This window comes from Callospermophilus lateralis, chromosome 14 (assembly GCF_048772815.1).
Source record: "Callospermophilus lateralis isolate mCalLat2 chromosome 14, mCalLat2.hap1, whole genome shotgun sequence".
Classification (NCBI taxonomy): domain Eukaryota; kingdom Metazoa; phylum Chordata; class Mammalia; order Rodentia; family Sciuridae; genus Callospermophilus; species Callospermophilus lateralis.
The window spans coordinates 62,134,725-62,415,446 of NC_135318.1; the positions used below are offsets into that span (position 1 = coordinate 62,134,725).

General features: G+C 42.9%; 19 protein-coding genes and 2 pseudogenes across 44 annotated transcripts; 10 read left to right on the forward strand and 11 right to left on the reverse strand.

Annotated features, from left to right (window-relative positions):
- Positions 1-4,168: 4,168 nt before the first annotated feature.
- C14H2orf81 (chromosome 14 C2orf81 homolog) lies at positions 4,169-9,215 on the reverse strand. The gene is made up of 4 exons (XM_076833520.1): positions 9,198-9,215; positions 5,977-6,210; positions 5,670-5,891; positions 4,169-5,545 (listed from the first exon to the last, which is right to left on the reverse strand). The coding sequence occupies exons 1-4, from the start codon at positions 9,213-9,215 to the stop codon at positions 4,169-4,171; spliced, it is 1,851 nt and encodes a 616-aa protein (XP_076689635.1).
- Positions 9,216-9,399: 184 nt separating this feature from the next.
- On the forward strand, positions 9,400-13,178 carry Wdr54 (WD repeat domain 54). Its single transcript, XM_076832688.1, has 10 exons — positions 9,400-9,468; positions 9,850-10,072; positions 10,242-10,304; positions 10,659-10,725; positions 10,822-10,875; positions 11,161-11,288; positions 12,150-12,250; positions 12,350-12,512; positions 12,682-12,756; positions 12,832-13,178. The coding sequence occupies exons 1-10, from the start codon at positions 9,425-9,427 to the stop codon at positions 12,961-12,963; spliced, it is 1,050 nt and encodes a 349-aa protein (XP_076688803.1). The 5' UTR covers positions 9,400-9,424; the 3' UTR covers positions 12,964-13,178.
- Positions 9,504-28,419, reverse strand: Rtkn (rhotekin). Of its 7 annotated transcripts, none has more exons than XM_076832683.1 (13): positions 26,830-26,917; positions 26,040-26,322; positions 19,637-19,836; positions 17,857-17,918; positions 17,706-17,759; positions 17,488-17,605; positions 17,093-17,302; positions 16,360-16,454; positions 16,162-16,268; positions 15,812-15,940; positions 14,887-15,055; positions 14,645-14,749; positions 13,371-14,054 (listed from the first exon to the last, which is right to left on the reverse strand). In XM_076832683.1, the coding sequence occupies exons 2-13, from the start codon at positions 26,109-26,111 to the stop codon at positions 13,726-13,728; spliced, it is 1,650 nt and encodes a 549-aa protein (XP_076688798.1). In that variant the 5' UTR covers positions 26,112-26,322; positions 26,830-26,917; the 3' UTR covers positions 13,371-13,725. The 7 variants fall into 7 exon arrangements, with proteins under 7 accessions (XP_076688802.1, XP_076688798.1, XP_076688797.1 ...); XM_076832682.2 differs by having other exon boundaries at positions 26,040-26,456; positions 26,830-26,853; XM_076832687.1 differs by lacking the exons at positions 13,371-14,054; positions 26,040-26,322; positions 26,830-26,917 and adding exons at positions 9,504-10,729; positions 28,192-28,419.
- Positions 28,420-40,406: 11,987 nt separating this feature from the next.
- On the forward strand, positions 40,407-43,305 carry Ino80b (INO80 complex subunit B). The gene is made up of 5 exons (XM_076832540.1): positions 40,407-40,576; positions 40,803-40,995; positions 41,207-41,325; positions 41,518-41,687; positions 42,689-43,305. The coding sequence occupies exons 1-5, from the start codon at positions 40,468-40,470 to the stop codon at positions 43,217-43,219; spliced, it is 1,122 nt and encodes a 373-aa protein (XP_076688655.1). The 5' UTR covers positions 40,407-40,467; the 3' UTR covers positions 43,220-43,305.
- An 87-nt stretch (positions 43,306-43,392) lies between these two features.
- Positions 43,393-46,217, forward strand: Wbp1 (WW domain binding protein 1). Of its 2 annotated transcripts, XM_076832537.1 has the most exons (5): positions 43,393-44,010; positions 44,348-44,449; positions 44,984-45,086; positions 45,214-45,390; positions 45,558-46,217. In XM_076832537.1, exons 1-5 carry the CDS (start codon positions 43,642-43,644, stop codon positions 46,016-46,018), a joined length of 1,212 nt encoding a protein of 403 aa, XP_076688652.1. In that variant the 5' UTR covers positions 43,393-43,641; the 3' UTR covers positions 46,019-46,217. The 2 variants fall into 2 exon arrangements, with proteins under 2 accessions (XP_076688652.1, XP_076688653.1); XM_076832538.1 differs by lacking the exon at positions 44,348-44,449.
- Positions 46,218-46,396: 179 nt separating this feature from the next.
- Mogs (mannosyl-oligosaccharide glucosidase) lies at positions 46,397-50,282 on the reverse strand. Its single transcript, XM_076832536.1, has 4 exons — positions 49,792-50,282; positions 49,379-49,605; positions 48,714-48,910; positions 46,397-48,335 (listed from the first exon to the last, which is right to left on the reverse strand). The coding sequence occupies exons 1-4, from the start codon at positions 50,141-50,143 to the stop codon at positions 46,592-46,594; spliced, it is 2,520 nt and encodes an 839-aa protein (XP_076688651.1). The 5' UTR covers positions 50,144-50,282; the 3' UTR covers positions 46,397-46,591.
- A 2,656-nt stretch (positions 50,283-52,938) lies between these two features.
- Mrpl53 (mitochondrial ribosomal protein L53) lies at positions 52,939-54,833 on the reverse strand. Its single transcript, XM_076833919.2, has 3 exons — positions 54,645-54,833; positions 54,446-54,558; positions 52,939-54,344 (listed from the first exon to the last, which is right to left on the reverse strand). Exons 1-3 carry the CDS (start codon positions 54,734-54,736, stop codon positions 54,211-54,213), a joined length of 339 nt encoding a protein of 112 aa, XP_076690034.1. The 5' UTR covers positions 54,737-54,833; the 3' UTR covers positions 52,939-54,210.
- A 146-nt stretch (positions 54,834-54,979) lies between these two features.
- Positions 54,980-63,169, reverse strand: Ccdc142 (coiled-coil domain containing 142). Of its 5 annotated transcripts, XM_076833909.1 has the most exons (9): positions 62,002-63,169; positions 61,659-61,745; positions 61,431-61,580; positions 61,169-61,299; positions 60,982-61,095; positions 56,755-56,869; positions 56,386-56,563; positions 56,068-56,267; positions 54,980-55,933 (listed from the first exon to the last, which is right to left on the reverse strand). In XM_076833909.1, the coding sequence occupies exons 1-9, from the start codon at positions 63,068-63,070 to the stop codon at positions 55,677-55,679; spliced, it is 2,301 nt and encodes a 766-aa protein (XP_076690024.1). In that variant the 5' UTR covers positions 63,071-63,169; the 3' UTR covers positions 54,980-55,676. The 5 variants fall into 5 exon arrangements, with proteins under 5 accessions (XP_076690024.1, XP_076690025.1, XP_076690023.1 ...); XM_076833910.1 differs by lacking the exon at positions 61,659-61,745; XM_076833908.1 differs by having other exon boundaries at positions 61,431-61,745.
- Positions 63,053-71,362, forward strand: Ttc31 (tetratricopeptide repeat domain 31). Of its 5 annotated transcripts, none has more exons than XM_076833916.1 (13): positions 63,260-63,361; positions 63,536-63,624; positions 66,542-66,686; positions 66,801-67,030; positions 67,205-67,288; positions 67,668-67,724; positions 67,835-67,915; positions 68,458-68,652; positions 68,919-68,970; positions 69,051-69,141; positions 69,232-69,373; positions 69,571-69,681; positions 69,810-71,362. In XM_076833916.1, the coding sequence occupies exons 1-13, from the start codon at positions 63,322-63,324 to the stop codon at positions 70,104-70,106; spliced, it is 1,614 nt and encodes a 537-aa protein (XP_076690031.1). In that variant the 5' UTR covers positions 63,260-63,321; the 3' UTR covers positions 70,107-71,362. The 5 variants fall into 5 exon arrangements, with proteins under 5 accessions (XP_076690029.1, XP_076690031.1, XP_076690032.1 ...); XM_076833917.1 differs by having other exon boundaries at positions 66,584-66,686; XM_076833918.1 differs by having other exon boundaries at positions 66,584-66,686; positions 69,571-69,672.
- Positions 71,363-74,232: 2,870 nt separating this feature from the next.
- On the reverse strand, positions 74,233-75,958 carry Lbx2 (ladybird homeobox 2). The gene is made up of 2 exons (XM_076833049.1): positions 75,670-75,958; positions 74,233-74,630 (listed from the first exon to the last, which is right to left on the reverse strand). The coding sequence occupies exons 1-2, from the start codon at positions 75,863-75,865 to the stop codon at positions 74,233-74,235; spliced, it is 594 nt and encodes a 197-aa protein (XP_076689164.1). The 5' UTR covers positions 75,866-75,958.
- A 5,026-nt stretch (positions 75,959-80,984) lies between these two features.
- Positions 80,985-84,239, reverse strand: Pcgf1 (polycomb group ring finger 1). Of its 2 annotated transcripts, none has more exons than XM_076833063.1 (9): positions 84,123-84,239; positions 83,582-83,687; positions 83,290-83,442; positions 83,047-83,118; positions 82,813-82,918; positions 82,611-82,644; positions 82,428-82,514; positions 82,222-82,302; positions 80,985-81,315 (listed from the first exon to the last, which is right to left on the reverse strand). In XM_076833063.1, exons 1-9 carry the CDS (start codon positions 84,213-84,215, stop codon positions 81,280-81,282), a joined length of 768 nt encoding a protein of 255 aa, XP_076689178.1. In that variant the 5' UTR covers positions 84,216-84,239; the 3' UTR covers positions 80,985-81,279. The 2 variants fall into 2 exon arrangements, with proteins under 2 accessions (XP_076689178.1, XP_076689177.1); XM_076833062.1 differs by lacking the exon at positions 80,985-81,315 and adding an exon at positions 81,994-82,141.
- A 6,163-nt stretch (positions 84,240-90,402) lies between these two features.
- On the forward strand, positions 90,403-91,775 carry Tlx2 (T cell leukemia homeobox 2). The gene is made up of 3 exons (XM_076833708.1): positions 90,403-90,802; positions 91,220-91,457; positions 91,559-91,775. Exons 1-3 carry the CDS (start codon positions 90,403-90,405, stop codon positions 91,773-91,775), a joined length of 855 nt encoding a protein of 284 aa, XP_076689823.1.
- Positions 91,776-93,576: 1,801 nt separating this feature from the next.
- Dqx1 (DEAQ-box RNA dependent ATPase 1) lies at positions 93,577-101,479 on the reverse strand. The gene is made up of 11 exons (XM_076833289.2): positions 100,435-101,479; positions 100,009-100,202; positions 99,269-99,653; positions 98,618-98,851; positions 98,433-98,532; positions 98,183-98,341; positions 97,909-98,100; positions 95,124-95,243; positions 94,762-94,952; positions 94,288-94,478; positions 93,577-94,088 (listed from the first exon to the last, which is right to left on the reverse strand). Exons 1-11 carry the CDS (start codon positions 100,669-100,671, stop codon positions 93,932-93,934), a joined length of 2,160 nt encoding a protein of 719 aa, XP_076689404.1. The 5' UTR covers positions 100,672-101,479; the 3' UTR covers positions 93,577-93,931.
- A 67-nt stretch (positions 101,480-101,546) lies between these two features.
- On the reverse strand, positions 101,547-104,630 carry Aup1 (AUP1 lipid droplet regulating VLDL assembly factor). 3 transcript variants are annotated; one of them, XM_076833285.1, is made up of 12 exons: positions 104,494-104,629; positions 104,276-104,413; positions 104,046-104,196; positions 103,664-103,848; positions 103,349-103,421; positions 103,180-103,253; positions 102,870-102,936; positions 102,672-102,774; positions 102,368-102,487; positions 102,139-102,254; positions 101,835-101,953; positions 101,547-101,731 (listed from the first exon to the last, which is right to left on the reverse strand). In XM_076833285.1, the coding sequence occupies exons 1-12, from the start codon at positions 104,541-104,543 to the stop codon at positions 101,695-101,697; spliced, it is 1,233 nt and encodes a 410-aa protein (XP_076689400.1). In that variant the 5' UTR covers positions 104,544-104,629; the 3' UTR covers positions 101,547-101,694. The 3 variants fall into 3 exon arrangements, with proteins under 3 accessions (XP_076689400.1, XP_076689401.1, XP_076689402.1); XM_076833286.1 differs by lacking the exon at positions 101,547-101,731 and having other exon boundaries at positions 101,928-102,015; positions 102,103-102,254; positions 104,494-104,630; XM_076833287.1 differs by lacking the exon at positions 101,547-101,731 and having other exon boundaries at positions 101,931-102,015; positions 104,494-104,630.
- Positions 104,631-104,821: 191 nt separating this feature from the next.
- Positions 104,822-108,242, forward strand: Htra2 (HtrA serine peptidase 2). The gene is made up of 8 exons (XM_076832721.1): positions 104,822-105,428; positions 105,533-105,737; positions 105,825-106,019; positions 106,236-106,268; positions 106,470-106,575; positions 106,887-106,956; positions 107,694-107,789; positions 107,887-108,242. Exons 1-8 carry the CDS (start codon positions 104,923-104,925, stop codon positions 108,050-108,052), a joined length of 1,377 nt encoding a protein of 458 aa, XP_076688836.1. The 5' UTR covers positions 104,822-104,922; the 3' UTR covers positions 108,053-108,242.
- Positions 108,198-128,659, reverse strand: Loxl3 (lysyl oxidase like 3). Of its 3 annotated transcripts, XM_076832718.1 has the most exons (14): positions 128,585-128,659; positions 126,949-127,273; positions 125,153-125,316; positions 124,271-124,485; positions 111,693-111,912; positions 111,305-111,485; positions 111,013-111,167; positions 110,604-110,771; positions 110,307-110,469; positions 109,864-110,107; positions 109,648-109,763; positions 109,428-109,564; positions 109,213-109,324; positions 108,198-108,750 (listed from the first exon to the last, which is right to left on the reverse strand). In XM_076832718.1, the coding sequence occupies exons 2-14, from the start codon at positions 127,259-127,261 to the stop codon at positions 108,677-108,679; spliced, it is 2,262 nt and encodes a 753-aa protein (XP_076688833.1). In that variant the 5' UTR covers positions 127,262-127,273; positions 128,585-128,659; the 3' UTR covers positions 108,198-108,676. The 3 variants fall into 3 exon arrangements, with proteins under 3 accessions (XP_076688833.1, XP_076688834.1, XP_076688835.1); XM_076832719.1 differs by lacking the exons at positions 111,693-111,912; positions 125,153-125,316; positions 126,949-127,273; positions 128,585-128,659 and having other exon boundaries at positions 124,271-124,610; XM_076832720.1 differs by lacking the exons at positions 111,305-111,485; positions 111,693-111,912; positions 125,153-125,316; positions 126,949-127,273; positions 128,585-128,659 and having other exon boundaries at positions 124,271-124,610.
- A 218-nt stretch (positions 128,660-128,877) lies between these two features.
- Positions 128,878-141,195, forward strand: Dok1 (docking protein 1). 5 transcript variants are annotated; one of them, XM_076832513.1, is made up of 8 exons: positions 128,935-129,043; positions 129,413-129,505; positions 129,862-130,161; positions 130,319-130,412; positions 130,628-130,812; positions 131,049-133,926; positions 136,969-137,051; positions 141,004-141,195. In XM_076832513.1, exons 1-6 carry the CDS (start codon positions 128,993-128,995, stop codon positions 131,859-131,861), a joined length of 1,536 nt encoding a protein of 511 aa, XP_076688628.1. In that variant the 5' UTR covers positions 128,935-128,992; the 3' UTR covers positions 131,862-133,926; positions 136,969-137,051; positions 141,004-141,195. The 5 variants fall into 5 exon arrangements, with proteins under 5 accessions (XP_076688631.1, XP_076688628.1, XP_076688627.1 ...); XM_076832516.2 differs by lacking the exon at positions 128,935-129,043 and adding an exon at positions 128,878-128,889 and having other exon boundaries at positions 136,969-141,195; XM_076832512.2 differs by having other exon boundaries at positions 136,969-141,195.
- Positions 133,084-239,947, reverse strand: M1ap (meiosis 1 associated protein). Its single transcript, XM_076832761.1, has 10 exons — positions 239,708-239,947; positions 210,421-210,606; positions 204,421-204,589; positions 156,770-156,943; positions 152,046-152,208; positions 151,220-151,361; positions 136,574-136,780; positions 134,708-134,848; positions 133,280-133,421; positions 133,084-133,088 (listed from the first exon to the last, which is right to left on the reverse strand). The coding sequence occupies exons 1-10, from the start codon at positions 239,945-239,947 to the stop codon at positions 133,084-133,086; spliced, it is 1,569 nt and encodes a 522-aa protein (XP_076688876.1).
- Positions 213,054-214,882, forward strand: LOC143380680 (tetratricopeptide repeat protein 14-like; annotated as a pseudogene).
- Positions 225,583-226,519, forward strand: LOC143380681 (aldo-keto reductase family 1 member B10 pseudogene; annotated as a pseudogene).
- An 11,526-nt stretch (positions 239,948-251,473) lies between the features above and the next one.
- On the forward strand, positions 251,474-277,382 carry Sema4f (ssemaphorin 4F). Of its 2 annotated transcripts, XM_076832854.2 has the most exons (14): positions 251,474-251,645; positions 253,863-254,014; positions 254,580-254,639; positions 254,857-254,955; positions 259,397-259,490; positions 268,982-269,101; positions 269,200-269,351; positions 269,969-270,147; positions 270,353-270,500; positions 270,580-270,802; positions 270,929-271,038; positions 271,152-271,312; positions 274,964-275,022; positions 275,270-277,382. In XM_076832854.2, exons 1-14 carry the CDS (start codon positions 251,501-251,503, stop codon positions 275,878-275,880), a joined length of 2,313 nt encoding a protein of 770 aa, XP_076688969.2. In that variant the 5' UTR covers positions 251,474-251,500; the 3' UTR covers positions 275,881-277,382. The 2 variants fall into 2 exon arrangements, with proteins under 2 accessions (XP_076688969.2, XP_076688968.2); XM_076832853.2 differs by lacking the exons at positions 253,863-254,014; positions 254,580-254,639; positions 254,857-254,955; positions 259,397-259,490.
- Positions 277,383-280,722: the final 3,340 nt, after the last annotated feature.

The window sequence follows — 280,722 nt, forward strand, 5'->3', positions numbered from 1 at the left end:
TAAAAAAAACAAATAATTGTAAAAAATAAAATAAAGAACAGGTCATGCTTATAAGAGAACTATTGTGGGGGGAGTGCTGGAGTTGTGGGTCAGTGGTAGAGTGCTTACCTGGCATGTGTGAAGCTCTGGGTTCACTCCTCAGCACCACATGTAAATAAATAAAATAAATAAAAGATCCATTGACAACTAAAAAATATTTTAAAAAAATAAAACAGAACTATGGGGGGGGTTGTTTGTTAATATATTGCATTAGGTTAAGTGGCCTGCAAGGGAAATTATACTGTCTTTGTCCTTTATATTGTTTCTTAATAGATGCTGTTTTAAGGGACCCAGCCAGTCTTTAGTCCCCTCTGATGAGGAGCCTGAATGACACCCCAAGGACTCCCAAAGGATTACAGATCTTTGCCACCAACCCTGACAACAATATATTTTACCCAATATTTTTACTAATATTTCCAAAATATTACCATTTCAATGTGCAATAATCATCAATATAAAAATACTATTGAAGTTGGGCATAGTGGTACACACCTGTAATCCCAATGACTTGGGAAGCTGAGGTAGAAGGATCCCAAGTTGGAGGCCAGCTTGGGCAATCTAGCAAGACCCTGTCTCAAAAAATAAAGAGGCTGGGGATGTAGCTCAGTGGAAGAATATCTCTGTGTTCAGTCCCCCATAACACACACACACACACACACACACACACATACATACACACAGTAAATGTTGGGATAGCTTTTTTTTTTTTTACTAAGTCTTTGAAATTCAGTGTGTATTTGCATTTATGGCACACATTTATTAAGATGTTATGTTCACAACAGAATTTTTTTCAGTACTAAGTATCAAACACAGGCTCCCAAGCATACTAGGCAAGACCTCTCCCACTGAGTCACTCCCTAGCCCTGAAAATACTTGATATAGTTTAGATTTAGATTTCATAAAATTTAAAATAAAAAAAAATACATTCCAGCAGGGCTCAGTGGTACTTGCTTGTAATCCTAGAGACTCAAGAGACTGAGGCAGGAGGATCACAAGTTACAATCCAGCCTGGGCAACTTGGTGAGACCCTGTCTCACATAACAAAAAGGGCTAGAGATGTAGCTCAGTGGTAGAGTGCCCCTCTCAACTCAGCCCTCAGTACTGCAAAAACAAACAAAGAAAAAACTGTTAAATATGCAGATTTGAAAATCTGGAGTAAACACTAAAGAACAGAGACAGAATGTATTCTTTCAGAGAGAGAGAATTTCAAAACAGGAAAGCAATTCTACTATACTCTAAGATGTTCCCCACCTGCTGGGCACAGTGGTGCACACCTGTAATCCCAACAGTGTGGGAAACTGAGGCAGGAAGATCACAAGTTCAAAGTTCAGTGCCCCTGGGTTTAATCCCTGGTACCCACCCACCCCACCCCCCAAAAAAAAGAGAAAGAAAAAGAAAAAAAAAAGGACTGGGGATGTGGCTTAATGGTTAAGTGCCCTTAGGTTCAATACCTGGTTTAAAAAAAAATAAAAATCTGTTGCAATGACTAACTCTTTGTCTGTCTAAAACTAACAGATGAGGAAGAAGGATGGGCTCTCATATCCCCTTGCTGGTTATATTTGGAGCTGACCAATTCTTCCAGCAGCTTCCTAATCCTGATTTGTACCAACTGGGTGCTCCTGCTAAGTGACACAAGTGTGCTGGGTCATCCTCAGCAAGTGACTGGATTCCAAGAAGTGTGTGTGTGTGTGTGTGTGTGTGTGTGTGTGTGTGTGTTATGGGGGATTCTCATGGAAGGCAACCATGAAAGCCAGTAAATAATCAGAATGCTGGGGTATAAAGAAGAGTAGGCATCACAGATGGTTAGCATCCATCCTTCATTACCTCAGAGTGGATCTGAAAGCAGAAAGGACTCAACATAGTTAGTGGTAAAGGTGAAATCTAGGCTCTCGGGGGTAAGTGTCTTGGGATATCCTGGGAAGAGATGAGAATATAGGTGATGGAAGGATAACAGTTTAGGGAGATATATCGGGGCTCATTAGAAATGTCACAATATATATGCAAAGATGGAGGCAATGAAGTTTTTCCTCTGACTCAAGGTAGGATTTTTAAGGGATTGTACAGATGCAATACATGGATTCAGCAGAATGCACGTTAGGCTTTGGAGATGCCTGTTTTGGAGTTCCTGGTTAGGAAAGAGATCCTGGAATGTTTGTGGAGAAGAAAGTCGTGGTACATATCACTGATTCCAGCACTGTTTACCAGCAGGTATATCTCAGGACACTTCTGCAAATGCCACTGGGCAAAAATCCAAATGGAAGCCACAAATCTGATGTCCTTCTTGCCAAGCAGGAAACTGCATGGATCCATGCTATTAGTGACACCAGAGTTTGAGCTGAAACTTAATTCTTCATTTCTGCTGGTGGGGGGAGTCTGTGTAAGTTGTAGGCCTCTGAAGCCAAGAAAACCTATTTTGGTATTAGAAACTAATTATGGCAGGTGCCAGCTCCAAATGTCACAGCTGGCAAAGCTGATTCTTCTCCACTACTATCCAGTGGCATGTTGCAGCTCTTAATAAGTGGTCTATGCCGTCCAGTGTTGCATCAGACCCCAGCAGCTCTCCACCAATTTCTTCTTTCTGGTTTCTTTTCTCCTGAATTTGAAGAATAAAATCCACACATAGAAAGAATAAGTGTAAAAGAGTAGGATTTAGGGGTTGGGGTTGTGGCTCAGTGGTAGCGTGCTTGCTTAGTATGTATGAGGCACTGGGTTCGATTCTCAGCACCACATAAAAATAAATAAATTAAATAAAGGTATTGTGTTCATCTATAACTAATTTTTTTTAAAGGTAGGATTTATTCAAGTGAGTAGCAAATACAGATCTCTCTGGGGTGAGAGGGAGCCCACTAGGGGTGACCACTTGAATGTGCTAGTCTAGGGATTTATATAGCTCTTGAATCAACATTATTGGTCCAAATTTATGCTAATCAGGCCTTGGAAAGTATCAATGCTATTGGTTAGCCCTGCAATACCATTTAGGTCTGCCCTACCTCTTACTGCTCATCATCTAGGGCTGGGCCACCAATGGGACAGTACAGTGAGCCTTGGTTTGCCTCAGCATGGCTCACTATGCCACAGGTCTGTGTTGGCATGGTGGGCTCCTTGTAATTGAGGCCTGTACTTGCCTTCCACACTCCATCCCACCCAGGGCCACCACTCCACCATTTCAGATGAGGGCTTGGCTTCACCAGCTCTAGGAGGTAGGAACTACATGGGGCCCATGAAAAGTCAGCTACCAGGCCACAATTTTCCCAATGCCCATGGCAGGGCACCTTCAGAGTAGAAAAGTCTGGGTGGAGACTAGAAAGCATTGGAATAAGGGGAAAGGCAAGGGTGTTAAGAGTGGAGAATGATCCCCTCCCTTGTCCTGGGATTATTGAGGACTGAGTTCTAGTGATGTGACAGGGTGGGAGAAGTGCTCACCACTGTAGAGCCCAGTCATTATTGCTGTCTGCCCAGTCACTTCTGTGTAACAGGCCTGAGACTCCTGCCAGAGCTGCCCATATTGAGCAAGCAGGTGAACCAGAAACATAAGAAAAATCCAGGGCTTCAGCCCAGGGTGCTGAGTGAAGCTCACAGCAACATAGCAGAGACTGCCACCTGGCCACTGGGAAGTGCTTGGCAGGGGGAGAACACATTGCATTGTGGGGACTAGCGATGAGGCAGGTGTGGAGTTTATGGCAAACTTCTACCCAAAAGTAAAACTTGGATTTGCAGTATAAGATGAACTGACTAAGTTCCAAGAACCAGGGGTGCAAATCAAGTTCCTCTTATCTTTAGTTATTTTGTGCTTAGGCAGGACCATCCCCTTCCATGCCTAATAAAATAGAAATTTCTCCTCTCTGAATTAGAGCCCTTTTTGCAGGCTTTATATACACTCCTTTGCAGAATGCCTCTGCTGGGGAACAGCCTAGTCCCTAAAGCAGGGTCTCCTAAGGATGGTGATGGGGCTATCCCCTGGAGCCCTTGTTCGATCTTCTTTTAGGCCTGCAGGACAACTGCTCCCCCTGGCGTTCAGTGAGAGAATGGACACCCTTGGAAGAAACATCAAACCAATTCCTAGAGCAATTCAGGTGTTTTATTTCTGACAGGCAGGCACAGGGTAGGTGAAATTCCCACTGCCAGAGGTTCAAGAACCGGAATGGGGCATGGGCTTTGAGGGGAGCAGCCACACTTTGGGAGTTGCACTCTTTGTTAGCTGTTCTGCTGTCACATGAGGTTTGGACACACCTTTCTGGATGGGGCGCTGCTCAACTGCAGGAGAGGTGCCTCCTTCTTCTTTGGCTTCCTCTTGGGACACAGCAGAGTTAAGCAGCACCTGGGTGCTACGGTTCCACATGCTCACACCAGGAGCCAACTTCACTGCTTCTGGCACCAACACTGGCTTCCAGAATACCTGGGATGTAGCCTCAAGGACTTGAGGCATTGTTTGGGGCCATCCAGAAGCCTGGCCTTCCTTTTCAGCAAGCCCCAGGCCCTGTGGGGACACACTGGTGCGGCCAGCCCACAGGTTGCCCAGCAGGTCAGCCTCCCTCTCCCAGCCACTGGGCCACTTGGCTCTGGGCCACACACTGGGGCTGGACCTGTGAGCAGCTTCAACAACTGCCGGGTGTGTGCCAAGGAAATGAATCCCAGGGCTTGGGAAAGGTAGCTTCGACCCAAAGGATAGTGATGGTGGGCCTAAGTTTAAAGTGGGTAATTGGAGTCTGGGTTCTGGGCCCACAGCACGGAAAGGAACGTCAGGTTGTAGAGGGAAGAACGCAGCCAGAGATGCAGGGACGTGGGGGCCAGGGGCTTGGAGTCCAACCTGGGCCTGGATCTTTCCCCGCTGGCGCTTACGGTAGGCTTCCAAGGGGTGAACCTTGGAGTCTGGAACCAAGACCTCAGCCAAGGGGCGCACCCAGTGGCGGGGAAGCCGCGCAGGGTCCAAGCGCACCTCGGCTGCCTTGCGATCCACCCTGGACTGAAGCGCGCCACGCCGCGAATCCAAGTACACAGGCTGCTGCGACTGGGAGGACACTGATACACTGAGAGCACTGGTGTCGCCCATGGAGGAGAAGGGTACTAACACGCCTGAGGCATTGGGGGACATTGCCTGGGTCTTGCGCTTCAACTGGTCCCCAGCCGCGTCTGGTTGGGGAATGCAAGAGTAGAAGTCCTCCAGCGACAGGGGGCCCCTGAGGTGCTGTGGGCTCTGGCTCTCCACAGAGGCCCGGGGAAGGGCTACCTGGGGCAGCTCCAGGAAAGGACGAGGACTCTCTGCAAGTTCCACTTCCAATGACGGTTGTACACTCCCATTCAAGAACCCAACCAAGGAAGAGTGGCTTCTTGCCCCACGATCAGGTTCCTCCAGAGTATCCCCGAGCTCTGCCTCCTGAAACAGCTCCGGATTGGGCTGGGGACCCAAGGTGACACTCAGAGAACGCTCCCGAGATTCCGTCAGTTCTTGGGAGGCTCTTCCCGGCCACGATCTTCTTAAAGGGATCCGGTCCAGGTTCTCCAGGTCCTGGGGAAATGCACCGGGATGGTGAGAGGTCAGAAAGGGAGAGAAGAATTAAGGACAGGAGTCCTGAAAGGCCCCTAAGTAGATCAAAGACGCGGCGGGACACTGGGCTAAGAAGGAGGCTTACTTCAACTTGGCAGTTCTCCTCCAGAATCTCCGAGGCAGGTGTGTGCAGCACGGGTACAGAACCCTGAGCCCAAGCATCGGTCGTGCACGCCAGGGGCTCTTCATCCTCGCCCCATGTGGGGTCCTCAGCCACTGCTGATTCTCCCTCGTCCCGAGCCAGGAAGCGCCACTCAATGATCTGCAGCATGGCCTCCCGGGCCTGACTGATGGTAAATGGAATGCACTGCGAAAGTGAGGAAGCATCTCAGTCCCGCAAGGAATGGTGGGTCGGGAGAAATTGAGTCTGGAAGACCAGGATCCAGACCCACCTGCTGGGTCAGGTAGACTTGGAAGGCGGAATCCATGACTCGAGCCAGCAGATCCGCCAGGATGTCCCCTACTACGTCCTCGCCCTCCTCGATAGCGGTTAACGCGATCCACTCGGCCTCATTAAGCCGCCCAGGCACGATCTCCACCTGTGGCACCGTCACGGTGGGCGGTCGCGCCTTCTCAGCCTTGGATCGGGTCATCCCTCGGTCTCGGGCCTGCCTCTCCTGTCTTTCCTGCCTCTGTGGGAATGAAACGGCACTCAGGGCCGGTAACAGAGAAGTGCGACTGAAGGAAGCTTACCGAAATTATTTAGTAGAAAGGGAAGGGGACAATTTACTAAGAGATTATTATGTGGCTAATTGCTTTATAAGTATTTGGCCTAATTAATTTAATTTTCATAAGTCCACTAAGGTTATTTTACAGACAAAGAAACTGAAGCTTGGCAGAAGTTAGCCATAATTTGCTTGGAAGCACAGAGTTTTAGATGAAGCTTACATAAAGCTCTAACCCCACCCCATGGTCCTTGCTAATTGCAGGAGTGCAAAGTGTCCAAAGTCATTGAGAGTTCAAAGAACTTGAGAAGAATAAGAAAGTAAGCATGCTGGAATTACTGGTGCTATTTTGTATCTCTTCTGTGTTGTTAACTACTATTTTTATCCCTATTTTATGTGATTTGCCTAGGATCACACAACTAGAAAATAGTCAGAATTCATGTCAGTTTGTCTAATTTCAGAACCTGATTTTATCCTACCTCTCAAATTAAAAATATTTGAAACACATACAAAAAGGATATATATCTCCAAATACATTAAAAACTCATATAAAAGGGAAAAGCCATGTAAGACACCAAAGATAAAACAACATTTCATAAAAGAGAAACTGTAGATGATTTAATACATATTTGAAAAGATGTCGAATCCTCAAATTTATCAAAAGATGTACATTTAATTTATATTCTCACTTTTAGGTCATCTTAAGAGAAATTATTTTGGGCCTGGCACAGTGGAGCATGCCTGTAATCCCAGTGGCTTGGGAGGCAGAGGCAGGAGGATCGCAAGTTCAAAGCCAACCTCAGCAATTTATGGAGTTATTAAGCAACTCAGTGACACCTGGTCTCTAATAAAATACAAAATAGGGTAGGGATGTGGCTCAGTGGTCTAGTGCCCCTGAGTTCAATCCCTGGTACCAAAAGAGAAAAGAAAAGAAATTATTTTTAAGGCCAGGTGTGGTGATGCATCTCTGGAATCACAGAAACTCAGGAGGCTGATAACTCAGAAGGCTGAGGTAGGAGAATCTCCAGTTTGAGGCCAGCTTCAGTAACTTAGAGAGGTCCTGTCTCAAAAAAAAAAAAAAAAAAAAAGGTAGGGAGGTAGCTCAGGGTCCAATCCCCAGTACTGCAAAAAATTATTTCAACATAAGAATACTCATGCCAGCAAAGTACATAATATGACACCATGCTGATGGGAATATTAAGTGGAAAAATATTTTTGGAAAGCCATGCAGTGGTATGTATCAAGAACATTAAAAATATTTTTAAGACAAGTGTGATGACAGATGCTTGTACTAGTGATTACTCTGAAGGCTAAGGCAGGAGGATCACTTGAGCCCAGTAGTTCAGGCCAGCCTGGACAACATAGCAAGACACCATCTCAAAAAAAGAAGGAGGAGTCTGTCACCATGGCATATATCTATAATCCCAGTGACTGGTGAGGCTGAGGCCGGAGGATAGCAAATTTGAGGCGAGCCTCTCAACAACTTAGTGAGATCTTGTCTTAAAATAAAAAATAAAAAGGGCTGAGAACTGTTCAGTGGTTTAAGCACCTCTAGATTCAATTCCTGGTACAAAAAAGAGAGAAAGAAAGAGAGAGAGAGAGAGAGAGAGAGAGAGAGAGAGAGAGAGAGAAAGAGAAATGTTTTTATTCCTTGGACCCTGACATTTCAATTCTATAAATGCATTCAAAAGGCATATTCTGAAATAAAGATTAAAATATATTTTCTGATATATATTCTCTGTGATGCTGTACACTAGAATACTGAAAAATATCCAAGAAAAAAAGTGATTAATTATGCTGTATCTGTATATAGAAGGTTAGGCAATGATTAAAAAATAATTTTTTAGGAAGAATTCCCAATGGCATAAGAAAATGCTCATGATATAATGTTAAGTAAAAGAAACAAGATACAAAGTTGCTTGTCAATTACATCAGATATATAGACCAATATGTATTAAGGAAAAATAAAACATCAAAACAATTACAGAAGGTATGTTTATTTTCTGTTTTTCTCTATTTTATAAGTTCTCTACAATGAGTTTGTATCCTTTTGTAATTAATGTACTTAAAAAGAAGGCTAGTCCTCAAAACTCACTTTAGAGACATGGTAACTTACTCTCTTGGGAGACTTCTCACTTACCTACAACAGTCTCTCTGAACCTGGTTCCTTCCAAAATTGACTTCCAAAAGCAATCTTCCCAAACTTTTATCTACTGCTCCCCAACCTTCTAAACTCATACTTGATATTCCCTAAAATTCATTCTCCCTCAAATCTGATGTTTCCTAAACCTCACACCGAACCCCAAATCCCTTACATCTCCTATCGCCTTTCCACCAGCAAGAACAGGAAGCACTAGGATAATATTTGGTTCCTTAGACATCTCCCAGTCTTTCATCTGACCCCTGCGATGGTGCCTAGACCTGGCCTGATTTGGGGGGTGGCGGGTGAGAGATAGGATACTTGTGCACAAAGGCTTTTCGGATATATATATTTTTTTTATTATTTTAAAATTCCTTGGCTTTGGAACAATTTGACTTTCAAGTGCAGCCTCATAGTTGTTTAGTCCATTTGTTCCTTCTGAAATTCTCAAAATAGAGCATTTATCCATCAACACCTCCTCCCAGCTGCCTGACCAATTCTGGTTTATCCATTAAAATGGCAAACTCAGTGAAAGAAATTTATTATATGTGTTAGCTGTTTCCAAATTCACTTTTTATTCTCGAGCCCCAAATCATTCATTGACTCTTTCCTGAGGGGTCCTGAGAGGTCCCAGAGTGACAAAGCGCGAGGGGGCAAAGTGCAAATGAGTGCAGATGTAGGCTTTCTGCCCAAGTACGGATGTGGCTTCCTCGGTCATCTTGAACGCCCAGGCCGCGCAGAATGGCTCACTCTTTCTGACACCGACCTTCCTGGCCGACGCACCCCCCCTTGAGCTGAAGAAGCTCACCGAGCCATCATGCGCCATTGCCGCGGGGATCGCTCCAATCCGGGTGTCCCGGCTGACTCCTTGACGCGTCTCTGCTGCGGACGCTGCCGCCGCCTAACGGTCGCCTCGGAGACCACGGAGCACGTTGGGTTGCTCGCCCCGCCCACAGTTTCCCCGGCAACCGCGCCGCGCTCAGCACGTTCCGACCGTTCGCTCCGCCCAATAGCCTGCGTGGGTGCGTCGTCTCTATGGTGGCGGCGGATTCGGAGAGACCGAAGGATCCAGCAGTCAGGCAAGGAGATGTGGGGCTGCGGGTGTAATCTAAGACCCTGACAGGATGCTATTATAGGGAACCAAGTCCAGAGAGGAAGGGCCTGGGGGTCTCATCCCGCCCTTTTGGCTTGGGCACCTGGGGCCACAGGCTCCTGTGTCATCACCATTCCTCCTCTGGGATTCCCCATCGTCCTGTGACTCAGCCCTGGGACTACCCTCTTCTGGTGTAGGAGACCTCCCGCCGTGAGACCCTTCCCTATCATGTTCTCGGGGCACTTCATCACATCACCCAGTCTCAGGGGTCTCCCTCAGTGCCTCATGATTGCTCCTCCCACCCCCGGGAATCTCTACTGTGATCTTTTCCCTTTGCGCCCTGGGATTGGGGTGTTTCTTCCCCCAGGATGTTCCGCCGGGAGCGCTCCGTCCCCCTTCGAGGCTCAGCCGCCGCCCTGTGTAACAACCTCAGTGTGCTGCAGCTGCCCGCACGCAACCTCATGCATTTTGCTGTGGTCCACGGACCAAACGCCCAGCTTCTCAGCGCTGCCCCTGAGGGTGTACCATTGGCCCAGCGCCAGCTTCACGCCAAAGAGGGCGCTGGAGTGAGCCCCCCACTTATCACTCAGGTGAGGCACAGAGTTGGGTAAGGTGTTGGTGGACTCAGACCTACCCCCACCCCCATCCTTTTCAAACCTCAAGAAATAGGCCTTCCCCTAATTCTCTGATTTTCCACTCTTCTGATGCCTCATATCCCCTACTCTGATTTTCTCCTTATTCTGATCCACCTACCTCCAGGTCCACTGGTGTGTCCTCCCCTTCCGAGTACTGCTGGTACTCACCTCACATCGAGGGATACAGGTAAGAAGACTCCCACCAGTCAACTCACCTCCCTTTGACCTTTCTGCACTTTCCTGCAGTCTCTTCCAAACTTTTTACATTTGTAGCCTGCTCTTCCTCTATTTCTCATCTTACATTTTCTCTAGTTCCCAAGTGCCTCCTTGTCATCACCATCAGCCTCTTTACTACCTGTATGACCTTAAGCCTACCCTAGTTATCCTCCTCTGAAAAAATAGGGAGAAAAAATAGTGTCTGTCTCCCAGAATGGTTTTAAGGATTAAATGGACTAAAGTTAACATGGATATGTGAAGAACTCTGTACAAGACTCAGCAAAGATCAGCTGGACCATGGCCTATCCTTGCCCCTCTGTTCCAGATGTATGAGTCTGATGGTTCCATCATGGTCTACTGGCATGCACTGGATTCTGGAGATACCTCTTCAGGTACCTGCAGGACAAAGTGGGGTGGGTAGGCATAAGAAGTGTTTACCAAGGCTGGGGAAGGTGCTATTTCTGATAGTTTTCCCTTTTCACACTCAGTACAGGCTGTGTTTGCTCGAGGAATTGCTGCCAGTGGCCACTTCATCTGTGTGGGTGAGGGGGCCAGGGGTAGGGAGGGTATTAGGGAAATGGAGATAGGGGTGTGGGTTTCAGCCAGGAGAATGTTGAGGGACTGAGGAAATTATGAAGGGTTAGAGAGGAGAGTGGAAGAGAAAGGGATAGAAAGGATGGGGTAGGATGAAGGCAGTGAGTAGAGGAGCCAGGTTGTTGGAATAATGGGTTTGTTACTAAGGTAGAGTATGGAAAGAGTGCTGAGTGTGGTGGTTAAAACCTAGGAGGGTCAAGAAGTCATCCAGGGGGTGCTGGTTCTGGCTGCAGGAACATGGACAGGACGGGTGCTGGTGTTTGACATCCCAGCAAAGGGTCCCAACATTGTACTGAGTGAGGAGCTGGCTGGACACCAGACAGCAGTCACAGATATTGCAACGGAGCCTGCCCAGGGACAGGTAAGTAGACTTCTCTTATCCATCTTGGTGAGCCTAGGAACCTTATCCACCCTGGGAGGCAACAGACCTGAGTTTGAGTCTTGGTTCTACCATGAAGCAGCTGGATGGCTTTGGGAAAATCTGTTCCTTCCTAGACTTCAGCAACTTCAGCTTCAGTGATAAAACTAGAGGTACTTTAGGTAGCATTTTATAGTTCATTAAGCCCTTTGATACTGGTATGGATTGAGGAATTGGAAAAAAATGGTTTCTATGATGCTGTCCAACTCTAATACACACAGCTTCCTTCTGTGGACTTGAGCAAGTCCTACCTATTTAGGCCCACTCCAGAGGCCCCCTCTCCAGGAGCGTATTTCAGCTCCCACTAATCTCTTTTAGCTAAACCCTGAATTGGCCCTGCCCTCAAAGACAACTCTTGTCTCCCCAACTGAATTGCAAACCTCTTGAGAATAGGGTGTGTATTTTCTGATTTGTATTGTCCATGGCACCTTGTCCAAGGCTGTCTGGTGTTGGAGATCAAGAGGCCCAGAGTCAGTCATGATTCATTGTAAGACCTCCAAAAAGTCATGACACTGTCACTTCAGTTTCATCATCCATTCAACAAGGACAATTACTTATTCCCTTCTAATACAGATGCCAGGGTGAAGATGTGGTACTTTTAATCCTATAAGAAAATGCAAGGAAGCAATCTGCTTGAGGAAATCCTGAAGAGGATTTCTAGTGGGTCCACTCTGTGAGGGGTCCACATCTTGCCCTTTCCTTGGAGAGGCAAAGATGCAAATATGGCCTCCCTTCCCCTCCTACCCTGTACTCAGGACCATAGCAGGGAAGAAAGGGAAGAGCTGATCCCACCTTTCCCCTCAGGATAGCGTGGCTGACATGGTGACAGCTGATGATTCAGGCTTGTTGTGTGTCTGGCGATCAGGGTCTGAATTCACATTACTGACCCGCATTCCAGGATTCGGGTAGGTGAGGCAAAAGGGAGCTGTGGCCTTCCTGATGTATTTCAGGGTGGGGAGTGGGAGTGAGTCTGGAGAAACCAAAGTTAAATGTCACCCTTGCAGGATACCGTGCCCCTCCGTGCAGCTATGGCAGGGGATCATAGCAGCAGGCTATGGGAACGGCCAAATACGTCTATATGAGGCCACTACAGGAACTCTACATGTCCAGATCAATGCCCACGCACGGGCCATCTGTGCCCTGGACCTCGCTCCTGAGGTGGGCAAGGTCAGTCTACTCCTACCTGCCTAAACTCTTTCTCCTCTGAGTACCCAGGCTTGATCTGTACTCAGGGACCTCCTTCCCCAGGGTGCCTGAGCAGGTGTTCCAGTCTACAACCATCCTGTCAGGACATTTCTGATTTTCACTTTCTCCATTTTTTTTTTTTTTAATATAGCTACTCTCTGCAGCTGAGGACACCTTTGTACACATCTGGAAGCTAAGAAGAAGCCCAGAGAGTGGCTACATTGAGGTGTGTGTCATGGGAAGGGTGGAATGGCAGCCCAAGCACAGGGTAACAGGCTCTGATCAACCCTCTTTCCCCCAGGTGGAACACTGTCATGGTGAGTGTGTATCTGACATCCAAGTGTGTGGTGCTCGATTCTGTGATCCCTCAGGCAGCTCCTTTGCTGTGACTGGCTATGACCTCGCTGAGATCCTGAGATACAGCAGTGTGTGAGAGAAGAGCAGACTTCCCTTCTCCCTATGGTATTTATAAAGTGTCCCCTCCACCTAGCCCTTGTCTGATCACTCAGTATCACAGTCATACTTTGCAACGGTGACAGAAGCTCCAGGGAGGAGGGAGTGTGAGGGTCCAGACCATGCAGAGTCAACCTGTCCTCAAGTACCAAGTGAAACCAGGTGCAGTTTTAGGCCTGTAATTCCAGTAACTCAGGAGGCTGAGGCAAGAAGTTTGCAAGTTCAAGACCAGTCTCAACTACTTAGCAAGACCCTGTCTCAAAATAAAAAGTAAAAAAGAGCTGGGATTGTGGCTCACTGGTAGAGTGCATCTGGGTTCAGGCCCCAGTACCAAAAACAAGCAAACAAAAAAAAAAAAAAAAGAAAAAGGAAAAAACCATGTGAAAGCTCTGTTAAATAATTTTAATGGTTGATGTAGAAGTGACAGTGGAAGTGCATTCCTCCCAGGGCTCTTCAGTGCCATCCTCAAAGCTGATTAGTGCAGGGAGGTAGGGCAAGGTGTTCCAGTTTTCTCCCAGGAAGGGTTTAGGGGGTCCCAGCCAGGGCTGGGAGTGAACCCCTCAGTACCATGACAACCACACCTAAGAGGGGCTTCTGTTCCCCCTCCCCCGCCTACCCCCAATCCAGTAGAGGAAGAGGAGGCCATGCTGGCCAACTTGCTACACACAGTGCTGTCCTCAGAGCCCAACTGCATGTGGGTCTTTCTTTATTCTGGCCAGGTCCTGTTGCCAGCACCTTTCTCTCACACTGGTGACTGGAGCCAAGTACGGAGTGGGCCTTTGCTGCAGAGGCCTCTAGATCGTGGGGATTGCTGTGGCGGGAGCGGGGCAACCAAGCGAGAAGCCCCAGGGGAATGGTCTGGGGGAACAGCATCCAGGGAAAAGGTTCGGGGTCGCCCCCAGGGAAGGGGGTGTGTCCAAGCTGGGGACACTGATGCAGGTGAGCAGGGGCTATGCAGGGCAGGCTGGTCTGTGAACATTGCTAGCCAGGGTGGGGGTGTCTCCAGCCTTGTGCCCTCCCGCTGGGCCAGGATGTCTGTCACTGCTGCGATGTCATCTATCGGCTCAATAGCTGTGGCACCAGGAAGGGGTTGAGGGGGAGGGGACTTGTCAGAGCGTAGGCCCCAGATCTACCCAACCCTGACCATCACCTGTCACTGTAATAGGAAGAAAGCAAAGCCTGGATCTCAGCCGAGATTGCATTGTCCTGTAGAAGCAGCCCCTCACCTGGGCCCCCTGGGGCCACAGGCTCCGATAAGACTGTAGGATACAGGATGCAGGGTAGTGGGAAGACAGGGTAGCAGAAGTGCATGGATGAACCAAGAAAGAGGAGAAAAATAAAAACAGTACCAGGCAGGTGAGGGGTCAGAGAAGGAGACAGGAATCCACATGCAGAAAGGGAAACAGAAAAGAAGAAATTAGGAAAGAAATCCATGAAGTGAATCTGGTTCTTTGGGGTTTTGTTTTGAACTTTGGTGGAGGTGGTTCTAGGAAGAATTGGAGAGGAGAAAGAAGTACAGCGGGACTGGGTGGAATATGGATCCCCAGAGATCTGCCTTAGCCCAAAGTGTATTTTCTCTCTGTCTCCATGATCTGGGCTTCCTTGAGGCCCCCAGCCCCACTTCCCATCAGGTTCCCCAGGAGGACTTTCCTCTCACTCACCCATTTCATGATATAAGGACCCCTGCTTGGCCAGTGCTTGGGGTGGTTTGCGGGGAGCAGGAGTTTCAATTTTCATGATTTCATCACAGCACTGCTTCCACTGGCCTGCAGGAAGAGCACTGAGTGGAAGAGAGGGCCAGGTTGCCCTCTCTCCGCGACATTCCCTTCCATCCACTCCATCTGGTAAAAATAAGAAACCTCAGGCCCTCCCAAAGGTTCAACCCAGCTGCCTTCTCTCTTACTCATGTCAAAGAATAGCTGCCACAGAGCCTCCTTCCAGCTCTGCAAGGCTTCCCGGCTCTCAGTCTGAAGGGTGTGCGTCACCTCATCATCCCCATACTGGTTGCTGATGCTGAGGGTGAAGGGCCGTCCTGGGGCCTGGTCCAGCTCTCCTGCCCTGACTCGAGTATCCTGCAGGAGAAAGAAGAGAGCTTCTTCTACCTCCACCGTGGCTGTAGAACACAGCAGTGACACCAGGTGGCCTAGAAGGAATGCTTGTGGGATTTTTGCTGAACCCTCATTTGCCTCCTGACCAGAGTGGGAAGGAATGGTAAGAAAGGACTAAGGATGACCTGGTCAGTGCTGAGTCAGGGAAGAAGAGTAAGGTGGAAAGAATCTGAGCAAAGCAGGAAAGGCACCAAGGTGGGCAAGAGTGCTAAGGCCCAGGGTTCCTCAAAACTTTCAGAACGTAGGCAAAGGGTTGGGGATGTAGCTCAATGGTAGAGCACTTTGCCCAGCATGCACAGACTCTGGATTTTATCCCTAACACTGCAAAAACACAAAGGAAAGGCAACCAAAGGGTTAGAGAGCAGCAAGGAGCAATTGGACCTAGGTAGGGAGAGATAAGGAATAAGTGGTAGATACTAATTGGAATCTCAGGTGCGTGAGGGAAAAGAACGAAAGCCCTAAACTGGCAGTGGAACTCTCTCTGAGACTTGATAGGGATGAGGATGGTGAATGGAGAGGACAGCTTTTCCAGTGATGCTATCTGTGGTTGGGGAGAAAATGGTCCCCTTAGCATCCCTGGCTCTGAAGCAGGATATGGTACTATTAGGAGCAAGAAGCCAACCTCCCTTGTTTCTGAGATCTGTGGCCACCCTCCTGGGGCCTGAAGGAGAGGTGCCTGGGCCCAGGCACCTAGTGGCCTCACCACCAGGGACCCATCACCTTGTTGATCACAATAGTAAATAGTGGCTCTTCCCCAGCATATGCGTCTTCAGGTCGCCGGTAACAGAAGAGGTTTGTACCTTTCAGGATACCATGCACTTGTGTCCCGTTCCGTAGCTCCCCTGCTTGCTGCATAAAGGACTTAATGTTTCCTGGGGGAGTCACACCCCCAGCACTCTTCTTCCCAGTCCCCCACTGACAACCAGCCCTCTTTGCCCCACCTCCTGTCTGTTACTCCCTTCATCTTGCCATACCCCCTTCCTTCACCCAAATCTTCATTTGCCAGTAGTCCTTATTCCCAAGTGATCCAGGTCTCTTCTGCTTCCTCCCACTTCTCAGGGCCCTCTCACCTGCACCCTGAGGGTACCACTTGCAGTGGGCTGAGTCATGCAGAGAGGCTGAGCTGCCAGGCGGCAACACACGCTACCATAAAGGGGCAGCCAAGCAGGGTTCTCTTCTGAGGGAGGAGGAAGTGCAGGGTGAGGTGGGAATAAGAAGGGGACTATCCCACAGCCCCTCTTGCCAGTGTCCCCAACACACACACATACCGTGACTGGCAAGGGTGAGATCGTGTGTGCGGAACCCATCTTGCACTGCTGCCAAGGTGAGCGTGGTGTGAGCCAAGAGGTGGTAACGAGGACCCCTGGAGGAGAGAGGAGTGGGCATCAGCTTAGTAAAGCGTGTGCTCAACAGCAGGAGCAGGACTGAGCAGTCCTGCCCTGTTGTTTGGCTACCCAATAGAATCCTAGCTTCCCTCCCTGCCAGGGGTTAGGAATGAACATTCACTGACCTCTTGCTAAGTAGCAGGACCTACTCTTTAGGTATGTTATCCCATTGTATTTGCTTGACAGCCTGTGAGGTTGGTGGCATTCTTCAATCAATAGATAAGACAGCATTAGGCTTAGAATTTGAGAAACTCGCCCATATTATGGCTCCTCGGAGTCATAAATTCTACAAGGTACTTCCAGGTGTGTGTAGGTCGCACCACAAAGCCCAGGCTGCCTTGCTACAACCAAGGAGCTGTTTATCCACATCTAGAAGATGTTTTTGCAGTTGCTAAAAAGTCAAGACCCCAGAACCTAACTCTCCCTACTTCCTATGGCCTTGTGGACTGGTTTAGACCAGAATGCCTCCCAGCTGTGTGGCCTCTGCTTATTCATGTCCATCTGCACATCCTGGTGGCAGTGCAAAGTAGGTCCTGAATTCTTAAGGTTCAAAGATGACCCGTGGGCTGGACACAGCAGCTGAGGGCAGCAGGGGAAAGGGGGTATGGGGCCTTACCCCACAGCTGGGGTGGGGAGCAAGATAGGACTGCTTCCTGAGCCCCCAGCACTGTCCATTGATGCCCGGACACGCCTCCCTGAGGAACGGCCCAGAGAGCTGCTAAGTTTGGTAGCAAGTCTCTTGGGGGCACCAGCCAGGGCCCCTTCTTCTTCCAGACAGGCTCCATACAGCTCCAGCCGAAGTTCAAAGTCTGGCCCTGCCTCAGTGCTACAGAAGGAAGAGGAGGGTGGTCGCATTGTGTTCTGTGGGAGGACAGAACTAGGTGGGGACTAGAGAGCACATACAGGACAGCTCCACAGGGAAGGCCAGGTGCCCATCTCCCACCTCCTCCCCTACGTCAGAGATTAAAGCAGAGTGGAGAAAGGAAGGAGCCATGGGAGTGAGGTACTCACAAGAGTACGTTGTTCTGAAAGGAGATGTCTGTGAGGGTTCTATCCACCAGGATCATCTCTGTGTCCTGAATTTCTTCCCCTAGCTGCAACAGCAGGAACACAGCCCAGCGGTGCAGATCTGGGGATAAAGGGCAAAACTGGTTAAAAAAAAAAGTGCCCCACAGGAGCCTCTAATCTCCTGGACTATCCCCTGAATTTGTCCAGGGTATAAAACTCACCACCCTTGTTCTTGAAATATTCTGTGTCCTTCCACATGAGTGGGATCCGGAGGTCTAGGGGATAGAGAGATAAGAATAGGTGTTGAGATGGGGCAGGTGATCCTATGGCCAGGCGAGGGATGCCAGCATCTGGGGCAGCTGTACTTCTTACCAGAGATGCAGACCCTGCCACGGCAGGGGGAGCGCTCACTGGGTGGCCCGGTGTCAGAAGGCCTGTTGGTAGATCACAATGTCCTGGCCTGGTCTTTAGACACTCTTTCCCCTTTTTCTGATTCCCAAAGGTTTTAGGAGATCCTGGTCCCAGGGGCCTAGTCCCCAGGGCCCAGGCTGATATGGCCAGCTGAGAACTGTGAAGGACAGTTACTTACTGCACCCAGAGTTTTACTTGGTTTGGGAACACTATGGCCATTGCAGCCATATTAACTCATACGTGCAGTGTACAAGCTAAAGGTTCCTCCTCCTCCAAACACCCTCTTAGACCATGTCTCCAGACTCCTGCCATGGATAAATGGGACTGTGAGAAGACTGGTACCTACAGGGATTCTTCTCCATTAGACCCTGGGTAAGAGAAGTTTGCAGGCTTTTCTAACGATAGGGATCCTTTCCAGCATCATCATTTTTTTGAGGGCACTAGATCACTCAAAATCTAATTTGACCAGTGTTTGATGAAAGGTTAAAAACACAAGTAGGAAATATTTGTGTTCCATTCACCAGAGAAACCTCCACCACCCCTCCCCAAGCTTTTATGGCCCTTTATCCCCCTCCCAGATACACTGCTCCTTCCCAAGTTCCTCAATCCCCCACTATAAGGCCTCACACATGCAGCATCCTCCCCTCCCCCATCATCACTGGGATTCAGTGAATGTGTGTTTCTTTCCTAAAGTGATGTCATTTTTTCTACACTTACTTATAATAGCACTAAATATTTAATTTTTTACTTAGGATCTTCATTCAGCTAAATGATGTGACACTGAAGATGATTAGCTGCCAGGGACTTGGATGTACCTCACATTACACTTTGGACTATGTGGTGACTTGGGCAGGGCAGCCTGGATAGCCTCCTCCCAGAAGGCAGGGCACTCTTAGTCCCCTGGCCTATTTGCCCATCCTCTAGCTGTGAGGGGCAGCTGTGGAGTGAGTTAATACCTTCTGTTGGCTTCATGGTGAGCTCATGGCAACCTCCCTTTGTGAGTGCCCTCATGGCTATGATAGGCATGATGCCAGTGAGGGGCTGAGACCATCTCCCCACTCTTCCCAGGTGAAGCAAGCAGGCCACTTTGCCAGAAGCCAATTCTCCAAATGACCAATATACCAAAATGACCAAACCTCAAAAATTATCAACTTGCCAAACATTTTCCCTAACCATGGCATCACCTGAGCCATTTCATTTATATCTGTCAAATCAGCAGCATCTAGTGTCAGTGTAGCTTGTGCCCTTTGAGAATGCACAATCTAATTTATGTAAATGGGTAGGCTTTCATTTAAGTGATTTTATTTTTATTTGCTTTCCCAATTCCTGCCTCTAGTGGTGAAGCCCAGGTACAACAAATTATTGTCAATTTGTGGTAAACTGGCCATTCAACAAATTGGCTACTTAGTGAGCTGACTTTAAGAAAATTAGTTTTCCAGAAGCCAGCTAGTCAGACTTATCAGATCACAGGCAGGGCTTAGCACATTAGTGCTTTTGCATTGCTTGCCCAATTCCTCAGATTGTCAACTTCCACCAGACACATCAGCTTTCTGATTCTAGCCCTACTACTCTGGGCAATACATGGCAGTGGTAAAATCCCAAGGTGTGTTCTTGGCCCCTGTCAGGCCTTCATGAGGAGGTCATCTGCAGAGCTGTCCATACTACATACGTGCACAGGCTGAAAAACCACCACCCATATAGCCACCTGCTCCCAGAGAGGCCTCAGCTCCCCCTTGCTCACCGCCTGCCAGTCTTCCCCAGCACCTGGGCCTCCTTGCGCCGCTGCAGTTCTCCCATGTAGCTGAGGATGCGGCTGTTACACACCAGCAGGCTCTTGGTGGCCTCCAGAGCCTGCTCTCTCTGGGAGCAGGCTGCCAGTAGCTTGCAGGCCCCTTCCCTCATCCGGATCTCATGGTCTAGCTTCCTCTGCAACTCTGTGTCCTAGTCAGGGTCAGGGGAAAGGTGAAAAGGAAATGTCAGGGAACAGGCTGAAACATCCCCTTGTCCCCAAGAGAGGTGTGGCCCAGGAAAAACTATCAAGAAACTAATTTTTTAAAGAATATAAGAGCAAGCAATGGATCTTAGCCTCAGGTGCCCAAGAAGAACTAGAAAAGCTTTGTAAAAATACAGATGATTGGGGTGCAGTGGCATACACATAATCCTAACAACTTGGGAAGCTGAGGAGAATGATCTCAAGTTTGAGGCTTCTGTGGGCAACTTAGCAAGACCCTGTCTCAAAATAAAAACAAAAAGAGTTGGGGATATAACTCAGTAGTAGAGTGCCCCTGGGTCCAATCCCCATACCACAAAAACAAAACAACAGATGTTCTCATGCTTTGATGGGTGGGAGTATAGATCCCTTCTGCCTCTTTTGAATGCAGTTTGGAAAAATCTATGAAATCTACCAACCCATGCATCTTTTGATCTAACCAACATCTATTCCTTTACCCTACAGATATAGTTACACATACTAGGCAAGCCATATGTACAAAAATATTCATTTAGTATTTATTTATTTAATTGGTTGATTGTGGCACTTTACCCCAAGCTACATCCCCAATCCCCCTGCTTTTTTTTTTTTTTTTTTTAAACAGAGTCTTGCTAAGTTGCTGAGGCTGGCTTCAAACTTGTAATACTCCTACCTCAGTCTCCTGAATCATGGGATTGTCAGTGTGAGCTATCATGCCAGCTTCAGCATTGTTTCAAATGTTAAAATTGGAGGCCCTTCAATACAGCATTGGTTTGATAAATTATGGCACATCTATACCATGTGATATTGCAGACATTAAAGAGTAAGTAGACAGTACAGATACAAAATAATCTCCAGAAAATATATTGTGAGAAGAGAAACCAGGACAATATTATACTACCATTTGTGCATGGTATATATACCTATTTATATATACATTGAATGCATATTTATACATAAAATATTAGCCAGGAATGGAAAGAGACATGCATCATTAGGGAAGAAGCATTCCACCCATGCTGCAGAGAACCCCATATACATGTCAAATTAGAGCACGCAACACCATCTGGCCCTGAGCTTGGGAGGTAAGGTCAGCAGCTAAGAATGGGAATGGGGGTATGAGTGTTCCAGGAGTGAGGGGCTGTGCCTAAGGGCCAGAGGGGAGGTGCTGGGAGAGGAACCAGGATTTCCAGGAACATTCCCTCCAAAAGTAGTGCTTCTGGTACTTAATAGGCACTAGACAATTTATTCAGCCTCTCTAAACCATGGTAAAATGAGGATTAAAATAATTCCTACATCCTAGGGTTGTGAGGATTCAGTGGGAAAGGACATAAAGCACTTAGCACAATGCCCAGCACACAGTACATGTAGATGGCAAGGATGCTTGTTTTAACAGTGATGCTACTTTGGCAGCAGTGGTATTCACCCAATGAATACTGGGGCATCCCTGTGCTGTCCAAGGCTCAACACATAAAACCCAGTTGAGAGATGAGAGATTCAGACATTAATTGCTGTTCCATAAATGCCACGTCATAACATAACACAAGGAAACAGACTTCATTTGCTTCTGGATTAAGGTAATCAGAAAGGCTCCAGAGAGGAGATAGAAGACCAACCCAGTCATAGTACGTAAGGTTTCAATACACAAGTGGAGGCACCCGGTTGGAAAAGGGGGATGGATGTGCCTTCCCCAAACCTGTCTTCTCCCTCACATCAGCTCTCTTCCGCACCTTGTGCCCTTGCTTCTGGTTCCAGTCTTCAAGCATCCAAGACCCAAATCCCCCTAAATTCCTTCTTGCAAATGCCTTGTCCACTCTGCCTGCAAATTCCTCCTTTATCTATTTTCTGAACCACTGTACTAGGCCAGACTTTCATCACTTCACCCCAGCACCATCTATTTGTTTCCTTTCCAAAATAGACTGACCCAGTCCCAAAGCCCCCTCCACCAGGAAGCCCTCCCAGACTACATAGCACTTCCCAGCCTAGCTGTATCTGTCTTCACCAGGGTCCTATCTCTGCTAAGTGTCACTGCTTGCCATACCCTACCCCACTCCACCCAGCTTCAGTCACAAATTCCCCAAATGGGTAAAAGCAGAGGGAGAGGGGGACGCAGTGATGTTGTCCAGCCCTCTCCTGGCTAGTCTCCTCGTTATCCGGGTCCCGGCACTCACGGATCCTTCCCTAGCCCTGTCCATTGCATGTGCAGCGTGGGCCGCGGGGTCAGGGAGCAGCAGCAGCTCTGGGAGCCCGCAGGGCCGAGGGATGCAAGGAATCCGTGGGGCCCGGGCGCCGGCGCAGCTGAGCTCCTGCCTGCTGCGCTTGGGGCGCCGGTGACATCAGCTCCCAATTGCCGCGAGAGCCGCTGTGGGGCGCCAGTCACAGGCCATCCCTCCAGGAACCTGGCGGGTCTAGGTCTGGGCATTGCAACCTCGGACACCCTGCTGCAAAGGAACCTCAAGGTTACCCTTATTGCTCCAGAAAGGCCTCTAGGCCCTTTGGGAGGCCCCTCCCAGGGTTGTATAGCCATTTCCTGGGGGAAGTGTAGCGGGTGGTATATAAAGTGGGGAAACTGGGTCCTAGAGAGTCCCCTAGGCCCTGCATGGATAAACAGGGCTGGGGACCTAGACATCTCCCCTATATGTCCAACCACCCTCCAGCCCCAAATCACTCTCCCAGGGCTGCAGCCAAGAGTGCCTTTGAAAACTGGCTTCCAGGTTTTTTGGGTAGAGCATCCTTGTACTGTGCCCCCATTTCCCCATGCCAGGTTTTTGGGTAGAACATCCTTGTACTGTGCTCCATCCCCACCCACACACACTCTGTCCCCAAGTAGGCAGTATTTTCCCCACACTCTCCTGGGAAAGAGCCCAGAGTTGAGTGTCAGTATGGACCTGGGTCAGATCCCAGGGGGCTGAAGAAGGATGAGTCACCGGCAGAAGCCCCAGTACACATTAGACCTTCTGTGAACATCCCTTCCCACCCCTCCTGCTGTCTTCTGCCCCTGACTTCCTGCTCTGCTTCTCACCACCTTTTGTTCCCTTCAAAATCCCCACCAGGGCCTCCAGTTCAAATACTGATTGAGGGACTTGACAAGCTGTGAGCATTTAATATCTGGAATCTCCATTATTATTTTTTATTATTTATTTGCTGTACCAGGGATTGAACTCAGGAGCAATCTACCACTGAGCTACCCCTACAACCCCTTTTATTTTTAATTTTTATTTTGGGGGGCACCAGGGATTGAACTCAGAGGCACTTGACCCCTGAGACATATCCCCAACCCTATTTTGTATTTTATTTAGAGACAGGTTCTCACTGAGTTGCTTAGCACCTGGCTTTTCTTGAGGCTGGCTTTGAACTCATGATCCTCCTGCCTCAGCTTTCCATGTCACTAGGATTATAGGAATGGGTCTCTGTTCATAGACTAGAGGGGGTGTTCCACCTCCTCCACAATTATTTGAGGATCAAATGGGAAAGTCTAACTGCTAGCTCAGCCTAGAATATATTTAAAAATAAGCTTTCTCTCATGCTCACCTCTCCTTTACTTGCATTTTAAGCCACCTCCTCCAGAAAGCCTTCTTGGACTTAGTCTTCCAGGACTATCTTTCTTGCCATTCCCTGAAATATCAATGGGTGTTGTTTCTGTCTTTCGGGAACCCACTTAACTTGGTGGAGAAAGAAAATAGCAAGCTCAGTTTATGGCTCAAGGAGAGTTGACCAAAGTGAAAATTAAGCCCTTCCTATGTCCCATCCCCCAAAGAGAAAAATGACATGGTTGTGGGAAGGGGTGCACGACAACTCTGTTCAATAAAACTTGTGATGCTGGAAATGTTCAATAGCCATCTAGCACTTGAAATGTGGCTAGAACAACTGAGAAACTAAACATTTTATTTTATTTTAATTAACTAAAATTAAGATCGAAATATCCATCTATATGTTGTAGCATGAACAATGCAGAGGACTAAGAATAGCAAAAAGCTTTTATTTTTTATTAGAACTGGATATTGTACTCAGGGGGCTCTACCACCAAGCCCTTTTTATTTTTATTTAATTTTTTAAATTTTTATTTTTGGTACTAGGGAATGATCCAGGGGCACTTTACCACAGAGCTACATCCCCAGTCTTTTTTATTTTGATTTTGAGAAAGGGTCTCACTCAGTTGCAGAGGCTGGTCTCAAACTTGTGATCCTCCTGCATCAGCCTCCCTGGTTGCTGAGATTTCAGGTGTGTGTTACTACACCCAGCTGACAAAAAGATTTTATCTCACTTGCCAACACAGGACCAATTAGGTAATGTTAGAATCCCAAAGGGTTCCTTTGGCACCTTTCCTCAAAACAAAGAAAGGTGACTCTCTCCAGGCAAACAAATTAAAGTGTCTCCTCCTGATCAGCTGAACCCAGACCAGGAATTCTGCCTCTGGCTGGCACGTGTGAAAGACACAGTCTGCACAATTTATGCCAAGTCTGTACTAAGGAAGATTCTGAAGTCACGACTGGAATCATTAGTAAAGAGTGCCATGATTGACTAGAAATGTCCAGGGAGTATGGATGCAGGCTGACTAGCAGCATATATGCAATAAGTTGACATTCTTGATGGAGACTCTACACTCCTGCCTCTAATCTTCCTCAACAGCAACTCCCTGCCTGGTCCAGGCAGTCACCTCCACAACTTTCTCCACCTGCCCTATCTCAGAGAAAGGCCATCATACCCAGTTGCTTAGCCACACACCTGGGAATCATTCTTGGCATTCTGTCTTACTCCTCTTATACAATCATCAGCAAGCCCTGTTAGATCTACCACCTCCTTCCTCCTTTTTCTACCACGAGCACATTAATCTATACCAACAGGCTCATCCCCCTCTGACAGCAATGTGAACATCCACTTGGTAGTCTTTTGCCACCTCTCTTTTCAACCCTCCTCACCAGACCTCCCCCCACCCACCACCACCCAGTTTATTATCTACAACAGCGATTCACAGCAGATGAGGCTGGCTATGGTGGTGCATGCCTGCAATTAATCCCAGCAACTGAGGTTAGGGGTAGGCTGAGGCAGGAGTATCCCAAGTTCGAAGCCAGTTTGGGCAACTTAGCAAGACCCTGTCTCAAAATAAAAAAATAAAAGAGTTTAGTGGTAGAGCACTCCTGGGTTCACTTCTGGGGGGTGGTGAGATGAGTCGTTCCTCTGCTTTAAATCCTTCCATAGACCAACATCATACCTAGAGTACAATCTAAGTGCCTTGACATAGCCTCAAGTCTTGAATGATCTAGCTCTTTCCCATTAGCTTCACTTCAAGTACTATATTCCAGCCACACTGAATTGCTTTCTTTCCTACAAACTTATTACCCTCATCCTTGTCTAAGAGCCTTTGCCCTTGCTATACCCTCTGGAAAAACCTTCCTCCAATATTCACCTCTTCAAATCCTCCCACACCTCCACACTTAATGCTACCTCCCCCATCTGATTTTGATTGCGCTCCCTTGTCTTCAGCATATTGTCACTATGATATTATCTGTGTGTTTGCATGGTTATTATCTGTTCTTCCACTAGAATGGACCTTTCCTGTCTTGTTTGTCCTTGGTCTAGAAAGGAGCTTGACATACTGTATATGTTTAAGAATGAATAAATAGGGCTGGGGTTGTGGCTCAGTGGTAGAGCACTCGCCTAGCATATGCGGGGCCCTGGGTTCGATCCTCAGCACCACATAAAAATAAAATAAAGATATTGGTCCATCTAAAACTAAAAAATAAAATATTAAAAAAAGAATGAATAAATAACTCCCTACCATCTCCAGGGCCAGCAGAATCTTTATCCTGGCCCAATATCTCTATTTTCTTCTCAACTGAGCTACATCTTTTCTGCAAACCGCTCTCAGTTGAACTCTCCCCATTCCATACATGAAAGGAGGCCTTGCCCCCCATAACAGCCACCTACACCAATCCACAGAGCTTCCAAAAATAGGTGTGAAGACCCCCACTGTCAACAGGATGTTCTGTCAGCAGAAGTGGATCTGGGCCCACACACTGCACCCAACAAAGGGCAAAAAGAATCACCTGTCCCTCTCCCCACTTAAAAAGCAGGCCATGCCCTCCCCCACTCAGCCCCAGCAGGAATGAGCAAGACCCCAGAGGGTCTGGGATGCAAGCAGAGGAAATATGTTCTTCAGGAGTAGGGGCATTACCTCCAGGCTGAGTGCCATCTGCCGAATGTAGAGCATATTCAGGTCCTCCAGGATGTGCAATCTGTCCTGCATCTCTGTGCCCCCCTGAGCCTTTCCCTTGTCAGCCCCTCGGTGGGGGGTGGGGCAGGTAGGCACCAGTCCCACAGTCCTCCCACTGCTCCCTGGTCTTGAGAAAGGTGGCCAGCTCTTGGACAGAGGGCAGAAGCTTCCCCTGTCCTTCTGCACTGTTAGACCCCTCTGGCTGCAGTGATAAATTTTCCTCACCTACTCCTGTTTCAAAACCCTGGTGGGAGCCAGGAAGGGGAGGAAAGGAAAGTGAGGTGAGGATTAGCAGGGTCCTGGGAGTGGAAGCCAGCTGCAGAGTGGGCTCTGGGCACAGAGTGTCCAGTCTTGCTTTGGTGGCAGCTGTTCTCCCAGCTGTGGAAGAAAAAGGCCCTTTCATTCCCATTATGGCCCCTCCCCAGCCCCCGCCCACATCCCTGGCCTGGTGGACAGAGAATCTATGTGTGGAGAGGGCAATGAGGGGCAGGCACAGCTGGAAGCGGGGGTAGGGAGGGGACGCCTCCTGCAGGTTCCACAGAGTCCTGGGGTTTGTCAGGAGGTTGGAGCTCTCACAGAGGGCTTCTGACTTAGTTTGACAAAGTTAGGAGAAACAGCAAGCAAAGTGGGTACTTGAGGGGAGATGAACCGAGGGACAAAGCGGTGAGTCGGTAATGCGGCCCAGATCCCATGGCCACCCTTTCCAACTCGGGCCCCCATCCAGCCCGCCCCACCCTGGGCTCACAATTACCTCGCTTTTCCAGCAGAAGGGAGGAAAGAAAGGGAGAAAAGCAGGGGTGTGCCTGTCTGCTGCTGCCCCTGCTCCCCTCTGCGGGCCCCTTCCCTTCCAGACAGGAAACCAGCCCCGAGTCCCAGCCAGCTGCAGTGCTGTCCCCCCACCCCCCCCACCCCTGGCCCACGGAGTCACACTCTCCTGGGCGGCCAGCCTGGCCCTGTGGCTCCGCCCCGGCTGCTCGGCGCTGGCCCCTGAAGGCCGGGCGAACCCAGGGGCGGCCGGCTCACAGGCCCCTCCTTCTGGTCCCCGGCCTCGCCCCTTACTCCCCCACGCCGGCTCCACGCGGGTTCCTTAGGCAGAGTTGCTGCGGGGGCGGAGGGGGGGGCGACAAAAGCCCTCTCCCCCATTCCACTAGCTTCTGACTCCGAGAAGGCCTGGGACACCGGGACACCGGTGTGAAAGGGCCTTTGTTCTGGGCAGCCTGGAGGGAAAGGGCAGAAGCCAGGCCTGGAATCCCAGTCGGGAGGGAGAGGGGGCCCGGAGGAAGGCCCACCTCACTTAACCCTTTCCAGGCCCGGGAGGGAAAGACAGCTTGGAATTGGGCTCTCCTTGGACGAGTGAGGCTGACCTTGAGGACAAAAGTGTCTTGGAGTTGGCTGCGCGCCCTCTCAGTCCTGGCTCAGCCTTACTCCTCCAGCCCCTCCCCAGGTTCTTTGGGGGAATTGCAAGTGGCACGCAGAAGCCCGCAATGTTTAGACCAGTGGCCCTGGGGTAGGTAGACACTCTCAACCTACAGGCAGATCTACTCTTAGGCCCCAGGAAAGAAGGCGGAAAGTTGGGTGTGGCAAATAATCCCAAAGAGTTAAAAAAGACACCTCCCCGCAAGCTCTCTGGCAGGGCCACATAGGAGCCGTTTGGGGAGGACTCCAGCTAAGTGGCAGACCTGGACTGATGACAGAGGCTGGCCCAGAGGTTTGAGACGGGGTTTGGGATAGGGCTGGCGATCGGGGGAACACCGACAGCCAAAAGACCGAGAGTTTAGGGTCCACCTGGCTGCCCACCGCCCTTGGCCCAGAGATGCCAGGCACATCTTGGGAATCGAGCCTGGGGTCCTTCTAATTGAGGTCAATCGAAGTTTTTCCAGGCAAAGGCAAATCGTCCCAAACCAGGCCAAGGAATGAGTAGGGCAGTATGGATCCGACCGACCACAACGCAGATGGTCCGCATCTTACTTTGTAAGTCAGCAGTTCCCGCCAGCTTGGACCCGGACCGCGGCGTCTCCGCCCCTCCGCATGCACGGGCGAGGGCGGGAGGCAGAGGCGCCCAGGGCTGCGTGCTGGTGCCCGGGAAGGGCAAGGAAGGGACTCTGTCTCTCACCTCGGGCTGGTCGCTGAAGAGGCTAAGTCGGAAGCGGCCGCGTTTGAACTCCATCTCCAGGGCGGAGCCCCTGGCCACTGTGACCCGGCTCCGGTGATTTCGGGTAAACATGCTGGTAGCTCCGCGCCTTTGCCTGCCCAGTGTGCTCCCTGCGCTCTCCCGCTCTCGTCTGCTTCTGTCCCTCGACGCCCGCGCGCCCGTCAGACCGGGAATCTCCAGCTGCCTGGTTCCCAAACCCCGCCCCGGAGACGACACCTGGGCCGGGCTGGGCGCGGCACCCTACTCTCCCACCCCCGCCAAAGGCTTGGCCCGTCGGGCCAGTACGGGTGCCAGGCGAGCCTGGCCAGACAGTCCCACAAACAAGGACACCCTACACTTCACGAGCACCGCGTGGGCGAATCCTCCCTTCCGGCCCGGGTCTCAGGCGCCTCACCTGGGAATGGGAGGATCCAAAGAAGCCCCGCCCCCATCCGCTCCACCTGTCAAGCCCGAACCTTTAAGCGCGGAAAATCCCGTGGTCACATGGTTCCTCTTGTTGAACACTCCGTGTGCACACTGCACACTCCGTTGAAGCCGGGGTGGGGTCCGCCCAATCTCACCCCAAGCAGCCATTTCAGCTTTCTACAGTCCCAAATATCCCTTGTCTTCCTCAACCCTTAGGCTCCCCTCCCCAGCTATCCGTCCATTCCCAGGGGCCACCATTCACAAAGGGGTGCTTATATATGCCTTCTTCACTAACTAGCCAGGGATACTTGGCCCAATCACTGAACTTTCTGAAGTTAAGTTTTTCTCGTCTATTCAATGGGGATATGTAATTATCCCTACTCTGGCAAGTTGCTGTGAGGATTATATATGAGAACGAGTGTAAAATGCCCAGCATAATGCCTGGCACAAGGCAAGTAACCCAGAAGTAGAGCTATGAAGACGAAGGAACAAGTGCAACACCTTTATGCCCCTGGATGTGCCCTACTAGCCTCAGCATACTGATTCCAGACTTATGTTGTTTGAGAGCGTGAGGACTTCCATGACCTCAATATTAACCATGTAGCTTTGCTGGGTGCTGAGACAGGGTTACCAGTCCCTGCTTCTGCAGAAACAGGGTTCCCTTCTTTCCCTCAGAAAGCCCAAAGGGATAGAAGGAAATGGAAGAGTATTAACTTTCAGATCACATATGAAGTGTCTCCTGGAGGCTTTGGAACTTACTGGGGAGAACTTGAGAGAAGGTAAGACTCCTTCGTGGCTGATGGACTGGAACCAGAGCCATACCAGTCTTTAGCTCTTAGGGAGTCTGTGCTATAGCAAATTACTCAATATTCTTTTGGAAAGTCAGACTTAAAATTACTTAGCAAAGAAGGAAAATTACTGGCTTATGGAACTTAATTGTTCAGGGGCTTTAGGTGTGGCTCCATTCAGGCACTGGGTGTCACAAGGATGCAGTCTCTCTTCATCACTTGGTTCTTCCAACTTCCTTCATGTTGGCCTTACACTCCACAGGATAACCAAATTGCTACCAAAAAGTTTGGGTCTGCATCAGGCTTAAATTTAGTTGAAAAGATGACATCTGTTTCACAAGGCTCCGACACATATTTGGGATTCACAGTGAGCCATTTGGAATCATTTATCCATCCCAAACAATCACTGTAGCCAGAGGGTTGACTGAACCTGAGCCAATTGTTGTAGCTAAGAGTGTTCTGTGTTTCAGTCTGCCAATCCTGATTCACTTGTGCAATCCTGGATTCAATATTCGGCACCTCCTAGTTGGAACCCAGTAAGCTGGGAGTGTGAGAAAAGGAGAGGAAGAGGTTAATCCCTAAAGAATGTTCCAGATACTATTACCAAAAGGTGAGGGAAAGCATGATGGACATCAACAAACATCCTCTATGCATAAAAATTTACATGAAGAATGGACTTCTAGTAAGTAGAAAAATAAATCTTTTTTTTTTTTTTTTTTTTTTTTTGGTTTGAGGGATTGAATCCTGGGAAACTTAACCATCAAGTCCCATCCCATCCCTTTTTTATATTTTATATTTTGTTAGAGACAGGGTCTTGCTGAGTTGATTAGGGCCTTGCTAAGTTGCTGAGGCTGGCTTTGAACTTACAATCCTGCTTCCTCAGCCTCCTGACTCGCTGGGATCACAGGCATGCACCACTGAAGTGTGTTTTTAAAAAGTCCATGGCACCTGAGATAAACCTCAAAGGATGAGTGAAGGGAAAGAAGAAAACATTTTTTCTTAATTTCTTCAAATATCAACTATCACTCCTTTAAGCTGTAAGCTTAGCAGGGAAGGACAGTCTGTTGTCCAGTTTTATCCCCAGTGCCTGGCACACAGCAAGTGCTCAATAAACATCTGTTGAAGTAAATAAAAGAAGCAAGCAGATTTGAGAATGTTTGACTAAGAGCTATTTTGTTGGATTAAAACAATTATTTTCAAATGTTTGTTTTTCAGCAAAAGAGACTTTTTCTCGACAAATGAATTCTTACCCAGAATATGTGAGATTGATTCGAATCAGTGCCACTTGTGGAAGCACTAGCTGAAGGCTCATACCATGTACTCTCCACAGGCCCTTGGCAGCCCCCTTCTATTAGGGAGTGTGGCACTGTGACCCTGGTCTACCAGGCACAGCAACAGCATGCACTAGAATCCCAGCTACTCCTGAGACTGAAGCAGGAAGATGGAGATCCAGGCCAACCTGGGCAATTTATCAGGACTCCATCTTTAAAAAAGCCAGGTGTGGTAATACATGCCTGTAATCCTAGCAACTCAGGAGGCTGAGGCAGGAGAATCACAAATTTGAGTCCAGCCTCTGCAACTCAGCAAGACCCTGTCTCAAAATAAAAAATAAAAAAGGCTAGGGACATAGTTGAATGGTAGAGCATCCCTGGTTCAATCCCCAGTATAGGGTGTTGGGGGGAGGAATTAAAACAAATTAAAATGAAACAAAACAATCCCTCCAAGCCCCCAAATCGAAAATTCCTGGTTTAAGACCCCAGCAAGGGCTGGGGTTGTGGCTCAGTGGTAGAGCGCTTGCCTAGCATGTGTGAGGCCCTGGGTTCAATTCTTGGCATCTCAGATAAATACATGAATAAAATAAAGATCCACTGAAAAATTTATATATATAATTTTTTTTAAAAAGACCCAGGCAAAAGGTAAAATAAAAAATATTTAGAAAGAATGTTGAGCCCAGACAGACTGTGGCAGTTGAGTTGAAATCTTGCCTGAGTTTATACTCACTGGGCTGAGATTTTGAAAAGGAGAGACACAGAATTATATTTTAGAGATCATAACTTGACAGCCTTTTGCTGACAGCAGTTGGAGGAGTTGCAACAGTGAAGCCAGCTCACATTACTCTCTATCAAGAGAGGAGAAGGAAGGACCAAAATGTCTTTAGATTTATTTATCTATTTTTGTGGTACTGAGAATTAAACCCAGAGCCTGTGCATGCTAGACAAGTGCTTTACCACTGAGTTTACCTCAATCCTTTCTATTTTTGATTTTGAGACATGGTTTCATTGAGTTTTTGAGGCCATCCTCAAACTTGTAATCTTCCTGCCTCAGCCTCCCAAGTTGCTGGGATTACAGGAGTGATTACAGGTGTCCACTGCACCCAATTTTATCTTTATTTTTTGCAGGATTAGGGATTGAAACCAGGGCCTCGCCAGGATAGGCAGGTGTTTTACCACTAAGCTGCATCTCCAGCCCTTCTGCGGGTTAATTTTTAAATTAAGTTTTATTTGAAAAATATTTGAAAATATGTATACATTTAAAAAAACTAATGCTATTTTTTAAATACTAGAAAGCAGAAATAAATAAATAAAATTATATCTTCCTCTCTCCCTAATCCATTCCCTGAGGAAATCACTGAGTGAGTTTGATTCAGTAATGTTTCAAAATATACTTGTTTATAGGGAACAATGGCTGAATTTTTCAGAATTGTGCATGTCAGTTAACACTGCTTTAATTAAAAATTCAATGACATAAATTTACAACTAAATAAATTATATTAAGGCAAAGGTGATAAATACTAAAAACTCATCACTTCCTGATCATTTTAGTACATTTTGCTGTTATCTCTTGAGAGGACATTTTCATGTAAGGATCTGTATGGTGAAAATGCTATCTATTGAGGTGCTATTGCACATCTCTTCCCAACTGTGTTCAGTGATGTCACGTTTGAAACTCCATGCTGGGAATAGCACACAAGGGAAACAGGTGAACATTACAAATCGGTGCTGTTTTGTTCTGAGGAGCTTTGTTAAACATTTACCAGCATGCCCCTGATCTGGTGCATAGCCTTGCCAACTTTCCCCTTTGTTTATGCCTGTAAGTATATGTCCCTGACTAGGAAGTAGATATTTGAGGAAGGTATTCTGAGCCACAAAGGATAAAAATCATCTTCCTATTTCTGCAGTCTCCCACAGGACAATACTGGAAGGATTAGGGGAACATTGATGTTCCCTCTTACCTCTTCACAGTCCAGGGGTAAGCACTTGACCTAAGTCAAACAACTGGAATGTTCCCAACTGGACTTTGAATCTTGGAGTACAGACGAGTCCTAGAGAGAGTTGGTGATATGTTCACTGTGCCTGCAGCCCCTGAGGAGTGGATGGTGGTACCAGCAGGAAATCCTCACCAACAAGTTCCTGTGGCATGAATTCAGGGTGGTCTTGGCATAACCTCAGTTAAATGTTCCTGTTTTCTAGCCTGCCTTGGTTCTCACTGCTTATCTGGGAAAAGTACAAGATGAGCCCAAACATTTTGTAGTGTCTGAAAGTTAAAAAAAAAAACAAAAAACAAACAAACAAACAAAAAACTCAGAAAATGATAGAGATATATCAAGAGGAAACAGAAGCAAGCCCAAAGGATGCCAACTAATCAAATATGGGACACACAGGAGCATCAAAATGATAGCAAAGGCCCAGAGTAGTGGAGCATGCCTATAATCCCAGCTACTGGGAGGCTGAGGCAAAGGGATGGTAAGTTTGAGGCCAGCCAGAGCAACTTATTTTATAAAAATAAAAAGGGCTGGGGGGTGTCATTCAGTGGTAGAGCTCACTCAAGTTCAAGCCCCTGTATTGCACATTTGCACGTGTGTGTGCGCACACACACACACACACACACATACAAAATCAATGGATTCAACCCATGATTTGAAAGAAACAGGAATCTATACAGGTATAAATAAATATATGTAAATAAATATAAGGGCACATCTCTTCTTTAAAGTTGAATGCCAACTAATAGATAGATATAAATACAATAATAAATATAGGTCACCATTTGGCAATTATTACAGCACATAATAATGTACCAATGGATAGAGGTTCAATGGAGAACAGGATACTAAGGTAGTTTCAGAATGTTTCCCCTGAGAATACTTGTTATTTACAAAGATAAAAAGGGTGACTTATAGTGGAAGAAGCTGGCAGACACTATCTTGACCAAGGTTATCATCTGTGGTAGGATGGGTTGACATCATATGTCTCCTGATATAAAACACTGAGAAGACCACAGCATAATTTTTGTGTGCATGGTATTTCTGCTACAAATTTATAAGTCTGGACCCAAGGACACACCAGACAGACCCAGGCTGAGGAACATCCTACAAAATCAAACACCATACTCTAAAATTATAATGGTCATGAAAGACATGATAGGAATAAAGAAGTGTTCTGTATTGAAACTGATTAAAGAGATGTGATAAATAAATGTAATAGATGATTCTGAGTTTGGACTTGGACTGGAAAGGAAAAGGAGATATTGCACATTTGTGAAGTTTGAATGGAATCTGTGAATTGGATGGTGGTGTTGTTTCAAGATTAATTTCCTAGTTGGTAAGGTTGCATGAAAATTATAGAATATTGTACTTGTTTGGAGGAAATACATTCTGAAATAATTAGGAATGAAATAGCATCATGTTTGAGATTTGCTCTCAAATTGATCAGGAAAAAAAATGAGAACCAATACGAGCATAGGTAAATATTAATAATTGCAGAATCTGGCATAAGAAGATAAGAGTTCTCTGTATTCTTCTTACATTTTTTCTATAAATTGGAAATATTTCAAAATAAATTAATTTTTAAAAATAAAGGCAAGAGCCAAGTGCAGTGGTGCACACCTGCAATCTTGGGAGGCTGAGGCAGGAGGATCACAAGTTCTAGGCCAGCCTCTGCAGTGTAGCAAGATCCTGTTTCAAAATAAAAAAAAAATGGGGCTGGGGTTGTGGCTCAGCAGTAGAGCACTCATCTAGCACGTGCAAGGCCTGGGTTTTATCCTTAGCACCACATAAAAATAAATAAATAAAATAAAGGTATTGTGTCCAACTATAACTAAAAAATAAAATATCAAAAAAATAAAAAGGGATAGGGATAGGGGTGCAGCTAAGCAATAGAGCACTTGCCTAGCACCAGAAAAGCCATGGGTTCATACCTAGTACCCCCACACACAACAAAAGGAGGCAGAGGAGGAGGAGTAAGAGGAAAAAAGAAAGGGCTAAGAACTCTGTCAGAAGGAATTCTCAGCCCCTAAACATGTTTAAATCCCTCCTACTATAAACAAACAAACAAAAAAGACCCTAAAAACAAAATAATGAAGTCAGTCATCACTTACTGTGGCTACTTCCTCCCTGCTGGACATCAGGATGTAGCTGAAACGTGGCCAGGAACCAGGCCAGTGTCAGGAAGTCTCTGTTTGAGACTGGCTCTGTTATTCCCTAACTGTGTGACTTTTGCCAAGACATTTCATCTCTCTGAGCCTCAGTTTCCTCATTTTTTTCATATGTAATGGAGTATAATTTCTCATTCTTCTGGTTGAACATTATATAGAATCACATTGGTCATATAGTTACATGTACATGGAGTAATAATGTCTGATTCATTCTACTATCCTTCGTACCCCCATACCCCGTCCCCTCCCTTCACGCCCCTCTACCTAATCTAAAGTAACTCTGTTCTTCCCTATCATCCCCCCATTGTGAATTAGCATCTGAATATCAGAGAAAACATTTGGCTTTTCGTTTTGGGGGGTTGGTTTATTTTGCTTACCATGGTATTCTCTAGCTCCATCCATTTACCAGCAAATGCCATAATTTCATCCTTCTTTAAGGCTGAGTAATATTCCACTATATAAATATATCACTTTTTTAATCGTCTGTTGAAGGTTGGTTCCATGGCTTAGCTATTGTGAATTGAGCTGCTATAAACTTTGATGTGGCTACATCACTGTAATATGCTGATTTTAAGTCCTTTAGGTATAAACCGAGAAGTGGAATAACTGGATCAAATGGTGGTTCCTTTCCAAGTTTTCTGAGGAAACTCCAAACCTCTTTCCATAATGGTTGCACCAATTTGCAATGTGAGTGTACCTTTTCCCCCACATCCTCATCAACAATTATTGTTGTAGTTTCCTCATTTTTTTAATATTTATTTTTTAGTTGTAGTCATACACAATACCTTTATTTTGTTTATTTATATGTGATGCTGAGGATGGAACCCAGGGCCTTGAACATGTTAGGTGAGCGCTCTACCACGCAGCCACAACCCCAGTCCTAGTTTCCTCATGTAAGATGGGAACAACTCCCTTTGAGAATTATCATGAGGGTTAGGGTAGAAAAAGGCCACGAGTGGGGCCTGGTTGTACATGTCTTAATCCCAGCAATTTGGGAGGCTGAGGCAAGAGGACTGCAAGTTTGAAGCCAGCCTCAGCAAATTAGTAAAGCCCTAAGCAACTTAGCAACACTTTGTCTCAAAATGAAAAACACAAAAAGGGCTGGGAATGTGGCTCAGTGGTAAAGCATCCCTGGGTTTAACCTCCAGTGCCACCAAAAAAGAAAAAAGAAAAAAAGAAAAGAAAGAAACCATATGAAAGCAAGTTATAAACTCTTAGGTCTTCTCCAACTGTTTATTATGAGTGATTCTTCACTTTAACTCCCAGTGACATGGGAATATTACCTTCAAAGCTTTCAAAAATGCATCCTCTCCTCAGAGTTCCACCTGCCCCCTACAGGACTGCACACAGCTGGTCACAGCTTCAGTGCTGTGTGTGTGTGTGTGTGTGTGTGTGTGTGTATGTGTGTGTGTGTGTGTGTGTGTGTGTGTATATATATATACATATATACATATATATATATGTATATATATATATATATACACACACACACACACACACACACATATGTATAAATATGTATATATGGGTGTTGTTTATTCCTCCTTTTCTCAACCTTACCGAATATTGAAAGTGTGAGTGGGGATGACATCAGTACAATAATGGAGTCCTCAAGGGATGGAGGCAAATAAGAGTCCAAAAAGTGCAAGAAGATGAAGAGGAAAAGGACCAGAAAAAGAACCCAATGAACAGCTGACTGCCTGTCCAGGGAGACCCTGCCTCAAAATAAGATTTTTAAAAAGGCAGGGAATGTAGGTCAGTAATAGAGTACTTGCCTAAAATGTGCAAAGTGCCTGGGTTCTTTATAAAAAATTTTTTTAAAAAAGAAACATTCCCTCTATATACTTTACCTAGAAACATGAAAGTCATTAATTATTATTATAACTATTACTATTTGCTAGAAACCTCTTATGTGCCAATACTACCCTAGATATTTTGCTTTCTTGATTTGCTTTATTCCTTCAAAGAACCCTATAAAATTGATCCTACTTTATTCCATTTTACAAAGCTAAAATCTGAGATTCAGAGAGCTTAAATAACTTTGAGTCCAAGGTTGCACAGATAATAAATGTTGGAACTTGGATCCGATAATAGACTTGTATAACTCCAAAGTCCAATCTCTTAATCACTCTACTACATTGACTTCTTACTCAATTCTCATACATAACTACATATTGATACTTGATAATTTTTATCATTGAAATGTCTCTCAAATAAGTTATTTCCTTTCTTTGCATTGTACACTCATATATATAAATATGTATATATGGGTGTTGTTTATTCCTAAATTGCAAATGTGATGTACATTGTAAGAAAGTACATTACAGACCTAGATAGTAAAAGTGCCTAAACCCCCAATTCTTCTTTTTTATGCACTAGGGATTTATCCCAGGGGTACTGTACCGCTGAGTTCATCCCCAGTCCTTATTTATTTATTTATTAGACAAGTCTTGCTAAGTTGCTAAGACTGGTCTTGAGCTTGATATCCTCCTGACTCAGCCTCACAAGTCACTGGGACTAATTATAGTCATGAATCCACCATGCCAGCTAGTGGATTATACCTTTAAAAATGGAACCACATTATCTTGAAACTTTTAAAATTTATCAACACAATCTGATTCAAATGTATGATATGTCAAGATCATTGTAGTGTCATGTGTAGCTAATTAAAACAAATAAAAAATTCTCAACACATACAGATATACCTTGTTGTGTTTCTTTTTCTCCCCTGGTATTGGGAACTGAACCCAGGGGTACTCTAAAGTTAAGCAACTTCTCTGTCCCTTCTGTTCTTGCTAAAATACTGACCTTGAATTTAGGATCCTCCAGCCACAGACTCCCCAGTTGCTGGGATTACAAAAGTGTGCCACCATGACTTGTTCAGGAGATGGAACCCTCATGTATTCTAGGCAGGCACTCTACCTCTGAATTGTATTTCCAGCCCCCAACTTTTTTTCCAGGATTTGAAAACTATGGCCCCCCCACATGCTTTCTTAAGTAAATTTTACTGGAATACAGGCATATTCAGTCTATGTCTACTTTTTAATAAAGTCTACTTACTATTTGACCCTTTACTAAAAGAATTTGCCAACTCCTGCTCTTCATCTTTGCTGTAGCCTGTTTCTCTTCTGATGATCTGTTTACCAAAACTATAAACTTCATGAACATATATAAAAACATTTTTCCTATTTAAAATGTGTTTTTTCCAGGTTTGCTCAGGTGTGTCTGTGTAGGATGCAATTAATTCACTAAAATAAAATCTTTGACTAAAGATCTCCCTTTAGATTCCATACCCCTGCATATTTTAAAGAGTCCACTTCAGTTGCCTTTGTACCTGATAGGATTTGTCTATTTCCTCAGACTAGTATTTATAAATCTAATGTCATGACTTTTGCTGTTGTCATTGTTCCTTCCTCCTCATGTGGTCCTGCAGACACAGCTTGAGCATCAGCATGCTCTATCATTGAACTGTGCCCTTGGCCCTGCAAACTTTATAGTTAATTACTTCCATATATGATCCATGAAGCTGGCTCATTTGTAATCTGTTGTTTCTTTGGGTAAGATGTTTCACTTTTTCAGGTTTATCATAACAATTCTTTTAACAAGAAGAGCAGTATTTCAAAACTTTTTTTTTAAAAAAAGAAGCTTAAGAAAACCTGAGTGATTTATATTAAAAAGTAGAATTCAGGGCTGGGGTTATGGCTCAGTGGTAAAGTGCTTGCCTAGCACGTGGGTTCAATCCTTAGCACCACATAAAACTAAATAAGTAAAATCAAGGTATTGTGTCCATCTGCAACTAAAAAAATATTTTTTTAAAGTAAAATACAATGTAACAAGCTTTAAAAATAGTGACAACAGAGTCAATAAACTTAGGTGGTGATGTTTTTAAAAAGCCTCATAATTCTAGAAAAAATAATGCAATTGCTATTTAAAAAATTCCAATCATAGGGGCTGGGGTTGTGGTTTAGTTGTAGAATTCTTGCCTAGTGTATGTGAGGCACTGGGTTCAATCCTACATAAATATAAAATAAAGATATTGTGTCCACCTAAAACTAAAAATTAAATATTAAAAAAATCCAATCACATATTGGCTTTGGAGCCAGCTATTCTGATTTCAAAGTTGTAATATTCAAGATTTCATAGCACCTCTTCTACATTACAAAAACACAAACCAAGTCTAGGAAGTAGGCTCTTAGTGAAATATGATCTCAGGTTTTACATCTATAATATGTGAAAGAAAAAATCTCAGAGGGTTCAATTACGTAATAATAAATTTAATTTATTATATAATATTTATATATATTTATTACAATGTATATTATATAAGTATATATAATTTATATATGACTATATATAATTTAAATGATACTCATAATCTCTTCAAACTGGTGGTTTTGTCTTCATTGTTCATCATTTCTGCTATTACCAGTACCTGTCCTTATCTCCCTTCTTTCAGATTCTGCTACTACCAGTACCTGTCCTTATCTCCCTTCATTCAGTTGTGAAGCAAGCAGAAGCCATTCTTATTACAGTAAACCATCTTAATACCAACACCTGTTAAAACTACTCATTTGCTTTTATTTCTGTCATTCCTAAAGGGACAAGAAAAGGCGATTTTCAACACAGCAGATTCAGGTCTTCTAAAACTGGAATACATCGCTTCATTTCCCCACAAAACCAGTCTTATTCTGTAGATCCAGCTACTCAGAAGTCTGAGGCAGGAGGATCATCTGAACCCAAGAGTTTGAGGCCAGTCAAGGAAGCCATAGCAAGACCATCTGTGATACCCTGGGCTATTTGTCACTGATATGTTTTGTTTTCTTCAGCACAACTTTTCGACAGCTCTGCGACTCCACCGACCTTCACTTAAGTGATGTCCCAGACCCAGCGGTGGATAGATGCCCACAAAAATAAATCTACCAGGTAAAGATTCTGCTTCCTTCATGTCAGAAGCATAAAATGCGATAGCGCGGCAGCCACTTCTGGGGGGGAAAAAATCCCCCAAACTAATTTTTGATGTCTATCAGGATCCTTGGATTGTTTCCAAAGTGTTACAAATCACAGGTATCTAAATGCTGTGTCAATTTTTACATTGCTCAACTTTTCTCAGCAACGTGGTGTTCTAAATTATATAGATACACCGTTAATTGTTGTCTATTTCCCTACTGATGAGATTTTAGGCTTAAATTCCACCTACTGGGCTCTTGAGGCACTTACGCTATTAAGCATCTTGCTGGCAATGTACTTTCTTACGCATTCTTCCACCGAACTGTGAGCTCCTCTAGAGAAGAGTTAGTGTTCATTTTCACCTTTGTATTCTCTTAACCTAGCTCCCACATTTGGTCTGGGGTATATGTTTACCAAGCTTGAGTGCAATAATTGGCTCGCTCTGGTGGAGTTCTGGAATCTAGAGTGGAGAGGCGGAGCGAGGAGAAAGCCATGCCCCATTTGGGCCGTTCTGGCTCAAAGAGCCCGGAACTTTCGTTGAAAGGATGGTTGTTTCTTGGGGAGGATTTTGGCTGCAAAGCGTGCCCCGCAAAAACATGGTTGCCATGCACCGGAAGTAGAGGTTTATTTTGCGGGGTTAGTTCTTCCGCGGGGCGGAAAAGGCATGTCTGCTTGTTTCCCGACCATTTCCAGACCTTTTCCCTTAGAGGACCCCATGAGTAAGCTGTGGCGGCGCGGGAGCACCTCAGGGGCTATGGAGGCTTCTGAGCCGGGTAAGCATTTGCCTATCCAACTTAGGCCTTCTTTGAAAAGGAGTTCTTTATGCTTCTTGGAGCGTCCTGAGTACCTTGCCACAGGTGGGAGGAAGAAAGGCGGTGCTGTCGTTATGGCAACAGCTAGTACCGCAGGAAGAGGGGGTCCCCTTTATGAGTGTTAGATTATTCAGGGTTTCCTCTGCCACGGTTTGGCCGAACGCCGCTGACAGCTCTCCTTCCGCAGGGGAAGCGCTGGAGTTGAGCCTCGCGGGTGCCCATGGCCACGGAGTACACAAGAAAAAGCACAAGAAGCACAAGAAAAAGCACAAGAAGAAACACCATCAGGAAGAGGAGGCCGGTCCCACACAGCCATCTCCCGCCAAGCCCCAGCTCAAACTCAAAATCAAGCTGGGCGGGCAGGTCTTAGGCACCAAGAGGTGAGGCCAAGAGGTTCTAGAGTTTCCCTGGGGAACTTTAGGAACAGGCGAAAGTAGAAACTGGCTGGGCTTTCTAGAAGACAGAGAAGGCACTGTGAATTCAGGTCCCAGGTTTAGGCAGCCAAAACCCAATGGTGTAGGGAAGGCTGTGATGTATATACCAAGCAGGAAACACTTGGTCACTTTATAGAGTAGTGTTTTCTCTCTGCAGTGTTCCTACCTTCACTGTGATCCCTGAGGGTCCTCGTTCACCCTCTCCTCTCATGGTTGTGGATAATGAAGAGGAACCTATGGAAGGCGTTCCCTTGGAGCAGTACCGAGCCTGGCTGGGTGAGAAGGACCTGGAGGTGGGGAAACTGGTGGGTTTTTTTTTGTTGTTGTTGTTGTTGCTGTTATACATGAGTAAGAAAGGGGGATGGTTCTGAAGTAGGTGAGAAATTTTAAAGTCCTAGAATTAACTTGGCCAAACAGGGGCCCTCATCTAAACAATTCTACTCATATCTCTCCAACTTTCCTTCCCAGATGAAGACAGTAATCTGTCCCCCTCGCCAATTCGGGACCTGTCAGGGGGGTTAGGGGGCCAGGAAGAAGAGGAGGAACAGAGGTGGCTGGATGCCCTGGAGAAGGGGGAACTGGATGACAATGGAGACCTCAAGAAGGAGATCAATGAACGGTTGCTCACAGCTCGACAAGTAAGTTAATTTCATTCTTTATTTACTCACCAAATGTGTATTGGGAACTTGCAGTGTCCCAAGCACTTTGCTAGGCAATGAGGCATCAATGGGGAGAAAAGACAAACTTTCTGTTTTCATGGAGCTGATAGTCTAGGGAGTGTGTGTGTGTGTGTGTGTGTGTGTGTGTTGGGAGGGGGGATAAGCAAATAATTGCAAGATGCTCTACAGTTTATGACAAGAAAAAGGTTGTATAGTGAAAATAGAAAGTGGCAAAGAGACATTAGGTGTACACTTCAGGGAATGCCTTTTTGAAGCGGTAATAGTTCCAATATCAGAGGTGCTCTTCAGGCAAAAGGACCAATAGATGCAAAGCCCTGAGACTGGAACTTACCTAGCAAGGTAAAGGAGAAGAAAAATTGTGGCTAAGCCACTGATGGGTTGTGTGCAGAGAAATAACATTGGGTTTGCGTTTCAATAGATTACTTTAGCTTCTATGTGGAGAATGAGTCTTAAGTGATAGAAGAGGGGAGTCCAATTAGGAAGCTAAGAGAGGGTGATGATTGGAATCAAGTTTAAAGTGGAAATGGAGAAATCAGATGAATGCTGGATATATTTTGGAAATAGATATTTGATGAAAAATGGAATCATGGGTAACCCTGAATTTTTGGCTTGAGCAGTTATCCAGTTGATGCTATCTATTGAGATAAAAAGATTAAAAACAACAAAAACCTCCAGAAGAGCGGCAGAGTTTGGGTACATAGGGCAGGCAGGTAATATTACTATTTTTTTTTTCCCTTCGAGAGTTGAGACTCTAAACCTGAATATCAGGAGAGACCTGGGAGGAGGCAGTATTAAGGACCCCAGAAGAGGGTGCTCATTAATTCCCCTTCTCCCCAGGTCTGCATTCCTCAAGATCCTATATGTTCGTTCCACGTCCCCTCTGTCCCTTCCCTGGACCTGGCGGGCCTCCCAATTCCCTCTTGCTCCATTTTCAGATGCTACTCCTTCTCTCTCCCCAGCGAGCTCTGCTCCAGAAGGCACGGAGTCAGCCTTCCCCGATGATGCCGCTGCCTGTCGCTGGGGGCTGCCCGGCCCCTGCCCTCACGGAGGAGATGCTGCTGAAACGCGAGGAGCGAGCGCGCAAGCGGCGACTGCAGGCCGCGCGGCGAGCGGAGGAGCACAAGAACCAGACAATCGAGCGCCTCACCAAGACTGCGGCTCCTAGCGGGCGGGGAGGTCGGGGGGCTGCGCGGGGCGAGCGGCGGGGAGGGCGGGCCGCAGCTCCGGCCCCCATGGTGCGCTACAGCAGTGGGGCACAGGGTTCCACTCTTTCCTTCCCACCTGGCGTCCCCGCCCCCGCTGCTGTCTCTCAGCGTCCAACTCCAACAGGCCCTCCTCCGCGCTGCTCTGTCCCTGGCTGCCCTCACCCGCGCCGGTACGCCTGCTCCCGCACGGGCCAGGCGCTGTGCAGCCTTCAGTGTTATCGTATCAATCTGCAGATGCGGCTTGGGGGACCCGAGGGTCCAGGGTCCCCCCTTTTGGCTACTTAAGGCCGTTACCAAACCTGGACTCAGCGCTCTCTTCCCATGCCTAGTTTTCAGTGTCTTCCCTACCCTATTAAATTTCATCCAGTGTCTCAGCTTGTACGGACTTGGGGGAGTGGTATATGGGCAGACCAATCTCTGGTACACACATCTTGCCCTACGTGGGTTTGGAAACCACTGCAAGAAGGCCAGCGGGTGCACCCTTGGACTCGAGCCGACTCTCAGAACCTTGCCTCTTCCAGCGGGATTACCTGTGGTGTTTCGGCATTGGGCGTCATCCGGAAAACCTGGTTTAGGCCAATCAGTAGGAACTTTGCTCTTCTGGACGGCATTCATTGGTTGATAAGTCAAAGCATGTTCTGTTGTCCATATTGGCTATTGTCGCTGTCAGTCAGGGCTCTGGTCGAACCTTCCCCCACTCTTTGTCTATGCAAGCTCTTGTTGTCTGGGAGAGCGGCGGAGTTACTTCTGGGGATTGGTTACTGGGCGAAGTCGCTAATGTGTTCCAATTGGCCAATCCGTCGAAGGAAAATGCTGATTGGCTGGATAGGTCAACCTGGGTCCTAGTTGGCGGAGCTCTCCCCGGATGGAAGCTCCGGCCGCGGAGTGATGGTGGCGGCAGCGAACATGGGCCGGGCAGGGACCATGGCGGTGCCAGCAGAGGTGGCAGGGGCGGGGCACCTGGCGGTAGAGGAGGCTGTGGTGTTCAGGGGGCTGTAGGTGGAGGCATGGCTCGGGCCAGCAGCGGGAACGGCAGCGAGGAGGCCTGGGGGGCACTTCAAGCGCCGCAACAGCAGGTATCCCAACAGCTCCAAAAGCCTATCACGACAGCCATTTATTTCTCTTTCCCCTTCCTGACCCTTCCTGTTGGTGAGGGGGGGTGGTGGGGGAGGAACTCACGGAGCCAAAGGTACTGTGAAGCTCCTAAACATGTCCCACTCTTTGTCTAAACTTTGTAATGTAGACGCAGTTGACTTAAACTGCAGCCTCATAGACCCCATCCCTTAGCTGCAGTGGAAGCTTGCAGTAGCTCTCCAGTGACCAGAGGCATAGTGAGGCCCCAGGGAGACTCCCTTTGTCTTGAAACAGTTATTTGTTATTTTTTGTTTTTGTGTGTGCCTATTGTCACAACAGAGTCCAGCAGCGTCTTCTCTTGAGGGAGCAATCTGGAGAAGAGCTGGAACCCAGACTCGCGCCCTGGATGCCATCCTTTATCATCCACAGCAATCCCATCTGGTTGGGAGCACTGCTCTGGATCTCACACTGCCCCTCCTCTACCCTAGAGAGACTGGGTCCCAGAAGTGGAAAGATTCAGCTTGGGGGTGGGGGGGTAGCAGGCTGTGAGAGATGATGAAAGTATTTTAGCTTTGGAAATGACCTTAAATTCTTACTCATTTCTCAGACAGATAGCTCAGACTGGCTTCTCACTTCTGCCAAAACACTCCCTTAACAGAAAGCACCCTGCAGGGCCAGGCTTCAGTATGAGAGAAGTCTCCATTATGCAGAGCTGGAGTCTATCTTCCTCTTTGTTGTGAACACTTTTATGTTTGTTTTCTAGACTGCACTAATTTCTTGCTGTTCCAAATTCTCTTTCACATTGATAGCCTTTCAAATATTTGAACAATTCCCCCAGCATCCCTCTTTCCCTTCATCTTTCCAAGCTGAACTTGGCTCATGGGTAGAATTGTGTATTATGTGCATGAAGGAGGTGCGGGTGGGCAATGCTTGGAGCTAGAATCTTCCTTAGTTCAAGTGCCTCCTTGCTCCCAGCTTCGAGAGCTGTGCCCAGGAGTCAACAACCAGCCCTACCTCTGTGAGAGTGGTCATTGCTGCGGGGAGACTGGCTGCTGTACCTACTACTATGAACTCTGGTGTGAGTCTCCATGAGGGCTATTCTCAGGTCCCTCTGCCCATCTTCCTTTGGACCCTGAAACTCCAGTTTTCAACGACTCTTCTCTAAATGGGAGATATTTAAGATACTCCTTCCTTGCCTCCTGCAGGGTTCTGGCTGCTCTGGACTGTCCTCATCCTCTTTAGCTGCTGTTGCGCCTTCCGCCACCGACGAGCTAAACTCCGGCTGCAACAACAGCAGCGGCAACGTGAGATCAACTTGTTGGCCTACCATGGGGCATGCCACGGGGCTGGCCCTGTCCCTGCCGGTTCACTGCTTGACCTTCGTGAGTGACTTGAGGCTCTGAGTCCGCTACCAGTGACCCTTCCCAAACTAGGACCCTGAATCATCCCACATTCCCTTTTGCACACATTTCAAAGAACCCTTTTCTCAAGTGTCAGATCACTTCTCCATGCTTGGTTGCCTTCAACCATGCTATTCTCTTCCCTGCAGGCCTCCTCAGCGCCTTCAAACCCCCTGCCTATGAGGATGTGGTTCACCGCCCAGGCACACCACCACCTCCTTATACTATGGCCCCTGGCCACCCCTTAACTGCTTCCAGTGAATGCACCCGCTGTTCCTCTGCATCCACCTGCCCTGCCCACTGCGAGGGGACAAACGTGGAAGGTGTTTCCTCCCACGAGAGTGCCTCCCCTCATCAGGAGAGTGAGCCTAGGGCAAGGGTCAGCCCAGCCCACACACCTCCCTCTTGCCGCTATCGTCGCCTGACTGGTGACTCGGGTATTGAGCTCTGCCCTTGTCCTGATTCCAGTGAGGTTGACCCAATCAAGGAGGTGAGGGCTAGTGCCATCCCACCAGATCTGGAGGACCACTCCCCTTGTACACTGCCCCCAGACCCCTTGCCACAGGTCTCTCCCATGGGGCTGGCTTCCAGTGAAGGGGATATCCCATAAGTAGTTTTGGGAGGGTGGGTGGACAACTGGCTTATCACAAACAGCCCTGGCCTCAAATTCCTCCTTGGTTCCTCCTAGAATCTGCCTGAAGGGGTTGGAGCCCTGAGGAGAGGGGCAGTATTGGGGGACTGTGCTAGTTTTGCCCTCCCCAAAGACATCCACAGGAGCCTTTGATCTCATTAAAGAGATGTGAACCAGCTGCTTGTGGATTTGAGTAGACTAGAACTCAATTCGCTGCATTGCATTTGATATACCTGGCTTTGAAGGAGATAAGTTATAGCCATTTATATCACATTCTCTTAAGATAGTAGGTATCCCTGAAGCCTGAACTAAGACTTGGTGAAGCAAAGCTGGCAAAAGCAATAGTTTGTGGGTTTTTTTGTTTTTTTTTTTCCAATTTATTTAGAAAAATAGACTCTGAGTTCACATTCACCCCAGGCTGTGTGGGGTGACACAGTAGACACCTGAGATGAGCCAAGGAAGGTTTGAATTACTGGTAATTGAGAAGCTGGGCAGCAGGAGACCTTGTACCTCCAAACTCTGAGTGGCTTGGCTTTTCTCCCATCCCCCTGTTCAGTAGTCTTCAGACATGATCAGTAAGACTAGGGTGGTCCAGCCATGGAAAGGGCGGCAGCCCATGCCATGCCCATCCTGGTCACTGTACTGTTCCCACAGAAACCCTGTAGCCTGGTACTGCCTCCACACATTGCCTATCACATTGGCACGGAGCTCACTGTGGAGCTTGGCAGCCTGGGTCTGATGTGGACCTTCTAGGTGCCCATAGTGGTGGAGTGCTCCCAGAGCCAGGTAATTGATATTCAGCCACACAGCACCCCGCCAGTAGGGGGGATCATGCTCTGAATTGCGCTGGCCATAAAAGGGGCTGGAGGCTGCAAGGGAGCGCAAACCAAAGGGGCTCCAGAGATGGCGGCTGTCAGCTAGAACATCCAGCAGGGGTCCGAGGTGGGGTGAGTTGGGGTCCAGAAGCCGCAATAGGAAGGGAAAAAGAGTAATGTAACCCAGGGCATCCACATATTGCAAGCGGGGCTGAGGCCGGCCCACCACTCGAACCAGCCCCTGAGGGGGCCTAGGCTTCAGCTGTACAGCTTTTGTGTGGTTCCCAAAGTCTGCAAAGACTCCTAGATCTGGAGCCCAGTGTAGTTCATCCAGGCTCTCCTCTGCCTCCAGTGAGGCAGCCAGTGGGCCCAGCTCAGCAGCTGCCTCAGTTTCCCCTAGCTTCTCTGCAAGCTGAGACAGCACACGGGCACCCAGTGCCACCCAGCATCGCAGGTCAAGGTGCCGCTCAGTTGCTGAAGGATGTGAAGCCCGGGGATAGTCATCCAGTCCTGATGGCAGTGTCTTAGGGTTCAGTAGGGTAGGCAAGGCTGGGTCCCTGCCTCGCCAGCGGTAAGAGAGTGGCACTGGCCCTGCTTGGCTCTGATGGAGCCAGGAAAACCAGGCATGAAGGCGGGGGAAGGCCCTGCGCAAGAAATTCAAGTCAGCAGGGTCACCACCTTTTAACATATGGGCAACAGGTAAAAGGAGGGTTGGGGGGTTGGCATGGGCTGCCCTTTGCACCAAGAATTCTGAGGGTACCCGGGCTCGGGCCTCATCCCCCAGTATCTGCTCCCGCCCAATCCAGCCATCAGCATTCAGCAACCCCAGCCAATGGCCTAGGACCTCTCGGGTAAGGTGGGGATCCCACCGTTGGACCACTAGCTGGTGAAAGCCCTCATCCCAAAGGAAGCCACGTGGGAAGAATGACCTGGAGGGTACCCCTGAGAAAAGAGGGAGAGGTGGAAAGAGGGCTGGGTCCACCTTCTGCTCAGACCCTTCCACACCCATGTCTGGCAATACCAGACCTTGTCCATAGAAGTAGCCAATCCCACCAAGGAGGCTGCTGAGAGCAACCTGACCCAAAGTCTGCTCCTCAGGACTCAGGCCCTTCTCTTTTAGGTGAAAAGTCTTCTCAAAACGCTCTCGAAAGGCTTCAGCATGGCTCTCTAGGGCCTGGGTCAGTAGGCTGCCTGCCAGCTGTCCCAGGGCTTGGTTTCCTCCTGCCTGGGCACTGCTAGATTCAAACACCAAATCCATGGAAAAGGGGATTTTCAGTGTCACCTGCTGTATCAAGAACTGCCCTTGTCCCTGCCTTTGCCCATTTGGGCCTCTGTCCTCCCACTTCAGAGATCTTGGCAAGCCGAGATAGCGTTCAGGAGAATCCCCTGGGGGCTGATGCTGAAACCAGCTATTTAGGCGACTCTTCACCATCTCTGTCAGCAGCGGCAGTCCTGGGTTGGAGGACCAGAAGACATTGTAGCTTGAAGACAAGAAGAGAAATAGAAAATAGTATTCAGGGGGCTGGGGTTGTGGCTCTGTGGTGGAGTGCTTGCCTAGCATGTGTGAAAAGCAATGGATGTGATTCCCAGCACCACATATTAAAATAAATAAATAAATAAATAAAAGGTTCATCAGTAACTAAAAAAAATATTTAAAAAATAGTATTTAGGAAGAGGTGGTGAAAATTATAAAGGGAAATATGAGGTGATCAGGAATCACGATAAGAGGTTTTAATGCAGGGAATATGGACATTGGTGAGACTAGAAGTAACTAATGGAAGGAAAGTAGAGAGAAGCGAATCAGGTTAAATTACATCCAAACCACCCCTACAACCACTCCACACTCTTCCCTGAGTTACCTGCCATACTTGGGGGCAGTGTCCCCTGGATTGGTTGGTGGCAAAAGTGTAAAGCGGAAGTCACCAAGTTCACTGGTGTGCCCACTGATGAACTTCAACTGCCCCTTTGCCCCAACCTCTGGGAGTAGGACTTCCTGGCCATCTGTTACCACATAGAAGAAAAGGGAGACCAAAGGGAGGGCAGAGGTACCTAAAGCCTGGGTGACCAAGAACAGGGGGAAAAATAGCATTAAATTGGCAGTTTTTCTTGAGAATCAGCCTTAGTGAGGGAAAGGCATTTTAGGCAGGAGTAACATGGTAAACAATATGTGTTTGGCAGTGCTGAGTCACTGAGGCTAAATAGATATACCCAGTGGGATGATCTAAAGAGCCTTACAGAGTTCTCTGGGAAATAATGGAATACTTGTGCTGTGTCCTCTGCTAAGAACTCTACACAGATTATTTTAATTCTTACAATCTTGTGAGTTCCGAGTTACTGTTATCTTTGCTTTACCAACAAGGCTTTGGGGTGATACAGTCATACAGAGAAGTTCGAATTTAAGACAGATTTCGAACGTGTCAGCCAGACTCATGGCTATTAACCCCCACTTCAGACTGCATTTGCTGGCAGCAAGGGAAGGACTGAGGGAGTCTGGGCTGAGGAAAGGGTATCCTGAGGCCCTGACCTGAGGCTCTACAGTCACTCTCCAGCTCCAGTCCCCTCCGTGTTGACCCCCAGGCCTCTTGACGAACTCAGTAGTGAGCCTTAAGGCCCCATCCTGGATGTGTTGCCGCCCGAAGGAGAGACCGTCGTGGAACTCCCAGCCATAGGGACCCACGCCGTCTCCCTGCTCACACGTGTGCCTGAGCTTAGGGGTCCCTGGGGTGGCGCCCTGCTGCGCCCACATCAGTCCTGGGGGTAGAATGGCCAAGTAAGTCAAAGAGAGAGCGGGAGGACCTGTTCCTGCGGGTCTCCGAGAACTTGTGGGTCATCCTCCTTCTTAACTCCTGCTCCACTCCGCCCCACCCTTGCTCTGGCGGGAAGCTGGGCCACCCAGATTAAGAGTGTGCCTGTCTGCCCACCCCGGGGCCCAGTTACCGGTGAGGAGGGGTTTCGGGCTGCGAGTCTTCATGCCGAAGTAGACGTGAGGACGGTAGGTGCCCCAGAAGAGGTCAGGGGCCACCGCTGGGCTGGAGGAGTCGGAGGACAGCGCTGGGGGTGCAGAGTGTAGCGTGACCGCCCGCTGTGCACGGTACCACGCCAGCACCCAGCGCCCCGACAGGGCGAGAGCCAGAGCCAGAACCACCACGGCTAGGGCCGCTCCCCCGGCGGCGCCACGGGCCCTGTCGCCTCGGCCGTCCCGTCGCCCCGAGCCGACCCGAGCTTCCCTCTCTACCGCCCGCGCTCCTTCAGCGGGCGCTGCGCGACGTCGCCGCTCGCCTCGAGCCATCCTAGTACTGAGGACGTTGCCCGAGCGCAGACAGGCTGCAGTGGCGCCCGGGTCCTGCCTCTCTTGCTCTGGCTCTCGCCTGGCGCCCCAGCAACTACGGTACTGTCAGCACCGGTGGGCCCGCGCCTCTGGCTTCGGGTCCTTCTCGCGCCGGAAGTCCCGCCCCGCCACGTCAGGTTAAATCCCCCCTAAGCCCGGAACCGCTGTCGCCAGCCGGGCGAAGGGGTGGATCCACCTGGTCGGCATTGGGAAGGGACCGCTCACTGCGTCTGCGCTTATGCGGAGCGCTCACGGAGTAAGCGGTTTTAGTAGAGAAAACCAATCTTACTTTTGAGTCCCCCCCCGCCTTTTTTTAAAGTTGTTATATATTAGCCAGCCTGAGTGTTTTACTGATAACTGCCCGCCCCAATCAGGTGACGGAAAGCCACGGCCTAGGAAATACAAACTTTACAGCTTGGCCTAGGCAACAGAGCTGGGAAGTGGCTAGCTTTGGACCCAGGTAGGTGTACCTGAATCAGGCTGGATCACCTGACCCACAGCCAGTACCTTCTGTCCTCGAGGAGTGGAGAAAGTGGACTCAAGAGGAAGCCTAGGGTCTGGGTCTAGCTATGTCTGGAACCAAACATGCATATTTAAGAGACATATGTATATGTAAGAGATCCTGTATACTTGGCCTATAATTCTAGTCCGCACTTACCTCCCACCCATCTCCCCACTGGTGCTGGGAATTGAATCCAAGATCTGGTACATGCACTAGGCAAGTGCTCTACCACTGAACTACATCTCCTGCCCAATAATCTATTACTATTTTATTTAGATGAGCCCTTAGAAAGACCACAATAGTGGTACCTGTATTTACACAAGGCACTTTCTTTGGAACAATCCTGGAAACAAAGAAGCTTAGGGAGAGGGTGGCTTTGGTCTATGTCAGCAAAGGCTGCAGGAAGGAGGTAGTATCTGCACCTCAGGTTGACCTGGAAGCATCAGCATTACCTTTTATGGTAGAGCAGAAATGCAACTTAGATTCAGTAATTTGCTTCTCACCAATAGTGCAACATAAAAGCTATTTTCATACAGAAGTCCACCCCATTTTAAATGAAAGCCCTATTCTATTTTTTTTTTTTTTTTTGCGGGTGAGGGGTGGGGGATGAGGGGTGTGTGCTGGGGATTTTCCATGCTATGCATATCCTGTACCACTCTGCTACACCCAGACTATTCTATATTCTTATGCTCTTCTCTACCTATTATCATACTTTCCACAGAAACTTATTGCATAAAACTAATGCTTTATGTAACACGCTCATTTATATTTCACTATAATCTGACTTCTGGCTCCACTCCCTATTGGTAGACTTCTTACTCAACAATCATCTTCTAACCAAACTTAACGCTCAGCCCTGTTTGCACTACCCCATTGCTACCATTGTACTTGGTCCTTGACTCTATTGTACTATGTATTACATATCTAAATTTCATTTATTCATTTTGTATCCCAGAACTGATCACCTTTATAAGTGCAAGGTAGATGTTAACAATTAATCATGGAGCTGGGGAACCAAGTCAGGTTGTCAGTGTTCTTTCCACTTTAGAATAAGTTCTTAGATAATAGCACTTATTATTCTCCCATTAACCTTGTAGGCACTTTACAGATGTTAACTCACTTAATGCTGTCAGTCGTCTGAGGCAGACATTCATCCTATCAGTTGACTGATTCAGGACCCCTGAAAGTCCCTTAAACAAAAAAGCCCCTGCTCAAATCCCTTACATAAAATGTCAAAGTATTTGCATATAATCTACATATACCCTCCTGTATAGTTTAAATCAATCTCTAGATCATTGATACCTATACAATGTAAATGCTATATATAGATAACTGTTATGCTGTATTACTTAGGGAATAACAAGGGGAAAAGTCTGCACATGTTCAGTACAAATGCAGTCTTTTTTTTTTTTTTTTTGTAATTTTTTCAGTCTGAGTGTGGTTGAATTCAAGTATACAGAACCCATGGAGAGCCATTTATTATGTATTACAATAGTAGAGCCATCTACTATTATCCTTATTTGACAAGAGGAAGCAGGCACTGATGGATTAAATAATTTGTCTCAAGCCACACAGCTACTTAAAGCAAAGTGATATTTCAACCCCAGGCAATCTGGTTATACACTATACTGCTTCCAGGTGGTTTTCTTTTTTAAATGGGGTGGAGAGTGGGGAGACACTTTTTTAGACAGGGAAAAGATATAGTAACATTGAAGGAGGCTTATGTGAAATGCATATGACAAAGTACATAGAAGCCAATGTCTTAAATCTTTGATTGCCTAGCTGAGCATTCTGAAGTTCTTCTCTAGGACAGGGGCTTCCAGTTTTTTTTCCCCTACAACCACAGTAAGAAATCATCCACACTGCACCCAAGCTGGCATGGTGGCACATGCCTGTAATCCCAGCAAGTCAGGAGGCTGAGGCATGAGGATCAGAAGTTCCAGGCCAGCCTCAGCAATTTAGCAAGGCCCTAAATAACTTAGCAAGATTCTGTCTCCAGGAAAAAAAAAAGGGGGGGGGGGGGGACTGAGGAAAAAAGTGTGGGCAGGGAGCTGAGGCTGTGGCTCAGTGGTTAAGAGCCCCTGGTACATTCCCTGGTACCAAAAAATAAACAAACAAAGAGAGACCCCCCCTCACCCAAATCATCTATATTGCAACCTAGTACATGCAAACACACACACATACACAGACACACATCATATATGATTATATGCTTAAAACTAAAGTTTCCTAAAAGAAAACTTCTCAATCTATGTGACATACATTGAAAAATTTTATTCCACTTTAAAAAAAAAAAGACTGATGTAATTCCCTAAATTGATTTCATTATGCACACTAATGGGGGTTAATCCAGTATGAAAAACTACTTCAGGTACTCTTTACTGAAGGTAGTGGTGAGCACCAAGCAGTCATGTGCTTTGGGAGAATCAAATTAGCCACAAAAGTGATTAATATAGACCAGGCAGGAAAATGCAATAGTGATACAAGACCTTTTTTCTTTAATATTTTTTAGTTGTAGCTGGACACAATACCTTTGTTTTATTTATTTCACATATGCTAGGCGAGTGTTCTACCACTGAGCCACAACCCCAACCCCTCAAGAGCTTTTTAAAAAATTTTTTTAGTTGTATATGGACATAATGACTTTTATTTTTATGTGGTGCTGAGGATTGAACCCAGTGCCTCACACATGCTAGGCTAGCCCTCTACCACTGAGCCACAACCCCAACCATCAAGAGCTTTTTAATTATTTATTTCTGGTACTAGCAATTGAACCCAGGGGCACTCTACCACTAAGCTGCATCCTAGTCCTTCCTATTTTTTTTTTTTTTTTTTTTTGAGAAGGGTCTCACTAAATTGCTGAGGCTGGCCTGGAACTTGTGATCCTCCTGCCTCAGCCTCCAGAATCACTGGGGTTACAGGTCTGTACCACCTCCTGGAATTAATACTGTTTTAGACAAAGAATGTTGATGGCAATTGGAAGAAGCTAGTAGTAAGTAACCTGAATAAAGTGCAGTAATTGGGATTTGAACGAAACAGAAATGTAGGGTTTTACTCCAGAGAGGATAATTCAAGTTATGACAGGGGATGGGTTGCCCTAGGAAGAACACAAAGAAGAAAAAAAAAGATGAGGGCAGTATGCCTTTATGTTTAAGAAGAAAGAAAAATCCAAGAGGGGCAGGGGTACCACGAGAAGGTGAATTAAGAGTGAAAAAAGCTAATGAGATAGAGAGCTGAGGACTGAGGAAATAGCACGTTTGGTAAACAAGAACAAACGGTATTTTGAGTGATGTAAGAAGCCATATTAAAAAGGGTTAAGCTATGAGTGAGGGTAAGAAAGAAAAAAATTCAAGTTCATTTAAACCTCTTCTCACCCCATCTTCTCTTGCCCCCCAACCATTGTAGTGGCAAAGCTCTCCCATCCCAACCTGCTCTGTGGCCCTCCAGATAGTGACTTGAATGATGAAGTCGCGCTTAAGTGTCCTTGTCCCAAGTCAAAATCTGCTTGTTGGTTTCTTTCGCGATGTCACCGTTCAGTACCAGCGCCAGGTTTGTCCCGGCTCCCCGCTGGGTTCCTGGCCCGAACGTGGGAAGCGAAAGCGATGAACATTTCCTGAGCGGTGAGGTGAGCGCCACGCATTATCAGGCGATGCCCATCTCCTGGGGAGGATTTAAACAAACGAGTCAAGCACTGGGCAACGCAGTGTGGGGCTGAGGATTTCCTGCCTCCCCCTCTAGCCTGTCTCCCACACGAAGCCCACCGAACAGCACGTCCACGCAGGGCTCGGAGCCGTCATGCCTCACGTCTGCAATAACCGTGCAGTTGAGATTGGTGGCGCGGACCTTCTCGCTGCTCACCGCTTGGAGAAAGGTCCTACGGTGGGAAAAACGGCATGAGTGCCGGGCGGAGAGGGCTAGTGGCGGGAAGAAGCATGCCCTCCCCACCGACATTCTTCTCACCTCGTCGACTCCACGTTTTTCTCGAAGGGGCAAAATTGAACCCGAACCTGCTTGACGGATCGCAGCCCGAGCCGAGCCAAGGCCGCCGCCATGGTAACCTTCGCCCCGGAAGGACTTGCGCTGGCGGAAGTGATGCGGCTGAAAGGTTGCGCCACCCGCAGTCTCTGCAAAGTTGATTTCCGATCGCTGGCAGCCTATTTAGGCTCCAAACTGCTTCCCCAGCTCCGCGGCCAGAGAGTAAGGCAGGAAGGTGGTGGGGATGGCTTCGGCACCGAGTACCGAGGGACCCAAAGCAAGCGGTCACTAAATACTACCTATCGTTAAGTCCTTTTGTACCACAGTGAAGACAATAAATAGTGCAAAACCCCTTTGTACGAAAATACGTCTGTCTTTTGCAGCATTTCCCCTTCCGTATCCTTATGTACAAGATCTAGATTAACACCATCTTAAATTCTGTCTCCTTTCAAGGAGAGGACTCTACCACTGCAGGGATTATCTACTTACCGGAGGTGACCCCCTTAAGGTAACTTAATAACCAAAGCTTTAAATAGGAAGGCCCTACAACCCAGTATTCTTAAATGACTGAAAATAGTAATAGAGTACAGGATAAAACCATCCTTGGGATTGATCCATAGGTAGAAATACGTATTCCACCTTTGAGATTCCCCATGAATGAACTGTTTTATTCGTGTTTCTGGGATTTAAGAGGGCACAGCTTCTAGCATGTTTTCTATTGCTTTCCCTTTCCTTGTACCCTGAGATTCAACCCCTAATCCTCCTCCCACTTCCAGCTCTACAACGTCTTCACTGAGGGGGAACTAGGCCTGACCCTTCTAAGGGTGCTTTCAGCTTCTGGTTTTGCCCTTCACTCTTGATTGCGGGCACTGGTGTGATCTTGGATTCATAGCTTCTGATTCCAAGCTCTATGTAGCTTAATGTATGCTCTCTCCCAAGTACCCAATCCTAGGCTTCTTTAATATGCAGTTCCAAATATCTGGGCTTTTCTAATCAGAGATGGGGAACTCCTGGTCCTTAGATTTCAGGACTGGTCCCCAGGCACGAAAGAAAAGGCAGTTGCCATCGGGGGTGCTGGTTCAGCCTTAGGGCAAGCCAAGCCTGCTGATTTCCCACCAGGTAAGCCTCAGGGCTAGGACCTCCTCCCCTTAGGGTGCTTAGCAGCTGACTGGTCTGGGCTGGGGGTGCTCCAGACCGAAGAGGAGGCTCCAAGCTCTCCAGGTTGTTGAGGGTGCTGCTGGGCCATTCTGTGGCCTGGACTTCATTACAAACACCTGGCAAGAAAGAAGTGGAAGGCAGGGACTTGTAAAAAGATACTAAAGCAGATCAATGGTGAGTCTGGGCTATGGATCACTTAAAACAGGGAGGGGCTAAGAGAACCTCCTGTTGGGGGTGGGGAGTGACTCACAGCAACAGGGAGGCCTCCGGTGGACTCTAGTCTTGGGCAGGGGCTGCTGTAGGAGACACAGCAAGGCTCCATCTAACTGCTGGAAGATGCTGAGCATGAACAGAGTCTGCCGAAGCTCCAGGGATAGGCCCCACTGCTCTTCTTCAAGCAACTCCCTGACCACTCCAAAGTCTTGTCTGAGCTGCAGTGCTCCCTGCAGGCTAAATGTCCAGGTACAATGTGACCACCTGACCTTTGTGCCTCTCCAAACTGCTCTCTCCCTCCTAAGCCCTCCCTTTTCCCAGTTCCATTCCTCCTACCACGGTTTTTTCTCCCCACCTGAACCGGATCCCATGGGTGAGGATGTGGTCGAGCCAAGCACCTAGGATGGCTGTCAGTGCCTGACCCAAGGCAAGGGCCTGGGCTTGGGGTGATAATCCCTGCAGTCCTTGCAATACAGGCTCCAGTACAGTTCGGACTACCAAACCAGCATACTCACTAGGAACGTGGGGAAGTTCTGGAGTGAGAGAAGAGAAAGGACAGGATATGAGACTGTGGAATGTTTGTGAAGAAATGTAGGATTTCAGGAAGGAGGGCATAGAAAGTCAAGACAAGGATGGAGACAGTGGTGTGGAAACAGTATTTGGAGAGGTTGGGATACTGTTACCCCCAGGGACCCTGGAAGTAGAAGCTGGGATAAAAAGTTACCAGGACAGAGACGAAGCCTCCAGTACCGACCACGTGGCATGTAGAGCTTGAAGCCCTGTGTGGCTTGTTTATGACATTCTTGGAAAAAGAGACTTAGTGACTCTTCAGGCAGGAGCTGCACAGATAAGGAGAAAGTAAAAGAGGCTTATCTGTTAGGGACTTCTCAAATTATGATGTTTCTTTAAATCTAAGGTGTTAACTGGCTGTGGTGTTGCATGCCTATCATCCCAGCTACTCAGGATGCTGAGGCAAAAGAATTGCTAGTTCAACACCAGCCTGGGCAATTTACTGAGACCCTGTCTCAAAATTAAAAGGGCTGAGGATACAGCTCAGTGGTAAAGCCCATCTCGGTTCAATCCCAGTACTGCAATTCAGTCAATCAATCTGAGGTATTCAACTTGGTGTCCATAAACTCCTAAGACTGTATGCATGATTCTGGCATATCCAAGGAAAGATCTATAGCTTTCATTAAGTTTTCCAGGAGTCCATGACACAAATTATGAACAACTGCCCTAGGAATACTCTGCTTTCAGCTTTATTCAGTGAATAGAAAGTCTTTGAAGTTAATTTTATTCTGGAGTAACTCTAGGGGAAAAAAGAGAAGACACCTTATTACCACCAGTGTTTGCAAGCACATGCCAGAGAGAGGGATCTCTCTCTTTCTTTCTTTCTTTTTTTTTTTTTTTTTTTTTTTTGGTGCTGGGGATTGAACCCATGGCCTTGTACATGCAAGGCAAGAACTCTACCAACTGAGCTATCCCTAGCCCATGATCAGTATTTTTGATACCATTTCTCCAGAGTAACATAGCCCACAAAACAAGAAATGACTTATGTGCTGTTTTTTTTCTTTTGTTTTGTTTTTGTGGCTTGTTTGGTAGGTTGTAGTTTTAGAGGAAGAGAAGACAGCAATAAAGAAGGTCTCTGCTTTATAGCCCATTTTGGAAGACAGGTATCCCAAAAAATGCAGTATATGGCAGTTTCTCTGTAAAAATAATGCGGATGCCAGGGAACCTAAAGAGAAGAAAGTAATAGGGGATGGGGAAGGGCCAATGTGACCCTTTCCAGGCACATCTGACAATAACCTGTCCAACTCTAAACTCTTTCTTTCTTCTCCAACAAACCAGATTTCCCCTTCTCTTGAATATCAAGGTAATTGTCCTGTCATCACTGGACATTTGTTAGAAACCTCCACACTCAAAATTCTGAAGAGATACAAGATACACAGTATGAGATCACCCCTGCCCCTTCTGGGACATTACAGTTCAGCTAGGGAGAAAACTCACAACACCTGCTTCTCTGTCATCCCAGTGCTGTATATGCTGGGGCACCCAGAGGAGATGCCTAGCAGCATAGTCACCAGGCAGAGGAGTGAGGCATACAGTGCTCTGCAGTGTTTGGTCCACATGGTGAACACACTGTCTCTTGTTCCTTTTGCTCTGTACTTAACCTCATCCAAGATCTGAACCTTTCTCATATCATGTCTCCCCACCTCCCTTCTGTGCAGCCACTATGGCTAGAACAAACTTCTTTCTTCATTTTCACTGTTCCTCTTCTGTAACAATGGCTCCCCATCACTCATGAGATAAAGCTTGGATTTATTCAGTGCCCTCCACATAATTTGATGCTAACCTGCTTACTCCTCCAGCCCCACACCCGCTCCCCAACACATAGCATGTATATACAGCAGGCTTACACATGTGTGCACGCATGCACACTTGCACACACATAGCACACACAGCCTCTGCTCTGGTCAGACCAACTCTACTACTGCCAAGGATCTATGAACTGTTTCCTCTAGTAACCCCTGCTGCTTTTCTGAGACTGCTCAGCCACCAACTTGTGTCAGAGGCCCATGGAACTTTCTATAAAACACATGCCCACCATGGTCTTCCTTCCTCAGGCTTCCCATGACTATCACTATCTGCCCTACTCATAATGAGCCTGCTCTGGGACATAATGAGTTTAAAGAAACAGCGGTATTTTAGATAGAAATTCAAATGCAGATATTGGACTAGAACTCTTTTTTTTTTTTTTTTTTGGTACCAGGTATTGAACCCAAGGGCTCTTAACCACTGAGCCACATCCCCAGTCCTTTTTATTTTTAATTTTGAGACAAGGTCTCACAAGGTCTCACTAGGTTGCTTATAGCCTTGCTAAATTGCTAAGCCTGGCTTTGAACCTATAATTCTACTGCTTCAGCCTCCTGAGGCCTTTGGGATTACAGGCATTTGCCACCATGCTCAGATGGACTAGAACTCTTAAGAGCCAGAAGAACTATGGAAGTTTATAGCACCAAGATACTAGGTAAGCAGAAATGCAGAAGAAAGGAATAGAGGGTTAACATGAACTCTGTCTACAGCCACGCCCCTATTCAAAACAAAGAGGAGAAAATTGAGCAGAAAAAGAAAACAAAAGACAGACATCTTCCATAGTAGGAATAGATAATATGTAGAATAAGGCAAAAATAAAAATAGAAGAACAATGGTTTTATTGATAAATATAAAAGAAATCCTAGAAGAAACAGTTAAGCATGGCCAAAGGTTACCATTCTGAAGTAGGAATCAATGATGAGGACAAATAACGCATTATTTTTTTCATGAGAAGCCTTATACAATATTCTATGGGCTGGGGTTGTGGCTCAGTGGTAGAGCACTCACCTAGTATGTGTGAGGCACTGGGTTCCATTCTAAGGACCACATATAAATTAATTAATTAATTAAAGGTCCATCAACAACTAAAAAATATTTTTTAAAATATTCTATTTCATTTTTTCACTTTTTTTTTTTCTTTTTGGTGCTGGGGATTAAACTCAGGACCTCACACATGCTAGGCAAGCACTCAACCGCTAAGCTATATCCCTAGCCCTATTTCACTTTTTTAATACTATGGATGTGCATTACTTTAATAAAAATACAAATTAAGCTTTTAAAGAAAGAAGAAACATTTTATTGAACACTGGTAACAAAGGGGAAAGGTATAATCATTTATCCTGATTTTTCTCTGCAAATTATATCTCAGTGGATATAATGGCACATGCCTATAATCCCAGTGTTTGGGGAGGCTCAGGCAGGATTCCAAGTTTGAGGCCAGCCTCAGCAACTTAATAAGAACCTAAGCAACTTAGTGAAACCCTGTCTCAAAAATAAAAAGAGCAGGCTGGGCATGGTGACCTATACTCCCAGTAGCTCAGAAGGCTAAGGCAGGAAGATTGTGAATTCAAAGCCAGATTCAGCAACTTAGTGAGGCCCTGTCTCTAAAATATTAAAAGGGGGACTGGGGTGGTGGCTCAATGGTAGAGCACTTGCCTGCACATGTGAGGCACTGGGTTTGATCCTTAGCATCACATAAAATAAATAAATAAAATAATAGCATATGTCTGTCTACAACTAAAAAAAATATTTTAAAAAATATTAAAAAGGATTAGGGATGTGGCTCAGTGGTTAAGTGCCCCAAGGTTTAATCCCTGATACCAAAAATAAATAAATAAATGAAAAATTTAAAAAGCAGGGGATAGGGGCTGGGGATGTGGCTCAAGTGGTAGGGTGCTCACCTAGCATGTGTGAGGCACTGGGTTCGATTCTCAATACCACAAAAAAATAAAGATATTGTGTTCACCTAAAACTAAAAAATAAATATTAAAAAAAAAAAAAGCAGGGGATATAGCTCAGTGGTAAAGTACCCCTGGATTCAACCCCCCAATACTAAAACAAACAAACAGAAAAACACACACACACATACACATCCTTCAGGGTAACCAAACCATTAATGAGGACACGTTTGTCTTTATAAAAGTGATCTAATAAATGAGGAAGAAATTAATGAATAAATAAATAAAATTGGAATAGCACCCCTTTGCAACCTCTAATGAAATAATGAGTCATGATGGTCAGTGGCTGTTAACATCAAAAAATGAGAGTCTGACATAATTAGAGAGGGTGGGAGGTATATAAATGAAATAAAATTGACCATGAATTGATCATTGTTAAAGCCCTTCTTGGTGGTAGAAACATGGGAGATCCATTATACTCTTCTCTCTATATTTGTATATGTTTAAATTTTCCATAGTAAGAGAGAAATCCAAAATAATCAATAAATCAATAACAGGTTAGTTTAGTAGAGATTCCAAGTTACTGAAATGATCCACTCTGCCCCTCCTGTCCACTGTACCCCCCCAAGATGTTACAGAATAGGCTCTTAAACTTCTATTGTCAGGGACCCTGTTCTCACCTGCATCTGTGTAGTGAGCTTCTGTATCTCCAAGCCCAGCTGCTGCTCTACCTCCAGGGCTAAGCTTTCCTCTAAGGCCAGGCTGGACAGAGCTTCTGCCTCATGCAAAAGAGGCTTTGGATAGAAACAGGGAGTGAGAGCACAGCCCAGCCCAGGCTGCTCCCCTCCCCACTCCCTAAACACTCACAGGTAGGTCCTTTTGGATCAGGAGCAGGAAGGAACCTGGGATCCAAGCTGCCAGGTTCTGCTGAGCTCTGTTCAAGAACCAGAGCAAGGTAGTCTGTAGGGTACAGAGTCCCAGGGCGGCAGGTGCAGGACCTAGAAAGGGAGCAGCAGAGTATCTTAGGGGACATGGAGCATCTCTGGGATAAGACAGACTTAAGAACAGACTGAAGGAAAAAGGATATCCTCAACTGTTCTGTTTCCCTGTCTCCAGGCCTTCCTCTCACCTGGAAGGCAGCAATGGATCAATCCTGACCTCAGTTCTTGGAGACCATCCAAGAGAGGTGGAAAGAGCTGCTGCAACAGTTGAGTAGTATGAGAGAGTGAGGCAGGGCTGTTCTGATCCCTAAGGGTTGATCCCAAGGCCTGGCAAAAACCTGAGGAAAAGAAGATATAGTCTGATGGGGGAGTGGCAACCTGGGACTTGAGTTGCCCCAGTATCCCTCTTTTCTCACCTTGGTCCCAGCTCCAGATAAGCGACTGATGAAGTAGGCTGTGACACAAAGAAGCCAGTTCCTTCTCACACTCCTGAGGCAGGGATGCTAATGGGAGAAATTACTCTAAAGCCTGAAAACAAGGCCACCCATCCCACAACCCTGCCCACTCAATGATGGATTCTCCAAGACTCAAGAGGAGTGAAAAGCAAGACTTTGCCTTGAAAGCCCTGAAGCTATAGTTAGAACCCTGGGGATTTCATTCTAAACTGCCTGCTTCTGTCGTCAGACAAGGAGATGAATGAGCAGAGTAGGGAGAAGATACCCCAGCTATCCCAAAACATGGTCCAGGCCCATCACTCACCCTGACCCAGTGCCTGACTCAGCTGTTGTGCTGCTATCCTGGGGTCCCTCCAGGGTCCCAGATTTAGGTCCAAATTCTGAGCACAGGCTGCCCACAGCAGGGTCCAATATTGGCTCCACAAGGCTCCAGCCCCTCCAAGCCCCAGTTCACTGTTGGCTGAACTCGCCACACTCCCCATGAGGCCCAGCAGCCCTGGCAACAGCTCACGCTCCTCATGGCATCGCTCTCGGAGCTGGTCTCGGAAGTCCGATCCCCAGAATGCCTCATCCAGCCGACCTGCCACCTGGCAACCCCGCTCCCAGGTCAGGAGATGGAGCACACGGGTAGGGGAGAAAGGGCACGCTGCCCTTGGGAGGTGGCCCATGGATTTTCTCTGCAGTTTGTGATAGACAGGAAGCTCCAACAACAGTTCAGCGAGTTGGGACGTCAGGCTTAGGCTGGCGGGCGCCCGACCCAGGGAACGAAGCTGCATTTCAATGGCAGCATCAAGGCAGCGGGCCGCTAGTCCGATGGGGCGTGCTAGGAGTAGCGGCTCAGGAATGTCCCGTAGGCCGATTCTCTGAACCGCTCCTCGAGGTGGGTGTAGATGCAAGTTGCGACACAGCTCCGGGAAGGGGCGGATTCCGCTGCCGTGCGTGCGGGGACTCAGGGTCTTTAAGAGGAGCACGGCCGCCTGTAGGTGGCGGGCGCATTCCCGGGCCTGGAGGAGTTGCTCTCGCTCGCGGTGCAACCGCAACAACACAGCCCGGAGACGCTGCAGCACCAGCGGTATCGGGCCGCCAGCTGCAGGCTCCCGCCTCCAGTTCGCAGCGCCAGCCTCGTGCTCCTCACCCGAGTCGGCCGAGGCCAGCCAGGACTGCTGCCCTCCCGGAGTTCCGCCGGGCCGTGCATCCAGACAGGGAATGCTCCCGGGAACGGGTAGCCCCTGCCTGCCACGATCCTCCCCGCGGCTGGCGCCCGCCCGATTCCCCTCCCATAGCTTCTCCCCAGAGTCCGCGGGTTGCGCCCACAGCTGGGGCACAGTAGCTATCGGAGGCAGAAGGCCGTCCAAGCGAGAAGCCTGAGCCATGGGCTGCGCGTCGGAAACGAATCTAACGATTCTCACTTCCCAGCTCCGTCCAACGTCCGCGGTGTTCGGACTCCGCCTCCTACCAAGAACCAACTCTCTCATCCCGGACCCGCGGAGACTGTACTCTCTCGCGCTCCGTAATCGACGGCCTCTGCCCCTAATAAAGATGGCGCCTATTCTATCTTACCCCGCCCTTTGCCCGGTATCAAATTCTAGACTGTGTTTCACTTTCGTGTCACTGTTGACGGGAGATGGCGCCGATTCCAAAGACTGTGGAGCGGATCAAGCTAGGTGAGCGGGGTGTGACACGACCACAGGGGGCCCAGGAGCGCAGAGGCAGCCCCACTTGAATCTATTGTGGTCTGGACGGCTTTGGTAGGATTTTATGCTTCAGGAGGAGGGTGGAGGACGCTGGTCCAACAATCCCGAGCCCCCTTGAAGCGGCACTGCCTTCCTTTCCTGTAGACTGCCCTGTGCGTCCTGGATGCCCGCTGGGGGTCGCTGCTGTCCCCAAACTCTACAAGGAATTCGTACCAGAGGACAGCGGAAAAGAGGTAAAAAATACTGCCACCTGCCCCTATGCCTGAGCGCGCGCGCACGCGAACGCGCGTAGGTCCTCTAGTTTACGCCTACTTTCAATCAGCTGTGCTTACACCCACGCCGTGCTAGCGCTGCACCCGGCTCTGGGAACTTTGGGGAGGAGTAGCTTCCGACGCTGCTCTTGAGGATCTTGGGCAGGAACGGGGCGGATAATCCTACTGTAATGAATGCTCGAAGTTGGCAGAACTGAGAAGACCAGTGTTCCTGAGTTGAGGCTTGGATATGAGTGCCTGAGAGAGATACTGTAGACAGACAGGACAGTGCGAGCAAAGACACTAAAGCAAGGAAAAGCTGAGAGAACGTCACTAAGGTCAGATCGTAGTGGACGGTTGGAGATACAGCAAAGAGTGAGTGGAAAGGCCAAAGGTTTGGATGTCCTTCAGTAGGCCATAGGTTACTAAGGGAAGGATAGGATCAGTTTTTTTCTTTTCTTTTCTTTTCTTTTTGCTGGGGTGGGGGTGGGTGGGTTAGCTACTGGGAATTGAACTCAACGGTGTTGGAACTACATCCCCAGACCTTTTTATTTATTTATTTATTTTCAGACAGGGTCTTGCTAAGTTGTTGAGGGTCTCTGTAAATTGCTGAGGCTGACCTTGAACTGGCAATCCTCCTGCCTCAGCCTCTGCAGTCACTGGGATTACTATGCCACCTTGCCCCTGCTGTTTGCTTTTCTCCAACCCCAATTTTGGTTCATAACAGGAGCTTCTGACTAGTTGCTTAATCCAGAAATCTGAGAATAGTTTTGTACTCCCACTTTCCTTTACTTCACATTTAGGCAATCACTAAAATCTACTTCTGAAATGTCTTTTGAAACAAACCCTCGCCTCCTTTACATTCCTGCTCCCACTGCCTCAATTTTTAGTTTCAAGGGCTCATTCTGTCTGGCCTGAGCAGTTGTAATGGCCTGCTAAATAAACATTACACCCTTAGATCCATCTTCTTCTTCAGCTCTATGAGCAGTTCACTGCCCAGATCAGGTCCATTCCCATTACTGACAAGATAAAGCCCAGATTCACTGGGTCACACAAGGCTTTTCTTACATAGTCGCTGGATTTTCTCCACTGGAATAGCCTACTCTCTTTGCTTACTCAGCACACACTCACTGACCACCAGTTATGTACCTAACAGTGTGGTAGGTGATGGGAAGACAGCAGTAAACCAAGCAGACATTATTTTCTATTCATTGATTGAGTTAAGACGTATCTAGTAGAGTGCTTGCCTAGCATGTGTGAGGTACTGGGTTCAGTTCTCAGCACTGCATGTAAATAAATAAAGGTCCCTTGACAACTAAAAAAGTTTTTAAAAAGAAGTGTCTAGTAGAGGTAGCCAGTCAATAAATAAATAGCATAGTATGTCACATATAAGAAGTGGGCAAAACAGCAAGAAGAAGGATGGGGAGCACTGAGTGGAGAAAAGAGATGTCTGTTTTTACAAGGAGCCATCAGAAGCCTTCCTAAGAAGGTGACATTTAAGCAGAGATGTAAAGGGAACAAAAGAGTGAGCCATTCACTGGGGAAAGACCATTCCAGGCTGAGGAAATAACAAATCCAAAAGCACTGAGATGGGATCTCAGTTGGTGCGTTGTAGGAACTTCAGAGGATATTACTGTGACTGGAGGAGGGTTTCCAAAAAGTAGGAAATTTATAAAGATACTAGGGGGCCAGATCATGCCATACGCTACTTAGTAATATGATAATTCCTATCCTCTGAAGCTTACAATCCCTAAGGGAATGACTATTATCAGAATCATAGAGGGTGGGGACTGGGGGTATCAAACTGTTATCATAATCATGGATGGGAGCACTGAACTCAGTGGTAGAACAAGTGAGGCCCTGGATTTAATCCCCAGCATCAATTTAAAAAAAAAAAAAAAGTGTGTGGGTCAAGCCTCAAAGAGTCTTTCCTCATTTCGTCAATGAGGAAAGAATACAATAAACTCAAATGAATTCTACAAAATGAAATATCCAGGCAGTGACAGAATCAATAATGCAATGCAAGTAGCTCCACTCTAGCATAGCTGTTTTTCCAGTTATGTGCTGCCTCACCAACTTGCAATATAAATCAATGAAAAATAAGGTTCTAAATTGTATAAAAGACTATGTGCGTACAATTTAGTTGAGAGAGGGCAGAAAAATTGAAGATGAAAGGATCTAAAAAGGCTTTGAGGGGAGATGAAATTTGAACTGCCCCTTCAAGATGAGACAAGATGTGGTAAGAAGATCAGAGCCAGCAAGGACTGGAGGCCTTAAGGATAGAGGGAGCCTGGTGGCCAAGGGAGGATGGCAGCTAAGCAGGGAAGGTTGCAAGGGAAGGTTGGAAAGCTCAGCCAACAAGCTTTGGAAGGCTCCAAATCCTAGACCAAGGCCCTAGATTCAGTCCTTCCTATGACCCTGGCAGTGTGTGATACTGGAAGTTTTGGAGCAGGGGAGTAATGTCTGAGAGCTTTGTTTTGGAGAGAAGCAGATGAGAAGCAGGAGAGGCCAGCTGGGAGCTGCCATGCATATATGTTTTGGCATGAGGTAGCTCTGGGTTGGGTTTTCTGATAGCTATTCACATTCAAGGGTATGATGGGACACAGAGGGAAGACAGGTAAACAGGCTCAATTCCAGGGACATTAGTGTAGCTGACATAGTGGCAGGTCAGAGGAAGAAGACACTGGATGGTGAAGAAGGTTGGGCTGAAGGCCACGCTCAGCCCCAGGGAATGCAGAAGAATAGCAAAGGGAGGTGATGCATCATGAGAGCCAGGAGCAACACATTTTCCAGGTGTGAATGGGAGAGAGGTCAGAGCCAAAAGGATTCTATATGTTGGGTGTTGGTTTGTAGCTGCCACAGTGAGTTCAAGCCAGCCAATCCTTTTGCTCTCTCCCAGAACTTCCCCCAACACCAGCCTCCCCTCCCCTCCCCCTCCCAGGACGTAGTGGATTTTCTTCGCCAGCTTGTGGAGAGTGATCCCCAGGGCCTGCACCGGATCCATGTGGATGGGAGCAGCAGGCAGTTGCAGCAATGGCATCATGGTGGGGAGTGCAGGCCCGGACCTGGGATCAAAGCTGGAACCCTGGGGTGGGCTGGCCCTCGGGTGTGCCCCTCTCTCATGTTCCTCTTTCTTTCCTCTTTTTCCCTGCTAACAGATTACCCCCTGGACCATTTCTGTGATGAAGGAAACACGACTGGACAGAGTGTCAGGGGCAAGGGGGCTGAGGGACTGGGCACCTACTGTGGTTTCCAAAAGTCCTTCTTATACCCTCCACAAGGGGCTGAGCCCTGTTCTCAAAGCCCTCCTGCCTCTGCATCCTTCCCCAGTGACTCAGATAGCCTGCTTCAGGTGGCCCTGCCCCAGAAACTCCAGGTGACGGAAGAGGTGAGATTGTCAGGAAGGGGTTTTATGGTCCTTTCAATCCATGTATTTCCACCCCTGGATGCTCCCCTAATTTGTACCTTTTAAGGCTCTTCCACACAGCTTGCCTCCCTTTCGCATTCTCTCTCATTCTCCCTGTTCTTTCTCTTTTTTTGTCACTTGCCCTTTCTCCTTCAGGAAGCCAACCGCCTGGCTGAGGAGCTGGTGGCTGAGGAGGAGCGCATGAAACAAAAAGCAGAGAAGAAACGACGCAAGAAGAAGGTGTCTGCAGGGTGGAAAAAGGGAACCTGGAGGGAATTAGGGAAGGGAAAGAAGCAAACTTTGTGAGAATAGGAAGGAGCTTAAGGTGTCCTGCAGTGGATTCCTTCATCAGGTGGACCCAAGGGGCCCAGGGACTGGAAGGTCTCCTGGAGGCCATCCGGTATAGCAATTTGAATGGCACAGTACTGCCCTGGTGGAATCTACCTCCTCCTTACAGTGACGTCTTTGGCTAGTGACTCTTTTGTCTTCTTTTAACCTATAAAATGAGGATAATAATAATACCTCATAGATTTGCAAGGATTAAATGAGATAGTATATGCAAAGCTTAGTCTAGTATGTGACATACAGTAAATGTACATCATCATCATCATCATTACAGCGTCAAAAGGAACGGAAACGACAGGAGCGGTTGGAGCAGGATGGTGGGGAGTCCAAGGTGAGTTCTGCAGGCAGGTGCACAGAGCAGCAAGGGCCAGGAAACTGGGGGCTGAGAAGGCAGGAGACGAAAGATGATCCCAACTCTGAACTTGTACACCTTTCATCCAGGTGAAGGCTACCTCAGACGGGGATGAGAGCCCCTCAGCCAGCCCCGGGAAACCGGCTCAGGAACAGTGTGGCGAGGAAGAGGTGAGGGCCCCTTTCTATCTTCTTAAACTCTTCTCACCCTCTTCTCCTCTATTCCAGGATTTACTTCATCCTTACCCTGTCCTTAACTTTCCTTTTAAAAATTTAAAAATTTATTTTTAAGAATATTTTTAATTGACACATACTAATTGTATATATTTTGGGGGTACAATGACATTTCAGTACAGGTATGTGATATGTAATGATCAGATCAGCATGATTGGCATATCTATTGCCTTGGACATTTATCATTTCCTTGTGTTGGGGACATTCAAAATCCTCTCTATTAGCTGTTTGGAAATATTCTATTAATTGTTATCAACCACAGTTATCTTACTGTGCTGTATAGAGCATTAGAAGTTATTCCTGCTCTCCAGCTGTACCCTGTTCCTATTAACCATCTTCTTTCCATCCCCTTTCCTGAACACCCTTCACAGGCTCTAGTAACCATTATTGTATTCTCTACTTCTATGAGATCAACTCTTTAGCTTCTATATACATTATTTATCTTTTTTTGTGCCCCTATCTTTTCCTTTTGCCCACAGGACCCACTGGATCTATCTAGCACTTTTGTGTCTCTGGCTTTGCGCAAGGTTGGGGATTGGGCCCCCAGTGCTCACCGAGAGAAGGGAGTGAGCCAAGAGCTCCGTATCAGGGGCCAGGGCCCCCAGGAGAAGATGAGCCAAGAGGAAAGGAACCCTTCAAAAGAGGAGAGGCCCAGGCAGAGTTGTAAAGTGCAGGTGAGGTGGGCAGGGGAACCAAAATGTTCTGGAAAGGCACAAGATCTCAGGGTTGAAGGGACTATCCACTAGGAGTTCTCTGGCTTTAGGGCCAAGAGACCTGGGGTCAGTCTTCATCACTGTCACCCTGACCCTGGGTAGTTTACTCTGTAGGAAAATAGGACTGGTACTTTTATTACATGCTGATTACAGTATAACTTAATAGAGGAGAAAGATTTGGGAGACTGAGGCATCAAAGTCTGCTTTACTTTGCTTCCCATCCCTAGGCATCTACAGGACTGGTGGCAGCTGCCTTACAGCAGAGCCAAGAATTGGCAAGTAAGATCTTTTCTCTTTCTTCTTACCCCAACCTCTGGTGGTACCCCCGTCGAAACCTTCCTACTTTCTCTCCTTCCCAGAGTTGGGTACCAGCTTTGCTCAAAGTGGTTTCTACCATGAAGCTGTGGACCTCTTCACCCAGGCCTTAAAGCTCAATCCCCGGGACCACCGGTAGGTAGGAGCTTGGCCACTGTGCTGGGACATCAGGGTAAGGAAGGGTGTTGAGGACCTGGACCTTTGTCCACTTTTTCTGTTTATCAGGTTATTTGGAAATCGCTCCTTCTGCCATGAGCGGCTGGGTCAGCCAGTGTGGGCCCTGGCTGATGCCCAGGTGGCCCTTACCCTGCAGCCTGGATGGCCCCGGGGCCTCTTCCGCCTGGGCAAGGCCTTGATGGGACTACAGGTAATAGAACTGAGGCTGGAAACAAAGGAGAGATTTGGGTGGGAAGAGGTAGGGAATAGGTTTATATTGACCTTTTCTGGATAAGCTTCTGGTTGCAATACTAGGAGGTGGGGACAGTTTGAGGACGGAATCAGTTTTAAATTCTTGGGACCCCTGACGCCTAAATTTTGCCTTTTCTAATCTCTCTGGGACCAAAGCGCTTTAGGGAGGCTGCTGCTGTGTTCCAGGAGACTCTGAGAGGGGGTTCTCAGTTGGATGCTGCCCAGGAGCTACGTTCTTGCCTTCTGCAGCTCGCTCTGGTAAGGGAGGTAGGCTCACTCTCAGGCCAGGTATAACTGGTTGGGACCACAGCACCAAGCAGTGCTACCTTCCATCTCATAGGGCAAGGGACACAGGATGGTGGGGTCATATTCCTCTCTCTCTTCCTTCTCAGCAGGATCATCAGCAAGGAAGAATTTGTGTGCCACCTGGATTGACCAGGTCCCCCCAGCAATCTGCCCATTCTGAGCCAGGAGCCTCAGGCCTATTCTCCCTCAGTCATCCTCCAAGCACTGTTCCAAGGTCCCCTGGTCTGGCTCTACCCTTGCATTATCCTCCATATCACCTGAGCCACTCCAATTGGCCTTTCCCTCAGACTCAGAGTAGAAGACCCCACTCTCTTCATCTCCAGGACCCTTCAAAGAACTGGGACATCCTGGGATTTGGGTCCCAGCATCTGCCTCAGGCTAGATGAAAGAAGACCTGTCCCTCATATGGCAAGGCCATGTGGACATCCCAAGGGATCGGGGACACTGTGGGGACAATTGACTGCATGTTTTGAGATGCTGTATTCAAAAGCTGTAGTTGAGGACAACGCTGGCAGTTGTTCTTGCCACTGAAGACCTTCCAATGAGAGAAGGGAGTCCCATATCTACTGAGACATCCTTTCTTTGGTTCTTAAGCAGATGGCTTCTTCTAGGGGTGGTAGGAAAAAGAAAATCCACCATTGCCCAAGATAGGAACTGTATAGAAGTTCCGGTCTTTAGACTACATCAGAGTCAGTAAGGATGCATCTGGGGCTTGCTCTGCTTCTTGGCTTCATTCACCAGCTAGAACTTTGTGCTCAGGAATGAGGTCAGTGTAATGAATAAGATTTGAGTCCCACAGTTTAGCTTAATGACATTTATGTCCTCCTTACCCCAGCTCTTGCCCTATCTTCTTTAGCTACAACCCCGTTTACTTCAGTCCCTTGTGTCATTTCCTGTCTACATTGCTGTGCACACTCTGACCTCTTCTGATGGTCTTAAACCCACATCCTCCTACTCCTGGAAGATTCTTTAAGGTTTGCATTCAAAATTTCCCTTACTGTCTGATTTCTGGAACTCGCGGGGCCCACACATCTCCACACTCCCTACTGCCGACTCCTATTACATGGTTCCCAGGCTGCTGCTACCTTGGGCACTTTTTCCACCCAGCACTGGGCATTGCAATTAGCCTTTCCCTAAGAGTTTCCCCACCAAAGGTCCCTGCCCCAAAGATGGCTATAATTCTCTACTTCCTGTTTTCTTTTGGCTTCTCTAAGATCCTGGCAGCTTCCTTGGCTGATTCCTTGCTGACCCTGCCTAGGGCACTTAGCTCATTTAGGTGTGGATCTGCAGTGGGATGGGGGGTCACTTTTAGCCCTCTTGTCCAAATGTCTTCCCCAGAGGAATCATTTAGTCTTGTTCAACTTGGAGATAGGAGGTATTGAAATTTCACTCTTATATAGGACTTTCCTAAAATTTTTTGTTTGTGATTTAAGCCCCTTAAATACTGTGTAGCAGGATGAAGTCTACCATTACTATGTGGGTCACTTTGGGCAAATCTCCAAATAGTTAAGCCTCAGTTCCCTCATCTATGAAACAGGCAATTCCTACCTCACAGGGCTGCTGTGAGGATTAACAGAGAATAAGAAAATACCACAAAGTGCCTAGTAATACAGGATGCTAAATAAACTATTTTTGCTTATAACTATCCTATATATTTGTGATTCCTGCAGTGAAAAGGGAGGAGTAGGAGTGAATCGCTGCCTAAATTCATAAAACCCAGAGTTCCTAGGACTGTGGGTCTCCAAGTGTGGTCTTTGGACCAGCAGCATCAGTATTATTCAAGAACTTGTGGCAAATACAAATTTGCAGACCCCAAGCTAGGCCTTCCAAATCAAACTGGAAACCATAGGAGTGGGGGCCAGCAATTTGTGATTCAATATACCTGCCAGATGATTGTGATGCACACTGTTCTAGGGCTTAGAGAGCAGACATCCATCCAGAGGCCATTTTGGTGGGACAGGTCTGAGTTTTGTTATCCAAGGCTTGAGTATATAAGAGGTGGCAGCACTGGCATTGCTGGAATTAAGAAACCTTATTTGCCTTGGGATTCCTTGGCTTTTCCCTCAGGAGTCGGCAGGTGGTTGGGGGGGGTGGGAGGAAGGATAGTTGTTTTTGTTTAAAGGATAATTATATTGCAGTGATGCCTTAAGAAGTCTGTCCATCTAGCTTTCCTGTTTTGGTTGGGGAGGGAGATCTAGGAACTTCTGAGGCTCCCAGCCCCTCAAAGCATGGTCACCCACTACTGTGTGGGATTTTAACCTTTAAACTGGGCTAGCTTCTTGCTTTTGTTTGCAAATGTTTCTTCCCAGCTCTCTTAACCTTTTAAAGACTTGAATCTTTAAGCCAAGAGCCACAGGACCCTGACACTTTGCCCCACTGTGCTCTATACACACCACTCCTGATTGATAGTGTTCTGACTCAGCAGCGTAAATTCCAAGTAGTCAGGACTGGAAAGTGGGTAACCAACCATGCTGATTTTTCTGGGTATGGGTCTTGCAATGTGAAGACTGGGAAAGTGCTGGGCAAACCAAGAAGGGTTGGTCATGGGCTAGAAAGTTTCCAGAGGGACAGTCTTTAGAAAGTGATGAAAGGAATAAGGGAGGAAGGGGAACCAGGAGTGGTATGTGTGTTGTGCATATATTGAGGGGATGACATATCTGCAGAGAATGTTTCTTAGCAATATAGCAGTGGTCATTTTTTTCTGTCCATGATGCCATTCCCCCACCACCACCCAGTTGTACAGGTTTCTAAGGTTGTCACTAACTCCTACAGTCCTTGGTCACTGGGGCAATCACACTGATTCCTCTTCTGTGACCACCTCCTCATCCTAGCCCATAAGTCTAGCCCTGAATTCTCTATCTTCTTACCTTCTGCAGTGGCCAGAGATGTACTGCTTTCTTCCAGTCTCTATCAGTCTGATCCATCATGCACATATAACCATATTAGCCTACCCTAAACATTGCTCTCGGGTCTCTCTAGAACCTCCTGGAACCATGCTCTAAGGTACAATGCCTACATTCCCAACTTTGGCCCTTTCTCCTCTCCTGTTTTTGTAAGTTCTTTGCTTCTTCCCATTAGACCTTGTCCTCTTTACAGGGACAGTAGCTGTAGTTGCTGAAAGCATGTACTCCTGAGTCAGACAAGCACAAAGGTTAGTTAGCTCCACCTGATCATTTACAAATTGCATGACCTGGCCAAGCTCCCTTAAGCTTCTGTGATTCAGTCTCTTTATCCTTAAAATGAAAAGAAAAACCTCTGTCCCTGAGGTCATTGTGAGGATTAATCCACGCAAAGCACTTGGAATGACTCAATAAGGGATAGTTATTTCTGAAAATGCCAGGTCTCCTCCTGCCTTCCAACCTGTTTACCTTCCTTCCTGGAAAAACTTGTTGGCCCTCCATCTGCAACTGAGGCCTAACACCCTCGCTACCTCCGTTAAGCACAGGGAGGATCTGAGGAGGTTGGGTCGACTGAGGAAAAGAGGGAAAGCTGGAAAGAGCCTAAGCATGGTCTCCTGAAGTTTGGCTGGGATGGCCAAGGGTGGGGAAGCCCTGCAGCTAATAGAGTTTTCTCCTCCCTTCCCCCATCATCCTGCAGGAGGGTGCTTAATAGCCAACAGTGTCAAAAATGTCAGCATTGGGGGCTGGGGATATAGCTCAATTGGTAGAGTGCTTGCCTCACATGCACAAGTCCCTGGGTTCAATCCCTAGCACACCAATGTCAGCAGTGGGCTGGGATTGTAACCCAGGGAGCACATGCCTAGCATGTGTGAGGCACTGGGTTCCATCCTCAGCACTACATATAAATAAATAATCTCAACTATACACACACACACACACACACACACACACACAAAATGTCAGTATTATAGCTAGACTGGATTTACTACCTGCAAGCCTGGCTACTCCAAGTTCTGCCTGGGGCCAGGCTTTCCCACCCTCTTGAGACCTGGTGGTGCTATGAACATTTCTGGCACAGGAGGTGCCAGCCTCCCTCTGCAGAACAGAGAGGCCTCCTAGAGTCCTGCCACCAAAGGTAGCCTGTAGGAGCATGGTGGAGGGTGTGCTGGCCCAAGCTACAGCCCAAGTCCTACCCACTTTCTTCTTCCCACCCAGTGTCTCCTAGGCAGAATGACAAGCATCAGCTCTGAAGAACGAATCCTGACCTCAGGATTCTTCTTTTGTAAAATGGGCCTAATCACACACCTACCCGACAGGGTTGCCACCAGAGTTAAAAGAAACATCAAGTTTCAAGCGCTATACACGGTGTCCGCACCATATTTCCCTAATAACCAGCAGATTTTGCTGTTATTGGCTCTGGGCGCCAGGACTGAGGCATCTTGCAGCAAAGCCTCGACTTTATTCTCAACAATGGGAAAGATGGGCGCCTGGATTGTGGGCCAGACAGGACCAGGTGGACCTCCTCCCTCCACCCGGGAACCCAGACAGGACAAAGAGTGCGGAAGGAAGGATTCCAGGGCTCCAGAGTTCAGGGCTATTACCAGGTTTGCCTTCAATCATCCACCTGTATTTCTTCGTCTGATAGGTGGGACCCGGAGTTAGGCCCAACAGGGTAGGGGCTGGAGTTGGGGCCAGGGCTTTGAGAATCGTGAGGCAGCGCCAGGCTGCACAAGACTCCTGGGGACAATGTGCGTAGCGAGGCCACGTCCGCGCGCATCTCCTCCACATCGCGCTTAAGCTTGGCACGGCGGTTTTGAAACCAAGTAACAACCTGTGCGTTGGCCAGGCCGAGTCGCGCAGCCAGTCCGTCGCGCTCTGAAGGTGCCAAATACTTTTGGAAGACGAACCGCCTCTCCAGCTCCAGCACCTGCTGCGCAGTGAAGGCTGTCCGTGACTTGCGTCGTCTGCGGCCGGCAGGGGCCGGGCCCAAGACGTCTGGAGCGGCCCTGCCTGCAGGGATAGGGCGGGGATCAGTCTCAGGCCGGTGGGAATTAGGTTGTATCCTTGGAGGAAGAGCTGGGAGTGAGATCAGTCCAGTAGGTGGGCGAAAGAGAGGGAGCCAGGAAAGATGGGGACCAGTACCGCGGTACTTACCAAAAACTGCGGAGGTCTGGTTGAGGAGGGGTGTGGGGAGCATAGCGCAGCATGCCACTGGAGTTACCAGAGACTGAACACTGAGGGCTTGTGAGGGAGGAAGGGGGCTGGAAGGAGGGTGGGACAGGCCCGAGAAATTCTGGTGTAGGATCAGGCCGCCTGAAGTACAGCCTTGGAGGCCTTTTGTAACCCCAGGTTGTGCGGGGCTAGCAGATTTGGGGTGACACCAGAGGTAGGTCAGAGCAGTGGTGCCTGACCCAGGCTAGTGAAGGTAACAGGACCCAGATCGTGCCCTTCCTTAGACTCCTGAGTCGTGTAGGGCACTCAACTTACACTTACTTTTTCAGTGATACCAACGCCTTCTCTGAGAGCCCCAAAGTTTGATAATGGGAGTACAGAAAACGAGGAAAGTCGGAGTGCGGTGTCCCGCCCCCAACGCCAAGCCAAAGACCTTTGGCTCTTTGCTCCGCCTCATGAAGAGAGTGACTTGGAGCAGAGCTTGGTCTCCTGGAGAGACCCAAGTGTCGCCTCCCCGCGCTTCTGCCTCGTCCAAGCCCTGGCTCATTAGTTTACAGCCTGCGACTCGAGCCTTTTGTCTCCTACTCTCCGGCCTTTCTCTGTCGAGATTACCCCGCCTACTGCGAACCGACCAACGGGTCGCTCAATTCTGGACAGCCTGGCCTTTTGCTGGTGGCTTCCTGGAGCAGCCATAAAGTCTGGGGAACTAACGGAGGAGAGGCGGAAGCCGGGAATTCGAATCCTGACGTACGGACTGAGGGCAAGCGCCGATTAGGGTGACCCGGCCGGGATGAGACGAAGGTTTGAAACCAAGAACCAGGAAAAGAGAAATGAAGAGACAGCCAAGTTGGGGTCCAAGACCTTGCCCGCGTTATACCTTCAAAGGGCTGTGAAGCGCGCCGGTCAAGTCCGCGGAAAGTTTTACTGGTCAGCTCCTCCAGGGCGCACAGCGGCGACGTCGGATCCGGGCAGGATTCTGGAAGCTGTGGCGCAGTGGGTGCTCGGGGGACCATGCGAGGGCCTAGAATGTCTGCGATGCTGAAGGGTATTCGGGGCTGGCGTTCGGAGTTCATGGCCCTCTGGGTTATGGTGGTCCCGCCACCCGCTGCGCTTGGCTCGGCAGTCACCAGGGCCCCAGCACTGGCTCCCAATCCGGGCCCCCTGACTCGGACCCGCCCCCGGCGCTGGGCTTCAGCTTCAGCCAGGTGCCCCTCCTTCTGCGCCCCCACCCTCTCTCCCCAGGGCCCCAGCGGGTCTGGAGCGGGTAGATGTCCCAGCAGCCTTATATCTACAGTGAGGAGAGGCACGGAGATAAGTAGGCAGAAGAGCCCGCCCGACTAGGGCCGCCGTGGATCTCTGCGCTGTGGGGCGCAGTCGCGTGTGCACTAAAACTGGGCCTAGTCCCCTAAACTTTGTCTGCTGCAGACTCTGCGCCTAGGCGCCGCTCTGGCTCATAAACTTGTGAGCGATAAAAATTGCTTTCCAGGGCCCCAACAGCTGGGAATTTGCAAAGTTTCACGGACGAGGATCCCTGAACTCAGTCTTCTAACCTGGCACCCTTCATCGCCACCAATCCCTGGTAAATGCTCTTAAAATGATCCTGGAGGCTGAAAGTGATTAGTAAGGCATAAGGGGTCAGGGATTCCAGACATGGGACAGGCAGAGCGACTGCAATAGTGGGGATATCACAAGGAAACAAGGGCAGGTGAGTGGACCCTACAACGTTTTAGAGGCCCAGACTAAGTCAAAACACATGGAACAGCTGGGGGAGTCTTGAGCCTCTAGAGAGACCTGGCAACTCCTGCCTTCAGCCGGTGCTACTCAGGAGCGGTCTTTGCCAGTATTTACTGGTCTCCACTGAGGACCTCCCCTATTGGTCTATCAGTGGATCTTTTGTCATTTTATTAAATTTCTATAGTTCAGATGTGTTTTCCTTAGCCTGCAGAGGCTCAGAAACAGCCCAGATGAATAATTGGGGGAGGGGGTGACCAGGATGGAATCACTCTCAATGGAAGTCTGATTTGAAGGGCAGACTTCTTGGACCCATCAGATGGTGAGACAGACACCCCAGACAATCCAAGCACAAATTCTGAGGCCTAGTCTATTTATTCCTATTTTTTCAGTGTCCTATTTCTCTTCTCTTCCACATCTAGTCTGGTCCTGGGCTCATACCTGCGACAACCACCCTCCTTCACAGAAAGGCAGCTAAGGGACTGAACAGTCCCAGTCCCAGTCCCAGTCCTAGTAGTGGAGTCTTGGCAAGGTTTGGGTTTCTTTCCTATATTCAATCTCAGATAGCTGGAGGCTTCATAGTCCAAAGACAGAGAACATGCTGATCTGCTGCCAGAGCAGTCGGAAATTAATGTTTTTCTGGTTTTGTGTATGTGTGGGTATGTGGGGGCAGAGGTGTTTGTTCTTGGGCAGTGCCATGAAGAACCAGACACATCTGACCTAGACTGTTCATTATGTCACCTTCCCTGTAGACCTCTGAATCTTTTATCAAGTTTTGCAATGTCCCTCTGTCTACCTGTTTATTCCCTGGGGCAGGTAAAGGCTGCAGGTGGGGCTTAGCCATAAAGGGCTGGGATCCTCAGCACCTAGGCCAAGGACTCTGACAAGAAAAGGAAGGTACCTTGGTAGTGAGGGTCTTCTTTATAAAGAGTTCCCTACAACTACACTCCCAACTCCCAAACACCCAGTCCTTACATAGTTCCCTCATGGAGGCCTGGCCTGGGCAACACCCTTGAGGCCTGATGGGCCACTGCTGGGTCACAGAGCAGAGTTAGGCCACTGTGGAAAGCTGAGCTGCCTCAGGATCTTGTTAATTGCTTATTAATGGTGGGAGTCAGGGGAGGGGGGATTCTCCTGCTTCAGGCCTCAGCTCTCAGCACCATCCCTGTGGTTTCATTTAATCTGCAATTAAAGTGGATCCCCGGAGGCAGCAGGAACTGATCTGCAGCATCCGAGGCACGTCACCAAGCAGACACTGCATCCTTCACTCATGCATCCACTACATGGCTTTTATATCCATCTCGACCTCTGCTCTCAATTACTTCTGTATGTCTGTGAGGAGTGTGGGGCTCTCTTGATAGGCTTCTGCCTTCCCTCCCCTTCCATCTCTTCTGCCTACCTTCTCTTCTCAGCAGCAGGGCTCAGGTAATGGGATTTCGATCCCCAGACACAAGCCTGGGGGAGGTGAGGAAAGTGGAGACTAGTAAAAGGAGGATGCCAGGGACAACAGAGGCCCAGCTAAGGTCGGCCAGGGACTAGTATAGACTATCCTGGGGCCACAGAAGGGGGCTTTTCCCCAGTGAAGTGTCTGGAACGCAAGCTGGAGAGAAACTGGATCCGCTGAGGGGGGTAGGAGGAGGGTGAGTGATTAATGAGGGAGATTGAGAGATTAAACCTTGGTTCTGGGTTTGAGGGGGTACTCCAGTGTCTCAAAGACTTCCCCAACCACAGCTGCAAAGCACTGAAGCACCCTGGTTCTGAGTCATTTCACTGGTCTTCCCCGGCCATACCTCCCACTACAGTGTGAAATCTTCCTGCCATAAGTCCTTCCTGGGAGAGTCACCAACTGTGTTTCACTGAAGCCTGGCAGGGTCCCAGAGTTTTGCTTCCCCAGACATTCTCAATCTCTCACATCTCTCACTTCCTCAGATTCCCCTCACTGTCGCTTCAGACATGTCAGGGTCTTGTACTCCCTCCCCTTGTAAAGATCCTCACATTCTGACCTTTACTCCTTTGAGAAGGAGCTTAAGAACACTTTTCAAACACCTCTCTTCATCCATTTTCAGATTTCCCATTCTCAGTTCCCAGCACAACCCCGTCCCACTCCCGAAACCTTCACCTCTCACCCAAAGATTCCTCCACCAAGGCGGGTCCAAGATCGCTACCCTCCCCTGCTTTATTGAGGTCTGTTCAATAAAGGACCTTTAGTCTCAGGATTGCCCGCTCTGCACATCTGTCTGAAGAGTGTATAGCGGGTTTGAGAACACCCAGAATAACCTCCTCAGGGCTGGGGACAGGAAGAACACTCTTAGAAATGTGCTTGCTCTCCTCCTCTTTATGTTTAGGGAAAATTATTGAATCGGAGTGAGAGGACAGTGGGATTTTACGAAGGAATATTCAGGCAAGGAAGGTGGAGCGGTGTATCGCACCGTTTCGCAAACTTCTGGGATATTCTCTTTCAGAAAAAAATTACTGCCCAGTCACCCAATCAGACTTAAATTTTGCTTTCGTTACTTGTGGGGCGGCGGGTCTGTGAGGCTTTCTGGCCCCGTTCGCTTGCTGGCAAAGAGCTCTGCATGCACTCACCGCTATCCCAAGTGTGTGCGGCTATGTGAAAGGAGTGGCTGCACACTCAGACTCTCTTTCCCTCATTGTTCTAGGAAAGTCCTTTTCCTCACTCCCGCTCCCCGCCCCCCCTCATCCTCGCTCCTGGGGGAGACTGGCCAGTCCGGGAGAGGGACCAAAGTGTCCCTTCTGTGCGAAAGGGGGTTTCAAATCCTCGGGCTGAAAGTAAGCAGCGGAGATAGCTGCGAAAAAAGTAGGCAGGGGTAAGGACGGGTTCGGCCCTGCAGGCAGGACTGACGGTCCTCTTCGCAGCACTGAACAGCCCAGGCGACGCTGCGGCCGCATCTCTTTTGAACTTGAAAGATCGCTGCGCTCCAGTGCTTTCAGAGTCGCGGAGCCCAAGAGAACAGTATAAGTGATTCGCCAACCCTGGCACCGATCGAGACTCAAGTACTCCAGAGTGGAAAGGGGAAATGGATCCACAGGCCCCTGGGGCGAGCTACGCAAAGCCTGCAGATTGTCAACATCAGGTACCGTGGGAGAAGCACCGCAGCTGCCGCCACTACTACGCTGACAGACAAAACCAAGGCTGCCGCGCGGAGCTGGGTCCAGCCTCTGCAAACGCTAGGTCCCAGAGACGGGTGTGAGAGCGCCTTCAGCAGCTCCTTAGCCTCTAGGCCGAGTGTCATTAAAGACCTCATCTTAGGCTTCATGCTTAGATCTTATCTTTGGTCCCACCTTTACATCCCCAAGCTCCAAACCCAACTGGAGGGCTATCATTGGGCTAGTCAGACTGCTCCCCAACTCCCGCAGCTACCGGGACGCAAAATGTCCCCTGGAGTGTTCTTTTTTTCCTATTCCCCGCCGCCCCTCCTCCTCCAAACCAGTCACCCTAGGAAACACCTGTTTGCTCATAAACTCTTTGGTAACAGCCTGGGTGCCTCGAGCTCCAGTGGCGCCGGCAGAGTTTAAATGTAGAAGGAAGGGAAGCGGGGCGGGGCTGAGATATCATTAATCCCAAATCTCCAGATGTTTTTGAGGCTGGCTCAAAGGCATTAGAAGCTGATTCTGGATCGGGAAGAATTTGCTGGAGGTGAGCAGTGCACTGGAAGGTGTGTGTGAGGGGGGCATTCCAGGCATGAGACCCAGAAACAGGGGAAGCTTTAGTAATCTTGGAGAACTAGGTCAGGATGGGATTGTACCCAGGTAGTTCTGCAGTGTTCCCACTCAGGTACCTGTCCCCTGCCCCATGCACTAGGGCACTCTTTCTCAGCACCTTCAACCTTTCTATGCTTGCCTTCCCCTTGATGGCACACTCTTCATCCACACCCAGTGTTAGAGGTTTCTAGAAAGCACAAGCAGATTATGGTAAGGGGAGAGGAGTTCTAGAAGTGACCTCAGGTTTTCCCCACCCAGAATCAAGTCTCCAGTTTTCTTACCCAATTCAGACAGCCCTCTGTAACCACGGCCAGGCTTTCACCTGTGTCCTCTGCCATCTGGCCTTCACTCACCAAAGTGCAGTGTCTTTGGTTCTCAACAGGTTTGCACAGCCACCCCCTTAAAGTCAGACTTAGTGGAGTCAGAAATAGGTCAGTGCCAGAGTGAGATTTAGGCTTTCCAATCTTTCCACTCTCCATCTCCTGACATTTATGCTTCTTGTTCCATCCCACTGTTCCAGACTCAGAAGCAGCCCCCTTTGCTTCCTTCAGGAAGTCTTTGCTTTGGCCTCTGTGCCTGTCCCAATTGCTATCCCATTTAGAGGCCCATAGAAAAAGAACATTGGCTGAGTTTATTGCCAGCGCCCAGAGTGCATGTCCAGGCTTATACAGACAAGGGATGTCTGCCCAAACACTCAGTGGAGCTTGGGCCTTGCAGCTTCTTTCCTGTTCTTGTTCTTCTTCTTCTTCTTCTTCTTTTTTTTTTTTTTTTTGGCAGGGGGTGGATACTGGGGATTGAACTCCGAAGCACTCAACCACTGAGCCATATCCCCAGCCTTGTGTTGTATTTTATTTAGAGACAGGGTCTCACCAAGTTGCATAGTGCCTTGCCATTGCTGAGGTTGGCTGTGAACTCGTGATCCTCCTGCCTCAGCCTCCTGACCTGCTGGGATCATGCCAAACTCCTCTTGTTCTTTGAAGTTGCCAGTGTTCTCTACATCAGCCAGCTTTTCTCAATTTTCCCCACCCTGGCTTCACTTAGCCACTTCCTTCTTCCCACCGCAGGAAACCTATAAGAATAAGCCAAGCTTCCAACTGTGTCCCTGCCACCTCTACCTAATTTCTTTTGTTTTTGTTTGGTTGTTCTTTGCAGTACTGGGAATTGAGCCCAGGTGATTTCTACTACTGAGTCATTTCAGCTCTTATAAAATATTTTATTTTGAAAGAGGGTCTCATTAAATTGCCGAAGCTGACCTGGGATTTACAACCCTCCTTCCTCAGCCTCCCAAGTAGCTGGGATTACAGGCATGTGCCAACACACAGGTCTCAACTATTCAGATTCCTTCCTTCTTTCTCTTCCTATTACTCAGGTTATAGAACCAGAGTGCAATTCTTTGAATGTTTGTTTAACATATCACTCTTCTTCAGCAGACACTATTGAACCCTAGCCCTCCTCTCCCCATACTCAATTAGGACACCTCCACTCTACATCACATGCTGCAGCATACAAGGACAGTGAGAGCTGCTCCCAGAAAGCACTCCATTCACCAAAAGGAGCTGGTATGGGTGGTTTCAGTTGGCTCAGTTTCTAAGTTTCACTATAGGGCCTTATCCCCTTCTCCTTTGGCAAGACATTGAGGGCCCTTCACAGTAGAGGAGAGGCCCGTCTTTAGAGTAAAACTTATGAGGATTTTTGAGGGAAGCAGGACACAGGACAAAGCCTGAGTGTGTGGCAGGAAGAAGAAAGATGCTTTTTTAAAGCTTTTATTTCAAAAAATAAAGCCACAGTTAATTTCACATAAATATCTGGGAAGGGAAGGGGTAAGGGATGGGGTTGGGGCTTGGCCCCTACCTCCTCTTCTCTTTCACACTGTATTGTAAAAGCAAAGGGGATGGCTAAGGAAAGAAAGGGGGAAGAAGTAGTCAGTGGACAGTTTATTATATGAAGGGCCCCAGCCCACCTTTGCCTGGCTTACCTTGCCGAACCAGCGGGAGAGCCATATCTGTTTCATTGTCATGTGATCGGGGAGAACTTCATTGTCAAAAAGGAGCTGTACCTAAGAGGCAAATGGAATTCTCCTCTTTGGTCTAGAACTACCCTGGTGTACCCTAGACTTTGTCCGTCCTTTCTTCACTCCTTCTCCTTCATAAAAGGAAATTAAACTATTGTGGGATTACTTACATGCTGTGGATTTAGCATCAATCGGTGACAAAGGACCCTCCGGAGATGGCGTACCTCAGCTCTAACAGAACATCTGACATACTTATTCTAAGGACAGGGAGGGGAGGGGAAGACAAAGTGCTTAAGGAGGGGCCACAGGAAGTTGAATCTTCTTAGATGAACCCTCCCTTCAACCCCTCTCACCTGCAGAACACTTTTATTCTTGTCTTTGCCAGAACTGGGGGGAAAAAAAACACAGGTTAGGGAGCCTCCATCTTTCCTTCCTTCCTATACCAAGAGCCACCCTGCATACTCTTAAAGTACACAGACACTCCGTACTGCTTGGCCTCTCCACTCCCCTGCTCTGGGCACTATCATTTCACACAACTTCTGAACTGCTCCTCACCTCAGTCGCTCCAAGCATAGGCTTAGCTGCTCATCATAGCGATAGTAGTGGGCTTTGGAGTGGTCGAAGCTGCTGAAGGGGAGGCCAAGGTTGCTGAGGGCTGGCTCTGAGAAAAATAAGGTACTGAGGAGGTTCCATATCCTTCTTTTCCCAGAAAAATAACGTACTGAGGAAGTTCCATACCCTTCTTTTCTCTGAGGGCTTAGCTTTACCCTCCTGCTACCAGGGACATACCTTCCCCACTGGGCTGAGTGACCCTGTCCAAGCCTCGAGACTGGTAGAATTCCCGAATTCGTTTCTCTTCACCTAGAAGGGTGTGAAGTATGGGAGTAAACTGTTAGTCCTCCTTCTTAGTTCCTTTGGCTGTTGGCATTTTTAAAACTTACATAATTCCCATCAAAACCCTTGTCACCTCAAGCTGTCACCCAGCATTCATTAGATCTCAAGAAGCCTCTCAAAGTCAATTTGATTACTCACTGTCTTGCAAGCCAGGCACTAGCTTGTATACGATGTCCTGCATGACCCGGTCCAGTTTGAGATTCAGCAGTGGCTGTGTCTCGTGAATCTTGATGTTGCACATGGGGCAGTACTTGCTGGTTTGCAGGTACTTCACGATACAACTTTTGCAGACTGCAGAAGAGAAAAGCAGACTTTCAAACTCCCTGGGAACCCAATACATGGGATAGGTGGGGCAGGAGGCACAGAAGCTCACGGTCTACTTGGTGAGGGCTTGGGCCTGGAAGAATCAGGTAGGATTTAGGACACTCACAAGTATGAAGACACTCGGTGATGGTGGTGGCATCCACGAAGTAGCCAGCGCACAGACAGCAAACGATATGCTCATTCAGGTCTTTGATCTTCACTCGGACCTCCTCCTGCAGACACACCCTCCGTCACCTATTATCCATTCCTCACCCCAGCCCACCCCACCTCGTGCGCCTTCCCAGCTTGGGGGTCGTGTCTTTCATCAGACTCCAGTCCAGCCCCACACCCTCCACTGTCAGCAGAGGATTAAATTCCAGGGGCTGGCAATCCGCCTCCGCCCAGCAGAGGGCTCCGCGCACAGCAGGGGTCTCTTCACATGGACTCGCCAGACCCTCCTTTCCCAGGGGAGACTACACGGTGTTGGCTGCACAATGCGCAGGCGTTCTAGCTCTGAGTTTGGCAACCCGATCGCAATCGCGCCTGCGCACCGGGAACCCTGTCTCTGCGCAAGCGCATTGGGCTTCTGGCCAGCCACCGCCCGTCCTCTAGCCCGCCCCAGTTCGCACCGCTAGCCGACCACAGCAGTAACCCTGCCGCCCCTGCACCTCGTTCCGTAGCGGGTCCATCTTGTACACTGACTGGAGCTGGTTCCGAAGCCTCATCGCGATCGCAATCTGGCCCCCCTGAGGAGACGCCATCTTAAAGGCTGATCCTGGCCTGCCACTTCCGGTGCCGCCTGCGGGGCGGGACTTGTATCCAGGCAACGAGGGCCTAGGTCTTTTCGGATTCGCTCATTCTCTGCAAGGCCCCGCCCATGTCTCTTACTCCCCCGAGTGCTCACCTGAGCCCCACTGGCCCCTCCCCCTCCTCAATCCATAATTAGGGAGTGGGGGTGTGTGTGGGGAAGGGTCCTATCACGTCCATCTCCTGTAGGAGCCATCAAAGTAGATCCTACCCGACCTCAGGACTAACTTTTGGAGCGTGCCAAAGACTGCCCCTTCCTACCCCAAAAGGCCTGGCGATCACAGCCAGCTACCGCTCAGGCACGTCAATCTCCAGTGACTGTGACCCAGCTGAAGAAGGAAGGCTTGGGTCTTCTCCTGGGAAGGCCGCCTCGTAGGCTGACGGCGTTGCGGAGCTTCACCCAGACGGCAGGCTTCTTCCACCTCCGCTGCCGGAGTTTCTAGGGGCTTTGCGGAGTCTCAGAGAGGGTGGGGTGGGGAGGGAGATCCCCCAGGGACTTGGTAGTGATCTTACTGCCCCCCCACATTTTCCCCCGGCTGCTGGGGATTGGGGGTGTAGCAAGCCCTGGTTAATGATGATGATTTAATCATCGGCGCCTGCGGAGGCCTGGGACAGACTAATGCAGAGCAGATGCCGAAGGAGGAGGGGAGGACGATAGGACACTGCCGCACGGAGACACGCTTAGGTAGCTAGCGCCTGCAGTAGCATAGGCCCAGCCCCACACTTGGGGAGGACTCTGGGGTCGTGAGGGCTTGTGCACCGCCATCCCTGGGTCCTTACAGCGAAATTTTAAAAGAATTAAGTTTACTATGACGTATCCACAACAAGTGCAACTGGAGATTCGAGAAGGGTGAGATCCCAATAAGACCTCAAAAGGCTTTGTGGAAAAAGTGGGACTTTGTGCGGGCACAATTTAGACGTGGAAGAAGGGGTAGAAGTGTGATGGAAATAGAAAAGAAAGGCAAAGTGGAGAGGAATATCGGGAAGGAGGTCAAGGTGTGGATTTGAGAGTGGTGACAGACACGGCAACGACTAAGAGTTGGGATTTTATCCTTAGGACAACAGGGAGCTGGTACAAGTGGGGGCAGGTGAGGAGGGAGGTGTTCCCCTATGAATGCAACAGAATACCCATTTCTCTTCAAAATGAATTGTGGACAAGCAGCAAGGAGTTATGAAATTCCTGTTTTATTAACCAACTATTCATTATGGCCACTGTTTACTTTCCACTTCTTGGTGGTTGCAATGGCTTCTTTGCATTCTTTGTGTCCACCTTTGCACTTCTTTATCCTGTTCTTTACAGGGCAGCTCAGAAATATTCTGATGTCATGAATCAAAAAGGATACTAGGAAGGTTTTTGATGAACATGTTTTATTTTGATTGTAATGATAATTTCATGGGTATATAGATGTCAAGACATTAAATTGTACACTTCGAATATCTGCAGTTTGTCATTTATACTTCAAAAAGCTGTTAAAAATAAAATTGAAAAATCAAGTTATTTTTTTCTGTTTAAAAACTTTGGTAAGTAGTGGTAGAGGCCCTGGTTCATCTCCAAAACTTGTAAACAAACACCAGAAACAAACCTTTTTATAGCTTCCCTTTTCAATCATAATAAAAGCCAAAGGTCTTATAAAGGTCTGCAAGGCCCTGCATAGTCTCTCTAGTCACAAAGAACCCTTCAGTATTTACTCCACAGTCACACCAGGGTATGCTGAGTTCCCAACTTGAAATTCTGGGTATCCAAATGGCTCCTTCCTTTACAATTTTCCCTCCATGAAGCTTCTGTGATCACTATCTATCCCCCTTCACTTCCTTGTTCTATTTTTCTTCTTAGCATTTATTAGCATAATTAGTGTTTATTATTATTTAATATGTTTTTCTTTTACATATTGCTAATACATACTTGGTTAATTCTTCATTTGCATTTCCCACTAGAATGAAAACTTTCAGAGGCAAATCCACCGCTATCCATTGTGTTCACAGCTTTATCTCCAATGCCAGGCACATAGTGGGTATTCAATAAAAAAATTTCTGGATGAACAAATAAGTAAGAACAGGTGGCAGTGTTGGCGGCTTAGATTAGGGTTTTAGCAATGTAGATGGAAAGGGCTGAATCTGAAATTCTCTAAAGGAAAGTTAATAGAAGAAATTAGCCAGGGACTGGATTTATGGAGCTTGGGCAAGAGGGTGAATGAGGAATTTGGGAGGTAGGCATGTTTTACAGTAGTTTCAGGAATGGCAAAGTGAGCTGGTCAGACAGAAAGGAGTGGTGGGGCTAAAGTATCATGTCCCAGAGTTGTCTCGGTAGATGTGAGAGTTGGGAATATTGGAATGAATGAAACCTGAGCAGATGTAGAAATAATGAAAGCTGAAGTTGCTGAGTATGGTGACACACACTTATAATCTCAGATACTAAGGAAGCTGAGGCAGGAGGATCCCCAGTTTGATGCCAACTTCCACAATTTAGTGAGACCCCCTCAAAATAAAAACATTTAAAAGGGGGACAGCAAAAAAGGGGGGCCTGGAATTGTGGCTTGGTGGTAGAGCACTTGCCTAGCATGTGTGAGGCACTGGGTTTGATTCTCAACACTGTGTGTGTGTGTGTGTGTGTGTGTGTGTGTATGAATAAAATAAAGGTCCATCAACATCAAAAACAAAATATAGTAAAAGGAGGGCAGCTGGGGATGTCGCTCAGTGTTGGAGCTCTTGCCTATTATGTTCATGGCCCTGGCTTCAATCCTCAGTATGACAACAAAAAGGAAAAAGAAAGGAAGAAAGCTCAAGTCTGTGCTCTGAAGAATGTTTGTACACTTCAGTAGAAGGAGTAAAGTCAGTGAAGGAGAGATGTAAGCTGTGACAAAGTCCAAAATACAAAAAAAAAAAAAAAAAAAGAATATTACAGAAGCCAAAAGAAAGGACATTTCAAAAACCATCGATGATCAACAGAGTAAAACATGTTAGGGAAGGCCTGGAAAGAGATGCCAGACACTAGAACTCGTCAAGAAAGTGTCACTATAGGGAAGCCAGTTTGCACTGTGTTAATACAAGAATGAATGATGAGGACATGGGGACAGTGGACATGGACAGCAAAAAGGAAAAGAAAAACATAATTGTTTTTTGGAGAATCAGGCAAAGATTATGTTCATATGATGTCAGTTGGGGCCAGGAAGAACTAAGCTGATAAATGATTTAGGACTGGGAACCATCTCGAATAAAGGACATGGATTAATGTCAGGAAGGAGGGAATAAGAGTAGCGGCTAGGGTTTGGCTTCTTCCTATGAGGCTACAAGCTCAGACTGAAGACTTGGGGGGGCACAGATACAAAGGATATGGTAAGACACATCCAATGTAGTATGTATTAGGAGGCGCTCACTCCAGTGCCTCAATCTTCAACCTGAACTAGCAGGAACTATCCTTTCCCTGAGAATCATAATCAGAGAGGTAGAGGCAAGAAGAGAATTTCCCTAGCTCTGTGGCTGACAGAACTGGATGCCCTCTGTTCTTGAAGTGGGATACTGAAATTAAAAAAAAAAAAAAATCTCCTCAGGAGATTCATATGTACTATTGAGTTTGTGATCATTCTTCTCACAGGGTCAACTGAGCAATCTCTCGGTGAGAAGCAGTGCCATCTATACTCTCCTCAAAAAGAAAGGGATGTACAGTAAGCCAGTTATGCATGAAGTTTCTTTTTTCTTTAATTGATTTGCCCATTGATTTATTAAAAAAGATTCATTCAACTTGAAATTACTCACTCCCTCCCTAACCACCTCCTGAGCAGGGAAGGGAGTGGCAAACTCCTAATCTGCAGGCAAGACCCCTGTCAGAGCCCGCACTTCTTGGCTGGCTGTCTCCCTAGGTTCTCTGTTCCCAATCAGCTGAGTCTAGCCTATGCTATGTCTGAGTGTTTTGCCTCAACAGCAGAGACTACACATTTCCTTATAGCCTCCAGTAGCTGCTAAAAAAGGGCAAGTTTCTGGAAGGGATAGGGAAGGTGATGATGTAAATTTCCTACACCAAGATAAAAACACAGCTGCCAAATTGATAGGAGCCCCCCAGTTTCAGAAGGTCTGTTTCTGTGAGCAGGACTGAGGACAAGCTGGAGAAATTGGATGATAGAGGTGGCCAACTCTGGGGAGATTATCATATATTATTAATGTCCACTTCCTCCCCCCATGGCTCAACCAACCCCTTCAGACTGAGGATTTTGGGAACACCGAGGGGTTGGTGGTTTTGGGTGAGGAAAAACCCCATTTGTCTCTTTTTTAATCTTCCTGCCCAGATGCCCAAATATCATTCTTCGTTCCCAGGAGGAAAAAGACCCCCTCACCCTGCCTCAGGCGCCAGGCTGCCAGCCCATCTGCTGGGGAGAAAGGAGGGACCAGTTTTTCCCAGGGGATCCTGGGGAATCTACTGGAAGTTCAGTGCTCCCAGGGAGATCCATTTACTGGACTTAGAAGGCATTTCGGTTCACACGGGAAACCTGCAGGGTAGAGCGAGCCTTGGAGTAGACTCGGGTTAGGGTAGGGGACTGGCACAACGGGGCGGGGTCTTTTGGCCACCACGTGCCTGAAGCAGGCTGTGCAGCTCATCGGTGCCCACCCGCTGTGGGATGATAAGAGTGCCCCCCTCCCCGCGCCCAGTCTCACCGGCTCGGAGGCGCCAGGCCCCCCCCCAGGGCCGGGGCGGGCTGGGGAAGGTAATGTAATTCCGGCCCAGCTAACCTGATTATGGCGGCCTGCACCGGGCAGGGTGGCGGCGGGGGCGGGTCTAAGGCTCTGGGGCCCTCCCGGCCAGGGTCCCATCCCGAGGAAGGACGCAGAGTTCACACACTCCCAGCTCCTGGGTTCTCCGCCAGAGGTCATAAGGTCACCAAGTGGTTTCAGCCTTTCCCCAGCTCCCTTCGCTGGCACGCCCCAGGGTCATTTTTCTGGGGTTTGGTTGGGATAAAGTGTGAATGGGAAACTGGGCGTCCGGGATCCTCCCAAGGCCTCAGCGAGTCCCTCGTGCTGCCGGTGGCGATTTTGTCCTCCGGTCTTTAAGAGGGGAAAGTATGCGAAAATAGACCTCTTGGGCTCAGAATAAAGGGGCCGAATCCCGCCTTGAGGCTTCCCTGCACTGGGGATGATAAGTCGGCCAAGGTTGAGCAACGGGTTTGATTTGCAGCGATTTCGGAAAATCGAAATTCTAAGAAACATGGCACCAATTACCGATGCGTCCGGACAGGACCGGTTGCTCTAAAGGAGAGGTCAGGAGGTACACAAAGGATCAAGAACGCAGAGTGTTTGTCCCCAGTCCGAGCCCGCCGAACTCGCCCTGCCATTCCCTTCCCACACCTGTCCTCTTCTTGGGCCTCTAGATCGCGGGTTGCTGTTCCTCAACCACTTCGTACGCAGCCGGGAAGCCTCAACGAGATTTGGTCTTAGAGAACACTTAGGTGGGGGTCATAACGAATCCAGGAGTTGGCAAGCAGGACCCATCGGGAGGTGAAGAGTGGGGCCTGGGGAAAGAAGCACCTGCCGAGGAAGCCGGTGAAGCGGAGGCAGCCTAAAGGCGGAGGCCAGAAAGGATGGAGGCGACGTGAGCATCTTGGCTGACTCAGCTTTCCAAGCTCTGGCCCCTCCCGCGCTGAGCCTTGTTCCTAACATCCTCGCCCTCCTCTGCCTCCGCCCCGCACAACCCGCCGGGTGTTTGGCGAAAACAGGCGTCCTTTCCCCTTTAACAGTCGGGCCCCGCCCCTGCCCTACCCCCAGCCCCCACTGCCCACCCGGGGCCGGTCTGTCAGTCATTGCCCCAGTCCGAGCTGGCCAACCCTCTCCACCCGAGACTTGGGCAGCGACCTCGGCAGACTAGCGTCCATCTGTGCTTCGGAGCCAGCAAGGGAGCTCGGGGGCCCCGGCGGGCCGCGTTCCTCCGGGATGCGAGCCCCAGTGCAGACGCCCGGCAGGGGCGGGCAGCCGCGAGGCTTTTCCAGGCGCACAGGGTTGCTGCTGTTCTGGGGGGCCCGGCGCCCGGCTGTGGCCAGCATCGCTGGCCCTTGAGGCCGCTGACCTGGGCGCGCCGCCGTTGGGCTCCCAGAGCTATATATCTGCGGCACTCTACTTATCCACAGAACCTCCTGAGGTCTTCCCAGGCTCAGACCCATGGAGCCCGCGGTGCTGGCTCCGCACAACCTTGCGCACCACGAGCCAATCAGCTTCGGCATCGATCAGATTCTGAGCGGCTCCGAACCCCCCGGGGGTGGCCTAGGCCCGGGTCGTACGGGCCAGAGCCACAGCGAGAGTGCGGCATTCTCGGGTGGATTCCACGGAGCCTCGGGTTATGGCCCTGCAGGTTCTCTGGCCCCGCTGCCCAGCAGCTCCGGAGTGGGCCCGGGTGGCGTGATCCGCGTTCCGGCTCATCGCCCGCTGCCAGTGCCACCGCCCGCGGGGGGCGCCCCTGCGGTGCCTGGGCCCTCGGGTTTGGGCGGCGCCGGGAGCCTAGCTGGACTCACCTTTCCATGGATGGACAGCGGCCGACGCTTGGCCAAGGATCGGCTCACCGGTGAGGTTGCCCGACGCCTCCAGCGTCATGCCACGCTCTGACCCTTTTCCTCTTTTCTTTCTGCTCCAACTCAGGGACCTCTTTTTTACTTCCCCTCAGATTATCTCGGGGGATCCTCCTCCACCCCGGACCTTTTGATCCTGCAGATGAGAGCAATGGGGAGGGAGCTGTCGTCGGTGCCTGTACCGCCCTACCTTGCAATTCCACTGTCCACACTGCGGGGTGGGCAGGGTGAAGTTATGGGGGACATCTCTCCTTACTCATGCGGAGGGCCGTTGCTTCCGATATCCCTTCTTGTCTGGATGCTTCTGCTAATGCTGGGCCGAGCCTGGGGCCCGGGTAAGGACCAGGGTCTCTTCTCTGGGATACCTCGGGCCACCCCGCAAACCCTACCCTGCTCTTTTTTCCTCCCCATAGCAGCGCTGTCGCCCTTCTCTGGGACGCGCCGCATAGGCCACCCTTACCAAAACCGGACCCCCCCGAAGCGGAAGAAGCCGCGCACGTCCTTTTCCCGCTCGCAGGTGCTGGAGCTGGAACGGCGCTTCCTGCGCCAGAAGTATCTGGCCTCGGCCGAGAGGGCGGCGCTGGCAAAGGCCTTGCGCATGACCGACGCACAGGTGAAGACCTGGTTCCAGAACCGACGCACCAAGTGGCGGTGAGCTAGGGCGGACTGGGGCCCGCGGGGCCGGCCAAGTGGCGGTGAGGCGCGGGGTGGGCGAGGACCGCCTCGCTGACCCCGCATCTCCGCCCGCCCAGGCGCCAGACCGCAGAGGAGCGCGAGGCCGAGAGGCACCGCGCGGGTCGGCTGCTCTTGCACCTGCAGCAGGACGCGCTACCACGGCCGCTGCGGCCGCCCCTGCCCCCGGACCCGCTTTGCCTGCACAACTCGTCACTCTTCGCGCTGCAGAATCTGCAGCCTTGGGCCGAAGACAACAAAGTGGCTTCTGTGTCTGGGCTTGCCTCGGTGGTGTGAGCTTCGCCTGCTGGATCCGCCGAGCTCTCTTTACCAGACCAAGGCGCCGCGTGGAACGCCCGGTTCGGGCAGTGGAGCACGGCTGCTCAGGCCCATGGTTTCCTGGCAGCCGGGTGTATGAAAAGCAGCAGGAATTCAGATTATCATCGACGGCTCTTTGGCCACCCGGTGGGCTCCCAGGCCCCCATCGAGTAGACTCCCAGGGTGCTCACACAGGGATTTTCCCGCCATTTTTCACAGTACCGCATCTAAGCGGCCAGTGGAACCTGAGGTGTGAGAGGGCGGGACCTATAGGTTGATAGCCAATAAGGTGCAGGGAGGGGGATGGGCTGGCCAATGGTAGCTACTCTCCTCAGGGACCAGGGGTTCTGCGGTGAATAGGCTCAGAGCCCTGGACTGAGTACTGAGAGCAGCACGTGGTGGTGGGAAGGGTTGGCTGCAGCAGGTGCTGTCTAGGGTTACAACAAAGGTGTGAAGAAAGGAAGATGGCAACAACAGAGAAATAATGGAGAAGGTGCTGGAGCGCCAAAATCTGACTGATCACGACAGGGACCAGAGGGTTGTCATGTTGGGCATCTCATCCCTCAACTGTAAAATAATAGCTAAGGATTCCTTCTTGACTTTGAGTCTCATGTTGTACTATGTTCAATCTGCTGGCTGTATTCTCCTTTTCGAGCTTCACAGTGCACTTGGGCTGTAGGTGAGAGGAATACTTATACATCAAACAAAATATAACATCTAGGAAGAAAATCTGGCTCTGGTGTCCCACAGGGACAGAAAAGGGAGAAGAGGAAACTGGGCAAAATTAATGGGTCCACACTGAGCATAGTGGCACAGGCCTGTAATCCCGGCTATTCAGGAGGCTGAAGGAGAAGGACCACAAGTTAAAGGCAGCCTCAGCAACTTTGAAAGACCCTGTCTCAAAGAAGGGGATAGGGTGGGGGGGAGGCTAGGGATGTAGCTCAGTGGTAGATTGAGCTGGGTAGATAGTGCTGGGTTCAATTCCTAGTACCCACAGTGGGAGGGGGATGGAGAGAAAGTTAATGGGCCCAGTGGAGTTAGGTGACCAGAATACTTTGGAAATAATAAGACTAAAAAAAACTTAAAGATAATTTCAGATGGGAAACATGGAGAATCAAGAAATCAATGGTGCTGAGGATGATGAAGGGGGAAATTGGGAAGTTTATAGTAAAATTAACTCTAGGCAAAACGAATGTTAGACCTAGAAAGAATAAATTCTGGAAAAGTATCTTTGAGAGACATAAACTGACATCCACATACAGATGAAGATAGAAAATGATGAGAACAGACAGAATCTCCAAGAGAGGGTATTCAGAAGAAAAGCAGAGTTCTAAGGATTAAATCTTGTTTTCCAGCCAAATTCCACAAACATATTTATAATGTGCAAGATGATGAAGAATATCAAAGTTAATAGTCCAAGGGCAAATGGGGGAAGGTATTCATAGCCATAAAGAAAGAATGTTCCTTAAGTGTCAACTTCAGCCAGAGGCTGCTGGGATGCTTGTTGATGGTGAGCTCAGTGAGGGGATGGTTGTAGTAACTGTCAAGTTTAAAAAGGAGTAAGCTCTAAGTTGTATGACAAAGGAAAGTTTCTGTCTGATTCCTCTAGCACTCCCATTCTTCCTCCCCTGGAGGCTGGAACATTGTGACAGAGGAAAGAGAGGCAGGGCCAATGATAGCCAGACTACTCATATTCTGTGCTTATGACAGTTATGTCAGACAGCATAAGGCTTGACCAGGGGTGGGAGCCAGGCAAGAGGCTCCAGGAGTTGGCCCCAGATCTTTGAAATGATGTCATTTCTTCATGCTTGTTGTATATTCTGCTGCAAAATCAAAACCAAACTTGGCATCATAGAAAAATCTTTTATAGATCAAAGGGGAGTACAAGGATGGATCTGATATAACTTGGTAGAATGGGGAGCATGTCAGTCTCTGGCAAATAAGGAAAGCAACAAGAAGGCTAAGGGAAGGATTCTACCCCATATAGATTGTGGCTTACTCCATTCCCTCTACTCCTTTTAGCTTCCAGAATTTACATTGACCTTAAACTCTGGCCTTCTAAATCTTATCTGCTTTGGTGCTAGCCTGAAGGAGGACCATGAGTTGAACTCAGCTCTAACCCTTAGGTAGGCAGGTCACTGCAGGACACAGGCATCTCTGAACTCCTGGGTGGAGGAAGATTCACCCTCTGCCGATGAATCTGCCATTTCTTTCCTCAATTGGTTCAGGAGATCTCTGCTCTCACTGGGGGGCAAGTTACTCAGGAAATATGGAGGGGCCAACTCCACCAACCTGACAGAGAGAATCATAACAAAATAAGCTCTATCTTCTCTTATAAAGCAGTCTCTTGAACTTCCTACACCCCCTTCCATGAGCCCTCTTCCCTCAAACCACTAAGATCTCTTCTTCTTAAGTCTCTCTAACTTCACAGTTTTAGTTTTGGTCCCAGGTAGAGGAATGGGCAGTGCAGGAGATGTGTCAAGAAACTCACATTTGAGGTTGAATTTCAGAAACAATGGAAAGGCAGTTGTCTTTGGATATGGAGAAACTGTGGTATAGCACCCATTGTGGGGGTCTGGCCGGAGGACGGCGATTTTGGTAGCAGCAATTTGAGGAGAGCTGGGCCACATGCTTATGGGTTAGGAGCAGGTAATTTCCAGTCCCATCTGTGTCTCGGGCCACCTCATTGAAAGATAAAGATATTGAAGGAATAAGTAAATGGAAGAGGCAGAGAGTAGAAAAAAGACAAGGGGGCTGAGAAAGAATTAGTAGGGGTAGTGAGAGTTTTAAAAGTAAAAATATTACCTTTGGGTGTTGTCTCTACATAAGGTATTTCCATAGTCCCTTGTACTCCAAAAACTCAGAGGAATAGTCCCTCTTGGTTTTAAATATTCTGAATGGTACTTGCATATAAATATCTGTCTCCTCTGTGTTTATCATTCTCACCCCAAACCTTTCCCCTAACCTTGAGGAAGTATCCTGACACCAGTGCTTTCTGAAGGTTTCTGCGATTTTGTTCAGAGCCAAAGGCTGGTTGGGTCAAGGGAAGTTCAATTTGCTGCATGAGTTCTTGGAGCTCTCCCCGAAGTTTACAGGCTTGGCACAATGCTGCCCAGTTTAGACCCCGAGCCTGACACCAAGCCTCATTTGCTCCACCTAGGAGAGGAAAGAGACCAGCTACAACTGACGTCCTTGAGGCCTCCTAAAGGATATAACCTATGGCCAAAAGGTCTCCTCTTCCTGAGCTCAGAGATCTGTCAGATGGTTGCACACCACTTTCCTTTTTGAAAAATCTGGGATTAAGAAGGAGCAAAGTGGGCCACTCACTTTGTATAAAGGCTTCATAAACCTGGATCAGAGAGCTGTGGTCACCATCGGGGTGTTCCAGACCCCGACGCAAGGCAGCTTCTTCCGCACAGAGTGGAGGACGCGTAAACCCAGGGGCAACTGGAGGTTGAAGAGAGGAAGGTGGTTTGAGGGAATGAGAAAGGATAGTAGTATAGGTGTAATATTTAAAAGGTACAAATGCCCCTTTGGGACATTTATTCAAAAAACATTGGTAACTTCTGCATACTCTGCACTTTATTAGACACTAGGGATTAACACAGTTGGCCTCCATATCTATGGGTTCTACATCTGTGAACTCAAACTTAACTGTGGATCAAAAATATTCAGAAAAAAACCTGCATCTAAACAGAAAATATATGGTCTTTTTTTGGTTATAATTCCTTAAAAATATGGTGTTTACATTGTATTTGGTTTTATAAATAATCTAGAGATGATTTAGGATATATAGGAGGATGTGCATGGTTTACATGTAAATGCTATGCCATATATATATATATATATATATATATATATATTTTTTTTTTTTAAATATTGTTGATAGACCTTTATTTATTTATTTTGTTTTTATTTGTATGTGGTGCCTCATGCATGCCAGGCAAGTGTGCTACCGCTGAGCCCAGCCCCAGCCCCATATGCTATTTTATTATAAAAGACATAGGCATCAGTGGATTTGGGTATCCACAGTGGGTCCAGGAACCAATCTCCCATGGATTCTGAGGAAGGGCTGTAAATGAAGGAGTTTCTTGCCCTCAAGAAGATTAGTTGGTGGGAGAGACCAACAAGCAAGCAGACTTGATAAGTATGATAGGTATATATATGATACTTTGGAAACACAGAAGTGGGCAGCTTTGGGTGATAGGAGCATGGGTGATATAAGAGAAAAGGATGAGGGCTTTGGGGCTAATTTTTGAAATTCTGAGTAGGAATTATTAGTTCAGTGGGAATATTTGAGGCTTTGGGAATAGCATGACTATTAATCTAGGTTAATAACATGGCACATTGGGGAACTGTAAGCCACCTGAGGCAATGACATGTGGCAGAATAGCAGGAGCTAAAGCTAAAGGTAGGTATACGCAAGGTCATGAGAGTCTGAATGTGTTGTGCGAAGAAGTTTTTTAGGTGTGTGTGTGTGTGTGTGTGTGTGTGAGAGAGAGAGAGAGAGAGAGAGAGAGAGAGAGAGAGAGAGAGAAAGATATAGATATACCAGGGATTGATCCCAGGAGAGTTTTTTACCACTAAGCTGTATCCCCAGCCCTCCCCCACCTTTTCTCTTTGATACCTGGTCTCACAGAGTTGCTGAGGATGACCTCAAACTTATGATCTGCTTCCTCAGCTTCCTGAGTTGGTGGAGTTACAGATGTGTACCTACATATATCTTGATGGTAAAGAACAGCTGTTGAAGATTGTAGCTGGGTTTTAGCTCAGTGGTAGAGTGCTTGCCTAGCATGCATGATGCACTGGGTTTGAGCCTCAGCACTACATAAAAATAAATAAATAAAGGTATTGTGTTCATCTACAACTAAAAAAAAATTAAAAAGAATAGCTATTGAAGAGGAATTTTTTAATAAGGGAGTCCACACATTTGAAAATATTCACATGACTAGTTAGGAGACTACTAATTCAGCGAGCAATGAGGACCTAACATTGGCACTGACAGTGAATATGCAGAGGAATGGATTAATTAAAAATGATATTTATAAAATAAAAATAAAAAAACCTGCAGAAAGATTAGTTTAGAATTATGGTAGTAGAGGAGCAGAGGTGATGGTATTATCTGAAATTGAGAATCCAAAGAGAGGAAAAAAATTTTGTGGTGATGGGTAAAGGAGTAGCTTAATAGGGTCGTGAGTTCAGATCTGAGTTGAGATACCATGGACTATTCTGGTAGAAATGTCCAACAGAAAATGGGTCTCTCTTCTTCTCCTTTCCCTCTATCTTTCCCTCCTCCTTCCCTCTCCCTCTATAAGAATGGTACTGGCAGAGAGATATGAGGCACAAAGTTTAGATATTTTAAGTATAAAGGCAGAGTTTCAAACCATGAGTGTGGATAAACTTGCTTAGAGTTTGGTGAATGAGAAGAGACAAAGACCAAGGATAGAATCTTGAGGACCAATTTACAATGGATGAACAGAGAATAAGGGAGTCCAAGGAATAGATGAGTGGCACCACAGAAGCCTAGGGAGGAAGCAGTTTCAAAGTGGGAGTGGTCAGCACTTTCACATCAAAAGGTCGCGAATAAAGGCTTAGAAGTCTCCATTTTGAGTTGTGTATCTGGAAAGTCACTAGTAAGTTGAAAGCTGATATGTGGGCCTGCAATGATAATCCAGTGGTGAGCAACACATTACATAGAATGAGATAGATCATGTTGTATAGCTGAAGAGGCAGAGGTGTGTGGATTTCAGTAATTAGACAGAGATGTAAGCAAGAAGAGAAGTAAGAAGCAGCAGAGAGAAAAGGCTGCAGAAATTAGAGGGATAGGTGATTATGCCCTGTAGGGGATGGGAACTAGAGCACAGAGGAAAGGACAAGCCTTAGGAGCACTAAAACACAAGAGGAAGGGTTGCAGTGACCACACAAGCAGTGATTTATAGGAGTGAGGGACTGGGGGTGTAGCTCAGTGGTAAAGCACTTGTCTAGCCTGGCTTCTATCCCCAGCACCATACACACACACACACACACACACACACACACACACACACACACACACCAGACTAACAAGTGATATAATTTTTAACCCCTTTGTGGCTTAAAGCTATAAATATACCAGTGAGCATGGCAGCAAGGGTGAGCATCTCATCTACGCAGTCAAACTCGCAGGAGGCCAGCAGGGCTTTGGCCAGCTCAGGGGACAGGGGAAACTCTGATAGGATGACTCCCAGGTCTGATAGGTCCCCATCATCATCCAGAGCTGCCAGATAGTCTAAGTCTTCCAGTGCCTGCATCAATGCTTCTGGAGCTGGGGAGGAAACAGAGCTTAGAGGGTGTAAAGTCTGAGCAGGTAGGTCAGAGAGCAGCACTTGAGCAGGATGGGTGCTCACCAGGCCGGTCCAGGAAGTGGCACTCCCCTGGCTCTGCAATCTGTCTCCTCTTTAGTAGTAACACCAGGGGACTCAGATTCTCTTCACACACCCTGGGTTGTGGCAGTGGGGGAGCCTCTAGTTCTAGGAAGGACTGAGGGTACAGGCAGAGGCAGGACCCTGAGGGGAGAAAGACCTGGGAAAGTAGATTTCTCAGGGCTGATGTGCTATGACTGCTCTGCTTGACCTCATTGAGTGTAAAGGCTCTTACCTGGTGGGAACCCTCTTGCTCGAAGTCGTCTTGCCTCTGCCTGACACTTGCTAATTGGTCTTAATACTTGTGATTCTGCCCGGATCCGAGGATTGTAAACCTGTTGTCCACCCCCCAACCAAAGTCAGTACAGATCAGAGTGGGCCATTTGTCTTTAGCCCCACTCCCCCTTATCTCTCACTCACACTTCGAAGCTCCAGTCCTGAATCAATGACATGACGGATAGAAGGGAGGGAGAAGGAGAAGTCAGCCAGCCAATGAGTGACCACAACTTTCCGGGCACCCACGTCTGTGTCCTCATATACAGCCTGTATCGCTTGGCCACAGCCTGGATGAAGGGGCAGCACCCGTGGTTGAGGTCCTGGGAGAGCTAAGGTCCCCACTTCCCTGGACAAGGATTCACAGCACAGGGAAATTTCCTGAAGAGAGGGGCAGGCCATTAGGGCAGTTCTCACCTTTTAGGGGGAATCAGAAACCCCTTTTTCAAACTGATGGAAACTAAGGCCCTTCACTCTGAAAACTGTATATACTCAGAAAGTTGGGAATGTTATCATTTCAGTTCACTGAACCATAAATCCCTGCATTAGAAGTCAAAAAGTGGGTGGCAGCTCTATCCTGAAATCCTTGGTGTTTTCCCTAAGACCCCAGCAGAGTAAATACCCCCACTCCAGTATCCCATCCCCTCAGGACAGGAAGGCATACATGATTACTTTTTTTTTTTTTGCATTATTGGGAATCAAACCCAGGGCCTCATGTATGCTATGCAAGCCCTTTACCATTGAGCTACAATATCAGCCTAAGCATTTTTTTTTTTTTTTGTAATCCCATTATTTTACCTCCTCACTGGACAGGTACACAAGCACATCTCCTGGAACCTCCTTTTGACACAACTCAAGCACAGCTTGGCAGGCAGCTTCCACTGGATCAGTAGGGATAGTGTCTCTGTAGACAGGGGTGGGACTCCCACCAGGCTCTTTGGGTATGTACACAGTAGGAGGATTGCCCCAGAAGGCCTGGAGCTTAGGTTCAAGGGCTGGGTCGGTAACCACAACCACTTTAGGGTCCCCTGGAAGATTTCTCAGCTTGATATCTCGCAGCAGCCCCTGAAGTGAGTCTGAGGCCACTGACCGCTCTTGAGCCTCATCCAGCACCAGCACACCCCAGCCTCCAATGCCCCGGGATGAGGCCACCTCCTGCAGAAGCAGCCTGTCCCAGCAGAACCTGTTGACATTGGTAGTAGGCAGAGGAATCAGGATGGACACTGATTGGTCCTAGAAGTCCAGGGGAACCTCTCCTCAAGGGACCTGGATTTTGATATTGGGAGTCAGAAAAAGATACTGTGACTGACTTTCTGAGCTTGGGGAGTTATAACTATGACACCTCAACTCCACTGAGGACATCTGGTTCATAAACAGGGAAGTTAGATTTTCAAGGTGAATGTGAGGGGAACTCAGAGGCTTAATTTAATAGTTGTACTGTGCATGATTTAAAAGGGTGAACTGGGTTGGGGAAGGGTATGGACATTTCTACTTGGTGAAGGAAATTAGATTCAGGTCAGGCCTGCAAAGGACCCCACCTGAGCAGGGTGTCAGACGCTGTGCAGTTCTCCTGAGGGATGCTGTATCCAACCTCATGACCCAGAGTCAGGTCCATCTCATCAGCAACCTGCACAGCCAAGCTCAGGGCTGCCAGAGGGTAAGGCTGAGTGACAGTAACCTGGCCTTTCTGGAACCCTCTGGCTAATGCAAACTCTGCACACCACTGAGGGATCTGGGGCAGGGGTAGAAAAGGAAAATCGGTCAGAGATAGAGGGATTCAGTCAGAAGTGCTGGGGAGGGCCTACGGCCAGGGCTCCTGATTTGGGGAATTCTTAGTTCTTTACCAGCCTAGCCCATCTCCCTCTGCCCAACTCCCCTGTACCCCCGCACAACCCACCCCTTACCTAGAAAAAGGCCAAATCCCTTAGCCCCTCCCCTTGTCCACTCCCAGAATCTCCCACCACCTGGGTGCTCTTGCCAGAGCCAGGCTCTCCAGACACTAGCACCACTCCAGTAGGGCTGCTCTCCAAATGCTCCAAGAAGGTGAAGCGAGCAGCCCAGATGGGCAAGGCTCGGCGCTGCTCAAGCAGCTCGTAGTAGCGGGAAGAAAAGGGAAGCCCATCAAAGGGGTTTACAGCCAATTCAGACTCCCCAGGACTTGGGCTAGATTCTTCTGCCAGCCTAGGAGGCTGGGAGGACATGGTGGCTATCCAGCAGAACCTAAAGGAGGCAGGGCAGCTAGTAAGACCTCATATTTGGTGTCTGACACCATCTTCCCACCTCACACGGGATTCCTAACTTCTACCCTCAGGTAATAAGGCCCCAGGGTCCATTCTTTCCAGCATTTCTTGCTTGCTGGGAGACAGTGCTAGGTGTTTCTAAGGAACCATGGATAGTTAACTTTTAACCTGTAGTAAAAATCTTGTAACACAGGGGTTCTTGGGGGCAGCAGGAATGAGACATAATAATCTGCTGAAAATTCCCAAGAAGAAAATAAGTAATATAAGGGGTGGGGGCAGGACAGCAGGGTCACAAGAATCTTGGATTCAAACCTGCTTGCAGCTGTGAGACGCCTCAGGATGGCAGCCGGTTCCAAACCTACCCAACCAACCCTGACCTGCTTGAAGTACAAAGGTAAGTTCCGGTTCCACCCTTAGGCTAGGCTCAAACTCCAATCCTAAAGTTTGCTTTTAGGGTGGGGCCATTTGCTCCACTTGATTTAACCTATCCAGGAACCTATGGAAAACAGGCTTCTACTAAGACACTGAGCATGTGTGAACCCGAGAGTCCTGTGCTTGTGAAAGACATTCTGGGACTTGTAGTTTTACAGCAGCAGCTTTACAAACCTGGGTATTCATACAGTGCTGAACATCCAAGCTGGGGTCCAGCTGCTGCCTATCTTCATTTTATTTACACTTTCTCAGGATCACTTATTTTTTGGCATGAGATGATTTTGAATAGTTCCATTCTAGCCACCCCTCACAAACCTACAAGGAGACTTACCCGTGTACCCTCTAACCAAGGGAAAAGGAACCTGCTCATGGGGCTTTTGAAACCCAGAGAGGCAACAGAGACCTTGAGTGAAAACCCTGAATTTAATGTGAGATTGGGGGAGCCCCATCCCTCCCTTTTTACCACCCACTCATCCGGCCTTTTTTGAGTTGGGTGAGGGCTGCCCCCAGTCTCCGTCCTGCGGCTCTGGGTGCCATCCTGTTCCTTTGAGCTCAGTCAGCCTCCTGGGCCTGTCTCTCTCTGAATCTCCTGTGGGACACAGGGAGAGACATTGTGTAGGCTTTGTCACATTAGCTCCATAATGCCCTTTGCAACTTGCCCCTTCTTACTCATTGTCCTCTATCCCCCTCACCTTCTTGCATATTCATATAGTGCCTGCTTGCGCTCCTGCAGGCTCTCCTGACGGGCCCAGGAAGACTTGGCAAATGTTAGGGCTGTGGGTTGAGGGGTCACCAGGCCAGAGCTGGGGAACTGAGGTGATCACAATGTCAGAGGGCTTGCGAAGTCATCATCATTAAACACGCATCGAATGCCTACTTTGCAAGAGAGGCACTGTGCTAGGGTCTCAGGATCAAAAAGAGAAAGTAGGGATAGGGTATATGTAGACTGCCCCAACCTACCCTAAATCTTGGACTTGACCACTTCCTGGGTCTCACCTTTGGGGTGGAGGCTGTGGGCAGAGACTGAGTTCCCTCAGTGATGTCTTCAGGCATGAAAGCCACAGCCCCCTCAAGCAGATTAGTGATGGTCAAGTCTACACAGCCAGTTCTAGCTGGGAAGAAAGGAAGAGAGGAGAAGGGAGTCCATTCCCTGCTCATCTTCTTCCTTCACAACCCACTTTTCCTCCTTGTGTTTGTCACTGTGTGTGGCCACCCTTTCCCATACCCAGGTCTCTCTGGATGACACCCAATGGCACATGGGGCAAAACTTCCTTGACTCTCTGAGCCAGAGTTGCCAGTTGTACATCAGGAGAAGGGCCAGGAGAGGGAGGGAAAGAAGACTGGGCTGCAGGAAAAAAAAAAAAAAAGGAAAAACAGAAAAAAGAAAAAATCAGATACATGGTAAACAGAGAACTAGGAAGGAGGAGAGGCTGACTAGCTCAGAAATAGGAAATCACAATAGGCTGAAACAAAACAAAATGAACAAACAGAAACAAAATCAAAAAGCTTTGTGTATAGAGGAAACACACCTGACTGGGGGCGCTGCCTGGGGTGTCTTTGTCGCTTCATGTGTTCTGCTTTGTCTGCTGGTGTGAGGCGTGTCCCTGTTTGTCCCAATTCCTTGGCCAACAACTAGGAAAATTGCAAAGTTTTAAGTGTCAAGACCTTAAGACCTCCTACTCCTCTCCCTAAGGAGGTACTTCCACCCTGCCTGTGTACCCTACCACCTGTTGTACTCGAAGTGCAAACTCCTCATTCCCCTCCCCCAGCTGGCGATGAACAGGATGAAGCCACCTGCAAAAAACAATCCAGTGCCATATTAGGGAACTCAGCATAGAGACTGTCATCTCTTCCTTACTTTGGTACCTCTTTTCATGGGACAGTGATGGTGAGGGTGGGGAAATAGTAAATGTTATTGCCTCTGTGGTTGAACTTTGATAATAAAAAATCTACAAATGGACAGAGCAGAGGCCACTACGTCCTTGACCTTGAGGTGAGCCTCTTCCCCAGCCACCAAAAAGCGAGGATAGTTAATACCTTACTTGATACACCGTGAAAGGGACGAAAAGTGACCACAGCAGTTCTGAGACCCAGGAGGCATCTGACACCGTCTGAGGGGAGGGTATGAAGTGAGGCCTAAGCCAAGACCAGGGGTGGGAAAGTTCCCCTCCAAACCCCAGAGATTCCCTGTCTAGCACACACTCACCACAGAGACCAGGGGCCTCTGAACTTGCAAGGTAAGAGGCTGTACCACATCCTGAATAGAAAATGGCCAGGAACTAGAAAAGAAAAGAGAGACTAGGATGAGAGTCCAGGTAGCCCAGCCAGCAGCTCATACCCAACTTAGAACAGTAAATGGTCCAGCTGCACAAGCAGATAAACAAGGAAGAGATCCAGGGAAAGAACTAAAAATGACAAAAAAAAGGGAATGAACTAGGACTGAATGGGACAGGCTGAAAGTTTTGAAAACTAAGTGCCCACCAGCTCAACCAGTTGGAGCCAGATATCTGTGCTCTCTCACCTGAAGCGCAGGAGTCCTTCCCGGCCATTGGTGGCCTCTTCCTCAGGAAACAGCAGTAGAGGGGTAGGGGGAAGTCTCGTGGAAGCACAGAATCTCTTGAGTGACTCCACCAACTCCCCCTGCCTATCCATTTCCATGAAGCCCCGAGACCAGCACACAAAGCTGGGGGGACTATTGAGCAGAGGCTGGGAAACGGGAGGAGAGAAAGCAAGAAGAATGGAAGTAAATGAGAAAATAAATGAGATAAGGGGTAGTGGAGTGGGGTCAGGGGCAAGGCTCAGTACCTCCCAAGAGAAACCCCAAGCCAGGAGAGGTGAGCCTTGAGTTTGGGCCCAGTGATCCACCCGGTGGCAATCGGGGCCTCGCCCCCGCCCCCACTCACGGTGCTACAGGTGGTGAGCAGGTTGACTATGTTGTGATCGAAAGGTGTCACGTGGTTGGAAATGAGGACCCTGACGCGGTGATCCCTAAGTCCGGAGTCCTCCTGCCGAGCCACCAGCCCCAGCACTGCACACATGGTCCGTACCACGAACCTGGGAATACAGGCTGTGGTGACTGTGCGATCTCCGGCCGGTCCCAGCCCAGAGACTCCCAGAGTGCCCGAGTCGGAACCTGCGAAGGACGCTGTCCGGCAGCGCGCAGCTGACCAGGAAGACGTGGATCCCCAGAAAGAGACGCAGGACGAGGAGGCAGAACCCGATGGGCGCGTAGAGCAGCAGCGCGAGGAGCAGGAAGCCGTCACCTGGGAGCCTGGGGGCGAAAGGCGAGGTGATCAAGTGCCGAAGGCCGAGAAGACGCGGGAGCCGGCCTCTTCTCTTTGGAGCTCTTACCGGTGCGAGTCAAAGAGCCGCTCCGGCCCCGGGGCCGGGGGAGGCTCCATCGCAGCTGCTTCAAAGAAGCCCTGCCGCCGCCGCCGCCGCCGCCATCTTCGCGCCGGGCCGCAGGGGCTCCTGGGAAGGCGGAGTCTTGGGGCATCAGCCCGGGTGCCGGGACCAGAAGTCCGAGGCGCCCCGGAAGGGCTAGCGGTCCCAGCATGCCCCGCGGCCTCTTGGGCAGCCTAAGAACTAGCGTCCCATCGGGACCACAATTCCCGGCATTCGTGGAGCAGGGCGGAGTCGGCCTCCGGGAATCCTGGGTCCCGGCGTGCACTTCTGGAGGACTTCAGGTACCAGCGTGCCCCGCTTCCCGCTATCCGCCTGCTAGCGTCCGGGGCACCGCCTTTGAGTAGGGCGGGCGAGGAGGCAACCGAGGCGGAGCTGATGGCTGCACTGAGGGCGGGGCGGGGTGCCGGCTGGAGCCTCCGCGGATTGCGGGCTTTGGGGGGTATTCTCTGGGGTAAGGGACCCTTGTTGACCCCTGACCTCCGGGCCCTGCTGACGTCAGGCACTCCTGACCTCCAGGCCCGGGTGACTTATGGGACCTCCAGTCTCCGGGCCCGGTTGTCTGTGGGGGTCCCTGAGTCGCGGGCATATCTGACGTCTGGGACCCCGGACCCCCGGGCACGACTGACTGCTGAGACTCCAGATCCCCGGACCCAGGAGTCCTCGGGGACCCCTGGAACCCGCTCGCGCGTGTGGCTGGCGGTAGCGCTGGGCGCCGGGGGGGCTGTGCTGCTGCTGTTGTGGGGCGGGGGTCGGGGTCCTCCATCGGTCCTTGCTGCTGTCCCTGCTCCGCCACCCACCTCACCCCGGAGCCAGTACAATTTCATCGCGGACGTAGTGGAGAAGACGGCACCTGCCGTGGTCTATATCGAGATCCTGGACCGGTAATGGTGGGATAGAATTGGAGGCATCCTAGTCGCGGCCCGAGGGCGGGTGAACGGGAGGAATGGGAGCTTCCTCATCTCCGTGGTTCCCTTTCCTATTTCAGGCACCCTTTCTCTGGCCGTGAAGTCCCTATCTCGAACGGCTCAGGATTTGTGGTAGCTGCTGACGGGCTCATCGTTACCAATGCCCATGTGGTGGCCGATCGGCGCCGAGTCCGTGTGAGGCTGCCTAGTGGTGACACATATGAGGCCATGGTCACAGCTGTGGATCCTGTGGCAGACATTGCCACGCTGAGGATTCAGACCAAGGTGGGGTTGGAGTAAGTCACGTCTGGTTGGAGTTATTTGCTTACTCTCATCTCTAGATGACAGTCCCCCTGCCTCATTCTTCCTTAGGAGCCTCTCCCCACATTGCCCCTGGGACGGTCCGCTGATGTCCGGCAAGGGGAGTTTGTTGTTGCCATGGGAAGTCCGTTTGCACTGCAGAACACGATCACATCTGGCATTGTCAGCTCTGCTCAACGTCCAGCCAGAGACCTGGGACTCCCCCAAACCAATGTGGAATACATTCAAACTGATGCAGCTATTGATGTACGTCCTGATATGTGAGAAATGACAAATGGGATTGGTGGATGTGTAGTACAGGGGCCAACTTATGAGCCTATATTCAGAGGTTGGGCTGCAAAAAGGCAGCTACTCATTCGTGGGCTGGTAGAGAAGACAATTTGGAGAAAATGCCTATAACTTGGTTATGTCCCCAGGCTTAGAATCCCTATACCTCTTCCATATTTTCTTCTTGTCCTGCAGTTTGGAAACTCTGGAGGTCCCCTGGTTAACCTGGTGAGTGTGATCTTTCTTCTAAGAATTCCTGCCTCAGGACAGCGTAGAAATGGTGGTTTTTTTCTCTGACTTACAAATACAAGTTTCTGTGCAATCGCTGTTGCCTCTCTTCCAGTGTCCAATCATATCCCCTCAATAGTCTCTGCTACTCCTGTTCAGGTGTTCCCACCATTACTATCTATTTGGGTTGTGTCCCTGCAGGATGGGGAGGTGATTGGAGTGAATACCATGAAGGTCACAGCTGGAATCTCCTTTGCTATCCCTTCTGATCGCCTTAGAGAGTTTTTGCATCGTGGGGAAAAGAAAAGTGAGCTTGGCTTAGAGGGAAAGGGATACCTTTACAATGGTGGATGGGATATAGGGCAGGGGCATTCCTTGAGACTTACTGAAGGGGAATTCTTTTTTTATTTTTAATATTCTTTTTTTAGTTGTTGATAGACCTTTATTTTATTTATTTATACGTGGTGCTGAGGATCAAACTCAGTGCCTCACACATGCCAGGCAAGTGCTCTACCTCTGAGCCACAGCCCCAGCCCACTGGAGGGGAATTCTATTGGAAGGAGAGGGAGGGGAAGGAAGGATGTAGCTGAGTGGGACTTATTTGTTTCCCTTTCATAGACTCCTGGTTTGGAATCAGTGGGTGCCAGCGCCGCTATATTGGAGTGATGATGCTGACTCTTACTCCCAGGTATGAGCATTAGGAATAGTGACATGTAGGGCCACTTGGTTGAAGCTGTTTGCTTACTCCCATCTCCAGATGACAGGTCTCTTTTACCCATTCTCCCTTTGAAACTTCTCCCCTCACTACAGTGATGATCCTGTATTGAGCTTTGTTCTCACTTCTGTCTTCATTTAAGATGAGCTGCCTCTCACTGTCAAAAGAGTTATTCCCTCTTATCAACTTGACTTTTTGATACTACCTGTTACTACCTGTATCCCTGTTACTAGATAGATTCCATCCTGTTACTGTTGTGATTTAGTTTTTAATCCACTAATCTGGCACTTAATGGCCATTTTCCACCTGTCTCTAACAGCTTTCTAGATTTGACTTCTTTTACTTCCTACAGGAATACTTTGTTCCAGCCAACCTGATTTCCCACTCCTTTGTCTTTATTTATGTTTATGTTGTTCTTGTTTTATATAAATATCAGACCCATCCTTAGGCTCAGCCTGAGTTCTATTGCCCCCTTAAAGCTTTTCTTAGGATTCTAGAATGACATTAGTCCTATTGATTTAATTCTGTGTGTCATTTGGAATCAGTTCTCTTTTATGTACATATTGTACTTCCTAACTGCTAGAAGGCAAAAAGGGAACTGCCTTTGTATCTGTAGTACCTAGTGTGTGTCCTAGCCATGTATTTGTCAGTGAATCTTGAAGTGGGGAGAATGCTAGGTGTGACTGATAGGGTTATCTGTGTCCTTTCAGCATTCTTGCTGAACTACAGCTTCGAGAACCAAGCTTTCCTGATGTTCAACATGGTGTGCTCATCCATAAAGTCATCCTGGGTTCCCCTGCACACAGGTGAAGGAGAGACTGTTTTGTGAGGTGGGGTGGGAGAGGTGTGTAGGTGTCCTTGAAGTGGGATATCTACTCCATTTTTCTCTATCTTTCTTCACAGGGCTGGTCTACGACCCGGTGATGTGATCTTGGCCATTGGGGAGCAGCTGGTACAAAATGCTGAAGATGTTTATGAAGCTGTTCGAACCCAATCCCAGCTGGCAGTGAGGATCCGGCGGGGGCCAGAAACACTGACGTTATATGTGACTCCTGAGGTCACAGAATGACTGGATTAGCAAGAGTGTGAGGCTCTTGCTCGGATTTCCTCTTGGACTTCCTAGCCTGTATTCTGAGGGCACCTGGGCAGAGGATTTAACGAACCAGTGGGGGGCAGGTCCTTCCAATCACCAGCACCAATTCCTGGGCTCTGAAGAATCGCAAGAACACTTTTTATATAAAATAAAATTATACCTAGCACATGTTATAGTCAAAAATGGTGGGGGGAGGGCTGGATCTTTCTGCCCACCTAAAGGCTAGAGGTAAAGCTGTAGGCCCCCTAAAATTAGGGGAGCTATGGGAGCTGACCATCCTGACCTCCCTATTCAAGAAAATGAGCTGCTGACATCTATTCTGGGCAGTTAGTCAGGTGCTGCTCTTTGTGGTGTATTCTGCTCGGTGCTGGGCCTGGGAGCAGATATTCCCCATACTTGGCCACAAATACTGACAGCTGGCCTAAGAAGGGGGCAGTAATTTCTACTTGGCAGTTCCACATTCATAGTGCACAGGTGGATGAGTGCAGCAGGCCTGTTGACATCAGGCCTTCTGTGGTAAGCTCCTGAGGTAATGGCAGCCTCAGACCCCTGCCATTGGGGGCCAGTGGTGGTTTGCAGAAGAGGGTGGTGGCCCAGCCTTTAGATGATCTGGTTGCTAGTCTGGCCAGGGTAGCGCTCGAACCTCCTGTTGGCCTCTTCACCGAAGGCATCACCTGCAGAATAGACAGGCAGTGTGGGGGATCATCCTGCATGGGGGCAGGAAGATAGATCCATTGTGGGGAAAGGTTGGAAGAAGTGGAGAGACTGAGGTCTGGAAGTGTATGGGAGCTGGGCACAGTGGTGTAATGCCTATAATCCCAGTGGCTTGGGAGGCTGAGGCAGAATTGCAAGTTCAATGCCAGCCTCGGCAACTTAGCGAGACCCTAATTCAGAAATATATATATATATATATATATATATATATATATATATATATATATATATATATATTTTTTTTTTTTTTGGCTTAGTGGTTAAGTGCCACTGGGTTCAATCTCTGTTACCAAAAAAGCAAAAATGAAAATCAAAATGAAACAAATGCACAGGGGAGATGCAGAAACCACTTAGGGAAAAGCAAATGAAAGCCTTTCCTCCCTTCTCCCAATCCTCCTGGGATTGCTCTTCCCATCAAATACCAATGTGGCAGTTGTGCACCCAGATGCGATGTCCATCATATTTGCAGTTACATTTCATTGCATTGTTGGTGAAGTCACTCTCTGCTACTTCAAAATTTGGGTTGATGACCACCTGTGGGTTAAAAAGGCCACTTGACCCAGCTGCTATTCTCAAGTCCAAATGTGTTTGAAATACCCATCCCACCTGCCATCTGGAAGCCCCAGACTCCAGGTACCTGGAGAATGTAGTTTCCTGGCTTTACATCTGTGATGTCAATCCACTGACAGTCGATGTCATGCCTGTAGAGATCCCAGCAACCTACAGTGATGCCCTGCTCTCCAAAGTTGGCACACTCATACCTCTTGGAGACATCTGAAGGGATTGGCATATGTTAGTAAAAAAAAAAAAATGCTGTGCTTTGGTGGTGGTGAAGCATATTCTGATCCCCAACTCACCCTCCTGACACTCAGTGTCTTCTAGACAGAAACTAGCTTTGTGGCCCTCAGCCACCTTGGTGCCGTTGGGGGTCAGGATATCATAATGAGTGAAGATGTCCATACTGTGGTAATGCCTGTGGGGACAAGGGAACTCCTGTTTCTTTCCCTGACTCCATCAGGCTTGCCTCCTCCCTGTGACCTTGCCCTTCTACTTGTTACCCTCTGCCCTCTCACCCATGGCATTCATGCCACACCCAGGAGTGGCGCCCAGCCTTGGGCCTGAAGTCAGCTCGTCCCAGGTTGTGGATCTGGGAGGAGAATCTGAGCAAACGCCGATGGCCATAAGGCCAATTGGCTAAACGGGCAGAGCTGGCCAGGCAGTTCTCTTCTGCAGCACAGTACAACATGTGCAGGGGCCGGTCCTCGATGTAGGCTGTCTCTTGCACCAGAGCTGAATGCAGCAGCAAATCTGAGGCAGCTGCATGGGCAAGGAAGAAGAGGGATAGGAGTCACTGCTGAGGGGCAGGGACAGATGGGGGTGCTTCCATTCCCCTTAGTGTGAGACTGATTTTCCACGGGGAAGGAGTAACCCCTCTATATTATTGTCCCCTCTCTCCTTACAAAGGGTGGCCCAGAGTCTCCCTTCTTTTTCTTGTGACACCCTAACTTTCACTCACTCTCAGAACAGATGACTCCAGCAGTGAAGCGGGTCCCTGTCCTCTTGCAGGTGATGTGGGTGCTGTGACGGGCACATTGGTCCAGGGACAGCTCAGACCCTGTGCAACGTACTCCACTCATCACCACCTCCGTTATATTCCCCGAGTCCCAGTACCAGGTCTCCTGGGGACATATGTAGGTATTTCTGTGAGGCCTCAGGATCCAGCCTGTTGGCCAAGGGACTCATTTCCATAGTCCTTTGCCCAAAACAGGCTTTGGAGACAATAGCTTTGACTTCCCTTCTCCTTCCTACTTACCTGCAGGCCATGATTGGCGTAGCCCAGACCAAGTTGCCTACAGGCCACCATGGCCTCCAGTGTCCCCCAGTCATCCCCACAGATGAGGCCCCAGCGAAGGTGCCCAGGTCCCCCTACTTGCACCTCAACTCGTCCCTCATGTCGGCTGCGGCCCCCACTGAGTCGAATCTGTAGTGACAGAAGCACCAGGGGAAGCTTTGGGGGTGGGGTGGTGGGGTCTGTAGTAAGGTTGTGGCTAGAGTGAGCAAACGCCGATGGCCATAGCTAGCAGGTGGTGAGGGCGGAAGGAGCTGCAGGGTGGTAGGGCAATGGAACAATGGACTAGGGGCTATAAGGCTGTAGAACAGAGGTCAGGACTGGATAAAATGAGAGATGGGAGACCTGAACAAAGGTGGAAAGTATGACTGACCTTGGTCTCCACCCCAGTGTAGGGCAGATTGCATCGCACCCCAGCATCCTGGCTATGGGAACAGTCCTCAGCTGTGATATTCTTAAAGGGACACTTCCAGAGAGACGACTCCTGGCCAGAACATCGAACTTCACTCAAGTGGATGGCACCCATGCCTAGGGTGAGAAATAAAAGCTCAGGAGTTTGTAATTAGACCTTCATTGCCCAGGGAACTTTACCTTCCCAAGGAATATGCCCCCTGGGAATGTAAACCTCCTCCTTCCTTCTCCCTCCCATCTCCCTGCCCCCTCACCCTGCCCCATGCGGGCACCACTCAGAGCCTCTCGTGCACTGCCAAAGCCTAGCTCCCGACACACCACGCTGGCTGCCTGCAGATCCCACTTGCGGTCACACACTGTGCCCCATGTGCCAGCCTTCAGGACTTCCACCCGGCCCTCTCCAGGGTGGGCTCCACCTTTTAGACGCACACGTGCCTGTAGAGGGGAGAGATGTGCCCAACAGAGGTGAATGGAAACAGCCTGGACATGACTAAGTAGAATGTTTGGTGGGAGGGATGGGTGTTGTCAGGTCTGTGGCCCACCCCCTGGAAGGTTCCTCTCTGTTCTCAAAGGTCAGGGCTGTGCTTAATGGGAGGGGGTTTTCCACCTGGGCTGGGAAAGGTCAGTCACTGTCTCACACACCTCCCCCTGAGGCTTCGACTGTTGTTGCTTCTTCTGGCCACTGGACGCCGTGTAGAGAGGGCCTGGCACACAGCTCACCACCGCAGGGCCCCCCCCAGGGCACCTGGTGGTTTCATTGGCACGATAGAACTCCAGAGGACAGAGGGAGAGGTGGGCTTCCGTGCCCACGCACGCCACCCCATGCAGACCAAAGGAGTGTTGCTGCCTCTGGGCCAGCAGCCTGGGGGGACAGGAGTGAGGTGCAGTAGGGTAAAACAATGCTCCTGCCTCTGTGCCCCACAAACCTCTGCCCACTCCATTGCTCTCCCATCCCCCCAACCTCTCATGAACACATAGTCCCTCTTTTTCCCCTTTTGTGTTTCTCTTGAGAGAGACACAGGAATTGCCAAGAGTGTAGCTGAAAGTGCCTTGACCACCCAGACAGGAGGGTCCTTGGGGAACTTCTGCAGCAAAAGAACCCTAGGGAAAGGATAACCAGTCTTGACTTGCTTGACAGAAACCTTGTGGTTTCATGAAGGAGCCAGGAGCTTAGGCTGCTGTACAAATCAAGTGGGAAGCCAGAACTATACAGTCAGAAGCAATAGTCAGTGGGTAGTGGCCAACACCAACTAGATCCTGAATATCCAGAATGAGTAGAACTGCTTATCATGCTGAGACTGAAGTAACTGAGCAAGTCAGGATACAAAGGGTGAGGATATCTTGGATCTAAATGGCTTTCCAGAGGGGCTTCCAGGTCAGAAACTCTGTAAGGTAAAATATGGTGAGCAGTTACAGGAAGAACAGACCAGATGGTGGCCATAGGAAGAACTGGTGGCATACTATAGTGACCTGGCCATATCTACATTCATAGAAGCTCAATTCACAATAGCTAAGCTATAGAACCAACCTAGGTGCCCTTCAATCGGTAAATGGATAAAGAAAATGTGGTATATATACACAAAGGAGTATTACTCAGCTATAAAGAATGAAATTATGACATCTTCCAGTAAATGGATAGAATGGAGACTACCATGCTAAGTGAAATAAGCTAATGCCCCCAAAACCAAAGGCCAAATGTTCTCTCTGATATGTGGATGCTTACTCACAAATGGGGGTGGTGGGTGGAGGGAGGAGTGGAGGTTCACCGGATTGGACAGGAGAATGGGGGGATGGGAGGGAGGATGGGAATGGGAAAGACAATAGGATTAATCAGATATAACTTTTCTATATTCATATATGAATACATGACCAGTGTAACTCCATATCATGTATAACCACAAGAATGGAAAGTAATAATCCATGGATGTATGATATGTCAAAATACATTCTACTGACATGTATAACTGAAAACAACAAATACAAAAAGGAAGGACTGATGATGGCCTAAGCAGGAATGAAGACATATGAATGCAGGACAGACAAAGCTGGAGGGATTGCATGGTCAGAGAAGGAATGTAGATGGGAATAACAGTGACAAAGGTAGCCTAGGATCTGAGCTGAGCTGTAGAAGTCTTTAATGAGATGTCCATGCTTCTACAATTTCAACCCAATGGTGTCCCTTAGACATCTGAGCAGGAAAGTAGGACTAAATTAGAGATGGTAAAGCTTGGAAATAATACTGAAGAGAGATGCTTGAGGAGGGGAAGAAAGGGAGGCTTTGTGCAATGAGAGATTGCAGTGAGGTGTGGGGAGAATAGAAGTACCCTTAAAAGCCACACACCTGTAATGCCAGAGACTCTGGAGGTTAAGGTAGAAGGATCAAGAGCTCAAGGCCAGCCTTAGCAATGTAGTAAGACCCTACCTCAAAATAAAACAAATTAAAAGGGCTGGGGATGTGTGGATACAGCTCAGTGGTAGAACAAACATGGGTTCAATCCCCAATACTGCCAATTAAAAAAAGAGAGAGAGAGAGAAGTACCCTCTTTGCAGAACACCTGGGTAGAGCCCAGAGATAAAGGGAAGAAGATAGGTGGAATGGACCTGTGAGGCTGATCTGGTGATGAATTATTTCGGTAATCTGCCCTATCAATGTACGTGGAAGGAAGGAATATAATGACTTGAAGCCATTTGCTAGGAAGACAAAGGAAGAAGGAAACATTTCTAAAAAAAAATGGACAAAGGAAGCCTGGAAATTTTACAGAATATCTTTGGAAATTCTACAGAATATCTTTGGAAATTCAGGGGAAATGGATCCTGAAGATCAAAGAGATAAGGTACCACCCCAAAGTTCTGTTCTGCTGCAAATAAAAGTCAGAGAGGCCATCAAAGGAAAAAGTTTCTATTTTCTAAACTCTCTCTTTTCTGTTCTCTACAATGAACAAAATCAATGCAGCAGTGTGTGCTTTAATGTTGGGGTCAGGGAAGTGCAGACTATGGCCATGTGAGGCAAAGATGACCCTAAGCTAAGACAGGTACTGAAAGAACACCCTCAAGTTTTGAGCTACTTTGCAACCACTAGAGGGAGAAACTGGGGAATAAGGGATACCAGGAGTGACCTTGGAACTTGCTGAGGAAAGGAGGGGGACAGTGAAAGAGCTGAATTCTGTGTACCTCGATCACTGGTAAAGAAGTTGTCAGCAGGCAGGACTTAATTTTAACATTCAAACTGCCTTTTAGAAATCAGTCAGGAGGAAGGATTGGAAGTTTCCCATTTCCTTAACTTCTTAAGGGGCACAGGAGAGAGTCATGGAACTGGGAGTCTAATAGTGTGAGCAGGGCCAGAGAGGCAGGGACTGTGAATCTCACTCCATTCCTGAAAAGTTTCTCACTCCACTTCAGGTAAACGGGTGGTATTTTAGAAACCTAATTACATAAAGGTAGGATGGGAACACTGATCCCTTAGGCAAACTTAACTTCTTGGGAGAGAGGTAAGTACAGTGTCTGAAGGAGAAAAGTGCCAGTGTATCTACTAAAACTCACTGAAGGGGACAAACATGTGGAACAAAGTGCAAAAATCTTACGCAAGCTAAATTCCCCAGAGACTGATGTGGGACCAGTCTTACTTAACATTTCCATAAAGAATCTGGAAAGAGCTTTGTCATAGCTCCTGTTCCTCCACCTCTTGGTCAGCTCTTTCAGCTAAAGAGGCCTCTCTTGCATTCATCCCTGACCACAGCCTGATTCCTCCAACTTCATGATTCTATGCTCCTGCTCCTCTCCATCCATCCCCAAAGTTATTTACCTCTTGATTGGCCCCCTGCCCACTCGGGATTTGTGTTTGACTTTAGGCTTGATGATTGGTCTGCAAAAAGGAGAAAGATGTTGGTGGGAGTAGTGGTTAGATATGTGACCCAGGAGATGTAGAAGGTTATTTTCTATTTCTGGAAAGGACCTTTCATGCAGAGTGTGGGAAGGGACAAAGTAAAGCGTGGCTAGACTTCCCCATACACCACCAAACATATGACAATCAATGTGTGCACTTCGGGAACTCATGTCATTCTCTGGACTTAGTGATAGTGATGGGAAATCCAGTTTTAAAACTCATGCAGAGAAGAGGAGGTTTGAGGGAAGGTTGAGGGAGGAAAGAGAATGAGATTGCAGGAGAACTAAGGGAGGTGAAGAGTTGGGGAGAAGAAGCAGGAATCCAGATGGCTGAGGCTGCAATCCAAGCTATTTGGAGGAAATATAAAGATAAGGGACTTCTTAGTTATTTCTACATTATTTCCTCCTTTTGTTTCCTAAAATCAAATTTTGCCCATCCACATGCTTGCCTCCCCACCTTCCCCCAGGAATGGCCATTCTCTAGTCACATTCCTAATCCATCAGCTTGGGTTCTAGGATGGACGTGGATGGTCTGTCATCCATCCATCCACCTCCTGGCTCCTCAGGGGAGTGCAGGAGGTCCCGGGGCTTTTGCCCCATTACCTTCCAAGGGACTTGGAGCGTCGGGCCGAGGCTTTGGCCGCTCGCTTCCTCAACTTTCTGTGAGGATGAGACAATAGTAGTCAGGATCAGTGTAGAGAAAAATAGAAAAGGTCAGTGCCATCAGAACGAGGGACAAGATTTCTTTCCCAGCAGTCAGATGGGTTCCTAATGGCAGGATATTCTATCATCAGATACTCCCAAGGCTCTACTCTTCATAGCTATTTGGCCTCAAGCTCATGACCAGGTAGGGAGGAAGTAACAGACTGTGAGCTCAGGATGAACAGTGTCCCAACACCAGAACAGCATCCCAACTTATATAAGACAGATGGGAAAGGTGGACTCCTGGGTCCAGATGTTGATGGCAAACCTTGGGAAGGTATTAGGGTTGCCACACTGACCAGGCTAGGATAGAACTAGCCTGGGGAAGGCCTGGGGAAGCTGACTGCATCATTTTTTCCCTTGAGTACTCTCTCCAAGAAAGACTCTGGCATTGTCTGGGTCCCAGCTGCAAGATCATGATCAAGGACCAAGGCTGGATATCTGAGAACATTAAATTGGCTTTATTGGGAAGTGTACCCTTCCTCTTCAAGTTCCAATCCCATAGGCTTTGGTCATTCACAAATTGAGTTCATTTTCCAAACTTACTTCCAGGGAAATAAATATTTCAGAGTGATATTAATTGACTTATTTTATTCTCAGTTTTTTGTTTGTTTTTGACTGGGGATTGAATCTAGAGGCACTTGAGCACAGAGCTACATCTCCAGCCTTTTTTCATTTTGTGTTTTTTTTTATTAGGTGTAGATGGACACAACACAATGCCTTTTTTTTTTGAGAGAGAGAGAGAGAGAGAGAGAGAGAGAGAGAGAGAGAGAGAGAGAGAGAGAATTTTTTAATATTTATTTTTTAGTTTTTGGTGGACATAACATCTTTATTTTATTTTTATGTGGTGCTGAGGATTGAACCCAGCGCCCCGCGCATGCCAGGCGAGTGCGCTACTGCTTGAGCCACATCCCCAGCCCTCATTTTGTGTTTTGACATAGAATCTTGTTAAGTTGCTGAGGCTGGCCTCAAACTTGCCACCCTCCTGCCTCAGCCTCCTGAGATTGCAGGCGTGTGCCACTACATCCTGCTTTGAGGGGTTTCATTAGGTCTAATGTCATAACAGACAGAGCCCAGGTTTGTTTCTATCCCTCTTCTCCCTTTAAATTTGAAGACTTTAATTATGGTCTCTCTTTGTCTGGTCTAACTATATATAGATGAATGCAGATCTTGTCTGTCTGCTCTTTTAAGTTTATGTAATTCCCTGTCATCATCTTAGTTGTCCTTTCTTTGAATTTATTCCTGCTTTGCTATTTCTTTTGAGAAGTCATATTTTGTCATAGTGTACTGCTGAAGGTGCGCTAGGATTTTAATATATGCATTTTAAACAGGTTAGAAGGTGTTTGGCATTTCCTCCCCCAGCTTCTTTCTGAGTATCTACTTAGTTGGTCTCTTTGTCAAAACATCCAAAATGTCTACTATTCCTACCAAGGAGTATACAAGTCTCAGTTTCCTTTCTTGAGACATTACTGAGAGTTTAGAACCTTTCATCTTATAAATATATATGGTGTGAAACTTTTTCTCTTAATGTCTTTTTCTCAATATGTCTACTATGGGATGCTTTTGGCATTTTCTTTGACCAATGAACCCAAAGAGAACATCATGAGCTCCAGTGTAGTACTGAGAATTTAATATTATCTGAAAATTTAGACATACCTCATGGGCTAAGGATGTAATTCAGTGGTAGAGCATCTGCCTAGCATTTGAGGTCCTGGGTTTGATTCCCAGAACTGAAACAAAACAAACCAAAACCAAAACCATCTTTTCTAAGTTAAGAATCTTGTAAGGTAGTTCTGTGTGTGTGTGTGTGAGTAGTTCAAAATATTTCATCTTATCCATATTAAATTTCTATCTATTAAATGTTTTATAAATGATTTGGTGATTCTTTAGGATCTTTGTTCATATTTGTCTTGATATACATGTCTTCATTTATATATGTGCTTGTTTCTCACTATTATTGGTTTCTTTCTTCAACCATCAAACAAAAACCTGCCTCCATCTTTACAACTTCTTATTCCATCAAATTGTTTCTTTTCTAAGGCCATTCCCCACAGATGTTTCTGAATTCCATCTCTTACAATTATTTTCTTCTCACACACAACTTCTTCTCAACTAAATCCTTTTACATGGGCAAATCTCTACCACACACATACATAGACACCACACATGCACACAAATACACCCTTCATCCAATACCTCTCCACAGCAAAAAATTCCAGGTTTGTGACTCCAGAAGATCAGAGGAAATTTCAGTCCTCACCATTTCTATGTGCTCTTTCTCTACTCGTTCCTTAACCCACTCTCTCTTATTTTCCCTACCCACCATTCTGCAATCACTTTTACATTGTTAAATTCAGATGACATCTTTCAGCCTTCATTTTACAGACTTCGCCATCCATCTGATTCTCCTGTCTTTTCTCTTTCTTTGGATACCATAAAACTACAATAACCTGGTTTTATTCCTAATTCTACTTGCTCTTTCTTGGTCTTTGCAGGATTCTAGTTTATCTTGTCATTTAAATTTTCAGAGCTCTTGCCAGATGTGATGGTGTACATCTGTAATTCCAGCCACTCCAGAATCTGAGGCAGGAGGTTGTAAATTTGAGGCCAATCTGGGCAACTTAGGGAGACCCTGTCTCAAAATGAAAAATAAAAAAGGGGTGGGGAGCTGGGTATGATGACACACATCTGTGATCCCAGTGACTTGGGAGGCTGAGGCAGGAGGATCACAAGTTTGAGGCTAGCCTCAGCAACTTAGTAAGGCCCTAAGCAACTGAGCAAGACTCTACCTCAAAAAAAAAAAAAAAAAAAAAAAAAAAAAAAAAAAAGAAGATACAAAAAAGAAAAAGGGGATGTAGCTCAGTGGTAAAACTCCCAGGTTCAATCCTAGTATTGCAAACAAAATAACACACACACACATACACACACACAAAATTAAAAAAAAACAATAACAAAAACAAAAGCAAAACAAAACAAAAAACCCTTTGGTAGGTATTCTTCTCACTCCATACTTGTTTCTCAATTTTACATTGTTAAATTTAGATGACATATTTCTCACTCCATACCTATATGGTCTCATTCATATCATACCTTATATATTCCACTGCCTTCTTCTTGTTTCTGCTTAGATAGCCTTTTTTTTTTTTTTTGTACTGGGGATTGAACTCAGGGACACTCGACCACTGAGCCACAACCCCAGCACTATTTTGTATACTATTTAGAGACAGGATCTCACTGAGTTGCTTAGTGCCTCACTTTTGCTGAGCTGGCTTTGGACTCTGTGATTCTCTTGCTTCAGCCTCCTAAACCACTGGAATTACAGGCTTGTACCACTGTGCCCAGCTCTGATTAGATATATTGAAGTCATTGAAAAATATAATGTAGATCCAAAAACAAACAAGCAAACCAAAAAACCCTCTTAGCAAAAGTCACTCCAGAAACCTAGGAGTCAACCTTGACTTCTTTCCTTGGCTCCTAAGTCAATCAATAACTCAGTCTTGTCAATTTTACTTCCAATCCATTAACTCTTACTTTTCTCCAAACTACTTTCAGAAATGCAATCAAAATGATGGTCTGGAGTCACAAACCTGATCATGTCATCTCACAGCCCTCTTCATTAGAACACATTTTAATGGCTTCCCATTACTGTTATTATAAAGTCCTGAATACTTTACATGGCCTATAACGTCTTCTGTGAGCTGGTGTGTATTACCTCTCTCATCATTCATTCACCTTTATATTCTCAGCACCTTGGGCAGTGCTTGGCAAAGAGTAGCAGTTCAATAAATATCTATCAAACTGAAATGAGCTAAAGAATGACTTCTTAAACAGCACTGAAGCTCTTAGAGCCTCAATTTCATTACATGTACAAAAGCAGTAAATAGTTCAATTATCTGAACATTCTTCTCTTCTAAAATTCTAAAACTTGCACATGCTGTAGGGTAGAACTACTCCAGCAAGTTTGAAAATGATACATATATTAGGTTATGATCTCTTTGACTTCCACTAAAAGCCAGCAAATCAATTTTTTTCCCTTGAAGGAGGGCAAGTTTGTCCACACTGTCTTGGCTATCTTTCATTATTGTATTACCTCTAAGGATGCTCCCTCTGCCTGATAAGACCTGTGAAAGAAGATCTATGACCCATCATCATCACAGAGTCTCCCAGAACTTTTGTAATCTCTTTCCCCACTAACAATGACTCTGTGCTTTAGCATATCTCCTTCCCCAGCCTTCGGATCCCAGATTCATTATGAGATTCCAAATGTATAGCAAATATTCCTGCTCTGTGAAAACCACTTCAGGCTATACATATCTGGGGCAATTACAGGTTCTCTAGGGCTTCCCAGGCATGGTCCATCTCTAAAGCTATTTCTATTAACCTGAAGCCAGGAGACATCTGATTCTCTCAGGCAGTTTCAGAATCATCTTAGGTGTCTCTTCTCTAATTTTCTATATCCTATTAATCTTCTTACATCTATTCATTTCCCTCTAACTTAGCTGTCGTTCTCCTAATAAGTTTCATTTTTTTTACAACAAACTTCTAACTAGTTTGCTGCATCTAGACCTTCCTCTCTCCACTCATTACTATCATGCAAACCTTCAAAAGCATTGACTTTTTTTTTTATCACTTCCTATCCCAAATACCTTGTTAACCTTTTTTTCTACAAGGCAATGGTCAAACCTTCAAATCTGGCACTAAAAATTCCATTTTATGGTCTCATTCTATTCATTCTGTCTCTCTTTCATTATTTCTCAGCAAAACCCTATTCTCATTTCCTATCTTCTAAGTATATCTTTTTCATTATCATCTCTGACCCAGTCAACAATGACTTTCATGTTTCAAAATCAAATGTTCATTTCTTTTTTTTTTTTAAAGAGAGAGTGAGAGAGAGGGAGAGAGAGAGAGATTTTTTAATATTTATTTTTTAGTATTTGGCAGACACAACATCTTTGTTTGTATGTGGTGCTGAGGATTGAACCCGGGCCGCACACATGCCAGGTGAGCACGCTACCACTTGAGCCACATCCCCAGCCCTCAAATGTTCATTTCTTAGTCCTCATGTTTTTAGATCTCTCAGTGGCACTGATACAGTCACTCTCTCCTTGAAGCTTCTTTTCTGGCTTCCAGGTTACCATGCTCTTCTGGTAGTGTTTCTACCTACCTTATGTCATTATTTCCATTTCATCTTATCTTCCTGGCCTCTTAATACTGAAGCTTCCTGAGGTTCAGTCCTTGGATTTTTTTCCCCACCCTCTTAATTAGTCCTTGGATTTTTTTCCCCACCCTTTTAATTTATACTCACTCTCTTGGTGATGTTGCCCAGTTTTTAGACTTTGTATTCCTATTATTTCTCCCAGTACTGAGTATTGAACCCAGGGTTTCATATATACTAGGGAAATGCTCTACAACTGAGCTACACCCTCATCCCAGGCCTTTACCTTTATTTAACTGAACTCTGGAGTCACATATCCAGTTGCCTTCTTCAACATTACTATCTTAACATCTTAAAGAACCTCACATTTAAAAGGTCCAAAACCAAGTTTCTAATTTCCATGCCTCTCTCTATCTCCAAGAAAACATGTCTCACCCACTGTTTTCCTTAACAGAGAAGGCTAATACTATACTTAGCTGAGGCCAAAACCTATGGAATGATACTTAACTTCTCTTACTCTCACAGGATGCTGATTTCATCAGCAAGTCCTGCCAACCCTGCAACTACACACAAATTGGATCATTTTCCACGATGTCCATTGGTCACCATCACCTTTTACTTTGTCTAATAACCTCTACTAGTTACCCTGTCTTTTTGTGCCTAATGCCTCCCTAGCATCTACTAATAAAGCAGTCAATGGAAGAGGTTAAAAACAGAGTTCAGATATCACACCTCTGTTCAAACCCTACTTTTACTTTGTTCCTTATCTTACAGAGTAAAAGCCAATGTCCCAAATAGCCCCACTTATCACCTTTGTTCACAGCTCCAGCCACAATGGCACCCTGGAGAATAATAATGCCTTTTCTCCTGCCCACTACACTAACACAGTCCTCAGAATCTTTTTATTTATGATCTCTTTTTCTGTAAATGCTTATATATATATATCTGCCTAACTTATGTCCTTAACTCCTTTAAATGATTTTACTTTTTATTTTGAGACAGGGTCTCACTAAATTGCTGAGGGTTTCTGGCCAAATTGCTAAGGCTGACCTTGAACTTGCAATCTTTCTGCTCCAGCCTCCCCAGTTGCTGGGATTGCAAGCATGTGCAGCCATGCCTAGCTCTGACCTCTCTATTAAAACTGCAGTCCCAATTCTACTTCTTCATTCCCTTTCCTGCTTTATTTTTATTTATTTATTGTACTCATTACCATCCTTACACTTTATGATTTTACTTGTTTTCTGATTCTCCCTTAGTCCATGAAATCAGAGATTTTTGTGTTTTGTTCACTGTTGAATCCCTAATGTCTACAACAACACTTGGCACATGTAGGGTCTCAATAAATAAACGTTGAATGAATGAATCTTTAAGACTTTGTTCATGCTATTCACTTCACTTGGAATGACTGCTATTTAAGTCCTACTGTTCTTTCAGAACCTGATGTTTGAATTAGGAAAGGTAAAGAACAAGCACAGAGAATGAAATATAGCCTCAAATGGATGATAGTAAAGAAATACAGCACATAGCTGTTTTAAAATGGTTTCATTCTCCAGACCAGATAAAGCATATTTCCCAGAGCTGATGGAACTTGCAGATGTGTCTCACTGCCAAGTCAAGGAAAATTTAAGGAATATGGAAAAGATGGGAAATTAGATAATATATTGAGATTAGATAATATATTGTTAAAAATAAACAAAAGGAAAAATCTACAGATACATAACACTCAAGAATAACTTAGTAAATAGAAAGTTTGTGAGCATTTAGGAAAAAAGATCCTTATAGATCTAAAAGGATTTTAATAAAAATATATTCAAACTATTATTATTTCCTTCAGTGACAGAATTAGTAAATTTGAAGGCTGGAGTTGGCTGTGAACATGGTGTATCTGGATTTTAGCAAAGACCAACAAAACCTTCCATTATTTCATTTTAGATAGGATGGCAAAATGTAGGTTACATCATTGTAATGTTCTGTGTTTCTTCACAAATCTTCACAACTAATTGTTAGAGACTTGGTATAAATCTAGAGGAAATTTTTGCAAGAATTAGGCTTTATTTATTTGGTATTGGGGATTGAACCCAGAGGTACTTTACCACTGAGCCAATTACATACCCAACCCTTTTTATATTTTATTTTGATACAGGGTCTTGCTAAGTTGCTTAGGGCTTGGCTAAATTGCTGAGGCTGGCCTTCAACTTGTGATCTTCCTGTCTTAGCCTCCTGAGTAGCTGGGATTACAGGCATGTGCCACCACATTCAGCAAGAATTAAACTTTAGTTTTAAACATTTCAGAAATGGTTTTTATGGTCATCTTGAGGAAGCCAGAAGGCATAGCTATCATGTCTGTCCACCAGAGAAGGCTGGCAGGGGTGACAGAGGGGAAATCATGTCAAAACTCTAGATTATATCACAGGAGCAGCATGAGATGGCTTTTAAATGACATATCAACCCCTTCACCCCACCAAAAAAAGCAACTCAGGGGCTGGGGCTTTAGCTCAGTGGTAGAGCACTTGACTTGCACATGTGAGGTACTGGGTTCCATCCTCAGCACCACATAAAAATAAATAAAGATATTGTACCACCTACAATTAAAAAATATTTTAAAAAACCTCAATAGGGTAAACTCAACATATATTCAGGTTCAAAAAGGCCTCTCTATCAGTATTAAAGATAAGCAAAGATCTGAATCGGTTTTAGGTGATTACAAGTTTCATGTAAGCAGTAGGATGCTATCTCAACAGAAAAGCAATACAAATTTGAGGTATGCTTTAATCAAAGATGAATAGATGAACATTTCTATTGTGCCTTGCCCTATCAGACCACATCTGAAGTAGTGTACTCAGTGGAAAATCATCTAAATGTCAAGAGACCTTTTAGCAAAACTGACCAAGAGCTGAAGAAAATAAGCATTTTGAGCCTGCGAAATAGATTATAGACAGACAGTGGAAAGATTTCCAAATACATGTATGACTCCCAAAATCCGTTTCTCAAAATGACCACTTTAGATGCTCCAAGGAAGGGAGACCTTGTAAGCACAGAACCGCTACCAGGGTGACTCGGTACCCTGGAAACTAGGTGGAGAGGGTCGGGCGCCTGGGCGTCCAGTCCGCGCCGGACACACCGAGGCGCAGCCCGGAGTGGCGGGCCGCGCCCTCACTGAACTCGGAAATCGCGAGGCTCCGCGCGCTCCGAGGCCCAGAGAATCTGCCCGTCGACCGCTGACGTCACCCCAGCAGCCACTCAGCAGTCCCCTGGCTCCGACGCGCGCAAGCGGGAACTTCACAGTCCCCATTTCAGATCTCCCTTGGGGACCCCTTCATGGTCCCACACGGTCTCTTAGCAACAGTTTCCTAGTTTCTTCATTATTCCAGACCCCCGTGTCCCCCCAAAGCTTCAGACCCTTTCAGAGGTCGCTGAACACCATTCCTCAAGGAACATGACCCAGCCTCGGTTCGCTCCACCCATCTCCCGCGCCCCTCACCTGTAGAACGCTGTGTTGACCCGTTTTTCTCCAGGGAAGCCCAACATCCCGCAGACCACGTGGCTGTTGTGGGCGCTCCATCCTTTGTCACACACTTGAGACCAGCCATCTGGAAGCCTGACTTCAACCAGGCCTTCAGTCACAGGCAGGGGTCGTCTGCCCCACCCAACAGCTGGTCGAAGTCGCACTTCCTCTACTTGTAGGTGATGTTCTACCTGGCAATGGAACCACAAAAAGGGGAGGGAATCCCAGTATCATCTCTCATATATCCTGCCAACTTTAAGGAACCCCAATTCAGTGTGCTTGCTGTAAACTCAGGGGTGGGATGGGACTGCAGCAGGTTAAGAAGTATGTCATGCCTGCTGTCAGTCTGAGGTTTATGGACTCTTCTGCAACCACAAGAGTGCAGGGACATGCTGTGCACTGAGAAATGGCCAAAGCTGCCAGGAAACACTGAGGAAGGAAGACTTAGGTCTGCCTTCATGGAGCAGGAGTGGGCACTCCATAAAGGAAATGGCTTTGAAGGAGTAGAAAATAAGAAGGGAGATGTTCCAGGAGAGCAGAAACATCTAATGAGAGGGAGAGCACAGGATGCCTCTTTGGGGTGTCCTGGGATGAGTTGGAGAAGCTCATGCCAGTTTAGTACCTTGAATGCTAATGCTAATAAAAAACAGTGGATTATACAGCTCCTAGAAGCTCTATCATTTGTTCACTACCTCCAAGCCTCCCACCAATTCAAATCACCTCATGGGGGTGGCCTATGGGACCCTCTACCTTTAATCTTTAATACCTTCTCTAACTACGTAAGACCATCCTACAGTCCCTGCTGTCTGGCCATCCTGATAGGTGCATATATGTGTGTGTGTGGTGTGTACTGCAGACCTCAATGACATTGGAATCTGAGAATCCAGGTAGGCGCTGGTCCTTGCAGATGACTCCGGCATCCTCATCATGGGTACAATCACTGTTTCCCCAACCCCGGGAGGCACATTCAGTCACACTCTGCTCAGTTCCACTGCAGCTCAGGTTGTCCAGCCAGATGCGGCCTATGGAAGGGGTGGGGGATGAGGGTAGAGAGAAGTTTGGGAAAGAAGGATGGAGTAAGGGGGATACTGGGAAGAGTGAACATCAGGGCCTTACACCTGGCCATCTGGCCATGAGAAGGAACAAGGGACCATGGTGGGGAAAAGTAAAGGACATAAGATTGATGGAAGATTGGTAGTGATCTGAGAATACTCAATAATTTAACAAGGTGAATAAAAAACTAAGAACCAACACTGAAGTTCTGATCAGTTCTTACCCATTCAATGATAGTTATAATTAATCAAGTACATACTGTGTGCCAGGTGCTCTACCATGTGTGTATATATAATTAACCATTCTTAGGAACAGAGCTGCCAGAAGACCATTTTATATGAATAGACTGGGTTCAGAGAAATTAAGTGACTTGCTTAAACCACATTGCCAATGAATGGGGCTTAGGAGTTTGGCCTGTCCATGACATCTGGAAATCTAAGATCCTTTCTCCTCATCCTCGTATTCTCCTATGTGCTTGTCCTGTCTATTTTGCCACATAGTCTCTTGTTCTTTTCTCTGTCTGGACCATATTGAATTCTTATAGATGTCCTCTCAGAATTGGGCAGAACCTAAAGGTTGTCTGTTCCTGCCAAGATGCAGGGACCCCCCCTCATTTACACCCTGATAGAACTTACTCAGTTTCTGCTGGGATACCTTTCTCCTTCCCAACAGACTGTGTGTGTAACCATCAAAAAAGTTCTTGTGATTCTTTTTCGTTCTTTTTCTTTTTTTTTCCTTGTGACTCTTTATAACTTTCCTGAACCATGTCTGATTCAGTCTTTTCAGTCCCTCAGCCACATGACTGTCCTTTCCATATTTGTAGACAACTATCATGTAATTGCTATTCAAGACCTTTTCTTTTTATACCAAACCACCTCTGGTTTCTTAAGCTACTCCCCCTGAAACTAGACTTCTGAATCTTTCACATCTAGGCAGCTCTTCCCTGAAAATATTTCCATTTTCTACTGTTCCTCTTAAAATGTGACGTCTGCATGGGACACCTTATTCCAAAGCTGGTCTAGCTAGTGGGAACTGGTGGATCAGTTGCAGGCTACACTCGCTTCTGTCCATCATTTCCACTATGGGTTCATATGTGAAGCACCTCTGGACCTCAATGAGAATTTCTCTTAAGCCTACCCCCTCAACCTCTATATGCCAGTTCTAGTTTGATTCTGTTAGCTGCAGTATCTGTGTTTCTTTCTGACATTGGAACATCTATACATCATTTACTAGCTCTCATCTTCCCTTGAAACCAACTTTACTTTAATCATTACAAGACTCACCTGTATCTGGGCTGTCCTTGTGCATGTTTTTTTTTTTTTTTTTTTAACAATTATCTTTTTGCAGCAGAAAGAAACTTAGAAATCATCTAGTCATTGTGCACATGGTGCACGTGAGGCTCATAGAAAGCAGCGACTAGCCTGAGGTCACAGTTCTGGAAGTAACTATGTTGGCTAGTTTGTCCCCTGTGGGTTTACTTGAAGCTGGCTGTTCTTGATGCTGTATGCCCTAGTGGCTGTGCTATTCTGGCATTCTCTCTCCCTGCACTTAGTCCACACTCAGGTATTACCTAGACTATGTCCGGAGTATTACTGACCTACCTGTTCCAGGGCCATATTTGGCACTGTGGGTCCAGCCTGTGGCCTCTGTGAAGCCCAACTCACGGCAGAGGACATGGGCAGCCTGCAGTGTGAAGTCATCATCACAGATGGTGCCCCATTCACCAGCTCGCTGTATCTCCACTCGGCCCTCATAGGGTTTCCTGGGGAAGCCAGCCAGCCGGAACCGCAGTCCCTGGCTTCCCGCCTTCTTCTCAGGGCCCGTGGAAGGGGACGGAGACCCCAAGCACAAGCTGCACATGAAGTACAGCAGCAGGCCCCATGGGCTCCACAGCCAGATGCTGACAGGTCGCATGGCAGGAAACGCCTGGACACCCCAGAGAGAGTGTGTAAAGCCCAGAGTCAGAGAAAGGAGGGAGGAGTTGTGGGGAAGGAGATTCCCTTAATGACTGAGAGATAGAAACACACTCTAAATGAAGGCAGAGACACAAAGTCAAAGAGGGACACAGACTGGGGTGTGGGAAGGTGTTCTCTTTCCCTTTTGGAAATAATAAAACTCATAATAAGTAGTTACAACCTACATGTCCTTCCCTAGTTTGCCATCATCTTCATTTATCCCCATTCACCAGTCTTAGAGACCAAGGATCAGAAGACAGAGGTTTGAAACCAAGAGTCAGAGAATGGTCAAGATAAAGAGAGACTGAGAAAAGACACAGAGAGGAAGACCAGGACAGGATGTGAGAGGAAGGGAGACTGTGGGAATGAAGGGGGCAACACAGAAAGAGACAGTGGAGAGAGACATGCTGAAGATAGATGGAAAGTGACAGGGAAAAGAATCATGCACACAGTAATGAGGAGTGAGGGAGAGAGACAGAAGACATGTGAGGAGAGGAATTGACAAGATCCAAGGAGCAGGCAGAGTAGGGATGACCCCGATTAGCCAAACAAATGACAGACAGCTATACAGGTTGTGGAGAGAGACAGGCAAAGGGAGACTGGGAGACCCTCAGAACCCTTGAGTGGGAGTCCTATCTGGGCAGATTCCTATCTGCAAATTTTTGTCTCTTTCCCAGGCAGGGAGGGCAGGCTCAAAGGGCGCAAAGGGCTTGTGGAGAAACCGCTGCATTCCCTTCTCAGCACACAGACTTTCAGATGCCCTGCAGGGTCAAGGAGCCCAGTAACGCTAGGCCTCATGCTGGGCAGGGGATGGGGTGGGGTAGTCCAAGCCTTCTGCTCACACCAGTGTGGCTGTCACCGGGCAACCGGGCAACCGGGAGGCCAGGGTGCGCTCTCCGCTCTTTGCCCAAGGCCTTCTCTGTCCCGGGCTGAGAACAACCTCTCCACAGAGAGGGGGCTCCCTGAACATGCTTTCCCCAAACCAGACAAACAGCTCAACAAGACAGCTTTGTTTTGGGAACTTTTGGCTTTGGGGCTCAGGGGTAGGGCCTCACAGAGGAGCCCCCTGCCTCCCAGCTGCCCTTCATGAAACACCCTGCAGCCCCCACCCTCGATATTTGTTCTTTTCCCCACTCTTCTTGTGTCTCATTCCCCTTTGACAATAATAAAACTCTCAGTTGGTTGGTTTCCCCGACTCCATCCCACACCACCCTTTTTCCTTGGTCCCTCCACATCCTCTACATCCCAAATTCCCCTTTCTCAGGCAGCTTGCCTCTCCTACCTTTGGCTGGACAGGGCCCTAGGGACTGGGAGAAGAGTCCTGGTCCTGGAGATTAGTGCTAGGACTTCCAAAAAAAAAAAAAAAAGTGCTCGGCCAGGGGAGACTGGACCCCCCCTCTCTCCCCCCTCGCTGCTAGTCCCTCCCACGTCCCCTTGAGCCCTCCCACATTCCTCTTTCTCCCTCCATTCCTCTCAAGCCAGTTCCCTCCTCTACGTCCTCCCCTCCCTGGTGGAGCTGGCCACTGCCGCGCCACCTCCCCCCTTCCCCTTATCCTCCCGGCTCAATGAAGCTTTCTTTTCCCGCAGGTTGGAGGCTGGGCAGCTGCGATCAGAGAGCTGGGTTGCAAGCGGCCACCGGGCGGCGGCCCCCGTGGCGGCGGGAAGCCTTCCAGCCCCCAGCCCTTCCTCCATGTCCCTGGCTAGGCCGAGTGTAAACAGTACAACTCGGGCAGGGCCACGGGTGGGTTTGGCCAAGGGAACTCAAAGCTTCAAAGGCCCACTTGGCCTTTCTGGTGTCCCCAGGGCTCCTGGGGGTGATGTCACATCCTTTACTCTGATGTCACGTTGAGCACATGACGTCACATGCTGTCCCCAAGACCAGGCGCCAGGGCCCTCTGGCTGAAATCACAAAGTTACTCTGGGTGGAGCCGCTTGTGCGCACCCCAGAGTTGTGGGTAGGGGCCTAGAGGTAGTGCGCCGCCTGTCTTCGGAGGGTACCTTGACTCCTTCCTTCTTGCTCCTCTCCTCCCGCCCTTCCCCGGTTTTAGCTGTGGGGGCCGAGGGAGGGCCGGCCCCGCCCACAGCCCCTCCTCCTGCCTCCCGCCCTCAGGGTCAGGAAGCGCGGAAGGAACTGCCGGGGGCCATGGACGGGGCTGTGATGGAAGGACCGCTCTTTTTGCAGAGTCAACGCTTCGGGACCAAGGTAGTCGGGGGCTGGAATGCCGAACCCCAACAGGGTAGAAGTGAGTGAAAGGGTCCAGCCAGAGGGAGGGGGCGGGTAGCATGTTGGAGCGCTGGACGCTGGCAGTTGGAGAGCCCGGTGACGTTCTCGCGAAATGGCTTTGCACACTCTCGCAAAATTGGTTTTGCACACAGAAGCGTGTGCAGACTCTGGGTATACACTCTTGATGCTGGAGGTCCTTCTTGGGAAACTTTATCTTTTGACTGGGAGTGCCAGACCTCAAATTGGCCTGCGCGGGTCCTTCCTCTGCCGTCTGGGTGTTGCTGCTCGCGCACTTCTGCTCCCTCCCCCGCCTCTCTCTCTTTCCCTCTCCGCAGAAGTGGAGGAAGACCTGGGCTGTGCTCTACCCGGCCAGTCCCCATGGTGTAGCGCGGCTCGAGTTTTTTGACCATAAGGGGTCGAACTCTGGAGGTGGCCGCGGGGGTTCGCGCCGCCTGGACTGCAAGGTGATCCGTCTGGCCGAATGTGTGAGCGTGGCTCCTGTGGCAGTGGATAGCCCCCCTGAGCCGGGCGCCGTTGCGTTTCGCTTGGACACTGCGCAGCGCTCGCACCTGCTGGCAGCGGACGCGCAGTCCAGTGTCGCTTGGGTGCAGACGTTGTGCCGAAACGCCTTTCAGGTGAGGGGACCGGGGTTCTAGGCGAGGGGCTGTGGCAAGTAGCCCTGGGCCTAAGGGGCGGTTTAAGGTGGGGTGGTTAACAGAGGCAGTCTACTATCCCGTACCCCAGAACTGCGTTGAGGAAATTATAGCGTCATTCATGCTCTCTTTACTACAGAAAGGCACCTGGGCTCCTGTGCTGGCAGAGAACCCACCTAAGCTTTCTGCCCTGGAGATGCTGGAGAATTCGTTGTACAGCCCCACCTGGGAAGGTAGATACCTGAGAAGGCAGGGGTGGAGTGGGAAGGAGACGTGCTCTTGGTGAGTCGGTGATTATAGGGGCCAGGGACTCTTAGAGAAGTAGGAAGCCTCTGAGATTCGGCTTCCAAATGAGCGCTTGGACACTACTCAGGAGTCCTCTGGGTCTCCACCCCTGCCCACAATGCACCATCCCCCAGATACCCATCTAACTGTGTATTCCTTCCAGGATCCCAGTTCTGGATAACCGTCCAGAGGACTGAGGCTGCTGAGCGCTGTGGCCTGCATGGCTCCTATGTGCTGAGAGTAGAGGCTGAGAGACTGACACTCCTGACCGTGGGAACACAGAATCAGATCCTAGAGCCACGCCTTTCCTGGCCCTATACCCTGCTGCGGCGTTATGGCGGTGACAAGGTGCAAGGGCTGTCAGGGAGGTCTGTGAGGGTGGGCTTCCGGAGTTGGACAGCTGTAGGCCAGGAGGGGCAGGATAGAAAGATGGAAAACTCCACCCTTTGAATCCTCCTTTTGCCTATACCCCAACCCCACCCTCCATCCTCAGACTTGTTTGTAAATGCCCTAAGTAGTTCAGGCCCTGTGATCTACCTCTTCTGTCACTCCTAGTAATGTGTTTCCCTTCACACCCTCCTCAGGTCATGTTCTCTTTTGAGGCGGGTCGCCGCTGCCCCTCTGGCCCTGGAACCTTCACCTTCCAGACCGAACAGGGAAATGACATCTTTCAAGCAGTTGAGACTGCCATCCATCGGCAGAAGGCCCAGGGGAAGGCAAGAGAGGGGCAAGGTGTCCTCAGAGCTGACTCCCAAGAAGGGGAGGTGGCAGAAGGGAAATTGGCTTCTCCTCCTGTTCCCCAGGAGGTACTAGGCAGTACCCCAGCCCTGTATGCTGAGCCCTTAGACTCCCTGCGCATTCCTCCAGGCTCTTCCCAGGACTCTCTCTACTCAGACCCCCTGGACAGCACCTCTGCTCAGGCAGGGGAGAGGGTACAACCCAAGAAACCTCTTTACTGGGACTTGTATGAGCATGCACAGGAGCAGTTACAGAAGGCCAAGCTGACGGACACCAAAGAGGACCCCATCTATGATGAACCTGAGGGCTTGGCCCCAGCCCCTCTTCGGGGCCTTTATGATCTGCCTCAGGAGCCCAAGGATGCATGGTGGTGTCAGGCTCGAGTGAAGGAGGAAGGCTATGAGCTCCCCTACAACCCTGCTACTGATGACTATGCTGTGCCACCCCCTCGGAGCATAAAGCCCCTCCCAGCTCCCAAACCCCAGGGTCTGGCCTTGCCTGAACCTGGTGCTACAACTGGCAGTGGCAGCAAGGGCCACAGGACAGACACTGCCCTGTACAGTCAGGTTCAGAAGAGTGGGGCCTCAGGGGGCTGGGACTCTGGGTTCTCTAGAGTAGGGAATGACAGAACTGGAGTCAAGACAGAGGGCTCTACCTGAGAATGTTGCTGATATGAGGACCATGTAAGGTGACACTGGGGATAAAAGAAACCTGTTAAAACAAATAGGACCAGAGAGTGGGAGGGGCCCAGATGAGACCTGAGGATCAAGGGATTAGGGAAATCAAGGGGAGGATCATCAGTCCCTAGAAGTCCTAGGGAGTGGAACTGATGGCAGGGCTGAGGGATAGACTCTGGGGAGGGTCAGCACTCCTAGTTATCCCTCTCCTAAAAGTACAGACAGCTGTTTGCTCAGGTCTACAGAAAGGGGTACTTGGTTAGAGTGGATACAGTTTGAAGGGCCTGTATGGAGGTTGCCTGGGTACTTACTACTGCACTTTTCTTTGCCAGAGAAATATTTTTAAAAATTTAAAGATTCTCATTAAAGTCATCTTGGGTTTAAGAGGTCTCTGTGTGTGAATAGACACAGAGTGGGCACAGTGGCAGGGTGTGCTGGGTGAGTGTGGAGGGGATCAAGAAGAGAAGCAGGAATTTGTTGGGGGCCAAAAGAGGAGGAGGGACCGAGGGAGGGAAGCCTGCAGTGTGGCAGTTCAGAACCTGGGTAGTCAAGTCAAGGCCAATCTCAGCTGGACTCTAATTCTGTGTCCCTGGGTGAGTTGTATGACATCAGTCTTCCCTATTGCCCCTCTGTAAAGTACAGAAACTAATAATGTTCTAAATACCTCCTGGGGTGGTTTGTATGAAATGCAAGTACATTTCTGAAGTACTTAGTATAGTCTGAAGCACAGAGAAAGTATTTTACAAATGGTAAAACTATTCTGTGGGTGGAGGGAGCTGACAGGTGAGTAGAGTTAGGGAGAGAGGAATAAGAAAGGAGCAAGCCTTTTTGACACCATCCTTTCCCCTGTTCTCAGGTATATGACAGCCCCCAACTCCCAACACACACACTTTGCATGTAGGTAACAAGCACTAAGCACTTGTCTATTTGGAGCTAAAGGAACTGCAATGTGGTGGGTATACTGGGAATAACACTGGCTCTGGAATGAGGCTTGGGTTGCAGTCATTGTTTTTTATGAGTGTTGAAAACCTTATCCCTATCAGCTTACATAGAGCTACAAGGAGAAATTCTGGGCTGGGAATGCTCCTAACAATGGTGAAAGTTTACTAGGCATTTAATCTTCATCTGTGACAATAGTATCAAATGATTGAAAAGAAAACAAGGGTCCCTGCTGGAGAAGGGATAGGCTTGGGTGTGTTGCTTCTCAGCCTGAGTGGGGCAGTGGCAGCATAGAGGACAGAGAAAGGAAAGGCTCTTTCTTCGCCTGAGCTCACGGAGGCTCAGGTGGATAGAGGGCAGGTGTGACTACAGATAGCTATTGTGCGGGTCTTGGCATGGATGTGGTGGCTGAGTAGGGTGGTTACACTCTGGTGCTAGTAACTCAGGGCTATGAGGGATACTTTTCCTCCACTCAGAAGGCTGGAAGAAGGCTTCTGAGGAAGCTTTGCTAGCTGCTCGCAACTTGGGGGCTGTGCTCAGGGCTGGAGTCATTGGCAGGGGGAGCACTGTGGCACGAACTTTGTTGGTCTGCAACTGCCCAGCCTGTGAAGAGAGCAAGCAGAGGCTTCTCTGAAAATCAGATAGATGCTGAGGTTCTTTCCTATTCCCCCTCGAGCCTCCTGTCCCTCACATGTTCCCTCTCTAGAGTGAAAACCTCAAGGCCCAGGGATATGACTGTGGAGTCTCCATGGCCTGTAGCCTCTACAGTGTCATCTCCTCGCCCAGTGTACCTTCTCTGTCAGCTTGCCCACAATCTAACTCATGGAGGGCTCTTCCCACACATCTGGTCAATTACTTCCTACTCTAGACTGGAGTTGGGAAACATCCTTCTCCTGTAATTTTAGCTAATACAAAATGGGAGTTTTTCTAAAAGATCTGTTACTGAGAAACTTGGAAAAAAATTCATAAGGGCAAAGGGCAGCCCAAATATTACAGAGCATGGGTCTTTAAAAATATTTCTCCTTCAATTTCTTATTTCAACCCTTGTCACCAGGGCCCTGTCTCCAAGTTACCAAGATTGATTAGCTTCCCTTTTCTCATCTGTACAGTGAGTATAACACAACTTGCTGGGATGCTGGGAATATTAAATGAGAGAAATATGTAAAAGCACTTGTCATAAAACCTGGAAAATGACTGACACTCTATAAATGTTATTTTCCTTTCCCGTAGGCAGCTCTTTTTCCACCTTCCCTTCCACCTTTTCTTTCAAGGAGAGAGCTATGGTTGTAGTTCCAGTATATCCAGTTTGCTTAATGGAACAATGTTCTTGTTAAATGACTAATGAGTTATCATAAACACTATAATTAAAACACCCAAGCTTTATATGTAAATGCCTAAGCAGACAAGCCTCCTTATCCCGTGGGGTTGGGATTTCTTCCTTCCTTCCTTCCTTCCTTCCTTCCTTCCTTCCTTCCTTCCTTCCTTCCTTCCTTCCTTCCTTCCCTCCCTCCCTTTCCCTGGTACTGGGGATTGAATCCAATGCCTCCCATATGCTAGTTAAGTGCTCTGCATTAAGCTATATTCCAAACTCTTTATTTTATTTTGAAACAAGGTCTCTTAAATTGCCTAAGCTGGCCTCAAACTTATGATCCTCCTGCCTCAGTCTCCCAAGTAGCTGGGATTAACAGGTTGCCATATCCCAGCTCCTTGTCTTTTTTTCCCCTCCTTTCTTGGCCTGGTTAATTCCTTCACCTGGGGTGGGAACAGGGGGAAGGGCTGCTTCCTTGAGTCAGGGTGGAGCTGGGGATGGGGATAGAGTGTTCTCTTGGGTTGTAGGAATAAAGGGGAGGGAATGATGTGAGGAAGGCAGGGAAGAAGGGGAGCTCTACCTTTCTTGGAGTCCTGTTCTCCCAGTTTGGGTAAAGCCGCCCCTGAGGCTTGGCAAAAGTGCTGCTCAGGTGTGAGTACAGATGGCTCCAAACCTGTAGTGGGTTGTAGGTGGGCTCCAGCTCCAGGCCATCCAGCATGCTCTGAGGAAGAAAGGAGGAGCTTCACTTGGGAACTTGAGGTCACATATGTAAGATGCAGAGACCCTTGAATGTGAGAGGTTGGAGGATGTATGTAGTCCTAGGGCTGGAGAAGAGGCAGTGAAACAGACACACCTCAAAGAGTGTCCAAGTGCTGTCCAAGCCTGAGTGCTATGAGGTAAATGGCAGCCAAGGGTATGAAAGTAGGGGCAACCCCAAGTGGTTGGGGACTCTGAATGAACTGGCCCTGGGAAGTGGGTCACTAGGTTCTTGGGAGTGGCTAGGACAATCCTAAGGGGTACAGGGATCTGGTGTGGGTGGCTGAGGGAGGGAGTGTCCTCAGGTTATACTGTGGGGTGGGGGTTCTCCAATCTGCAAGGCAAGTACACAGAGTTCCTGGCCTGAGGTGAGCTGAGCAGAGAAGGAGGGACATAGGAGCACAGCATTCCTGAGCAGTCAGGTTTTCTGGCCACAACATCCTGTGCCAGGAACCACTGGCCCCAAATCGAGACGCTGAGTGAGCCACAGCCACTCGTGCCCTCCTCTCTCTGCATCCTCTTGGCTGCCAGGCTCTGTCCTTTCAAGTCTGCTGGCAATCCAGCACTGATGTAGTTGATGTAGTTCCGGATCTCCCTCTCCAGAGCCTCCCCATCCCACCCCCAGGCTGGGGAAACTAGCCAAGGAAAAACAGAATCCAAATGTAGAGAAGAGAGGAGGAGAAGATGGCTTTCAGGACTGTTCACTCCTTTGCATTCGAGTCTAATTTTGAGGCCCTTCCTATTCTGGTTCCTACGTTGATTGGCTTTTGCTTTTTTCCCAAGAAATAGAAATAGATGCCTAGAAACAGGTCTAATACCTAACACCTGTACACACGTACTGCAGAGAATTAGACTTGGAAGAATGCATCATCACACAGACATGCACAGGAGGAGCCACACACTAAGGCACAGACATGAAGCCACCTACAGACAGCACACACACATTCAGGGACACCAAAATAAACATCCAAAGACACTAAAACACATATACAAGCTTCAGTTTCTTGGGCATCTCTTTTCACTTCCTCCTCCCTTCTTCTTTTTTCCTTTGCTATCCACTTCGTCTTGTCTTTCCCCTTTCCTTCTTAATGTATTCCTTTCATTTTTCTAGCCCCACAGTTTCCTCTCCATGATAAAAGTGTTAGAAATTCAGAGGGGGAGAGGAGCAGGCAGGATAGCTGCTAACAAAGATAAAACTAGACCAGATAGAACAAGAATTCAGTGCTCCACCTGGTGCTGGACCTGCCTGTGCTGACTTCCTCCCCTGCCTCCATTCTCCCTTGCTTGCTCTCAGCTTTCCCTTCTGACACTCTCCCTTTTCTCCTTTGCAGCTCCCCATTGGTGTTTATTTTAATCAGATTTCAGGGTGTGTGTGTTTGTGTTTGTGTTTATGCTCCTCCAGGATGGCACTAATTCCCAGTCCTTAGCTTATACCAGTGACCTTTTTCTCTCTCAGTTCTCTTTTCAAACCTCATTTCCCTCAAGCCAAGTAGGAGTTTCCCTTCTACTTCATTTCTCACTTTGCTGCCTTAATCTTAGCATTGACTACCTACTGCTCTCATCCCTATTTCCCATCCCTGCAGTCTTCTTTGACCTTCATGCCACACCCATGGGATCACTCCCCTCTCTACCCTCCCCCAATTATCTTCTCTCTCCTCTATCTATACCATGAGACCTGGGTTCCACTTGCCTCCACAGTCTTAAGGCTGTCTTCAGGAGGGTCCTCAGGCAGCAGAGGGAAGGGGCTGGGCAGCATGAGTTCCCGTGTGGCCACAGCCTTCACCAGCAATGTGGGCGAGTTCGATGGCATGATCACATAGAAGGTGCTGGCAGGAACTCTTTGGCTGTGTCCTAGGCTCAGGGGTTCCCCTTTGGCCAATAGCATCCATTCTCTTTTCTGAAACAAGGACATATATAAATGCTAATTAACCTTCAGTCTTTGGCATATTTTGAGGATCAGTCTCAACTGAGACTTCCCTGTTCCTCTGGGGGTACTGGGGAGGACAGAACATTTCACTTTGGCCTGGGAGGGAGGGGCTTCCTGCCTGAATCACCAGTACCACAAGGTACAATCTTCCTCCCTAGTCCAGGATATGCCAGAGTAAAACACAAGTTAAGAAATGCTCTTTAATTTGAAGTCGGTGGTACCCCAAGTGGATTATTCAATGGTGAGTGTTGGGTTTTAAGAATTATAATTTTTCCTGTATTTGTTTGTTTGTTTGCTTTGGTGCTGGGGATTGAATCCTGGATCTCATGTGTGCTAAGCATGTGCACTACCATTGAGCTGTATCTCTAGCTGAGAATTAGAATAATTTTTTCCTTTTTTTTTGTGTGTGTGTGTGTGAGGAGTGGGTACTTGGGATTGAACCCAGAAGCTCTCTACCAGTGGCTATACCCCTAGCCCTTTGAGACAGAGTCTTGCTAAATTGCTGAGGCTAGCCTCAAACTTGCAATCCTCCTTAGCCTCCTGAGTTGCTGGAATTACAAGTGTACATCCCCATACCTGGCTCAAGAATTATAATTCTTGGGCTGGGATATAGCTCAGTCTGTAGAGTACATTCCTAGCATGCACAAGGCCCTGGATTCAATCCCCAGAAGCACCACCAAAAAAAAAAATTATAATTCTTAACAATGTCTGGGAACAGAGATGTGTAAACCAGGCACCATGGTGCATGCCTGTAATCCCATCTGTTTGGGAAGCTAAGGCAGGAGGATCGAAAGTTTGAGACCAGTCTGGGAAACTTAGTGAGACCTTATCCCAAATTAAGAAAATTAAAAGGGCTGGGGGTATAGCTCAGTGGTAGAGCACCCCTGGATTCAATCTCTAGTACTGTCAAAACAACAACTATCACCACCACACCAGCAAGCTAAGTGACAGAAATGTGTCAAAGGTGGTATAGAAATTCAGGTTTTAATTTGAGGGTGATAAAGTTTGGTTGTGTTGCTACTGACTGCAGTTAGAATGGGATGATTGGGGTGTGCCCCTCTAATGCCCAGAATGGGATTAAGAAAGTACTCAAAGCAGCCTGTTGGGTAAGAGAAGGAGGGGACAGGGAGAGGAAAGCTTTAGTATAACCAGGCTGTGGTGGTGGAGACAGGGCTTTGGAGATCAACCCAGCTAGTCACAGGACAAAGCCAAGGGTCAGGATTCTGGTTGCAGCAGCTCTGTGAATAAAGATAGGTGGCATTTTGCCACATACCATGAAGATGACAGAGGTTAGTACATGGGTAAGGAGAAAAGACAAACAGACTTAAAAGCAGACTTTGTAGTTGCACCTTTTTAAATGAGGCAATTTTCCGTGGTATTATTCCAAGGAAACCCACAAAACTCCAGGAAATATGGAGCCAGAAAGGTTACAGTCATCTGTAAATTGTGTCCTTTTGTGGGGTGATCATTAGTTATATCTGGAACAAACATAAGTCTCCCTGCTACATAAGATGAAAGAAAACAACACCAGTTCTAAGCACTCTAACTTGTATGAAAAGTTGGAAGAAATATTGTATGAGAAAGGCACAAGGTAAAGGAAAAGCTTTTAAGAGAAAAGAGGGCTATCAGTGTCTTAAGGAAGACAAGTAGGAAGTGACTTAGGGAGGTGGCAACACCTGCTGCATTGGAGTTATGCACAGAGGCTGGGTGGGAAGGGTGGCGGGGGAGGCTCTCTTGACATGTAAGAGTAGTGTCGTCATCCTACACAGCACAGAGGTTTGAGGAGTCTAGTAGGCACCAACAAGTGGTAGGGAACCTGTTAATGTGTGCAAGAAGTGTGTACCGTTCTTGTGGCTGGTGACCTCTCTGTGGGGTGGGAATCAACTGATATTTCTGGAGGTATAATACTACCTCCTCACAGAAGTTTGTTTGTTTGGTGGGTGGTGATGGTGGTGGTGGTGGTTAGGTGGTTTGGGCATGGGAAAATGAATCACAACCATAATGATAATCACAAACATTAATGAAATGCTTAACAGGTGCCAGGCACTGTGCTAAGAGCTTTATAGGTGCTTTCAGAAGTTCTTGGCATCTTATATCTGGAGGTGTGCTATCTTCCTGAGGGACATATCCAAAATATGATGGGAAATCTGATTCTTACCAAATCCATCAGGTTGGAAATAAATGATATAGGAATCATGTACATGTGTGTGTGTTGGGCTATTTGTGTGCCTCAGGGTCATGGCCTCTTTAAGCCCAAAGGGATAACTAGGAAGTTTCTAAGAGCACTCCTCTTCAGTTAGCTGAAGTAACTTCTGATAGGGCTCAGGATTTGAATTATTATTATTATTATTATTTATCCTTTTTTTTAGTTGTTGATGGACCTTTATTTTACTTATTTGTATGTGGTGCTGAGAATTGAACCCAGTGCCTCATACATGCTAGGCAAGCACTCTACCACAGAGCTACAACCTCAGCCCTGGATTATTATTAACTTTTAAAGCTAATTTTTACATTAGTTCATGCATTGTTTTGTAAATTTTCTTATTTGTTAAAAATTTATTTAGTGCCTATTATGTTCTGAGCACTAGGTGTATGTTGATAGAAATTCATTAGACATGTTCCTTGTCCTCTTGGAGTTTATAAGAGAGTAAGGAGAAGGCTTATAAACTAATGTTTGTCCAAGTCTTAGGATGCTCAACTTGTCTGGCTTGCCTGTTTTTAGTATTGACAATTTTGTGCCCCAGGTAACCCCTAAGTCCTGGAGAAATCCTTCCAAGACTTGAGTAAGCATAAGGTATCTTGCCACTGATGCAAGAGGTTAGGGGCTAAAACTATGCCTCTGTGACATTTTTTTTTTTATGTCTGCTAAGACAGACATAAAAGGAAGAAACTTATCCCTGCTACTTTGTGGGGTTACTAAAAATCTTTGAGTGTTGCACACTGAAAACTTTTGAACACTAGAATTTAAGTCTATGGATTTTTAGACAGTAGCTAAGTTTCTGTTGGATAACTGGTCGGTGGAAATGATTACAGTCTTTTAAAAGTCACTGCTGATGCTGGGACTGTTAGAGGACTGGGAAGACTTGTGTTGCTGAAATGATTTTACAGAATGTTTTAAAACTTCTGGATTGATTTACAGAGAGTTTGGTTGAAGTCTATTTGAGGAACTGCAACAAATACATCCTTATTCCATGAAGACTTATCTTCAGTTCCCATAAGCATTCAGAGAAAGTGAGAAATAGAGAAGTCAAACTTCAAGGTGTCCTTATTTAAGGCTAGGAATTTCTACCCTCTTCCTGGACAGAGATTAATAGTACCAGGGCCCAAGCTTGAAGATATTACTCAAGTCATGGGTTGACCTGCTAGGATAGGCAGTGGTACCTATGATGGACATGGTTAATTGCCATAGCAGGTGTCTGAAGCTGGGAAAAAGCATTGTCTGAGGATAGCCCAGAAGACCAGCCTTTGGGGTCCTTGACTTAAAAACATTGCTTAATGACCGGAGATGACTGCTGAATAATTTAGCATATGTTTTGTGCTAATTCTAAAGAAAGGAGCATGAGTTATATGTTAAACTTTTTACTTACAAGTAGGAAAGTAAAAAGATGTCTGTGTTTATGTTATAGTTAGGAACTTTGTCATATAGAGTGCCGGCCCAGGACACTTAGACTTTATAGAGGGCCTGCAAATCTGTAGAGCAGATGGACAGGGACAGAGTTGAATGTTATGTCATACTCCAAGCCTAGCTTAACTTAAAGTCATTTCATTCTTTTTAAAATATTTATTATTTTTTAGTTATAGTTGGACATAATACCTTTATTTCACTTATTTATTTTTATGTGGTGCTGAGGATCGAACCCAGGTTCTCGCACGTGCAAGGTGAGCGCTCTACCGTTGAGCCAAAACCCTAGCCCTCATTTCATTCTTCACTTAACTTCTAATTGCTAAGGCTATAAAGGAAGTTATGGCAATACCTGGCTAGCCACCACTGGCTAGCCACCACTCCCATTCTCCACTCTTTTTGCTCTACCCAATTTTCAGTCTTCAGTCATTGATCTAGGGGTGATCATGTGACCTGGATTTAAATAATGAGACGTAAGTGGAAGTTGCTGGGTGAGTCTTTTGGAAAAACTTTGTAATATGATGGTAGGCCTTTGCCTCTGCACCTTACTCCTTTTTTCTCCCTTGGACAGGACTTGGTATTAGGTGTATCAGCTCTCTTGTGACCAGTTGTAAGGATGATGTACACCTGCTATGAATGCTGGGGCACAAAAACAGAAAGAGCTCTGGACCTTGAGGTTTTCATTGATCAACTGCTTTTGCCCTGAAATTGTCTATCTTCAGACTTCTTTTTGTAGGAGAAAAATAAACTATTATTTAATTTACAGTTGGATTGTTTTTCTGTTGGTCACAGCCAAATGGATTCTTTAAAGGGAAGGAAGAAGTTGTGGTTACTTATATCTGGGTATATGGCTGGGACAGGAGTGAAAGGAACAGCTTCAGTGGCACTGATGTAGGCTTTGCTTGAATAGTAGGTAGGGGTTCATTATAGCAGGTAGAAGCTTTAATTTTACTAAACCAGTACTGCCTTGGTTTGCCATCGGTGTGATGGCCTGAGACTAATTTCAGAATGCAATTGAAGAAGCACAGATCAACTCCTGAGTGAGGGTGTTTCAGAGGCAGTCATTGACAGTAGGAAGAACAAGACCACTCATTTTGCTTTGCTTGTGGGGAAGAGATATATTTCATTAGCACAGGAATACATGTGCTCACGAAGTGAAACCACAGCTAGTTAAGGAAATAGCTAAGCATACCTTGGCATAGCTTTTCTTCTTCCTACAAGAAAAGACAGGCTCAGATGTCTTCACTGGTGAAGTCTACCAAATGTTTAAAGAAGAAATAACACTAATCCTTCACAAATTCTTAAAAAAATAAAACAAGAGAGAGAATCCTTTCTAAATGGAACCTGGAAGGACATCAGGAAGAAATTAGAATAATTTGATATTTACTTTTCCTTTCACCTCAGAAAGTTAGAAACCAGACAGGGAGAAGAATAATATACAATGTTCAATATTCCCTGCTGTCATACTGACTTCCACAAAGGGGAATAGAGGAAGTGGATGAAAGGGATTCTGGACTGGGGATGTAGCTTAGTGGTTAAGCACTTGCCTAGTGGGGGTGAGTTCCTGGTTTTGATCTATAGCACAGAAAAAAAAATCCAAATACCAAAACACCAGATTAAACATTCTTCTCAATTGAACATGGAATATTCAATGTATTTTCTCTAACCACAGTGAGATGAAATTAAAAATAAAGAATGAAAAACAACCTGGTAAATTCACAAATATGTGTAAATTAAACAACATACTTTACATAATTAATGGGTCAAAGAAGAAATCGCAAGGGAAATTAAAAAATAATTTAAGATGAATGAAAATTAAAATATAACAGTAAAACATGACACAGTTAAAACTGGGTTTGGAGTGAAACTTATAGTGGAAGACTCTTACATTAAAGAAGGAGAAATTTCAAAGAAAAAAAATCTAGATAAGAAACTAGAAAAACAAGTGCAACTAAACTGAAGCAAGCAAAATAAAAAAACAGAGTAGAAATAACTAGTGAATGGAAAAATAATAGAGAAAAATCAATGGAACTGAAAGTGATTCTTTGAAAAGATCAACAAAATCACTAAACTTTTAGTTATATTGATTAAGGAAAAAGGAGAGTTACTAAGTTACTAAAGTCATAATAAAAGTCATAATAAAATACTGACTTTATAAAAATAAAAAGGACTGTAAGGGAATATTTCAAACAATTGTATGCCAACAGGTTAGATAACCTAGATGAAATGGACATATTCTTAGAAAGGTTCAAGATGTACAAAATCTGAATAAATTGGTATTAGAGGACCTAAAGTCCACCCCTGGGTATAGTGATTCACTAGGAGGACTCACAGGATTCAGTATAGAGTTGTATTCATGGATATGATTTATTATAACAAAGGGATACAAAGAAAAATTAGGAAAGAAAAAAGACTCATGAAGCAAAGTTCAGAGGAAACTAGGTGCAAGCTTCAGAGAGTCCTCTTTTCCTGTGGGGTCACCTAGAATATGCTCTATTTCTTTAGCATTGAATTATGATAACAGAAGTGAAATTTCTCATCAGACTCAGTGTTCAAGATTTTTACTGGGGGCTGGTTATATAGACACTCTGTAGCTGGCATGCACCAATATTCTTTGTTTGTAGAGTAAAAGCAGATGTTAGTATAAACCATATTGATGCCCAGTGAACCACTCTTATTATTTAGGAAATGGTGGGAACTCTCCCAAATTTCAAGTTCTTAAGTGCTAACCAAAGGTCAACCTTGCAAGCAGGACTTTCTAAGGATAGGAGTCTTAGGTCTGTTATATTAACTGTTTTCTGCACAACCTATAACAAATAAAGATATATAGCATTAATAATCAGAAAACTTGCCACAAGAAAAGACCAGGCCCAGATGGCTTCACTGGTGAAGTCTACCAAGTTATTAAGGAAGAAATGACACTAATCCTTCACAAGTTCTTCAGAAAAACAGAGTAAGAGGAAAAACTTTCTAAGTGATTTTATGAGAACAATATTGCCCCAATATCAAAACCAGACAAAGACATCATAAGAAAGCTATAGATGAATACACCTTATGAATACATATACAAAAATTCTCAACAACATAGGAACAAACAAAATCTATCAACATTTAAGAAGAATTATACTCCATAACTAAATGGAATTCATTCTGTGAATGCAAGTTTGGCTTGATGCCCAAAAATCAATCAATGATTATATTAATAGAATTAAACATTATATTAATAGAATTAAAGATAACAACTACATAATCATCCAGAAAAAGCAGAAAAGCTTTTGACAAAAACTAATACTCTGTCATGATAAAAACACTCAACAAACTAGGAACATAACAGAACTTCCTTAATCTGATAAAAGCCTCAATGAAAAACTTCAGCTAACTTCGCACATAGTGGTGAAAGATAGAATGCTTTGTCCCTAAGAGCAGAATAAGACATTGATGTCTGCTCCTCCCACTTCTACACAACAATGGTACTGGAGGTGTGCTGAATACCAGAGAGCCATTTCCTATCTTTCTGACTGTGTTAGGCCACTTTGATTCTAGGTATAACCCTAGGAGGAAAAGCAACCATGAAGATACTGACCGTGTCAATAACCTGGTACTTGGAAAATAATATTTTCTAAATTTAATTTAAAAGAACATAGTAATATGACATTTCTCATATCAGAAAGCTATGGCACAAATTCATACTGTTATCAGTGCTATGAAGGTTAGATGTGGCAAGAGCTACACTGGTGGGGAAGGACAAAATAAGTGGGGGCAGGGTAAGTTGGGGACAGAAAGTCTTGAAAGGTAAGGTATTTAAGCAGAATCTGGAAAAAAGGAGTAGATCTTTGTTAGGTGGTGACACAACCTTGTATGTAGTGATGAAAGATGGAATGCAGGGGGATGCGAACAGTATGAAGACACTGAACAAACTAGGAATATAATGGGACTTGCTCAACCTGATAAAAGCCTTTATGAAAAACTCACAGCTAACCTTGTATGTAGTGATGAAAGATAGAATGTTTTGCCCCCAAGAGCAGGAACAAGACAAAGATGCCTATTCTCGCCACTTAAAACAACTATGGAGGTGTGAAGGTATGAAACAGTTTAGCTTATCTGAGTAACATTTAGTAATTTATTAATGTGGCTGAAATGGAGAATGGAAGGGGCATGGTGAAAGATGAAATAAGAAAAATAGACAGAAGTGGGTCACAGGAAGCCCACTGATCTCATGAGGTGCTATCCTCACACCCATTTTCCATGCATGCTACCTTCTACACTCATTTACTCTTTCTGTCCATTTTTTTTTAATGGTGCTTGACCTGCCATCACCCTGCTTTTGGCTTGGAGTCTAGGGCTTGACTCTTTGCCTATTCAGCCAAGGACTTTCCATTTCTCCACCCATTTGCAGCCCAACCAGTCCATTGCCTGTGTACTCAGACTCCTGCTGGACACATCCTGGCTGGAGTCCTGTCACTTCTGTGGCCAATTAGGGCAGACATGGCCTGGAAAGCTCTGGAATGTATCTCTAGGGACTCTGACATTTTAAGTAGGAAACTGAAAGACCTAGGTGGTATTTTCATTTCTTTTTCTAGTTCACACAGACATGACTTTGTAAGAGAAATGAGGATGTGGAAAGTGAGTCACTAGCTACATAACTGGGACTATACAGTGGACTTTGGTAATTAAAATGTTATTTTCCTGGCAATGGATAGATTTCATCTCCTAAAGACTTGGAAAAATTTTAGTTATTTTTATATTTATTCTTAACACATTACACAAAACAAGTATGTTAGTTTAGAAAAATGTCATATTGTTATGTTCTTTTAAAAAGTACAAAAGGACACAAATAATTAAGGAGATTATGCAAAAGAAAAATAAGGGTAGGGCAATAATAGAGCTAAGATTAGATAAACTCTCAGAAATACAAATAACCCATTTTTGCTACAAGGATCCTCACAGCTTTTCCTGACATAAAGTCTTGGAGAAGCTGTCTTATGGATTCTTGTTGAGTAGTGAATATGTTTCAGACATCTCCTGCAATCAGTATAATAACTTTCATGTGGTTACAGAGTGGTTTAGAATTTGGGACCTGGAGCTAGACTTTCTAGGTTCAATCCTGGCTCTACTCTTTCAGCTTCAGATTCCTTATCTATAAAACAGGGATAAGAATTCCTACCTTTTAGGATGGTTGTGGGCATAAATGAAAAGTTGTAAAGTGTTTAGAACTGTATCAGGCATATAGTAGACACTATGGAGTATTACATTTTAAAAATTAATAATTATCAGTCAATGTCTATTCAATTTTGTTAAAGTTAATTGAACATTTCTTAGATATAGATCTATAAAAGTACCAAAGAATGCTATCAAAACACATGGCTCTCTTATGGTCTGAATTAATCTAAGAGTGAAATTTATGGGAATGGTGGACAACATCTATCTTTTAAAAAGACTGAGTAAAGCTCATCTTCTGAGGAAATTGAAGTAAAATATTCAAGTAAAGTAAAAATAATCTCTGAGGAAGACAGAAAGATAATAATTTTCAAGTAAAATCAGGGAGTGGACATAATGGTTAAGACTGCAGTTGACCGAAACTCATAACTATAAAAGTTACACAACTTTTGATGAGGCCTCATAGGTTGGCATTAATCACTAGGATTCAATTATTGCAATAGGGACTTGGTTCAGAAGAAAGATTGGAGGAAAAGACAGCATTGAATAAATTTATACTTGTAGGGAAATCCAGGAGCCTGAAAATGAAAACATAATGGAACCAGCCAACTGGCTAAGCACAAATTAGAAAATGTATTATATGTGTAGTCAGATGGCAATAAATAAGCATTTAATAAGCATCTACTTCTGTGTCTGGGTTGGAATGGCTAATGGGAAACAGGTTCTCCTACTTAGAACAAGTAGAACAACTGCATAATTTACAGGACGATTTGTTCGAAGGCAGTGAGAAGTTGCTGTGGCAATGAGGATTAGAGGTAACTCAGTTTCTAGAAAGGGAGAAATCCAGACAGAAGAGGGAATTATTACAGCTCCTTTTACTTTGAGGGTATGTGTTAATTCTGGGTTGGCGAGGATGGTGGTGGTGCTAGTGGGGCTCAGGAATCTAGGATTTCTGACTCATGAGGCACTTGTAAGGAACAGAGAAACCAGTAAGTCTTTTGGTGGAGACCTAGTGGTAGGGAGGAATGGAACTCAAGCTAAATTTCCACTCAGTACATTTTCATAGGGTTGTATATGTCAGGAGGCAAAAACATTTAAGGAGAAAACCTCTAAAAAACAGTGTTTTAGCAGTTTTGGAAGGCAGTGATTAGATTCAAGATAGGGGATATACACAGTACACTAGGCTTTCAGTTGAGAACTCTGAAAGGCCATAACATACCATGACTAAAATGAGACCATGAGTACAGCCTAGCCTTGACTCAGCACAGTTCCTGAGTAGAGTAGGATGATAAGCTGCCACTTTATCTGCCTGGTGCAGGGAAGGGTGAGCCCTTTCTAGAGGAAGCCTGTACCAACTAGAGACTCTACAATTTTGTTTGATTATTTATTTGTTTACTTACTTATAGTATTGGGGATTGAACTCAGAGGCACTCTATCACTGAGATATAAACCTAGTTTTTTCTTTCTCTCTCTCTCTCTCTCTCTCTTTTATTTTCAATTCTGGGTTTCAATAAGTTGCTCAGGCTGGTCTTGAACTTTTGATCTTCCTGTCTCAGCCTTCTGAGTAGCTAGAATTATAGGCATGTGCCACTACAATTTATTTATTGACAGTTCATCTTTCACTAAAATATTGTCAAATATGCTGAAAATCAGTAAAATATATCTAAAAACCAAAAGAAAAAAGAGACAATAAGAACAAATCCACTTGACTCCGGTATTGGGGTTAGCTGAGAACTTCAAAATGCCTATGATTACTATGTTAAAGAAAATAGGTAAAAATATGAAGAATTTCTCTAGAGAATTAGACTCTGCCCTCAAATCCCCATTAAAAGTCTAATTAATTGCTGGGAGTGGTGGAACACACCTGTAATCCCAGTGGCTCTGGGGGCTGAGGAAGGAGGATTACAAAAGCCAGCCTCAGCAATTTAGCAAGGCCCCAAGCAACTCAATGAGACCCTGTCTTAAAAATAAAAAAAGGGATGGGGATGTGGCTCAATGGTTAAGTGCCTCTGGGTTTAATCCCTGGTACTAAAAAAAAAAAAAAAAAAAAAAAAAAAAGGAGGGGCTGGGATTTTGGCTTGGCGGTAGAGTGCTTGCCTAGCACGGGCGGGACCCGGGTTCGATCCTTAGCACCACATAAAAATAAAGGCATTGTATTGTGTCCATCTGCACCTAAAAAAATAAATATTTTTTTAAAAAAGGAACTGTGGACATGTGGACATAGCTCAGGGTCAGAGTGCCCCTGTGTTCAATTCCTAGTAGTGAAAACAAACAAACAAAAAACATGCCAATTAATATGGTACCAATGTACCAGGCAAATTAGAAGAGGGAGAGATTGGGTAGGGAAGCCAGTTAGGAATTTACTGAAGAAGTCTTGCTGAGAACAGCCTGGGAACAGACAAGAAAGGGCAGTTCCACCTCAGTGTTACAATGTGACTTAGTGGTGAAATGGGTGTAAAGGGCGAGATGGCTGAAAGTGACTGAGGTTTCAAGCCTGGGTGACTAGACAATGGTGGTGCTGCTATTAACAGAAAGACAGAAGTTAGAATGAGAAGTTAGGTGGAAGGGAAACTCATAGTGAGAAAGAGAAGGCAAGAGAGGAGCTGACTTAACATCAATTCTTAAAAGAACATATGAAAAAAGTGTAAGAAAGAATACAAGAGGAAGGATAAAACTAAGGAAGTGTGGTAAACCTGTGACAACAGGGTGCGGGAGGCTAAAACTCGTAAGTCTGTCACAATGTGAATTGTGGTTGAATGAATAAACTGAAACTTGTGAAAATTCTTCTCTCTGTAACATACTGCTGTGCAGGAATTTTGCTGCTTGGAGATGTTATGTAGAAAACAATAAGGAAGAGCCATTTCAATACTGTTTTTCTTCTCTTTTCAATACTAGGAGAGTGGTCTTTAATTCGGTGATGGAATGAACAGAGCTGAGAGAACAATGGCACAAAATGAGTGAAGAGTGGTTATGAGTGCCTAGCCACTTTAAAAGTGACTTCAAGCCCAGTGAAATACAGAACCGTGGGGGTTAAGTGAAGGGAGGATTAGCCTCAGTGTTGTAGTACTTATCTGTGTATTCACAGGGAAGTTTAAAGCGTGGGCTTTGTAGTCAAATAGAACTAGGTTCAAATTCTGACTTGGCCACTTTGGTAGCTGTGTGATGACTGGTAAATCTCTTGGTCTCTTTACAGCTTTCTCCATCTGTAAAAATAAGGACAGCAATCTCTACCACACATAGTATGGAACTGTGAGGATTAAATGAGGTAAAGCATACAGAACACTTGGTTAAGTGCCTATATTATTAAGTACTCCAAAAAAATGGGTATCTATTAGTCATGGGTCAATCATGCATGACAGAGGATTGATAAAGATAAGGTCTTTTCATCCCTAGGACAGTGCCTGGCACATAGTGGTCAGTAAATATTGTTAAACAAAACAAACAAACAAATAAACACAGATGTTTAATTAACCATAAGGTTAATTGCAGGGAGACTTTGATCTTGTGTATGTAAGCCAGGATGGAAGTGAATACTTTTTCCCATCCTTACTTTTAATGGCTACATAATATTTCATTGCTTGGCCAATTATAGATCCTATAACATTTCTCCTATTTATATTTAATCACTTATCTATTTAGGACATTTAGGTTGTTACCATTTTTTTAACATGGAGATGAACATCCTGTACACACATCTTTGCCCCTTCTTCTGATTATTTTCTTGGGATACCTTACCAGTAAAAGTGCTGAAGGGTATAATTTTCTATAAAATTTATATTCACTGTAGCAGTGTGTTAAAATGCCAATGTATGTTTAAAATATTATATACTATAAAATGTATTGAGGAAGCTGTGGGTATAGCTCAGTGGTAGAACACTTGTTAGCATGTGTGAGGCTCTGGGTTTGATCACCAGCACCAAACACACACACACACACACACACACACACACACACTGTAATAAAGACACGTGAGAAATTCTCCTAAGTGGTACATCTTCTCCAGGATTCTGAGGAATTGGGTGGAGTAAATAGTAAACTGAGGGCTGGGGATATAGCTCTGTTGGTAGAGTGCTTGCCTCACATATACAAGGCCATAGGCTCAATCCCTAGCACCACAAAAAAAAAAAAAAAAGTAAACTGAGCTGTTGGGCACTGACAATCAGAACTGGTCTGCTGTCTCTGCTCTGCAAAGACAGGAGGTGGGTGTTCTTCAGATAGGAAACAGGAACTCAGTGGGTGGACCCTAAAAGGGAGTGTGGGCTTTGAAACAGGAAAAGAAGTTGGCTTCTGATAGAGAGACACAAGGCCGTGCTGTCCTGATCAACTACTTTCTACTAGGTCAAATCCTCATTCTTTATCTGTCTTTGGATTCTATTTTCAGTTATTTTATCTTGATATCTAAGTATTCCAGTGTGTGTGTGTGTGTGTGTGTTCTTTTATTTCCATTTCAGGGAGTGACAAACCTCTAATTGTTCAAGTCAGAAACCAAGGAGTTATTTATTACTTACTCTTCCTCACTCCCAACATCCAATCCTACACTAAGTTCTGATATTTCTATTTCTCTATTTGTTTACTTTTCTCATCTTGACTTCCAATATTCTAATCCAAGCCACAGTGTTCTCTACCTTATTTTCTTGTTTCCATTCTTGCTTCTGCTAGTTTTTAGTTCTAATTTCTGTCCAAATAATATTTTAAAGTTTTAGAGAGATGATATAACTTCTCATGATTTCTTTCTCTGCTTAAACTCCAAAGTCTTCAATTTAGTCTAAAGTTTTGCATGATTTGACTCCTGCTTGCTTCTTCAACCCCACCTATTGCCTCTCTCCCTCCTTTATGTTTTAGTCACAATGGCTCTCCCTCACCCTTCAGCCCCAGCTCTGCATAGTGCTGGGGATGAAACCCAGGACTTTGCACTGAGTCACTCTACCACTGAGTTACTTCCACAGTTTCTTTCTTTTTTGGTTGCATAATGGGTTTTCCATTCTTAATCCTTCCCTTAGCACTTTCCAGTCTTCAAGTAGCCACACATTCCTTTCCCTGCCTTGAGTGTTCTTCCTACCACATTTCATCTGGCTAATTTCCATTCATCTTGAAGATCTCATTTTAAATGTTACTGCCACAGATAGGCTCTCTTATAGCAGCTTATTCTTTTCCTTTATAAACTTCTCACAATTAAAAAATTATTTATCTCTTCTATTAGAGAATAAGTTTCTTGAGGGAAAAGAAAATGTCTATTATGTCTTCATTAAATATATATCTATGGCTTAGCACAGAGTCTGGTACAGACCAAGGGATGTTCATTTAAATTAACTATAATGTCTAGCAGCACAGTGTTAGGAAGGAAGTGGGTTTTAAAATATATTATTGTGGAAAATTCTCTGCCATTTAAATGTTAAGCTTGTAAAATAAGGGATTTTGAAGTTTAGTATTATATAACTAAATTCAGGAATTATTCTCTATAGCATACAGTCAACAAAGGTAAATAATATTTATTCCAAGTATCAGAGTATTTCCAGTTTCCCTCCGTGTCTTCTTGAGGGTTGAAGCAGGTCTAGATTAGGAAAGGATTTGAGACTATTTTTCAGAGGCTGGTACTTGACCGCTTTCTCACCTGTGGGCAGAATACTCACCAGAAGGCTGTGACACAAAGCATGAAAATGCTGCTGATTTGTCTCCAGCTCATCCCAGTCCAGCTGCCAACAGCTTGTGGGTCTGAGGATGAAGGGGAGTCCATATGTCAATGACTCGCAGAGTCCGCTAGATTTTAGAGCCCTGGGAAGAGAAGATGGTAGAGAGAGACTATTCAGTGATATGCAGAACTTCTACTCAGATACACTTAAATTCAGCATATGTCTAAGACTCCGCTGTGAAAGCTTTTAGATTAGGATCCATGAATTATTCAGTTTTATATAGCCAGTACCTAGCGTGGCATCTTGCACACAGAAGATTCTCAAAGCTCAGGGATCTGTGCATGGGATCTGTGGAACTAGGAAATAGTAAAAGTGGCCTTTGCCATCATTGTTCATTCTACCTTAGAATTTCTAATACTTAGAGAAATGGGAGGGGAAGGGATAGAGTCTGCGTGCCATTTGCTCCTTGAAAATTGAATTTCTATTCTGATGTCTAAATATAGTAGGCATTCAATGAACATTCACTGACAATTAAACACCTTTCTAGTGATCATGCTTTTCCTGTGTTCAGAGACTTTCTGGATTACCAGTTCTCATAAAGACCTCAAAGTGTTCTGCAGCAGCGCTTCTTTCACCACCTCCTCTTTTCCCATCGTGTGTTGAGTAGCCTGACCTTGGTTTCTCATGCCAAACTTGTATCAGCTACCTTGGAACTGGCTCTTGCCTGTCTGACACTTGAAAATGTAGTTTAAATCTCTGGACTTCTTAGGTATGGAACCAGTAATAATAGTATTTTCATAGATTGGGGAGATTCCTTGGACCATACTTGATTACTTGGAGTTTGTAACAAGAGGCTGAGGACTGGGAAGCCATCTGGTAGAGCGTGCTGAGGTCTCCTTTGGGGTCATCCATTCTGGAGGCACCGTCAGCTGTACCAGGGAGCAGGGATGGGCTGAGAAGTCGCTCTTGGAGATCACATTTCAGGCACACTATAGTAAAATTGGTATTGGAGGAGAGACTGTGGGTCACAAGTTACTTTGGGCTATGTCATTAAGAGAACATCTGCCACCCATTTCACTTCTACCAGGCAAAGGAGGGATGGGAGGAGGCAGGAGAATGGGAAGAGGAAATCATGATTGGTTTGGGAAGATAAAGCAGGTGCAAAATAGAAACAGTATTTCTATTGCTTTACATGATATGTAACACATTTTCTGAATCTGACATGATTTTTACTTGTTTTACTTCTAGGCGGGCTGAGCAACTGTCTCACAGCAAGAGATCTGGCTTGTAATCCAGTCTGAGAGAAATTTGTGTCCTATGTGGAGCAGGCAGCTGATGCCAAAACATGCAGGGGCCTTTTGGCAATCACAGAAGGAAATTTTGTCTTTGCTGCTTCCCTGTGGCTAAGATTTGGCAAGATTGCAGGCCAGAAGAAGGAAGAGCAGGAAAGCAGAAGTCAGGCAGTCAGATGACTGCTACTATTTCTCTGTGGGCTCTTCTAGGGACATTCAGAGGTATGGAAGGAATAAGTTTCTGAAATAGCTTATTTTTAATTTTTCAAAGAAACCTGATCATTGGACTTTGGGCCCTGGAGCATCACTCCAACCAGCATCAGACAAGAGTTCTGAGGAGGGAGAGACTGGGTATGAGCTATTTATCTAGGTATTACACTCTTTGTCTGTATTTAACTTCTGCTCCAGCAGTTATAGCCTCATGTTATAGGGTTCAGTATTCCATTGCATTAGGCTTGAATCCTTGATATTAAAAAGTTTTCAATAGAACATACCTGAGTCGAATATAGACAACTACAAATCTACAAATGTTGAGTACTTGTGAGAAGGCTGGTAGTTGACAGGAATGAATTGTGAAATGACTAGTGAGGTAAAAACAAAAGTAGAAATAATATGGAAAAAAACAGTGGCAATATAAATGTCAGGTTCAGCTGGTAATCAACTTATACATGGAATCCCTTTATCTCTCATGCCTTTGGACTGAAACCTAACAGCTTGTGTTCACTGGATCCTGAACCCAGTGAATAAGACATAGATATTAATTCTGGGTGAGCTATCTCTTGGCCGGGTATCTCCTAGAGCACAGAAAGTCAGTTGGAGGGACTTTTCCTAGGATTTCAGCTCCCCTCATTTCCTCTGTGCTTGACTTCTCCACTTCTAGTCCCTCGTATTTAGTACTGGGCAGCTGTGTTCATGTAGCTAAAGTTTTTAATGATGGTTGTAATGAAAATCACCTAGAGAAATCTGCCCTGCCCTGTCCTGTACTGGGGATTGAATCCAGAGGTACTTTACCACTGAACTACATTTCCACCCACTTTTTTAAAAAAATATTTTTAAAGTTGTAGATGGATATATAATATCTTTATTTATTTTTATGTGGTGCTGAGGATTGAACCCAGTGCCTCACACATGTGAGGGAAGCACTTTACCACTGAGCTACAGCCGCAGTCCCTTTTTCCTTTTTAATATTTTAAAATATTAAAATTAAAATTTTAATATTTAAATTTTTAAAATATTAAAAAATATTTTATCTTGAGACAGGGTCTTACTATGTTGCTGAGGCTGCCCTTAAACTTGTGATCCTCCTGCCTCAGCCTTCTGAGTAGCTGGGATTACAGATGTGCACCACTGTGCCTAACTTAAAGAGAACTTCTGAAAAATACTGATGTCTGGGTCTAAACCAGATCAATTAAATCATGATCTCTGGGGATGAAGTCCAGATATATGTATTTTTATAAAGTTTCATAGTGGTTCTCATTTATTTATTTATTTGTTTTTTAGTTGTAGTTGGACACAATATCTTTATTTATTTATTTTTTTATGTGGTGCTGAGGATAGAACCCAGGGCCTCGTACATGCTAGGTGAGCACTCTACCGCTGAGCCACAATCCCAGCCCAGTGGTTCTTTTTTTGGGAGGGGTACTAGGGGTTGAAACCAAGGTACTTAACCAGTGATCCACATCCCTAGTGCTTTTTTATATTTTATTTTGAGATAGAGTCTCGCTAAGTTGCCTCATGAGCCACTGGGATTATAGGCATGCACCACCATGCCCTGCCCTCATGTGGTTCTTATTGCAGCTAGGGCTGAGGACTACACAGACTGGAAAAAGTGTTTAGCAGGGCTTAGATCTAGATGCAGGCATGCTTCTCACCACCCAGAGCTGAGGTGCAGAGGTGGCAAAGTCCATACTGGAGAACAGGAAAAGACATTAATCTGTGACTGCCTGCATGCTCTGTTTGCCAGAGAAAGATCTCTAAGTGAAGCTCCTAGAGATGAGTTGAGCATTCCTCCTAAGAGCCTACAGTAGGAGAGTTCACAGTTTTTGTTTTGTTTGCTTCATTCATTATTTTTGTAGTAAGACACATGTCTACAACTCCATATGTGAGGCAATGCATTAGTTTAAAAAATAATAGCTGAGTACAGTATGATCTTTATTGTGGTTGTTTATAATTTCAGTCAGATCATATCACCCTAGAGGAAGACTAATTTCCCCTGACCTCATTCCAACTGTGCCTGAACATCTGGGCTCCAAGGAAGATGTCCCCAGTATACCAACTGACTGAAGTCTTGGTCTAAGTTCTACATGTACCTTAAGATTTGAAGATTCTGAAACATGATTACAGATGAATATGAACATTCTGACTCTGACTCTGGTGTTGAAAGCCTTGGAAAAGGGTGTGGGGGAAGCCACAGAAATTCTGATTAGCATTATGCAGATGTCATGTAACAGTGGAGGAAAGACTGGTTGTAGTAGGGCCCCCACCCTCCTAATGAGAAAAGTGAACCTCTAGCTCCTTTATTCAAAGTTGTCTAGCATAGGGCAGATTAGTGATGGATAAAGGCTCAGGGCCTGGAGGCAGACAGATGTGCATTTTGACTCTCTGGGCTGCAAGTGGTCAGATGTATGAAATACAGATTTTGATCCTAAGGGTAAAGAATGGGCACTGGAATTGTCTAGCTTCAAATGGTGGCTCTGCTATTAATTTTTGTATACACCCATGGAGAAGTATTTAATTTCATTGTCTCAGCTTTCTCATGTATAAAACAGGGATAATATTGTACTTAATTGATTTGAAGACGTATTTCCCCCCTCACACTATCTCTATATCTGTCTTACAATTGCCATTGGCCAGACAGACATTCTTAGCACTTACTACTCTAATCTAAAAGAACTCTCTCAATAAAGATAAAATAATACTTCTAAGTAACAAGGAAACACTGTTTTATGTTTAATTGGCATGTTTTCTTTCTTAGTGGTACATAAAATAGTGATGTATCTTATAATCGATAGCATTGAACCTAAAAACTTAGATTCAATGACATATGGTAATAGTACCTGCCTCATTGCATCATTATAAACATGAAAAGGGATAATTCAAAGAAACAAGTTACCATACTGCTTGGCAGAGAAAGAAAATTCAATAATGTTAATTATAAACTAGCTTCTGTATAAAGTCACTAGCTACCTGGAGGGAAGCAGAGTTCTGATGGCTATCCCTAGCAAGAAAAGGTCTTGGGAAATCATAAATTTTACTTAATTATATCTTCAAAAGGCTCTTCCCTTTCCTGAAGCAACAATGGTCAGAGCAGAGTTCTATTATAGATGAAGAAAAGAGAACAAACATAAAACTCAAATATACTGCTAATGGTCAAGAAAGAGCCCTCAGAGGAGATAGAAACCCCAGTGTATCATTTCAGAGCCTGTGAGAAGGGCTCCAGGAAGTATCACATCCCACTTAACCTTCAATCCTCAGTGATGTCTGTAGCCACTACCAATGTTCTATTCAATCCACTTTATCCTTTCCCTTAGAAGCTGGTCCCTAAGTAATTGGCTTTCCCAAGCTCAGAGTGACGGTATTGATTGCAGGCCCTGCTAATCTAGTCCCTGAGCCAATCTTCAAAGGGATAGGGAGAATTGAAATCGCCTAATTTACTATCTAGTTAAGTACCAAGATCAGCCAGAACAATATGCAGAACCTTGCTGGCATGCCTGGAACATAGGATTGATCTCTTAGTTTCAATTATTGTCCAAACTGCCTTGGGAACATGGTCTGTGAACACTAGTTGTTCTCCCTAGGCTTGTCTTTGGAGTTGCTTTAGTTTTCTCAATTTTGTACCTGCCTAGAGAGATTTCTATTTAATATTGGCTCTTTTCCTCTTGCCATAGGTCCTGTGGATATTGAGGTATCAAATGACTCAAATTATAGTGCCAATAATGTTTGCCACATTAAAAATGAGAATACTGAGAAAATATATGATTGTGTTCTTATGTAGTGTAGCCGATGACCTATCATTGAGGTATCTAAGTTTTTGCTCCTAAACTAATTGGCTCTTACTATCTGGGCGTAATTAGGTCTAGCTTTTTAACTGTGTTACTTTAAAGAAGTTTTCTTCTTAATCTTTGTGCTAACACTGGACAGCCTCATCCAATTTCTAAGCCTCAACTACTCTGTATTCTGATGATTCACTGAACTACAGTCCTAATCCTAGATAAGACTATTTATAACCTATATGATATATCTTTGGTGGGTTGTGTACTTGGATTATCCCTGGCACTGGAAATGTTGCTGAAACTCTGTGAAGGAAGAAGGAGATGGGTATGTTCTTGGTCTGTTCCACTGTTATGCAGCCAGGCTTTGAAGAAAAATTCCATGCTGATAACATCGTTGTCTATAATCTGAAGTTCAATGTCAGTTCCCAGGATAGAACTCTCTGCAGAAGACAGGGAAATAAATAGTGGTTAATTTTTAAATTATAAAATCTGAAAATATAAAATTCAAATGTACCTATCTTTTGACCCATTCATTGCATTTCTAGATAGCTAGCCTACAGAATTCTTAGACAGTACACAAAGAGATATATGCGAAGATGTTCAGGGTATCATTGTGGTCATAACAAATAATTAAAACCCCAAACAGGAGGCAATTCCAGTGTCCATCAATAAGGGAAAGCTTAAATAAATCATGGTACACTTAAACTATGGAGTATTATGCAGCTGTTAACAATGTAAAACTAAATGTACTGACACAGAAAGCTAGTAAATAAATAAAATGAATAAATGAAGTTTTTATATAACAGATATGATTCAATTTGTACAAATATAAAACCATCTGCCTAAGTACATACATATGTATGTACTTGTAAAGTACACTTTACAAAAATCTAGAAGGCTATCATCAAATTGTTAACAGTAGATAGAGAGGGGAAGTGGGGCAGGGCTCTGAGATATGTTCCCTTTTTACTTCTACATTTGTTAATTTTATTGTAGTTGTGAATTTCTTGTGTCTAACAATATTTTAGAATATAAAAGGAGAGAAATTATACAGAAATGTAAGTTAAATAATTAATAAGGGGGATTTTGACTTTATGCTATTATTTTATAGTGAAAATATAATTATTACTTCTGTCATAAGAACAAATTTTAAAAAATTAAAAAAAGAGAAAAATATGAACCACTGGGCTATGGCAAAAAGGGATTGGCCTGGTGGAGTGTGATTTAATTTCAAATTTGAACGAGTGATGCTGGGTAGTGGGGTAACGAGGTTTTGTGGTGTACTTCTAGCTTCAGGCAACACTATCTCTGGCATTGGTGTCTGGGTTTGCAGGTAAAGAATGTTAGTGAAATCCAAATATAAGGTGATGGAGGAAACAGACAGAGAAAATGAGGCAAGAACTGGAAGAAACTGAAGAGGATCCTGACCTCCTTGACTTCATCATGAGGAACTCTCTGAAATACTTTTATAAAAGGCCTAAGAAAAACCAGTTGCTCTAATGAATTAACTTCTCTGTAAGCTGGAATCCAAGGGAGAAGGCTGATTTATTTCTAGAACGACATTCCTGAGGATAAGTAGGTAGTGGTGACAGACTCCACAGGGAACAAAGGGACTTTAGTCCAACATGTTGGTTTCAACACAGGAGAGGAGTGGAAAGAGTTAGATGACTTCATATATTTAATGCCTTATCCTGTGTCTCAAGGCGGGCAACAAATGCATTTTTCTGTGACCAGAGCATTAAAACTACCCTTTTCCATGGATAATTATGGGGATTCATCAGTTAACTAATTATTTCATTCATTTCATCAGACATAAATGACATTCTTTGCTCTTAGGAATTTATAAAGCAACATTATTATTGACCATTTCTCCCCAAAGTTTCATCTGTCCCATTATTATGTTCTAGGTTAGTATAATGATAAATATAAAGACACTGCCAAACATTCCTTATAAATAAAGAGAAGCATCCTTAAAAAATAATGTGAATATTATTTTGTCACTGGCAAAACAAAAAGTAATTTAATTTTTCCAAGCTTGTTGCCTGGACTTTGACTTGGGCAACAAGGATGGAAATGACTTAGTGGCTTCTCTTCAGTGAGGTAGTTACTAAAGCACACAGGGCAGTTATAGAACTAAAGAAATGGAATTAAGCAAAGGAGCTCTGGAAGTAGAGAGGATAAAATTACTTAGAGTTCAAATGATAAAATTTTGGAGAAGAGAAAATAAGTGTAAAGGGTAGAAGATTAGAAACTTCTACTATAGGTGATATAGTGGGGAAAATACAGTTGTAAGTTATTAAGAATCTGGAAATAAGAAAAATAGGGGTTTCCTCAGATAGTTAAACTATAAAATCGACACAGAATGGTCAGGTCAATAAAAACCAGTTCCCTTAAGAGGATGTCTTATTGACCTGAACAAGACTTGGCATAGCCTTATTGATGGTATTGGCATATCTAGAGGATGAATGTGTCTACTGGAAGGGGAAAGATCTGGTCAGAAATGAGCACAGAGAATTGCTTTTGCTATTCTGGGTCTTTTATTTTTCCATATGAATTTCATGATTGCTTTATCTATTTCTACAAGAAATGCCTTTGGGATTTTGATTGGCATTGCATTAAACCTATAGAGAACTTTTGGTAATATCACCATTTTGATGATGTTAGTTCTGCCTATCCATGAACAGGGTATATTTTTCCATCTTCTAAGATCTTCTCTACCATGCGGCCAGTGCAATGGTTTCATTAATGAGGTTCTTGGCATAAAAGTTAGCTAGTGAGATCGAAATAAACACACAGACTCAGTTACCTTTTTCTATGACCAGGTCCGAGACGGCTCCCCTCTCTGGTTCCCTCCTCTAACCGCCCGGCAGGGCAGCAAGGATTACTCAGGGCTAGCAGGAGAGAGAGAGCGAGAGCACGCCAGGGAGTAGCCTTTTATTGGGGAGCAAGAAATTCAGGGGATAATTCCATCCAATGAAGGTTGAAGAGGGGCCGCACTCCAAGGTCAGGGTCAGTGATTGGGCCTCTGGGGTCAGTGGTCAGTTACACCCCCACACGGACAGGTTCTCTCAACAGGAGAGGGCCGGGAAAGCTCCAACACAGCCAGAGCGCCTCAGACCCTAACCGGGAGTCACCCAGTCACGTGTGAGAATGGCTCCCGACATATTCCCCCTTTCTTTTCGCAAAAATGAGGCGGCGGTTCACTCTCTGGAGTTTCTGCATTTTTGTTCTGAAGACTCGCCATCCTACAATTATAATGCAATAGAGAATTAGCAGCAAAGAGAATAATCCAATAATGTACCAGGCCGAGTGTTTAAGAATATTTCCAGGGTTGAATCCATTTAACTCCTTCAATATTTGGTTAGCCAAAGAAGAAGGATCTGAAAAATCAGCTCTATTATTTTGAATGTCTTGGATATGGTGATGAAGTTCCAGAATATCCAAGCTATTATTACTATTTTGCCAAATACCTAACAAATGGTTTTTAACCTTCTCCCAATCCCAGAGAGAAGCATTGTACTTGGCAGCTGTAACACACATATACTTATAATTAGCATGGCATTTAAGCCTTTCTTTAAATTTTAAGGCTGAAAGTTCATTACCTATGTCAATAACAGTTGCCTCTAAGGCGTTTAATTTAGTTTCAATCCTTTCATCAATATTTACTTGATTACGCAGAGCCTTGGAAGTATTTTGAGCTAAATTATTAAGAAATTTTGCATGCTGAATATTCTGAGACAATGTCAGAGACGCAGAGACAGTTGATGCAATAAAAGAGACTAGCGCCAAAACACCAACAATTATAACTCCAATAGCACGTTTAGGTCTTGCCAGCTGGGCATGAATTTGTTGTAAGACTTGTAAACCAGCATCAGCATACCATGGCTCTGAAATATTAGCAGGTAATAAAACGAAAGAGGGCTGATGAAGTATCAGCACTCCTTTTCCTCCATTATACCTAGTAATGCAATTGGTTAGGTTACATTTATTACAAGTAACAACATATCTGTCATCTATCCATTTAACTTTTACATTTTCAATAATTAAAACATAAGGAGATTGGACACAAGCTCGTAAGCCATAGCAAGATCCCTCTTTACAGTTCTTGCCAATAAATCTTGGTAAGGGTTTGTCTGTAAAATGTAAGAATTCTGAGGCAGCAATTAAACGCCAAATATCTTTTTGAACACCACCTTTACTATAAGTCAAAATATTACTAACAAATCCTGCAGGTGTCATAGTAGAATTTCTTCATAATTGTCTCTTATCAATTTTTGGAGACCAGTCTAAAATATACCCACTATCTTTAGACACCTTATGTTGTACAGGAAAGGGATTTATACAATCCATCCATTTAGGAAAGGTGCCAGTCTCAATTGTAGAACTATTTGGACAGTGGTGTATCCGTGGAGGTTTGGCAGAAATGACTGGCTTATTATGGGAAAGTCCCATCTTAATTACTGATCTAGTATTAGGTTTTAAATCTCCATAAATAGAATTATTTGTCAGTCTAGGTCTACCAATCGCTGTCTTTTCTTCGAATGATACTTTCAGACAGCCAGCATGTTTATCGTGGGACCAACACAAGGGTAATTGGGCACTATAGCCAGAATAATTAAATCTAGTCACATGATTGGGAGTAATATGAGTATCTGTAAATCCTCCCATCATGAATGAGTCATTAGTAAATACTGGAATAGATTCTCCAGTCCACACAGCTGGGTGTACCAGGGGTGGATCTGGGAAATATGTCCAGTAAGTGTCTACTTGATCCCCTTTTACCTGACAGCCCAGGAGGGCAATTACTGTTGCTACCATCATCATTGGGGTCCTCTTTTCTCCTAGGTCTCGAAGTATTCGGGAAGCCTGGGTTGTTAGCTTCTTCACATCTTCCCATGAAATCAGCTTTTTGGCTGGGTCAATCTGGTCTTTCTTCATCCTTTTCCGATATCTCCTCCTTCTGGATGGGAGCTCCTCTGGGTCGATCCTCAGTCGCTTGAATCTGGGTTCTATCTCTTCCATGACTGATAGCACGTTCAGGCACCCAAATAGGACGAGAAGAATTTTCTGGGAAAATACAAGCATGCCCTCTGCCCCATATAAGCACCGGGTCTGGGCCCTTCCACTGACCGGTTTGTAAATCTTTCCACAAAACTCTGCCTAAAGGGCCTGTTACTGAGGGAGACATTTGTCTCTCAGCAGCAGTGTGACCTTCTGCGTCACAGTTTAAAAAATTTAAAACAAACAAGGCATGATTAAGGCTATTTTGGGGAGTCATAAGCCTATCCCCCCTTTTTAATTTTTGTAATTGAAGTTTAATAGATAAATGAGCTCGTTCTACAATGGCTTGACCTTGGGGGTTATAAGGAATTCCTGTTTTATGATTAATTTTAAACTCTTGACAAAATTGTTGAAAAGAAGAGCTCACATAAGCTGGAGCATTATCTGTTTTAATCTGCATAGGGCATCCTAAAACAGAAAAAGCTGCTAGGCAATGAGAAATTACACTTTGAGAATTTTCCTTAGTACGTGCTGTGGCAAAAATAAATCTAGAATAAGTGTCCACTATGACATGCACATAACACTGCTTACCAAATTGAGGAATATGAGTTACGTCCATTTGCCAGATTTGATTTGGTTTTAATCCACGGGGATTTACCCCTGATGGCAGAGATGGAGTGTGAATAACACACTTAGGGCATTGGCTTACAATCTGACGAGCTTGTTCTCTAGTAATATTAAATTTTTTACGTAAGCTAAAAGCATTTTGATGATGTAAGGAATGGGAAGCTAGTGCACAGTCATATGAAGACATCTGTTGACCAAAAGCTACGAGTCTGTCAATTTTGTTATTACCTGAAGCTAAAGGTCCTGGAAGATTAGTATGAGCTCGTATATGTCCTATGAAACATGGATATTTTCGCATTAGCACTGCCTTTTGTAAATTATGAAATAATTTAAATAACTCTTGTGATGAAGTATACCCAATAACTGAAGTTTCAATATTTTTAGTAACTCCGACTGCATATAAGCTGTCAGAATAAATATTAATAGGTTCATTTGCAAAGTAAGTTAAGGCACAAATCAGAGCTTGAAGCTCTGCTCTTTGGGCAGAAGTATAAGAAGTTAGTATTACCTCTGTGTGAACACGACTATAAAATCCTGCTTTACCTGAACTTGATCCATCAGTGAACACTGATAAGGCTTCATCTATAGGATGGGCACGTACAATCTTTGGAAAAATAAGTGACGTTAATGATGCAAATTGTATAATTTTATCACGAGGATAGTGACTATCTATCTGGCCAGGAAAATCAGCAAAAGCGATTTGCCATGAGCTACAAGTTTGAAAAAGCCAATTAATCTGTTGAACAGAAAATGGAATAATTATGATATCAGGTTCAGATCCAATTAATTGTAAAATCCTAGTTCTACCCTTAATTACTAACTGAGCTATAGAATCATGAAAAGGAATTAATGTTTTTTGAGGGCAGTGGGATAAATAAATCCACTCAATAACTCCTAATTTTTGCCATATGGCTCCTGTTGGTGTATGTTCAGTTGGAAATATTAATAAATACACCATTTCCTTAGGATCAACTCTAGTAAGCTGTGCATTTTTAATTGCATTTTCAACTTTCCTTAAAGCTGTTTTAGCCTTTAAAGTTAGCTGACGTGGAGAGGTTGGAGAAGGATTTCCTTGTAATATCTGAAATAAAGGACTTAACTCAGAAGTAGTTAGTTTTAAGGATGGCCTCAGCCAATTAATATCTCCTAATAGCTTTTGAAAATCATTAAGGGTATGTAACTCCTTAATTCTTACCTGAAGATTTTGAGGACGGATTGTACGTCCTTGAATTATCTGACCTAGATATTGAAAAGGAGACACTTTTTGAATTTTTTGAGGAGCTATGCATAAACCCACTGCTGTACGCAAAGTCTCTAACTGAGTAAAAATTTCTGAAAGTACCTCGGGATTAGCATGAGCCAATAATATATCATCCATAAAATGAATAATATATGCATCAGGAAATCTACTTTTTATGGGATCTATCGCCTGGTCTACGTATTTTTGGCACAGAGTAGGACTATTACGCATTCCCTGTAGGAGTACTTTCCAGCAATATCTTTTAACAGGTTCCTTAAAATTAATTGTTGGGACAGTGAAAGCAAATCTCTCACAATCTCCAGGATGTAACCTTATAGAGAAAAAACAGTCTTTTAAATCTATTACCATCAAGCTATAATTTAAAGGGATGGCTGTGGGAGAGGGAAGTCCTGGCTGTAAGGATCCCATAGGCTGAATTGCATGATTTATTGCCCTTAAATCCTGTAGCAATCTCCAATTTCCTGACTTTTTCTTAATAAAAAAATAGGTGTGTTCCAAGGACTAAGCATTGGCTCTATATGACCAGCCTGAAGTTGTTCCTCAACTAGCCTATGAATTATTTTAAGCTTTTCCCCTGAGATGGGCCACTGAGAAATCCATATAGGCTCCTCTGTGAGCCAGGTGATTTTTTCAGCTGTCTTAGGGATCGGGGAAGTACTCAGGGCCCCTAATAAAAATTTTGGCTTGGAGCATTTACTAATCTTTGTCGTGGAGACTGTTTTGTAAACAGATACTCTTCCTGAAGGGTCTCCTTATCATCTCCAGGAAAATACCTCTGACTAACTTCCTCAACTGATCTCATAGAGTTAGGAGTAACTAATAATAATCCCATTTTGGTTAAAATATCTCTCCCCCATAGATTAGCTGGTAAAGGCTCTGTGCTGTCGCCATTTTGAAATTGGGCTTTTAAGTCACGTGGCTGAGAAGAACTCTGAGCCCCTCTAGGAACCTCTTCCAGATTTTCCTCTCCAGGAAGATCCTCTACCTCCCTTGGAGGGCTCTCTAGGACCTCGGAGGTATCTCCTCTCTGATATTGCTCTCCATAATCTCCCTGCGGAGTAGCCTGATTTTGCAAATTTAAATTTACATTTTTAACTTTGGGCCTGGTCCCTAGTGCCTTTGTTTTTAAGTGGCTTAAGGGAAAAGGAATTAACTTAGTATTTTCCATTTGAATAGACTTGATAGCCCGTTGAATGCCTTTTAGCAGGTCTTCAGGGGGCCACGAATTCTGGCCCATATATTCAAAAAGACAAACTTCCAAAGCCATCCAGGTTCTCTGAATATTATCTATGCCTCCAGGTAATTCATTAGAAAGACAGACCTTTTGTAACTTTCTTCCTAATTTCTCCCAAGTAAGTAAATTTGGAGATTCTTGTTCACAAAACCAAGGACAATATTTGCCTACAATCTCTAAGAATTGTAATAACTGAGTTTTCTTTGTCTGTTTTCCTTTCTGATTAATTATACTGTCTAAAATAGTTACATTTCCTATAGGTAGAAGTTGAATTTTTTATTTTAATTAATTTAACGTCTCTTTCCTTCAATATCTTAAGGTACTTTTGTGACCAAATTGTCACCACTTCCTTTTGTGACCCAAATTGTCACCACTTCCTTTATCTTTTACTTTTTTCTTTATCTTTATAGCGCGCGCTCCCACTCAATCTAGCTAATCTAGAATGCCCCACGTTGGGCGCCAATTCTACCATGCGGCCAGCGCAATGGTTTCATTAATGAGGTTCTTGGCATAAAAGTTAGCTAGCGAGATCGAAATAAACACACAGACTCAGTTACCTTTTTCTATGACCAGGTCCGAGACAGCTCCCCTCTCTGGTTCCCTCCTCTAACCGCCCGGCAGGGCAGCAAGGATTATTCAGGGCTAGCAGGAGAGAGAGAGCGAGAGCACGCCAGGGAGTAGCCTTTTATTGGGGAGCAAGAAATTCAGGGGATAATTCCATCCAATGAAGGTTGAAGAGGGGCCGCACTCCAAGGTCAGGGTCAGTGATTGGGCCTCTGGGGTCAGTGGTCAGTTACACCCCCACACGGACAGGTTCTCTCAACAGGAGAGGGCCGGGAAAGCTCCGACACAGCCAGAGCGCCTCAGACCCTAACCGGGAGTCACCCAGTCACGTGTGAGAATGGCTCCCGACAATCTTCTTCTATTTCTTTCTTTAGGGTTCTGTAGTTTTCATTGTATAACTCTTTCACCTCTTTTGTTAGGTTGATTCCCGAATATTTTATTTTATTTTTTTTGAGGATATTGTGAATGGGGTGGTTGTCCTCATTTCCATTTCAGAAGATTTGTTGCTGATGTACAGGAATGCCTTTGATTTATGCGTATTGATTTTATATCCTGCCACTTTGCTGAATTCATTTATTAGCTCTACTAGTTTCTTTGTAGAACCTTTTGGGTCTTCTAGGTATAGGATCATGTCATCCGCAAATAGTGATAATTTAAGTTCTTCTTTTCCTATCTTTATGCCTTTAATTTCTTTCGTCTAATTGCTCTGAAACAGGCAGTATAGCGATACCAGACTTCAAACTATACTACAGAGCAATAGTAACAAAAACAGCATGGTAATGGTACCAAAACAGGCGGGTGGACCAATGGTACAGAATAGAGGACACAGAGACCAATCCACAAAATTACTATCTTATATTTGACAAAGTTGCTAAAAGCATGCAATGGAGAAAGGATAGCATCTTCAACAAATGGTGCTGGGAAAACTGGAAATCCATATGCAACAAAATGAATCGGAATCCCTTTCTCTCGCCATGCACAAAAGTTGACTCAAAATGGATCAAGGAGCTTGATATCAAAACAAAGACTCTGCGTCTGATAGAAGAAAAAGTTGGCTCCGATCTACATATTGTGGGGTTGGGCTCCAAATTCCTTAATAGGACACCCATAACATAAGAGTTAAAAATAAGAATCAACAAATGGGACTTACTCAAACTAAAAAGTTTTTTCTTAGCAAGAGAAACAATAAGAGAGATAAATAGGGAGCCTATATCCTGGGAACAAATTTTTACTCCTCACACTTCAGATAGAGCCCTATACCCAGAGTATACAAAAAACTCAAAAAATTAAACAATAAGGAAACAAATAACCCAATAAATAAATGGGCCAAGGACCTGAACAGACACTTCTCAGAGGAGGACATACAATCAATCAACAAGTACATGAAAAAATGCTCACCATCTCTAGCAGTCAGAGAAATGCAAATTAAAACCACCGTAAGATACTATCTCACTCCAGTAAGAATGGTAGCCATTATGAAGTCAAACAACAAGTGCTGGCGAGGATGTGGGGAAAAGGGTATACTTGTACATTGCTGGTGGTGCGGCCAATTTGGAAAGCAGTATGGAGATGCCTCGGAAAGCTGGGAATGGAACCACCATTTGACCCAGCTATTCCCCTTCTCAGACTATTCCCCAAAGACCTTAAAAGAGCTTATTATAGGGATACAGCTACATCAATGTTCATAGCAGCACAATTCACAATAGCTAGACTGTGGAACCAACCTAAATGCCCTTCAATAGATGAATGGATAAAAAAAATGTGGCATTTATACACAATGGAGTATTACTCAGCACTAAAAAATGACAAAATCATGGCATTTGCAGGGAAATGGATGGCATTAGAGTAGACTATGCTAAGTGAAACTAGCCAATCTCTAAAAACAAATGCCAAATGTCTTCTTTGATATAAGGAGGGCAACTAAGAACAGAGGAGGGAGGAAGAGCATGAGAAGAAGATTACCATTAAACAGGGATGAGAGGTGGGAGGGAAAGGGAGAGAGAAGAGAAATTGCATGGAAATGGAAGGAGACCCTCATTGTTATACAAAATTATATATAAGAGGAAGTGAGGGGAAAGGAAAAAAAACAAGAGAGAGAAATGAATTACAGTAGATGGGGTAGAGAGAGAAGATGGGAGGGGAGGGGAGGGGAGGAGAGGGGGGATAGTAGAGGATAGGAAGGGCAGCAGAATACACCATACACTAGTATGGCAGTATGTAAAAACGTGGATGTGTAACCGATGTGATTCTGCCATCTGTATACGGGGTAAAAATGGGAGTTCATAATCCACTTGAATCAAATGTATGAAATATGATATGTCAAGAGCTTTATAATGTTTTGAACAACTAATAATAATAATAATAAAAATAAAGAAATGAGCACAGAGAAGAGGAGCAGCAGGCCCCTTCAAGTGTGGCTCAGAGAAGATCTACAGGCTCAGGAATGTGTCCCAGTGGCAGGGATTGTGTGTTACCTCTGCTCTTCTTGGTGATTATTGAGGTCATGGTTCTTTTTTCCAAAATATCTTGACTTGGGCCAGAATATTAGTCTTGAGCTTGGGAAGGAGAGTGCATCTCTGAGAGGGTGCTGACAAAGTCAACTTTATAAAGAACCAGTCCAGAATACAGCCCCTGAATGAAGGGAAATGCTGTATTTCTCAGATGAGCCAGGCAATTAGACACCCACCCAAATTCCTGAGGTTCTTTCTAACTTCTTAGCCTATACATTATTGGGAGACTCACAGAGTAAAGATTCTTCCTTTGGAAAAATTCTCACATAATTTCCATAGAAGTGCTGGACTTCAGGTTTTGCAGTCTCGAAGGGAGTAAGTATCTTTCTGGGACAGGCTCACATTATCCATACTAATTTGCACTAAAGACTAATGTGTGAACCAGGACACTTTAGAGGGAGAATTTCTTTTCCATTTTCTTTGTCACTGGTCAGACTCAATTTTCTTGTACCTAGGTTACAGCAATAGATCCTGAGCTGTCTTAGCAAATTCCCTCTTTTCCTCTCTAATACTTAGATATGATTTCTGGCCCAGTTTCTCTGAAACATGCTTTCTCAGATCTCTCCTTTTCTATAGAGCACATATTCATTATTGCGGTCACTTACTCATCCTGGACCATCTGGTACAACTCCTTATTCCTCAATTACCCTTCCCTTCATTTGTGATGGCCTAGGCTATTCTTCCTCATTGCTACCTATTTAGATCTTGGTTTCCCGTAATACTTCAAGATCAAGTTCAGATGCCACCTTCTTCATGTTGTCTGTCTTGGTTTAACCTCCATGGACATAGTCCCACAGCTTTTGGTTTACATTCACATATACATGGTTCACATTACATTCTACCTTTGTACTATTTTTATATCAGAACACATATGCGCTCTCTCTCATTTAAACTCTTCAAGCATAGAAATTATTTCTTTTTGTTTGCATTCTCCCTCTCCCCCAATTCAGTGCCTTACACAGAGTTAAAGCTTAGCAAGCATCCATTGAATCAAACAATTGGTCTTATTACTCTTTCCTGTAACTCTTCTGCTTTAGCTAAGTTAGTCTCCTTGTCACATGACTTCCTTCCTTCCTTAGTGCTTTTATAACTCTGTCAATCCATGGCCTGCATCTCCTCCAGTATTCAAAACAGCACTGACTTTGTCCAGAAGTTATGCTTAAATATATCCTCCCTTATCTGAATTTAATTAGCACCCCTGGGTATCTGTGGGCTTCATTTGGGCAATATCAATGACACTTATTAATTATTTCTTAAGGGCTTTTCCCCCCTCTTTTCCTGAGTTTATAAAAGGCAGTGGGATTTAGTGGAAACACCAGGTTTAACTGTACCTTAAAAGTTGTTAGCTATGTGGTTTTGGGCAAAGTAGGGATAATAAAACCCATTTCCTACTTACCATGAGGCATTAAAATATGAGAGGCATCTAAGAATGGCATGCAATAGGTCCAACAAATATAATTTTCTTCCTTCGTTCTCATCAACAAAATTATTAGCTAGCTCTTATAGAATAAGAATATATTTTCCTTTCCTTTTTTTTTTAACACCACCTGCACCCTATTCTACACCCTGTTCTTCTTTGGCCTCTTCTCATTCCCTGCCAACTACCAAAACATAAGAACACCAACCACAGGGCTGGGGATGTAGCTCAGTGTTAGAGCTCTTGCCAGAATGCAAGGCCCTAAGTTCAATCCCAAGTTCTGCAAGAACAAACGAACAAAACAAAACCCAACACCAACCCCTATTGCAGTATTCCTCACATGAACAACTATATGTGCTAACCATGGGGGTCAGAGAGGAGACGTCTCCTACATTGACTGGAGAGTACACACTGTGTGCCTAATGAGATGAGCCCCTCTAATGGCACGAAAAGCAGGGTTACTAGAATGAAGCTGTGGCCATGTCTGGATGGCTGTGCCAAATGAAAAAAGCCTGGGTCACTGTTGCTGTAGACTGTGTTTTTTGACTTACCCTGCCTCCCTGTGGCCACAGCAGTGACATCCTTCACTGAGCTCTTTTAAAGCTCTTATGGAAGGATCACACCATAATGGGAAAAATTTAGAAAGTCTAAATGATTGAAAGCCAGGTAATACCTAAAGCAGACCCTCTCAGAAGGAACCCCCCAAATAGGGTTACATAATTGGAGTGTGTTTAAAATAGGATTCTTTGTATGTGTATACAATGGCCATATTTGTTTCTTGACATGAAATCTCAAATAGAGACCCAGGAAAATGAAGCTCCTGTCCATTCTCCCCAGTCCCACAAAGGTCCTAATCTAGACACCAGACATGGTCCTTTCCAAATGACCCTAATGTGGCTTGCTTTGGGTATCATGTATGGGCTTCATAGGTTTTGGGAACCATCTAAAATTATATGTAATTTCAAGTATTTTGGATGGGCAGGGGAAGGAAATAGACTTTAACTTTTATTAAGTTCTCAAAAGAGAATTTTGAGGCTGGGTCTGTATCTCAGTGGAAGAGTGCTTGCCTAGGTTCAATCCTGATTTGATCCTCAGCACCACATAAAAATAAGTAATTAAAAAACCATTCTGTCCATCTAGAAAAATAAATTCTAAAAGGAGCTCTGTGTCCCCCTAAAATATCAAGGACCACTACAGAGACTATGGAGTCATTGGCTCTTGTCCTGCCAGGGTCAGTTTACAATCAGCAGTGGCTATTCTCTGAACACAGAAGTAGCTACAGGATGTTAACTAGGATAAGTAATCATAGCAGGTGAAGCTTGCTCAAGAGAATAGCTATGCAGAGCCATTCAACCACAGTCCTTAAATCAATATAGCATGAGGATAATCTCCTACAGTTCACAATATTATGTCTCTCTAGCTTGTCTTTCTGAGCACACTTGCCTCATTTGTTAAGTGGTGCTTGGATCCTGGCAAAAAGGAGAAGCCTATGAAAGGAGGTAACAGGCAGTGGTGGTTATGACCTTGTGGACTCAGTGCAAATTAGTGACTGCAGGAATGAAACAAGTGGTGACCTTCCTGGGACTCTGATCAACAAAAGGGTTAGATCCCTATAACTGTAATGAATAGAGAAAATTTATATTGCTGAGAATTTAATTCTTCTCAGGAAGAATATTGTTGTTAATTCACTTATTCATTAATTCTTTCATTTGTTTGTTATTCAAGCAGTGCTTGAATTGGTGCCTATATGAGCCAGGAACTGATTGGTACTATCAAGAAAAGAGATAATTTACCTGCTTTTATGGTTTATACTCTAAAGGGAGAAGACAATAAACAAACAAAGCAATACAAATGCAAATAATGTTAGTAAACATAAAGAAAAATAAAGCAGGAAGGGGTATGTGTGTGTGTAGCTTAGCTGGCCAGGGGAATATTCTTTAAAAACTGTTAGTTGAACAGAAATTTGAATGAAGTGGAATGAATCATGTAAACATTTGTGGGAAGATTGTTTCTTGTGGAGTGGGGGTGGAGAAGGAAATTCAAAGGTCTTGGGAATGAACTTGGTGTGTTGGAGAATAGCCAGAAGGCTAAAGCACAGCAAGAAAGAAAATAAAGATTGGCTGTTAAGCTTTGGCAGAGAAAGAGAGACCCCCAAAGGAGCTTGCTCATGTAATAACAGGTCAGTATACTTGCTTTTATGAAGGCTGAGTCCCCTTACTGTAAGGCTTGGTTTTGCTTAGAAAGATTAGGTCAGAACTGATTCAGTGCTTCTTTTCTTCTTTTCTTTGCAGCTCTTCACTCCTTAACAATTGTTGAGTTAGTATTTTAAAAGTACTTATTTGAGGGTGTGCCACATTGTCAGCTTATGTGGGAATCCCACACATCCCTGCCCAGCCCCCTCCCACTATGTTTCCCTGTGGTATGGTGGTGGAGGGCACCCGGGAGAGGGGAAAGGAGTCCGGGAATTTCATGGCAGAGCTCAAACACAGCCTCCTCTGCCTAGTGGGCATGTCCCTTTCCTATGCCTGGTTAGCCACCCAGGAGTTCTACCATTAGAGATTATTTACCCAAATATCCCTTATCAAGCTAGTTCAGCCCAAGGTGGACTAAAAAAAATTTTTCCCCCACAGGTAATCAAAGAATGAAACACTAATAGTTCACAATGGATGATTTATATTGTTACTGACAAACTAGGGCACTGTGGGCCCTATCTCTGTCCATCTAGGCTGCTGCAACAAAACATAATAGGATATACATCTTATAAACAACAGATACTTATTTTTTAGTTTTGGAAGCTGGGAGATCCAAGATCAAGATATAAGAATCCAAGATCAAGGTACTAGCTGATTCAGTGTCTGATGAGGGGCCAATGGCTTGGTTGCTAGATGGCTCTATTCCTTCCCTCCATCATGGAAGGATGCAAACAAATTTCCTTGGGAATCTTTTATAAGGGTGCTAATTCTATTCATGAGAGCACCACACTCTCTGATGACTTAATCATCTCCTAATCCTATCACATTGGTGATTAGGGTTTAATATAATGAGAAGACACATTTAGACCTATGACAGGTACCCATAGCTCTGAAAAAGGTCTCAATCTAATTTCAAACTTACTATTTCAGCCCTTTGTAATCAATGAATTAGGAAAGAAAAAGTTTTCAGGGAAATTATTTTGCGAGGAGAGTAGCCTTTTTTGAATCTCTTTTTCTTCATCTGTGTGTTCTAAGGGAACACAAGTGCCAACTGCCCCTTAGGAGAAGCTGCACTACATCCTCACACTTCTAGGGCCCTGCAATTATTTCCTGACAGCTAATTCTGCTTTGGGTTCCATGGCTCATTCTTCCTTGGCTAGCCCAAACAGGAGATCCTTTAGGTGTAGGAAAGAAGAACATTGGTTTGAGAACAGTGTGTTCTGTACTATATCTGGTACCTGTGGGTACCAGATATAGCACCTTATCCACTTCTGTACCCCCAGCAATGTTGTTGTCTGGCATACAACAGGAACTCAATAAATGCTGCACTGAACAGAAGAAAATATAAAATTGTAAAAGCAGCCTGCTGCTTACTTTCTCCATGACTTCAGGTCAGTCACTTCATTTCTCTAAGATCAATTTCTGCATCTATAAAGTGAGAATGATAATGATACCTAGCCTAAGGGTTCATTTCAATATAAAATAAAGACACTTGACACCTGAAAGCACTTAGTAGACTTTAAAGCATCATACAACTATAACCAAGGAAAGATTACAAAGTTGCCTCACAGCTGCCTACACAGATGTAAGCCTTTTAGATATTAAAAGCCATGCCATTTTCTTTTATTTCTTTTTTTTCTGAAAATATTATTTTTAATAAGGTATGTGATTCAAGTTGTAAGAAAGTATCTTTAAATCTATAGAAATTAATGCTATATTTTTATTTTATTGAAAAAATTGTCAATATGCAAGACAGGTTGATCACTAGTGATTGAGATAGGCCAAAGTCTAAAGTATTATTTGACCTGAGAAGCATTAGACTTAGAAGGTATTATTATTATTATTATTAGTAGTAGTAGTAATCGTAGTAGTAGTAGTAGTAGTAGTAGTAGTACGGGGGATTGAACTCTGGGGCACTCGACCACTGAGCAATATTCCCAGCCCTTTTTTGTATTTCATTTGGAGACAGGTTCTCAATGAGTTGCTTAGTGCCTCACCTTGCTGAGGCTGGCTTTGAACTTCTGATCCTCCTGCCTCACCCTCCTGAGCCTCATGAGCCACCAAGCCTGGACTTAGAAGTTATTGTAAAAGTCTTTTTTTCCTGCAAAAGTTAAAATCCATATCATGTAAAAGTGTTTAATATATATTTCATGAAAAATTGAAAAGGTGATTGGGATGAAGTGTTTTCATAGGGACTGTGATGGGAGAGGAGAGCAGGGATGGGTTATCCAGAAGATTAAATGAAGAAGGAAGTGGGGCTAGAAGGCATTAAATCTGTTGGCATGGCCCAGAGGATAATACCAATGAATTTTGCCTCCTTCAGCCTAAGGAGCTGAGGGAAAGATCTACACTGAGGGGAAAACAGAAGAGGAACCATTGAAAGAAAAGACTGGGAAGCTAGGCAGAGTAAATGAAAGCTAAAAAAAGACACTGCAACCAAAGAGTCCTAAAACATATTCTTAAAAAAAATAAATTAGATAGACTATATAATAATTTTGTGGCCTTGCATGCATGTGTGTTAATTTTTGTATTGATGGATTTGTATCTTTAAGGTATTCCTAAAAGAGGGACTGATGACTCAGAAGCATCTGTAATTTTATTAGCTAGTACCAAATTCTCCTCCAAAAGGGTCATACCACCATGTATTTTACCAGCAATGTATGGAAGTGTTGCTTCACCAACAGAATGTGTTGTGATATTTTTTACCTCTTGTCATCTAATAGTTGGGAAATGATATTTTGGTGTAGTCTTAATTTTCATTAATTATTAGTGAAGTTGATAATATTTTCATTTGTTTAAGGATCCTTTAAAAATCTGTTTTTGAATTTTCTGTTCACACTTTTGTTCATTTTGGTTTTTGTCTTTTTTCTTCTCAATTTCTAAGTGTTCTTTTTATATTAGAGATACTAGTCTTTACCTATTTCCCCTTAATATATCACAAATACTTTCTCCTAGATTTTCAGATGTCTTTTGACATTGCTCTTGGTGTTTCATGTCAAAGATTCTTTATTTTTATGTAGTTCAGTTTTTATATAGTTAAATAAATTTTTTCTTTATTGTGGATTTTTTTAAAATTTTTTTGGCTTTTATTAGTGCATTATAGTTATACAAAATAGTTGGGTTCATTTTGACATAATCATACATTCATGGAATTCAATTTACTCCATTTAGTCCCCGGTCCCCCCATGTTCCCTTTCCTATTCCCTCCCACTATTCCCCTTCCTCTCCTCTACTGATCTCCCTTCTTTCTTTTATTTTTTTTAATGATTGTTTTAGCATTTTTTTTAGTTTTATTGATTTTATTTTTTTAAATACACAACAGTGGAATGCATTACAATTCTTATTACACATATAGAGTACAATTTTTCATATCTTTGTATATAGAGTATGTTCATGCCAATTCATGCCTTTATGCATGTACTTTGTTTTTTTTTTTTTTTTTTGCTTGTGGCTACATTTATTAGCAGTCCTTACACCTGTCCAAGAAACGTGTATTTTAGTGTTCTGACATTATTTTTTATGCTAGCAAAACCTGTCACAGTAGAAATTATGGATAAGTCATGGTATATTTTCTACCAGAATGAAATACAAAGTGAAATATTTTTTGGTCCATCAATGTAAATATGAAAACATCAAAAACATGCAAAACTGAACTATATTGTTTAGGATTATATTCATGAACTATAAATCAACTAATAAGATAAATGCAAAATGCAGAATAGTATGTGGCAGGGGATACAAGTTGGGGGTACACAGGATGCCTAATATCTTATTAATGTTCTCTTTATTAAGTTGTACTGTGGGCCTATGGGTATTCCTTTTTTTTTAATTAATTTTTATTGTTGGTTGTTCAAAACATTACATAGTTCTTGATATATCATATTTCACACTTTGATTCAAGTGGGATATGAACTCCCATTTTTACCCCGTATACAGATTGCAGAATCACATCAGTTGCACATCCATTGATTTACATATTGCCATACTAGTGTCTGTTGTATTCTGCTGCCTTTCCTATCCTCTACTATCCCCCCTCCCCCACACCCCTCCCCTCTTCTCTCTCTACCCCCTCTACTGTAATTCATTTCTCCCCCTTATATTTTTACCCCTTTCCCCTCACTTCCTCTTGTATGTAATTTTGTATACCCCTGAGGGTCTCCTTCCATTTTATTGTGGATTTTGAGTCATGGTTAGAAAATTTTTTCTTATGCTGAGAATTCACCAATGTTTTCTTTCAGTATTTTAAAATATCATTCTTTACATGTAAGTCTGTTTCTTTTTTTTTAAAATTTGTTTTTAATATTTATTTTTTAGTTTTCGGCAGACACACTTGTTTGTATGTGGTGCTGAGGATCGAACCCGGGCCGCACGCATGCCAGGCGAGCACGCTACCACTTGAGCCACATCCCCAGCCCCATGTAAGTCTGTTTCATTTGGGATCTTTTCTAAAGGACTGACCAGTTGTCCCAGCAACATTTTTTGAACAAGTTTATCTTTTCCCTAGCGGGAAAAGAAAATATAGACTTGCGATATCACCTTTATCTTATATTTATATCTACATTTGAATATCTTTCTGGACACTGAATATGTAAATAGCTGTGCCCCAATCAATTCTTGCACTGCACTAACTAGTTATTTAGTGCTAGGTATATGATGGGGCTAATTCAGACAGAGAAACGGCCAGATTGTCCCCAGTTTGAGTGGCAGCAATACACGTCATTTGTCTAGTAAAACAGATGTGTCTATGCATGTTGGGGCATGAGGGGAGAAGAGAGTTGGGATTTAATCAAAAGAAATTTTAAGTCATTGTCTCTTAGAGGAAAAAATGAAGGAGAACTTGAATTTTATTGAACTGAATAGAAGGTAGAAAAGGAGGTAAAAAGTAAGAAAAAACTAATAATAGGTGAATAAAAGATTTCCTGTCTGGTTAGGTTCCAGTTCATAACAAATTAATCTTTCGGAAAATTATGGCTATGAATTCTGGGAAATATTTTAAAACCCAATTATATAAGGACTCTGAGACAGAAAAAAAGGTGGAGAGATTTTGGAGAGGAGTTTGACCAGTGAGGCATGAGATCTGAGATCCTCTTTTTTTTTTTGCATTTTTGCCTTGAGGATGGCTGCAGTCACAGCAGTGTGAGAGGTAAACATTTGATAGAAAAGCCTTTATCACTGGCTTTGCCAGGGAAAGGATACAGGGTTAGGAGGGCCTTCAGAGAGTAAGGGAAAAAATCCACAAAAGGAGAGTACCAGAGCCACAATGCCCTAAATTATGCATTTAAACTCAGCCCAGGCACCTAGCTATTACAAGTGTATGGGGCAAACTGAAAGCAGCGTATGGTTCAGGCTTAAAGAATGAGATCAATGACTGCAGGCACAATAGGTTGTAGTCTGAGTCTAGTGAAGTTAATTGTCTAAAAATGAAATGAAATGAACATTTTTCAGAGCAATGTAATAGAATCCAGAGTCTGTATAACATAAATTCACAAAATACAATCTACATGTTATTGAGAGAGAAAGAAAACTATCACCAGTCTCAAAGAAAAACACAAATCAACAAATGCAAATCTCAACATGATAAAGATGTTTGATTCAGCAAATAAAAACTTTAAACTAACATAATTAGAATTATGCTCAACAATAAATGGAAAATATTTTCATAAAGCATGAAGAAATGATAATACACCAATAAAATGTGGGAATAAAAAAGGATGAAGATATGAGAAATATCAATAAATAGAAAGTATTAACTAAAAAATACAATATCTAAATAGCAACAACAACAAAAATAAATCACCTCAAGGGCTTAAAAGCGAATGATAATGATTTAGATCAATAGAGATCCATTCAAAGAAGAGAGAAAAAAGTTTGGACAGCCAGCACTGTGGCGCATGCCTATAATCCCAATGGCTTGGGAGGCAAAGGCATGAGGATCACTAGTTCAAAGCCAGCCTCAGCAATTTAGTGAGGTGCTAAGCAACTCAGTGAGACTCTGTCTCTAATAAAATACAAAATAGGGCTAGGGATGTGGCTCAGTGATCGAGTGCCCCTAAATCCAATCCCTGGTACCCTCCCACCCCCTAAAAAATTTTGGACAAAGCAAACAAACAATAGCCACAGAGTCTTGGGTTGTGTGAACTATTTTAACATGTGAGTAATTGAGTCCCAGAAGAAGAGAAGAGAAAGGATGAGGCTTTAGAAAAAGTATTTGAAGGAATAATAGAAAATTTCCAAACTTGATTAAGGATATAAGTTAAAGATTCAAGAGGCTCAGTGAATTCCAAATAAGACAAATTAGAAGTAGTCCATGCTTAGTCACACCATTATCCAACTGCTGAAAAGCAAATATAAAGAGAAACTTCTTGAAAGTAGCCAGAAAAGGGATTTTTACATACAGAGAAAAATGATTTAAGGACCATATTAGACAAGAAGTCAACATAACATCTTAAAAGTAATGAAAGAAAGAAATAAACACCCTGTCAATCCATAATTCTAAATATAAGAAAAATATCTTTCAAGAATGAAGGTGAAATAGACACTTTCAGATAAATAACTAAGAGAATCTGTCACCACCAGAAAGATGCTATAATAGCTGGGCTCTTTAGGCTGAAGGAAATCATAAAAAAAGGGAAACTTGAATCTTTAAGAATGAACGAGGAGGGGCTGGGGATGTGGCTCAAGCGGTAGCGCGCTCGCCTGGCATGCGTGCGGCCCGGGTTTGATCCTCAGCACCACATACAAACAAAGATGTTGTGTCCGCCGATAACTAAAAAATAAATAATAAAATTCTCTCTCTCTCTCTCTCTCTCTCTCTCTCTCTCTCTCTCTTTCTGTCTCTTAAAAAAAAAAGAATGAACGAGGAGCACTGGAAATGGAAACTATGTAGGTAAATATAAGAGACTACTTCTTAATTTCTTTAAAATTCATATGTTTGCATAAAGCAAAACTTAAAATACTGTCTTGTGGGGTTTATAACATAGATGTAATACATATGATGACTATAGCATAAAAGTCAGTGTATGTGTATGGAGGCTGGTAAACCTACATAATTCAAGCTTTCTATATTTTGCATGAAATGGTACATTACTTCTAAGTAGGCTGTAAAAAAATTAAAAATTATTTAATCCCTAAGAAGTTTCTACATTTTGTTAAGTGATCTGTATTAACTTTAAGTAGACTGTGAAAAGTTAAGAATATACAATGTAATTAAAAATAATGCAAAGATTAATAATTAAATGACAGTAAAGATATTAAAGCAGAATTCTAATACTGCCTCCCCCCACCAAAAAAGCAGGAAATCAGGGGGAAAAATGATGAACAACAAAAAACCAGAACAAAAAATAGAATAGTAGGCCTAAATCCAGCCAAACTTAAGGTAAATGTTAGTGGACTTTACATTACAAATAAACCTCATAGGTTATCAGAATGGATAAAGAGCAAGTTCCAATTAGATGCTGTCTTCAAGAGCTACACTTTAAGTATAAAAACACAAATGGGTTGAAAGTGAATGAATGGAAAAAGATGAACCATAAAGTTAGATATAAGAGAAATTAAAACAGGTCAACATAAAGATTTATGTAGGGATACTCACAGCAGCTTTATTAACAATATTTAAAAATGGGAAACCACCAAAATGTCTATTAACAGGTAAATGGTTAAACAAAATGTGATATATTCATGCAATATTCTACTATTCAACAATAAAAAGAAACTAATACTGATCTACTATTCAACAATAAAAAGAAACTAATACTGATATAAACAACATGGGTGAACCTCAAAATCTGAATTAAAAAATTTCAGACATAAAAGATGTATATATGATTCCACTCATATAAAAAGCAAACTAATGTACAGATGAGAAGTAGATCAGGAGGGGAGGGTGTAGGGGGGCAGGATGGTGAAATGTGATGGACATTATTATCCTATGTTCATGTATGGTGCGACACTACATTGTGTACAATCAGAGAAATGAAAAGTTGTGTGCAATTGTGTATAATGAATCAAAATGCATTCTGCTGTCATATATACCTAATTAAAATAAATAAATTAAAATAAAAAAGAAGTAGATATGTGCTCCATGCTGGGGATAGATAGGGAGTATAGAGGGGCAAAATAAGTCTTTTGGGGATGATGAAAATGTTTTGTATCTTGATTGTGGTGATGAATTGTGGGCATATACAGCTATCAAAACTGTATGTTGAGTGGACACATAATAGTGTATATACAATAGTGGTTTTACCTTAGGCTGAATGCCACAGGGAAATGATTTAAAAACAGTTATTCAAGACAAACTCAAGGAACAATTCTATTTTCTGGTCTGTTTTCTAAGACACTGGAAGGGGAAAACTATCTGGAGTCTGACAACTGCACTAAAGTACAGAAGGTACTTCCACCAACCCCCAATTCCTTCTGGAATCTTTTAAGATGCAATGAATCTTTATCTTCTTTGTTTGGGTTCTTAACATGTGGTGTTTCCTGAGAACACATATGGATAAAATACCTTTCGAAAGGAGCTTGACAGTGATCCCTGACAAACTCTAGGAGGAAATATTAAACAGATGGTTTGTGAGCACTTAGCAAGGGAACCTGATATCCTTGTGTACATGGCTGAGAAATGTAGGCTAGTTTTTTTTTTTTTTTTTTTTAAATGTAGGCTAGTTGACAGCATCATTAGGTTGATTTGTAACTGGTTGAAAGACTTACATAGACATCAAGTGCAGACTGTTGTCAACCTGGACACATGCCCTCTGGATGCCAAAGTGTATTGATCACAGTGGCCTTTTTAGTTTTGTCATATTTACTACTTAGCCAGTCTTTAGAATCTATTATAAAATTTTTATTATATGCAAATGAAGACATGCAATATATTTATAAGCTATGAAATATAATAAAATGAACACTTGTGAATTCTTTTGTTCAACTTTAGATGTAGAATATCATTAATACCACTGAGATATCTGTATGTTTTTGCTGAATCTCCTACAGAGGAAACCTTGCCACACTGAATTTTATTTTTATCATTCATTTCCTTTCTATTTTTTTGTCATCCAAGGGATTGAACCAAAGATACGCTACCACTGAGCTACATCCTCAGCCCTTTTTATTTTGAGATAACGTCTTGCTAAATTGCTCAGGGTACCCTGAATTTGCAATCCCCTGCCTTAGGTTCCCAAGTAGCTGGGTTTGCAGGTATATGCCACCATGCCTGGCTCATTTGTTTTCTTTTAAAAATAGTTGTAGTACTTTAAATAACATTTTATTTTTCAGTTTTGCTTGAGCTTTATAGAGAAGCATCATTTTGTCTATTCCTTTGTTTATCTAATTTTTTCTCAATGGTGAAAAGATTCATCCACATTGTTAAAGGTAGCTATGCTTCATTTTCATTACTGTATAGTATCCCTCTTTGTAAATATGCCTCATAATATTTATTTCCAATATCAACACTTTATTGCTCATATAAGTTTGAAATGTAATTATTTGTCTTGTAAATTTCTTCATGATGGCTTTTGATGAACAGAAAATTTTAATTGGATGCTTATCAATCTTTTATATAATAGTTAACAAACTTTGTTTCTCATTTAGGAAATCTTTTTTCCTCCTCCCCACCCCAGTCATAAAAACTTTTGATATATAATTTCTTCTAAAAGTTTTAAGTATTACCTTTCATATTCAGGTCTTTAATTTATCTTAAATATATTATTATGAATGGTGTGAGGTAGGGATATAATTTCATTTTTTCCCCATATAGAAAACTGACAGTTTGAGTATGACTTAATGATTACATTTATCCTTTCCCACTGTTTTGACATGACAGCTAAGCCACATATCAAATTTTTATGTGATTTTCTGTTTCTGGGCTCTCTAATATGTTCTAGACTAGCTAATTTGTCAATATGATGTTATCTTAATTAGAATAGTTTTATAAACCATCTTAATAGTTGCCAAGGCAAATTCATAGCTTTATTATATATCTTAATCTCATTTATGTGTAATAGTATTCAAGATTATATGTGTATACAACCTCATACATAAGATTTCATATATATTACTCATATATGTGCATACATGTATACACACAACAAAGAAACAATTTGTCAAGTTTCATTAAAAACTCTGAGAGAATAACTTTAATTAGAATTGCATTGATAGATCATTTTGGGGAGAACTGAAACCTAATGATATTCAATGTTCTATTCATTAATATGTTCCCTTTAATTATATATGTTTTTTTTTTTTTTTTTTTTTTTTTTTTGTGGTACAGGGGATTGAACCCAGGGCCTTGTGCATACGAGGCAGGTACTCTACCAACTGAACTATATCCCCAGCCCCTTAATTATATGTTAAGTTATATTATAATGAAGTTTTAAACATTCTCAGTAACCTTTCTATAAATCTTTTTGTTAAAATTTATTTCTAAGAGGTTGGGGTTGTAACTCAGTTAATAATATTTGCCTGGGATGTGCAAGGCCCTGAGTTTGATCTACAGTACCACAAAAGCAAACCACCACCCCCCCACAAAAAAAAACAAAACAAAACTTAGAAAAAGATTTAATTCTAAGTACCTTACATTTTATTGTTTGCAAAGGTATTTCTTAAAAATTTCATGTTCAAGAGCTTTTTTCCAGTTATAGAAATGCTGTTTTTTCCCTATTTTTTTGGTGCATTATAGTTGTATATAATGGTGGAATTTGTTGTTACATATTAGTGCATGTACACAATATAACAATATAATTTGGCTAATATCCCTCTCCAGCATTTTCACCTTCTCCCTCCCTCCCACAACCTAGTCCCTTTCCTCTATTCTATTGATCTCCCTTTGCTTTTCATGTGATTGCCCTGGACCTTTCTTTTCCTTTTTACACTCTAGTTTCCACAAATGATAAAAAATACATGTTGGCCTTCTGAGTCTGGCTTATATCACTTTATGTAATGGTCTCAAGTTCCTTCCATTTTCCTGCAAATGAAATAATTTCATTTTTATTTATGGCTGAATAAATTTTACATATATTAAAAATATATATAGATCACTTTTCTTTGTTCATTCTACTGTTGATGGTCACATTCTTTTAGTTTCTGCCTATCTTGGAAGGTTTTTACTTTCTTTCTTTCTTTTTTCTAAGTACTGAGGATTGAACTCAGGGGCACTCAACCACCGAGTCACATCCTCAGCCCTATTTTATATTTTATTTAGAGACAGAGTCTCACTGAGTTGCTTAGTGCCTCTCTGTTGATGAGGCTGGCTTTGAACTGGCAATCCTGCATCAGCCTCCTGAGCCACTGGGATCAAAGGGGTGCACCATCAAGCCTGGTGGTTTTTACTTTCTTTTTAACTTTGAAGGATAGTTTTGCTGGATATACAATCTTGATTCGTTATTTTCATTCGGGACTTGGAACACATCTTTTCAAACACTCCTGGCTTTTAGAGTTCATGCTGAGAAATTGGAAGTAATTCTGACTGGCTTGCCTCTAAATGTGACCTGACGTCTTTCTCGAGTCTTTAAAAATTCTATTTTTTTTTCAAATGCAGAAGTACTCCTTTTATGAAGAATCTATTTAGGAGAAACTTAAGTGCTAGACAACAAAGGGAAATTCTGTAGACCTCTGAACATTCCTTTTATCTCTAATGTTCTATTAATCAGAAGACCAAAGTTAAAATTATGTTTTCTTGATGACTCACTTGCTTCCTTTAGAAGGAAACCACTATACTTGCATATCTCTATTAATGGAATAAAAATCTTTCTACTTCTAAATCACATATATGGGGACAACAAACAAAAATATGTAAGCTGTGTATGATGCCAATCAGTGAGAAAATAAGCAGAAAACTTACAGACACAATTTCCAAAGTAGACGAAACAAACTTCAGTTGTACCCTTGCTCTGTCCTTAGAGGTTCTCAGAACTAGTGAGTTTAAAACAAATGGATCTTTCAGTAGCATGTTTAACAGAAAAACATGCTTATTTCAAGTTCTATCCATCATATTAAACTCTCAACATATCTAATCTTTCAGTTTTAAATAGTAAAGGGTCCTCAATTACTTAATTTTTTTTTTTTTGGTACTGGAGATTGAACTCAGGGGCACTTGACCACTGAGCCACGTCCCAAGCCCTATTTGTATTTTTATTTAGAGACAGGGTCTCACTGAGTTGCTTAGTGCCCCACTTTTACTGAAGTTGGCTTTGAACTTGCAATCCTCTTGTCTCAGCCTCCCAAGTCACTGGGATTACAGGCATGCACCACTGTGTTTGGCTAATTACTTAATTTCTTAAAAGAGCTTAATCCACAGTTATTTCTGAAATTCCATCAGCTACCTGTGAATCAACTACTCCAGACACTGCTGCACTGGCTTAAGCAGGAAGTAAGGGGACAAGTGAATAAGAAATAATGAAATATTTTCATCCTACTGTTTGTTCATGGCTTTGATCTGAACACTGCACTCCTAGGTTTTTGCTAGCTGGCTGAACAATGGTGCTTCAAACTGTTCAGAGGCAGGATCAATTTGAAGCAGCTCTTCCAGGCCAGTGCATCTTATGGCAAAGGCAGTGTCCCTGTTGATGGTGGACACTTCCTTGGGGTCAAACAACAAAGAGGAAACTTCATCTCTAGATAAGAAACTAGGATCACTCTGAGGGAGGGCGAGTTGTTGGAGCTGCTGGGCTAAGGACATCATCATAAAATTCTATTCTTGATCTGCATGTTAGATATTTTAATTATAATGTGTTGTAGAGAAGTTTTTTTTTTTAATCTTTTCTATTTGGGGTTCTGAATGCCTCCTGTATCAGGATGTCCATCTTATTCTTGGGGTTTGGAAAATTTTCTGCTATTATTTCCCTGAAGAGGCTATCCATTCCATTAGCCTGCATCTCACAACCCTCCTCAATTCCAATGATTTTTAAATTTGGTTTCTTAATGTTGTCCCAGAGTTTCTGTATATTCTAATCATGGTTACTTATTCTCTTTTCTTTAGTACTCTCTGAGTGTTGAAGGCTGGCCATTGTCTTCAACTCTGAGATTCTGTCTTCAGTTTGATCTATTCTATTAGAGAGACTTTCAGCTGAATATTTTATTTGATTTATTGTGTTTTTCATTTCCATGATTTCTGTTTGGTTCTTTTTCAATATCTCTATCTCCTTATTGAATTTTTTATTCATTTCTTGTACTGACTTCCTTAATTCATTCCATTGTTTTTCTGTGTTCTTTTGGAATTCATTGATCATTTTTATAAATCATTTTTTTGAATTATTTATCTGGTATTTTGTCTTCTTCAATACCTTTGAGGTCAGTTGCTAGTGAATTATGAACTTTAGGAGGTGTTGTGTTACCTTGTTTTTTCATATTTCATGTCTTCCTGTGTTGACTTTTATGCATCTGTTGGGATGGATTTCTCTTCCACTCCTATATATGAGCCTTTTTAGGGCACAGACTTCTTTTGTCAAAGTGTGCTAGAGTGGTCTAGATTGAAACCTCCTTACAGATGTGATATCCACAGGCTTTGATTCATCCTGTTTTTTTTTTTTTTTTTTTTTTTTTTTTTTATGGATCAGGGATTGAACTCAGGACCACTGAGCCATATTCCAAGCCCTATTTTGTATTTTACTTAGGGTCTCACTTAGTTGCTTAGTACCTCACTTTTGCTGCTTTGAACTTGCAATCCTCCTGCCTCAACTTTCAGAGCTGCTGGAATTACAGGTGTGTGCCACCTAGCCTGGCTAATTCTCTGTTTTTGATTTAGTAGTGGATGTCCATGAGTAGGATCTGAGGGCCTATACCTAGACATTCCTACTTGGGGCCTGGTCATTGCTTGGATTTTTATCACTTCCTTTCTTTGTATTAAAGTATAGCTGAAGTTTAAATGTCATTAATTTGTGTGTAGAGCAAACTGTGCAGTCTTTTGTCTGAGTTTAGTTCAGCAGTAAAGTTTCTACTCTGTGAACTTGTAGTGTCCTTGTAGGTTCCCAATACCTCACAGGATGGGGGAAACAAATGATAGTAACAAACAATATGCAACATTAAAATAAATACCTGGCTCCTATTATGACATCTACAATATTAATAATAAACAAACAAAAAACTAGGAATGGTGAGGTCAGCAATTGTTAACAGTAAAACCAATAATAACCATGAACTAGATCTGGCTTTAAAGCAAATAGTAGGTGTCAACTATGTCATTCACAGCAGTAGTAATTGCAGCACCATGAATGGTGAAGGTAAGAGTTATATAAATGGATTAGTTTTGAAAGACGGTAAAAATACAGTTAAGAGAAAGGAAAATGTGATATAAAGGTAGAAGAAAGTAGTTTATAAGCCAGGCATAGTGGCACACGCCTGTAATCCCAATGACTAGGGAGGCTGAAGCAGGAGAATTGCAAGTTCAAGGCCAGCGTCAGCAACTTAGCAAGACCTGATGCCATTTAGCAAGACTGTCTCAAATAAGAATAAAAAGGGATGTGATCTGGGTGCTGTGGCACACGCCTGTAATCCCAGTGGTTTGAGAGGCTGAAGCCCTGTGCAACTTAGTGATACACTGTCTCAAAATAAAAAATAAAACCTGCTGGGGATGTGGCTCAGTGTTAAGTGCCTCTGAGTTCAATCCTTAGTACAAAAAAAAAAAAAAGTCTAGGGATGTAGCTCAGGGGTTTACTCTTAAATTAAATCCACAATACCAATTAAAAAGAAAAAGAAAAAAAAAAAGAAAGTGAGTTTACAATGTTTAAAAGGTGAACAGAGAGAATGAAGAAGAGATGTAGCAAGTGATGATTTTAATGAAGGAGGAGAAAGAATAGGAAAAAATAAAGTAAAAAGAGAGAGGAAGAAAGAAGAGAATTTGACTGTTAGCAAGAGAAGAAAGGAAAAAAGAGAAACAAAAACCAAACCAAACCAAAATAAAGCAAACTAAAAACTCTAACCTTCAAAAGACAAAGCAAGGAAAATAACTACATTTAAAAAATGCCCCAAATGAGAAAAAAACCCAAATATGTGTGTGTGTGTGTGTGTGTGTGTGTGTGTGTGTTATGTGTGTGTATATATATCCATGAACCAATCAGCACAGGAAGAATACCAATGGGGTTGGGGAGACAAGGAAATAAATGGAAAAAAGATTCTTAAACAAAAGTGAAGGAATTGTCTGTATTGAGGTGGTCAAAATAGTTGAACAGAATGGATGCTCACTGCATATGCCCAATTGTCCTTTCCATTTCTTCTTGGTCTATGGAGAGAGAGAGAGAGAGAGAGAGAGAGAGAGAGAGAGAGAGAGAGAGAGAGAGAGAGAGAGAATGTGTGTGTGTGTGTGTGTGTGTGTGTGTGTGTGTGTAAGGGCTGGGGGATGTTAACCCCCTTCCTCTTTTTTGTGCTGCTCACTGAGCTGCCAGTTGAAGTGGCCTAAGACTGAAGCTGGTTGAAATAGTTCTCAGCTTTGCTTCTCATCAGTATAAGGTAGGATGGAGTGAGACACACTGTCAATTGTAGTTTTGTCTGCACAGACCATAACAGTGAACTCTCAGGGTGGGGCTGCCTGCAGAGTTCTATGAGGGGAGTTCTAGCAGCTGGGGCTTAGGTATAATCAGGCCATAGGGGCTTTGTTGGGTGGTATGTGCTCTGGAGAGATTTAGATCAAAACACTCCTAGGGCCAGGCAGATGCCAATCTCTTGTAGGAGTCTGGATCTCAGAAGCCTCCCAGGAATTCTACTTGTGGAGTAGGGGAGTCAATTGTCCACACACAGCTGTCCATAAACACAGCCTCCCCAGGTTTAGTCCCTGAGTGTATTCATACCCACCTCTTCATACTCCCAACCCTTGTCAGCTGGTCACTTGAGCCACCAGATTTAAAGGAAAAGCTGAATTGGCTTCCCTTCATTTTTCTTACTTGAATCCTCTTGGATACAATCTTCCCTGTGCCTGTTTTACTAATGTTCTACTAGGTACATCCTAGACCACAGGATAGGAGCTTACTGGGTGGTACGGCAATGTTTACTATGGTATCCTGACTTTAGTAGCAGCAGCTGCAATGTGGTCTCTTCAAGATGGCTCCTACCTTAGCTCTTTGCTTGCCAGTTGAGAAATACAGAGCACTTTTCAAGCACCAGTTCATGGTGCAGCCTCTGGATCAGCTAAGTTCAGATTGCTTTTTTGACTTCAGTTTTTTCCATATATCAAATCTGTTCATTTGTGTTTCTCTGTGTTATTCCTCTCCTCTGTGGTGAACCAGTGTTGCTGCTGTTGCTACTGCTGTTGCTGCTGCAACCAGCTTGTCTCCAATGTACTTTCATCTTTGTTCAATGCACTTGAAGTTTTGTGTCTCTAAGACACTTTCACTGTCTGAGATTGAATTTTAGTGAAATCTCTCTTTCACCCACCTCACTGGGAAACAGTATTCCCACTGCTTGAATCCCACGTCATAAAGCAACTAGAAATGCAGCTTTCCTCTAATCTGCCATCTTGAATCTCCACCAGGTCTCTTCTTCATTTTTTTTTTTTTTTTTTTTGGTATATTGATCCTATATGCAGCCACTTTGCACAACTCTTATTAGTTACAATAAATTTTTTCAATTTTTTGGTTTCTATTTAGTCAATCAAAGAATCTGTAAATAATGAATTTTGTTTCTTCCTTTCCAATCATCATATCTTTTACTTTTTTTCTTGTCCTACTAGGTTAGAATGATAATGTTAAATTGAATTAAATTGGTGATGGGGGGCAGGTCTGTGTCTTATGCTTGATTTTTTTTTTTGGTACCAGGGATTGAACTCACAAGGCACTTGACCACTGAGCCACATCCCTAGCCCTATTTTGTATTTTATTAGAGACCAGGTCTCATTGAGTTGCTTAGTGCCTCACTAAATTGCTGAGGCTGGCTTTGAATTCACAATCCTCCTGTCTCTACCTCCCAAGCTGCTGGGATTACAGGCATGTGCCACTATGCCAGGTCTTATTATTGATTTTTAAAGGCAAACTTTTGAACATTTCACCAGTAAAACTATATTTATTGTAGATTTTTGACAGATACGCTTTACTGAATTATTTCCTATTCCTGGTTTGCTGAGGTTTTTCTCTTAAATAATGAATATCAATTTTATTGTATGCTTTCATTTTCTTTTTGCAGTGCTGGGTATTGAACCTAATGCCTCATGAATGCTAGGCAAGCACTCTAACACTGAGCTATATTCCTAGTCCTATTCATGTTTTTGTTTGTTTTTAACCAGGGATTGAATTCAGTGGGATTAACCACTGAACCACATCCCCAGGTCTTTTAAAAATTCTTTTATTTTGAGATTGGTTCTCATTAAATTGCTTTTGGCCTCTCTAAACTGCCGAGGTTGGCTTTGAATTGTGATCCTCCTGTTTCAGCTTCTTGACTTGCTAGGATTACAGGTGTGCACTACTGCACCTGGCCCTACCATACATTTTTCTGTATCTATTAAGATAACATGGTTTCTGCCTTTTAATCTCTTGATATGGTAAATTATACATACACATACATATATACACACATTTTCTAATTTGAAATACCTTGTATTGTTGGGATAAATCCAATTTTGTCATTACTATATCCTTTTTTTTCTAATTTCTAACATTTTTTCTTATGCCTATTCTCCCCTCCCCCCCCCTTTTTTTTTAACTTTTATGCCTTCTCTTTTTTATTCATTGGTTTCACCAGAGGGTTCTTATTAGGCTTTTCAAAGATGAATTTTTGAATTGTTAATTATCTCTATTGTATTTTTCAACTGAGATAGTGGAAAAGAGTTAAACATGTGAGTTTTGGAGCCAGAGAACTTGGACTTGAATCCCTGTTCCCTTCACCAAGAAACCTGGAAAACTTAATTTGGACGAGACCTCAGTTTACCTTAGTGTTTTAATCTAGATAAACAAGTATTAAATAAGATAATATGGGAGAAACTATTTAGAACAGAATGTTTTGAACAGTAAATGGTCAGTTCACTATTATCTACAAGCAAATTTATTAGAGTAAGTTAAGAAATGGTTTTAGTTCACATATCTTTTCTTTGAGGCTCAAAATTTATTTTAGAACAAAATAAGCTAGCAGCATTATTCCCATGATTTATGACTCTTGTTTGGGATTAACTTTAGCAGATTCTAAATTTATTATGATCAAGATCCAGTATTAGGAATTTGCTCTAGGGTGTAGGATTGCTTATAGGTAAGGAAGACATATAAAGATAAGTAAAGTGTACTGCTTCCCCTGCAAGAGGAAAATTTCTTCATATCTCTGTCTTGTACCAACACTTCTTAGCCTTTTTTAAAGTGTGTGAAAAAGAAAGAGGAACAAAATAGATAAAGAGCAGAGAAGAAATGTTATGGGAACAATAAAAAAAGTTTTTTGTTACTGAAAATAAAATTATATACATGAATCACAACTATGTAACATAAACTTGATTGTGGTCAATGGAGAGATGACATGCAAAAATAAAAGTAGTGCGGGTCTGGGGTTGTAGCTCTGTGGGGGAGCTCTTGCCTTGCACATGTAAGGCACTGACTGGGTTCAACCCTCAGCACCACATTAAAAACAAATAAATAAAATAAAGTTATTGTGTCAACCTACAACTAAAAATAAACAAACAAACAAACAAATAAATAAAAGTAGTATAATGGGTAGAGGGATTTTTCAGGGATTTTGAAGTTAAAAGTTGTTTGATGATCATGTCTTCTTTTTGATAAAATACAGTATTTATAAGATCAATATTCATAAATCAATAGCTTTCCTATATTCTAATAGTGATTCTGTTGAGAAAGAAATCATGAAAACTGTCCCATTCACCACCACCTAAAAGTAAGAATACTTGGGAATTAATCTGATCAAAGAGGTAAAAGATCTCTATATGAAAATATAGAACACTGGAGAAAGGAATTGAAGAAGACCTTGGAGGATGGAAACACCTCCTATGTTCTTGGATAGGCAGAATTAATACTGTCAAAATGGCCATATTACCAAAAGCATTATATAGATTCAACGGAATCCCCAACAAAATATTAATGACATTCTTTACAGAACTAGAAAAAATAGTCCTTAAATTCATTTGGAAGAATAAAATTTCCAAAATAGTCAAAGCAATCTTGAGCAAAAAGAGTGACACTGGAGGCATCACAATACCTGATTTCAAATTATATTACACAACTAGAGCAACAAAAACAACTGAAAAAAGTTTAACACCAAAAAAAAGGCAAATAAACCAATCAATAAATGCACAAGAGAACGAAATAGGCATTTCTCAAAAGAAAAAATAAAAATCAACAACATATACATTGGAATTCAGGATATACATGCTTCAGATGATCTGGAGTCTCAAGGAAGACATTAGACAGCAAAATCAGACAATGAAAGACCACTTCGACCACTTCGACAATGAATTACATAAACAAATCCAAGAAGCAAAAGATCAATTATACAGGGAGATAGAGGTTATAAAAAACAAACAAACAGAAATCCTGGAAATGCAGGAAACAATAAACCAACTTAAAAACTCAATTGAGAATACTACCAGCAGAGTAGAACACTTAGAAGATAGAACATCAGACAATGAAGACAAAGTATTTCAACTGGAGAAGAACATAGACAGCTTAGCAAAGCTGTTAAGAAACCATGAGCAGAACATTCAAGAAATATGGGATAACATAAAGAGACCCAACTTAAGAGTCATGGGGATACAGGAAGGTATTGAGGTCCAAACCAAAGGAATGAGCAATCTATTCAACGAAATAATATGAGAAAACTTCCCAGACTTGAAGAATGAGACAGAATCCCAAATCCTAGAAGCCTACAGGACACCGAATGTGCAAAATCATAAGAGATCCACACCTAGACACATTATAATGAAGATGCCCAACATACAGAATAAGGAGAGAATTTTAAAAGCTACAAGAGAAAGGAAGCAGATTACATTTAGGGGTAAACCAATCAGGATAACAGCTGATCTTTCAACACAGACTCTGAAAGCTAGAAGATCCTGGAATAACATATTTCAAACACTGAAAGAAAATGGGTTCCAACCAAGAATTATGTATCCCGTGAAATTAAGCTTCAGGATGGAAGATGAAATTAAAAACTTCCATGATAAACAAAAGTTAAAAGAATTTGCAGCTAGAAAACCATCTCTTCAAAACATCCTCGGCAAAATATTACAGGAAGAGGAAATGGAAAATATCAATGAAAACCAGCAGCGGGAGGTAGTACAGTAAAGGGGGGGGGGAATAATCAAAGAGGAAAACAAACCATGTTTAGTAACATAAATAAACAAATATGGCTGGAAGAACAACCCAAATCTCAATAATAACCCTAAATATTAATGGCTTAAACTCACCAATTAAGAGACACAGGCTAGTAGAATGGATCACAAAACAAGACCCAACAATATGCTGCCTTCAGGAGACGCATTTGATAGGAAAAGACATACATAGACTGAAGGTGAAAGGTTGGGAAAAATCATATCACTCATATGGACTTCGGAAGCAAGCAGGAGTGTCCATACTCATATCAAATAAAATAGATTTCAAGCCAAAGTTAATCAAAAGGGATGAAGAGGGACACTACATACTTCTCAAGGGAACCATACACCAACAAGACATAACAATCATAAATATATATGCCCCAAACAATGGTGCAGCTATGTTCATCAAACAAACTCTTCTCAAGTTCAAGAGTCTAATAGACCACCATACAATAATCATGGGAGACTTCAACACACCTCTCTCACCACTGGACACATCTTCCAAACAAAAGTTGAATAAGGAAACTATAGAGCTCAATAACACAATTAATAACCTAGACTTAATTGACATATATAGAATATATCACCCAACATCAAGCAATTACACTTTTTTCTCAGCAGTACATGGATCCTTCTCAAAAATAGATCATATATTATGTCACAGGGCAACTCTTAGACAATATAAAGGAGTAGAGATAATACCATGCATCTTATCTGATCATAATGGAATGAAATTGAAAATTAACGATAAAAGAAGTAAGGAAAAATCATGCATCACTTGGAGAATGAACAATAGGTTACTGAATGATCAATGGGTTATAGAAGACATCAAGGAGGAAATTAAAAAATTCTTAGAGATAAATGAAAACACAGACACAACATATCGGAATCTATGGGACACATTGAAAGCAGTTCTAAGAGGAAAATTTATTGCTTGGAGTTCATTCCTTAAAAAAAGAAAAAACCAACAAATAAATGATCTAATACTTCAACTCAAAATCCTAGAAAAAGAAGAGCAAAACAACAGCAAAAGAAGTAGAAGACAAGAAATAATTAAAATCAGAGCTGAAATTAATGAAATCGAAATGAAAGAAACAATTGAAAAAATTGACAAAACTAAAAGTTGGTTCTTTGAAAAAATAAATAAAATCGACAGACCCTTAGCCACGCTAACGAAGAGAAGAAGAGAGAGAACTCAAATTACCAGCATACGGGATGAAAAAGGCAATATCACAATAGACACTTCAGAAATACAGAAGATTATCAGAAATTATTTTGAATCCTTATACTCCAATAAAATAGAAGATAGTGAAGGCATCGATAAATTTCTTAAGTCATATGATTTGCCCAGATTGAGTCAGGAGGATATTGACAACCTAAACAGACCAATATCAATTGAGGAAATAGAAGATACCATCAAAAAACTACCAACTAAGAAAAGCCCAGGACCGGATGGGTATACAGCAGAGTTTTACAAAACCTTTAAAGAGGAACTAATACCAATACTTTTCAAGCTATTTCAGGAAATAGAAAAAGAGGGAGAACTTCCAAATTTATTCTATGAGGCCAACATCACCCTGATTCCTAAACCAGACAAAGACACTTCAAAGAAAGAAAACTACAGACCAATATCTCTAATGAACCTAGATGCAAAAATCCTCAATAAACTGCTGGCGAACCGGATACAAAAACATATCAAAAAAATTGTGCACCATGATCAGGTAGGATTTATCCCTGGGATGCAAGGTTGGTTCAATATACGGAAATCAATAAATATTATTCACCACATCAATAGGCTTAAAAATAAGAACCATATGATCATCTCGATAGATGCGGAAAAAGCATTCGACAAAGTACAGCATCCCTTTATGTTCAAAACTCTAGAAAAACTAGGGATAACAGGAACATACCTCAATATTGTAAAAGCAATCTATGCTAAGCCTCAGGCTAGCATCATTCTGAATGGAGAAAAACTGAAGGCATTCCCTCTAAAATCTGGAACAAGACAGGGATGCCCTCTCTCACCACTTCTGTTCAACATAGTTCTCGAATCACTGGCCAGAGCAATTAGACAGACGAAAGAAATTAAAGGCATAAAAATAGGAAAAGAAGAACTCAAATTATCACTATTTGCAGATGACATGATTCTATACCTAGCAGACCCAAAAGGGTCTACAAAGAAACTATTAGAGCTAATAAATGAATTCAGCAAAGTGGCAGGCTATAAAATCAACATGCATAAATCAAAGGCATTCCTGTATATCAGCGACAAATCCTCTGAAATGGAAATGAGGACAACCACCCCATTCACAATATCCTCAAAGAAAATAAAATACTTGGGAATCAACCTAACAAAAGAGGTGAAAGACTTATACAATGAAAACTACAGAACCCTAAAGAGAGAAATAGAAGAAGATCTTAGAAGATGGAAAAATATACCCTGTTCATGGATAGGTAGAAGTAACATCATCAAAATGGCTATATTACCAAAAGTTCTCTATAGGTTTAATGCAATGCCAATCAAAATCCCAACGGCATTTCTTGTAGAAATAGAGAAAGCAATCATGAAATTCATATGGAAAAATAAAAGACCCAGAATAGCAAAAACAATTCTAAGCAGGAAGTGTGAATCAGGCGGTATAGCTATACCAGACTTCAAACTATACTACAGAGCAATAGTAACAAAAACAGCATGGTACTGGTACCAAAACAGGCGGGTGGACCAATGGTACAGAATAGAGGACACAGAAACCAATCCACAAAACTACAACTATCTTATATTCGATAAAGGGGCTAAAAGCATGCAATGGAAGAAGGATAGCATCTTCAACAAATGGTGTTGGGAAAACTGGAAATCCATATGCAACAAAATGAAACTGAATCCCTTTCTCTCGCCATGCACAAAAGTTAACTCAAAGTGGATCAAGGAACTTGATATCAAATCAGAGACATGGCGTCTGATAGAAGAAAAAGTTGGCTATGATCTACATACTGTGGGGTCGGGCTCCAAATTCCTCAATAGGACACCCATAGCACAACAGTTAATAACTAGAATCAACAAATGGGACTTACTCAAACTAAAAAGTTTTTTCTCAGCAAAAGAAACAATAAGAGAGGTAAATAGGGAGCCTACATCCTGGGAACAAATCTTTACTCCTCACACTTCAGACAGAGCCCTAATATCCAGAATATACAAAGAACTAAAAAAATTAGACAATGAGATAACGAATAACCCAATCAACAAATGGGCCAAGGACCTGAACAGAAATTTCTCAGAGGAGGACATACAATCAATCAACAAGTATATGAAAAAATGCTCACCATCTCTAGCGGTCAGAGAAATGCAAATCAAAACCACCCTAAGATACCATCTCACTCCAGTAAGATTGGCAGCCATTAGGAAGTCAAACAGCAACAAGTGCTGGCGAGGATGTGGGGAAAAGGGTACTCTTGTACATTGCTGGTGGGACTGCAAATTGGTGCGGCCAATTTGGAAAGCAGTATGGAGATTTCTTGGAAAGCTCGGAATGGACCCACCATTTGATCCAGCTATTCCACTACTCGGTCTATTCCCTAAAGACCTAAAAAGAGCACACTATAGAGACACTGCTACATCCATGTTCATAGCAGCACAATTCACAATAGCAAGACTGTGGAACCAACCTAGATGCCCTTCAATAGACGAATGGATAAAAAAATGTGGCATTTATACACAATGGAGTATTACTCTGCATTAAGAAATGACAAAATCATAGAATTTGGAGGGAAATGGATGGCATTAGAGCAGATTATGCTAAGTGAAGCTAGCCAATCCCTTAAAAACAAATGCCAAATGTCTTCTTTGATATAAGGAGAGTAACTAAGAACAGAGTAGGGACGAAGAGTATGAGAAGAAGATTAACATTAAACAGGGATGAGAGGTGGGAGGGAAAGGGAGAGAGAAGGGAAATTGCATGTAAATGGAAGGAGACCCTCAGGGGTATACAAAATTACATACAAGAGGAAGTGAGGGGAAAGGAGGAAAAATATAAGGGGGAGAAATGAATTACAGTAGAGGGGGTAGAGAGAGAAGAGGGGAGGGGAGGGGGGGAGGGGGGATAGTAGAGGATAGGAAAGGCAGCAGAATACAACAGACACCAGAATGGCAATATGTAAATCAATGGTTGTGCAACTGATGTGATTCTGCAATCTGTATATGGGGTAAAAATGGGAGCCCATATCCCACTTGAATCAAAGTGTGAAATATGATATATCAAGAACTATGTAATGTTTTGAACAACCTACAATAAAAATTAATTAAAAAAAAAAGAAAAAAAAAACAACATATACATTGAAAAAATGTTCAATGTCCCTAGCAATCAGAGAAATGTAAATCAATACTACATCAAGATTTTACTTCACTCCATGGCAATTATCAAGAATACAAATAATAATAAATGCTGGTGAGGATGTGGGGGTAAAGGTACTCCCTTACATTGTTGGTGGGAATGCAAATTAATATAACCACTCTGAAAGCAGTATGGCTATTCCTCAAAAAACTAAGAATGAAATCACCATATGACCCAGCTATTTATCTCCAAGAATTAAAATCAGCATACTAATATGATACAGCCACATCAATATTTATAGCAGCACAACTCACAAGAGCCAAGTTATGGAACCAGCCCAGGTGCCCATCAAGATATGAATGGATTAAGAAAATTATATTAATATATATTAATCTATCTATCTATCTATCTATCTCATGCACAAAAAAATTTTACTCAGCCATAAAGAAGAATGAAATTATGTATTTGCTGGCAAGTGGATGGAATGAAAAATGTCATGCTAAGTGAAATAAGCCAGACTCAGAAAATCAAGGGTTGAATGTTTTCTCTCATATGTGGAAGCTAGAGCGAAATAAGGGATAAAAAAGGGGGGTGTTGGATATCATAATGATAGAGGAAAGATCAGTAGGGGAGAAGAAAGAGATGGGGGGGGAGGATTAGGAAAGGGGAGAAAATGTAAAATGAACTTGACAAAAATTATGCTATGTGTATGTATAAATATACCACAGTGAATTACACCTTTACATATATTTATAAAGCACCAATTAAAAATAAATAAATAGAAGGAAGACCAGTAGAGCTGAGGAAAGGGAATAGGAGGGAGGAGGGGAGGGAAAGAAGAGGCACTAGAGACTAAAATGGAGCATATTAAATTCCATACATGTATGATTATGTCAAAACAGTCTGAACTATAATGAATAACTATAATGTATCAATAAAAGCATAAAATACGAGTATTTAGAGCTTGACATTTTCTCAGTAAAAGGTATATAAAGGTATACACAAACACACATGACTATTACCACACTACTATTAAAATCAATAGATGAGATCTGTACAAGGTGCTGTTGTAAGTGCTTTATGTGCAATGTGTATTTAATCTTCACAAACCCTATGAAGTAGCTATTTTTTGCCATATTTTATGAAGAAGAAATTTGTGGAATAAAGAGTTAAATTAACTTATTTAAGGCCACATGGTTCTATATTGTAAAAATCCAATAGGATGGTTAAATAATAAATGATAATGAAGTAATACAATGTAATATCTTATAAATATTAAAAGGAATGGATTCAATTGTTATGTGGCTAATGGAAAAATTACTAAATAAATGAATAATTATGAGTAAATATCTATAAAATGCAGAGAAGTGAGTATGATATAGTCTCATTTAAAAAATATTTTGTTTTAGTTATAGTTGGACACAATATCTTTATTTTATTTTTATGTGGTGCTGGGGATTGAACCCAGCGCCCTACACATGCTAGGCAAGTGCTCTACCACTGAGCCACAACTCCAGCCCCTAGTGTCATTTTTTATTTGTTCTTTTTATTTATACATGACAGTAGAATGTATTTTTACATATTATACATACATGGATTATAACTTCCCATTCTTGTGATTGTATATGATGTGGAGTTACACTAGTTGTGTATTCATATATGAATATAGGAAAGTTATGTCCGATTCATTCTACTGTTTTTCCTGTTTCCATACCCCTTTCCTTCCCTTCATTCCCCTTTGTATAGTCCACTGAACTTCTATTCTCCCACTGTTTATTGTGTTTTAGCATCTGCATATCAGAGAGAACATTAAGACTGTTTTTTTGGGATTCGCTTATTTCACTTAGCATGACAGTTTCCAGTTCCATCCATTTACCAGCAAATTCTATAATTTCATTCTTCTTTTTGGCTGAGTAATAATTAGTCTAATTTTTGTAAAAGGAAATAGTAACAATAATGTTACCTGTTTACCCATACACATGTACATGCAGGGACAGAAGTAGGACACTTCAGTAGACTGTGTCCTACACTGTTAATAGTGGTTGTCTCTGGAAAGTGACATTTTGGGTCATTTTTCTCTTTTATACTTCTGTAATGTTTAAGTCTGTATAATTTACAAAAGATGTTTAAATCATAGGACAAAAGCCACAACAAAGAGCACACAGAGGATCTTTCAGCTAAATTTTAAAATAAAGAATAAAATGAACAAGTTAAACAACATAATAACAAATGTACAAAAGTATTTTTATACATTTGGAGGAAAACAACTAATAGACTTTAAAAGTTAAAAATGATCAGAAAATCTTGATTAATGTGAATGCAATATAAAGTCAACCTTTTAATTTTAGATCTTTTAAAGGACATTTTTTTTATTTTAAAAATTTATTTTATTATACAGTATAAGACCAATATTGACAAAGGTTAAAACGCATAAATGTAAACATACAACTCATTAAATTTTGACTCAGAAGCATCTGGTAACTATCACCTGGGCTAGCACTCCTGAGCTCCCATCTCTGTTCAGTTGCAGTTACTACTATCCCTCTTTCTCAAAAGGATTCCTGGTCTTACCTTTTACATTGAATATTTTGCTTGTTTTTGAACTTTATGTAAATAAAATTTTCCAGGAGGCATTTGTTTCTCAATGTTCTGTTTGTGGAATTGACCAATGCTTTTGGGTATACCTTTCCTTTATTAATTTTCTTTATTGGATAGTATATTAATATGCTTCCATATACCATGAATTCTACTATTGGTGAAAATCTGGAGCATATACAATTAGGTGCTATTATGAATAAAGTTTCTATGAACATTTTATATATGCTTTTGGTGCACATAGGCACTTCTTATGCCTAGGGTTAAATTATTTATTGCTAAAACATAGAGCATGCATATTTTCAACTTTTTAAGATAATGCCAAGCAGTATTCCTTAATTGGAGTCCATATTTACACTCCCAGTAGCAAAGCATTAGAGCTTTTGTTGTTTTGTACCCTAACACTTGGTAATTTCATTCTTTTATGTTAGCCATTCAGGCAAGGTATGTAATATCTCATTGTCTTAATTTATACTTCTTGAGTTCCAATTAGGTTGAGTATGTTAAAGAAATTTTCTAAAATGTGAATCTACTTTCCTAATTTTTAAATTAATTCTTTCTTCAATGATTCTGGATCTTTCAGTATCTAAGTCTTCCTTGTGATGTTTAGTTCTTGTTAAGCAGGACTGTACTAAATGAAGAAAGAATTTAGACTGACTGAAGGATATATTCTCACTACTATTTTCAAAACTAGTCTAAAATATCAACCTTTCTTTTGATTTGTTTCTGTCTTCAAAAAGTAGAGTACAGGGCTGGGGATGTGGCTCAATGATAGAGCATTTGGTTAGTGTGGGAAGAGCCCTGAGTTCAATCCCCAGAACTGGAAAAAAAAGTACAATTTTCATTTAAGTAATGCCATGTTCATCAAAGTTTCAAAAATTCTAATTAGATATGAGAAATGTGTGAATACTATGGATTACGTAGGGAAGCTATGTGTGTTTGGAATATGTTACATTTAAACTGACATCATACACAGTAACCACAAGCTCTTCCAAATCACTTGATATTTTTTCAATTATTTATTCAAGAAACATTTATTGAGAATCTACCATATGTCAGGGTGAGTGCTAAGTGCTAGTGATACAAAGATGTATAAGAAACAGACTTAGTTTCAGGTAACTGACAGTATACTTAGGAACTGGTCATATAAGCCAATTTCATGGCTGTGAGTATAGCTCTGTGGTAAAGCACTTGTCTAGCATATGTGAGGCCCTGGGTTCAATCTGTGGCACTACCAAAAAAAAAAAAAGTCTCTGGCCTAGGGTTGTGGCTCAGCGGTAGAGCGCTCGCCTAGCGTGTGCAAGGTCCTGGGTTCAATACTCAGCATCACATAAAAATAAATAAATAAAAACAAAGGTATTGTGTCCAACTATAACTAAAAAAATTAAATATTAAAAAAGTCTCAGAAAATTTTCATGAGTATTAATAATAAGAATAGCTAACTTTTTACTGACTACTTATAATGTTCTAGGTAATTAACATACATGATTTCATTTAATTACAACAACTACTACATGGGTTAGGAATTAAGAACTAAGATTTAACAAGGCTAAATACCTTACTCAAAGTTGTGCAGTTAGGAAGTGATATACCTGTGAATTAGACTTAGGCAACCTATTTCTGGAGCATACATCCTTCTGAGAATGAGAGAAGCTGCTGTTGAAAATATCTTGATGATGCCAAAATGAATCAAAAGGAAACTAAAGAAATAAAGGAATTAATTATAAGGAGAGTGCAGATAAACTAGGGATATTTCAAGCAATGAGGTATATATATATATACATACATACACACATACATACATACATACATACTTGGTCCATAGAGGGATTAAAGCAATTTATGGGATAATAAATTATTTAGAAGCAAATAGGAAGCTACTGGGAGAATATCAGTAAAACAAGGTAAAAGGGGTTTTCCTGCATTTATAAGCTCTTCTATAAGCACAAGCCACTAACTATTCTAAATAAAGACTTCATGCAGACTCAGAGTACTCTGAGCTCTATGCTATTATAGACACAATTTCTTTCTAAATCGATGACTTATCTGTCCTTGACCAAAGAGAAAGAAAAACAGCTTCTCTCCCTCAGATTTAGTTTGGGGAATTCAATGCGAAGGACTCTGATTGATGTCCTGGAGAACTATGATTGCTTCAGTCTGAGTCATGGTCCACTCTAACTAGGAAGATGGAAGTGTTACCAAAGTAAGGGGATGTGGGGGATGCTGAGTCAAACAGCCCCACACATATAACTCTAATCAATTAATTAAAAAATACTTTCTGATAATCTAGAATATGCTCTACACTGTGACACAGAAATTGGTAAAACAAGTTTCTAATTCCAAGGTTCTTACACTTTAATGCAGATTGAAAAGATAGCAAGTAGTTCACAATTCAGGTGAACAGACAAAATTATCACACACAAAAAAGCAATGGTAGACAATTATGGATGGTATATAATTAAGTGCTGAATTGTGTGGTACAGACCACAAGTGATAATAGTTATTCTAAGGAGAGGAAAATTAATACGGTAGTAATGAAACTGAATTAGGATTTAAGTGGGAGGATTTGGCTAGAAGAGGACAGGGGAAGGAATTCAGAGAAAATACTACTAGGAGTAGAGGTATGGGAACACAAAGAAGGATAGTTAATGAGGAGTCTAGCTTGGGAAAGCAGAGTATGAATAATAGGTGAGAGCTCACAAACCACATGGCTAAGGTTGGTTACCCTCCCTCTGTTTCCAGAACAATGTCAGAGGCCTCATGTTGCAATAAACATCCATATATGTCAGAATTTGACAGAGAAACCACACCCTTAGTTACCAACTTCCTAATTAATTAAGGAGAGAACAAGTGAGGGGGGAGAAAGAGTGAAGTTATTCTTGTGGGACAAGAAAGAGATCAATAATAGTATCAAAAGAACAGGCACTTCCATGTGTCACAATCTTGGAAGGGGCCATTTAGCCAGAAAGGATTGTAGGAGGGTAAGCTTTTGGGGAACATCTCATATCCAGACAATAACATTGAGGGAATGTTATATTACTAGCAAATTTAAAAGAAAAAAAAAACACCAGAACATGATGAATAAACAATTAACTTCTAGAGAACTATTATACAACATTATTATGCCTAAAGTTTACAATACTCTATATTTAAAACTTTTTACAAGAGTAGATCACATGTAAAGTGTTCTTATCACAATTAAACACACACACACACACACACACACACTCACACGCAACAGGAGACCCACCATAATTACTCCACAAAGAGTCCATGGGAGAAAATTTTTTATGTTAGTACATATAAAAATGTTTTTTTTTAAAAAATGGATTGTGTTTATTTGTTTTGTACCAGGGATAGAACCCAGGGGCACTTAAACACTGAGCCACATCCTCAGTCTTTTTTTTTTTTTTTTTGGAAACAGGGTATTTCTAAGTTTCTTAGGGCCTCGATAATTGTTGATGCTGGCTCCACAGCCTTCCATGCCCCTGGGATTACAGGCCTGTGCCACCACATTTGGTTCAATGGTCTTTTATCTATTTTTTGAAAGAAGGGGCTCTGCATGTTGGCTTTGCTCTGGACTCACAAACTATGTCACCTTCTCTTTGAGTATATAACTGTATACTTGTACAAACATTATCTGTAGGATAAATTCCTAGAAATGTTATTAGGAGGTAAAACTTTGTGTGTATATATACTTATATATATATTTATATACATATTTATATTTCGATATATACATATACATATTTATGTTTATATATAGTTATTGCCAAACATATAGGTGTATGTGTGTATATACACACACACACATATGTATGTATGTATGTATATATATATATATATATATATATATATATATATATATATATTACTGCCAAATGACTCTCCAAAAAAATCATATCAATTTACACTTCCATCAATAGTAAATGAGACTCCTGACCAGACATTTTTCTTGTTTATTTTTTATCTTTGCTAGTCTAATGGGCAAAAGGAAATCATTTGATTTTAACATTATACTGTTATTCTTGAATTTCTCCCAGGATTATTTTGGAGGGGAAAATGCAGATAAGTATAAATAAGTACATCTAACTCATCTATAATCCTACATTTCCTGGAAGAAATTTTATTCAAACTGAGTCTTAGAGGACAAGTGGGAATTAGCCAAGCAGAGGAGGAGGAAAGGGCCACTGGGAAAGGAGACTCAGAGATGTGAGAAAGTAAGATATAATTAACGTTCAGAGATGAACTCATGGTTTCCCATTACCAGGACTTGTCAGATAGAGGTGGGAGCAAAGCTGTAAAGCGAGGCCAAGGATTAGGTGAGAAAGACCATGAATGCCATGCTGGATTTAATTCTAAGGCAATAGAAATTTATGAAATGATTTTTTTGTGTGTGTGGTGATGGAAATTGAACCCAGGGCCTTGTGCATGAGAGGCAAGCACTCTACCAACTGAGCAATATTCCTAGCCCCTTATGAAACCATTTTAGTAAGTCAAGTGGAAATTACCAAATTATGAAGTTTAAGAGTTTCTTTTTTAACCAGTTTAGATTCATCTATCACTCAAGTATAGCAGAGGTACAATGATTAGATCATGAGATTTGTAACCTAATCAGTCCATCTTAGTGTGAATGGAGTAACTGGGTGGTAACTGTAGGCAGGTGAGGCACTGGAGGAAGTGGGTCATCGGGGGCATGCTCTGGAGGGTTCATTTTCCCCAGCCCAATCCCTCTTCCTGCCCTGCTTCCTGGCCACCAGGAGGTGACTCTTCTGCCATACTCTTCTGCCATGATGTTCTGCCTTACCTTGGGCCCAGAGCAATGGACTTTGCTGAACATGAACTAAACCTCTGAAACTATGAGCCAGAATAAACTTCTCCTCTAAGTTGACTTGTCAGGTATTTTGGTCGTAGTGACAACAAGCTGACTGACACATTCAGGTACCAGGATACTTATCCAGAAGTATAGACTCTCACAGGTGCCTGGGCCCTGGTCTTGCAACTCAGCACAAAAGGCATTTTTGCTTCAACCTGATTGAATTGTCCAGGACTTGGTCTAGCAGGGGAACAGAGGCTAACAGTGGTTGTTGGACAGGAGTAGGAAGGGCAGGGTCTCTGAGGCTGGTGAGATGGCAAATGAGAACCCATTCTGAGGAGGTGGGAAGAAGGCAGGGAATATGTGAATCAATGCTCCCAGGCCTGGCATGTGCTCCATTGTTCCATTAAATTTCACTTGCCAAACACAAATTCCTACATAAAATTACTAAGAATTTCAAGACAGCAGCCAAAAAGCATTAAACCCCAAGCATGGGGCCTTTCTGCATACAGGAGTCTGTGTGACTGCATTGGTCATTAGCTTATGCAGCCATCCTTACTGTAAATCTGTTAATGCAGCATTAATTATAACAGCAAAATTAATGTCATTAAACAAACTATGGTACAGCCACACAATAATAAATCAAGAAGTCTCAAAATGAGATAGAGTTATAATACTGACAGCTATCTCACATACATAAAGAATTTATAGAATATTAGGTATATCATGATCCCATTAAAATATTAAGTATGTATGGATAAGTGTGTGTATGCATATAGAAAGGAACATTTGTAAGGATTCCACAATATCTTAAAAGTGATTAGGGAGATGAAGTAAGTTTTATTTTTTAGACTTATAATATTTCAGCTTTAACTATTATTTCTGAAATAAAATAACTATTACAAAATTTAACACCTAAATCATCTGAACTGCAGTGGAATCTGCTGGTTAATTTATTACTTAAGAACATAAGAAGATCATGGAAAACAATTTTATTGACCCATAAAAACTACTCATTACAGATATTATCATTCTTTTAATTTAAAAAAAAAATTCTTGCAGCAAAGAGGATTGTGAATTTGAGGTTAACCTGGATAACATAATGAGATGCCATCTTGGAACAAAAACAAAAACCATAAAACCCCCCTTACCATCATTGCTGGGCTCTTCAACAGGAGATGCTGAGTCCATGAGCTCCAGGATTCCTTTTGTGATTTCAACAACCTGAAGCCTTCTGACCCTGACCAGATCTATATCTTTCAACCCTTCCTCCAGTTGTTTGACCACTTCTTTTCCAGGGTGGGAAGTCAGGACAGTAATCTGAAAATAAAATCCAAGAATCAACATGTTTATTTTCCCAGAGGTCCAGAGTGAGGAATATCACAGCAGAAGTCTATGGTAATGGCTATTATGTTTAGTGTAAAGAGGATGATTTACCTGTAACTTACAAATAAAATTTCACTTAATCTTAGCCAAAAGGCCACGAAGTGATACAGACCAATTTCATTTGGCAGATTGTGGTAGAGTAGGTAATCAGAACCTTCCAATCAGGCTGAGCCTAGAAAGTGACCAGTTAAAAGCAACAACTGTGTTTTATTCTTTAAAGATTGCTTGAAGCACTGGTATCATCTCATTTGTTCAAAATGCTTTAATTTTTACATAAAAACAAAGGAAATAAGACCCTTAAGTTTCACTCACTAGTGTGCATATGGGACCTAAAGGAATATTGAGGTGTTTGTGTATAATATTTTATTCCATCTGAATGAACACACTGTATGTTTTTCTCATAAGTTTTGTCTTGGATTTTGAAACTTGAAGGAAATTGTTTAAAAAAAAGTATATATATAAATGTTCCATTAAATTCTATTGTTCCATTAAATTTCACTTGCCAAACACAAATTCCTATATAAAATTATATAGTATCAGGGATTGAACTCAGGGACACTCGACCACTGAGCCACATCCCCAGCCCTATTTTGTATTTTATTTAAAGACAGAGTCTCACTGAGTTGCTTAGTGCCTCACTTTTGCTGAGGCTGGCTTTGAGCTCTTGATCCTCCTGCCTTAGCTTCTGGAGCTGCTGGGATTACAGGTGTGTGCCACTGTGCCCGGCAATTGAAAATATATGCATTTAAAAAAATATTTAGATGGTTTTTTTGAGAGAGAGAGAGAGAGAATTTTTTAATATTTATTTTTCAGTTTTCGGTGGACACAACATCTTTATTTTATTTTTATGTGGTGCTGAGGATCGAACCCAGCGCCCCGCGAATGCCAGGCGAGCGCATTACCGCTTGAGCCACATCCCCAGCCCATATTTAGATGTTTTTGATTGATGAAGTGGGATGCCTATGAAATCCACAATAATTATTATTTTCAAAAACTTTATTATTTTAGATAAGTTTTAGGTTCAGAGCAAAATTGAGATAGCAAGTGATATCCTAAATACCCTCTGCCCTCAAACATACAATACCCATTATCAATATCCTCACCAGAGTGTGTATTTGTTGCAATTGATAAACCTACATAGACACATCATAATCATCATAATCATCCAAGTCCATAGTTTACCTTGGGTCTCACTTTTTGTGTGGTACATTCTATGGATTTGACAAATATACAACTATATGCACCCATCAACATAATGTCATACAGGTATTTTCATTGCTCTTAAAATCTTCTATGCTCCACTTATTCATTCCTCCCTCCCCATAGCCCTTGCCAACTACCAACCTTTTACGATTTCAATAATTTTGCCTTTCCCAGAATGACATATAGTTGGAATAATAAATTATATAGCCTTTTCAGACTGGCTTCTTTCACTTAGTAATATGTATTTAAGGTTCTATCATGTCTGTTTTGGCTTGATAGCTCATTGGTTTTTAGCAGTGAATAATATCTCATTGTCTGGATGAACAACAGTTTTATTAAACATTCATCTACTGATGGACATTTGGTTGCTTCCAAGTTTGGCAGTTACAAATTAAAGCTATTATAAACACCCATGTGCAGAGTTTTGTGTGGACACATATTTCAACTCCTTTGGGTAAATATCAAGAAGCACAATTGTTGGCTGACAATCCAAGAGTGTGTTTAGTTTTGTAAGAGCCATCAAGCTGTTTTCCAAAGTGGTTATAGCATTTTGCATTCCCACCATCAAGAATGAGAGTTCCAGTTGCTCCACATCCTTACCAGTATTTGGTATTGTTAGTGCTCTGGATTTTGGCCATTCTAATAAGTGTAGAGTAGTATTCAATTGTGGTTTTAATTTGCATGTCACTGATTGAGATATGATGTGGATCATTTTTTCATAAGCTATTGTATACCTTCTTTGATGAGGTGTCTGTTAGGTCTTTAGCCCATTTTAAAATCAAGTTGTTTTCTTTTTGCTGAGTTCTAAATGTTGTTTGGATATTTTAGATAACAGTTACTCATCATGTCATCTTCTGGAAGTTTTATAGTTTCACATTGTACATTTCAGCCTGTGATCCAATTTGTGGAGGGTGGAAGGTCGGTGTCTAGATGTATTTATTTTTTGCACACAGACATCCGTTACTTTAGCAAGCACCGTTTGTTGAAATGACTGTATTTGTTCTATTGTGTTGCCTTTACTCCTTTATCAGAGATCAGTTGACTATATTTTGAGGGCCTATTCCTGGGTTCTCTGTTCTGTTTCATTGATTTGTCTGTTCTTTCACCAATAGCACACTGTCTTTTGATTCTCAGTTTCTGAGACAATAAAATTATGAAGGTTTAGGGAAAAAGTGTCTTCATTTATGTTATGGATTTTTAAATTTTATTTGGTTCTTTCTTAGGAGTTCTCTTTTATGCTTACATTACCTATTGTGGTATCTACTTTATGAATTAGAGCCTTCAGCATGTTAATCTATTCTGTGTCTAGTAGAGCCCTTAGCATGTTATTCATTGCTACTTTCAGTTCTACAGTCTGTCAACATATAAGTATAAGCAACAACTTCCCTAATAGAACTCTTAAAGCTCAGGAAATACCAAGAATTAATAAATGGTACGTCATTAAATTAAAAAACTTCTGCACAGCAAAGGAAACAAGAGTGAAGAGAGAAATATATGATGAGAGAAAAATCTTTGCCAGCTACTTTTCTGACAGGATTAGTATCCTGAACATATAAAGAATTTTAAAAATTTACCATCAAAAGAAGCAAATAACCCAATCAACAAATGGGCAAATGAACCAAACAGTTCTCAAAAGAAGAAATGCACATTGTCAGAAATGTACATTGTCAACAAATATATGAAGAAATGTTCAACGTCTTTAGCAATTAGGAAAAATGCAAATCAAAACTATACAGAGATTTTGGAATGGGAGCCATCAATAATATAGACGAGGTTGGGGGTATAGCTTAGTTGGTAGAGTGCTTGCCTTGCATGTACAAGCCCCTGGGTTCAAACCTCAGCGCGCGCGCGCGCGCACACACACACACACACACACACATACACACACACAAAGAATATATGACAATAATAAATATATGACAATAATATATGTATATATATTATATATAGTCATATAATATATATGACAATAATAAATGCTGTAGAGGATGTGGGGAAAAAGAAACACTTTTACACTGTTGGTGGAACTGTAAATTAGTACAACCACTATAGAAATCAGTGTGGAGGTTCCTCAAAAAACTAGGAATGGAAACACCATATGACCAAGCTATAATACTCCATGGTGTCAATCCTAGAGAATTAAAGTCAGCATACAAGAGTGATACATTCATGCCCATGTTTTTTTTTTTAATTTAAATTAAAAAATTTTTACTTTGTGATATTGGGATTAGACCCATGGGCACTCTTCCACTGAATTACATCCCCTCACCTTGATATTTTTAATTTTTTAAAATTTTCTTTTTTAGTTGTAGATGAACACAATACCTTTATTTATTTATTTTTATGTGGTGCTGAGGATTGAACCCAGTGCTGCATGTGTGCTAGGCAAATGCTCTACCACTGAGCCACAACCCCAGCCACATGATATTTTAAATTTTGAGACAGGATCTTGCTAAGTTGCTGAGGCTGGCCTTGAACTCATGATCCTCCTGCCTTAGTCTTCTGAGTTGCTGCCAACCCGCTGGCTTGCATACCCATGTTTTTAGCAGTAAAATTTACAATAACAGTACAATTTACAATACCAAATTATGGAACTATCCTAGGTGTCTGTCAATTAATGAATGGACAAAGAAAATGTGGCATATATACACACAATGGAGTTTTATTCAGCCACAAAGAAGAGTTAAATTATGTCATTTGTGGGAAAATCAATGGCTCTTGAGAGCATTATGTTAAGTGAAATAAGCCAAACTCACAAAGTCAAGGGTCAGATTTTTTTAAACTTATGTGGAAGCTAAGAGAGAAAAAAAGGGGGAAAAAGATGGGGGATCTTATGAAAACAGAGGGGAGATCAATAGAATAGAAGAAGGAGATGAGGAGATTGGAGAGGAAGGGTACTGAAGAATGAAATTGACCAGATTAATTGTTATATTGTATGCATGTAGGAACATGTAACAATGAATTGCACTATTATGTATAATTATAACATACCAATAAAATTTTTAAAAAGTTAAAAGGACTAACCCCAAAGCCACACATAAAATTTATCACTACAGCCAGTTACAGTGGCAAATGCTTATAATTTCAGTGACTTGGGAGGCTGAGGCAGGAGGATCATAAATTTGAGGCTAATTTAGTAAAACCCTGTCTCAAAAAATAAAGAGGACTGGGGATATATCTCTGTGGTAATGCACCCCTTGATTCAATTCCCAATATTAAAAAAAAAAAAAGAGTTTGGTATTTCTTGTCCTCCATATCAGTTAAGCTCTGATAAAACCCCAGCAGGTTGGGTTCTATTGAACTTGTTTCTCCTGAGGGCACAACTTGTTAAAAAGAACAGAACACTCTTCCTCTCCAGTCTGAGGTATGAGGGAATTTCCCCCTGATATTTACTATGAGAGTCTTGTTGTACTTCTGAAGGCAAAACTCCCAAAATTGTGAGGCAGCTTTCATGACAGGGTGTCTCGGGAGTTTTTAACTTTCAGACTTGACAATATCTATCCTCCAGCAATTCGTCAATTAAAGTTCAAGTTTTCCTACTCCAGCTCTGGTTCCAGTGGAGATTTCTCATCCAGTATATTGTGATTTTCTGTATCTGTCTGTGTCTAATTTTGGAGGCAGTAGTTTGTTTGCTTTGCGATCTTAACTTCTCTTAGGGATCCAAACAAAGTTGTTAACCTTTGAATTTGTTTAACATTTTGCTAGTTGTTAGGATGAAGCAGTGACTTCCAAGTTCCTTACATGTAAAACTGGAAACCAGAAGTCTCTGCAATTATTTTTTAATGCATCTGTTTGCTGTCCGAGGTTACCAAAGGCTGAAAGTGTTTAACTCATCTCCCTTATATATCCATGGAATATTCAGCCATGACTTATTTATATTTTTAAGATTTTCTCAATCTGGCACCAGAATAGTAGATGTTTTACATTTGCATAACTGCTAATCTCAAGAAACTTTACTTCATTTGATGACAAGATTTGATTAAGAACTATTTCAAGTTCCTAAGGGTACTCAGGTAATTATATATGTATCAATCTGGGAAGCTTAATATTTGAAAGTTTCAAAAATCTGAGGCAGATGGAATATTCAGATTTTATTTTGATTCAGTTTTTCCTTAATTCACTTTAGTTCCTATTTTTGACCTTCAATTTTTGACAATCTGCATATTAAAAATCATATGTGATATATGTCTTCTGTTTGCAGGGAGCTGAAAATTTAGCCTTGAAAATTATATTCACTGGATGTAGTGACCCATACTTCCAATCCCAGTGGCTTGGGAAACTGAGGCAGGAGGATCGTAAGTTCAAAGCCAGCCTCAGAAACTTAGCAAGGCCTTAAGCAACTTAGCAGGAACCTGTCTCAAAAAAAAATTAAAAAATTAAAAATGGGCAAGGGGTGTGACTCAGTGGTTAAGTGCTCCTAGTACATAAAAAAAAAGGAAAAATTACGTTCAATGTGTATAAAACAGAGAACAATACAAGGATTAAGGATTATAAATAATGAAACACCTATCTAGACCAAAATGGGAGGATGGCTTTGAGTCTTAAAGGTCAGCATCTCTTACCTCCAGGGAAGTGTAGGGCAGAGAAGCACCTGTGGTCACATATCTGCTGTATTGTTTGAATTGCTGGAGTCCATCCTGTATTGCTAGCTGTAGAGAAGTGCTTTGTGGTCGGAAACAACCTTCTGTCTCTATCATTCGAAGCTCTGAGATGCAAGCCTTCAACCTAACAAAGTTCCCTTTCACTTGCTGCAGGAAAAAAAAATCAATAAAAGACACAAATTTTCAGTGACCCAAGTTTCAGATTAATTGGCAGTCTAACTTCCTTATCAATTACTCCTAAGTAGATCCTTTCCTGAAAAATCTGTTCATCTGACCAAAAGGTACTGAATGCCTACTATGCACTAAAATCTTACCTATGCCAAATGAAGGAAAACTTTTAGTCAAAAAGGTTTTGTGTAGATTTATCAGATATAGGAAAGAGAGTGTTATATATTTATTTAAATAAATAACCTTTATTTTTCAGAATAGTTTTAAGTTTATAGAATTGAGAGTTTCCACATACTCCCTTTCTTCCAGCTCATTTTCTCCTCTGTTAATAATATTTTTACATCAGTATGGCATAGTTGTTATATTTGATGGGGCAATATTGATACAATATTATTAACTCAAGTCCATAGTTTACATTAGAGTGCATTCAGTCCTTGTGTTGTAAGTTCCACTGCTTTCAATCTACTATTTTATATCATCTAGAAAATAATTCTGATTTATTAATCTGTAAATTAAGGAACATATTCAAAAGATTAAATAAAATTTAGATTTTAGATTTGTGGTTCTGCTTCTAGCAAGGATTCAAATAATTGAAAAGACCATTTATTTTTGTATTAACTTTAAAAAATTTTTATTGGTACACAATAATTATACAAATGGTGGGTTTCTTTTTTTTATTAGCTACACATGACATTACAATGATCTTGGCAATTCATACATTTGAATCATTGGGGTATAATTTCTCATTTTTCTAATTGTACAGATTGCAGAATCACACTGGTCATAGAGTCACCTATATATATATAGCAATCATAATGTCTATTCTATTCTGCTGCCCTTCCTATCCCCCCTACTCCTCCCCTCCCCTCCCATCATTTCTCTCTATCCAATCTAATGTGAGACACTTTTTTTTCTTTTTCTCATCACAACCTCATACATGTATTCTGTATAACGATGAGGTTCTCCTTCCATCTTCCGTGCAACTCCCCTTCTCCCTCTTTTTCCCTCCCACCTCTCTTCCCTAAAAATGGTGGGTTTCATTGTGGTATATTTGTATGTGCCTATAACATAATTTGGTCAATTTAATACACCCTGTACCTTCCCTTGCCCTCATTCCTCCTCCTGTTTTCTTTCCTTTATCCTACTGATCATCCTTCTATTTTTATTAGCTCCATCCATAGGAAAGGAAGTGTTTAATTCATTCATTTACCCAATGGAAGGTCCAGTTGTCACTGCTGAGTTTTAATTTGTGTAATCTGCAAACTGGAGGATTATCAGGGTTACCCTTAGACATTACCTTCATTTCTCAGTCCACCACAGAGCTTCTCTACTTAAGAATCATGTTTTCCCAGAAATGAGGACTTTGATGTGGTTGATCATTTCAGAATCAATAAAGTTCTGCCTAATCATCCTTCAGGATCATTTCAGTAAAGAAGAGATGTTTGGTATGGTTTGCAGTAAACTTAAGGAGCTAACATGTAAACCCCAGACAAGTAACCTCTTGGTTCTTCTCATACTTTTTTTTTTTTTTAACAAAAACTTGCTCTTAGGAAACAATATAATTTAATTTGATTTTAGGTCAATGTTACTTCTTCTAAGATATATGCATTTTGAATAGATGCAGTCTGAAAATTTGTGTCACCATTTGAAGGGATTCCATGCATCAGTGGAAGGCAGTGGGTAAGAAGGATTTATATTTGGGGATGGGAAAACCTTTCTGACCAAAGAACAGAACTGAGTAATATCTACAATGCTCATAAAATCCTTGAGCTTGAACTTCAATCTGCCAGGGTATGAATTTTGTTTAAGTCAACTCCTGACTTGTTTGGGGTTGCTTCCTTTATTTACCTTTTCCTCTTCCTGAATCTTGGGCAAAATACAAGCACATGGAAATAATTCTGACACAAAAAGAACTCATAATCTAGATATGGAGATAAGGAAATATTTAAGAAAGAAATGAGAACAAATCAGGCCTTAAGAATAGCCTAATAGGTTTTGAGCTTTCTTCCCTCAAACATCTGAAAAGCCATATATAACTTCATACATTTTAAGTTAACACCTAAATTTTAAAATTCTAAATGTAAGGAGTTGCTCAAGATGGAACTTCCAGCACATTTTAAAATATTAACATTTTGGGCTGGGGATGTGGCTCAAGCGGTAGCGCGCTCGCCTGGCATGCGTGCAGCCCAGGTTTGATCCTCAGCACCACATACAGACAAAGATGTTGTATCCGCCGAGAACTAAAAAATAAATATTAAAATTAAAAATAATATTAACATTTTAAAATAAAAATATTTATCCTACAGGAAGCAACTATATAAGTGCTGTTCATTTGGGGCAGCTGCCAGGCTGGTGCCTCAACCTTCTTGACCACTGATTCAAGTGGTGGACATGGAATAAGTTCTAGTAGGCCACAGTCTCTGGTCATGGATGGGAACCTTCTGGGGCAGTTGCTAAATTACCACCTGTGGTCATTGCTGTCCTTGCTACGCCAGAATGAATAGCAGGACAATCAGTACTTCTAGAGCCTTCTATGCTGGGTATCAGAGCCTGCTGGAGGCTGCTGTCCAAGTAGCATTTACTTGGCAGAAAAGAGAATAGAGTTAATTAACAATATTGAGATACAAAAATTCATCTCCAAAAAAGCAGATTAACTTTTTGCACTTTCCTAGAAATCAGATGTACCTACAACTTCTAAAGTTAATGAAGACAATGTAGATCATTATGTAGTCATCCCACCTTTAAAGCAAGTCATGGGAATATTTAATGTGGAGGGGAATGAGCTGTTTTTCCAAGATATTGAAAATGGTGATATAGTGATTGAAAGAATTAATTCTACTTTGGGAATTTTGTTTTTTCATTGTTTTAATCTGTTTAGGAAGTGGCATCACAAGAGACATAACCCACTTAGAAATCACAGTTCTTTGTCCATTAAGAGATATGCCTTTTCACAGTCACCATGGGGATCCTTTATCATATTACCAAACTGGTGACATTATTCAAAATGGAATCAAGGATTTTGGCAGATTTCATGAAAAACTATCTGTGTCTCTTTATAGCTCATCTCTTTTGCCACACCTATCTGGTTATTAAACTAGGTGTAATTACTTCTGAAGAGCTTCCTTTGTAATATAGGAGGAGTGTTGAACTAAATAGCAATTCTCTAGATTCCTATGAAAATATTATACAGAGATCTCTGGGATTTGTTAATCCAGAATTAGTTGAATTCCTTCTGGGAAAACCAGGAATAGATGAATCTAATACACCATCTTTAATGAGAAGTCTATAAAGCAAAAATTTCTCTGAAGATGATTTTGATCCTTCATTAAGAAAAAATTTGTCTGCAGTTAGGCTTTAATATGTGTGAATACTGGAGTTAACTATTTTAAGGTTTAATGCCATATGGATGCTATGAATGGATACAATAAAGCTCCGGAAATAGATAAGCAAAATGTGGAAGGTTTGGTAGCTCAAGGAACATTATACATGACAAAAGGAAATCTAAAAAAGTCCAGAAGATTTTAACCTTGCATTAGAAAACTTTCCAACTCACAGGAATGCAAGAAAATACCTCTGCCAACTACTTGTAGAAGGAAGAGGGCAGTTAGAAGAAGAAAACTTTTAAATTCTGAAAGTTACTATAAGAAAGTTTTGGCTTTGGATGAGATTTTAGATACAGATGACGCTTTGCAGAAACTTTATAAATATACGCAGAGAAAAAGTTGAATAGGAAGAAAAGCAGAAAACAAAGAAAACAGAAACAAGTGAAGAAAACAGAAACAAAAGCAGAAAACAGAAACAAGTGCTCTTAAAAGAAGAGAAAAAAGTAAAAGAAGAAAAGAAGAAAGTTATCTTCTTCCTCTTCAGTGTTTCTTCTGCTTATGAGTCTGTTTATTCCTCATCCTCTTCCTCTTGAGGTCACAAAAGGCATAAGAAACAAAAGAGGAACCTTTCAGAGTCTTCTGGCAGTTCCAAAAGGCATTCATCTAAGGCATCATCAGGTCAGATTGATCAGAATAGGAAAGATGAGAGCTATCCAACTCCAATTAATACTTCAGTGTTTTTTCATAACCAAAAACAAGAAGTGGAAATCTGCTGGAAAAGCAGGATGGTTATATTGTCAAAAGACACAGGTAAAAGAGAAAGACACAAGCCCTCTTTTCTCATCTTCAGTTGATATACCTGAAAATTTTGGAGCAGGACTGAAAATCCAAGAGATTTTTACAATAGCTATAAAACCCAGGCAGGGTTTTAAGAACTGGACATTTATATTGTTTCCTTTTCTCCTTGAACTCATACTTCCATTACACTTCTCACAGAGTTTTATCATAATGTAATCTTATGCTTAGCAACCTGATTGTCTCATACTTCTATGCGTCAAAAATATCTCTAAATAGCAAAATATCTAAATCCCTATGATTATGCTCTAACAGTCATCTAGATTGTGTCATTATTAGAATTATTGTTTATATGCAATTGATCAAAACAATATACATATAACAATTTTGAGAAACAGTGGCATGAAGCATAAAATCTAATTGTAAATGCACTTTTAATAGGATGGACAGGCTGAGTTCAATTAGTTCAAGTATCTGTGAATAAATAAACAAGTTACTGAATAAATGACACAATATTCAGTATCAATTCTATTCCTATTTTCTATTATTGCAGCATTAAAAAAACTTTTTCTCATAAATTTAAGGTGGTATGTCAATCAGATTGTCAAATTCTTTTGAGTTATATGCCAAAAATCATACAAACAGCTACCTATAAAAAATTTTTTTAAAAAATATTCTTTCAGCTGCTACTCAGTTTTGTCTCCTTTTTTGTTAAAAAACATGCCTGTAATCCCAGCTCATGGGAGGCTGGGGCAGGAGGATAGCATGTTTGAGGCCAGCCTCACAACTAAGCAAAACCTGTCTCAAAAAACAAAACAAAGCAAACAAACAAAGCTCAGAAAAAAACAAAAGAGGCAGGCACCAGGGATGTAGCTAAGTGGTAGAGTACCTCTGAGTTCAATCCCTGTACCGAAAACAAGCAAACAAAAAGAATTAGAAACCACCTGGTTGTGCAAATATATATATTTTTTACCCAGTCATATAGCTGTTTGAGTTACAGTTGTAGGCAGTGACTTATTTATGTCTTGCTTTTTGCCTTAATATCCACCCCCAACATAGCTCTCCTATTTCCCATCCCTTCATCTCAATATTTAGTTTTAAATTAGATCAATATTCATTTACTTCATTATGGTTGTATAAAAATTATTGGCATCTGAGTCATGTGATATAATTACTTTTGCTTTCCTATCCATTTTTTCCCTAGAGTTAACCTTTAAGTTTGCATAATTTTCTACTGCCTTAAATCCTAAACTTTTCATCAGTTGTCTAAATCTCCTCTCAATATATTAAGATACTGTAGCTATTCTGTCACCTTTATTTTTCTGAAGACCTGTCTCCCAGGGTGGAGCCTTGTGGCTTGCTTTCTATCTGGAGTGTTTGTTCATGTGCTGTGCTGGGTGTACACTGCAAACAGGGATATGTGAGCCATCATCCTGGAGTTTCTTTTTGTGCTTTTGTATTGAAACTCGTCTTCTGGATCCTACATTGGTTTCTTTCTTGGTTTACGCCCTCTTTTTGGAGAATATATTCTTCAGAGGCTCTCAGGAGAGGGTTAATAGGAGGAAAAATTTTTGAAAATATATTATATTTAATGAATATATGATAATTGTATATATTTATGGGGAATACTGTGATATTCTAAACACATGTACATAATGTATAATGATCAGAATAACTGACATATCTATCAACTCAGACATTTGTCATTTCTTTTGTTGGGAACATTCAAAACCCTCTTTATTATTTTGAAATATTCAGTTAATTGTTGTCAACCAAAGTTACCATATTGGGAAAAATTTATTTTTAGACTTTTTATGTCAGAAAATGTCTTATACTTCACCTGCATATTTTTGGGCATGGGGTACCAGGGATTTAACTCAGGGCACTCAATCACTGAGCCACATCCCTAGCCCTTTTAATATTTTATTTAGAGACGGTGTCTCACTGAGTTGCTTAGTACCTTGCTTTTGCTGAGGCTGGCTTTGAACTCACAATCCTCCTGTCTCAGCATCCCTAGTGGCTGGGATTACAGGCGTGTGCCACATTTGATTAATAATTTAGTTAGATGACAGAATTAGACAAAATTTTCCTTCAGAATTTTGAAAACCTTGCTCCACTGTCATCTAGCCTTCTAGGTTGCTTTTGAGAAGACCAAAGCATGGTTCCTTCCTTCTTTTCTTCCTCTTTCTCTTTTTCTTTCCTTCTCTCTTTCCCTACCTCTTCTCACCCCCACTTTCTTTTGTTTTGGTGTTGGTACTGGGGATGTGGGAATGGAACCCAGAGGTGTTCTACCACTGGGCTACATTCCCAGCCCTTTTTATTTTGAGACTAAATTGCTTAGGTTGATCCTCTTGCCTCAGTTTCTCAAGTAGCTGGGATTACAGGCACATGTCACCATTTGTAGAAGAACTAAGTCTTTCTCTCTTGAGTAAGATTTTAAATTTTGTTCTCAGTTTTCAGAAGTTTCATGAAATGTATCTTAGTGTTAATATATTTTCATCTACTGTTCTGGGCACCTGTGGTCTCCTTTAATCTAGAAACATGTTGAGTTCAAGGAAAATTTCTTTATCTCTTTGATGATTTCCTCTCTTGTATTTTCTCTTTCTATAACTCCTATTGTTTAGATGTTGGATACCCTGAACTAGTTTGCCAGTTTTCTTATGTATTTTTTCCTGTTATTTATAATTTTGCTCTTTTGGAGTTAGGCTTAACTTATCTATGAATATTAACCTTTCTATTGATTTTTTTTTTTGTACTGCAGATTGAACCCAGAGGCAAAATTGAGCTACATCCCCAGCCCTTTTTAAAATTTTGAGACCAGGTCATGCTAAGTTACTTAGGGCCTCAATAAGTTGCTTAGGCTGGATTCAAACTTGCAATCTTCCTGCCTCAGCCTCATGAATTAATAGGATTATAGGTGTGTGCCACTATGTCCAGCTTCTTATTGAGTTTTCAATTTCAATTATTAAAATTTAAATTTTCAAGAGTTCTTTTTTGTTCATGGACTTTAAAAAAAAGCATCCTCTATCCTGGTATATCTTTTTCTCTAACTATGAGGATATCAATGATAGTTTCTCTGTTTGTTTGTATCTTCTTGCATAATCTGTTTTCTCCAAGTTTTATTTTTTTCATTTCTTTTGGTTTTGGTATCTGCCATGGTTTAAATGTCCTCACCAAAACTCATGTTGAAAGTTAGCTCCCACTGTGCGGCATAAAGAATTGGTACCAGATGGGACCTTTAAGAGGTGATTGGGTCATGAGGGGAAAGCCATTCATGGATTCATGTCTGAGTACATTATTCAGGGAGTGGGTTGGTAATTACAAGAGTGAGTCTGTCATAAAGGCCAGTCGGGGCAGTACCCTCGCCATGTGATGCTCTGCACGATCTCTTGGCTCTAAAAAGTCCCACTGCCAAGAAGGCTCATATAAGATGCAATCCCTAGACCTTGAACTTCCTAGTCACCAGAACTGTAAGAAATAAATTTCTTTCCTTTATAAATTACCCAGTCTCAGGTATTGAGTTATAGAAATAGAAAATGGACTAAGATTATGTCTATATTTCATGTTAGTTTCCTAAATTGTGTGTTGATCCTTGTTGTATCTGCTTTATTTGCAAATTGGGCACTAAAAAAGTTGTGGTGAAGCCCTATATACCTGGTAGGGCTTGATGACTAGGTTTAGCTATAGGTGATTAGCCTGAGCCGTTCTGTTGCAGTCTCTGATCTCAGTATCTGCATTTCTTTCTTGGTCAGCAAAAGCCATTCATGGAAGGAATAGGCTTCATTACCAGCATTTTGGAAACTAAGTGAATGAAAGGGACTGTGTGTTGTTGGGAGAGTTTTCAGCATTCAATATGAGACATTCACTTAATTTCCCTATTTAGATAAGTTATTCTCATCTTTAATTGTGCTTGGTGTTCCCCTAGGTAGAGTCCTTCTATAGAAATGAAACTTCCAGTTTTCTGTTGGAGAAAGGATGGTTCAGTTGTTTCACTTTGGGAGTAGAGGAGAAATTGAAAGGCCAAATGTTCAACTATCTCTCTACTTTTAACTCTATTGCCATTCTTACCATCAGAGGTACTTGTTTTTTTTTTTTTCATTTCTGGATATTTTTAAGAACTTGGTAATTTCCTCCTTGGCTTTCCCAATATTTGCTTAAGATTTAGTATTCTTGAAACTTCCTAGTCATTTATCATATGCCCATCTTTATTATAGCTTCCAAAACATTGTTGTGTTTTTTTCCTTCTATTACTTTTATCTGTCTTTCTCTGTTTTTACTGGTGGCAGAGATTTTTAGTTGTCTCTTGATATCTGTCCTCATCTTTTAGGTAGCAGAACTGAAGTTTTAGGTGGATGACTATTTGAATTAGTGGCTATACTTCCCAGACTCTCATATAGCTGGGTGTTTTAATATGTTTATGTTCTGGCCAATTGGATGCAAGCAAAAGTGATGACTGCAACTTTTGGTTGAATGATGTCTTTAAAGGGAGAGGGACTGCATTTGCTCTCCTTTTTTTCCCTGCTTCTGGATGGAAGACAGGATGAGGAATTTAGGTAGTACAGCCAACCTGGATCATGGGAAAGTAGCTGTGTGGCAGATGGTAGTTAAATGGTGAAGAAACAAGTTAGGGCTATGATTTTCTATTGATTGCTGAGTTACCATACCAGCCCTAGATTGTCTAAAATTAAGAAGTGAATTTCTATCTTATTTAAGCCATGTTAGTTTTAAGGCTTCTGTTATTCTCATTTGAATCTAATCTTAACTTATTCAATGTCATTTAAAAAGTTCCTCTCTTTTTAAAAATTTCTCTCTTTTTGATAGTGTTCTGGAAGCAACTATAGTATACTAGTTTCTACTGACAATGTTGACAACAATCAAAAGGCTATATTTTTTCTTCATTTAAATTTTCTAATAACATTTTTTAAAATCAAACACTAAATGTATTTTTATCTTCAGAATGAAAACAAAGAAGTTGTTTTCTGCATTTTTCCTTTTCTCTCTTCCTCTCTCTCTCTGTTGGGAATTGAATGAAGGGCCTCACATATGGTAGGAATGTGTGAGTAGTAGTAGTATTACTACTGAGCTATACCTCAGTTTTTCTATAATTTTTAAAAATTTTAAAAATAGAATAGCTTACAGAATGTATTTATCAGAAGGAGATGATAACCTTCAGAAAAAAGATGTAATCTTCTAGTAATCTTTTTCTACTTAAGTCAGCAAGGTATTGTCTATTTAAATACTGAATGCAGTATTTTTTGGCAGTATTGGTATTGAGCTCTTTATTAGTTTTGGCAGTATTGGTATTGAGCTCTTCTTTCTGACAGTAATCAGATAATATGTTTAGTCACCATTTGAGGGTACTCCTGGTTCATATAAGTAAAGTTAAATGCCCAAGGTAGAAGAGAATATTTCCTATTTGCTTTTACAGGAGGAAATTGTGTGCCCAGTTTATCTAAAAAAAACACCACATCTTTGAGATACAAGTTCAATAGAAAGTAGGCTAAAATACAAATATGCTTTGCGCCCCCTTGAAAATGGAATCTGATCTCTCAGGAACTCACTTTTAATTACTTTGATTCTGGAAGTGATTTTAAAATGCAGGCTTTGCAGAAACATTAATTTCCTAGGATTTGAAGAGCTCCTATGAATTATCTAGGCAACATTCTAACAGTAATCATACAAATTGTTCAGAATTGAATTCCAAATATAAAACATGAAACTACCTGGGCCAGGGAACCAATAGGAACTCTTAGGTAAAGAAAGACTGAATGGTAGGAAAATGAGTCTGGTGTTCCCAAGTTATAGTTCTGCAGCTGCCTGAAATATACAATCTGGGTGTGAGGCATAATTAAAGGAGATGACACAGCCAGTTCAATCCCATAACTTTCCTCTGTGTCTCCACCTCACTTCTCTGGATGGGACTGTAGGGTTTTCACTGTAGAGGATTCAAACATGCTCCAGGGAGTTCCTGAGTGAAAATGTGGGTCCTTTGGATCACTCTACAGCTTGTTCTCTTTTCAGTGAATTATATATTGAAACTGGTGATGAGATTGTTGACAGTTATTATTTATAATACCACAAACTCAGGGTTGAATAAACTCAAATGAATATTGGGATGTTGTTTCCATGTAAGCATAGTAATTAAGTATGGAGCTCCTTAGCTAGGACCAATAGTAACCCATCTCAAAGAGAAAGCTGTCCTGGTATTTATATGACATCCAGGACCTCAAATTGGTCTTATTCTTATTTAGACACATGCTTTCAGGCAGTGTATATGGAAATTCACTCTGATTTCATCAGGTGTTTTCTCAAAGCTCTCTGTTTAGAGAGTGTCTGAAGGTGGGATGTCAGTACTGGGGATTGAATCCAGGGCCTCATGCATTCTAGGCAAGCAGGCAGAGTGCCACTGAGCTATATCCGCAGACCTTTTATTTTTATTTTAAGATCTTGCTAAGTTGCCCAGGCTGACCTTGAACTTATTATCCTCCTGTCTCAGCCTCCCAAGTAGCTGGGATTACAAGTGTGCAACACTGTATCCACTTTCCATGCCTAGATTCTATTACCAGAAAAAAATCAGATGTTTGGCTGAATATTTTGAAGAAAGCAACACAAATTTTATGGTTTGGAGTGAATCTTAACTATCTCACTGCACAGTGGTGAAGGCAAGTACTGACATGAGGTCAAGGGCATTCTCAAGGTGGTATCTCTGTAGGACTTAATTCCTAGAAATGTAGTTGAAAGGGTGTGCTCATGAAATCAAGGGTTGTTCTTAAATACCATGACATCCATATCTTTGCTGGAAGCATCAGTCACAAATGTATAAGCTGGAGTTAGTCCAGTATAAGCCAGGATTGAGGTAAAACTGAGGAGGGTTTCAGAAACTATAAAGCTGTGGCCCCCTCTAGTGGGTTATAAGAAAGTCAATATAGAGAAATAAGGAATAAACAATTGATAATGCTAGGTAAACTCCAAGAATCAGTAGACCTGGAAGACTCCAATATGGCTAATACTCATTGGACATCATATACATGCCTTGGCTGGAAAAATCCAAGAAGTTCTATTTCTTCTTCTTTTCTTTCTTTCTTTATTTTTATGTATGTATGTATGTATGTATGTATCTATCTATCTATCTGTTTATTTATTTATTTATTTTGCAGTACTGGGGATAGAACCCAGGGACATTTCATCCCTTAGTTATATCCCCAGCCCTTTTTATTCATTTTGAGACATGGTCACATGAAGTTGTCCATGTTGGCCTCAAACTTGCCATCCTCCTGCCTTATGAGGCCTCCCAAGTGGCTTGGATTACAGGCATGTATCTTTCCCAACTAAGAATTTTATTTCTATTAATTCTATTTCTGGGCTTTCACACATGAACTTTGAGATTATCTATAGATAATTTGTTCTAGGTAAGTTCAGGACAACTCACATGTATTTAATTGGAGGTTAGACTCAGCCATAAAGAATAATGAAATTATGTCATTTGTTGGTAAATGAATGGAACTGGAAAATATCATGCTAAGTGAAATAAGCGAGACTCCGAAAGTCAAGGGCCAAATGTTTTCTCTCACATGGTTGAAGCTAGAGAGAAAAAATGAATAAAGAGGAATCTCATGAAAATATAACAGAGACCAGTTGAATACACAAAGGGAGAATATGAGGTAGGGGGAAAAGGAGGGGAGGGACAGGATATGTGTTGGGGAATGAAATTGGCCAAATTGTGCTTTGTGCACATATGAATATATCACAATGAATTCCATTTTTACATATGATAATGCATCAATTTAAAATTCCATTTAAAAAATGGAAGGGTGTCAGGTGCAGTGATGCATGCCTGTAATTCCAGGACTTGGGAGACTGAGGCAGGAGGATCTCAAACTCAAGGTCAGCCTTGGCAACTTAGTGAGAATCTGTCTCAAAATAAAAAGTAAAAAGGGATTGGGGGTGTCGCTTGGTGATAGAGCATCTTATGTTCAATCTCCAGTACCACACACACACAAAATAAATAGAAAAAGTAAAATAAATTGAAGGGAGACCAGTAGAGTAGAGGAAAAAGATAATGGGGGAGGGAGGAAGGTAAAGGGAGGTATTTAGAAATAATATCGATCAAATTATGTTATGTGCATGTACAAATGTGTCACAACAAATCCCACTGTTATGTATAATTTTTAAACACCAATAAAACATCAAAAATCGGAATACAGTTAAGAAAGGGGATTAAAATTTTTTATGAAAAGGTAAAATCTTACATAAATTCATATTTTATCAGCATAAATTTGTTTTTAATATTTAATTTTTATTTATTTATTTTGAATACATACATTCACAGGGTTCAAACTTTGAAAGGCTATGTAGAAAAAAAAATTACTTTTCCACTCTTATTCTTTAGCTAACCAGTAACTTTCTGGAGATAATCAACATCACCAGAATCTGGGATTCTTTCCAGAGAAAGAAATATAAATTATTCAATCTTATCAATATTTTCCTAAATAGAAGGGACTACAATACTTTTCTGTGCCTTGATTTTGTTGATTACTGTATTTACATAATCATTTCATAAAAATGAGACTAAGTTGCTAAGGCTGGTCTAAAACTTGTGATTTTCCTGCCTCAGCCTCACAAGTTGCTAGCATTACAGGCATGTACCACTGTGCTTTATTTTTGGACTTTAAATTGTATATTCCATTGCTCTGTCTTTTCATTCCCCAGAATCATACTGTTTGGATATGTTCTTAATATCTGGTAGAAATAGTCCCTGGATAGTCTTTGTGTGTTTTTAATGTAAGCTTCATTATCAGGATGTCTGGTTATCCTGTTGGAAATTGCATCACATTTATAGGTCATGAATAACTGACATCTGTCTGAGTTTTCCTAAGAACACTGTTCTTCCTTACTATCATTTTTGCAAAATTAAAATAACTGGAAAGATATTCACAGTAAGGGTATTCTTCCAAAACCCTGCTTTGAAGGGAAATGAATAATCTTGGTCAGAATTATTTATATTAAGGACATAGTGGATATAAAAGGAAGTCTAATATTTTAATTATGAATCATCTGCCATGATTCCTTATAAGATGTTCAGAAGGATTTGATTATACTCAAAAATTAAATATGAGGTGATATATTGAGGTGTTCATTCTGGATAAGATTTCCTCCATGTATATTTTGAGCTCCCTCTGTAGATAGAAAATGTCAGATATAGATCAGTGTCAATGGATTTGAGGTCATGTTTTTCTTAAAGATTGGAATGTTCTATACAAAAGGTGACACCATTGTTCCTGTAATTTTCTTGAACTTTTAACTCTTGCTGAACTTATTATTCTGTAGGAAGGAAATACTGGCTTGCAATTTTTCCTGAATTATCAGAAAAGAATACGCCTCCTGGTTAAAAACCTATGTGTGATTTTTTTCAGGCTGGATTACAGGCAATTGAAGGTTTTGCCTTGTAGGCCTCATGGGGTGACAATGGGAGAGAATCTGCCCTCTCCGCACTACATTTAGTACACCACCAATGTATTGCTATCTGTGAAGGGGGTTGCAGACAAGGACTCAAGTCTGACAGAGCATGTTCTTAGAATAGTTGCATTCCTGATTCTGGTGCCTTCATTCTTAGGTCTCTTTATTTGAGCTCTTGGGCTAGGTCCTTTTCAAGGGCTTCTGCCAAGATGTCCATATGGGGGAAGGAGAAAGAAAACTTGAAGACACTTTTCCCTGCTCTCAATACTGAGTACTTTTCCACTCCCAGTCTTTCCTACTTGCTGTCCCAAACTCCTGAGAAAACTGTCAGAAAACTGCCCGAGTTTTTTGTTCAAGTTTCCCTCTACAGTGAGATGACTCCCATATCAATGCTGGTCCATTTGACCTTCAGCCAATGCACAGTTCCATCTGGGCAAATGGAACAGCAGAGTTGGCACTTTTCCCAGCTTAGACTCTTGCTTATACTATCACAGTAAGTGATTAAAGGCTTAACCCTCTCATTTTTTACTTGTTGATTTACTGTGATATCTGGCAGCTCAGCTCTCTTTCCTAGCTTAGCTAAGCTCCTGACAAGATTAAAGCTGTCTGCCTTTCTTTATGGAGTGATAAAGGAATCAAAGGATTCAACAAGGGCTATATTTACTGGGGAGTGCTGGGGGAACAAACAGCTACTTGTGTAGAAAAAATAGTCCCTTTGTTTGGGACATGGTCCTATCTCCCAACATCCTCCTATGTGATACCTTCCATTTGCCCTTCTAGATCACTCTCTACTTTCCTCTACCTTGTTTGGTGCCTCAGGAAGCAAATTTATAGGGACTGATTCAATGAACTCCCTCACATTCCTGCTTTAAGTAGGGTGTAGCCAATGGCATCAGGATTAGATCTAGATATGAGAGGAGAGTGAGATATGTAGGATATCCCCTACATATCCTCCCCACCAGAATATCATGAGATTGTTGTATCCCTCTACTGAATGTGACAAAGATTCTTTGCTTGTCCAAACTTAAATCAGGTTGTTAAGATTTTTTCTAGGCCCTCTGTATACTTCCTTGTACAAGTCTATTTTCGGAAAGAACACTCTCCCTTAATATCTGGTCACTCTCATTATCTGATCAACATCTGGTCACTCTCATTATCTACTGCTGGGCATGGAGGCGCACATATGTAATCCCAGCAGCTTGGGAACTGAGGCAGGAGGATCTTGTGTTCAAATCTACATATTTGTTTATATATATATATATAAACAAATACATATATAGTCAGGTACCACATGCAGTAAATGATGGTGGTGGTCTGTTAAGATTATAATGGAGGACATTAGACATCTATCTGCTCTCTCAGAACCATTTCTGCACCAATCATGGCCACCTTTGTGGAGCTCAGCACCAAAGCCAAGATGCCCATTTTGGTTCTAGGCACCTGGAAGTCTCCCCCAGGCAAAGTCAAAGAAGCCTTGATGGTGGCCATTGATGCAAGATATTGCCACATAGACAGTGCCTATGTCTATCATAATGAGAATGAGGTGGGAGAAGCCTTCCAGAAGAAGATCTAAGAGAAGGTGGTGAAGTGGGAGAACCTCTTTATTGTGAGCAAGTTGTGGTGCACCTTCTTTGAAAGGAAACTTGTGAAGGAAGTCTGTTGGAAGACTCTCAAGAATCTGAAACTAGACTATATGGATGTCTGTCTTATTCATTGGCCCCAGGGATTTCAGTGTTAGAAAGACTTATTCCCCAAAAGAATGATAAAGGCAACAACCTCATTAGTAAAGTAACATCTTTGGATGTCTGGGAGGTCATGGAGGAGCTAGTGGATGAGGGATTGGTGAAAGCCCTTGGTGTCTCCAACTTTAACCATTTCCAGATTGAAAGGATCTTGAATAAGCCTTGAATATAAGCCAGTGACCAATCAGGTCAAGTGTCACCCATTCCTCATCTAGGAGAAATGGATCCAGTACTGCCACTCCAAGGGCATCACTGTCACAACCTACAGTCCCCTGGGCTTTCCAGATATACTTGGACCAAACCAGAAGACCCTTCACTACTGGAGGACCCCAAGATTAGGAGATTGTTGCAAGACACAAAAAATCCTCTGCCCACATTCTGATTCAGTTCCAGATCTAGAGAAATGTGGTGGTGATCCCCAAGTCTGTGACACCAGTATACACTGTCAAGAATTTTCAGGTCTTTGACTTCACATTGAGTGATGAAGAAATGGAGACCATATTCAGTTTCAATAGAAACTGGAGGGTCTGTGTCCTGGCTGACCAGGCTCATTTGGTAGAATACACCAATTACTGAACCTGAATCTCCTGATGACACACCTGGTAGATACTTTCTCTTCAATGAAGTAGAACTTGATCTCTCTGAGGCCTGTTTTAGCCAAGTTTATGTGTCTGACCTTGTCAGATACAGAAAATGTTTTTTAAAAAATTTTATTGCTGCATTATAATCGTATATAATGGTATTTGCTATGCCCTAATTGAACATGCATGCAACATTAGTTGCTCAATCTCTTTCTAGAAGCTTCCTTTCTTTCCTGTCTTCTTTCTCTCCAGCTAAGGTTTTATTTAGATCCATATGTTGAACCAGGGGAAGACTTATCACTGGGAAGTGTGACTCAGATGAGCAATTTCTTCCAATTTCTTATTTTATCTGAACAAATGTTTATTAAGCAATAGGATCTCTGCTAAAATTGAATATGCAAAAATAAAAAAGAATTTTAAAAAAGATTATAATGGAGCTGAAAATTCCTGTCACCTAATGAAGTCACAGCCATTGCATCATCAGAATGTAGTAATGCTGGTGTAAACAAATTTGCGTCACTGCTAGTCACATAAAAGTACAGCAATACAATAATATACAGAACATGTTACTTGATAGTGATAATAACCTACAATGTTACTACTTTATATATTTACCTTAGTTATTTTAGAGTGTACTTCTACTTATAAAAAAGTTTACTGTAAAACAGCATGCCAATATTACAACAGCAGCAGCCTTATACATCTTGTATCTCTTGACTGCATAAAGAGACCATGTTGAGTGATGGACCTCCACCATGTAGGTTTGTGAAAATGTATTTCTATGATGTTCCCCTAATGACACATTCATCAGCACATATTCCTGTTTTTAAGTGATGCACAACTATTATTAGGTTATAAGTGAAAGATATGAAGAAACATTTAGCGATGCCTCCTGTGCAGTAAGAATTCCATAATACCTGCTTAATGTTATTAACATATTACCGAGTAGTAATTTCTGTGAATTGTGTATCTGAAAATGACCAATAAGTGTTTTGTATGTTTGTATATTTGTAATAAGAAGATTAGTGGTTACTGTAGAGAGAATTTCTTAGAAGAAAAACTGCCAGTGGAAAGGATCTGAAGATTAAATTCCTCTATCTGAGGATCAAGCTCTCATCATCTAATTCAAGGTTTTGGTATATCTCCAAAAGGGCATTTTGATAGTTTTTAAAAAATATACAAGATTCCAAGATGGCCGCGAATAGAGTGCATCACACCCTGTGTACCGCATCACTGCACAGGTGAATAACGAGTTAGAACGACAAAAAGCTATCTTGTTAGGAATTTACAGCAAAATTGGGGTGCACCGAAACCTAGAGGAAGGATTTCCATCACTGAGGACTGGTTATAGAGTCTCAAACACGAGCCAACTGTGCGACCGGAGATCCAGGCTGACTGATCCGCCACCTGTCACGCGGCCCGTCACACAGCCCGCCCCGCGGCTACAGAGGGCAAGGCACCGCCGAGAAGCGACCAGCAAGCAGAGAGAAACTGTGCTACGGATTCTGTGGAGTCCTGCTGGCTGTGCCCTCACTGAGCTCCGGGCTGAGTTCAGGGTTTGAGATGGGGAAGGAAGCGGTCCAGTTCTATCCCCCACAACGGAAAGTCCACCAAGGAAGCCAGCGGCCACCATCTTGGAGAGCTGATGTCACCACCATCAGTCTCCGACAGATTGCAACAATAAAACAGGTGTGTGATATTCAGCCCATCTCCCATATAGCGGGGAATTCGCATAAAATCTCTCCCAGGATTTCTGGGGGAGGGATTACCAGAACGAGCCTGCATAGAGACTTGGGGAAAGGTAGAGACACCTGACCTCCAACTCCCCCTCCCATCAGGGGCGAAAACAAAACCTGTCTTGCCAGCTCTGGGGGAGGGGCAAGCGGAAAAAATCAAAACAATAGGGGGCTGGTTCCCAATAGCCACCCTCCACACCCAGCAAACTGCAGGCCCAGAGTACAGTTTGAACTGCCGAGAGGCATCACACAGGGAAAGGCCGGGCTAGCAGGAGAAGCCAGGGCTAGCAGGAGAAGCCAGGGCTAGCAGGAGAAGCCAGGGGACGAGAGGCCAGGCCCTTGCGACTGGGCGGCTAGAGACCGCCTGCCCACTGCCCGTGCGACTGGGAGGCTAGAGACCGTCCGCCCACTGGCGACCGATTGCCTGCCCGCTGCCTGCCTGACTGGGCAGCTGGAGACCGCCCGCCGGCCGGCGACCACCTGCCTGCTGCCCGCATGACTAGGCGGCTGGAGACCGCCCGCCCGCCGGCGACCGCACGCCAGCTGCCCGCGTGACTGGGCAGCTAGAGACCGCCCTCCTGCCGGTGACCGACCGCCTGCCCATTGCCCGAGGGACTGGGCGGCTAGAAACCGCCCGCCCAATGGCGACCGCCCGCGCGACTGGGCGGCTAGAGACCACCCGCCCGCAGGCGACCGCTCGCGGCCCCCATGACTGGGCGGCTGGAGACCGCCGGCCTGCCGGCGACCGCGCGGCTAGACCCCGAGGTGCGGCCCAGCAAGTATGGCGCAGAGACTCTAGGAAGAGGTCTATAGCCAGGCCTTCATGAAGTAGCCAACCGGGAGCTGAAACCAAAAAGAGACAGACCAGTCCCACCCCTCCCTTCGGACACCCCGGCAAGGAGCCTGGGGCCCGCCATAGCAGAGAGGTGACGTCACTGGAGTTTGGCCGACGGAATTCCTTCCCAGCAGAATCCACTTTAGTAGGCATATACCACCACAAAGGAGAGACATCAGAGATATACAAAACCAAAACAAATTTATAGGAGAGAGCAAAAACACAGCAATCAAACAGAGCTGGAAAGTAACATGAACAACATGAAAAAACAAGGGAAAAAAGAATTACAAACAATGCAGGACAACTTAAATCTACAGGAGGACCTAGAAGCATCAGAAACATGGATAGGGAAAGAACTCAAGGCATACCTAACTCAGATGGAACAGAATATTAGAGAAGACATGAGACAGAAAGTCCAAGCAATGAAAGTGTATTTTGAAAACGAATTAAACAAACAAATTCAAATGGCAAAAAAAGAGCTTTCCCAGGAGATAGAGATCTTAAAAAAAAAATCAAACAGTAATCCTAGAAATGCAGGAAACTATAAACCAAATTAAAACTCAAACGAGAATATAACAAATAGACTAGATCAAGTAGAAGTCAGAACATCAGATAATGAAGACAAAGTTTATCAACTTGAAAAGAATATAGTCAACACAGAAAGGATGCTTAAATCTCATGAGCAATCTATTCAAGAGATATGGGATGTCATAAAAAAACCAAACTTGAGAGTCATCGGGATAGAAGAAGGCATAGAGGTTCAAACAAAAGGAATGGACAACCTATTAAATGAAATAATTCTAGAAAACTTCCCAGAGATGAAAGATGGAATGGATTGCCAAATCCTGGAAGCCTACAGGACCCCAAACATTCAAAACTGTAATAGACCAATTCCAAGACATATAATTATGAAGATAGCCAACATACAGAACAAGGAGAGAATATTAAAAGCTACGAGAGAAAGAGGCAGATTATATTCAGGGGTAAACCAATTAGGTTAACGACTGATTTTTCATCACAGACTTTGAAAGCGAGAAGATCCTGGAACAATGTATTTCAAACACTGAAAAATAATGGATTCCAACCAAGAATACTGTATCCAGCAAAATTAAGCTTCAGATTTGACAATGAAATTAAAATATTTCACGATAAACAAAAGCTAAAAGAATTCACAGCCAGAAAACCAGCACTGCAAAGTATTTTGAGCAAAATGCTACAAGAAGAGGAATTGAAAAATAGTGCCCAAAACTAACAGTGGGAGGTATCTCAGTAAAGGGGGAGAAAAATAACCAAAGAGTAAAAACTAGCCAAACTTAAATAAATAAATAAATAAACATGACTGGAAGTACAAACCATATTTCAATTGTAACCTTAAATGTTAATGGCCTAAATTAACCAATCAAGAGACATAGGCTAGTAACCTGGATCAAAAAAACAAATCCAACAATATGCTGCCTTCAGGAGATTAATATGATAGGAAAAGGGAAAAGACATACACAGGCTGAAGGTGAAATGTTGGGAAAAATCATACCACTCACATGGCCCTCGGAAGCAAGCAGGAGTGGCCATACTCATATCAAATAAAATCAACTTCAAACCTAAGTTAATCAAAAGGGATAAAGAAGGACACTATATACTGTTAAAAGGAACCATCCACCAACAAGACATAACAATTATCAATTTGTATGCACCAAACAATGGTGCTGCAACATTCATAAAACAAACTCTCCTCAAGTTCAAGAGTCAAATAGACCACAACACAATAATTATGGGTGACTTCAACACACCGCTCTCTCGCCATTAGACAGATCCTCTAGACAAAAGCTAAATAAAGAAACTATAGAACTCAATAACACAATCAATAACCTAGACTTAACCAACATATATAGAATATATCAACCATCATCAAGGGGATACACGTTCTTCTCAGCAGCACATGGATCTTACTCAAAGATAGACCATATATCATGCCATAGGGCAACTCTCAGTAAATATAAAGGTGTGGAGATAATACCATGCACCATATCTGACCATAATGGAATGAAACTGGAAATCAATGATAAAAGAAGGAAGGAAAAATCCTGCATCACCTGGAAAATGAACAATATGTTACTGAATGATCAATGGGTTACAGAAGATATAAAGGAGGAAATCAAAAAATTCCTAGAGATAAACGACAATACAGACACAACATACCGGAATATATGGGACACAATGAAAGCAGTTTTAAGAGGGAAATTCATTTCTTGGAGTTCTTTCCTCAAAAAAAGAAAAAAAACCAACAAATAAATGAACTCACACTACACTTCAAAAACCTAGAAAAGGAAGAGCAAAACAACAGCAAATGTAGTAGAAGACAAGAAATAATTAAAATCAGAGCAGAAATCAACGAAATTGAAACAAAAAAAAAAACCATTGAAAAATTGATAAAACTAAAAGTTGGTTCTTTGAAAAAATAAATAAGATCGACAGGCCCTTAGCCATGCTAATGAAGAGAAGAAGAGAGAGAACTCAAATTACTAACATACGGGATGAAAAGGGCAATATCACAACAGACACTACAGAAATACAGAAGATAATTAGAAAGTATTTTGAAACCCTATATTCCAATAAAATAGAAGATAGTGAAGATATCAATAAATTTCTTAAGTCATACGATTTGCCCAGATTGAGTCAGGAAGACACACACAATTTAAACAGACCAATAACAAAGGAAGAAATAGAAGAAGCCATCAAAAGACTATCAACCAAGAAAAGCCCTGGACCGGATGGGTATACAGCGGAGTTTTACGAAACCTTCAAAGAAGAATTAATACCAATACTTTTCAAACTATTTCAAGAAATAGAAAAAGAAGGAGCTCTTCCAAATTCATTCTATGAGGCCAACATCACCCTGATCCCGAAACCAGACAAAGACACTTCAAAGAAAGAAAACTACAGACCAATATCTCTAATGAACTTGGATGCAAAAATTCTCAATAAAATCCTGGTGAATCGAATACAAAAGCATATCAAAAAAATTGTGCACCATGATCAAGTAGGATTCATCCCTGGGATGCAAGGCTGGTTCAATATACGGAAATCAATAAATGCTCTTCACCACATCAATAGACTTAAAGATAAGAACCATATGATCATCTTGATAGATGCAGAAAAAGCATTTGACAAAGTACAGCATCCCTTTATGTTCAAAACACTAGAAAAACTAGGGATAATAGGAACTTACCTCAACATTGTAAAAGCTATATATGCTAAACCTCAGGCTAGAATCATCCTAAATGGAGAAAAACTGAAGGCATTCCCTCTAAAATCTGGAACAAGACAGGGATGCCCTCTCTCACCACTTCTATTCAATTTAGTTCTTGAAATACTAGCCAGAGCAATTAGAAAGACAAAAGAAATTAAAGGCATAAAAATAGGAAAAAAAGAACTTAAATTATCACTATTTGCAGATGACATGATAATATATCTAACAGACCCAAAAGGGTCTACAAAGAAACTGCTAGAGTTAATAAATGAATTCAGCAAAGTGGCAGGATATAAAATCAACACGCATAAATCAAAGGCATTCCTGTATATCAGCAACAAAACTTCTGAAATGGAAATGAGGAAAACCACTCCATTCACAATATCCTCAAAGATAATAAGATACTTGGGAATCAACCTAACAAAAGAGGTGAAAGATTTATACAATGAAAACTACAGAACCCTAAAGAGAAAGATAGAAGAAGATCTTAGAAGATGGAAAAATGTACCCTGTTCATGGATAGGCAGAACTAACATCATCAAAATGGCCATATTACCCAAAGTTCTCTACAGGTTTAATGCAATGCCAATCAACGGCATTTCTTGTAGAAATAGATAAAGCAATCATGAAATTCATATGGAAAAACAAAAGACCCAGAATAGCAAAAGCAATTCTAAGCAGGAAGTGTGAATCTGGAGGTATAGCAATACCAGATTTCAAACTGTACTACAGAGCAATAGTAACAAAAACAGCATGGTACTGGTACCAAAATAGGCAGGTGGACCAATGGTACAGAATAGAGGACACAGAGACCAATCCACAAAATTACAACTTTCTTATATTTGATAAAGGGGCTAAAAGCATGCAATGGAGGAAGGATAGCATCTTCAACAAATGGTGCTGGGAAAACTGGAAATCCATATGCAACAAAATGAAACTGAATCCCTTCTCTCGCCATGCACAAAAGTTAAGTCAAAATGGATCAAGGAGCTAGATATCAAATCAGAGACACGGCGTCTGATAGAAGATAAAGTTGGCTACAATCTACATACTGTGGGGTCGGGCTCCAAATTCCTTAATAGGAAGCCTATAGCCCAAGAGTTAATAACAAGAATAAACAAATGAGACTTACTTAAATTAAAAAGTTTTTTCTCAGCAAGAGAAACAATAAGAGAGGTAAATAGAGAGCCTACATCCTGGGAACAAATATTTACCCCTCACACTTCAGATAGAGCCCTAATATCCAGAATATACAAAGAACTCAAAAAACTAAACAATAAGATAACAAATAACCCAATCAACAAATGGGCCAAGGACCTGAACAGAAACTTCTCAGAGGAGGACATACAATCAATCAACAAGTACATGAAAAAATGCTCACCATCTCTAGCAGTCAGAGAAATGCAAATCAAAATCACCCTAAGATACCATCTTACTCCGGTAAGATTGGCAGCCATTATGAAGTCAAACAACAATAAGTGCTGGCGAGGATGTAGGGAAAAGGGTACACTTGTACATTGCTGGTGGGACTGCAAATTGGTGAGGCCAATTTGGAAAGCAGTATGGAGATTCCTCTGACAGCTGGGAATGGATTCACCATTTGACCCAGCTATCGCCCTTCTCGGACTATTCCCTGAGAATCTTAAAAGAGCGTACTATAGGGATACTGCCACATCAATGATCATAGCAGCACAATTCACAATAGCTAGACTGTGGAACCAACCTAGATGCCCTTCAATAGATGAATGGATAAAAAAAAGTGGCATTTATACACAATGGAGTATTACGCAGCCCTAAAAAATGACAAAATCATGGCATTTGCAGGGAAATGAATGGCATTAGAGCAGATTATGCTAAGCGAAGCTAGCCAATCCTTAAAAAACAAATGCCAAATGTCTTCTTTGATATAAAGAGAGCAACTAAGAACAGAACAGGGAGGAAGAGCATGAGGAAAATATTAACATTAAACAGAGACGAGTGGGGGGGAGAGAAAGGGAGAGAGAAGGGAAATCGTATGGAAATGGTAAGAGACCCTCAATGTTACACAAAATTACATATAAGAGGTTGTGAGGGGAAGGGGGTGGGACAAGGGAGAGAATTGAACAACAGCAGATGAGGTAGAGAGGGAAGATGGGAGGGGAGGGGGATAGTAGGGGATAGGAAAGGTAGCAGAATAAAACAGTCACTAATATGCCATTATGTAAAAATGTGAATGTGTAACTGATGTGATTCTGCAATTTGTATTTGGGGTAAAAATGGGAGTTCATAAGCCACTTGAGTAAAATGTATGAAAGATGATATGTCATGAGCTTTGTAATGTTTTGAACAACCAATATATATATATATATATATATATATATATATATATATACACACATTTTTTGACATTTCTGTCCTTAAAAAGTAGCACAAAATTCTTGGGATTTTCTAAATAGACCATTATGTCATCTGCATATAGGGATGTTTTATTTCTTCCCTTCCAAACTGTATGCCTTTTATTTCCTTTTCTTACCTTATTTCAATGCCAATGACTTCTGGTGCTATGCAGAGTATGGATGGTTAGAACTGACTTCTTTGTCATGTTCCTAGTCTTAGAGGGAAAGCATTCATCACTTCAATTAAATAGGAAGTTAACTATAAGTTTTACATGAATGGGTAGGTATTGAATCTTGTCCAATGCTTGTTCTGCTTCAATTGATATAATCATCTAATTTTATTCTTTAATTTTTAAATATAGATTATTCTGAAAGGTTTTCAAACTTTAAACCAATTCACATCCTTTAAATAAACCCCATGTGGTCATGGTGTATTTTTTTAATATATTGGTGAATTCTATTAACATTCTGTTAAGTTTATCTCATGTATATGCATGAAGGATATTGGTCTTTAGTTTTCTTTTTTTTTTTTTTTGTACTGTCTTTGTTTTTGGTATGGATAACTACCTTAAAAGATGAATTGTGAATTGTTGCCTTCTCTTGTATTTTCTGAAAGAGATTGTGTAGAAACGGTGTTAAATCTTCTTTAAGTGCCTGGTAGAATTCCCCAAACCATGTGGAGATTTCTTTTTCGAAAGTTTTTAAATGATGAGTTTAATTTCCTTAATAGGGCTGTTTAAATGATCTATTTCATACTGGGTGATTGTGATAGTTTGTACTTTTCAAGGAACTGGTCCATTTCATCTAAATTATTAGATTTATGCATGTACAGCTGTTTGTAGCATTCTTTTTATTACCATTTGCATGTCTACTGGGTCTACAATGATAATCTCATTTCATTTCTGATATAGGTGTAATTTATATTATATTTTTTCTATTTCCCTTGTCAGATATCCTGTCAAGTGTACATGAAAGTCCTGGCTTTCCGCTAAGCCTCCTCTGACTCCTCAGCAGGGAAGGAGAGGTGCTTTATCACAATTCTGCAAGAGTGAACTCCCCACTTGGTCTTTACTGATAACTTTGAATTGTGTGTGTGTGTGCGTGTGTGTGTGTTTTCCTATGATGAATTGGTTGGAGTAGGGTGGTCTTTTGGCTAGAATAAGTAGGCTTTCTTTGTGGGGTGGTATTGTTTGGTCTGTCGAGTGAAGATGTTTCTCAGGACCTGGTCCAGGTTTTATAAGGCAAAAGAAACCCAGCAAACTGTTTGCTGTGTCATCTCTCAGATCTGTGGTTCCTATTTAGTGCAACTTTTCCCTTTTTTTTTTTTTTTTTTTTTTTGGTGATACTGGGGACTCATCCCAGGATATCATGCTTGCTAGGCAAGTACTCTACCACTTAGCTACATCTTGTGCCTTCTTTTTAATTTTCATTTTGAGACAGAGTCTAGCTAATTTGCTCAGACAGGACTTCCTTCTGCCTCAGCCTTCCATCTCGTCCTCTTAAGTAGCTGGAATTACACGTTTGTGTTACCACATCTGGCTCTTATCCTTTCAGAGTCTTCTTATGTTTGCGTTATATTTACTGCCCGGGGATTTATTTAGCAAGATAAATAAGAAATCTATTTAACCAATTTGTCCCATTAACTCAAATGTGAAACACCCATAAAACTTAACTATATTTTCTGTCTATATGATAATAATATGATATAAATTAATATAATAAAAATTTTATATATTAATATATTAATTATATAATATATGGCAACATACTAATTATGTATAATATTTACATGTAAATAAATATATAATCATATACATTAATAACTATATATATTATATTATACATAATCACACTATATTAATTCTAATGTTTTATTATATATAATATATAATACATAATAATATAATAATACAAATAGATTATGATTTCTAATCTATTATAATACACCTGTGTACATTTCTTTAAAATATTCAAGAATTAAAAACTTGGGGCCTAATGGGTTAATCTTGTCTGGTATTGGAAGTATCACCTTAGATTTTGAAAGATATTTGTTGGGTATAGAACTCTAGATTGACAGTATTTTCACTAATTTAAGGATGTTATTCTACTATCATATCTATCTATCTATCTATCTATCTATCTATCTATCTTGCAGTATTGGGGATTGAATCCAGAAGGATTCTACTGCTGCCTATATCTCTAGCCCTTTTTATTTTTTAAGACAGTTTTGCTAACTTGCCCAGGCTAGTCTCAACTTGCTGTCCTCCTGCCTCAGCCCTCCTGTATCACTGGGATTACAGGCACATGCCACGATGCCCAGCTCTATTATTTCCTTATTTAAATTGGTTCCATTAAGAAATCTTTTCTTGGTTAATCCAGGTCTGGGAATAAATATATAAGAACATGGGACAATCTTATCCTTCTAGAAAGCAAAAAATGCTATCAAACACTATTAGGATCTGGTTTAAAAACAAAAACAACAAAACCAAACAGCATCCAATGTGAAAATGTGAAGGAAATGTGGCTTCTCCTGGCCAAAGAGGGAACAGTTTGAGCATCAACAAGAACAATTATTGTAAAGGATTAAAACAATTATGTTAAAAAAGAAAGAAACCTTTTCTTGCAGTTAACTTTGTTTTACTGTATGTGATAATTAATGCCTTATTTCTCTCATTGAAAGTAGAAATATAACATTTCTGTTGGGTTTTTAAAGAAAGAAAAACAATATACATTGCTTTATGCTTCTTGGGTTACAGCATTATAAAAGTATAATTTTTGTAATTTTCTGGTTCCTTTTAAAATTTTCTCCTTAAAACAAGGTTATTATTATTTTTTTATGATGTGCCTTTGTGCAGTTTCCTTTATTTTCTGTGCCTGGCATTTGCTGAGCTTCTTGGATCTGTGGTTTAAGTTTTTATCAGAATTGGAGAAATTTTGTCCATTATTCAAATATTGTTCTAGTCCTCTGCACTTCTCTTTTGGAAAATCTAATTATATGTGTATTAGACTCTTAAAGTGGTCCCAGAGCTCACTGATGCACTGTTTAATTTTAAAAGTAAGTATTCTTATCTTTCTGTGTTTCATTTTGAATAATTTCTATTTCTTATGTCATTAAGTTCACTAGCTTTTTCTTTTGCAATGTCTTATCTGCCATTAACCCTATCATTATTTTCCATTCCAGAAGCTGAAGTTTTCACTTCTAAAAGTATGTTATGCAGTGTCTTGGATGCTATTTTCATATAAATCACGTTTTGGTTATCTTAGGCAAGAGGGTAAATCTTATTCTTGTTACTCTGTCTAGGGTGGAACAGTATGGGTGGAAATGTGGAAGAAGTGATAGTATGTTATTTTTGATACCAGGACATAAAAGGTATCCTAGCTTCCTCTTTACTATACCCCTCCCCTCACCTTTTTTTTTCCCCCCTGTGATGCTGGAAATTGAAACCCAGGGCCTTGTGCTGTGAGTCAAGCATTCTATCAACTGAGCTATATTCCCAGTCCTATCCCTTTCTTGAATCAGTTGCTCTAGGAGAAGCCAGCTGCCACAGAATGAAGACATTCAAATAGTTCTATGGAAAGATCCAACCGGTAAGGAAATAGGAACTCCTGCCAATAGCCATATTAATATTCCATCTTGGACCTGGATCCCCCAGCCTCAGTCAAGCCTCTGTATGACTAAAACTCTGGCTAACACCTTGATTACAACCAAGAAATTCCTAGCCTGAACCACCTTTTAGCTGCTTATGAATGCTTAACTCACAATAACCATGAGATAATGTTTATTGCTTTAAGTCATTGTTTTGGTATAATTTGTTTCATAGAAATATACAACGAATAGAGGAACCAAATTTTATTCAAGTTGTAAAAAACATTGGTTGAATCCCTTAATTAATTTTATTCATTCCCCATCGCCAACTCAGCCTAAATAACAATGCACGGACAGAATCACTAGACTTGGCACTTGGAGCATTTATACTCAAAACGTTCCCTTTGTGATTCATTTTGAAAAGCCCTAGCTTCTATGAACCTAAGACACATCAAAGAAATAAGGATATGTTATATTTTTTAATGTTGTAACCCAAGAAGCATAAAGCAATGTATGTTGTTTTCCTTTCTTTAAAAAACCAACAGAAACGTTATCTTTCTACTTTCAATAAGAGAAATAAGGCATTAATTAAAATGAGTTTATTCTAATCAGATATTACACTAATAATGTAGCAACAGATTTATGAAATTCCTCCCTTAGGAATCTTGAAGAATAGAATTTATGTCCATTTGATAAATATATTAGCAGCAAGGCTGCTTCAAGAAAGAAGATGCATAGAACCTCTAGAAGTCTTTCTCACCCCTGTGATTCTGAACTTTTTATATAAGGGAAAAAGGGAAGAGTTGAATTTTGTTTAAGAATAGATAGTTGCTTGTGGGGGTGCTTTGTAAAACATTATCCATGGTTCAGCCAATGCTTTTTAAAACTCTATTGGGAGTTTTATCCAAAGGGAATTAAGAGTTTTGCCTGAGTAGAACATAAAGAAAGTATTTTTATGTTTTTGCATAGTTAAGGTTTTCTGAAAAATAAAACTGGCCGCTGGGGTAAAGGACAAGTCTGTGAAGTTAAAGGGTGATTGAATAGACCCTTAGCCTCAGAGACCTCTGAAGAGATTTAGAGACTTATTTCCTTATACATTCAGATTTCAAAGTGGGTGAAAGGAGTCAGTTGTTTATATTTCAAAGTACTGTAAAGGTAAAGGTTTTTCTCCTTCTCTCAAGAGTGGAGTGGGGCAATGTGTAGCCTACTTCAACCTTAAATGTTAATAATTTGGAGAATTCTATGCAGGAGAAGCCCCCCATGTAGGCAAGATGATAGTCTAATAGTGCCACTGGAGGGCTACTGGATAAGGGAAAAAGTGTGGCTTTTACTATTAATAAAAACTATGATCTCTGTTCCATAAACCTCAAATTTGCTTTCAGGATAAAATAAATAAATACTCACCACAAAAGGAAGGATGCACTCATGTTGATTTTGTACCATGTATAAACTAAAGAGAGACATGCGACTGGGGCCCATCAAGCTGCAGGCTAAAGAAAAAAAGTTCTGCAGAGCCTCACAGAGGTTGGAGCAGATGTCAGCCCAGGTTGGTAAAGCAATGTGCACAATGAGAAGTCGAGGAGGTTGCTGGTTAGTTTGTGTGGCAGTAGAAGGCCCTTTACCAATAGCTCGCCCATGATGCATGGCAGCCAAACCAGGGGTAGAAGTGTAGCCACTATCTGGATATTCTGTATACCTATAAGGAAGGAAAGAAAAAACAACTAGCTTTCATAATGTTGAATTGGGTGCTCTGTTAAAACAAAGAATACTAGCTGAGAGGACTAAGTCAGAAGGAGTCAAATTGGGTACTAAAGCTTTTCTAGGCTATCCTGTATTAATAGTACCCAAGGGATCTAGATGTTTGACTAATGTAAGCATGAGATGCTTAGAGATGTTAAGTGGTAACAATATAGAAGTTATATAAAATCTAACTTTAGTTTCAGAAAAAGCTATTGGCACTTATAAACTTTTTTTCTTTATTAGTAGTTATTATATTGTACAGTAATTGGCTTGTATGACTGTCTCTCCCTTTATAATTTTCCCAAGGAAAACTTTGTCATGTTGACTTCATTCATTAGTACTGTATGTGTTTAGTACATAGTAATACTTAAAAATGAAAGTATAACCACATTTATTCCTCTTTTGGGTTTCTCTTGGGTTATTCCTAACTCCTATAAGGTAAAATTTAAATTCTCTTCAAGACCCTTCATGACTTGATTATCGACCTCACTGGAAGCTGTTTTTCACCTCAAGGTTTTCACTGAAATAATATCAAATATAACTTTGCTTTCAGGCATTTGTTCATGCTGTTTTCTCTGTTTCCAAAAACCTTGCTTTCCTTTTTTACTAGCTATTTACCCTAATCTTCAGACCTCAGATGAGGAAACAAGAACAAATGAGAACCAGGAACCAATATCAGGAATAAGAAGGGTTATCATTACAAATGTTCAAACATGAAAAGGGGTAAAGGAGGATAGAATGAATAGCTTTATGCCAATAAATATGATAAATGAACACATTCTTAGAAAAAGGTATTTAACCAAGACCAAATAAAAATGAAATTTTAAAACCTAAATTGTCTATAACTATTGAATATATTTAATTGATAATCAAATATTGTCCTACAAATTAAGCCAAAAGTCAGATGATTTTATGGATGGGCTCCATTAAACTCCCAAAGACCAAGAATTTCAATTTTAAACAAATTCTTTCAAGAATAGAAGTGGGAACTTCTCAATTAATCTTAGGAGGTTAGCATAATCTTTTGATATTGAAACCAGATAAAGATATTATAAGAAAAAAAAGTAAGATAATTTCACCCATGAACATAAGATGTAAGCATCCTAAACCAAAAAAAAAAAGAAAGAAAATTTAAACTAGCAATGTATAAAAATAACATATCATGACCAAGGTGAGTTTATCTCAAAAGCATATCAATTACCGTAATTCATCACATTAAAAGAGTAAATGAGGAAAATGAAATGATCATCTGAATAAATGCAGAAAAAAGTCTTTGTTGAAACATAATGTTCATGCAAGAAAAAGATTCAAAAAGATTCATTCATCATAGTGTATTCACATTATGAAACAAATGAACTACAGTTACATACAACAACGCTGAGGACTCTAAAAAACATAATATTGAATAAAAAGAAGACAATAACTAGGAATAGATGACAGGAATAATCTAATAAAATGTTTATAAAAACCTAGAGCAAACACCATTCTTTCTTTTTCTTTGGTACAAGGAGTAAACCCCAGGCTTCATAAATTATACCCCCAATCACAAACTTATTCTTAACAGTAATAGGTTGACAGCTTTCCCTATAAGACAAAGAGCTTACTACCATCACTTCTATTCAACACTGTAGTGAAGGTGGCAATAAAACAAAACAAATAAATAAAAGGTACTACAATGAAAGAAAATTTCATTGTTTGCAGATGATATGATTGTGTATACAGAAAATCTAAAAGAATCCATAATTTCCCAAATTTTTCTCATTCTTTTAAAAATTTTAGTCTTAGGTATCTGTTATTTTTTAAATATTAATTTACATGACATCTTTAAAAAATTCATTGTTAATTTTTGGCTAATGTATAGAATTATAATTCATTTTTACATATTGACTTTGCATTTAACAACATTGCTGCTCTCTTACTAATTATAATAATTTATCCATAGATCTTTTTAGATTTTTTGTTCACAGTCACATAGTGTGTGAAAAATGATATGCATCAGGTTACATTAACAAAGTCAGATATTGGCAACATAAAGATTATACTAGACTTGTTCACAATTACTCCAAACTATAAACAACACAAATGTCAATCTACATTATGATGGTTATATCATGGTATATTCACATTATGAAACAAATAAACTACAGTTACATGCAACAATGCTGAGGACTCTATAAATCATAATATTGAATAAAAAGAAGACAAATAGTTTGTACACATAGCATGAGTCTACCTACGTAAATTTTACAAATAATAAAATTAATTAGCTTGCCTAGGGATCATACATAGTGGTAAAACCATAAATAAAAGCAAGGAAACTATTATCACAAAAACTAGGGTGGTGATTTTCTCTAGAAAGGAAGGAGAATATTATGACTAGAAGGGACAAAGGGATGTTCAGGGTTTTTTTTTTTAGTAATGTTCTATTTCTTATCTTTATTGTGACTAATTATTAAACTATATGTACAAGTTCTATGACACTTTTTTCTATTCCTTGTTTATCAATAAAAATACTTCAAAAAGAACTTTAGGACAATCATAAAAGAAACATAAAAAAAGGTAGATAAAAGATTAAAATCATCCAGTGCTCTGGGAACTAAAATGGATATATATATATGTGTGTGTGTGTGTGTGTGTGTGTGTGTGTGTATGTATGTATATATAATTTTAGCTCAACAATGCAAGGAAAATTAAAATTTCTTTAAGAGAAAGATTATTATGATAATTTTCAGAAACATTTTGGTATTTAGATGATGCGAGAATGCACCAATGTGTCTGTTTCTTGAAATGAATCTGTGAAGTAGTTTTCTTTGTATTTCTTTCTTAGGCTTATGGAAGTCAGCATTCATTCAACTTTTTTTGGTGTATGTGATGGTGCTAGGGATTGAACCCAGGTCCTTGTAGTATGCAAGGCAAGCACTCTACCAACTAAGCTATATCCTTAGCCTCAACTTCTTTTTTTTTTTTTTATTGAGTTCTAATTATGTTCTGGCTACAGTTGAAAAAAGTAAATGAATGAATATGCTAATCTGTTGAAAGCATTCTTGAACCAGAAATCCAAATCAATGTGTAATATATTTACCAAGAAAACATATGCTATAACTTATAAGTATCTCTTAACTTTATTTTTAAATTAAGTGCATGAGACCAATTCTATACAGAATGCTGAACTTGAGACTGACAGGTTCACACAAATATAAACACAGACGTCTTAGTTAACTGTCCATCTTCCTTCACATCTGAAAACACTGTCATTTTAGGTATAGTTAGTCCTCAGTTTAAATAATAATTCCAGTATACAGACTTCAGTTACCATAGTGTAGACAATTAACATTAGTCCTCTATCAACACAGTTCAAATTTCAGTTGCTAAGGAATATTAATTATGAGTAATTATATAAAGTAAAAGGTGCTCTTTAGTCTACAAATTATTATGTAAGTAAAAGATGCACATAATGATCAGTGATCAATTATGTTACTTCTTTTAAAATTTCTTGGTCAATGGTCACTGCATATTTGCTATTCAGTTTATGCACAGTGAGTAATGCGTTACTTCCTTGTCTCCTTGTGACAAGCCCACATAACATTGAATAAAAATCAATAAATAAAAGTGGGTATTGGCCAACAAAAATAAAAGTGAAGCAAAGAAACAAAAGTGGCAATGTTGAAAGTGAAATCCAAATAGAACATAAATGGAATTACAGGAAAAAAAATAGCTGAATGTGTGAATGTTGACACTGCCACCTTTTCATAGACTCTAGGTATACAGTGAGAGGAACTTAATGAAAGTGAACTTACCAACATAAATGAGAAAAGTGGTTGTGAAGAAAAGAATGAAAGTGCCATGGGCAAGAAAAGAACTTCATTATTAAAGGAACTCTCAGGGGTATTTTACAAAATGGAAAGCACAAAGGATAAAATATTGGAACTGATCCAAACTTGGAGTATAACACTGCCAAGGCATAGAAAAGATATGTGCTCGATCCTAAGTTATATAATGAGAAGCAAGCAAGCAAAGCACTGTTCAAACTATTGAGAAGTTTTTTGTTTTGTTTTAAAAAACACTTTAGTTCTTAGTGTTTGTTTTATAGTATGCAAAAATAAATATTAGTTTTACAGTATGCAAAAATATACTTAGTAATGAGAGGTGTCAGTGTTTTGACGTTGTTTTCGAGGGTTAGGTAACAAATGTACTTTTCCCCATGATTAAGATCTCTTTGAGGTTGCAACTTGCAGTCATTTTTAGATGCCACACTAATGTGCAATTGGAGGACTGTCTTTAAATGTGGTAAGGGTATCCTTAAACATGATCACATGATCATATACTGCATCTGGGCAGGATCTGACTTTATTGCTGACTGTACACTTCTTACTTTTGCCAAGAACACCCTCGTAATGGTTTAACCTGGAACTGTGCCTGAACCAAAAGTCAAGTTACTCCACTACTAAAAACCCTTCAGTGATTTCCAGTTACACTTAGAACAAAATCCAAAATCCTTACCCTGGCCCTAGAGTTGTACTTGTGTCTTTTGCTCACTCTCCAGAACATCTCCAGCCCACCCAATAACCCCCCAGGTGTCTTTCAGATCCACAAAGTCTTTCAGTTTCCACCTGGGGCTCACAGGCAGGAGCTCTCATGCCCTCGCATTAAACGGGCTTTTGTTTGTTTGTTTTTTGTAGCCCTTAGGGCACTTTACTCGGAATAAATGATTCAATGCTTCTTCCTCCCACAGGGTTCCATTAAAACTTTCATGGGGCTGGGGATATAGCTCAGTTGTAGAGCGCTGACCTAGCATGCGCGGGGCCCTGCGTTCCATCCCAGCAAAAAATTTCTGGGCCTTAGTTAGGCACTTTTCTCTTCACGTTCCCCTTCCTCCATTTAAAAAAAAAAAAAAAATCGATTTTAGTGGACCCTAAAAATGTCAAGTCTTACCCTATTATGAGAAAAAAAAATCAAAACGTTTTCTTTGACCTTAAGGGTTCATTGTTTTCTTCTGACCAAAGACATTAAAAATTTCTCAAGGCCCCACAGGCCTGCAGTTTCCCGCTCCGGGGCACCTCAGATGCCTGAGGGAGCATCAGGCTTCAGCTCTGTCAGGACTGCGCTGCGAACACCTGCCAGAGGGCGGTCTGAGCTCCGCCCTAGCCCAGTTTTTGAGGCGCTGTCTTCCCTCTGCGAGGTTCTAGATTCCTTCTCCCGCCCAGAGGCGCAGAAAAAGCCGGGCCCAATTACCTGGCCGTCGGGATCTCAAGCAAAAGCAATTGGCCGCGGGCGCCCCCTTCAGCCTGTAGCAGGGCGGGGGCGAGGCCTGGTCTGAAAGGGCGGAAGCTGGGCGGGGCGGAGCGGGACCTGGGCGGGGCGGGACCTGGGTGGGGCGGGGCCGGCTGGGGCAGCCTCAGGTTTTCCTCAAAGCACCTCAGCTCATGGTCTCCAGTCCTCAAACCCACTGTGAATAGTCCTGGTTTAGCCTTTAGGTAGAGTTTTGTATCTGTGTTGGAAATTATGTCCTAAACCTGAGCCTCCTTCTTCCTCCCATGGAACCTGCTAGTAGCATCGTTCACTCACTCAGTCATTATTTTATTCAATGAATATTTAGGGCGAGCACATTGTCCCATATATTGTGCAAAGATTGGGGTACAATAAGTACATAAAATCCCTCTCAATCCCCTTATGAAAGAGCTTAATCTACCCTCAGGCCGCTCTTTTTAGTCTTTTCGAACCACTTCTTTCCAAGAGGGTGTCCCTTTACTTGAAGTTAATTCGTCATTTACTTTAAGTTAATTCCTACAGCCCCTTCAACACACTTCAGATGGGCTAGGAGCACCCTGACTTTATTGGCTGTTTGGTCTGGGACTCGAACTCTGGTGGAATAAATATTCTCCTCTGAATTAGTCCACTGGAAAGAAAAAGAAATTCCAGTACCAAATCAAAAATGGACAGTTTCTCTCATTATTCTTCTCTGCCTCTGTTACCAGAGATGCAAGTGAGGTAGTGTTATGGTGGGAAATGATCAATATAATCAATAAGTCATAGATATAGGGTATATAGGAATAAGACAAGATAGTATAGATAATCCATAAGCAATAGACATAGATTAAAGGCTATAGGAATAAGGTAAGATAACATAGATAAGCGATAGTAAGACATAAGTTCATCAGGAATAAGCCCAAGTAATAGTAGAAAAATCATGTAACTATAAAACATAGGATTTAAGCCATAGAATAAGTCAGTGTGTCAGTATAGTTATAAATAACTATAAGCAAGTGGGTTAATATATAGATAAGGTTAGATTAACATAGAAACTTGATCTTATAGACTTGCATAGGATAAAAGACATAGGGTTTATAGATATTAGTAAGATGACAGATAAAAATGTGTGTGTAGGCCATAAGATAACTGCAGTTTTAAGTAGGCATCAAATAAGTTACTAGTACTGAGTGTGCAAAACAATTGCTTTGATAGAAACTCATTAGTCACTTGCAACAATTCCACTTTACTGGGATTATGGAACTAGGGTGACTGTAGTCATTTGAGTAAAAAGATGTGACTATAGAAACTCCATCTTAGTTTCTTTGTTACTGTCCCTGTGAAGAGAGAATTGCATGACCCATTTCTAGGAAATAGAAACTAAAGCTGTTTTCTTATTTAAAAATTTGTCTTTCTGTACTTTGTACCCCATAAATTGTACCCTACTCAGGATGCAGCGGTGGTCGTGGTGAGCTACATCCTGGGTTTGACTACCCTAGTGGGTCTACATGACTTTGAAGTAGATTCTCGCCCCACCAACCCCTGCCCAAATTCAGGATATGACTGTCTAGCACCTGCTTGAACCCCAGGACTGTGGTCAACTGAACTGCAAAGCTAATGGTTTTTTAGCTTCTGTTTATTGCTTGCTTGCTGACTGGAAAATTCCAGTTCTGCCTAGAGCCCACAGGTCCCACTTATTAATGTTTTAATTTCTGTGATTGGCTAGTGTTTTTTTGTTCTTATATTCTCCTTAGATGGACCAGGAAGCTGCTGTCCTCCCACAAAGCTTGAGTCTCTATGGTGGGTGACAGTCCCTGGCCAGGTAAATAAAGCTCTATTTGATTTGAAATTCAGATTTTTAGTGCTTTCTGGAGCAGCTCCCCATAACAGTAGCAATGCAGGTGAGGTGAGGCAATGTTTTAATGAGTGGCTCAGGAAAGGTTTCAATAGGAAAAGAGTCACCTGCCTGTGTTTTAGTTCCACTAGACCATTTTGCCTCTCTTACCAGCTCCTCAGAATAAAAACAGAAATATTTAACACAAGTGTCCTTTTTAAAACCCTGCAGTCTGATGTATTTAATAAAATCCCTGTGTTTCAATTTAAAGGGTAACTTATCTATAGCTCTTCTTACCCATGCATTCTAGATTAGTTTTCCTATCTCCAATTTCCAGATTATCTTTTCCACTTGATGTCAGAATCATTCTTGTAAAAAGATTTTACTCATGTCATTTTTTGCTTAAAAACATTTTTGTTTCCTTTTTGGATACAAGGTCCATTATAAGTGAGCCTAGCTACTTTATCAGACTCAACCTTAACACCAGACTAACTTGAAAACATACCACCCATTGCTCTCAGCTACAATAACTTTTTTTCCTGTACCCTCTATTCATCTGGAACAGAATTTATTGAAAAATGTGCAAAGAATTGTGCCAAGTTTGGGAGAATATTACATAATTCCTTGAAGAATTATTCTCTGAGGGTAACCAATTGTAATGCCATATGAAAGTGCTTAGAAATCTTAAAGTACAAGGAGGGTTACTGACCAGCGGATTGATTGCAGCCTTAGAAATCTACTGCCATATTGCCCAGAAACTTCTCTTCCCACAGGGTGCTCTCAGCCAATGATGAAGTATGATAGGGATAAAGCAGACGTGTTCCTGGGAAACAGAGAATTCTTCTAGCAGTCAACTCTGACTCCACATGTACTTAACAGCCTTGTCTGAACATTCTCAGTCTTTCTTCTTCCTTGGGAGTCAAACTCTTCCATCACAGTGTGACCTCTCTCCTGTCCTTTCCTGACCCTTTCCACATTTTTCTCTCAGGTGTTTCTTCTAATAAAATCCTTATACCATTAATCTTATCTCAGTGTTTGCTTTTTGGAGAAACAAAACTAACATTTAAATATTTAAGCAACGTAATAAGCACTGAGAGAGGTATTAAGCAAATTGTCACCAAATATTTGCTGACTTTTGAGTATATACCAGGTACTGGTGGGCTCTGAAAATATAATCCTTTCTGTCTTCTTTGGACTTAGTCTATGGGGAATAGACCAGTACTTAGGCAATGACAATGTGGCATTATATGTGTGACAGCAGAGAAAACACAAGGTTATGGGAGCACATAGGATGGTATACACTTGAAGAATTGGGGTGAACTTCCTGGAAAAGGGGATTACCGTTTCAGGTGATGAACAAAAGTAAATGTGAGCTAGCCAAGCAAGGGGCACAGAGAGCATTCCATGTAGAGGGAATTCTAAGCAAATGAAGAAGCTCAGCCAGTGTGGGATATAGTTTTGTGGAAGAGAAGTGGTAAAGATGAAGCAGGAGAGGTATGCAAAAGGCCAGAACAGGTAAGATCTTGTGGATCATATTAAGGATTTTGGATTTTATCCCATGGCAAATGCAAGGTAGAGTGGATGGATTCAACTAAGTGTGTAAGAAAAAGAGTGACATGACCTGATTTGTGTAATGGACAGAACATTTACCTGCCCCAGGGGAAAGGATTGAGTGGTGAAGTTGGGGTGATGGTAACTGGGCATGGGTCAAGACTGGAGTAGAAAATAGCTCAGGCAAAAGAACATACTGACTTGAATTAGAGATTGTTAAAGAGGATGCTGAGATGTAGGTAGAAATAGTTAGGAGTTAAAATAAACAGGCTTGGAGACTGGATGGATTAGGAGGAATCCAGAATGACAGGGCCTAGAACATAGTAGGCATTCATTGACTATTTATTGAATAAATGAATGCAAAATCCCTGGTTGAAAAGATAATGGTGCTAAGTCAAAAGATAAAGAACATTGATTCCACCGTCCACCCAGTTACCCTAGTTTGAATGGGGTGATGATGACAGTCCCAATTTGAACATGTTGAAATCAAGATGCCTGTGTTAAAATGAGTGGAAATGTCCACAGATAGTGGATGTATGTGTCAACATCTGAAGAGAAAAATATGGCCTGGAAATAAAGATTTAGGAAGTTGATAGTAATTAAATTAATATGAATGAGACTACCTAGAACAGTGAAAAGTAGGGATCACAATTTGTTAATGAGTATTAAAAATCAATGTAATGGACTGCAACCAGCAATTTAAGAAATGGAATAGAATAAAATGCAACACAATAGAAAACACTAGAATTTAGTTCCTGATGGAAAACATGATGGAAGTATGATTTTTGAAAAATTCATTTCAGTAATGTTATGAATATGTATACTTAAATGTGATTAGGTTGCAATATAAAATGAACTTTTGTGTGTTGTTATAAAATTTGAAAAAAAAGATTTTTGGAAAAAATCAAAAGACTGAAAAATCAACACCTAACTCATTGTCAGAAAAGGAACTAAGATTGTTGTGAAGCACCTAAAGAGAGGTATATACTGGTGCCAGAGGAAGAAACTCAAGGAAGGTCCCCCTGTGTTAAGGTTTGCATTAGGAAAGGTTTCAGAAAGATCTAAGGTACTAATCTTAAGAATATGATTTTTTAGAATAAGCAATTTGCATTCAAGAACCATGTCTTACATCATATCTCTAGTACCTATCAAAATGTCTACTACATAATAGACCCTCAAACTTTCAAATGAATAAACTAAAACTTGTGCTTTAGGAATATTATTCTGACAGCAATCTGGAAGGGGAGAGAATGGAGAAAAGGTTGTTTTTTACTTTTCACAAGTTTTAGTTTATTTTTAATTGATATATAATTGTTCAAGTTTGTGGGGTGTAATGTGGTGTTTTGACACATGTATACAGTGTATAACGATCAAATCAGAGCAAATAGCATCTTAAAATGAAACTATTTCACAGTCCAGGTGAATGATGATGAAGTCCTAAATGATAAATGATAATGGAAGGAAAAGGACAGATTTATTTATAATCAGAATTACCAAGATATGGGGCTGCATACATATGGGTGTGGTAGCCAGTCTCCATGGCTGAAATCCTCATATTCACCCTTGTAAAGTCCCCCTCCCATGGTACATCAGGGGTGATCTGTGTGACCAACTGAATATGGCAGAAGCGATCACATATTAATTACTTCTAAGGCTAAGTCATAAAATACAGTGTGGTTTTTTTCTTGCTTTTTTTGATCACTTGCTTTGAGGAAGCCATCCATGTTGTGAGGACATTCAAGCAAACCCACAAAATCTATGTGAAGAACAACTTCCAACATCCAGCACCAATTTGCCAAGCATGGAAGTAAGCCATCTTGGAAGTGGATTTCCAGCCCCAGTGAAGCCTTTAAATGACTGGAGCCCCATCTGCAGAGATACATATTTGTTTTTTGTTTAAAGCTACCAAATCCTGAAACTGAATTTGTTATATTTGTTATGCAGCCTAGATAACTAATGCAAAGGGGATGAAAGGAGGAAGCAATAAATACTATAAATTAGAGGCTATAAGTTAAAGGACTAAGTGCTTGAAGGAGGAACTGGGATTAGGATGTAGGGGATAGCAAGTTATGGTCAGGACCTATATTTGCCTTGTATGTAGGATATCCAAGTGAGCAGTTTTTGTCCCTCAATCTTAAAGTTCTACTCATTTTTGAAGGCTCAGTTCAAATGTCACCTCTTCTGTAAAACCTTTCTGCTTTTCTCTGGCCAAAAAAATCTACATCCCCTTTGGGGCACCTTACTACAGCAAATATGCATAATTTTGTATTGCAATTACCTATTTTCCGTTGTTTGTTTACATTTGGGAGCTCCATTACGACCCTGACCTAGTTAAGGATAAGGACTGTGATTTTTAGTGTTTTGTTTTTTGTGTGTGTGTGTGTCGCTGTATCTCTGTGTTGGTGGTTGTGTAATAATTCTGAGAAACTTGACGGTTGTATCCATTTACCCATGTATTTTCCCTACAGTTATGGACATTTGGGTTTGTGGATTGACTGGAGCAAACTCGCTACCGGAGGTCCTGAAGTGACACCTCCAGCCTGCTTCAGAGGTAGAACTCCCACCTATACCTGGGTCTGGCTTCACCTCTGCCTGGGATGAACCTCTCCTCCTCAGTCCCTCCTCTACTCAACTACGATTGGCTGGAGAAAGGAAAAAGGCCCGACATTGGTTCCTTTTAGATGGGCGGAGCCGGGCTGGGTTTCGTCTCGCGCCTCAGGCCGAGCCGGGCCGAGAGGACCCGAGTGAGGCCGAGACCAGCGGCCCAGTGGCCCGGAGCCGAGGCGGCTGGACGCGCCCCACCCTGCAGCCAGGCGGAGCCAAAGATGCTGGCCTCTGCCTCGCGGCCCCGCCCGGGCCCAGGGCCACCTCGGGTCTTACCCTTGCCACTGTTCCTGCTGGCGATGTTGAGCGGCACCGTATCCGGCCGCGTCTCACGCTCTGTGCCCAGGACCTCGCTTCCCATCTCTGGTAAGGTGCGGACGCCTTCGTCCTCAGTCCTTTGCGCCGCGCGCAGCCCTTGCCCGCACTTGTTCACACCCTCCCGCTTCCTATCCTGGAGAGCAGCACCACGGCCCCCTCAACGCCTTGCACCGTGCCCCCGCAGCGCCTAAGCCCCTCAGGGACCCAGACAAGACCCTGGCACTCTACTGTTTCACCCTAGCCCTAGCCCGGGTCTCGCGCCTCGGCATCCACGACACACCCAGGTTGCTCCCTCAGACCCTTATTTCCAGGACCGCTAGATAGGTCAATCCCTTACCGTGCAGAGGAGGATACTGAGGCCCTAGGTGGGCTTGAGAGTTGATCAGGGTTGTCCATTTAGAAGTTCCTTCTCCCTTATTCCCCTAGTCCCCGTACCTGTGTCCAACACTCCAGTTTGAAACCCATTCCATTCCCAGGCCTTTCATTCTTTCATTCTAATTCAACCACTCCCTGGATCCCCAGCTCAGCATTTACATCTTCTGAACTTCATTTCCCTGTGATCAGTTCAATGCACCCTCTGCTATCAAGCCTCTTACCCAGCTCACCACCTCAGTCTTCCAAACTCAGTCCCTTCTCATCTCTGACACTAGCTCCCATTTTTCCATGAATCAGATTCACTTTAACCCCCTAACTCCCTGAACCTTCTGTGCTCCCTCTGGCCATTCCCTGCATCGACTGTTGGAAACCATTTTATCAGTTGACAGTAAAGTTTTGCTTAAATGATTTTGGAAGTCTTCAGAAGGAAAAAAGAAGAGCGGATCAGGTCCTTGGAAAAGATGTGAAAGAAGCCAGGGGATAGATACCACAAGGTTAAAAGTGGTCATTCACATTTTAGAGACTCTGTTGAGGTGGGCATGAGTGTGATATGGACCTTTGTTTTCTTCTCAGTGGGTATGGAGGCAGACAGAACCAGTAAAACCAAGAGTACCCTTGGCAAAAGCTTACAACTGGGTAACAGTAATTTAGAGTCTAAACTCAGGTCAGAAACATATAGGGATGCTTGAATCTCCAGGGCAAAGTTGTGGTCAGAGCCTGGGGTTTCAGTTGTGCTGGAACAATAGCTAAAAAGTAAGTTGAGGTTGCCAGGCTGAATGGATGTCCAGAAATCCAGAGATGTCTAGAAGGTAAGGTGAAGCAGAGCAGGGAAAACAAAGGAGGTTGGGTAATTCAGAACTTATACTAAGCATGAGAGAGCAGGAAGAATACAGCACAGAAATAAGCACCAGTGGAACAGTGGATGGGTGGGGCTCACCTCAGCACAGCTAGGAATGAATGGGTTGATGGCTAGTTATCACCATGAGGACACCGGACCAGCTGAAACTTATAGAGCAGAGTTGTATAGGGATAGGATCCTCAGAATTAGATTAAGCTAAGAAGGTAAACACATATGAAGTTATTTTTAAAATGAGTTTTGAATGCTGAAAGAGGTTAGATTTGGCCAAAGCAGAATGCAGCCATAAAGAAGAGAGGGACTATTTGTTAAATGTGTAGTACATGCCAGGTGCTTCCACATATGTTATCTCACATAATTCTCCCAACAATCCTGGATGGTGTTGTTTACAGATGAGGAAAATGATGCTCAGAGAGGGCAAGTAATGTATTCAGGATCATATAGTAAGTGGAAGAGCCACATTTAAATCCAAACTGGTCCATTTCTGAAACACATAATTTTTCCCACTACACTAAACTATACCTTTTTAAGTGAAATGGGGTGAGGGAAGGTCAAGGAAGGTGGCTGAGAGAGGAGGTAGACTCCGAATGTATTGGTAAAAGAGTAAAACATTTATAAATAAAAAGTAGTTACTATTAAGCAGGATTCAAAAATAAAACCCCACAAGTTAGAATAGGTATAAGTACTATCTCTGGATTTCTGGACATCCATTCATACTATTTGGTATATTTTCAAATTAGGGATCACATTGATATGAATAGAAATCACAGACTTAATATTTATGCTGTTATTTATATTTTTATGGAAAAAGCATACTTGACTGGATTGCATGCTAAATATTCTGACATCATCAGTTGTCTTGGGGTAGTGTAGATGGTCGACCTGTCAAAGTGCTGTTTTTTCCCTGATAGCTGCCATATAAATGGTATTTTGGGAGAAAAGAAAAATTGGCCTTTTGGCTTTGCTGTAGTAGATCCAACCCTTACAAAGCAATGGCTGATATCATTCTTCCCTTTCCCCTTCCCTTTCTGCAGAGGCTGACTCCTATCTCACCCGGTTTGCTGTTCCTCATATATACAATTACTCTGTTCTGCTTGTGGATCCTGATTCCCACACACTTTATGTTGGTGCCCGGGACACCATCTTCGCTTTATCCCTGCCTTTCTCAGGGGAAAGATCTCGCAGGGTGAGTGATGAGACTGGGGAGGTCTCCAGGCCCTATAGCATGTGGTTAGAGCCATAGTTTTATGGAATGTGGGTGGGGGAGTTTTATAATAACTCAAGATGTAACAGTGGTGATACTAGAAGGGAGGGATTATCCACTATCTTAGCCAAGTGATAGGGATAGGGTTGTGATGTCTAGGGAGGCTATGGGAGAGATTCAGGGTGATGGGGAGGAGGCCACAGTGTCTGGGTTTTAGGGAAACAGCTTCCAAACTTTTTTGATCACACATTAGTACTATATTGTTACTGGTACACAAGTGTGTACTTAAAGAAACTTTCCTTGAAATAGTATTGGCTCTTGTATATGTGTGATACATTGGATAGATTCTATTTCATTAAAACAATGTTGGTTGTGATTTCACAATTGATTAATTTCTTACTAATGGGTGGGAACCTTCCATTAATAAATTGAAAAACAGTGCTCTAGGAGATGTCAGAAGTTCACAAATTGATGGAGGTTGTCAAACTGATCTCAAGGGAGTTTGGGGTGGGGGACCTGGGGAAAATGGTCACTACTCCTTTCTCAGATTGACTGGATGGTGCCTGAGGCTCACAGACATAACTGTAGGAAGAAAGGCAAGAAAGAGGTAGGTGTAACTAAATTCAGGCTCTGTCCTGAGAGTCCTTGAGCACTTGGCCCATCCCTGAGTTGGTGTCAGGCCCCTGGAGTTCTCTCATCCCAGGCAGGGATGCCGATACCATCACCCATCATCCCTGATCCCCAAATTGCATCTAACTTTCTTGATCCTACCTTACCCTTCCTTGTACCTGCTGCTTCTGATTCTAACCATCTCTAACCCCCAGGATGAATGTCACAATTTTGTCCAGATTCTCGCCATTGTCAATGCCTCTCATCTCCTCACTTGTGGCACCTTCGCTTTTGATCCGAAGTGCGGGGTTATTGTGAGTGACAGGGGTGGGAGGAGAGGGAGAGGGAGCCTGCACCAATGTGAGTTATGTGGGGGTGGTGGGTAGGAGGATGGGAAGGGTTTTCTGTGAGTGTCAAGTGGGGAATGGTTAAAACAAATACTGTGCATGATAAGCATTGGGATAAGGGGTGTCCTCACAGGGTGGAGCCTGTGTCAGCTACTGAGGGAGGGTAAAAGAAGAAGGGAGACAGGGAAGTTTTCTATAGAGGGTGAGGTATGAGATGCAGTGAGATGGTAAATGAAGTTAGGGATGCTGGCTGGGCTGGGGAGAGCCAGATCCAAGAGAGCCTTTAGAAAGCAGAAAATTAGGTTTCTGTTGCCCTATGAATATTTTGGCCAGGCACCTTGGGCCTGTTTCTTAATCAGTGTAACCCATGCCTCCTTCTTCCTTCTATAGCATGTGATTGTTTCTTGCCCCCTTCCCTTCCCTCCACTGTCAACCTCATTCTGTGTAGGCTATGACTTTCAGCTTTTATACCTTCTGATGTCACTGCCCACTAATGTGATGCCCAGTACTCTGGCCTTCAGGGTGGATACTCTGTCAACCACATTTTCTTCTGGATCCTGTTCATTGCTGCTGAAAACCTGGGCTTCATTACCCTCAATCCTAGGCAATCTTGGGACACATGTACACCCAATGACATCTAGTCTAGACCCTGCCCTGTTCCTGGGATAGTAATTGTTTTTGAACTTTCAGCTTTCTACATCAGTTAAACATTGTTAGCACAGTCCTCTAGCACCACACATTTGTGCCTAGGTCTTAGGTGAGTAAAAAACCTCACATGTCTTTTGTATTCTGTTTAGTATAACAACTCCCTTTCTTGATCCTGATCCTTAACTGTGGATCTTAACTGCCCTGTTCTGTAGTTTGCTGTGATCCAGTAATCCACCTGGATCAAGTCAGTATGTATTTCCAAATGCCTCTTTGTTACATACCAGCCTCATATATTGGGCTTAGAATGTTATAATTGCATATGCTTCATGTTCCAGTCCCTTTGGTTACCCTTGGGGTTAGTTGAACTTAGGTTAAGTCCTTTCGCATAAAGTAGCTGATAGGTTCCTTACAAAGGTCTGGATAGTTCTCTCATCCTGGGAAGGTTTCTCATTTCAGGTTGATGTTGAAAATCTTTACATCTCATTAGGTAATGTTGAGGGTCTACTTTCCTTCAGTTCTCATCAAGCTTGAAGTAGTAGTGGTACTGATATACATCTAGATAAGATATCTAGATGGAGAATGTTCTGGACATATCTGTTAGGATTGGTGTGACTTTGATCCCTAACCATTCTTGAGGAATATCAGCAATGAAGAGTGAAGCCAGGGTTCTGTATTCTGCACTCTTACCAATCTGGCTCTTTCCTCTGTATCCTCTTATCTAACAGACTCATCAAATTCTTTGATCAAAACTCATTTATAGGAGAAAGAGATTAGCTTAACCCTTCAAGCCACACCCTGAGCCTTATCCTGCTACCCAGCAAACTCACTCTCCTTGACCAAGTTCTGGCTTTATCCTTAGCGCTGAATGGCTCATGTCCTAGACAGATGGCATTGAAATTATGTATAATTTTCTGAGGGTTTTGCTCTTTACACAACAACTTGCTCAGAATTGATCATGGAGAAATGAAGGTTCTTAAAAAAAGGAAGTTTAAGCACTGTATCTACCAGCTCCAACTTTCCTTCATTGCCAGCTTATCAGATGGTAGAGGGAACATAGTTTAATTTGATTTGTTGAAGGAACTTCAGCGGTTACCAGAGAAAAATTTTAGCTTCTAACAATAATGATGACCATTGCGTCCAGTATCTATGTAGGCTTGTCACTACTTTATATTCTTGTTTAATTTTTTGTCACCACATCATGATATTTAGGTGTTATTTGTTTCCATTTTGTAAGTAAGGGAAGAGTTCAGAGAAGTTTAAGTCCCATATCTAAGATTATATAGCTAGCAGAGGCAGAACCAAAATTGAAACCTAGGTTTGTCTGGTTCTGCTCTACTGTCCTGTCCTACTAGTTCAGCCCACAGCCCCAAAGACCTTATCTGGCTTCCGTTTCTTGTGGCATTTGACATGTTTGGTGTATCAGGAGCTATCTTTCTCATCTTTTTTATTTACCTACCATTTGGGTGAGGTCCTTTATATGCCTTCTATCCACCTCGACCAAGACCAAAGAACTAGTTCTAACTTCAGTGCTTTCATGAGAACCTTTCTATCCAGCCATGGCTTACAGTTTGAGGGACTTGCTTCCATCACAACTGATTTTGAGAGACTGTGCTAACTGACACCATGATGATGCAGCACATAATCTATATGTTCTATATGATCTATTTCTCTATATTCTGCAGAGAATATATTAGAAAGGTCTTGCCCTTTTCACACTCCAGTTGAAGGTTATTTTGACCATAGAATAATCACAATATTTCTAGTTAATAGGAAGCTCACTTTCTCAAAGACTAGATGACATGATGATGCCATGAGGGGGCTAGTTTTGACACATTGAGTTGTAAAGGGTTGATAAGCAATCTCTGTGAGAAAGTCTAGCAGTCAAATGAAAACATGAACTAGGGTTTGGAAGACATCAGACCTGGAGAGTTGGAGGAATGATTTCATAGAAAGACTGGAAATACAAGAATGAATGAGACCTTTGAAAGATATGTAAAAAGGATTATGGATAGATTCTTGGAATATACATGTAGAGGCTCAAAAAGAAGGAGCTGAGAAGTGACAATTAGATAGGAGAAAGGACTCCAGGAAGATAGAGTTTCAAGGGCCAAGGAATAGAATATTTCAAGAAGGAGAATGAATCGTAAGTAACAAATGGTATGTGATGACTGAAGAGAATGAGAACTGAGAAGAGACTCATCTTTTTAGTCTTCGGTAAAATGTGAGGGAGCAGTTTTAGGCATAAAGATGAGACAACATAATTTGTTTTCTAGGAATAATAGGTGATTTGGTTTGGCTAGAACAAAGATCATTTTGAGAAGCAGTGGAAAATAAATAGGTTGGACTAGAATTTGTACTCCAGGCAATGGTGAGCCTTTTTGTCTTCCTTTTCTCCAAAATCTACTATCCAGTCAGTGGCTGATACTTTGGAAGATTAATCTGGGGTGGATATATAGATAAACTGGGGATGGGACCAGAGAGCATGGAGAAAGGAGGGCACTGCTATCATTCAGGTGAGAGGGAAGAAGGCAGCTGCAAGCAGCAGGTATTTACCACATTTCCAGAGTGCCCAAACACCTTGATATCACCAAACTTGTTACCTTTTTCTTCAGGGGAAGATGTTCCCACTGCCATACAAGTGGAGCACTTGTGCCTCTGTGGGGTCTTCAATCCATTAGGCTCTTTGGACCCAATATCTCCTATTTTGGACACCCCAGACATCTCATTTTAGTAGGCCCTCTTCAAGAGTGTCTCGATTAAATAAAATCTTGTTTGCATCTACAGAAAAGAGATGAGGAATCTGAATGGGCTGGTAGTATACTAAGCTTGGGAGATATATATCTATGTTACTCTTTGATTAAATTCTGTTAATTCTGTTATTCTACATCACAGTAATTAAGCCATAGCCACACCATTTTGTGAGCTACTGATAGCATACCTGGCATTTCTGTGCTGTAACTTTGATTCCCAGTCAGCCACAGTTGACTTCCCTCTCAGTCCTAGGTTGAAATCATCTGCAATTTCCATTTTTAGATTTTTTTTTTTTGAAGGATTTCTTAGTGCTGGATGCTAGACTAAGGTAGCTTCTGACTGGCCCTGGTGGAACTCTTTGGTCTCTTGCCTCCCACCCAGGTCAGTCCTTAGAGGATGGTACTGCCTTTAAAATCCTTGAATTCTCCATCTTAGCTTCAGGTCATTCTTCAATGACCTTATAGATTCCCTTCTCCTCTTGGATGTATGGCTCTGGCACTGTCTTTCATCTTTGCGGTAGTAGAAGGAGGATGCTCCTTTTTTTTTCCCTAGGCCTTGGGCTTTAGTTTGTCCTCTGTCAGCCTGCACTTTTATTTGCCTTTCCTAAGGGCTCCAGCCCTGAAGAGACCTGCTTTCTTCTCTGGTCCTCTTTGTCCTGTAGCATGTTCTCTAGCTAGTTGCAGACTCTACAGTTCAGCAGCATTTCAGAGGAAAGACCCATATCCAGCTTGTTGCATTTTTTTAGGGCCATCCCAGGTAGGCCTTCATCAGGGCATATAAGGTGTGGCTATTGAGAAAAGAGGACTAACTTGTGAAAAAGGGGTAACAGAGACGGTAAATGAAGAAATGGGGCAGGGAAATCAGGAATAGTGACTTAGTGTGGGGATGATAGTAGAAGGAATGGGAGGTGAAGGGGAATTGGCTTTTCTTTCATCTGACCATCTTTGTACTTCTCACTATGAACCTTCCCTGTGACCCCTAAACCAATTGCCCCCCTTCTGGTCTGTAGGATGTGTCCAGTTTCCAGCAGGTTGAAAGACTTGAGAGTGGCCGGGGGAAATGTCCTTTTGAGCCAGCTCAGCGGTCAGCAGCTGTAATGGCTGGTGAGTGGGGAGAGACAAGAACCTGTGATTTCTTGCTCTAATTGCCTCCTTCCCCACCCCTGCTGTTGGAATTTCTGTGTCCTTTCTTTCCTTGGAATGTCTATTATTCCCATGTATTTTTTTTAGCCTTTCCTGTTCTTCCCTGAGTGCCTGTGACCACCTGCTTTTTCCCACAGGGTATTATTTCCCCTAAGTTCTCTCCAGAGAATATTTCCTCTGCTTCTCTATGTGAGTGTTTCCTCTGTTAATGTCACTTTCTTCTCCTGTAGTATTTATTTTTTTGTTTATATAAGAGAAATATACTACAATGCATATTGTAATAAATTTGGAAAAAAATACATAAAGAAGAAAATAAATCTAGAATAGCACTGTCTAAAAATCTTTATATGATGACGGAAATATTCTGGATCTGCACTGTGCAATTCAGTAACCACTTGCTATTGTGGCTGTTGAGCCCTTGAGATGTGATTAGTGTGATCGAAGGAAATAATTTTAAGTTTTATTTAATTTAATGTAAGTGGCCCCATGTGCCCCAGTGGCTACTGTATTAATACAGTTCTAGAATATCTCTACTTAGAAAACCACTGTTAGTATTTTAGGATATTTGCTTCTAGCTATTTATTTATTTATTTAGGGTACTGGGGATTGAACTCAGGGGCACTCAACCACTGAGCCAATCCTTAGCCCTACTTTTTGTATTTTATTTAGAGACAGAGTCTCACTGAGTTGCTTGGTGCCTCACTTTTGCTGAGGCTGGCTTTGGACTCACGATCCTTCTGCCTCACTTCCTGAGCCTCTGGGATTACAGGAGTGCGCCACCATGCCTGGCACGTCTAGCCTTTTAAATGTGTGTGTACATCCATATATACTTATGTGCTTACATTTGCTGTCTAGTGCTTTGTTGTTTGGAGGAATCAGCAATGATTGTGAAATAAATTCCTGTGGGTGCTTTCTTTGAACAATACATCTACAGTTGCTCAAGTGTGGAAGTCATTCTGGAAAAATGATTGTCTAATTCTTTGGTAGCTAGAGAGCAAATTGTTTTTGTCTTACAAGACCTGTATTTGCGGTCAGACCATCCCACATCCACCTTTCAAATTCGGGGAAAACCCAGCTGTTTTCTTCTGATTGTATAAAATAAGCAATTCCATGGAAATTTTATAGTACTTTTAAATGTTTTACCCCATGGATATAATTTTGAATTTTATTGTGTGAATTTATACCATAGATACATACCATACATAATATAAAAATTCTTTGTAGAGAGACTTTTAATGACATCAATACTCACTCCCTGAGCATACCATAAATTAAACAATTCCAAATTGTTTATAAATTGTTTTATTTAGATTATTTGAAGTTTTTTCTATTCTCCATATTGCTGTAGTAAACATTATTGTACACATTTTTTTTTGTCCTCATTTTAGATCATTTCCTTAAGATGTCTAGAAATGGATTACTACAGCAAAGGGTGTGAACATTTTATGGCTCATTATCTGTTGCTAATTGAGTTTTTAGAAACGGTGTACCAATTTACACCCTAAGCCAGCAATGTATGAGAGTGTTTTGTTTTCTCACATAAATTTCACTGTAATGTATTGTTGCCATTTAAAAAAAAACTTTGTTAATTTGGTACTAAAATGGCACATTGTTTTAATTGGTATTTCTTTGAATATTAGTAAAGTTGAACATCTTTGTGTTTTAGGACTTTTTTAAAATTTATTTTTTGACAATCCTCTGTTCTTGGGCCAATTAAGAGACTATTAATGTCCTACACTTCTTTTTGTGATTATATGTTTTATCCTTTTTTGGTTAAAGTAAGGGGTGCTTTACCATTGAATTGCATTCCCAGCCCTTTTTATTTTTTATTTTGAGACAAGGTGTCACTAAGTTTCTTAGGGCCTTAAGTTGCTGGGGTTAGCCTCGAACTTGTGATCCTCCTGACTCAGCTTCCTGAGTTGCTGGGATTATAGGCATGTGCCTGGCTCAGTCCGTCTTCATTTAGAGAGCAGATAAAATTTTTTCTTACTAAAAAATTCTCCCCCCAATTTCACTCTTTGCTATATTTGGAATTTATTTTGATGAAAGGTATGAGATGGGCAACTAAATTAATTTTTTCCTATCTAGTAATAGTTAAATCAGTTACTTAGCATCATTCATCATATTAATTTTTCTTTCTTCATTGACTTTTTGTCAACTTTATCATAAAATTAATTTTTACAGTATTTGTGTAAAACAAAAATTAGAATGCAGGATCTAATGATGAAGTTTTTTTCTTATGTGTGACTTCATTTTTAGGAAATGTATTAAAAGCTATACAGATGAAATCATTCTTTAATCATTCAGTTAATGACTTTCCTTTTCAGGAAAAAAACTTTTAAAAGTGAGCATAAAGTATTTCAATTGCTTGGCTTGGTGACACATGCCTGTAATTCCAGAGGCTCAGGAGGCTGAGGCAGAGGATCATGAGTTCAAAGCCAGACTCAGCAACAGCGAGGCACTGAGCAGCTCAGTGAGACCCTGTCTCTGCATAAAATACAAAATAGGGCTGAGGATGTAGCTCAGTGGTTGAGTGCCCCTGAGTTCAATCCTCACCCCGTCCCCCAAAAAGTATACCAACATTATCAAGATTATCATCATTTACTCTTAAAATTGATGAGGACTTGTTTATCCTTACACATGTTTGAATAAAACAATACTTTTCTTGGCTTTTTGTCAGCATCTTTGGCAAAACTCTGAGCCAGCCATTGGTATCATTAAGAAAGATTTCTTGAGTTTCAGTCATTGTAAATGTCTCTTGATTCTGCAGAATTGTTAATTAGCATAAATGACTTTGAAATGCAATAATCTAAAGTAATCAGTTAACATACTCTATTTCAAGCAATAATCTTTAAGCATGTGCAAACCTCTACAAATAATTTCTTTTCAGCCGCTCAGTGAATTTGTATTAGGATGTGGTTTAAGAAGACTAATTTCATAAATAAAATCATTGTGTGACAAAGTGGAAAGAGCACTTTCAAGAAGGTTTCAAGTTATTTTTATTTTTTTTCCAGATGATAAAATTCAGCATTGCTCAAAGGAAGAAAAAAACACAGGAAAACAATTCAGATTTGTTTTTTAGCTGTTAATTGACAGAGGTGATCAGAATTCACTTTCTAGTTTAGAACCACCATCTCCAGTTAACATAGGAACTCTGTCTCTAGTTGCCTCAGATCTAAATCATAGTCAATACCAATATTATAAATTTTCATCTGTGGTTCTTATTTTACAGGGATATCATTTAAAAATTTTCTTGGTTTACATAAGAACCAATATTCACTTGGGGCTTTTAGCATTGATCCACTGTGCCCTTCTGTTTTGAAAATGGCACTGTAGAAACTTGTGAAAACAGTATGTAAGGACTAGAACCAAATTTCCCAGTTAAAAATCTATAAAAATATCCTTAAACATAAAAGAGATATTTTGAAATGAAAAGAAAGAACTTTTAATAATTAAAGTATTTTTAGAATATAATAACAGAAGTATTTTCTTAAATTATAAAAATTACAATGTGCATTGTAGAAAATTAGAAAACAGAAATGTTATAAAGAAGAAAGTAAAATTTTTATTTGTAGTTCTATCATCACAAGGTAATCAATATTATTATTTTGAAGTGTAATGAGGATTTTCTTTAACTGTTTATGTTTATTTAACTGTCTATGGGTATTTATAAGTAAAATATAATTATGCATATTTCATTTGGTATTATTAATACTGAGCATTTTCTCATAGTAGTTATATTATTATTCAAAACATGATTTTTAGTAATTGTGTACATTTCTATCAGATTAATGTGGATAATTTAATTATTTCCATATAAGTATACATTCAAGTTTTAAAATCAGTTATTACTTTTATAAATAGTGTCACAAGTCAGACGAATTAGTGAATGCTTATAATCTTAGCTACTTGGGAGGCTGAGGCAAGAGGATATACCTCATTGTTAAGAGTACTCTAGGTTCAGTCCCCAGTACAGGGAAAAGCTACAACATAAATCTTTTTATATAAGTTTCATGTTAATTCTTTACATGAATCTAATTAATTGCATATGAGTCAACCTAAGAAATGGAGTTGCTATGTCAGGGAGTGTAAAGATTTTTTTATCAGTAGATTTGGATAAATTATTCTCAGTCCCACCAGTAGTAATAAGAGAGCCTGCTTCATCGCAACCTTGTCAGTCCCAAATATTATAGTGAACAAACATACAAAGAGACAGTGCCCTCCTCCAAAGTCCAATTTAATGTGTATTTTAATTGGTATTTCTACTAGTGATGTTGAACAATTTTTCATGTGTTTATTGGTACTTATATTTCTTTTGGGAAAAGCCTTATAAATCTATATTTCCAATATGACATTAATTTATACTACACCTAGATAAAAGTAGCAAAACGATCTTTATTTGCACTATTCAAATTTATAAAATTTTTTAACAGTAACATCCACATTAGCCTGAAATCACAAATATTTTGACAGTAACATTCACGCTAGCCTAAAACCAATCTTGAGTCCTTTTCAGTCTCCTTGGTGGATTCTTTGTCTTCTGCTCATTCTTTAAATGTAGGGGTTCCTCAGGCTACCATCCAAGAGCTTCTTCTCACTCTAAATAGTTGTGATCTCAGCCAGGCATGTGGCTTCTTTTTCTATTCCATTCAAATGCCTGTCCAGTCTGTATGTGTTTCCCAGGTCCTGAAGATATAGAGCACATACCCAGCTACTTTTCAGATGCCTCTGCTTGGATATCCTGCAGGAATCTCAATATTATCATGCTCCAAACTCAGCTTGTCATTTTTATTCACCTTCTCCAAACCTGGTGTTCCACCTACATTCCCTCCTCTGAGTGCTTAGTGTCATTGGATATCAGCAAGGTTAGTAGTCATTCATATTTGGTCTTCCCTTACCAAAGGGAACAAATTGGGCTTTCATCAAGATGAGCAGAAAAGCTCAAAAGCTTTTGCTTTTTTCCTTGGGAACTCATCCTGTGATTTTTATCCACTGCTTTCAGACACTGCATCTTGTGATAATGCATCTGCCAAGGAGCACTACAAATGTTCCAAATGCACTGGCTGCTGCCAGTGTTTTGGGTCCAAGCCTACCTCTTAAATGCATGTATATCTGCCCCAAGATTGGCATTCATACACTGAAACAAGACAGTTAATAGAAATCCATCACAGCCAATAGAGGGAAAAGAAGAGTAAACACTGTAACTCCAAATGGCTAATTATGTCCTACTAATAGGCTGTTAGGAAAAAAGAAGAGGGTAGCCAGCTGGCCTAGTCCTTACATAAGGAAATGGAGAATATTAGAGTAGGAGGTAACTATTCTGAAAAGCATCCGACCACAAGAAGAAAAGGAAATGGAAAAAGCAAGGCTAGGGCATGTTTACAATCTTTTAAAAACCAATGAACATATACTTCCTATTGCTAATCTCCTTAATTTCCATCAGAATGGAAATTAAAACCCCCATAGTATAGTGAAAAATTCACTGCCATAACACACCCCTTGGCCTTTCAGTATTGGGTTAGTAGCACAGTGTAAGAATCTGTTTCACACATAATTATGATTTTCTTTGGCTGTGATTCTTCATATTCTGGGGTGTTAATTCTTTATATTACTAAAATGAAAATATCTTAATTTTGGGGTTATAAAAATAGAAGATACTCACTACAAAAAACATTCAGTGAATAAAAAAAAAAGTATAGAGAGAACAAAAATTACTTCCAATTCCATTAGTCAGAAACAAAGCATCATTAACACAGTAGAGTTACAGCTCCTTCAACAATCTTTCCTATTCCTGCAGGCATATATGCATATTTTAAAAAATAGAAATAGTGCTGAATTAGCTGCACATGGTGGTGAATGTCTGTAATCCCAGCAACTCAGGAGGATTGCAAGTTGAGGGACAGCCTCAGCAACTTAGTGAGTCCCTAAGCAATTTAGCAAAACCTTGTCTCAGTATAAAAATTAAAAAGTGCTGGGGATGTGGCTCAGTGTTAATGCTCCCTAGATTCAATCTCCAGTACCTAAATAAGTAAACAAACAAACAAACAAATAAATAAATAAATAGGGCTGAATTTTCTTATCCCCAGTAGTTTTTTTCCCTAACAAGCTTTTCCACTGAACTCAATTTCAGACATCACTCTCTTTTACCCATCATCATTTGCCAATAGCTAGACATGTACTAATGTTTACTGACTTAATCCGTTCAGCAATCATTTACCAAACAATTGCACATTAAAAGATATTTTATTATATGAACATTGCAATTTAGTTGCTTTGGAATTGAGTTTGTCTTGGAGGCTCTTGGGCCTGCAATGTCCTGAGTCCTCCTCTGGACTCCTGTCCTCATGACTGTGGTATTTGCTTACACCTGTAGCTGATAACACCCTTCTCTGGGTTAGTGAGTGTGAAGAACTGTGACAAGCCCCCTGGTATTCCTGGAGCATCTGGAGCCCTGCTATTTCCTCCTGACTTGTCTGATCCCTTATCCTGTGCCTGAGTATCAATGACCCCCTGCTATTCCACCCTGAGTGATTGTGTTCTCTTCTGCATTTCTAGGTTCCACTATTGCTGATTCCTCCACTGATCTCTTTAAACCTTGGGACCCTTTTCCACCATCCACTGCTGGGTCTTTGCATAGTTTCCTGTGGTCCTTTACTTTTTCCAGAATAATGATTGTTTTTCCTCAACCTTATATCCTAAGCCATGCTCCCTAAATATTCATAACTGTCTCCTGTAGTTCATCTCCTTTCAGTCTCAAGGTATCTATGACACAGTTTTGATGAGAGTTTGGCTTTTTACGAATTTTGTGTAATATTTAATCTAGGGGCGTTTACCACTGAGCCACTTCCCAGGTCTTTTTTATTTTTGTTTTTTTTTTGAGATGCAGTCTTGGTAAGTTACTTAGGGCCTTGCAAGTTTCTGAGGCTGAGGTTAACCCCTAACTTGTGATCCTCCTGCTTCAGCCTTTAGAATTGCTGGGATTACAGGTGTGTGCTACCATATCTGATGTTTAGAGAAAATTTTAATCCAAGCTTTTCTGTATCCACATTTTCCCTCCTTGAAAATACGAGGATTGGTTTATTTGCTGCTCTATTTGCTGCCAGGACCTATGACCAATATTTGGTTTTTATTTCCAGAAATTCTCTGAAAGATAATGGGTTGTCATTTTATAGCTCCCACTCTTCTTCTGGCAAGTCAAGCATATGGCCCTTTGAGTTTCATAAGGAGATATAACTAACATACTGAATAACTGCCATGTGTCACACCCTTGCTAGGGCTCTGTAATTATCTCATCTAATCCTCAGCATTTACTTTTATCTCTATTCTAAATTTGAGGAACCTGAGGTTGAGGGAAGTTCATTTGTATCATACTACAAATATATATTCAGGGTTTCAAGCCAAGTCTTCCTGGCCCTGAAACACTTGGATTCTTTCCACACTTTAAATGATGGAACAATTGCCCCTTCCTAACCCTTCCCCATGTTTTCCACCCTTCTCTGCTGCCCTCAGAAGCTTCCTGGCCATTTTTTGCTCTAGAGTTTTCAAGACTGGTTATCCTACCAGTGCCTGTGGCACACAGCTTCTCTGGAGCATCTCCAAGATGGTTTCGCTTTCCTCCATGTGGTTCTACTCTCTTCTATTTCCGGAAGCCAGTGAGCTCAAGCCTTCATGGTCCTTTCTGAGATTTTTGTGCACCAGCTTCCAGTACACAGCCTCTTTTTTTTTTTATTAAAAACTTTTATTGGTACGTTGTAATTATACATAATAGTGGGATTCATTATGCCATATTTATACATGCACGTAACAAAATCTGATCAATCTCATTCCTGGTATCTTCCCTTTTCTTTCCCTTCCTCCTCCCCCTGATCTGATTGCCCTACACTATTGATATTCTTTCTGTTATTATTGTTGTTTTAATTAGTGCATTATAATAATACATACACCCACACCCACACATTCATGGTGGGATTCATTGTGGTACATTCATACACATCAGCCTCTTTTGCTTTCTCCTGCTTCTTCAGTCTCCTGACCTTGCTTTATTTTTCTTCCTGGCTCTTACCTTTGTGTCATTCATGCTGTGACTTAAGCAGGATGTGTGATGACTCCCAAGTTGCTGACTCTGGCCCTGTTTCCCAGATCCTTCTTATTCATTGCCTTCTGGAATCTCTGACCCATGTCCTGAAGCTACTTAACCCTTAGTCTGTCCAACAGCTGAACTCACTTTCTCTCTACCTTTCCCCATCATGGGCCTTCTCCTGTCATTTCCTGGCTTGGTTAATAATAGGGTAAAGCCCATGGTAGAAGAGACTCTTCACAATTGGTGCCCGTCTCTACCCCTCCAGCTTAATTTCTGCTCACTTGCCCTGCATGACAGCTCCCTCTGGGCTTTAGCCGCCAGTGTCCCATGTCCCCAAACGTGGTTTTCCTCTTTGCTGCTTGTGAAGACCTCCTTCTACTGACAAATTTCTCATTCTTCAGAGATGCTACTCCTTTAGGGGTAGAGGTAGCTGGATCCACTCTATTAGTTCAAGCCTCCTGGTGTCTTGACTCTAGGCAGGTGTCCGTGACCTGCTGCTGCCCTGATTCAGTTTTCTTTCGGCTTGTGTTTGAGTCCTTTGCAGTGTTACTAGAGGTGGCTATAGTTCTTTCCCACTCAGTGCACAGAGCTGCACCTCCCTCCTGTCCCAGAGTGTCTTGGATTTCTCTCTTCTTCCATACCCACCATTTGTGTGATGCCTCTGCCCCTCTTCTGTGCAGGAGGGAGGACCCCATTCCTCTGTTGCTTCTCCAGCTGTTTGTGAAACCTCCATTCGTCTTCTGGGCTAGTGTTCTCAAAGGAGGCCTGAATCACTTGCATCAGAATAATTGATTGCTTGTTTTTGAAATGCAGGTTTTGGGGATGCACCCCTGCCTCCACCTTTGAATGAGAATGCTGGGTCCAGGGACCTGCATTTTTATCAAGTCCCCTAGCAATTCTAGTATAATCTATATTTGTGACCCGATCTAGGGCAGTACACACCCATCGATGTTCAGAAAGAATACTAGTTTCCTTAGACTTGACCACGGTGGAAAACTGACGTAAGACTGGAATGTGCTACCAAGCCAATGCCCCTCCTGGAGAGTCACAATATAGTTAGTTAGCATATTGTAGCAGCACAAAACTGCCCAAACAAACCTGGTTTCCACAGGAGAGGCCTTCATTCTCGCTTTGTGCAAGTGGACACTCCAGCAGTTTCCCTTAACCCTGGTTTCCTTACTGTCCCAAGAGGTTTATTTCTATGTTTACTGGTAATCAGGGGATTCCTGTGATGTACTCAGTGGTGTCTGGCACTTAGTGGGCGCTCAGTTCTGAAAGTTGCTGCCCTGCTTTATTCCCTGCTCTGCCTGTGACCACTTTTGCTTCCCTCAGTAAGTCTTTGATGCCTTGTCTCCTCCCTGTCGCCCTGCAGGGGGCGTCCTCTATGCTGCCACCGTGAAAAACTACTTGGGGACGGAGCCGATTATCTCTCGGGCTGTGGGTCGTGCTGAGGACTGGATTCGCACAGAGACCTTGCCATCCTGGCTTAACGGTGGGGAGAGGGGAAGGGGAGCCCTGGGGCACAGACTGGGTGGAGATTGGGTGATCCTAGCTGTGTCTGTGAGGATCTGAGGCCACTGGTCTCCCCAGCCCCCGCCTTTGTCGCAGCGGTGGCCTTGAGCCCAGCCGAGTGGGGGGATGAAGATGGAGACGACGAAATCTACTTCTTCTTTACTGAGACTACCCGAGCATTTGACTCATACGAGCGCATTAAGGTCCCGCGGGTGGCCCGTGTGTGTGCGGTGAGACCCCCATCCCAGCTGTCTGTTTGGTGTCTCCTGCTTTCTTCCTATCTTTTTCTCTCAGGGCCTTTGCATCTCTCCTCTGTCTCATGTTTTTCTCTGCCTTGATTTTTTTTTCCCCCCCTTGGGAGCTTGAAGAGTGTGGGGGAGGGTCCCTGCCTCTTTCACCTCCACAATTATCCTTGTGACATAGGAGGTGGACATGTGTAGAGGTTAAAGGCATGAACTGGTAGCACACAGACTTGGGTTCAATCCTGCTTTTCCACTTACTGCCTCTGTGACCCTGGGTAGGACCTTTATCATCTTTGACACTCCTCTGTAGAGTGAGGATAATAACAGTGTTGACCTGTAAGGGTTAATCTGAAGGCTAAACAAGGTACTTTATAAACTGTACTTTATAAGTACACAATTGACTTCATCACTGTCATTATAATTGTGACCTCATCCATCTTTGTATCTCATTGTCCTCACAGTTCCTCTGTCTGTCCTTGCATTTTTGTGTCTCCCCATCTGTCTGTGGCTACCCTGAAGTCAGGGAGGAAACTTGGGTTGATCTTCACACTTCCTGCCCAGTATTAGTCTTCTAAAGAGAATTTACCATGTGCTTGTCACTCCAGGGAGACCTTGGGGGCCGGAAGACCCTCCAGCAGAGGTGGACGACATTTCTGAAAGCTGACCTACTGTGTCCTGGGCCAGAGCATGGCCGGGCCTCCAGTGTCCTGCAGGACATGGCTGTGCTTCGACCTGAGCCTGGAGCAGGGACCCCTATCTTTTATGGCATCTTTTCCTTCCAGTGGTGAGAAGGAGAGTTACAGGGTGGGAGATTTGTGGGGTTGTTGCAGTGTCAGTGCTGTCCTCTCAGAGGGGTGGACTCTTCCCCACTGGCTGTGTGGCTCCCCACATATTTCCTCCAAGAGAGGAGGTCTTTTCTTTCGACAAGGGATGAGTTGCTGTCCCTCAGCTCTCCCCAGATATTTGGTTCCAACCTGTGACTCTTTCAGGGAAGGGGCTGCAATCTCTGCTGTCTGTGCCTTCCGACCACAAGACATTCGGACAGTGCTGGATGGCCCCTTCAGAGAGCTAAAGCATGACTGCAGTAGGGGACAGCCTGTCATGGACAATGATGTGCCCCAGCCCAGACCTGGAGAGGTGAGGGGGAGGGGGCAGGTCTTCATCACAGGCCTGAATTAAAGAGCAAGAGGCGCCCTAAGCCCTGTGTTTCCTCTAGTGCATCACCAACAACATGAAGTTCCAGCAGTTTGACTCATCACTCTCCCTTCCTGACCGTGTGCTCACCTTCATCCGAGACCACCCACTCATGGATAGGCCAGTGTCTCCAGGTGACGTCCACCCTCTGCTGGTCACTACGGATACAGCCTATCTTAGAGTCGTGGCCCACAGGGTGGCCAGCCTCTCAGGGAAAGAGTATGATGTGCTCTACCTGGGGACAGGTACATTGAACAGTCAAGCATGTTACATACTCCCATCCCCCAGAAGGTCTCCTAATACATACGGGCATCAGAACCCCATGCACAGAGACAGTTATGCCATTATTCTTGATCCTTGCTGCCTCCCAGAGGATGGACACCTCCACCGAGCAGTGCGTATTGGAGCCCAGCTCAGTGTCCTTGAAGATCTGGCCTTGTTCCCAGAGCCTCAGCCCATTGAGAACATGAAATTGTACCATGTGAGTTGTAGATTTTTGGGGAATCTGGTGGAGAGACATTTGAGTCTAGAGCCAGTTATGTGACCCTTAGATCTGGGAGATTCAACATTCCCCTTCCTATTCCCTTTCTGTAGGGTTGGCTCCTGATTGGCTCCAGTACTGAGGTAATACAAGTGAACACAACCAATTGTGACCGTCTCCAGAGCTGCTCAGAGTGCATCCTGGCCCAGGACCCTGTCTGTGCCTGGAGTTTCCAGCTAGATGCATGTGTGGTCCATGCTGGGGAGCACCGAGGGTAAGTGTAGCTGGACTGGTCTCTTGTCTCTTGTCCCAGAACTCTGTCCCATCCATATGTCTGTTTGTTTCTCAGTCTGCTAATGCTATCCTGTCGCTCTGTGTATTTCTCTTCTTTTGTGTCCATCTGTCAGCTCATACTGATTCATCTGTCTGTTCATCAGGTGCTGTCTCATCAATGTCTTTGCCTCTGTGCTAGACCTGTGCTGATAGTGGCAGTGAGTCTAAGTTAGTCAAATGACAGTCAATGACACTCCATATCAGACAGTGGGACTGAATCCATCTCTGGTAGATGCTTCTCAGTTTTCATCTTATAGGGGCTCTCAGAGGTGTTTTCACAGTCTCCCACTCCCTCCTTCCTTGAAATTCTCTCTTCTCTTGCCTTCTGTGACTCTGTGTTCTCCTGCTACCCTATTGATTCCTTTCTCATCTAGCTGCTGAGTATTGATATTCCTCAGGGCTAAGTCCTGGAACCCTTCTCTTTACACTTCAACATTCTCTCTAGGTGATATCAGTGCCATCTGAGTGCTAATGCTGACCACAAATGTGTCTCTAGCTGAGACACACTCCCTATCCAGCTGCCTACCTGATGTTCCCCTTGGATTCTTCACATAAGCAACTCAACACTTAACAAGTCTGAGATTGTATTGTTGTTTTCCTTTTTCCCCTCACATGCTCCTTCTCTGGTCCTTATCTTGATTAACTGACCCCCTTTCTTCCAGGTTTTCAAGCCAGACTTTGCCTGCATTATATTGCAATTTGTATTAATTCTAGCCCCCAAACCTATCCTAGGTCCACCTTCTCCCCTTCACCTCTGCTGCTACCACCCTGGTGTAAGCTCATTACTTCTTAACTGGACTGCTCTAATAACCTCCTGATTGATCTTCTCTTGCTCATGTTGTGCTCCTATCATTCACTTGCCATTTAGCAATTAACTTAAAATTACACATCATATTTTGGAAGAAAATCCCTGACGCTGTTTGTGTTCATCCTAAATATTTCAACGTAGATCTCTACCAGATAAGGACTCTCTTTAAAATACTTTATTGTAGTAATTTTCAAACATATTCAAAAGTAGAGACTAATAGTTTCCATGTATTTATCCCTCCGCTTCAAAACCATCAACTCCTAGTCAATCTTGCTTTAATCAACACTCTCACTTTCTACCTATTGTTTTGAAGCAAACCTTAGACATCCTGGAACTTCATCTATAAATCTTTCTTCATGTATCTCTCACCTAGAAAGATTCTTTTAAAAAGATAATCATTATATTATATTGGATATCACCATTATCATACCAAAAATTTAATTTCTTAAGTGTCATTAAATATCTAGTCAATGTTTTAATTTCCCCAGCTAAATACATTTAAAAAATAACCCAAGTTGGAGTTTAGGTAATGTCTATCAAAATTGATATATATATATATATATATATATATATATATATATATATATTTTTTTTTTTTTTTTTTTTTTTTGCAGATGGACAGAATGCCTTTATTTTATTTATTTCTATGTGGTGCTGAGAATCGAACCTAGTACCTCACGCATGCTAGGCAAGCACTCTGCCATTTGAGCTACAGCCGCAACCCTGGTTTATATGTTTTTTAAGTGTTTTTAAATCTTTAATTGAGATATTAATGAGTATTTTTGGTCAATTCTTTGGAGCATGCATTTTTCTGACCTTGAGATTTCTCTGCTTGAAGCCTTGTTACTTTACAGTCTATTTCTGTATCCCAGAACCTCAAGTGTGAATAGAATCATAGCATATTATAGAACCTTGATATTCTGTAGAACCACAATATTACAAATCCTTTAGAAGTAAATAGATTAATTACAAATGTCAAAAGATCATGAAACTTTAAAATGATAACTGACATATAGTCAGTGTATTCATAAAATTTAATTTTGTTTTTCTGATATTCATTTTTAATTGTAAGTGTAAAATCTTGTGCGATCTCTTAATCAGGCTTGACATTTTGCCAGTTGAGGACATAAAGTAATTCTAGGAGGGCAGGATTGTCCTGCTTTGCTTTCTTTTTTCTTAGTATGATGGATTGAACCCAGAAGTGCTTAATCACTTATCCATATCCCCACTCCTTTTTTCATTTTTTATTTTGAGACAGGATCTCACTAAGTTGCTTAGGGCCTTGCTAAGTTTCTCAGGCTGCCTTTGAACTTGGGATCCTCCTTCCTCAGCTTCCCGAGTTGCTGGGATTACAGGCATGTACCATCAGGCCTGGCAGTTTTGCATTTTCAATCAAGAACTGTGACCTGGTCTTTTAGTTTCTTTTGGGAAAACTTTAAATGTCTAGAGAAAAGAAAATGGTTTATTCTTTCCTTTCTTGTTGTAATGTTTATTAAAATAAGAATTTCACTGGCCTTAGGTGTCCTTTGTATTTGAGCCTCAAAGGTTCTCTTTGGGGTATATGTGAGTTTGGAGGGTGTAAGAGGAGGAGCATGGGGTGTTTTTATATGCCAGTGTCCTAGTTTGATATTTTTGAACATTCTGCCCATCATATCAGTTCACACAAAAGAGAAAAAAAACGGACTGTGATGTTCCTGTGGTTACAGCTATACATATGGTCTTCCAGTATTTCCTACTTACTATTAGACTCAACAGCCAGCCTTGTTTTACCCTGGAAATTTGCGTTCATTCATACCACTCTTGAGCTTATTTCAGGGACTTTAATTTATACTGAAGGAATTCACACTCAAATGGAGTCTGCCTCTAGTCTAGGCTTTCAGGTGTTCAGCCTTTTTACCTGGCCTTCACTGACAGCCTTAGTAGAGATCTCATTGGTATCCATAGCTCTGAAAGTGATGCCATAGAGCTCAGCAGTGAGTGGTCCATCTTGCCATCACTGTCCACCCACATCGTGGAAATACCAGATTGTGTTGTTTGAAACATCAGGGCCAATATATATTAACAGCTGTTGGAGAAAGTGAGTTCCTCCATAGACAAGCTACTTTATGAAATTAAAAGTCATCTCATCCTCACAGGATTTTGATTAGCATTTACAGAAAAGAAATTTGCTGTTTTTCTAAAAGAAAAAGAGAAAAAAAAAAAAACAACTCTAGTTTGTGTGTGTGTTTGTGTGTGTGTGTCTCCCGAAAAAAATCTTGTGGTTGTGGACAATCAGGTCCATTTTTTAGAAGATTATTGTTTCTTTTTTCTTTTTGCAGTACTAGGAGATGAATCCAGGGGTACTCTACCACAGAGTTATATCCCCAACTTTTTTTACTTTTTTGTTTTAAGACAGGATCTCACTAAGTTGCTGAGGCTGGACTTGAACTTGTGATTCTCCTACTGCAGCCTCCAGAGTCGCTGAGATTATAGATATGCACTACTGTGCCTGGCATTTTTGTTGTTGGTATTGTGTTGGAGATCAAATATTCTCATTTGTTTTAAAGCTCACCCACAAAACACCTTTCTAGCAGACCATGGGCTTCTAGAAATATATGTTGAATTTGATATGGCAGATATCATGAGGAATATGAGGTATTGGGGAAAATTTAGGTGATAAATTCTAATTCTAGGGGTGATTTATTTGATAATAGAAATGTAATCTGTGTGTGAATGTACTATGGTACTGAGGAGAGTAGAAGAGAATGCTGCCAATGGATTTACCAAGTATTCTCTTCTCTGTAGGTTGGTCCAAGACATAGAGTCGGCGGATGTTTCTTCTTTGTGTCCGAAAGAGCCTGGAGGTCTGTATGGTTTATGAAAACTGTGGGTGGAGTGGCTAAAAAGGATTTAAAAGTTGTCCATTTTATACCTACTTTAAAATTTGGATCCTGGAAGACACGGCGGCCAGTGTCCCAGGGCCTTACCCTTTCTGGGCATCCCCTTTTCAGCTTTGTCCCCATCTCATGTCTGATATCACCCCACATTTCTCTCTCCTGTACCCCCAGACTATAGCTTCATCACCTTTGTGCCTGTGCTGTCTCTCTGCAGAACACCCCGTAGTGTTTGAAGTTCCCGTGGCTACAGCTGCACATGTGGTCTTGCCATGTTCCCCCAGCTCAGCATGGGCATCCTGTGTGTGGCACCAGCCCAGTGGAGTGACTGCACTCACCCCCCGGCGGGATGGGCTAGAGGTGGTGGTGACCCCAGGGGCTATGGGTGCTTATGCCTGTGAATGTCAGGAGGGTGGGGCAGCCCGTGTGGTTGCGGCTTACAGTTTGGTATGGGGCAGCCAACAAGCCCCTGCAAGCCAGGCCCGCACAGTGGGGGCTGGACTGGTTGGCTTCTTCCTGGGGGTTCTTGCAGCATCCCTGACTCTCCTCCTGATTGGTCGGCATCAGCAACGACGGCGACAGAGGGAACTTCTGGCTAGAGACAAGGTGGGCTTGGACCTGGGGGCCCCACCATCTGGGACCACAAGCTACAGCCAAGACCCTCCCTCTCCTTCTCCTGAAGATGAACGGCTGCCTCTGGCCCTGGCCAAGAGGGGCAGTGGCTTTGGTGGCTTCCCTCCACCCTTCCTGCTTGATCCTTGCCCGAGCCCAGCCCACGTTCGGCTAACTGGGGCTCCTCTAGCCACATGTGATGAAACATCCATCTAGAGCCAGGCAGGTGACCACTAATGCATGAATGACCACTGAAACAAAGTGATCACTGAGACCAGGGTCACTGGGCCTGGAAGACCACCCTGGCCTCCTACTGTTCTTTGAGTGATCACCTAGATTTCAGTGTCTGCCCTCTCCAGGCCTTGACGGACTTGGGGAAGGGTCTTTGCCTCGTTTGTGATTCCCATGAAAAATCAGAACTGCTCTCTGCAGGGAATCCAGCTTCCCCTCCCCACCTCTGAGCCTTTGTAACCCTTCGGCCCTGACCTCCTATCTTGAGCCCATTAGGTTTGGAGAGGGGTTCAGAGCAGAGACTGCTCTGGGTGGGCCTGGCCAGAAGGAAGAGCCGTGGAGGTGGGTAGGGCTAATGTGCACTGACTCCTCAGGGTGGTTCTGCTGATTCTCCAGTTTAGTGATTTTCTGTGGGGAGTGCATGATCCCCATGCATCAACATGAAACCTCTGCCCTGAGATTCTTCCTGTCCCATTTTCCCTTCCATGAAAGAGTAGGTGTAAATACATTGGTATTCATAGGAGACATGGCCACGTGTGCATGAATGACTGGGCCGATGCTTAGGTGTTTTAGGGGTGGGGGTAGAGGAGGGAAGGTTGGAATGGGTCATTGCCTGCAGAACTTACACCCTGTAGCCAGTCAGGAAATGGCTTTCCTTCCCAAAAGGAAACTAAACACTGCCCTTCTCCCCACTTCCCTACAACCCTTCTATAAAGTTGGGTAGAGAAAAGCTCCTGAAGTGACCTTCTAGGCAGGAAGGGCAGCGGTACATGTGACCCCATCCTTCTCTTTGGTTTTGCCTTCTGGCTGCCACCACTGCCATGCCACAGCTGCTCTTTCCCTGGCTGCAGTGTAGACTGAAGCCCCTTTCCTTTACTCCCAGTAAAAATGAACTTAACAACATTCTAAATATTAGGGGATGACAAAAGGGGGAACAGTCACAGGACATGTAAGCAGCTTAAAGATAGGGGTGCATCAATGACTTTACTCAGGGTGATACCATTGCCACAAAGCAGGAGTCACCCACTGGGGCCTGTGGACTCCCTAATATTATATGCAAAATGTCGTCTGTACTGTGTGTCTGTATTTTTCTGGGGGAGGTTTTATGGATTTCATCAGATTCTCAAGGCCTTAATAAAGTTAAAGGACCACTGCCTGCGGTGACCACTCTTGGGCCAAGCCAAGCGGGTGCCACTCTGTGGCAGCTCCTCCTGGCCTTGCCCTGCTGCCTGTGGCCAGTCCCTGGACTTATTGCTCCTGGAAGCCTGTTTATCCTGTCCATGGAAGCTGGGTTCTGTGCACATTTGAAGAGACTGTCAACTCTGACCAAATACCCAGACCTCTTCCTGCTTCACAACTCCTGCGTGCTCTAGGCTTCTCCTGCTCAGTCCTGGTCTTGGCCTGTGTATGTGCCTCATTCATCCCTGGTGAGGGATCCCCTGAAGCTCCAGTGAATGATCCTGCCCTTACCAGTTTTCTGCTCTGTTTTCCTTGGCAGCAGCCTGTGAACTACTGGAGTCCCCTTGGGTTTGGAGTTATCAGTGGTATTGCCACTAATAATATGATCTTTGATATGTAATCTAACCTAGGGACCTTGGTTTACTCATCTGTAAAGTGGGGATAATAATACCTACCTCAAGGTTGCTGCAAGGATTAAATGAGAAAATATATAAAAAATAAAGCACTGTCTGTACCAGTAGATCCTGTTATTGTAAACAATGACTTATTAAGCCATAATCATATGACTTAACCATGTGATAACCATGACAGATGCAACCACTGTGATTCCCATGCAGTAGAAAGAGGGCCACTTCCTCACAGACATCTTGTCCTGGGTCATCTCTGGCTAGTTCTTAGCCAGTATGTAGGTTTTAGGCAGATCTGTGAGTTCTGTGAACTTCAGATGTGTCTAACCTTTGTGACCTGATGGTCCTTGTGTGGGAGTGGAGGGAGGCACCATGTTATTTGGTTAATCCTCCTGCAGTCCTATTTGTTTGAGGTTATGGGTTGGTTTCCCTTTGCAGGAGAAGAAATTTCCAAGGGGACAGGAATCTGTGGGGTGAGGGTGAAGAAGAGTTTTTTTTTTTTTTTTTTTTTTTTTAAGGAGAGGAGGAGCTAGATCACAGTGGATTTGGGCCCTGTGGTCCTTGAACTGTGGCTGTGGTTGGAGAACTGTGGCATGATGAATGTAAGAAAAATGAGGAAGGCTAAACAGATATAAATGGAGGGGAATCCCATCTTAGTAGGTGGAAAATTCAAGCCCCAAGAATGAGGGTTAGCATAGGAATGCAAAACCAACTTTGGAAGAAATATGGCCAATTGCATCATCTATGGATTGGGGGTGTGGAAGGGAGAAGACCTTGGACAAGGGCACGGAGGGAGGGTTCAGGGTTGGGCAAACCAAGGTCTTGCCCCCTATGTCCCTGCAGGGAGGATTGTTAGGATTCTGGCAGTCAGGGGCCTGCTGGATTTGTATATTATAGCAGCTGTTGGGGGAGTCTTATGTTTGTGTTACCTCCCTAGATTGCCCACTTAAGACCTTCAATCTCAAATTCTCTGCTTTTGGCTCTTGTTCTGGGTCCATACATTGATTCTCAGCTTGCTACCTCTAACCAGTGGTCTGCTGCCAATTGTAAGAGCTAGAAAGAGATGCTCATTATTGGCTCTTATATACCAAGGCAGTTCTAGCGTACCACTAGCCCTGATGTCAACAGGAAGCAGAGCCACTTTCTTTCTTAGGAATCCCCAGCTCCTTCCCTTTCCTCAGCTCCTTCCCTTTCCCTAGCTGTCCTGCAAGTTGACTGGTGGCCTTGATAATGTCAGGAAAGGGCTTCTTTTAGTACTCACTGGGCTCTGACCCTCCTGGCTACTCTGCCCCATCAGAGGGGGGCCAGAAATGGCCACAGATGATTATTCTTGGTTGACTGGGAACATATTTCATCAGCTTGAGGAAAACGAACAATAAAAGCAACAAAGAAATCTTTCTGTAATTTTCTGGTTGTCTCTGGTGGGGCTTCTCTGTAACACAGCAAGTTGTAAATAGCAAGTCCAGAGGATTGATGTGAAATATCAGGTCCTGATTGGGATTTGAGAGGGAAAGCAACAGAGAATGATTCAACTCCCTGGGGATATTAGGTGGAGGCGAGATGTTTGCAAGAGTCAAGATAAGGGATCAGATTTAGAGGGCTGCTCCAGACCCTGTGAAGAAATAAGTGAAAATCAGGGCTCCCAGCCCTGGGCCTAGCGTTTTCCCTAAACTGACTGAGCCTAAGGTTTAGGCCTACAGATGAGTCTCAGACCTCAGTTATGTCCTGGCTGGCACCATCTCACGGGCTCTAGGAAGTGGCAGTTATACACTGCAAGCTAAGTCTTTCCCCGCCTTCCCCTGGGGTGGGATCAGGAGTCAGCAACTGCCACTGTATCCTAGGACCAACATTTCCCTCTTGGGTTCAAACAAGTCCTTTGAGTTGAAGAGATAGGAAATAAAGTCCTCCTGGGACTGAGGTTCACTTCAGGTATATTCATTATGCCTTTTTATCTTCTGTATTTTTAAAAAATGAGTTTAATGCAGTTATTATATGACATTCTGATAAGTTTGTTTTTGTTTCGGTACTGGGATTGACCATGGGGGTGCTTTATCACTGAGCTGCATCCCCAGTCTATTATTATATTTTTTTTATTTTGAGAGAGGGTCTCACTAAATTGCTGAGGTTGGTGGTGAACTTGTGATCCTCTTGTCTGGTCACTGGTATTATGGGTGTGCACCACCACACCTGGCCACAGTGATTTCCAGTTATTCATATATATACATAGTGTGTGTATATAGTATAAACTGATATTATATATATATAAAACACACACATACACATATTTTCAGCAGTACTGGGGATTGAAACTAGGGTTGCTTAATCACTCAACTATATCCCCAGCCCTTTTTAAAAAAATTTTTGAGACAAACTCTCACCAAGTTGTTTAGGCTGGCCTCGAACTTGCGATTCTCCTCCTGCTTCAGTCCCTGGAGAAGCTGGAATTACTGGCATTGGTGACAGTGCTCAGTTATGTTTGGTATTTTTTGATGCTTTGTTATTTGGGGGCTTGCTGACTCTGGAGACACATCCCCTCCATGGGACAAAGGACTTGCCTGCAGGTGAACTTTTATATGCACATCAGTCAATCCAGAGCCCCTACCCCAACTATCTCCTTTATTGAGATCTCTCAGGGCTTTTCAGTGCTGGATTTTTATCACCCCAGGGCCAGGTACAGATAACTAGAGACAGCCCCTACGCCCTAGAGCCAACTGGAATTATTCAATCTAGCCAATCCTAAACTTGCTTATCCTGCCTCTTCCATCCCTTCCCACAATAAAGGCTCTAGCCCAGGTTTTCTTCTGCTCCCCGAGCTTCCCGACTGATTCTGGTGCTTCCCCTTGTGGCCCTTGAATGCTATGCCTCCTACTTCTAGGGATCTGTAAGAATAAATTTCTACCTTGATGATAGTCATTTCCACATCTGTGTGTTTTATCTTAGCTGATTTTTAAAACACCAAGCTCATTTTCAAAACACCAAGGACTCCCTGAAGCGTTTGAGGAGGCTGATTGGACCTGTGTAGTCAGGGAGGTTGAGGCAGAGAACTAACTCACGGTGAAAGCTCAGGCCTTCACAAGTACATTGCATGTCTGTCAAGTATGGGCTTTTAACTGCCTCACATGGATTCATCTGAATTCTCCCTGCATGCCCAAGAAAAGGGGACTTGGCACTCATTCACCACTTAAGCCGAGACACAAGTAAGTGTGCTTGATAGATAAGCTCCAATTCTTTAAGGAAAGTT

Coding starts and splice junctions, on each gene's coding strand:
- Wbp1 (XM_076832537.1), top strand. CDS start 43,642: ATGCAAGCTCTTGTTGTCTGGGAGAGCGGCGGAGTTACTTCTGGGGAT. Junction 44,450..44,983: donor ATCCACAGCAATCCCATCTG/GTTGGGAGCACT, acceptor CCTTGCTCCCAG/CTTCGAGAGCTGTGCCCAGG. Junction 45,087..45,213: donor CTACTACTATGAACTCTGGT/GTGAGTCTCCAT, acceptor TGCCTCCTGCAG/GGTTCTGGCTGCTCTGGACT.
- Dok1 (XM_076832512.2), top strand. CDS start 128,993: ATGTCCCTGGCTAGGCCGAGTGTAAACAGTACAACTCGGGCAGGGCCA. Junction 130,413..130,627: donor GTACAGCCCCACCTGGGAAG/GTAGATACCTGA, acceptor TATTCCTTCCAG/GATCCCAGTTCTGGATAACC. Junction 130,813..131,048: donor GGCGTTATGGCGGTGACAAG/GTGCAAGGGCTG, acceptor CACCCTCCTCAG/GTCATGTTCTCTTTTGAGGC.
- Ttc31 (XM_076833914.1), top strand. CDS start 63,069: ATGGGCTGCGCGTCGGAAACGAATCTAACGATTCTCACTTCCCAGCTC. Junction 67,031..67,204: donor AACTCCAGGTGACGGAAGAG/GTGAGATTGTCA, acceptor TTTCTCCTTCAG/GAAGCCAACCGCCTGGCTGA. Junction 67,725..67,834: donor AGGATGGTGGGGAGTCCAAG/GTGAGTTCTGCA, acceptor CCTTTCATCCAG/GTGAAGGCTACCTCAGACGG.
- Tlx2 (XM_076833708.1), top strand. CDS start 90,403: ATGGAGCCCGCGGTGCTGGCTCCGCACAACCTTGCGCACCACGAGCCA. Junction 90,803..91,219: donor GGCCAAGGATCGGCTCACCG/GTGAGGTTGCCC, acceptor TCCTCCCCATAG/CAGCGCTGTCGCCCTTCTCT. Junction 91,458..91,558: donor AACCGACGCACCAAGTGGCG/GTGAGCTAGGGC, acceptor CCGCCCGCCCAG/GCGCCAGACCGCAGAGGAGC.
- Sema4f (XM_076832854.2), top strand. CDS start 251,501: ATGCTGGCCTCTGCCTCGCGGCCCCGCCCGGGCCCAGGGCCACCTCGG. Junction 269,102..269,199: donor CTTGCCATCCTGGCTTAACG/GTGGGGAGAGGG, acceptor TGGTCTCCCCAG/CCCCCGCCTTTGTCGCAGCG. Junction 271,039..271,151: donor AGAACATGAAATTGTACCAT/GTGAGTTGTAGA, acceptor CCCTTTCTGTAG/GGTTGGCTCCTGATTGGCTC.
- Wdr54 (XM_076832688.1), top strand. CDS start 9,425: ATGGTGGCGGCGGATTCGGAGAGACCGAAGGATCCAGCAGTCAG. Junction 11,289..12,149: donor CGGAGCCTGCCCAGGGACAG/GTAAGTAGACTT, acceptor CTTTCCCCTCAG/GATAGCGTGGCTGACATGGT. Junction 12,513..12,681: donor TCGCTCCTGAGGTGGGCAAG/GTCAGTCTACTC, acceptor TTTTTAATATAG/CTACTCTCTGCAGCTGAGGA.
- Ccdc142 (XM_076833908.1), bottom strand. CDS start 63,070: ATGGCTCAGGCTTCTCGCTTGGACGGCCTTCTGCCTCCGATAGCTACT. Junction 61,300..61,430: donor GATCCATTGCTGCCTTCCAG/GTGAGAGGAAGG, acceptor CTCCCTTTCTAG/GTCCTGCACCTGCCGCCCTG. Junction 56,268..56,385: donor ACCCATGGGATCCGGTTCAG/GTGGGGAGAAAA, acceptor CTGGACATTTAG/CCTGCAGGGAGCACTGCAGC.
- Pcgf1 (XM_076833062.1), bottom strand. CDS start 84,215: ATGGCGTCTCCTCAGGGGGGCCAGATTGCGATCGCGATGAGGCTTCGG. Junction 83,688..84,122: donor TGGACCCGCTACGGAACGAG/GTGCAGGGGCGG, acceptor GTGTGTCTGCAG/GAGGAGGTCCGAGTGAAGAT. Junction 82,515..82,610: donor AGAATAAAAGTGTTCTGCAG/GTGAGAGGGGTT, acceptor CCCTGTCCTTAG/AATAAGTATGTCAGATGTTC.
- Dqx1 (XM_076833289.2), bottom strand. CDS start 100,671: ATGTCCTCCCAGCCTCCTAGGCTGGCAGAAGAATCTAGCCCAAGTCCT. Junction 99,654..100,008: donor GCGTCTGACACCCTGCTCAG/GTGGGGTCCTTT, acceptor CAATGTCAACAG/GTTCTGCTGGGACAGGCTGC. Junction 98,533..98,617: donor CAGGACTGGAGCTTCGAAGT/GTGAGTGAGAGA, acceptor GGTGGACAACAG/GTTTACAATCCTCGGATCCG.
- Mrpl53 (XM_076833919.2), bottom strand. CDS start 54,736: ATGGCGGCGGCCTTGGCTCGGCTCGGGCTGCGATCCGTCAAGCAGGTT. Junction 54,559..54,644: donor AAAAACGTGGAGTCGACGAG/GTGAGAAGAATG, acceptor TTCCCACCGTAG/GACCTTTCTCCAAGCGGTGA. Junction 54,345..54,445: donor CTGCGTGGACGTGCTGTTCG/GTGGGCTTCGTG, acceptor AATCCTCCCCAG/GAGATGGGCATCGCCTGATA.
- Ino80b (XM_076832540.1), top strand. CDS start 40,468: ATGTCTGCTTGTTTCCCGACCATTTCCAGACCTTTTCCCTTAGAGGAC. Junction 40,577..40,802: donor TATGGAGGCTTCTGAGCCGG/GTAAGCATTTGC, acceptor CTCCTTCCGCAG/GGGAAGCGCTGGAGTTGAGC. Junction 40,996..41,206: donor CAGGTCTTAGGCACCAAGAG/GTGAGGCCAAGA, acceptor TTCTCTCTGCAG/TGTTCCTACCTTCACTGTGA.
- Rtkn (XM_076832681.1), bottom strand. CDS start 28,302: ATGTTTACCCGAAATCACCGGAGCCGGGTCACAGTGGCCAGGGGCTCC. Junction 17,606..17,705: donor ATATTTCAAGAACAAGGGTG/GTGAGTTTTATA, acceptor CTTTATCCCCAG/ATCTGCACCGCTGGGCTGTG. Junction 15,941..16,161: donor GTGGTACCCTCAGGGTGCAG/GTGAGAGGGCCC, acceptor TCCTTTATGCAG/CAAGCAGGGGAGCTACGGAA.
- M1ap (XM_076832761.1), bottom strand. CDS start 239,947: ATGCATCATGGGCGAGCTATTGGTAAAGGGCCTTCTACTGCCACACAA. Junction 152,209..156,769: donor CAGTGCCAGGGATAATCCAA/GTACACAACCCA, acceptor ATTTTACTATAG/TGTGCCTGAAATGTGATCTC. Junction 133,422..134,707: donor AGAACAGGACTCCAAGAAAG/GTAGAGCTCCCC, acceptor CTCTCTTCACAG/GCTGGGCAGTTGCAGACCAA.
- Aup1 (XM_076833285.1), bottom strand. CDS start 104,543: ATGGAGCCTCCCCCGGCCCCGGGGCCGGAGCGGCTCTTTGACTCGCAC. Junction 102,775..102,869: donor TTGCACTTCGAGTACAACAG/GTGGTAGGGTAC, acceptor CAATTTTCCTAG/TTGTTGGCCAAGGAATTGGG. Junction 101,732..101,834: donor CTATATGAATATGCAAGAAG/GTGAGGGGGATA, acceptor TGTGTCCCACAG/GAGATTCAGAGAGAGACAGG.
- Htra2 (XM_076832721.1), top strand. CDS start 104,923: ATGGCTGCACTGAGGGCGGGGCGGGGTGCCGGCTGGAGCCTCCGCGGA. Junction 105,429..105,532: donor TATATCGAGATCCTGGACCG/GTAATGGTGGGA, acceptor TTCCTATTTCAG/GCACCCTTTCTCTGGCCGTG. Junction 106,576..106,886: donor GCATCGTGGGGAAAAGAAAA/GTGAGCTTGGCT, acceptor TCCCTTTCATAG/ACTCCTGGTTTGGAATCAGT.
- Lbx2 (XM_076833049.1), bottom strand. CDS start 75,865: ATGAACTCCGAACGCCAGCCCCGAATACCCTTCAGCATCGCAGACATT. Junction 74,631..75,669: donor CGCTTCACAGCCCTTTGAAG/GTATAACGCGGG, acceptor CTATCCCTGCAG/GCAGGGCCGCTCCAGACGTC.
- C14H2orf81 (XM_076833520.1), bottom strand. Junction 5,892..5,976: donor AAGTCTACCTGACCCAGCAG/GTGGGTCTGGAT, acceptor TCACTTTCGCAG/TGCATTCCATTTACCATCAG. Junction 5,546..5,669: donor AGGAGAACTGCCAAGTTGAA/GTAAGCCTCCTT, acceptor GCATTTCCCCAG/GACCTGGAGAACCTGGACCG.
- Loxl3 (XM_076832718.1), bottom strand. CDS start 127,261: ATGCGACCTGTCAGCATCTGGCTGTGGAGCCCATGGGGCCTGCTGCTG. Junction 111,486..111,692: donor AGTCGAAGCCTCAGGGGGAG/GTGTGTGAGACA, acceptor TCCCCTCTACAG/GCACGTGTGCGTCTAAAAGG. Junction 110,772..111,012: donor ACACTGGGGTGGAGACCAAG/GTCAGTCATACT, acceptor CTGTCACTACAG/ATTCGACTCAGTGGGGGCCG.
- Mogs (XM_076832536.1), bottom strand. CDS start 50,143: ATGGCTCGAGGCGAGCGGCGACGTCGCGCAGCGCCCGCTGAAGGAGCG. Junction 49,606..49,791: donor CCCGAAACCCCTCCTCACCG/GTAACTGGGCCC, acceptor TTCTACCCCCAG/GACTGATGTGGGCGCAGCAG. Junction 48,911..49,378: donor GAGTGACTGTAGAGCCTCAG/GTCAGGGCCTCA, acceptor TTGGTCACCCAG/GCTTTAGGTACCTCTGCCCT.